Raw genomic sequence first — 288358 nt, forward strand, 5'->3', positions numbered from 1 at the left:
TTTGTGGCTTGAACTGCAAGACTGGCTTTCAGGAAGGAAACTAATATGCTATTAAGTTTACAGTTTATTAAAATTTGAAATACTGCTGATAAAAATAAGAAAAAAAAGAGTAATCCACAGAGTTCAAAAGGTCAGATGATGCAGAAGTGATACATGAGGACTCGACAGTCCGTGTTTCGGCAACTTCCTGTCTTCCTCAGGAGACAAAGCAAATTTCCATAGGAGGAAAAGTAAAGTAACGAAAAAATGTGGATGTAAATACTTTAAAGGTGCCCCCATGAGTGAAAACAATTAAGAAAATAAACATTATTGAATTACTAAGTCAAATTGTGAAGACATTAATCAGACATTGTGTTGTCATTAATCAGACGTGTAAAAGGTGACATCGTTACAAAAAGATAATAATCAGACTAGGGAGAACGTGGAAAAAGCCACACCGCGCCTCCGCTACGTCACACTTCTGCAGAAGCAAAACTTCGGAGACTTTTCACATCCAGTTGGACTTCACCAAGAATTGGATCTCGTACGATGTGGGTTTTCCTTCATGATGTTAGATGTCCTCCATGATGCGTTTCATAATTAGGTACAGATCAATTTGGCTTTTATGTGGAGCCAAGAAGGGCTGTTATATGAGGAGACTTGACTTCATATCCACTTCTTAGAAAGGTTTTGGTTGGTTTGTTTTTTACATATATTTACATTTCGTTTTAATTCTTATGTTTAAATATTATTATTACAACTGGGTTTGTGCAATATTGTAAATTAGGCCACGATTGTTCAGTTTTTTATTATTATTACCTATGGATTATTTTATGTATTCATTTCATTGTATTATAATTTCGCAACTGCTTATAATTATTTTTCTCGTTTTTTATACATTGATTAACATCTTTTACTAAGCCGCGGTAGAGGTTTACCAGGGCGCTAAATGCTCCAACGCGTTTAGCGCTCCAGGCTGCAGTAGAAACCTGTACAGCAGCTTAGTAATTATTTATATTCATCATATTTTTTAATATGAATTATGTATTTTGCAGCAGTTCTTATTTATCTCCCTTAACCTGAACGGTTTTGTCATTTTTATATTTTGTGATATTTGTTGTACCTTAAGCCTGTTTTTTATACGGGTGGTTAACAGTTTACTCCGTGGAATTATCGCCTTCACGACCTACATGAATTCACTTGTTCCAGCGTTTTCTTATCAGGCTTCTTTTGAACATAGTCCCCTTCTGTTTTAATGCTGACCCAGGCTCTTTTTTTGTTTTCCTGCCGCTGTTTCAGGTTTCTCTCCAGATATGATATTTCATTAGCCGTTCAGTTGGCTTTCTCATTTTTTATTTTCCCGGGCCAATGACGTCACTTCACGGCTAATTAGCCACTTCTGAAAAGTCACTTGGTTTTTTTAGTTGCACTACGAACATTTTGCTTAACGCAACACTGTGATTTTCTACTCGGCGCAAATAGTAAGTTCAATTTTATGGTTTATTCTCGGCTTCAATGTGTTGCTTTTGTCTTTTAAGTGCCGGTTTCTGACAGGCTTTATGTTCATCACATTTTTTGCATTTTATGCTTTGCTTTTTACACTCAGGTTTTCATAACCATTTCCGGTAGGTTTTTTAATTCATACCCAAACAGTATCTTCACAATTTCATTTTTTATTTGCCATCATTTGTGCGTGAATCTCTTTCACATATATTTGTTCCGTTTTTATGACCTACGGATATATGTTTGAATACTCATATCCGTGGTTTTATAAGTATATTATTTACAGAGTTAGTTGCTTCACCATTCATGATTTTGGTTGGTGTAGAATGGGTGGAGTAGAACAGGTAAAGTAGATCGATTTTTCACTCCATCAAAAATTACAAAGACTAGGGGACACTCGATGGCATTACAGGGAAATACTTTTAAAACCACTAGGAGGAAGTATTTTTCACTCAGAGAATAGTTAAGCTCTGGAATGCATTGCCAGAGGTAGTGTAGCTGGTTTTAAGAAAGGTTTGGACAAGTTCCTGGAGGAAAGGTTCATAGTCTGTTATTGCCCTGGATCGGTAGCATGGAATATTGCTACACCTTGGATTTTGGCCAGGTACTAGAGACCCGAATTGGCCACCATGAGAAAGGGCTACTGGGCTTGATGGACCATTGGTCTGACCCAGTAAGGCTCTTCTTAGGTTCTTTCCCATGCATATAACATCACTTCACGGCTTATTAGCTCCTTCCACTAAGTCATTAGGTTTCTCCAATGTTTACTGGATGCTACATTGAGAGTTTCCATTCATGTCTATTCCTTGCCAGTCTTGTCTTGTTTTTACCACAGGCTTCATGGTCATCACATCTTTTCTGTTCTTTCTAACTGGTTGATAACTGCAATTTTATCCACGCTATGGAATCATAATTCACAGCGCTTGTTCTTCAACACATCGTGATTTTAAGCACATTTTCAGTTTTCCCAGCAGTTCCATTTGCTGAAGTTTGCTTCTGCATAAGTGTGACACAGTGGAGGTACGGTGTGGCTTTTGCCACCTTCTCACTTCTTTCACAATATATTTCTATACTTACATACATACACCATTCTGTTCTCCATAGTCTGATTATTATCTTTTAATAACGATGCCACCTTTTCGGTGTCTGATTTATGTCTTCACAATCTGTCTTGGTAATTAATTCATTTTTCTTTTCTCAATCGTTTTCACCCATGGGAGCAGCTTTAAAGTATTATACGTTACTTTACTTTTCCTGCTATGGAAGTTCGCTTAGGTGACAGGAGCTCTTGGTGTGATGATGAAAGTGGTGACATGGGCACAGCTGGAGCATTATCCTGGAAGAAGCTCTTGTGAAGAGCTTTCCTGGTTCTCCGCCCTTTTCTGAGCTCTTCCAGCTTCCATTCTCTTGGCTTTGTGGGGCTCTGAGCTTCCTTGCTGTTCAGCTTCACTTTTCCCTCAAGCCTATGCTGGGAGAAGAACATAGAGCAGAAGAAGCCAAGTCACCCATAAAAGTCTGGAAATCAACACACTGGTAACCAAAATGTGAACGACTTGGTGGGCACTAAGTTCTAGAACAGTTTCTACATGGCTGATTCCTTTGTGGAAGACTAGTGCAAGTCTGCAATTATATGCCAGCATTAGATATAACCTCTTCATGCCCCCCCCCCCTTGTAGTTATACGCTCTAGCACTCAGATGCTGTTCTATAAAGTAATGACTGCATCCATTGCAACTAATTGTATGCCAGTTCAGCATGATAGTTTATAGAATTTGGGGTGGGGGGCTGTGCCCAAGAAAGGCAGGGATTATCAGTGGTGGAAATGGTATGCCTGGGTAGTGTCTTGCTCTCCTGCACCCCGTTCCTCTTGAAAGTTCTGTGTTCTCTGCTGCCTTGAAGGTGGTGGTTTTGCTCCCCCGACTCGCCTTTTCCCACTGTGGCCCAAGAGACACCCCACATTGCTTTTCCATTGGTCCTTTTGGGTCTCTAATGTCACTATTGACCTCATTGCTGTTAGGAATGGACACAAAGCTCTCAAGTTGTATTCTGTACAGAGCTTAAGCATGCACGCTGAGTTGTACCGAGTCAGAACTTGGACTGCTGAGACCAGCATTTGTCTCCCAAGAACCTGGCAGATCCCCAAAAGTACAGTAGCTCTTCCAATATGTGGTCTATGACTTTCAAAATAATGCAGTGGCCTGACTTTCTGCTTTAAGCGTCTGAAGCAGGAGTCTCAAATGCTCCTGGGCTTGTTTAGGGGCTGCTTTAATAACTGCTGTCAGACTTACAAGCAGAGAGGGCATTGCCAGAGGTTCAGGCACCAGTGCCTTACTGCCAGGCAGTGAAAGGGGATGGTTACGGTCAAAGCTCCTAGCCCAACCTAAAACCATGCACTGGAAAACCTCACAAAGCAAGCACATAATTTCTTTTTTTTAACAACACTAAAATTTATGTTTACACTCTTGTTAATGTGTGAAGATTTTTAAAAATGTTTTGTTACTTGGGTTCAGGAGATGACTTTTGAAACATCAAGTTAACCCAAAAAAATACCAAAACAACAAAAAAAAAGAACAAGTATTAAAAGACAGTTTTGTTATCCAGACATCCTGAGACGAGTTTTGAGCTTCTTATTCCCACACTGTAACACAGGAGATGGCTTCTCCCACAGCTCAGCGGCTCATTGTTCATAAGGGGCAGGAGATGTTGAAAACGTTCTTAATCTTATAAAACAAGTCCTTGGAGTGACACTTCAGGCAAAGATACATGCTAGAAATTTCAGGGCAGAAACTCTTGACGCTTTTTCTGCAGCAAGCATCCTGCGATTACGAACTCGTAGCTGCTTGCATTATGGTTATCGTCTTCCCTGTCCACCTTCCTAGTGGCTAGATTTTATCTGCATTATGTTTTATGCGCACAAAATTGAGCCACTTAAAAAGAGGCAGAGTGAGATTCTTTCCAGGATGTAGTGGTAACTATGGGGCTCATTTTCAAAAACATAGACATCCAAAAGATGGCTAGTCAAAACATTCAAGTGGGCAACTGACTAGTTAGATGTATTTCTGGTCGTTTTGTCTCCAGTGCGTCTAAATCTTAAGGGGTTTTTTTTAGAGGCGTGTTTTGGGCGGGCTTAACACTTGGATGCTTTACAGCCATGTCCAGGGCACAATTTGAACATTTTGGGCTATACCTGTTTTTAAAACAAGGGCCAAAAAGGTGACCAGAGGACCACTGGAGGCCCCCGCACACTTGCCCAATGGTCACTAACCCTGTCCCACCACCCAGAAATACGAGAAACTGTCCATCACTGTCTCTTATGACAGCTGCAGATACTACGGCCAGTCCTAGTAGAGCTGCAAGCAGGTCTCTGGAGTAGCCTGGTGGGCAATGCAGTGGACTGCAGAGAAGGGGGCCCAGGCCCAGATGGCACTTCTGGTGGAAAGTGTGAGCCCAACAAAACCCACTGTACTGCCATTTAGGTGATACCTGAAGATATAAGGGCTATTGGAGAGGTAGACAGGCGACTAGTGTAGGTTGGGGGGGAGTTTTGGAGGGCTCACCACATAATGTATGGGGATTATGGTGAGATGTGTACCTGGCACCCTTAATGTGAAGTTCACAGCAGTGCCCCCACTGCTCTGCTTGCCCCCTCCTACATGCAAATGGATTGCTTTGGATGTTTTTAATTTGGACAGGGTTTTTGTTTTTTTATAATGGCAAAAAATAAATGGACGTCTACCATTTGTGCCATTTTTGAACAAAAAAAGATACATGTTTTTATCAAAATGTCCATAGTCGGACTTAGATGTCCTGTTGAAATTGACCCTCAATGCTCATAAGTCTGCCCTAAGTTAACCTAACTCTAGCTGGAGATAATCGGTGGCAAACGTAAGCACTCGTTCTGCTGAATATCGACCCCATAACTTTATCTAGGTTAGAGGTTTTTGCATAGCAGTCGCTGTTGGCCAGGCGTCTTGCTTCAGAAATGGCCCCATGTCCTGATTTCGCAAGTGCAGGCTACACAGTTGTCCTACATTTCAGCCTGGCACATGTGGACAGCTCCAGCCTTTTAAACTGAAGGGATGGTGTAGTGCCACGTGTACAGTTGTCAGATTTAAAAAGGAGGGGGGGTAGCTGGAACTGGGGCTCGCGTTCAAAAGAGAAAAACATCCAAAAATGGCATAAAGTGGCATTTGGACATTTTGGGCTAAAACATCCATTCTATTCCTAGGGGCATCTTAGCATTTAGCACATCTTAATAAATCATCCAAGTTGCCATTTTTGAATGACATGTTGTAGACACTTTTCTATGCTGTTTGTTAGTAGTGCATGAAGTGGGGCATGCTGGGTGTGTGTTTTGTTCGGGATTATGGTGGACTTACCATTTGAACGGTTTTTCTACAATAATGGAACATTACAGAAATCATACAGGGCCCAACTTAGACATTTGAGGCATGATCTGTTTAATTAACATGCCAAGCAGGTGGCCAAACTGATCAGAAGACCACTGGAGGCATGAAGACATGGTACCAACTTACTCGCTCAGTGATCTCTGAAATTCTAACCCCCCCCCCCCCAAAAAAAAAAAAAAATATCAATAAAACAGTACATCCCAGCCTGTATGACAGCTTCAGATGTTAGGGCCAGTCCTATTAGAGCAGCAAGCAAATCTCTGGAGTAGCCTGGTTGGAGGTACAGTGGACGGGAACCCAGGCCCATATCCCTCTCTAACTAGTACACTTGTGGTGGAAAGTGTGAGTCCTCCAAAACGAGTGGTGTTACGCAGGGGTTGGTACTCGGACCACTGCTGTTCAATGTATTTATAAACGATCTAGAAACAGGGACGAAGTGCGAAGTAATAAAATTCACGGACGACACCAAACTATTTAGTGGAGTTAGGACTAAAGAGGACTGCGAAGATTTACAAAGGGACCTGAACAAACTAGAAGAATGGGAGACGAGATGGCAGATGAAGTTTAATGTAGAGAAATGTAGTCTTGCATGTAGGAAACAGAAACCCGAAGTACAGCTATATGATGGGAGGGCTGGTAATGGGTGAAAGTACCCAAGAAAAGGACTTGGGGGTAATAGTGGACAACACAATGAAGCCTTCGGCACAGTGAGCAGCAGCCGCTAAGAGGGCAAATAGAATGCTAGGTATAATCAAGAAAGGTATTACAACCAGATCGAAAGAAGTTATCCTGCTGCTGTATTGGGCGATGGTGCGCCCGCACCTGGAGTACTGCGTCCAGTATTGGTCGCCGTACCTTAAGAAGGACATGGCGATACTCAAGAGGGTTCAGAAAAGAGCGACACGATTGATTAAAGGTATGGAAAACCTTTCATATGCTGAAAGATTAGAGAAACTGGGGCTCTTTTCGCTGAAGAAGCAGAGACTTAGAGGGGACATGATAGAGACTTACAAGATCAAGAAGGGCATAGAGAAAGTGGAGAGGGACAGATTCTTCACACTTTCGACAACTACAAGAACGAGAGGGCATTCGGAAAAATTAAAAGGGGACAGATGCAGAACCAATGCTAGGAAGTTCTTCACCCAAAGGGTGGTGAACCCCTGAAATGCACTTCCAGAGGGCGTGATAGGACAAGGTACAGTATTGGAGTTCAAGAAGGGATTGGACAATTTCCTGAAGGAAAAGGGGATAGAATGGTATAAATAGAGGGTTACTATATAGGTCCTGGACCTGATGGGTCACCGTGTGAGCGGACTGCTGGGCTCGATGGACCTTTGGTCTGACCTAGCTTATGTTCTTATGTACTGTACCCTCATATAGGTGACACCTGAAGGCATAAGGGCTATTGTGGTGGTGAACGGTTGGGTTCAGTAGACTTTGGGTGAATTTTGGAGGGTTATGGTGAGATGTGTACCTGGGACCTTTTATGTGAATTCACGGAAGTGCCCCCTGGGATGTCTGTGTGGCCAATCTGCTAAAAATGGTGGCTCCTCCTAAGTATGTGGTTTTTATTTGGATGTTTTTAAAAACGGTTCAAAAGATGCACCAAGGACAAACACATCTGAGAAATGGCCATTTTTTTTTTTTTTTTTTTAAAGAAAAGTTTTTCTGGTTTGAAAATGGCCATTTTCTCTACTGGATATTTGGACATTTTTCTCATAACATCTAAACGCAAATGTAGACGTCATATTGAAAATACCCCTCATAGTGACACTCGTGGACAGCTCCAGGCTTTAAAATGCAGGGGATGTGTAACGTATAGTGCTACAGGGAGGCAGATAATGTAGTGCTACATGTCAGCTCTAGGGTTTTAAAAGGAGGGGGAGTACTGCCACATGTGGACAACTCCAAAATTGAACAAGGGGAGGAGGTGAAGGTGGCCCTAGTGCTTCATCAGCCCTGAATGCTTTCCCCTGCACACTTTCATCCTCTCTCCCCTAATTTCCTCCATCCCCTACTCAGGAGCATAATTCCCCCCCCCTCATAATAAGTTCCTTTCTATCTTCTCCTCTCCTCAGGGTTCCTTTCCCTCATTCTCACACACCTGGTGTTGTCCCATCTCCTCCTACTAAGTCCAATTTTCTTCCATCACCCACTCTTTTTCCTGCATTTGGCCTCATTATAGTGCTCAGTTTGTAAGATGGCACCGGCCTTGCTTTTGTGTCTTCTTCATCTAGCCTAGCAAGCAATTTCTTCTCCCGTTCAGGTTAGAACATAAGAACATAAGCATTGCCTCTGCTGGGTCAGACCAGGGGTCCATCGTGCCCGGCAGTCCGCTCCCGCGGCGGCCCCCCAGGTCCATGACCTGGAAGTGTTCCCTACCTAACCTAAAATATCCATACCCCATTCGCTCAATGTCCTGTAAGGTAACTCTATCTGTACCCTGTAATCCCCTTCGCTTCCAGGAAGTCATCCAGTCCCTTTTTGAACCCCAGAATTGTACTCTGTCTTATCACCTCTCCGGGAAGCGCGTTCCAGGTGTCCACCACCCTCTGAGTGAAGAAGAACCTCCTTGCATTCGTTATGAATCTGTCTCCTCTCAGTTTTTCTGAATGACCTCTTGTTTTAGTTGCCCCTGCTAGTCTAAAGAATCTGTCCCTCTCCACCTTCTCTATGCCTTTCATGATTTTATAAGTTTCTATCATGTCCCCTCTCAGTCTCCGCTTCTCCAGGGTAAAGAGCCCCAGCCTGTCCAACCGTTCGGCATATGAAAGGTTCTCCATACCCTTTATCATCCTCGTTGCCCTCCTCTGGACCCTCTCGAGTATTGCCATGTCCTTCTTGAGGTATGGCGACCAGTATTGGACGCAGTATTCCAGATGTGGGCGCACCATTGCTCGATACAGTGGCAGGATAACTTCCTTCGTTCTGGTAGTGATACCTTTCTTGATAATGCCCAACATTCTGTTCGCTTTTTTTGAGGCCGCTGCACATTGTGCCGCCGGCTTCATTGTGTTATCTACCAATACCCCCAGATCTTTTTCTTGGCTGCCTTTCCCGAGTACCCTCCCTCCCATCGTGTAGCTGTACATGGAGTTTCCTTTCCCTATGTGCAAGACCTTACATTTCTCCACATTGAAGCTCATCTGCCATTTTTTTGCCCACTCACTCAGTTTGTTCAGGTCGCTCTGCAGTTCTTTGCATTCCTCAACAGTTCTGACCCTGCTGGAGAGTTTTGTGTCATCCGCGAACTTGATAACTTCGCACTTTGTCCCCATTTCTAGATCATTAATAAATATATTGAACAGCAGCGGTCCCAGCACTGACCCTTGCGGAACACCACTTGTGACCCCTATCCAGTCAGAGTAGTGCCCCTTTACTCCTACCCTCTGTTTCCTGTCCGCCAGCCAATTTTTGATCCATCTGTGCACGTCCCCATCCACCCCGTGGTTCCACAGTTTCTTCAGTAAGCGTTCATGGGGCACCTTGTCGAAGGCTTTTTGGAAATCTAGATATATAATGTCTACTGGGTCACCTTGGTCCAATTGCTTATTTATCCCCTCAAAGAACTGCAGTAGATTTGTCAGGCATGATCGGCCTTTACAGAAACCATGCTGGCTCGATCTCATCAGATTATTTTTTTCTATATGCTCATTGATACCTTCCCTGATCAGTGATTCGGCCATCTTCCCCGGAACAGAGGTTAAGCTCACCGGTCTGTAGTTTCCCGGGTCGCCTCTCGATCCTTTTTTGAAGATCGGTGTAACATTCGCTATCTTCCAGTCCTCCGGGATTACCCCTGTTCTCAAGGACAGGTTGCAAATATGCTGCAGTAGCTCTGCTGTTTCATCTCTGAGCTCTTTCAGTATTCTCGGGTGGATCCCATCTGGGCCCGGAGCTTTGTCCGTTCTTAATCTATCTATCTGTCTGCTTTATTAGGATTCCGTACAAACGTAAGGAAGTTCTTCTTCACCCAGAGAGTGGTAGAAAACTGGAAAGCTCTTCCGGAGTCTGTCATAGGGGAAAACACCCTCCAGGGATTCAAGACAAAGTTAGACAAGTTCCTGCTGAACCGGAACGTATGCAGGTGAGGCTGGTCATAGTTATCCCACTGACAGCGGTCTGGGTCCCCAAGCAATAAGGGTCATGAGCCCCTAATTACCTCTCAAAAATGATTAAATGGAGACTAGGATAGAGTGAACCCTTGGGTCAGTCCCCCTGTCAGGAATTCAGCAGCTGGGAGACCTGATAGGTCTGTAGGCCTTCTTTTGACTTTAAGGCATATTCCAAGTCCCCGCTTCCCTCTGTATTAATTCTGCTGCGCACAAGGGGACTGATGTCACAGAAAGCAGACACATGGGGCCAGGGTCCTAGCAAGACACACACACACCACACACTCACACAGCATCACACTCCACCAGCTGAATGAATGATATATCCTGTGACTTGGGAGTCTTATCAGAGCAAATGCTACTGTTAGAGGTAGTGGACGCTGGTGATAGAGGCAGAGATATTTGCCAGCAATCTTCTTATAAGGGCTTTCTCAGAAGGTACAGCTTAATTGAGAATTATGAACTTAGAAAAAAGGCACCCCAGAAAGAGTCAAAGGCAGCCTGATCCTAAAATAAAAAGTAAATATATAATTTAAATATGTGTATCCGTTGAAGGATATAATCAGGACACATATGAAACATCTCTGCACATGTTTACATGCAAGGTGGGTAGAGCTTCCTGCAATACTGTATTTCAGAATTCCTACCTTAAGCCAGTCAACAGAGAGAAGAAGTGTGATCATTTATACCAGAATACTTTAATACAATTGTGCAAACTGTCTGCCACCACTAGGTGGCAGTCCTGGAGAATGGCCAGTCCTCGGGGGCTGCTGAGTCCTTCAGTGACCACAGCATAGGCTGGGCCCCGCACTGGATAGTGAATGACTGAGTGCGTCTGTCCCCAGTCTGCTACCAGGACATTTCCTTCACTGTCAATGCACACACCCCAAGGATTGAACAATGTGGGGCCCAAGCTTGTCTCCTGCCCCAGGACTCTGAGGACTGTCCAGTCATCACCCAAGACCTTCACACAGCGTCCTCCATCAAAGCCCCGCTCTGACACTGCCAGCAGCCCCTGGTTATTGGAGCTCACCAGGTAAGGTTTGTTGAAACCAGGTATGATAGTATTTTCTACCTGTCTGCCTGTAGTCAGTTCCAATGTGAAGGCTGAGATGGTGCCTTGCCTCATGTCAGCAACCACAAACTCATCCCTGAAGTTGGTGGTGATGCCACGTGGAGCGCTCAGGTTCTTGGAGACGGTCTGTAGGAGTTTCCCATGCTTGCTGAACACCTCCACTGTGCGGTCAGTAGAATTAGTTAGTGCGACCAGACCTCTGTTATTGACAGCCACATCAAAATAGTTCTTGGGTTCCAGAGTAATCTGTTGTAGCACCTTACCTTTCCTGTCCAGCACTTGCACTCGCCTATTTCCATAGTCAACCACATACAGCGATCCCAAGGGTGTGCTGTGGATCCCATGGGGAAGATTCAGCTCTGTACGACCAGAACCAAATTTACAGAATTGTCCTAGCAAGTGGTTTTTGTAAGGGGGTTCACCTTCATTTAAAGAGCTACCTTGCAGGTTGGACTCACTTTTGCTGAAGGCCCGAACCCTCTGGGGTTGCTGCTGAAAGCCGGCAGAAATGGGCCTCCTTCTCTGCTCTAGTATTACACTCCTGCTGATGGAAGCACTGTTACCAACTGAGCGACTGAAGGCCCTGGGGTTAGATCTACAGCTGGAGGTTGAGCTTCTTCTTTCTTTTGCAGACTGTGTGTGACAGGCAGTAGTAGGGATAACCTTCAGTTTGGGAATTTTCTCAATGAATGGCATGGAGATTGACCTGGAGACTGTTTTCTGAGGCCCAGACACAGAGGCCCTGCCCTGTACAGGTATTTTTGGAGACCTTTTTGCTCCATTTTGTGCATCATTAGGAGAGTCTGCAAGCTGCTTCCTTAGAAAAGTTTGTAGCTGGGGTTTCTTCTTCTGGGATTCACTGCTAGAGCTAATGACTGGAGGGCTCCTCTTAAGTCTCCGATTTAGGTCTCCTTTAGCTAGGTGTGAATGTGAACCTGCCTTGTATTTCTCATGTAAAGAGCCGTAATTTCTGGGTGATTCAATTATGAAAGTATATGATGACTTAATGCTCTCAGTAGGTGATGGTGACCTGGAAGAAAGGGAACAACTTTGGTGAATGGAATTTTCACTGGATCTCCTGAGATGATCAAACTGAAACTCAAGAACATTCCTGTTTTCTCCTGATGCATCCACCCAGCTTTGACTGGGGTGAAAGACCTGCATTGTGTCTCTTGCTGTTTGGCATATTAAACTTTCTGCTGGAATCTGAATGCAGTTCTCACTTGGAAAGTTCTCCATCTTGTCGACCGAATCCATTGATGTCCTCTTGGACAGTTGCTCTTTGTTGCCATTTTGTTTCGCTGAAGGTATGCGACTGGCCTGGATGGCTACTGCCCTACAAGTCTTTGGATCTTTCACCTCTTCATTTCCTGTGTTTGATTCTGGCCCATCAATTAAGTTATCAGAAGCATCTTTATTCACATATGCCGCTGTAGCTCTGAACAAGGTATCTTGGGAAGAATTGCTCAACTGGTGGTATCTTTCAATGTCTGTGGTTCCAGAAATGGAAATGTTAATGTCTGTTGGGCTACTGGTGGCCAGAGATTTGGTGGGCTCACTCTCCCAGTATTGCTGTGATTTGGCAACACATTTGTCATTTTTCCATCTGGCTGTCCTGGAATTTTGAGCCCATTGAGAAGTTTCAGGTAATTGTTCCTGATTGATTACCATAAAGGTTCTATGTTTGTTTACATAAGGAGAAGACAGGCCAGTTACATCTTCACCCAGAATTTCAACTCTGTTCTCCTGCACTTCACTGAGGACAAATGTGCAGTCCTCAGATGATTCCTTCAGGTTGGGAGGTGACCAGAACATCTGATGTGTAGGTGGAGAGGAACTGGATTGATTCACCGAGTTCCTCATTTCTCTTATACTTGGGGCCTTTCTTTCTGGAGCAGAGGGAACATCAGCTAACATCTGTAGAGTCTGATTCCCTCCAGTATTTTGCATCAAAGTAGGTGAGGGGGAATGCTCAGCAGTGTGCTTGAGGGTCTCAAGACCTTGTTTGTACATATTCTCATCTTTTCCACTTATGCTGCTTCCTGGTATCTCCAAGTCTGCTCTATTCACTTTTTCTATTTCCAGATCGGAAGAGGAATCTGTGGATAATACACTTCTGTTTGTGGTACAAATCTTGATTTTGGCCACAGATCTTGGGCTCAGGACTGCTTCTTCAACCTCAGCTTTAGTCTTTTCTGACCATTTTCTAGGGGAAACAATCTTTGATGTTCCAACTCCATTTTCTCTTCTCAGTTTCTTTGGGACATGGTGATGTCTGTTCAAAGTTTTGCCAGATTCATCTTCCTTGATCTCTCTTTGGTTGAGGTGATCCCTCTGGCTATGGGCAATGGTTTCACTTAGTAATCTGGTGTCAGAAGGGGAATCTTCCCATGGTGGGGTCTCATCACTCAGCAAAGTTTCAGCACTGCTCATGAACCTGTGGCCTCTCCTCTCAACATATGGAACAGAAAACCCAAATGTTTGCTCCTCATAAGTTATCTTGCCCAGAGGAGGGGCCTGAAGCAGGCAAGGGGTAAAATAGACCTTTTTTAGCCTAATGAGAATGCTCTTCTTTCTGCTGAACATCTCTTTGACTTTCTCCTGAATCTCTTCAAGTACTGAAGTATTGTCCTTGGAATCCTTCAGGGTTTTGAGTTGTGAGGAGATAGTGGAGATTTGGTGCACCATGCTGTTGATTTCAGACACCCCTTCATTGAGGGCCTTCTCATTATCTCTGTGAAGAGATGTCAGTTTTTTCTTCAGTCGACCATGCTCAGCCTCTACCTGGGAGAGAATGCTCTGCTCCTGACATAAGATGGACAGAAGGGCCTCTTCAAATGACCTTGATAGCCTTTCATGGTCCTTCACTTGCTCTAGCTTAATCTGTTCCAGCTCCTGGCAAGTCCTGCCCAGGCTCCCCAGCAATGCGGTGAAGTCATTCATCTTTGTCTCCTTGTTCACATTCTTGGCTTGATGTTCCTATGCTTGGGCCTTGGCTCCATCCCATGCAATGCCTCCAGTCTGCATGCAAACAAAGAACAAATTAGGAAAAGATTTTAACCATCTGGTTAAATAAATTAATAGATGCTGTGAATGGTACCAGAAATCAATAGGTGCTATGAGAGATCAGCCTGATATAAAAGGGAAAGCATGGAGAGGCTTGGCTTAGGAATGCTTTTCGATAGATGTGTGTGTACTTGCTCTTGAATTGCTGGTGATCAGACCATTCCAGAACAACCCTTCTCTCCTGCATATCTCAAAGCCTGTTGTCCCATCACAGGATATAGGAGCAGTTCCATAGTGCCAGCCTCTACTGAATATGGGGAGTCGTCATCCTATCCTCCCCCTTCCTTCCACAGACTGCACTGAGATGTGGGTGTCTCAATGAGTTGGGAAGCAGGTGTAAAAGTCTTTTAATTCAAAAATAATTAGTTAAACAATTCCAAAGGCAGGTCTCTGCATTTGTTTAGGGTTTGTCCATCTGGCTCTGTCACTGACATCATTGACTGGGAGTAGTGAAGGGCAAGTGGACAAAAGCAAAAAAAAAACAGTGGTGGGAAACCACAATCAAAATGAAGGAGCAGGACTGGCAGAAGTCCCTATGCCCCATCATTCAAATATGTTATAAGAGAGGGCTTATTACATCCATTAAACAGCATGAGGATTCAGCAGCTGTGGGACCTTTGGAATCAAATGCTGGCCAGATCCTTTCGAAAGCAATGGGGATATCTTTGTAGGCTGGGTTACTGCTACTAATCATTTCTAAAACATGACCCTTGAAAATACTAATCCTCATTCAAGATAGTCATGATCTCATATTTCATCACACATGAGATCGTATTGGCAATGCAATGTGCGGGTATGTCTTGTGCTGTAAAAGATGGCACCTGCAGCCTATTAACCATTGAACTTCTTATGCTTTCCACCTCACAGAAGGTTGCAAAGAGTTATATAAAAAGGATGAGTCTGTTTCTAGGCATAGAAGAAAGTCAATAGATTTGGCCTACAGGAAGAGAATGTGACTATCTTGAATGAGGATTAGTATTTTCAAGGGTCATGTTTTAGAAATGATTAGTAGCAGTAACCCAGCCTACAAAGATATCCCCATTGCTTTCTAAAGGATCTGGCCAGCATTTGATTCCAAAGGTCCCCCTCCCTAGGAAACAAGAAAGGCACACTCCAGTTCCTCAACACTCGCTCTACAGGGAAAAGCAACGGAAACAGCTAACGGAGATAACAACACTGAAACTTTTAACATGATCTTCCAGCAGACCTGCACACTCCTACACCCCACATGCTCCATGTACCATCCCAAAAGCAGAAATCCTATGCTCCTCATGCAAGTCCACATACAAAAACCATACCTATACACAAATACACAGCTTCATATCACCCACACATTTGACACCCCAATCCCACCACACAGATAACCTTTACATAGATAACTCCCACCCACAGTGCATTTTGTCATGCTGTGTTTCTTAAAGACCAGCCAACAGTTGCATACAGGAGTGGAAGTAGCATTTTTACTCCACTCATAAAGTCAAAACTAGATTATTGTATCTAATATGCCTGGAATAAATTACCCGAGTTTGTCCGCCAAGCCCCTTCCCTTCCCTTCCCTTGTTTAATAGCAGACTGAAGACCCACTTAGTTGATATAGCTTTCAGTCCATAACCCTACTCCCCACTGCCCTCCAACCCAGCCAGTAGATTAACTGTTCCCCTTAACTATATCCATGACATCCTGTTTGTCTGTTTAGATTGTAAGCTCTTTGGAGAAGGGACTGACTCCTTCATGACTCTGTACAGCGTTGCGTACCTCTGGTAGCACTTTAGAAATAATTAATAGTATTTGCTGGGGTTACCTTAGACCTCTGAAGATTATAATTCAAAATATGGCAGCCTGGAATATTGGGGACTCAAATTATAGAATCATATCCCCCCCCCCCGCCCTCCCCATTCCAGAGAAGCTATAGTGCCTACAGCTGCACAATGTAAATGACTTGTGTTCAGGGCTTAGAGAGGCAGGACTTGCTCTCTAGAACTGTAATTTCAGATTAATTATCTGCCCTTTCCAAGGCAGGAGACATATTGACTCAGTTTCAACCAGGCTGAACTTTGTATTTGTGCCAGGAAGACAGGCGAGTATTTGGTTAGAATGATTTCTTCTGAGTTTGTATTAACAGCAGCTGACACTGAGAAATAAATGAACCTGTCTTAGTGACCAGAGGAATCACCACAGCTTTGAAATGAGCTTACGGTCAGTTTCTTTGACTTAGGCGTCCTTTTACTAAGGCGTGCGTTAAATGCTAATGCATCCATAGAATATAATGGACGCGTTAGCGTTTAACGTGTGCTAAAGCGGCTAGCGCTCCTTAGTAAAAGAGGGGGTTAGTTTATATGTAGAGGCAGGAGTAGAAGAGACAGTGAAGGGTTGTCCAACATCGGTCCTCAATCCAGTGGGCTTTTCAGGATGTCCCCAATGAATCTGCTTCCATTGTATGCAAATAGATCTCATGCAGATTCATTGGGGACATTCTGAAAAGCCCACTTGGGGAGAGCCGAGGTTGGACAAACTGGATTGACCATACAGATCTTCATCTGCCATCATCTATTGTTACTACGTTGCTGTGATTTCTCCCTTCCCAGTGAAACTCTGTGCAAGAAGTGCTTTGACTCATGGCTGCTCTTCTTGGTGCGGTTTGAGTACAAGGCTAATGTCCCACTTTGCGGTGGACCTCACTGCAGAAGAAGGGCGAAGAATGGAAGCCGGTTTGCACTAATAGCATGAAGAAGGCAAGAATAGGGTTACCATATGGCTCCAGAAACAGGAGGACAGATTGAGACATTTCGGTTTTATTGCCAATGAAAGCAATGGAAGTAAAACCTGGATGCCTCAATCCATCCTTCTTTTTCTGGACTCATAGCAAGAAGACGACTGGAAGATAACGAACGTCACACCAATTTTCAAAAAAGGATCGAGAGGAGAACCTGGCAACTACTGACCGGTGAGCCTTACATCTGGCCCTGGAAAGATGGTTGAAGCACTGATTAAAGATAGCATAGTCTGGCACTTGGATACACACGACCTGATGAAAGCCAGTCAACATGGCTTCAGGAAAGGGAAATCATGTTTACTTCAATTTTTTGAGATCGTGAACAAACAAATTGATAGTGGAGAACTGGTGGACATAATATATGTGGACTTCCAGAAAGCGTTCGAAAAGGTTCCACATGAAAGACTTCTCAGGAAACTACAAAGCCATGGAATAGAGGGAGATATACTAAGATGGATAGGCAAATGGCTGGAGAACAGAAAGCAGAGAGTGGGCATAAATGGGAAGCTCTCAGACTGGGAGAAAGTGACTAGCGGTGTGCTCCAGGGCTCGGTACTTGGGCCCATCTTATTTAATATTTTCATCAATGACCTAAAAGAAGGAACATCCAGTGAGATCATTAAGTTTGCAGATGACAAAAAGCTATGCTGGGCAATCAGATCGCAGAAGGATAGCGAGGAACTCCAGACTGACTTGGGTCAGTTAGAGAAATGGGCGGAGAAATAGCAGATGACATTCAATGTGGAGAAATGCAAAGTAATGCATTTAGGCAGTAAGAATAAGGAACACGAGTATAGAATGTCAGGTGCAACTCTGGGTAAGAGCGAACAAGAAAAGGACCTGGGGGAACTGATAGATAGGACCCTGAAACCGTCAGCACAATGTGCGGTGGCGGCAAAGAAAGCAAATAGAATGTTAGGCATGATAAAGAAGGGAATCACGAGTAGATCAGAGAGGGTTATAATGCCGCTTTATAGAGCACTGGTCAGACCACACCTGGAATACTGTGTCCAATATTGGTCTCCCAACCTAAAGAAGGATATAAAACTGCTGGAGAGAGTGCAGAGACGAGCAACGAAGCTAGTAAAAGGTATGGAGGTACTGGAATACGAGGAACGATTTAAGAGACTGGGATTGTTCTCCCTTGAGAAAAGGAGACTGCGAGTGGATATGATCGAGACCTTCAAAATACTGAAAGGAATCGACAAAATAGAGCAGAAAAAAAATTATTTACAATGATCAATTTGACATGGACAAGAGGACATGGAATGAAGCTAAAGGGGGACAAGTCCAGGACAAATATCAGGAAGTTCTGCTTCACGCAAAGAGTGGTTGACACCTGGAATGCTCTCCCAGAGGAGGTTATAGCAGAATTGACCATCCTAGGATTTAAAAGCAAACTAGATGCACATCTCCTTAAGAGAGGCATAGAGGGATATGGGTGACTAAAAAATATGCCAGGTGTACACCTGGCTGGGCCTCCGCGTGTGCAGATCACCAGACTAGATGGACCGAAGATCCGGAGATGGCGCATCTTATGTTCTTATGTAATGTAGTTTCTCTGTCAATCACATCATTGGCTTGGTGAATGGGGGTGGGGTGACAGAGCGTGTGAGACTGGAGAAGGTATCTGAGCTGTGCACACAATGCTTCCCTCTGCTGAGTCTCAGTCATAGTTGATGACAATGATGGCTGAGCTTGGCAAGATGCATTCTGGGCTGGCTCAGGGCCTTACGGAGAACCTAGCTTTGATTCTCTAACTGGGCTGTCCTGGGGAGAGGCTGACCTTGCAGCTCCCGGGATGAGCCAATGGTGGGACACACTGCCGACTATATCCTGAGGGATCACGGGCTTGTGACAGCAGCCAAGGCCAGAGCTAGGGGAGTTACGTCTTGTGGTTCTCATTCAACTGGAAGCCCAGTGGGGCAGAAAGAAGCCAATAACCCAGAAAGATACAAGTGAGGTCGTGTCTTCAACATCTGCTTGACTCTGTGCCTCTGTTCATTTCATCCTTTGACACTAGGCAGCCACTGCAAATCTTTACTTGGTGAAAGGGATTAAACAACTACTGTGGCCTTATAAGGAAATCAACCTGTCGGCAAAGCAGGGCAGGAGTGATGAGGAAGAAAGGTCTGATTCTGTCACCCTATATGGAGAAAAGATTAGTGCTACAGGGCCCCAAATAGTGGAGCCATTGCAGCTTGCCATGATGAAGATACGTGAAGGGGGGGGAAAGTATTCCCAAGCTCCACAGCACAATGAGGGGAGCTCTGCCATGGGGAGGACTCAAAGAGCGTTCTGTGGGGGCACAAGAGGAAGAGCCAGCAGGCTTGGGGAATGAAATGGGAGCAAATATAAGGGGGAAAGAGCAGAGACAGCATGTGGGAGAGGGGAGGGGACTGAAAATACAGTGACTCACATGCCTCAATCTCTCTTAGCATATGCTCACACACACCTGCCATGGAGAAACATACTTAAAACTATACTAAATTACTAGCCTTTACCAGTTGAGACTCTGTGATAATAGAGAGGAGGGACCGCAGGCCAGTAAAAGTACCTTTGTGTCAGGAAAAGTAACAGGCTACTCAGGGTCTAGTAGGTTTGCAAGATCTAAGGCACCTGGTGTTATCAGAAGCAGAACATATCAAATGAGCCTGATCAAAGATTGAAGAGGTGCTGAATGTGGCCTACTTGGATTTCAGTAAAACCTCCGATATGGTTACCCATAAGAGGCTCATGGGAACTGCAACAGATAACAGAGGATCATGGTAAATGGAATTCACTCGTAAGAGGGAGGCGAGCAGTGGAGTGCCTCAGGGTCTGGTCTTGGGAAAAATTCTGATCAATGAGTGCTTAGAACAGGGGTGTCAAAGTCCCTCCTCGAGGGCCACAATCCAGTCAGGGTTTCAGGATTTCCCCAATGAATATGCTTTCATTGTATGCTAATAGATCTCATGCATATTCATTGGGGAAATCCTGAAAACCCGACTGGATTGCGGCCCTCGAGGAGGGACTTTGACACCCCTGGCTTAGAAGGTACATAACATCAAAATACACTGATATGCTGTATCGCTGTACCTTTCAGTTCAAAGCACTTCACAAAGTAAGAAAGTTATACAAGCATAACAGATTATAAACTCATTTATAAAATTTATCAAACAAATAAGTCTTCAATGCCTTTCTAAAAACCTGATAAGAACTAAAATGCTGTATTAGTGTAACAAAATTCCTTTCCCATAATGAAGTGATCAATGAAATAATTTGGTACAAGGCCCGCCAACACTTTAAAACAGAAGCATCCCAATTTAGAGCATCCGTGCCTCGACCGGAAGCCAGTGCAGCAGCCTCTGACTTTTTCAACTTATAAATCAGTCGAACAGACGTATTCTGGATAAACAGCAGTCTTTTGCTATTCCTTTTAAGAGAGGCTAAATAAATAATGGTTCATCCCCAATCTACCTGTCACACCATTTTGAATTTCCAGGCACCACTTGCACACGTAGTGCCTATCTGTTTGCTTTTCCATCCTTGAAGGGCTGTATCTACAAGAGATTCCTTGATAGATCACCATCATTCCAAGCAGGCAAATGGAATAAATGTCTAACCACCTTCATCTCAAATGCACCCTCTTACCAAACCTTCAGGAAATCAGTTCAAACCTGTCTCTTTGATATATTTCTCTGACTCCTTCTCTGTCTTGCTGTATCTTTGAAATGCTTCCGGATAAATCTTGTCTACTCTTGGCAAGCTAATGTAATCTGAAAGTCTTTTTTTTTTTTTCTTTTTGTAACATCGCTGTCTGTATACAGTCTCTTCCTCTGTAAACCGCTCTGAACTGCTTGTGGTATTGCGCTATACAAAAATTAAGTTATTATTAATATTACAGTAGTCCAACAAACTCAGCATCAAGGACTGAACAAGAAGTCTAAATGCAGGAAAATCAAACTATGCTCTGATTGTCCTAAGTTTCCAAAGCGTGAAGTAGAGTTTGCCGTTTTGCAGAGGACACAAAGATCTGTAGGACACTGCACACTCCTGAGGGAGAAGTGACCTATAAAAAGCAGGAAACTGACTGAGGAGAGTATGGCGGAATGGTTAGAGCTACAGCCTCAAAATCCTGAGATTGGGGTTCAAACCCCACACTGCTCCTTGCGACCCTGGGCAAGTCACCCAATCCTCCACTGTCCCGGGACAGAGAAGAAAAATGCTCGAGTACCTGATTTGTAACCCTTTCTGAGCTCCTTGGGGAGGATGGACTAAATAAAAAGTCAAATCTTTTGTTTCACAGTTAAGCTTTAATGCAAAAATTGTATTTGGGGTGCTGGAATCCAAAGAAGCTGTATACAATAGGTGAAGAGAGGAACATTATGGTCAGAAGGGAGAAGGTGCTCGTGCCTCACCTGCAATATTGGGCTGATTGTGGGAGACTGTATGTAAGGAAAGGTCGCAAGGTGTAATAGGTCAAATAGTAAGGGAGAAGAACCCAAAGACTCAAGGACCGAAATATGTATATCCTAGAGACAAGAGGGATAGGGAGGAGACGAAGGAGTAGACGCTGTCAACTAAGACACATGAGATGCAAGTGCTCAGAGGCAGGTTCCGGAGCAGCATCAGGAAATATTTATTGTAAGGCAAGGTTGGTGGATACCTGAAATATCCTCCATGGAAGAGGTGGTGAAGACAAGAATGGTGATGGATTTCAATGAGAACCTTACAAGGCATTAAACACTAGCGTCAAACAGTGCTGAAAAGACCTCATGCACTACCCTACATGAAGGGGGGACAATATAAGAACATAAGAATAGCCTTCCTGGCTCAGACCAAAGGTCCATCTAGCCCAGTATCCCGCCTTTATGAAGGCCAATCCAAGTCACCAGTACCAGGCAAAAATCCAAATAGTAGCAGCATTCCAGAACCCCAAATAGTAGCAACATCCTAGAACCTCAAAGAGTAGAAGGGTTCCGGAATCCCAGAGAGTAACAAGATTCTAGAATCTCAAAGAGTAGCAACATTCCGTGCTACCGATCCAGGTCTCAATAGCAGACCGTGGACTTTTCCTCCAGGAACTCATCCAAACCTTTTTTTAAACCCAGCTATGCTAACCATCGTTACTGCATCCTCTGGCTTAATTTTTCTCTTGAGTGGACAAACTATTTCCTCCTATAGGGTTTAAAAGTATTTTCCTGTAACTGGGCTTCCCCTGTGTCTGGCCTTTCTGGGAATGCTGTATTACAAAATGACCATTTTTTCACCCTATCATCCAGCACAGCAGGTTTCCAGAAACTGGGTACATCCCAAGAGCAAAACCTAAACTACTTTTAAGGAGTGCAGGGAAGTGTGTTAGAAATAATAATAATAATAACTTTATTTTTCTATACCGCCATAGTCAAATGACTTCTAGGCGGTTCACATTAAAAGAAGGCTGGACAATCAGTGAATTATAGAATGCATAAAGAAAGATTTTACATAATATATTGGGGTTACATGGGGAAAGAATACATGAGACAGGTCTTCTGCTTAGGCAAGGAATTTGTCAAATAGAGCAGTTTTAATTGATTTTCGGATTGCGTTGTAAGTCTGTCTGGCTTTATGTGGTTTCCCAGCCAGGATCGCTGTCTGTTTGCTTGGAACATGAAGGTTCTGTCTAGGAAGGATTTGTATTTGCAGCCTGTGATCTTTGGGTATGCAAAGATGTTTTTGTTTCTGGTTGTTCGTGTGGGGTTGTGTAGAGTGAAGGGTGTTTACAGGTAGGAAGGTGCTAGGCCCCAGATACATGCAAATTTGAACAGTATTCGCGAAATGACATCACCAGCCAGTCCTAAGCATCTGCTCTCCTGAACCGGCCTTCAAGTACCAGAACTAACACTCACTCTGCAGTGACTTAACACCAGCTGCTGTTTTGGGATTATTATCATACTTTTCAGCATTTGAATGCTATCTGGTGATTCCACGGCTCTGTTGATTACTATAGGAGGTATTTTATGCCAATGCGGAGAGACAGCTTTCTGGGCTTGTGAGAATAGTTGAGTTCCGAGCCATGCCCTGAGGCTTTTTCCTCCTATGGCACCAATTAATAAGTTAGAATTCCCTTTATTGAGTTCATTGTTTGCTAATTTACTATACAGGTTATTAGTGAAATATTGTTTAGTTTATTATCACCGGGCACATTCTCAATTGACCCATCAATGCCATGTATATTGTAATAGATGTCAGAAAAGCTGCTGACCTCAAATTAACCAAAGGACAAGTTATTATCTTAACACCATTGAAGGGTGTTAGGACTTCAGCTGGTGTCATTACATCACCAGCCACCTCCATATGAATTGCAGGTCTTCACAGTGACTTCCAGTAACTAGTTGTAAAGTTTTTCAGATTACAGAAAATGTCCTGGAAAGCCCTGTAGTTACACCCCACTTTCACTGGTGCGTGTGTCTGTCCAGTGACTGGCACTGTAAGGAGACCTGTTTGTGTAGCCTGAACATTGCCAGTGAAGCTCCAGAGCAGAGAATGTCTTCTCGCTATCCCTGTCCCTGCCCCATTCCTGTAAGCTCTGCCTTAACCGCACAAGCCTGAAACATTTATGACTGAGGTTTGAGGTTTGTGCAGATGAGAACAGAGCTTGCAGGAATGAGGCAGGGACAGGAAAAGAACTTGCTGGGATGGGATGGGGAAAAATTGGTCCCTGTGTCATTCTCTATTCCAGAGACCCACAGCCCTATCAGCGGACCTCAGACCTGTTCTAGTAGAGGAGAGGAACACTGGGCTCTGTTCCTTCCCTTTCAGGCCTCTCCCTTCAGATTCTCAATGGCGGAACGTTTGTTTCAGATCTAGGATGTGGACAGCTGGCAGGTAGCCTCAGCTTTCGCTCCAGTGAAGAGCCTGTTTACCTATAATTAGAGCCAAGGAAGCCTGCCAGGTTGCCATGGGATTGAAACAGGAGACTTGTGGTGTTGGGGTCATTCATTTTGAATGAGTTTTTAGAGCTTGCGTGGAGGTGAGGCTATGATCAGGTGGGACAGTAGAGCAAGAGAGGAATGGAACCAGAGCCCAACACTCCTCTCTGGTTCCCAGTCCCTGTACAGCCTAGCGCTCTCCTCTATTCCCCCACCAACCCACCCGCCCTACCATCAGAGCTTCTCCATCCCTGAAATACCACAGCCCTATCAATGCTAGAGCTGTGTCGAGTATTTGATTCAATTAGAGAATATGGGGCCAATGTTTTCCCCGTCCCATCCCCATGAGTTTTGTCGCTGTCCCTGTCCCCACTCCTGTAAGCTCTGCCTTAACCGCACAGACCTCGAACACTTATGATTTTAAAGTGTTTGAGGCTTGTGCAGATGAGGACGGAGCATGCAGGAATGGAGAAGGGGCAGGAAAAGAACTCGCTGGGATGGGACATTGAGTTCCCATGGGGACGGGGGAAAATTTGTCCCCATTTCATTCTCTAGATATGATCCTGAATACATTGTTTATGTTTATTTAAAAGCTTGATATACTGCCCAGCCTTAATGGATCAGAGCGGAGAGTGTAGTGCAGTGGTTAAAGTTTCTTAAAAATTTGATATATCGCCTTAATGTTGTCAAAGCGGTTTTACATGACATTAGATTAAAGTTTAAAAGTACCACTCAAAATGAATAGGGTAATTACTAGACAAATTGGAACCTAAGGAAAAGAGGATGAAAGTCATACAAGAGGGAAGGGAAGCTGTGCTCTTAAGTTGCGGGAAGTCATTGGATTGATCAGATGGAAGGTCCCAGATTGTATGCGCCCTTAAACATAAAGTTTTTAAGTTCATTTTAAATTTATCAATGCTTTCCTCTTCTCAGGTAAAGAATGCCAGTGCGTTTACGGGTAGTGTCATAAAAGAGATGTCTGACTGAGGGAATATGTAATAGATTTGGGGTATTTGATCTTAGCATTCTATAATTAATAATCAGCCTGCCCAAGAAAGGGATTTTATTTTAAATGTTAACAGTAAAATTTTATGTGTAATTCGGTGTGTTATAGGAAGCCGATGTGATTTTATTAGGAATGGGGTAACGTGATCCAATTTGTTTAACAGCAGTGTTTTGAATAATTTGTAGCCTACGAAGTTCTTCTTCAGGGAGGCCATTATATAACGAGAGATGACTAAGGAATGAAGAAGAATGTTAAGAGAGGAGGGTTCTAATAGATTTGATATGGATCGAATCATTCTTAGTTTGTAAAAGCACTTTTTAACGACTGAACCTATTTGTGTGTGGAACGTTAGCTTGTTATCTAGTATTACTCCAAGAATTTTGATAGCATTTGTGAATTTTAACAGAGTGGATTTTAGAAAAATGGGAGAAACCAGTAAATCATTTGGGGAGAATATCATCCCTTTTGATTTTTGCGGATTAAGAAATAGCATGTTACTGAGGAGCCATTGATTAATTCTCTCAAGTTTTAAGTTGATGTCATGTATTTCATGTTTGTCGGTCAAGTTAATTGGATAGAGTAATTGGAAGCCATCTGCATAGGAATATACAGTGAATCCAAGAGATTGAGATATTGTAAGGAGGGGAAAAGTAAAGATGTTAAAAAGAAGAGGGGATAGTATTGATCCTTGTGGAATACCAAATTTTTGTTTTTGGTTGTCAGATGTAGATTGTCCAATTATAATTTTAGAGGTTCTGTTTGAAAAGAAAGAAGCAAACCAATTGTAAGCGTTGTCGGTGATTCCTATAGAGTTGAGTCTGTTAAGCAAAAGGGTGTGATCAACCGTATCAAAAGCCGTCAAGAGATATGTGAAGTAGTTAGGCATGGTAGTAGTGAGGCCTATCATTGAATGTTCTGTTGAGTGATGTTTCTTGAATCCATAATTCGGATGGAGGATGTTTGTTTTTTCAGTGAAGTCATATAACTGTTGAAATATTATTTTCTCGGTGAGTTTAGTAAAAAATGGTAGATTAGAGATTGGACGATAATTTGAGCAGTTTGCGACAGAGGCTTTGTGGTCTTTGATTTTTGGGAAGATTATTGCTGATTTCCATGAATCTGGAAGGGTTCCACTTTCCAAACTGCTCATTGTGACCCTGGGCAAGTCACTTAATCCCCCCATTGCCCCAAAGTACATTAGATAGATTGTAAGCCCACTGGGACAGACAGGGGAACATAAGAACATAAGAACTGCCATCTCCGGATCAGACCTTCGGTCCATCAAGTCCGGCGATCCGCACACGCGGAGGCCCTGCCAGGTGTACACCTGGCGTAATTTATAGTCCACCATATCTTTATATGCCTCTCTTAAGGAGATATGCATCTAGTTTGCTCTTGAAGCCTAGGAAAATGCTTAACTACCTGAATAAATTAATGTAAAACCGTTATGAGCTCTGAGCTCCCTGGGAGAACGATGTAGAAAACTGAATAAATAAATAGTGTGAAAAGTTTTAGCCTTTGATAGAGCTGGTATTGTGACATCATAATGCCTCATTCCACCAATGCCTAAGAGCCAACCTCATCAGTGATGTCACATTGGCTTCATTGTTCTATACTTGGCTCACTTCTGATGTTGTATTGGAGGAGAGGGTGGTGCAGTGGTTAGAGCTACAGCCTGAGCACCCTGAGGTTGTGGGTTCAAACCTCCGCTGCTCCTTGTGACCCTGGTCAAGTCACTTAATTCCCCCATTGCCCCAGTTATATTAGATAGATTGTGAGCCAACTGGGACAGACAGGAAAAATGCTTGAGTACCCAAATAAATTAATGTAAACCGTTCCGAGCTCCCCTGGGACAATGGTATAGAAAATTGAATAAATAAACAAACAATAGTCTATGACATCATTCAATAGAAAAGAGCTCAAAATAATTAATAGAATAGACCTGTCTCCGTCAATTAAGACACATTTGTTCTAGAATATAATTTGTATTTTTCTGGAGATGTTGGCTGGACTCACCTCAGACTAACTGATTCGTTCTTCTATTCATTTAAATTTGAATACAAATAATCTGGGGCTCAACTGTGCTAAATCCTACTGAAATAAACATTTGATCTTTACGTTACGTTAAAACTCAAGGGCCATCATTTGTATTCAGCCACACAGCTGTCTCTCCTCTATTCCAGGACCCTAATCCCCATCAATCCACCCTTAATCTCTACCAGTCCACCACCACCACCACTCAGATTCACATCCAAATGACTTTCTTACCTGTGTTAGAGAATGACACGGTGACAAAATTCATCACCGTTCCCGTCCCCGCGGATAACTGCGGGAAACCATTTTCATGTCATTCTTTAAGGAGAGAGGGGAGAATCAGAGTATGAATGGCCACAACCACTGACCCGCAAGCTTTGCTTTGAAGAATGCTGGTGTAGAAGGACCGAGGTTGAAATAGACGCTATAAAATGGCATGGGATTATTTCCCGCGATTATCCACGGGGACGGGAACGGTGATGAATTTTGTCACCGTGTCATTCTCTAGCTGAAACCTCACACATCCGGCTCTCCCAAGGTACCCCATTCCTGCCCTGCACAGTCTCTCTCCTTACTCCCCTCATCACGCACTGACATTGTATATAAAACCGCTCCTCTTTCATGCTATAATACAGCTATCACGGTCTTTACTCTTCAAAACTGTCCCTCACTCTCTATCTGTCACCTAATTCCCGTAGGGTTCCATTTGTGAGACAGCTGTTATTTCTCCATCTAACCATAAGATACCCCTCATTCTCTCCTTCCTGTCCCTTTCCTGGTTCTGACCTATGAGACAGATGCCCTTTATACCACCTCTCTGGTGCCAGCTATCCCACTCCCACTCCTGTACTGCCTGCCTCTCACTCTGTCCCTCCCAGGAGACCACTGTTCCTCTGTTTAATAATGCAACCCTCTTGCTCCTAAGAGACAGCTGTCTTTCTGCCCCTAGGGTGAGACAGCTATTTCTCTGTTTAATGTATCCCCTGGTTCTGATGAGACAGCTGTCTCTGTCTCTAGTGTGAGACAGCTATTCCTCTGTTTAATGTATCCCCTTGTTTTGATGAGACAGCTGTCTCTGTCTCTAGCATGAGACAGCTATTCCTCTGTTTCTTGTTCCATCTGCCCCCCTCTGCCCCTCTCATCACATTCCTGTTTGCATCTCCGATAAATCTTAATACAGATTCTGGATATTCCGTAAAAGAGTTCAAAGTTTCTAAAGTTCTCCCCTTCCAGTACCACAAAGGAAAGAAAGCACAGCTGAAGGGGAAGAGAGGTGGAAAGGCTTTGCAATGGAAGATGAAGTTTGGACCCTACGGACAGAGCAAAGGGAAGAAAAGAAGGGCCAGGAATTTGCAGCAAGTGAAGGCAAAAAAGGCTTCCATTTACCTGTGTTCTCAGGGCTACGCTACAGAGAGTGAGAGAAGCAAAGGACACACCTGTCAGACAGGTCCCCTCCCTCCCACCCCCAGCAGAGAGGACAGCAAATCCAGCCTGATCCATTTACAGGAGCTCTCGGGTACCTCCCTCAGCCCCCCTCCTTGTTACTGCTAACAACCAGCAGGGCTTCTCCTTCTGAAAGTACACATACACACCCAGGCCATCTTTCAAAAGCTGTGCCCTGCAGCCAGATCCCTTTTGTGTGGGCAGGGACCTGCACTGCCAGCCCTACCTCACTCACCCTGTGCCACAAGGACACACAAAGGTGCACTGCCCCAACACACTCACCCAGAGCCACTATGACTAGGGTTGCAGGTGGCTCCAGGGAATGGAGGACAGATTGAGCCAGTCTGAGTTTTTCGTCCATTGCTTTCAAAGCAAGAAAAGCCCGGACTGGCTCAACCTGTCCTCTATAAGCTGAAACCACCTGGCAACCCTAACAAGGAAGCGCAGAGCTACACTCACCCAGAGCCACAAAGACACAGCTGTAATGCCCACCGCATGCAGCCTGAGCCACATTGATAAACAGAGAGCAATACTGAAAAAGAGGTGTGCAAAAATCTTCATCAGAATATTCCAGGGCTGCTGCACATATAACTTTGATCAATATCAAGTAAGACACTTAAATTAGTGTTCAAAATGTAAATCCTAAGGTGATCAATAAGGGCTCCTTTTACGAAGGCGCGTTAGGGCCTTAACGCACGCAAAAATGCCACGCCCACTAGCCGCTACTGCCTCCTCTTGAGCAGGCGGTAGTTTTTCAGAGCCCTAAATGTAGAACACCAAAAAAAGAGCTCATGATGTATAATCACATACAAATGAAGGGAAAAAGAACCGTGATCAATGGAGAGACACCAATTAGGGGTCTATCACTGGTCAAAAACCTCCATTTTTTCAATTTTAAATGAATCTTCATTCAATAACTTCTTCCTCCCATAATCAAATGGTGAACAGAGCGCTAGCAACCAAAACTAAGATCGATCCATTAGCAAAGCTGAGTACGGCATATCAGACTGAATATAAACCAAGCACTTATTTTTCACTCCCGACGGAGGCCAAATCCGTTCCACACTAATAGGCTTCTTCAGGGGAAGTGCTGGAAAATCACAGCTGCCAGGACCAGCTAATGGATTGTTGCACAGTCCCTACTTGCTTGCCCTGTAAGGTGCCCCACTACTCTGTTGCCATGTCTGGGTGTCCAGTCCATCACTTTGCTGGCCCATCCCACATCCAAAAGGTCTTGTTCTGGGCGTTTGGGACTTGGATGAATTTTTGGTCGAGAATGTAGTATAAAGATAGACGACTTGGCGGTCAACGGCTGGATGTATAAGGAGACTATTTTTTTAAAAAAAATTTTGGACGTATTTTTCGAGAATGAACTCTAGACGCTGCCGAATTTGGGCGACTAGCACCCTAGGCCTAAAACAGACGTAGATGGTTTTTTTTAAATTATGCCCCTCTAACACTCTTAACACTTGCATTGTGAGGTCATAAAGCTTTATGGTTATAGAAACATGATGACAAATAAAGGCCAAATGGTCCATCTGCTGCATTCACTACCTCCTCCTCTCCCTATTGGCTAAGGCTCTTAACATTTGCATCTCCTCTTCCTATAGGCTAAGTCTCTTAACACTTACATTGTGAGGTCATAGAGCTTTATGGTTATAGAAACATAAAAACATGATGGCAGATGAAGGCCAAATGGCCCATCCAGTCTTCCCATCCACAGCATCCACTATTAGAGCCAAAAAAACATCCTTTAAAGAATGGAAAAAGGATCCAAATGAAGAAAATAAAAAGAGACACAAGCACTGGCAAATTAGATGCAAAGCATTGATAAAGCTAAGAAAGAATACTTGGCTATTTTCAAAAATGTAAATTTCCGCTTCCCCCCTACCACCAACTCCCACCAACATTTCCCTTTTAATTTTTGTAAACCGTGTCAAGCTCTATATTTATAGAGAAGATGCGGTATATAAGCTTAAGGTTTAGTTTAGAATATGAAGAAAAACTTGCAAAAGAGGCAAAACTCAACCATTTTTTTAGGTACATCAGAATTAGAAAACCTGTTAAGGAATCCATGGGACTATTGGATGGTCAAGGAGAAAAACGGGCACTCGGAGGATAAGGCCATAGTGGAGAGACTGAATAAATTCTGTGCTTCAGTCTTTACAGAAGAAGATGTAAGAAATCTACCTGAACCATAAATGGTTTTCAAGGATGATGATGCGGAGGAGCTGAAAGAAATCTCAGTGAATCTGGAAGATGTACTAATTAAAATTACCAAATTAAAAAGTGATAAATCCCAGGGTACTAAAAGAAGTAAAAAATGGAATTGCTCACCTACTGTTAGTGATCTGTAACCTGAAGATTGGAGGGTGGCCAATGTTATGCCGATTTTTAAAAAGAGTTCCAGGGGAGATCTTGGAAATGGTGGAAACAATTATAAAAAATAAAATTGTGGAACACGTACACAAATATGATTTAATGACACAGAGTCAGCAATTTGCTTGACTTATTTAAAGGTGTGAATAAACATGTGGATAAAGGCGAGCTGGTTGATGGAATGTATCTAGATTTCCAGAAAGCTTTTGACAAAGTTCCTCATGAGAGGTTCCTGAGAAAATTAAAGAGTCATGGGTTAAGTGGCATAGTTCAGTTGTGGATTAGGAATTGGTTATTGGATAGAAAACAGAAGGTAGAGTTAATTGATCATTTAAATGGAGGGTAAACAGTGGAATGCCGCAGGGATCTGTACTGGGACCAGTGCTATTTAATTTATTTATAAATTATCTGGAAATTGGAACGATGAGTGAGTGATTACATTTGTAGGTGACACTAAACTGTTCAAAGTTGTTAGAATATAAGAACATAAGAATAACCTTACTGAGTTAGACCAATGGTCCATCAAACCCAGTAGCCTGTTCTCACGGTGGCCAATCCAGGTCCCTAGTACCTGGCCAAAACCCAAGAAGTAGCAACATTCCATTTTACCGATCCAGAGCAAGCAGTGGCTTCCCACATGTCTTTCTCAATAACAGACTATGGACTTTTCCTCCAGGAAATTGTCCAAACCTTTCTTAAAGCCCGCAACACTATCCACTCTTACCACAACATCTGGAAATGCGTTAGACTATTCTCTGAGTGAAAAAATATTTCCTCCATTTGTTTTAACTTTGAGTGTCCCCTAGTCTGTAATTTTTGACGGAGTGAAAAATCGATTCACTTGTATCAGTTCTACTCCACTCAGGATTTTGTAGACTTCAATCATATCTCCCCTCAGCCATCTCTTTTCCAAGCTGAAGAGCATGCAGATTTTGAAAAATTGCAGGCACACCTTAGGCATCCAAGTGGCAGATGAAATTTAATGTGGACAAATGCAAAGTGATGCACATTGGGAAGAATAACCCAAATTACAGTTACCAGATGCTAGGGTCCACCTTGGGGGTTAGCACCCAAGAAAAGGATCAGGGTGTCATTGTAGAAAATACAAAGAAACCTTCCACCCAACATATGGCTGCAGCCAAAAAAGCAAACAAGATACTAGGAATTATTAAAAAAGGGATCATAATAATACTAAGTATGTTATAATGCCTCTCTATTGTTCCATGGTGTGACCTCACCTGGAGTACTGTATTTAATTCTGGTCTCTTTATCTCAAGAAAGATATAGTGGCATTAGAAAAGATTCAAAGAAGAGCGACCAAGATGATAAAGGGGATGGAACTTCTCTCGTATGAGGAAAGACTAAAAAGGTTAGGGCTCTTCAGCTTGGAAAACAGAAGGCAGAGGGGAGATATGATTGAAGTCTACAAAATCCTGAGTTGAGTAGAACGGGTACAAGTGGAGCGATTTTTCACTCCATCAAAAATTACAAAGACAGAGTAGACACCGAAGAGGGAGTGGAAAATATGAAAAAGGATCTGCAAAAGTTAGAGGAATGGTCTAATGCCTGGCAACTAAATTCAATGCAAAGAAATGCAGAGTAATGCATTTGGGGATTAATAATAGGAAGGAACCGTATATGCTGGGAGGAGAGAAGCTGATATGCACGGACGGGGAGAGGGACCTTGGGGTGATAGTGTCCGAAGATCTAAAGGCGAAAAAACAGTGTGACAAGGCAGTGGCTGCTGCCAGAAGGATTCTGGGCTGTATAAAGAGAGGCGTAGTCAGTAGAAGGAAGAAGGTGTTGATGCCCCTGTACAGGTCATTGGTGAGGCCCCACTTGGAGTATTGTGTTCAGTTTTGGAGACCGTATCTGGCGAAAGACGTAAGAAGACTTTAGGCGGTCCAGAGGAGGGCGACGAAAATGATAGGAGGCTTGCGCCAGAAGACGTATGAGGAGAGACTGGAAGCCCTGAATATGTATACCCTAGAGGAAAGGAGAGACAGGGGAGATATGATTCAGATGTTCAAATACTTGAAGGGTATTAACATAGAACAAAATCTTTTCCAGAGAAAGGAAAATGGTAAAACCAGAGGACATAATTTGAGGTTGAGGGGTGGTAGATTCAGGGGCAATGTTAGGAAATTCTACTTTACGGAGAGAGCAGTGGATGCCTGGAATGCGTTCCCGAGAGAGGTGGTGGAGAGTAAAACTGTGACTGAGTTCAAAGAAGCGTGGGATGAACACAGAAGATTTAGAATCAGAAAATAATATTAAATATTGAACTAGGCCAGTTACTGGGCAGACTTGCACGGTCTGTGTCTGTGTATGGCCGTTTGGTGAAGGATGGGCAGGGGAGGGCTTCAATGGCTGGGAGGGTGTAGATGGGCTGGAGTAAGTCTTAACAGAGATTTTGGCAGTTGGAACCCAAGCACAGTACCGGTTAAAGCTTTGGATTCTTGCCCAGAAATAGCTAAGAAGAAAAATTAAAATATAAAAAAAAAAAAAAAAATTTAAATTGAATCAGGTTGGGCAGACTGGATGGACCATTCGGGTCTTTATCTGCCATCATCTACTATGTTACTAGGGGACACTCGATGAAGTTACAGAGAAATACTTTTAAAACCAATAGGAGGAAATATTTTTTTCACTCAGAGAATAGTTAAGCTCTGGAATGCATTGCCAGAGGTTGTGGTAAGAGCAGATAGCGTAGCTGGTTTTATAAAAGATTTGGACAAATTCCTGAAGGAAAAGTCCATAGTCTGTTATTGAGAAAGACATGGGGCATACCTCTGCTTGCCCTGGATTGATAGCATGGAATGTTGCTACTCTTTGGGTATTGGCCAGGTACTAGTAACCTGGATTGGCACAGTGAGAATAGGTTACTGGACTTGATGAAAGTAAGGTAATCTTATGTAGACTAGAAGACCTCAACACGTATACTCTGGAGGAGAGGAGGGACAGGTATAAAGGACCACATATTTTCTAGAGAAAGGAAATTGGGAAAACTAGAAGACATACATTGAGGTTGAGCAATGGTAGACTTGAGAATAATGTTAGGAAATTCTTTTTCATGGAGAGGGTGGTAGATGCCTGGAATGCCTTCCTGAGGGAGATGGTGGAGAGGAAAACTGTGATGGAATTCAAAAAAGTGTGGGATGAACTCAGAGATCTTAATCCCGTTAAGGAGATGGTTTGGATAGGCTGGAGTGAGCTTCAACAGTTGGAATCCAAGACAGTACCGGGAAGACTTCTAAGGTCTATGGCCCAGAAATAACAAAGAAAAGAGGCATTTTAATTTAAACATGAAACTGTGATTACAGGGCAGACTGGATGTACCATTCAGGTCTTTATCTGTCGTCAATTTATTCAGCCAGTTCTCTGCTGTCTATTGGCACCTTTCACCTCAATTCCTTCCTAGGACCCGTGCACCTTAATGCGTCCAATCCACAAACTTTCAAAATGGCAGCACCATTCCTTTATATGTTAGTGTTTGGAGAGCTATTTTTCCATTTAGCAGCAGTTCCAGAGCCTCTCCCACCCCGATTGTCCATTTGCCCTCATTGTAGCTGTCAACTCCTCATATGTCCTATGCCCCTGTTTCTGCAGCTTGCAGCCCCTCTTATTCCCCATGTGCCCTTTGCCCCTCCCTCATCTCCTGCATGTATCCTTTGCCCTTCTCTCATCCCCTGCATGTATCCTTTGCCCCTCTCTCACCCCCTCATGTATCCTTTGCCCTTCTCTCATCCCCTGCATGTATCCTTTGCCCCTCTCTCACCCCCTCATGTATCCTTTGCCCTTCCCTCATCCCCTGCATGTATCCTTTGCCCCTCTCTCTCCCCCTCATGTATCCTTTGCCCTTCCCTCATCCTCTGCATGTATCCTTTGCCCCTCTCTCTCCCCCTCATGTATCCTTTGCCCTTCTCTCACCCCCTCATGTATCCTTTGCCCTTCTCTCATCCCCTGCATGTATCCTTTGCCCCTCTCTCTCCCCCTCATGTATCCTTTGCCCTTCCCTCATCCTCTGCATGTATCCTTTGCCCCTCTCTCCCCCTCATGTATCCTTTGCCCTTCCCTCATCCTCTGCATGTATCCTTTGCCCCTCTCTCTCCCCCTCATGTATCCTTTGCCCCTCTCTCTCTCCCTCATGTATCCTTTGCCCTTCCCTCATCCTCTGCATGTATCCTTTGCCCCTCTCTCTCCCCCTCATGTATCCTTTGCCCCTCTCTCTCCCCCTCATGTATCCTTTGCCCTTACCTCATCCTCTGCATGTATCCTTTGCCCCTCTCTCTCCCCCTCATGTATCCTTTGCCCTTCCCTCATCCTCTGCATGTATCCTTTGCCCCTCTCTCTCCCCCTCATGTATCCTTTGCCCTTCCCTCATCCTCTGCATGTATCCTTTGCCCCTCTCTCTCCCCCTCATGTATCCTTTGCCCCTCTCTCTCCCCCTCATGTATCCTTTGCCCTTCCCTCATCCTCTGCATGTATCCTTTGCCCCTCTCTCTCCTCCTCATGTATCCTTTGCCCCTCTCTCTCCCCCTCATGTATCCTTTGCCCTTCCCTCATCCTCTGCATGTATCCTTTGCCCCTCTCTCTCCCCCTCATGTATCCTTTGCCCTTCCCTCATCCTCTGCATGTATCCTTTGCCCCTCTCTCTCCCCCTCATGTATCCTTTGCCCTTCCCTCATCCTCTGCATGTATCCTTTGCCCCTCTCTCTCCCCCTCATGTATCCTTTGCCCCTCTCTCTCCCCCTCATGTATCCTTTGCCCTTCCCTCATCCTCTGCATGTATCCTTTGCCCCTCTCTCTCCCCCACATGTATCCTTTGCCCCTCTCTCTCCCCCTCATGTATCCTTTGCCCCTCTCTCTCCCCCTCATGTATCCTTTGCCCTTCCCTCATCCCCTGCATGTATCCTTTGCCCCTCTCTCTCCCCCTCATGTATCCTTTGCCCTTCCCTCATCCCCTGCATGTATCCTTTGCCCCTCTCTCTCCCCCTCATGTATCCTTTGCCCCTCTCTCTCCCCTCATGTATCCCTTGCCCTTCCCTCATCCCCTGCATGTATCCTTTGCCCCTCTCTCTCCCCTCATGTATCCTTTGCCCTTCCCTCATCCCCTGCATGTATCCTTTGCCCCTCTCTCTCCCCCTCATGTATCCTTTGCCCTTCCCTCATCCTCTGCATGTATCCTTTGCCCCCCTCTCTCCCCCTCATGTATCCTTTGCCCTTCCCTCATCCTCTGCATGTATCCTTTGCCCCTCTCTCTCCCCCTCATGTATCCTTTGCCCTTCCCTCATCCTCTGCATGTATCCTTTGCCCCTCTCTCTCCCCCTCATGTATCCTTTGCCCCTCTCTCTCCCCCTCATGTATCCTTTGCCCCTCTCTCTCCCCCTCATGTATCCTTTGCCCTTCCCTCATCCTCTGCATGTATCCTTTGCCCTTCCCTCATCCTCTGCATGTATCCTTTGCCCCTCTCTCTCCCCCTCATGTATCCTTTGCCCTTCCCTCATCCTCTGCATGTATCCTTTGCCCCTCTCTCTCCCCCTCATGTATCCTTTGCCCCTCTCTCTCCCCCTCATGTATCCTTTGCCCTTCCCTCATCCTCTGCATGTATCCTTTGCCCCTCTCTCTCCCCCTCATGTATCCTTTGCCCTTCCCTCATCCTCTGCATGTATCCTTTGCCCCTCTCTCTCCCCCTCATGTATCCTTTGCCCCTCTCTCTCCCCCTCATGTATCCTTTGCCCTTCCCTCATCCTCTGCATGTATCCTTTGCCCCTCTCTCTCCCCCTCATGTATCCTTTGCCCTTCCCTCATCCTCTGCATGTATCCTTTGCCCCTCTCTCTCCCCCTCATGTATCCTTTGCCCCTCTCTCTCCCCCTCATGTATCCTTTGCCCTTCCCTCATCCTCTGCATGTATCCTTTGCCCCCCTCTCTCCCCCTCATGTATCCTTTGCCCTTCCCTCATCCTCTGCATGTATCCTTTGCCCCTCTCTCTCCCCCTCATGTATCCTTTGCCCTTCCCTCATCCTCTGCATGTATCCTTTGCCCCTCTCTCTCCCCCTCATGTATCCTTTGCCCCTCTCTCTCCCCCTCATGTATCCTTTGCCCCTCTCTCTCCCCCTCATGTATCCTTTGCCCTTCCCTCATCCTCTGCATGTATCCTTTGCCCTTCCCTCATCCTCTGCATGTATCCTTTGCCCCTCTCTCTCCCCCTCATGTATCCTTTGCCCTTCCCTCATCCTCTGCATGTATCCTTTGCCCCTCTCTCTCCCCCTCATGTATCCTTTGCCCCTCTCTCTCCCCCTCATGTATCCTTTGCCCCTCTCTCTCCCCCTCATGTATCCTTTGCCCTTCCCTCATCCTCTGCATGTATCCTTTGCCCCTCTCTCTCCCCCTCATGTATCCTTTGCCCTTCCCTCATCCTCTGCATGTATCCTTTGCCCCTCTCTCTCCCCCTCATGTATCCTTTGCCCCTCTCTCTCCCCCTCATGTATCCTTTGCCCTTCCCTCATCCTCTGCATGTATCCTTTGCCCCTCTCTCTCCCCCTCATGTATCCTTTGCCCTTCCCTCATCCTCTGCATGTATCCTTTGCCCCTCTCTCTCCCCCTCATGTATCCTTTGCCCTTCCCTCATCCCCTGCATGTATCCTTTGCCCCTCTCTCCCCCTCATGTATCCTTTGCCCCTCTCTCTCCCCCTCATGTATCCTTTGCCCTTCCCTCATCCTCTGCATGTATCCTTTGCCCCTCTCTCTCCCCCTCATGTATCCTTTGCCCTTCCCTCATCCTCTGCATGTATCCTTTGCCCCTCTCTCCCCCTCATGTATCCTTTGCCCTTCCCTCATCCTCTGCATGTATCCTTTGCCCCTCTCTCTCCCCCTCATGTATCCTTTGCCCCTCTCTCTCTCCCTCATGTATCCTTTGCCCTTCCCTCATCCTCTGCATGTATCCTTTGCCCCTCTCTCTCCCCCTCATGTATCCTTTGCCCCTCTCTCTCCCCCTCATGTATCCTTTGCCCTTACCTCATCCTCTGCATGTATCCTTTGCCCCTCTCTCTCCCCCTCATGTATCCTTTGCCCTTCCCTCATCCTCTGCATGTATCCTTTGCCCCTCTCTCTCCCCCTCATGTATCCTTTGCCCTTCCCTCATCCTCTGCATGTATCCTTTGCCCCTCTCTCTCCCCCTCATGTATCCTTTGCCCCTCTCTCTCCCCCTCATGTATCCTTTGCCCTTCCCTCATCCTCTGCATGTATCCTTTGCCCCTCTCTCTCCTCCTCATGTATCCTTTGCCCCTCTCTCTCCCCCTCATGTATCCTTTGCCCTTCCCTCATCCTCTGCATGTATCCTTTGCCCCTCTCTCTCCCCCTCATGTATCCTTTGCCCTTCCCTCATCCTCTGCATGTATCCTTTGCCCCTCTCTCTCCCCCTCATGTATCCTTTGCCCTTCCCTCATCCTCTGCATGTATCCTTTGCCCCTCTCTCTCCCCCTCATGTATCCTTTGCCCCTCTCTCTCCCCCTCATGTATCCTTTGCCCTTCCCTCATCCTCTGCATGTATCCTTTGCCCCTCTCTCTCCCCCACATGTATCCTTTGCCCCTCTCTCTCCCCCTCATGTATCCTTTGCCCCTCTCTCTCCCCCTCATGTATCCTTTGCCCTTCCCTCATCCCCTGCATGTATCCTTTGCCCCTCTCTCTCCCCCTCATGTATCCTTTGCCCTTCCCTCATCCCCTGCATGTATCCTTTGCCCCTCTCTCTCCCCCTCATGTATCCTTTGCCCCTCTCTCTCCCCTCATGTATCCCTTGCCCTTCCCTCATCCCCTGCATGTATCCTTTGCCCCTCTCTCTCCCCTCATGTATCCTTTGCCCTTCCCTCATCCCCTGCATGTATCCTTTGCCCCTCTCTCTCCCCCTCATGTATCCTTTGCCCTTCCCTCATCCTCTGCATGTATCCTTTGCCCCCCTCTCTCCCCCTCATGTATCCTTTGCCCTTCCCTCATCCTCTGCATGTATCCTTTGCCCCTCTCTCTCCCCCTCATGTATCCTTTGCCCTTCCCTCATCCTCTGCATGTATCCTTTGCCCCTCTCTCTCCCCCTCATGTATCCTTTGCCCCTCTCTCTCCCCCTCATGTATCCTTTGCCCCTCTCTCTCCCCCTCATGTATCCTTTGCCCTTCCCTCATCCTCTGCATGTATCCTTTGCCCTTCCCTCATCCTCTGCATGTATCCTTTGCCCCTCTCTCTCCCCCTCATGTATCCTTTGCCCTTCCCTCATCCTCTGCATGTATCCTTTGCCCCTCTCTCTCCCCCTCATGTATCCTTTGCCCCTCTCTCTCCCCCTCATGTATCCTTTGCCCTTCCCTCATCCTCTGCATGTATCCTTTGCCCCTCTCTCTCCCCCTCATGTATCCTTTGCCCTTCCCTCATCCTCTGCATGTATCCTTTGCCCCTCTCTCTCCCCCTCATGTATCCTTTGCCCCTCTCTCTCCCCCTCATGTATCCTTTGCCCTTCCCTCATCCTCTGCATGTATCCTTTGCCCCTCTCTCTCCCCCTCATGTATCCTTTGCCCTTCCCTCATCCTCTGCATGTATCCTTTGCCCCTCTCTCTCCCCCTCATGTATCCTTTGCCCCTCTCTCTCCCCCTCATGTATCCTTTGCCCTTCCCTCATCCTCTGCATGTATCCTTTGCCCCCCTCTCTCCCCCTCATGTATCCTTTGCCCTTCCCTCATCCTCTGCATGTATCCTTTGCCCCTCTCTCTCCCCCTCATGTATCCTTTGCCCTTCCCTCATCCTCTGCATGTATCCTTTGCCCCTCTCTCTCCCCCTCATGTATCCTTTGCCCCTCTCTCTCCCCCTCATGTATCCTTTGCCCCTCTCTCTCCCCCTCATGTATCCTTTGCCCTTCCCTCATCCTCTGCATGTATCCTTTGCCCTTCCCTCATCCTCTGCATGTATCCTTTGCCCCTCTCTCTCCCCCTCATGTATCCTTTGCCCTTCCCTCATCCTCTGCATGTATCCTTTGCCCCTCTCTCTCCCCCTCATGTATCCTTTGCCCCTCTCTCTCCCCCTCATGTATCCTTTGCCCTTCCCTCATCCTCTGCATGTATCCTTTGCCCCTCTCTCTCCCCCTCATGTATCCTTTGCCCTTCCCTCATCCTCTGCATGTATCCTTTGCCCCTCTCTCTCCCCCTCATGTATCCTTTGCCCCTCTCTCTCCCCCTCATGTATCCTTTGCCCTTCCCTCATCCTCTGCATGTATCCTTTGCCCCTCTCTCTCCCCCTCATGTATCCTTTGCCCTTCCCTCATCCTCTGCATGTATCCTTTGCCCCTCTCTCTCCCCCTCATGTATCCTTTGCCCTTCCCTCATCCCCTGCATGTATCCTTTGCCCCTCTCTCCCCCTCATGTATCCTTTGCCCCTCTCTCTCCCCCTCATGTATCCTTTGCCCTTCCCTCATCCTCTGCATGTATCCTTTGCCCCTCTCTCTCCCCCACATGTATCCTTTGCCCCTCTCTCTCCCCCTCATGTATCCTTTGCCCTTCCCTCATCCTCTGCATGTATCCTTTGCCCCTCTCTCCCCCTCATGTATCCTTTGCCCTTCCCTCATCCTCTGCATGTATCCTTTGCCCCTCTCTCTCCCCCTCATGTATCCTTTGCCCTTCCCTCATCCTCTGCATGTATCCTTTGCCCCTCTCTCTCCCCCTCATGTATCCTTTGCCCCTCTCTCTCCCCCTCATGTATCCTTTGCCCTTCCCTCATCCTCTGCATGTATCCTTTGCCCCTCTCTCTCCCCCACATGTATCCTTTGCCCCTCTCTCTCCCCCTCATGTATCCTTTGCCCTTCCCTCATCCTCTGCATGTATCCTTTGCCCCTCTCTCTCCCCCTCATGTATCCTTTGCCCTTCCCTCATCCTCTGCATGTATCCTTTGCCCCTCTCTCTCCCCCTCATGTATCCTTTGCCCTTCCCTCATCCCCTGCATGTATCCTTTGCCCCTCTCTCTCCCCCTCATGTATCCTTTGCCCCTCCAGCCTCCAAGTCCTCCTCTCACCCCGCCCCCTCTATCAGCTCCTGTCTCTATGTCAGAGACTCTCCTGATCTGAGGAACAAAGTTCTGGCTTCTGAGCTAGTCAAAAATGGCTTTAGTTAAGTTAGTGCAATTAAAAAGCAAAGCACTTTTGTCTCAAAATTGCACGCTGTCTATTGGTTTGTTGTTTTTGGTTTTAAATTCTTTTTTGTTGTTGTTGTTGGGATTAAGAGCGGAAGCCCCTCTCTCCTCCACTGCCTCTCCTCTATGCCTTCGTTGCCAGCCAATAGGCTACAAGAGGAGGCGGGTGTAGTGGTTTAGGAAACACCAGCGCTTGCTGCCTTCCATCTTCACTTGCAATTCATTGGTCAAACGTTCCGTTGCCATACAATCTTGCTGTATTCATGCTAGATAGACTAAAAAGGAAGGCGGGTGCAGTAACCTAGGAAACACACGCCCCTTTCTTGTCCGCCCATGCTCCCTCGGTCAGACGTTCCTAAGCCACCCAATAGGTTTCGAGGAGGTGCGCGTGCAGTAGCCTAGGAGACCCAAACCCTTTCTTCCCTCCTCCCTCTGCAGTCCATTGGTCGAACTTTCATCAGGAGGTGGAGCTTCCACATTTCACCATAGGAAGAAGAACAGTGTCTCTTCCAAGAAGTGTCACCTAAACTAAAGCATGAATACAGCATGGATGGCTGAACAGTGCCTCTTCCTCAGAGACTCATGCAAGAGCCACCCCCATATGCCTAAAGCATAAATACAGCACGGATGGCTGACCAATGCCTCTTAGAACCACATGTGTCACCACCATACGCCTAAAGCATGAATACAGCATGGTGGCTGAACAGTGCCTCTTCCTCAGAGCCACATGAGTCGCCCCATAAGCCTAAATGAATACAGCACAAATGGCTGAACAATGCCTCTTCCTCAGAGCCACATGCATCACCCCCATATGCCTAAAGCATGACTACAGCACAGATGGCTGAACAGTGCCTCTTCCTCAGAGCCACATGCATCACCCCCATATGCCTAAAGCATGACTACAGCACAGATGACTGAACAGTGCCTCTTCCTCAGAGCCTCATACAAGAGCCACCCCCATACGCCTAAAGCATGAATACAGCATGGTGGCTGAACAGTGCCTCTTCCTCAGAGCCACATGAGTCGCCCCATACGCCTAAATGAATACAGCACAAATGGCTGAACAATGCCTCTTCCTCAGAGCCACATGCATCACCCCCATATGCCTAAAGCATGACTACAGCACAGATGGCTGAACAGTGCCTCTTCCTCAGAGCCTTATACAAGAGCCACCCCCATACGCCTAAAGCATGAATACAGCACGGATGGCTGAACAGTGCCTCACACCATACACTTAAAGCTACCCAGTTCCAAAAGAGTAGTCTTAATGCATTATCGGACCTACAGTACTGATTTTAATGAGAAGTATAAATATCACACTGTTTAGTAATGAGAATGCTTTTGACTCCTAACTCCTCTCAACTTGGGTTCTGCATGCCTGTCTGTCCAAGTTAGATTGTAAGCTCTTCTGAGTGTGGACTATCTATAAAAGTCAAAATGTACAGCACTGCATACGCCTTTCAGTGCTATATAAGTGATAAGTAGGGTAACCATATGGCTCCAGAAAAGGGAGGACAGATTGAGACATCTGGGTTTTACTTTTACTGAAAGCAATGGATGTAAGTAAGGAGGACAGATAGAGACATCTAGGCTTTTACTTCTATTAAAACCAAGGGAAATAAAAACCGGATGTCTCAATCCGTCCTCCTTTTTCTGGAGCCTAATTAGTAGTACAAGTTCAAAACCTAGGCTGGTCAATCAGTTCCCCTCCTGGAGCTGGTAGCTTGGCAGCTCTGGTTCCAGAAAGGCATGCAGCATTTAAGCCGGCAGGATTAACCCACTGGCCACAGACATTCCACTTGCAAAAGCCTGCTGTACAGGTTGGGCCGGATCAGGGATTCTCAATCCAGTCCTCAGGATACACCCAGCCAGTTGGGTTTGCAAGGTATCCTCAAAGAGCATGAGAGAGGCAGATCTGAAGTTCCACCTCATATTTGTTGTGGATATCCTGAAAGCCCAAATGGCTGGGAGTGTCCCAAGGTCTGGGTTGAGAACCAGTACTCTAATCCAGAAATAACAGAGCAGCACTTATAGGGGTCCCTTTGTTATCTGAAATTACAGGGGAATGTGAAGCATATAGATAGGTAACTAAAATGTCATTAATGATCACAGACTAAAGAGCAATGAAAGCAATTAGGTGGAAAAGCTTGTCCTTGAATACAAACAGGCCAGGCTCTTGATTAAGTGCTCTCAGCTGAGATGCACCAGTTTTCTAATTTACAAGGCAATTCCCTTGTCAGCACTATGGGCAGGCATTAATTCACACCAGAAAGTAGTTATTGTGCTTGAGTGCCCCCAGCCCCTAGTGCAGGTGTAATGGCAGCCAAGAGAGGTCTGAGAAAGGCCAATTTCTCTTCAGAAGAGGTGGCCATGCTGGTGGAAGAGATCACAAAATGTGCAAGGCACCTGTTCAGACCAGCATCCAGCCGAGCACACATCTTCCATATGCAGAAGCTATGGAGGAACATATGTCACAGGCTGAATGCCACTCACCATCATTACCGGGATAGTGAGGACTTGCGCACGAAATGGAGGGAGCTGAAAAGGAAGGTGAGCTTTAAGCAAGCTTGTATTGCAAAAAAGAGGTCTTCAAAGCAGCTCTCGCTCACTCAAGTGGAGCAACAGATCCTAAAGATCATGGCTGATACCTCCTTATCCGAGTATAACTGTCTGGATACGTCTAGCTCTGCAGTTTCCAAAAGTAAGTTACGGTAATTCTCAAAGTTGAAGCTATCTGCATTTCTATGTATTTTCCTCTGATAGACCAGTCTTGTAGCTGATAGATATGAGAATCCTTGTGTGGTTTTCAGTGCTTCGCTCTCTCCATAGCACAATTTTTGCTGCAATAGGTATTGCTATTCCTAGACTTGGCAACTTATTGTTACATCAGAAAGTTAGGGCTTTCCAAACCTGTTGTAGGACACCCTCTGTAGCCAATCAAGTTTTTTTCAGGATATCCACTATGAATATGCATGAGAAAAACTTGAGTATTCTCTGTCTCCACTACATAGACTTATTTGATGCCTTATTTTACAGTGGGATAGCCTTTGAAAACATGACTGGCTGTGGGGTCTTCACCATGGTCTAATACTTAAGTATTTCATAGGCTGCCTTAGATTACCTTCTGAAGGCTCCAGGTGACTAACCTTAGAGCAGGGATCTCAAAGTCCCTCCTCGAGGGCTGCAATCCAGTCGGGTTTTCAGGATTTCCCCAATGAATATGCATTGAAAGCAGTGCATGCAAATAGATCTCACGGCATATTCATTGGGGAAATCCTGAAAACCCGACTGGATTCCGGCCCTCGAGGAGGGACTTAGAGTATTAAAGTAGTATATTGTTTTTCTCTTTCTGACCTCTCCCAGTATGGAATTGGTGAGGTTCCCAGTCCTGCGCTTCAAGTGCACACTGATATAGAGGGTCCAGTGCTGTTATCTTGGAAGCACTGATGTCAGTAACAGCCATATTCTCTCTTACCTTTAAGCTGTGGGGAAACTAATAAATGGTTTGATACAAGTGGTTTACTATACTTTTCCTCCCCATAGGAGAGGAAAGCACAGTCCCACAGGAGCTGCTGTCTTGTTTAAGTAATGTAGTCCAGCAGGAGGACCTAAAGCCAGACCTGGAGGAGCAGCAGCAACAACCAGGTTCCACAAAGGGATGGCCTGTGCAAGACGAATTCCTATCTCAAGGAGCAATTGACTTGATGGAGGCATGTGAGCCCATGGCAGAGAATAAGCCACAGTGCAGCTATCGGACTCCAGCTCGAAAGGAAGAGAGCCGAAGCCAGGCCAGAGTTGCAGCATCTTTGCCCAGTGCCTGTGCAACTATCCAGCAGCTCAGTTCACAGAATGACCGTATTGTGGATCTGTTAGGGTTGGTGAAGGGTGAATTGAGCAGAATTGGGGACATAATGGAAATAATGTTAGAACAGATGATGTCGTCCCAGCGTAGCATATCTGTTCCTTCTCCCACTCTGATCCCACTTGCAGATGTTCTAGAGCTCTTGGCCAAACTACAACCCCCTTCCACAATTACCTCCAATGTAGTCCATCTGCGACAGAGTGCTAGACTCCAGCACAGCAGAGAGCCACTGGTGGGTGTGAGAAAACGTGGCCGTCCACGCAAACACCCACTCCTGTAATTGTAAAGTGTAAATAAAGAGAGCCCTCACGCGTTCAAACTGTCTTCCTCTATGAAGAAAGCCTGATCTGTGTGGATCTGGCACAGTTGCCTAGCCATCTGTACTTCTGTGGATGTCCAGCAGTGCTGTGTAAGCTCACTGGAGCAGGGAGTTTATTGAAGTAGATAGCTGAAGCTCTGTGCACTAGTGACTTGCTCATGACCATAACAAGCCTTCATGACTGAAATAGTATTTGAGTTTACGTCACCAGGTGCGTATATAGGTCCTGAGAAATTAAATTTGACCCTTGGCTCCCTTCCCTTAGAGAGAATGTAGGAAAGTCACAGGCGTGTGTGTGGGGTGGGGGGGGGGGAGAGGAGGGGGGTTGAGCTGTCCCAGGCCCATGTTTGGAGGAGCCTGTAACTAGCTGGTTGGGGAGACAGGGCTGTAAGCTCTGAACTCCTCTTCCTTCCTTCAGTGTTGCACTAGGGCTTGCTGAGAGAAGGGAGCAATGCTTAGCTAGACAGAGGCTGCCTGTATTAAACATGTATAAGTAAAAGTTGGGGTTGTAGTCTTGGTGCACTGCAAGTGAGCATAAGTGCAACTAATTTATAGCTTATCACCTTCCCCTCTGCCCAGAAGTGGAGGGGCTGATGGGTTTTAGTTTATGATGGGAGCTCAAGGAAGCAAGTTGGGACTACAACTCCCACAATGCATCAGGACTGCAGCGCTAAACCCAAGAATGGCTGAATCGTTACTTCAGATCACTTTTTGTGGGGTTCTTGAGCCAGTCTTTGTGACACACCCAGCAACTCTTATTTTAAAGAGATCTTCAATGTCTACGAATTAGGGTTTGGCATATTCTGCCTCCATTGGCTATAACTCTATCTTATGCGTATTTGTTATGGGCATTCTGAAAACAGTCAGTCTAAGAACTGCTTTAATGGCACAAATGCTGCTGCCTGTGTGTCCCCTCCAAGCAATGGCGCTATGGTGATTCCTAGCATGAATGTACAAAATAATCATTAGAAAAGAGTATAATTTGGAAGAGGCTCTCTAAACAATCCAGTCCATGCTGTTTTCTATAGCAGTGAGGGAAAATAGGCTGTCATTCAACTCATTTGTCATGCCGTTTCCTGTCTAGTTTCAGAGAACTTTAGTCATGTAACATAATCCATTTAGCAGGTAAGCTAAAACCCAACTCCAGGACAGAAGGAACCCCCTCATCCTGTCCTCCCTGCTCTCACACAACCCGACTGGAATACAGCTCTTGAGGACCAGAGTTCCCTACCCCTGCTCTAGAGCAGTGGTTCCCAACCCTGTCCTGGAGGACCACCAGCCCAATCGGGGTTTCAGGCTAGCCCTAATGAATATGCATGAGAGAGATTTGCATATAATGGAAGTGGCATGCATGCAAAACCACTCCATGCATATTCATTAGGGCTATCCTGAAAATCCGATTGGACTGGTGGTCCTCCAGAACAGGGTTGGGAACCACTGCTTTAACACTCCCACTTATTCTCTAGAGCAGGGGTAGGGAACTCTGGTCCTCGAGAGCTGTATTTCAGTTGGGTTTTCAGGATTTCCCTAATGAATATGCATGAGATCTATGTGCATGCACTGCTTTAAATGCATATTCATTGGGGAAATCCTGAAAACCTGACTGGAATACATCTATTGAGGATTTTCCCAATGAATATGCATGAGATCTATGTGCATGCACTGCTTTAAATGCATATTCATTGGGGAAATCCTGAAAACCCGACTGGCATACAGCTCTTGAGGACCAGAGTTCCCTACCCCTGCTCTAGAGCCTAGGGCAGTGGTTCCCAACCCTGTCCTGGAGGACCACCAGGCCAGTCGGGTTTTCAGGATAGCCCTACTGAATATGCATGAAGTAGGTTTGCATGCCTGGCACCTCCATTATATGCAGATCTGTCTCGTGCATATTCAGTAGGGCTATCCTGAAAAACTGACTGGCCTGGTGGTCCTCCAGGACAGGGTTGGGAACCACTGGCCTAAGGTGCCCAAGGCCAGGCCTGTTCCTTGTATTATGTCAGGGATCTTAAAGTCCCTCCTTGAGGGCCTCAATCCAGTCGGTTTTCTTGATTTCCCCAATGAATATGCATGAGATCTAGGTGCATGCACTGCTTTCAATGCATATTCATTGAGGAAATCCTGAAAACCCGACTGGATTGCGGCCCTTGAGGAGGGGACTTTGACATTCCTGGTTTAGATTGTAAGCTCTTTTGAGCAGGGACTGTCTTCTTTGTGACAGGGCCATGTATGTCTGGTAGTGCTATAGAAATCGTTAATAGTAGGTTTCACATAACAAATCTTTACATACCGCGAAAGCAAACTGATGGACTGGGAAGTGCTCTGTACGTCCAGGACTGGGTGGCAGTTAGAAAGCAACAGAATCCTAGCGAACCTCAGGTCACTCTGGGGCACAAGAGTTTGCTCCTAATGCAGCCTCAGAGAGATACAGAGACAGCTTTCCAGGACGGGTCGTAGAATTCAACACTTCACAGCTAAAGCATGCTTTCATAGACCTTTACATGGGAATTTATTCCTAATGCTGGGGCATTTTTCACACCTCAGCAAAAACTAAGCCTTTTTTTTGTAGCTGAAAGATTTTCTTCATTAACATTGTGGCCCTTTGTATTCCTTGAAATTAGCACATTCTTGCAAAGGGAATACATAGTAACATAGTAGATGACGGCAGATAAAGACCTGAATGGTCCATCTAGTCTGCCCAACCTGATTCAATTTAAATTTTTTAATTTTTTCTTCTTTGCTTTACCCAGTACTGTGCTGATGTATATTGACTGACTTAGAAAAAAAAAATATAAAGAAATATAGCGCTCAAGGCCTTTTTGTATCCACTGAAGAATGCAGGTCTTATACATAGACCTAGTGCAGAGGTACTAGTCACCCCCAGTTCATGGACCTTTTGCTGCTACCCCCAACTTATTTCCTGATCCAAAAGGTCAGCATTATACAATACACACAGTCAAAGCATGTGGGTGGGGGGCTCAGAACTGCCTGCTGCTGATCTGAAGCAGGAATACATTTATGGTACCACCTTTAGACAGATGAGGAAAAGTGGTGGATAGCTGTAGCAGAAGCGCCTGCTCTATGAACAACATTACACTACTGCTTGACTTCCACTCTGTATGCCTCCATTATGCTTTTCAGCCCGTTCTCTGCTCCCTATGTTACCAAACTATGTATGTGGCCCTCTGTACACCTTATACTTAGATCCACTGCCTATGGAATCTGTGCACTTCTCCTTGATGAAATTTCTTAGCCTTTAATATTGTATCTAAGTTCCCTCTGTTTTCTGTAACCCCACCGGTCCTTCTGTTACCCCGCTCTCTGAGACTGAGTTTGTTCTACTGTTACCCACCCTGAGATTTCTGGGACGGTGGGAAATAAATCAAAATAAATAAATGTGCAGGATCTCTCACACGTTGAGACCTATTTTCCACTCATCACAGCTTCAATACCAGTGCACTAATCTTATCACTGCTTTCATGAGTGGTGAGCCTTTAGAGAAGTAAACCAAGTGGCCCACCCAGTAGGAAGAAATCTGAGCACATCTTCCTTTTGCCCTGTCCCGTTTCCCTATACTATAAGTGCATGAGCTTAAATCTGATACACACACATTTAACTGCTGCATGGAAGACAATATTCAACTAAAAAAAATGTACCCAGATTGTGGCCCACTTTCTGGACACTCCAAAGAAAAGCCAACAGGATTTCATGCTACCTTGATTCATTCGCAAAACAATACTATGCTTAAATCATTCTAGAGTTAGAGCTTGATGTAACAACTGACAAATCACACTCCTTGGCATCCCTATCCTACCCAATTGCTCAGGTTCACATAGTACAGAGATCTCAAAGTCCCTCCTTGAGGGCCGCAATCCAGTTGGGTTTTCAAGATTTCCTCAATGAATATCTCCCATCACTCTAACCACCACCCAATGAGTTCCCAACCAACGACTTCGGAAACACCCATCTATACTATCTCTTTGTCTGTGACCTAAAATGTACTGTAACTCTTCTACATTACACCTGATTTAAACGATCGAATTGCCAAGTATTACCTCTGCAAAATGCATTATCTTCTGTTATATGTAATAACTTCTGTGATAAGTATTATCTTCTGTGAACTTGAAGTATCATAACTCTTTACTGTTACTGTAATATACTCCTATCCTGAAATGTAATTCTACTGGAACTGCCCAGATATCTTCCATAATGTAATCCGCCTAGAACCGCAAGGCACAGGCGGAATAGAAATCCCTAATGTAATGTAATGTAATGTAATGAATATGTATTGAAAGCAGTGCATGCACATAGATCTCATGCATATAAATTGGGGAAATCAAGAAAACTCGACTGGATTGCGGCCCTCAAGGCTAATCTTATGTTCAAACATTTGCCAAGTATGAGCCACTGCTGAGGTTGACTCTGAGGCACTGAGGCATTATGACATCACAATCTCAGCTCTGGAATGTTGCTCTCTTTGGGTTTTGGCCAGGTACTGGGGACCTGGATTGGCCACGTGAGAACGGGCTACTGGGTTTGATGGACCATTGGTCTGATCCACTAAGGCTAATCTTATGTTCTAACATGTGCCAAGTATAGGCCATTGTGACATCACTGCTGAGGTTGACTCTGAGGCACTGTGGAATGAGGCATTATGACGTCACAATCTCAGCTATGGAATGTTGCTCTCCTTGGGGTTCCGGAATCTTGCTATTCTTTGAGATGCTGGAATGTTGCTTCTCGTTTGGTTTTGGCCACGTGAGAATGGGCTACTGGGCTTGATGGACCGTTGGTCTGACCCAGTAGGGCAACTCTTATGTTCTTATGTGAGTCAAGTCTTTGTGACATCACTGCTGAGGTTGTCTGTGTGGAATAAGGCATTATGACGTCACAATCTCTGCTTTGGGTGGTGGCCACGTGAGAACGGAAGGCTATTCTTCAGTTCTTAAGGCTTGACGGACAGGCCTGGGGGGCAGCTGGATGAAAGGAACGGAGTCTGGACTGGGCAGTGGAGGAGAGCTATTGAGAAGCCAGGGAAGTGCCCCTATGGGCCGGATCCAGCCATTCGGCTTTGACCGCGACTGCGCGCGAGGAGAGGACGGAGGCGCGGGGCGGAAATGACGCGCGGCCGTCTGGGGGTTGTAGTGCGCGCGCGCGGCAGGAAGGGGGCGGGGCCTGCCCGGAGGAGCTCTGGGTAAGGGCAGAGCCGGGGCTTCGCCAAGCGGCGGCGGCGGCTGCTGCTGGGGCGCGCGGTGAGTGGAGGCGGGGCTTATGCGTGACAGCAGGGGGGAGGGGCGCTGCGCGAGCCTCGCAGGACTCTGTTGCCCCCTCCCCCCCCCCCAGGAAGGAGGAACTTGACTCCTCTGCTGCCTGACTGGAGGGGGAGGGGTTGGCCTGACAGGGCTGGGCTGGGGGTCTCCAGTGAGGAAGCTCCTGCACCTGAATGGATCTGCAGCTCCAGGCTCGGGATTGGGTGCCAGCTAGACCCAGGCCACTGCTCGTGAGGGGTCATTTCTGGTGGGTTCCTTTAGGCCACAGGGATCTCAAAGTCCCTCCTGGAGTCGGGTTTTCAGGATTTCCCCAATGAATCTGCATGAGATCTATGTGCATGCACTGCTTTCAATGCATATTCATTGGGGAAATCCTGAAAACCCCACTCAAGGAGGGATTTTGACACCCCTGCCCCTTGGAGGGTTCCCATAGAGCAAGGGTGTCAAAGTCCCTCCTGGAGGGCCGCAATCCAGTCGGGTTTTCAGGATTTCCCCAGTGAATATGCATTGAAAGCAGTACATGCACATAGATCTCATGCAGATTCATTGGGGAAATCCTGAAAACCCGACTCAAGGAGGGACTTTGAGACCCCTGCCCCTTGGAGGGTTCCCATAGAGCAAGGGTGTCAAAGTCCCTCCTGGAGGGCCGCAATCCAGTCGGGTTTTCAGGATTTCCCCAGTGAATATGCATTGAAAGCAGTGCATGCACATAGATCTCATGCAGATTCATTGGGGAAATCCTGAAAACCCGACTCAAGGAGGGACTTTGAGACCCCTGCCCCTTGGAGGGTTCCCATAGAGCAAGGGTGTCAAAGTCCCTCCTGGAGGGCTGCAATCCAGTCGGGTTTTCAGGATTTCCCCAGTGAATATGCATTGAAAGCAGTACATGCACATAGATCTCATGCAGATTCATTGGGGAAATCCTGAAAACCCCACTCAAGGAGGGACTTTGAGACCCCTGCCCCTTGGAGGGTTCCCATAGAGCAAGGGTGTCAAAGTCCCTCCTGGAGGGCCGCAATCCAGTCGGGTTTTCAGGATTTCCCCAGTGAATATGCATTGAAAGCAGTACATGCACATAGATCTCATGCAGATTCATTGGGGAAATCCTGAAAACCCGACTCAAGGAGGGACTTTGAGACCCCTGCCCCTTGGAGGGTTCCCATAGAGCAAGGGTGTCAAAGTCCCTCCTGGAGGGCCGCAATCCAGTCGGGTTTTCAGGATTTCCCCAGTGAATATGCATTGAAAGCAGTGCATGCACATAGATCTCATGCAGATTCATTGGGGAAATCCTGAAAACCCGACTCAAGGAGGGACTTTGAGACCCCTGCCCCTTGGAGGGTTCCCATAGAGCAAGGGTGTCAAAGTCCCTCCTGGAGGGCTGCAATCCAGTCGGGTTTTCAGGATTTCCCCAGTGAATATGCATTGAAAGCAGTACATGCACATAGATCTCATGCAGATTCATTGGGGAAATCCTGAAAACCCCACTCAAGGAGGGACTTTGAGACCCCTGCCCCTTGGAGGGTTCCCATAGAGCAAGGGTGTCAAAGTCCCTCCTGGAGGGCCGCAATCCAGTCGGGTTTTCAGGATTTCCCCAGTGAATATGCATTGAAAGGAGTACATGCACATAGATCTCATGCAGATTCATTGGGGAATTCCTGAAAACCCGACTCAAGGAGGGACTTTGAGACCCCTGCCCCTTGGAGGGTTCCCATAGAGCAAGGGTGTCAAAGTCCCTCCTGGAGGGCCGCAATCCAGTCGGGTTTTCAGGATTTCCCCAATGAATATGCATAACAGCAGCACGTTCCCTCTTCTAATACCCACCTCAGTGCTCTCCCTGGCTACATATCACATATGTCTCCTTGTAATTATATTTACTCAGCACAAACAGCCTTCTGCTTCCATGCCATACTGATTCTTGTATCCTGCAAATGTCGACTCACATAATATACAGAGGTATTTACCACATGTACATAAATACGTTGTGACAGATCAGTGTGGTTAAGAGAATAGATGTATTTTCAGTGCCTTCCTGAATTGGAAGTGTGTGCTGCAGGTCCACCCATCCTCTCTCAGGGAGCATGCAGGAGCTGTAGGAGAGGAAGAGTTCGGAGTACAACCTCTTAATCTATCTCCACTCCATTCCCATCATGCAGAGAAGAGGAGGACCTGGGTAAGGTTGAGCAGAGTAGAGAAACATTTATGTGCTGCCTAATCCAACCCCTTGCCTCACATACTAGCAGTTGGCACACAGAGACTTTTGAGGTGTCTCTGGAGATCTGTAAACTCAGAATCCTGAGGAATGTAACTTAGGCCTGTGACAGAAGCCTCATGGAACCTCAAAACTGCAGGGTAACAGGGAAAGCTGTGCTTTGGGAGAAAGGTAAGTGTCTTTTTCTACTGAAAGCATCCCAAAGTGGGATAGGTATCACAAGTATTAAAAGTAAACAACATCTTCCCACAGAAGCACAGCAGATGAGGGGAGGGAACACGAGAGCTATAGAGACAAGTGCAAGTCTATGAAGAGAGAAGGCAGAGGTGCAGGCCAGGCATCCTTAGAAAAAGGGCTGAGCCATCAGAAGGGGAGATGAGGGTCATGCCATCAGAAGGAGATTGGGCGTAGGTGAAGGTGTGCAGACTGCAAAGAATGCGGGCCTGGATGAAGTATTTATTTCACCTGGGTGATTTTCAAGTTGGGATGTATATATTATAAAGTTGCTTTTGCTGTTGCCCCATCATATCTTGTTGATAGATTTGTTATCGTGACACATGAGAGGAGTAGAAAATCTCACGCCCTATTTACGTTTCCTTCAGCAAAGGGCTGTAAAAGCAAGAAACATCATGGGCAAGCTGCTTCCTATGACAAAGATTTCCGTCCATTACTTATTAGATCTATATCTTATAAACATTACAGAAAACTTTGAAAACTTTTCTTTTTTCCAAATTTTTGGCTAGCTAAATTTCTGTGCATCACATTATCTCTGTATTTTCCCATAGCATAATCTTTTGTTGAACTAAAGGTTATGCGGTCTAGAAATTTGGTATTATGTTAAAAAATAACATGAAATAATACATACAATTACAAAAAGTATGTGGTCTTCAGTGTTTCTAAAGATGTAATAGATGTGTTGTGAACTTTTTACAGGACATTGCTGCTAAGAGGCTCATTGGCAGCCAGTGAACTACCAATGACTTACTTGCACTGACCTGCTGAGTCTCTGAGTGATGACTTTACCCCTTCTACTGACCAGCCAGCTCTGTTTCAAATGACTGTCTCTGGATAGGCAATTCCTTGCTTGGCTGTGACAGTAATCTTCATCAATTCGTCTCTCTGCAGTGATGCAGTATCAGAGTAAAGACCTGAATGGTCTATCCCAGTGGTCTCAAACTCAAACCCTTTCCAGAGCCACATTTTGGATTTGTCGGTACTTGGAGGGCTGCAGAAAAATTAGTTCATGTCTTATGAAAGAAATGAGGTAAAACTCTGTATAGTTTATAAATCTTTCCTTTTGGCTAAGTCTTAACCTTTTCCAATCGTAATTATTTTAGCAAAGTTTTGTATTATTCACCGTTATCATTTACGGCTATTGTAAACATAATGTAAATAAGTCTGTAAATTCAAATATTTTATGTTCCTGTCGTGTACTGTATGTCCCATGCCACGGGACATACGATGGTAACAACATTTTTGGAATGTCCCGTCAGCTGGGACACACGATAGGAAATGATTAATAATAACATTGTAATTTATAGCTAAAGAGACGAATGATCAAGAAACTGTTTTATTTTACTTTTGTGATTATGACAAACATACAGAGGGCCTCAAAATAGGACCTGGCAGGCCGCGACTTTGAGACCACTGGTCTATCCAGTCTGACCAACCCTCATTCTTAATTCATGATTGAATTAACACCGTGAACATAAGTTAGCATCTTGAATGCTGCTGAATTAGCTTGCTTTACAACTTGCAAGAAATGCCTGTGGTCTCCTGAGAGGACTGCAAAATTCTAACCATCGTTGGGACACAAGATTATGGCTAGTGCTAGTAGAGCAGTGAGCAGGTTCCTGGAGTAGCTTAGTGGACTATAGAAATGGAGACCCAGGCCCATCTAACTACTACACTTAGGGTGGAATATGTGAGTCTTGCAAAACCTACCCAGATTCCATTGTACCTACACTTGCAGGCATAAGGGCTATTGGTGTGGTGTACAGTTGGGTCCAGTGGGTTTTGGAAGGCTCCCCATACTTTTTATAAGGGAGTTATGGTAAGATGTCTGTCTGGGCCTTTTTCTCGGATGTGTCCCTCTGCAGGGCCAGTCTACTAAAAATGCTGGCCCCTCCTACACCTCAGTGGTTTGTTTTATATGGTTTACTTTTGGATGTGTTTTTTTTCCCGAAAATGGTTCAAAAAGATATATGCACTGAGGACAAGCACATCTGAGAAATGGCCATTTTTGAAACAAAAGATAGGTATTTTTCTGTTTTTAAAATGGTAATATTTGCCACTGAACTTTTGTGCATCTTCCACAAAATGTCCAAATTCAGATTTGGATATCATATCAAAAATGCCCCTCCACATCTATTTTTGTTTTCCACTAGCTCGACTTTCAAAAAAAATCTAGGCATAAATTTACGTCCTATAGTCAAACAAAGGCTTCTACATTTTAATCTAAAAGCTTAAAAGTTATAAGAACATAAGCAGTGCCTCCACTGGGTCAGACCCGAGGTCCATCGTGCCCAGCAGTCCGCTCACGCGGCGGCCCAACAGGTCCAGGATCTGTGTAGTAATCCTCTATACCCCTCAATCCTCTTTTCCAACAGAAAATTGTCCAGTCCCTTCTTGAACCCCAATACCGTACTCTGTCCTATCACGTCCTCTGTTTATATATGTTTAATTTTCTTATGAGCCTAGTGATGAAAATTAGAGCTCCCTGCCCTAAATCTGCTCCTATTACCATCCACATTTTATGCCCCTAAATGTAGGGGTTCAATGACACTTTCCAGTCAATATGTAGCCTTATATGGAAGGCTGAGCCCTAGTGATAGGACTGTGAGCTAAGAGTAGCAGCAGACACAGGCAGAAGCAAAAAGGTGAATGTTGCAGGATGGGGGAGGTTTCTGAGGGGTCTTGTATTTCTGTTGTGGGGCAGGGATGGTTCCAGAGGGATCCTATGCTGTGCTTGGGAGGAGGGTTCACAAAAGAGTTTGTAATGTTTTGAGTTTTGTGCTTTTGTATTGTGTAGCCTGTTTTGGGTACTGGGTTCAGGCCTCGGAGGCAGTGGGAAGTAAATTAACACGACAACCAGATGATGCAGAAAAAGTATATTATATAGGAATCGGTTTTTACAAATATAGAGCACACATTGGATTTAGAGCTGCTTGTGTGTGTATAAGGAAAAGTGGCTGTCCTGAAAATGGCTGAGGAGGGTCTGTGTGTGTATGTGTAAATGTGAAGCGGCTGGAGGAGAAAGAAAGAAGAGAGGGGGTTCCAGTATCTTCCTCTTTCACAATTTGGTATTTGTTTGAAACAATGGTCTTTAATTGACAAAGGGGTGTGACTCTTCTGGAGTCTGTCTGATTATCATATATTATCCCAGGACAAGCAGGCAGCATATTCTTAACGTATGGGTGACGTCACCGACGGAGCCCCGGTACGGACATTTCTCAAGTAGAAAGTTCTAGTTGTCCGCACCGCGCATGCGCGAGTGCCTTCCCGCCCGACGGAGGAGTGCGTGGTCTCCAGTTTCTTCGTTTCCGCGGAGCGAAGAAGACGCATGTGCTTTCAACGGCCGTTGAAAACTCTCTTTTTGCCTTCCCGCTCGCGCTTTTTTTGATCCCTTTTTGATCCTTTTTTCTAATTTCCTTTCGATTTTCATTTAAAAAAAAAACCTCGTGTTTTTTCCTTGTTTTTTCCAACCGGCCCCGGCGGGGCCAGTTGTAATCATACAAGCCTCCGGGTTTGATTTCACAGAGGCCGTGTTTCCCTTCATGCCCCCCCAACCGGGCTTCAAGAAGTGCCAGCGGTGTGCACGCCCGATCTCTCTAACTGACCCACACAATTGGTGCCTCCAGTGTTTGGGTCCAGAGCATCGGGCTGACACCTGCACCCGCTGTGCTACTCTCAAGAAACGCACTCTTAAGAACCGACAAATCCAGCAGAATATACTCTTCGGCACCGGTTCTGCCATGGATCCAGCCCCGGCGTCGACGGCACCGCCTAAATCGGCACCGACCACATCGACACCGCCTGATCCTTCTTCGGGGTCGATAGCGCCAGGTAAGCCGGCTAAGAAGCCTTCCACTTCCCTAGAGCGCCCTCCAGTTACAGCGGCGACCCCGGTCATTCCGGCGTCCCGCCGACCCCGTAAACGCTCCGCTCCGATCTCGGTGAGCGCCTCGTCATCGGCCTCCTCATCGCCGGAGCGTCGAGCAGCACCTATGGTACCCAAGAAAACTAAAACGGTACCGGTGCCCCCATTGGAGGACCGCATCTCGGCCATCCTCCAGGACAAACTACAGGAGCAGCTACAGCAGCAACTCCAACAGCTCCTTCCGACCCTACTGGCACCGCTCCTTCCGGTACCAGACCGGCCCGAGCCTCGCACCATCCCACCGGTGTCCACCCCCTCGGTACCGATGGACACCTCCATACCGGTCTTATCCGCCCAGCCTGAACTTCAGACTTGCACTGCAGAGGACCCCTCCCAGTCCCGGGATCGACTCCGGTAACCTCGGGACCGGGACCGACACCATTCCTCTAGGGACATGGATCGACGCCGGTCTTCATCCCCCGGTACCGTATCCATGCGCTCTGGCAAGTCCCTTTCTAAAACCCGCCATACTGAGCCTGCCATCAGGGACCCAGATTTATGGGAGCAGTCCCTACTCGGTACCGAGGAGGATGCCACTTCTACAGATGAGGAAATCTCCATGGCTGATACCACCTCCAAGCCTGAACAATCCTCCTTCACGAAATTCCTTCGGGAGATGTCATCGGCTCTCTCTATCCCACTAGAGTCCGACTCTAAAAAGTCCCAAGCTTTTTTAGATGCCTTGGACTTCGACCAACCTCCCAAGGAATTTCTCAAACTTCCCGTACATGATATTCTACGGGAAACGTTTTATAAAAATCTGGAAAACCCCCTTACTGTTACCGGGTCATCCCTATTCCGGGCTTTGATAAACCTCAATTGCCCCATGAGAGCCTCCTCGTAGAGTCCACTCTCAAAAAATCCCAGGGCTCCAGTGTTTATGCCTCCACCCCTCCTGGCAGAGAGGGAAAGACAATGGACAAATTTGGAAAGCGCCTGTACCAGAATGCCATGCTGGCTAACAGGGCCAACAACTACACCTTTCATTTTTCCTTTTATATGAAACACCTGGTCCAACAACTTTCTGCCCTGCAAAAATATGTCCCTGAGCGTAAGGTCCCGCTCTTCCAACAACAGATTTCCAACCTCCTTCAGCTCAGGAAATTCATGGTGCGCTCGATTTATGATTCCTTCGAGCTCACTTCCCGAGCCTCCGCAATGGCTGTAGACATGCGACGCCTAGCCTGGCTGAGGGTGTCTGATCTTGATGTGAACCACCAAGACCGCTTCGCCAACGCGCCCTGCCTTGGTGATGAACTTTTTGGTGAGTCTTTAGATTCCACAACACAAAAGCTTTCGGCTCATGAGACCAGATGGGACACCCTCATTAAGCCCAAAAAGAAGACTCCACCTGCACGACCATACAGGCCTCAGTCTTCTTATCAATGTCGATTCTCTGCCAGACCGCTAAATCCTCCTCAGCAGCAATCTCGCCATCCTCGTCCACAACAGCACGCTCAGGCTCGCTCTCAAGCTCACCAAGCGACCAAGCCTCTCCCTCAGACGAAGCCTCCTCAGCCCTTTTGACTCCTTTCTCCAGGGCATAGCCAGTCTCCAACCTTCGTTGCCTCTTCCTCAACCTATCGGAGGCCGTCTCACCATCTTTCTCCAACGCTGGGAGGCCATCACATCAGACCTGTGGGTCCTCAACATCATCCGTCACGGATACTCACTAAGGTTCCAGACTCTTCCATTGGACCATCCTCCCGTAGAGTCTGCTTCTCACTCCTCCCAAACTCCACTCCTCCTCAGGGAGGTCCAATCCCTTCTCCTCCTCAATGCCATCGAAGAAGTTCCACCAGACCAAAGAGGTCAGGGATTTTACTCCCGCTACTTCCTGGTACCCAAGAAAACGGGAGATCTTCGTCCCATCCTAGACCTCAGGAACCTCAACAAGTGTTTGGTCAAGGAAAAGTTCAGAATGCTCTCCCTTGCCACGCTTTATCCTCTTCTATCTCAACACGACTGGCTATGTTCCCTGGACCTCAAGGAGGCCTACACTCACATTCCAATCCATCAGGCCTCACGTCGCTACCTCCGATTCCAGATACTGAATCACCACTATCAGTACAGAGTGCTGCCCTTTGGTCTCGCATCATCACCCAGGGTGTTCACCAAGTGCCTGATTGTGGTAGCGGCCTTTCTCAGGTCCCACAACCTGCAGGTGTTCCCCTACTTGGACGATTGGTTGGTGAAAGCAACTACATCCCCGCTCGTGCTGCAAGCCACTCATCAAACCATCTCTTTCCTCCATCTCTTGGGGTTCGAGATAAATTACCCCAAGTCACATCTGCTTCCCATGCAGCGCCTTCAGTTCATCGGAGCAGTTCTCGATACCAATCTGATGAGGGCGTTCCTTCCTTCCGACCGGCACCGGACCTTGCTCCACCTCTGTCGGCAGGTGCTTCTTCATCCTTCCATTCCTGCTCGACAAATGATGGTCCTCCTGGGCCACATGGCCTCGACAGTCCATGTGATTCCCCTGGCGCGGCTCCACCTCAGGATACCTCAATGGACCCTTGCCAACCAATGGTCACAGACCACGGACCTTCTTTCTCATCCCATCTCTGTGACATCATCTCTTCAGCAATCTCTTCAATGGTGGTTGAACTCCTCAAATCTTTCCAGGGGTCTCCTTTTTCATTTACCCCCTCATTCCATGATCATCACCACAGACGCCTCCCCCTATGCATGGGGAGCTCACATAGGGGATCTACGCACCCAGGGACTATGGACTCCTCAGGAGCGTCAACATCACATCAATTTCCTGGAGCTCAGAGCCATGTTTTATGCTCTCAAGGCCTTCCAGCACCTTCTCTACCCTCAGGTTCTTCTCCTATGCACAGACAACCAAGTCGCCATGTACTACATAAACAAGCAAGGCGGCACCGGATCTCGCCTCCTTTATCAGGAGGCCCTCCGAATCTGGACCTGGGCCACGGCCCACAATCTTTACCTCAAGGCTGTCTATATCCAGGGCGAACAGAACTCCCTGGCCGACCATCTCAGCCGCATCCTTCAACCTCACGAGTGGACCCTGGACCCTCCCACACTCCACTCCATATTTGCTCGCTGGGGCACCCCGCAGGTGGACCTCTTTGCAGCTCCTCACAACCATCAGCTGCCCCAGTTCTGTTCCAGACTCTTCTCTCCACATCGTCTGGCCCCGGATGCATTCCTGCTCGACTGGACGGATCAATTCCTCTATGCCTTTCCTCCACTGCCTCTAATGCTGCGGACCTTGTTCAAACTCCGCAAGGACAGGGCCACCATGATTCTCATCGCTCCCCGGTGGCCTCGACAGCACTGGTTCTCCCTCCTGCTTCAGCTCAGCTCCAGGGAGCCCATTCCTCTTCCTGTGTTTCCTACTCTACTTACGCAGCGGCATCAGTCTCTACTGCATCCCAATCTGTCTTCACTCCACCTGACGGCTTGGTTTCTCTCGGGCTGACCTCTCCGGAGAATCTGTCCCAGCCTGTCCGTCGCATTTTGGATGCCTCCAGGAAGCCCGCCACACTCCAATGTTACCACCAGAAGTGGACCCGCTTCTCTTCTTGGTGCCTCCTGCATCATCACAATCCCACCTCCTTGGCGGTGGAAACTGTACTGGATTATTTGCTCTCTCTGTCCAATGCCGGCCTCAAGTCTACCTCAATCAGAGTCCACCTCAGTGCAATCACTGCCTTTCATGAGCCTATCCTCGGAAAACCTCTTACGGCTCATCCTCTGGTTTCCCGGTTCATGAGAGGCCTCTTCAATATCAAACCACCTCTACAGCCTCCTCCTGTCGTCTGGGACCTGAATGTGGTTCTCTCAACCCTCATGAAACCTCCTTTTGAGCCTCTTGCTACTGCCTCGCTCAAACTTCTCACTTGGAAGGTGCTTTTCCTCATTGCCATCACCTCTGCCAGGAGGGTCAGTGAGCTGCATGCACTGGTCGCCGATCCACCGTTCACTGTTTTTCACCATGACAAGGTGGTTCTGCGTACCCATCCTAAATTCCTCCCCAAGGTGGTTTCAGCCTTTCACCTCAACCAGTCCATTGTGCTGCCTGTCTTCTTCCCAAAGCCCCATTCTCATCCTGGGGAACAGGCGTTACACACGCTGGATTGTAAGCGTGCCCTTGCATACTATCTTGACCGTACTAGGGCTCACCGCTCCTCTCCTCAGCTTTTTCTGTCCTTCGATCCAAACCGTCTGGGTCGTCCTGTCTCTAAACGAACGCTGTCCAATTGGCTTGCTGCCTGTATTGCGTTCTGTTATGCTCGGGCCGGCCTCTCACTGGAAGGTGCTGTCACGGCCCACAGGGTCAGAGCTATGGCTGCTTCTGTGGCTTTCCTCCGTTCCACGTCTATAGAGGAAATCTGCAAGGCGGCCACTTGGTCTTCAGTTCACACATTCACTACTCACTACTGTCTGGATACCTTCTCCAGACGGGATGGACACTTCGGCCAATCTGTGTTACAAAATTTATTTTCCTAAATGGCCAACCATCCCCCCTCCCTCTCTGTTAGCTTGGAGGTCACCCATACGTTAAGAATATGCTGCCTGCTTGTCCTGGGATAAAGCACAGTTACTTACCGTAACAGGTGTTATCCAGGGACAGCAGGCAGATATTCTTAGGTCCCACCCTCCTCCCCGGGTTGGCTTCTTAGCTGGCTTATCTTAACTGGAGACCACGCACTCCTCCGTCGGGCGGGAAGGCACTCGCGCATGCGTGGTGCGGACAACTAGAACTTTCTACTTGAGAAATGTCCGTACCGGGGCTCCGTCGGTGACGTCACCCATACGTTAAGAATATCTGCCTGCTGTCCCTGGATAACACCTGTTACGGTAAGTAACTGTGCTTTTTGTGGAAGGGACAGATGAAAACAAGTGTCCAGCTCCGAGACAGTGTGAGAGGTGTGAGGTAGCAGGTGAGTAGGAAAGGTTGGCAGTCAGGGAACATGAGGATGAGTTATTCTGGTAGGAGCTGTCGGCCTCTTTAAACCGATGAGGCTCACACTTGAAATGGTGTCTTTAAGTATGCTTTTGCTCAGGGGGAGGTGAGAACACAGCAATGTTCTGGCACTTGCCTAGCTAAGTGAACAAGGTTAGGACAGTCCTATCTGGCTGCTTAACTTTGCAGGCCTTGGCTTGAATATGGCCAGTACCTGCCTAATGCCTGGCCTTTCCAGTTCCTGAATTCAACCTGCGTGGTTAGAGCTGATAGTCAATGGCACTGGGGATACTCAGCTCAGCAGATTTTATTTGGGCTGGAGCCTCTTTCTTGTCACATTGGGCCCTTTGGGTATATGTAAATTTAGGTACAGGGAGTCCCTGAGTTACAGTCACCCGACTTAAGTACGACTATCTATATGGGAAAAGAAGGGATTGTAGTGCTTAGTAATTGGCATGGATAGGGGGAGTAGATGGGCCAAGAGTCTTTATCTGCCTTCATCGTATGTTTCTGCATGTTAACATGTATAATAAAATACTCTCTTTCTCCAACAGCATGAGGGCACGTCGTCAGTCCAAGAAAGTTTCTCGACATGTGTGCACTTTCCCGAAGGGGCTGTGAGGATAGTGGAGACATCGTGCTGCTACTCTTCAATTCTTGACTGAGGAAATACTCTCCAAGGAAGAAACCAGTTGTAGGTGCTGGTAAGTTGTGATTTCTTTCTTTCATTCTTTTTTTTGCCTAGTTGTGTTCAGCAGGATTTGATGCTTTGTGTAGGTGGTATGTGATGTTTGGCTGAATACATATTTTCACTTAGGCTAGGGTTTCAGTCTTTTTGAAAATTCAGATCTACTACATATAGACCAGTTCTGGCTGTCAAGAAGCTTGAAGCTGAAAAAGGAGCTAGACTCAGGCAGACATATAGGGGGTATTACAGTGCGGTGTCGAGGATATAGAGCAGTATTTGTCAACAGGCGGTACACTTGTTGGGGGTACGTGGCTCTGGCCGCCACCAAGGATATTGCCTGCTTGCCCTTTGAAGCTGCCAGTGGAGAACCCTACTTCCTGTCCTCCACTCTCCTATTGAAGCCGCCGCAGAGGATCCTTCCTTCCTGTCCTCCACCCTCCTGTCAAGTTGCTATCGGATATCCCTCCTTCCCGCCCCCTTCACGAAAGCTGACCCAGAGGGCTTCCCTCCGATGTCAGAGCTGATGTTGGAAGAAAGCCTTCTGGGTAAGCCGGGGGAAGTATCCCAGTTACTTCCTTCTGCCTTCAGCGGCTCTCGTTGCAGGGACGCATAGGCAGTGGTTCACAAGCTGAACGTAGCTGACCCAAAAACCTTCTCTCCGACATCAGAGTTGATGTCAGAGGGAAGGCTTGTGGGTCAGCCACATGCAGCATGTGAATTGTTGCCTGTGCGTCCCTGCAAAAAATACCACTGAAGGCAGATGGAGCGAATGTGACTCAAGCAAGGGAGAGAGGGGACATGATCTGGAAGGAAAGGGGGGGGAAGGAGCACTTTGGGACATGGTCATATAATAACCCTAATCCTAAAAAATTGTTAAGAATCTTCAGCCCTAGTAACTAACTACAGGCCGGTAGCATCCATTCCATTTATTGTAAAAATAATGGAGGGATTGGTACACGTGTGTACCCAACTGATGGATTACCTTAATCAGTTCTCTCTCCTACATGAAACTCAATCCGGTTTTAGACCGTTATTCAGCACGGAGACAGTACCGTAATTGCGGCTATTTTAGACAATCTGCGCCTACTGTTTAGCAAGGGCTTCAATGCCCTGGTTATGCAATTCGATATGAGTTCAGCCTTTGATCTGGTAGACCACGGGAAAATGCTACAATGCCTAGACGCTATTGGTATCAGGGATGAAGTGTTGAACTGGTTTCGTGGCTTCCTTACATCCTGCACCTATCAAGTACGCTTCAATTATGAGCTCTCCGATACCTGGAGCAATCCATCCGGTGTGCTGCAAGAATCACCACTATCCCTATTGCTTTTCAACATCTACATGGCCTCACTGGGCATGCAATTAACCCAGATAGGGATAAAAATATTCAGTTACGCAGACGATTTTATGATTATCATCCCATTTGCTGACTCCATCTCGGAAACCATTCCCAAAACTTCAGAAGCTATAAACGTGATGGAGCAATGGATGACGGACTTTAAGCTCAAACTTAATTCAGAAAAAACGAAATTCTTCGTTGCTTCATCTCATCCGCTTGACACCAAAATACCTCTATTTATCAATGGACTTGGCTACCCTATCCAACCCTCCCTGGATCAATGCCTAACCATGAAAGAACAGGTGGACTCATTAATCAGAAAAGGTTTTTTCACTCTCTGGAAACTCAGATCCATCAAATCATATTTCGATACGTTGGCATTCAAAACCCTGGTTCAAGCACTCGTACTAAGTCTACTTGACTACTGTAACATCGCCTACTTATCAATTTCCCAAAAGAATATGCAACACTTACAATTAATTCACCTGCATTCACCGTGGGCCTCATCTGGGGCAGCCTCCTTGGAGCGGCTGGGGCACGGGCAGTGTGTCTGGGAGGGAATGCATGGATGGGAGAACATCGCAGGGGAGGAGACATAGGCATCCTGGGACTGTCTGCTAAGTCTCTTCCCTGAAGAAGCCCTTTCTGGAAACGTCAATCGCTCCTCCTAAACTTACTTGCTCCACTTCATCACTGACGCTGAAACCGTGGATTGAAGACAAAGTTTTATTTTATTTTTCTTTCCAGCTTATGATTTATCTTTAATCTTATCTATTGTTTTGCCTTTTGTCTTTGTTTTGTTCTATTTCTATCATTTAAATTTCTCCAGAATTCTACTGTTCAACGGCTCCCCCTTCTGCTTCTATTCCTTTCTCTCCTCTCTTCTACCTTCCAAAGTATTTAGATCAATGCTGTCTTGTTAAAATGTTTATTTTATTTTTATTTTTCCTCTAACTCTACTTTTCACTTCTCTATTACCCTCCAGGTACTTTAGTTAGATTGTGAGCCTTCGGGACAGTAAGGGAATTTTTCAAGTACCTTTCTTATTTCTAATCTTAATGTATATTTTCTGTAAACCGCTTAGAACCTAACGGATGTAGCGGTATATAAGAAATAAATTACATTACATTACATTAATGCAAAATGCAGCAGTCAGACTAATCTTTGGGCTAAAGAAGTTCGATCACGTGACACCCTACTACCGGCAGTTGCATTAGCTACCGATGGAAGCACCCTTAAAGTTTAAGTTCTCCTACTTCTGCTTTAAAGCACTATATGGACTTGCCCCTAAATACATAACTGACCTTTTCTCCTTCTCAACCAACAGACACAAGAGAAGCTCACATTCCAACTTCATCTCCCCCCCCAGTTAGAGGTTGCAAACCTGGGGAGAGGAAGAAGCGATATGGATTGCTCTGAAAAGAGAAGATGGAACTTCTATCTACGTGGGTGTAGTCTACAGACCTCCGACTCAATCGCAGCAAATTGATAAGGATCTGATTGTGGATATCCAAAAGTTTGGAAGGAAAGAGGAGGTTCTGCTGTTGGGAGATTTCAACCTGCCGGATGCGGACTGGAATGTTCCGTCTGCGGAATCGGAAAGAAGTAGGGAGATTGTGGATGCCTTTCAAGAGGCTCTGCTCAGACAAATGGTGACGGAACCCACAAGGGAAAAAGCGATATTGGATCTGGTCCTCACAAATGGAGAGAGTATCTCTAATGTTCGAGTGGGTGCTCACCTGGGTAGTAGCGATCATCAAACGGTTTGGTTTGATATAACGGCTAAAGTGGAGAGCGGCCGCACGATACTTAAAGTCCTAGATTTCAAACGTACGGACTTTAATGCAATGGGAAAGTACCTGAAGAAAGAGCTGTTAGGATGGGAGGACATAAGAGAAGTGGAAAGACAGTGGTCTAAGCTGAAAGGAGCGATAAAAATGGCTACGGACCTTTATGTGAAGAAAATCAATAAAAACAAAAGAAAAAGGAAGCCGATATGGTTCTCCAACCTAGTGGCTGAGAAAATAAAGGCGAAAGAGTTGGCGTTCATGAAATATAAAAAAACCCAAGAAGAGGAGAGCAGAAAGGACTACAGGGTGAAACTGAAAGAAGCCAAGAGAGAGATACGTTTGGCGAAGGCACAGGCGGAAGAACAAATGGCTAAAAATGTAAAAAAGGGAGATAAAAATTTTTTCAGATATATTAGTGAAAGGAGGAAGATAAAAAATGGAATTGCTAGGCTAAAAGATGCTGGGAACAAATATGTGGAGAGTGATGAGGAGAAAGCAAATGTGCTAAACAAATACTTCTGTTCTGTGTTCACAGAAGAAAATCCTGGAGAAGGACCGAGATTGTCCGGCAAAGTTACACGAGAAAATGGAGTAGATTCTGCGCCGTTCACGGAGGAGGGTGTTTATGAGCAACTTGAAAAACTGAAGGTGGACAAAGCGATGGGACCAGACGGGATCCATCCCAGGATACTAAGGGAACTCAGAGAGGTTCTGGCGAGTCCTATTAAAGACTTGTTCAACAAATCTCTGGAGACGGGAGTGATTCCTGGGGATTGGAGGAGAGCGGATGTGGTCCCTATTCATAAAAGTGGTCACAGGGATGAAGCAGGAAACTACAGGCCGGTGAGCCTCACTTCAGTTGTTGGAAAAATAATGGAAGTGTTGCTGAAAGAAAGGATAGTGTATTTCCTTGAATCTAATGGGTTACAGGATCCGAGGCAACATGGCTTTACAAAAGGTAAATCGTGCCAAACGAACCTGATTGAATTTTTTGATTGGGTGACCAGAGAGCTGGATCGAGGACATATGCTAGATGTAATTTATTTGGATTTCAGCAAAGCCTTTGATACAGTTCCTCATAGGAGGCTGTTGAACAAACTTGAAGGGCTAAAGTTAGGACCCAAAGTGGTGAACTGGGTCAGAAACTGGCTGTCGGACAGACGCCAGAGGGTGGTGGTTAATGGAAGTCGCTCGAAGGAAGGAAAGGTGACTAGTGGAGTCCCTCAGGGTTCGGTGCTGGGGCCAATCCTGTTCAATATGTATGTAAGTGACATTGCTGAAGGGTTAGAAGGAAAAGTGTGCCTTTTTGCAGATGATACCAAGATTTGTAACAGAGTAGACACCGAAGAGGGAGTGGAAAATATGAAAAAGGATCTGCAAAAGTTAGAGGAATGGTCTAATGCCTGGCAACTAAAATTCAATGCAAAGAAATGCAGAGTAATGCATTTGGGGATTAATAATAGGAAGGAACCGTATATGCTGGGAGGAGAGAAGCTGATATGCACGGACGGGGAGAGGGACCTCGGGGTGATAGTGTCCGAAGATCTAAAGGCGAAAAAACAGTGTGACAAGGCAGTGGCTGCTGCCAGAAGGATTCTGGGCTGTATAAAGAGAGGCGTAGTCAGTAGAAGAAAGAAGGTGTTGATGCCCCTGTACAGGTCATTGGTGAGGCCCCACTTGGAGTATTGTGTTCAGTTTTGGAGACCGTATCTGGCGAAAGACGTAAGAAGACTTGAGGCGGTCCAGAGGAGGGCGACGAAAATGATAGGAGGCTTGCACCAGAAGACATATGAGGAGAGACTGGAAGCCCTGAATATGTATACCCTAGAGGAAAGGAGAGACAGGGGAGATATGATTCAGACGTTCAAATACTTAAAGGGTATTAACGTAGAACAAAATCTTTTCCAGAGAAAGGAAAATGGTAAAACCAGAGGACATAATTTGAGGTTGAGGGGTGGTAGATTCAGGGGCAATGTTAGGAAATTCTACTTTACGGAGAGGGTGGTGGATGCCTGGAATGCGCTCCCGGGAGAGGTGGTGGAGAGTAAAACTGTGACTGAGTTCAAAGAAGCGTGGGATGAACACAGAAGATTTAGAATCAGAAAATAATATTAAAGATTGAACTAGGCCAGTTACTGGGCAGACTTGTACGGTCTGTGTCTGTGTATGGCCGTTTGGAGGAGGATGGGCAGGGGAGGGCTTCAATGGCTGGGAGGGTGTAGATGGGCTGGAGTAAGTCTTAACAGAGATTTCGGCAGTTGGAACCCAAGCACAGTACCGGGTAAAGCTTTGGATTCTCGCCCAGAAATAGCTAAGAAGAAAAAAAAAAAAAAAAAAAAAAAAAAAAAAAAATTTTTAAATTGAATCAGGTTGGGCAGACTGGATGGACCATTCGGGTCTTTATCTGCCGTCATCTACTATGTTACTATGTTACTATGAAAAAACACCATGAACACCTTCTCTCACATCAAGCAACAATATGGGGTAAAGATCTAGAACAATTGCTATATTCCACTACTTATGAGGAATCTAGGAAGCGTCTAAAAACACACCTGTTCCTAAAGTATCTAAACAACTGATCTCTCACTCCTTTCTCCTCAACAATGGTTTTCTTGTCCTACTAATCACTTTCTTCCACCTCTCTCAAGCTCAATCAACTTGTACCTTCGCTTAATCTTTGTAAACCGCGGTATTGCTGTATATAAACTGTTATTATTATTATTATGATTTTGAGACAAAGGCTGGAAGGCATAAACTCGGAACACAGAAGAAAGGGAGGGGGCATGAACATGGGACATGGGAGGGAGGGAGGAAGGGGCACTAACTTGGGACATAGGAGGGAGGAATAGAAAGGGAGAATTGTTGGGCATGACCGTGTGAGTGAGAGGAATAGGAAGAAAAAGGAAAATTGGGCATAGAGAGAGAGGAGTTAGGTAGAGATGCATGAGAGAGAAAAATTTTGGCTATGGTTCTGGAGAGGGAACAGAGGGACAGATTGAAGGATGCAAGGGGGAGGAATGTTGGGCATAGTGATGGAGGGAGAGATGTGGCATTCTGCTGAAGAGAGTTGATAGAAGGAGAAATGGGCATGGGGCTGGTGGGCAATGCTGAAAAATGCTGCACATGATCCGGGGGATGAGAGAGGCAGAAATGTTGGATGTGGCAGTAGAGGGGGTGGGAGAGATACACCTTGGATTTCTCTCTCTCTTTCCCCACTCCCTTTGCAGCAAGGGAGGGAATGAGAGATGGACAATGAGAGAGAGAGGGAGACATATTGCCTATGGGGGTGGAGGAGAGAGGATAAAAAGTTGGACTCATGGAGGGACCGAGAGAGATGTTGGTTGGGGAAGGGAATGAGGTCTGGAGGAGAGGAAGCGTGCAGGAGGCATAAAGAAAGAAATGTTGGATGCACAGTCAGAAGGAAGTGCAACCAGAGACTCATGAAAGCACCAGACAACAAATATTTTAAAGTTATCTGCGTTGACCTCTTTGAAAAAAAAAAGAATATAAATGATAATTAACATTTTCTTTGCATACTATATGCTTTGTGTTTTTTTAATTTTGTGGTTATCATTATGTATTAAGATTATATTGTGTGTATATGAAAAATGGATGGAAGAAATTGCATTACAATTAGTACTATTATTATGGGGGTGGGGTCTGGGGCGGAGCTTGGGCGGGGTACTCTGTTGATATTTGTTAGACTTAGGAGGTACTTGGCTTGAAGAAGTTGAGAAACACTGATATAGAGGCTTTTGGCAGGCAGTGGTGTTACATTCTATCTATCTCTCTTTAGAGGGTGATAGTTATTCAGCTTTTGAAGGGCTTTTTCTCTCCTACTCCCCTAGATGGTTCTCAGAATCAGGGGTAAAGAACAGATAGCTGAGGTGGGCTTAGGAAGGAGAAGGAAGGCAAGCTACAGGCTTTGGGTAGCCATAATCCCAAGATCAATCCAGAGCTAGTGGGTTATGTCCATAGAGGACTCAGAGGCAATGGATTCCTCGATCTCTAGCAGGTGAAATACATAGTCACATTCCATACATAGTAAAGACCTGAACGGTCCAACCAGTCTGCCCATTAGTTTCCTGAACAATGCACGGACTGATTGTTAGACCCTGTCTCCTTAGTCTCAGTAGCACCCTGGGGGTGCTTTTCGGTTCAAGTGGCCTTCCACTGGCTCAGACAGTCTAGTGTTGTTTTCAATGTGGGCCTTGGGCCGCTGCAGATCCTGCTCTTTCTTCCCATTAGAGACAGGAGCCTGTTGAGAAAGTGGCTCACAGCCCAGCCCCAAGTTTGGATTGGAGCTCTTCAGCGGGAATGGAGCTTGCGGAGCCCGGAACAGCTTTCCCCTCTGACACACCCTTCTAGGGCTCCTTCAGCTCTTGAACACTAGAATGAAGATCCTCTGTTTCCTCCGGAGTTGTTCATGCACAAAGCTTCTTCAGGAAATATGTTCTGCAGATTTTATGTCTCTCACATTGAGCCACCTTCTTCTAAGAAAGAGACTGGAGCCTCAGTTTGATTGAGATTGTGTCTCTTTATTTCTGAGACCCCCTCCAGGGATTCCTTCTTCCTTCACCTCCTTTCCCTTTAGAATTAGAGAATCCCTGGAAGATGGAGAGATTCTAAATGATGAGAGAGATGATCTTTCAGTGGACCATATGTTAGAATATAAGAACATAAGAGTGGCCATACTGGGACAGACCGAAGGTCCATCAAGCCCAGTATCCTCTTTCCAACAGTGGCCAACCCAGGCCACAATTACCCAGCTAGATCCCAAGAAGTATTCTTGTTATCTTAGGAATAAGTAGTGGATTTCCCCAAGCTATCTCAATTATGGTCTATGGACTTCTCTTTTAGGAAATTATCCAAGCCTTTTTTAAACCCTGCTAAGCTAACGGATTTCGCCACATTTTCCAGGAAAAAAATTCCAGAGTTTAATTACACGTTGTGTGAATAAATATTTTTTCTGGTTTGTTTTAAATCTACTACTTAGTAGCTTTATCGCATGCCCCCTAGTCATTATTTTTCAAAAGAGTAAATAAGAGATTCACAGCTACCTTTTCCTCTCCACTCAATATTTTATAGACCTCTATCGTATCTTCCCTGAGCCATCTCTTCTCCAAGCTGAAGAGCCCTAGCCGCTTTAGCCTTTCCTCATAGGGAAGTCATCCCATCCCTTTTATCATTTTCATTGTTCTTTTTCTGTACCTTATCTATTTCTTCTATATCTTTTTGAGATACGGAGACCAGAATTGCACACAGTATTCAAAGTGTGCCCATACCATAGAGCAATACAAGGGCATTATAACATTTTCATCTTTGTTTTCCATTCCTTTCCTGATAATTCCTAACATTCTATTTGTTTTCTTAGCAGATGCCACACATTCCTCCAAACAAGTAGAAAACCTACTATCCTTTCTCGAAGCCTTAACATGCAAGATCCAAGACCCACAAACCACCCATGAAAAAGGTCACCAAATCAACATTGCAGCCTTCATGACACAACAGCCCTTGTTCCCAGATATTCAGACATCAAATGGAAAGTGGTCTCGATCACTATGGTCAGATCACTACACACACTTCTTCAATATCAATTGGGCCAAAAGCAAATCCAAACCAAAATCCCAAAAACTAACCTACAACTCACGTAAACATATCGACCCCTCCAAATTCTGGTCAAAAACAGACAAATTAATCCAAGAATCTAACCCCAAAGACTTCATTTCAAAATGGAGCAGCTTAAGTAAAGCCACCTTAAATGAGCTAGCCCCAATACAAACAAAAACCAGAATCAACAGATGATCTGACAAATGGTTTGACAACGAACTACTCCTACTCAAAAGACAATGCAGACGACTTGAAAGAAAATGGAGGAAAACCAACCAAGAACCCACAAAAATCACATGGAAAATACTCATCCTACAATACAAGCTACAATTAAAAGAAAAAAGAAAAATGTACTACACCAACCTAATAGGCAGAGAAACTCAAGTCACTAAAAAACTATTCCAAATACTGAAAACTCACAGACACCAAATCCTACCTGGCCAATGATAACACCCCTCCCCCCTCAGCCACCACGCTAGCAGAACACTTCAAAAATAAAATCACAAATGACAGGACCAACCTCGCTGGTAACCCAACTCTCCTAGATAAGATCACTATAATCCCCTCAGACAAAGAATCAACAGCAGCAGATAGAACCTGGTCCCTCTTCCCCACTATACAATGATCAGACTTCAACAAATTCTACAAAAAATACAGACACCAGCCTGTGACCTAAACCACTGTCCTCCATATCTACTAAAAAATGCCAGTATCAAATTCCGCTCTCCTCCTACAATGGACGCAAACAATTCTCACAGATGGCCTTTTCCCACAAGACCTCAGCGAAATCGTCGTCACCCCTATCCTAAAAGTCCCCAAAGGAGCAACAGATCAACCTTCCAAATACAGACCCATAGCATCAATACCACTTTATGTCAAAATAATGGAAGGCCTAGTAACCAAATTCCTCACTGACTATCTAGAAGACCACAACATACTCCACCATACACAATCTGGCTTCAGAACCAATTATAGCACTGAAACACTACTAGGATCCCTCCTGGACACAGCTAGACAACACCTCAGTACAGGAAAAAAAATATTCCTCATACAACTAGATCTAACCACAGCGTTTGACCTGGTTGACCATAACATTCTTCTACAAATTCTGGATACAATTGGTATCACAGACAAAGTACACACATGGTTCCAAGGATTCTTAAAGACCAGATCCTACAGAGTAAAATCAAGCAGCAAAAAGTCAGAACCCTGGTCCAACCCCTGTGGCGTACCTCAGGGATCCCCTTTATCCCCCACACTCTTCAACCTCTACATGCATCCCTCGGCACCTTTGTAGATAAATCAAACATAATCTCCTACAGCTATGCAGACGACATCACCATTCTTCTCCCTTTTGATCAACCAACACCCTCCATGTCATGATCACAAACTGAAACTAAACTCAGACAAAACAAAATTCATTCTCCTAGAAAATGATAAGACCCCATCCATAACAAACCCAGTAATCAACTCAACCACATTCCCTATGCAAACCACTCTAAAACTACTGGGAATGACGATTGACAGGTGCTGTACCATGCAACCACAAATCAACAAAATAATACAGAAATTCTTTGCAATCATGAGAAACCTAAGACAAGTGCGAAAATTCTTCGACAAAACTCAATTCCGGATCCTAGTCCAAGCCCTAATGCTGGGTCTACTAGACTATTGTAACATTCTCTATCTACCCTGCCCTGTGACCATGATTAAACAACTGCAAACAATCCAGAACACAGCCCTGAGACTCATCTACTCTCTGAGAAAACACGACCACATCACCGAGGCTTATCTCCACTCACACTGGCTACCAATTCAAGCAAGAATACAATTCAAGTTCTACAGTCTTCTATTTAAAACCATGAATGGAAACAGCCCAATGTACCTAAACAACCGTCTAATCCGAACCACCTCAACCAAACAAAGGAGAACCCACGCTCCATTCACATACCCCCCAATCAGAGAAGTCAAACGGAAAAAACTGTACAATGGCCTCCTGGCCACACAAGCAGCGAGATTAGACCATCAACTCTCTACTTTGCTGATAACGACCCCAGAATACAGAACATTTAGAAAAGAAATAAAAACCATACTTAAAAAAACAACAACCCTGATACCCAACAATCGAAACCAACCTAACGCCACAAGAACCACCTCATCTCTACGAACCAATCTATCTATTCTATAATTCCTCTGGAAATGGCCAGATAGATCCTTTATGTAATCCACCTTGAACCGCAAGGTAAAGGCGGAATAGAAATCACTAATGTAATGTAATGTTTCAACATATCCTCAATGATTTCACCCAGATCCTTTTCCTGGGCAGTGACTCCTAACACAGTACCCAGCATCACATAGCTATAGTTCAGGTTCCTCTTTCCCAAATGCATCACTTTTCACTTTCTCACATCAAACGTCATCTGCCATTTTGATCCCCAATCTCCCAGTGTCACAAGGTCCTCTTGCAATTTTTCACAATCCTTTTGCAATTTAACAACATTAGCAAATTTAATTATCTCACTAGTTGTTTCCATCTCAAGATCATTGATAAATATGTTAAAAAGCAGCGGTCCCAGCACAGACCCCAGGGGATCCAACTATTTACCCTTTGAGAATATTGACCATTTAAGCCCACTCTGTTTTCTGATTTTTCAGCCAGTTCTTAACCCATAATAAGACATCACCTCTTATCCCATGACTCTCTAATTTCCTCAGAAGTCTTTCATGAGGTGCTTTGTCAGATGCCTTTTGGAAATCTAAATACACCATATCAACCAGCTCACCTTTATCCATAGCTCTACCCCCTTTTTCCTGAGAAGTTAGAGAAGCTAAAACTTCCCACGGTTGATTTCCTAGTCATTGTAGTGATTTAGAAGACTTCTGTACCCATACAGAGAGGTCCTGTTCTTAAGAATATGCAGGACCGCAAAATCAAAGTGACTCTAAAGATGTCCTTTGAAGTGGCTGTCTTGTGCCTTCAAGCTACTATAGCAGGTTTTTATATGGCCAGAGCTTCTCTCCATCTTATCCAGCAGGCAGCTGATCTGCCCTTGGAATCAGGCTCTCAGCCTTTCAACTTTCCTACCCTTGAAGCTAGGTTAGCTTATATGCCTGATCGTCTCCAATTTACTTAGAGCTTCAGTGAAAGAAATTTTGGTCTCTGTGAGCTGCCTTTCCTGACTCAGAAATTGGGTGGTGGATGTGGCCTCAAAATGCACTGTGACAAAGCTCCTGTTCTGGGGTAAATTCTTGTTTTGGAGAAGACCTGGAAAAGCTTATTAAGGACTCAGGGGAGTCTAAGTCTCATCTTGTGCCTGAAGACAAGCCTGCCCACCGCTCTTCTCAGTCTTGCTCACATTTTTGTGAATCTAATCTAATCTTCTATTTTTGTGTCGCTCATACCTAGGTATGAGCCAAACTTCACTGGCTCCCAGTGATTTCCAGAATCCATTTCAAATGCTCCTGCCTGGCTTTTAAGATCATTCACGGCATCCTTCCTCCCTTAATCCCACTATCTTATAACTCCTCGAGTCCTGACTCTACCAGACCTGCCCAAAGGTATAAACTATCCTTCCCCTCTCTACACGGTATTCGCTATGCAGGCAAACTGGGAAAATCCCTTCTCTTCAGAATCACAGGTCTTTGGAACGACCTTACTACCCCGCTGCGTAACCTGGGCTCCCTCCAATTATTCGGCAAGCAACTGAAAACCTGGCTTTTCACTAAAATGTAATTCTATCCCCCCTTACTCTTCTCTTCTATATATAAGTTCATGTAAACCTTTTTTTCCTTCTTTTCCTATATTTTAAGTTCTTGCAAACCGTGCTGAGCTCCACATCCGTGGAGATGATGCGGTATATAAACTTAAGGTTTAGTTTAGTTTAGGTAGGCTGAATCTAAGAGTACAGACCACAGGGCAGTCGTCGACCTTTTCCATATCTCATTATCGACAAAAACAGTCTTCCTTTCATGGATTCAAGAAAGCTGGAGGACAATTTTCTTGGGCTTTCAATTCTCTATCCTTCCTTTGCAATGAGAGTGTGCAAGATCACTCCTTAGACACACTTATCAACAGTCACTTTTCACAAGAAATGGACCCAAATTACTTCAGATCAATGGATATCTGAGATGATCAGAGAAGGCTAAAGCTGGAGGTTTGCCTACCCCCCTCATAGATTTTTTTGGGAATCTTTTCAAGGAGCACTGACCAATAAGTGGTGTAGGACACCTTTCAAGATCTTTTGCATTGAGGAACAGTTTAGCCAGTTCCATCTTAGGAGAGAGATCTGGGAAGATATTTCATATTCTTGGTTGTTCCCAAGAAGGAAGGCTCTTTCCATCCCATTCTTTTCCTGAAACATGTGAACAGGGCACTAAAACTAACACATATCAGAATGGAAACTCTTTGGTCAGTGATAGGGTTATTTCAACCCAGGGAAATTCCTCACATTTCTAGATCTCGGAAGGCATACTTTTACATTCCAATTTGGCATTTGCATCAGTGTTTTCTGAGCTTCAGGGTTATTAGAAGGTGTTTTTCAGTTCCATGTCATGCCATTTGTTCTCTGCACAGCAAACAGAACCTCCAAAGTACTGATGTTAGTGATGGTTTTCCTTCGTTGTCAAGGAATCAGCGTTCTTCCTTATCTGGCTCATTACGGCTGCTTCTCATCAGGAGAGCTTGGATGTCACACCCAGAGTGGTGTCCCTTCTGCTGTCCTTAAGCTGGACAAGTCCGTTTGTCAAAGGGTCATCTCAGTCTTGAGAGTATCTATGACTTTGCTTCAACACTCAAGAAGGGAAGGTGTTCCTTCCATTTGCCAAGATCTTCAAACTTCAGTCTCATATTTGATGTCTTTTGCACCTTCCCACCCCTTGAATGTGGGACTCTATACAAGTTCTGGGATCAATGGCAGCAGCCTTGAATGTTGTACCTTAATCCAGAGCACATAGGAGACCACTTCAGGCATTCCTTCTCAGTTGCTGGTCTTCAGTTCAATCTTGGCCATCAGTTCAATCTTGGCAATCTTGGATATTGTCTGACTGCCTCCTGCCTGATCAGGCCTAGACATTTTGGGCCTGATTCTATAAACGTTTCTAACTGCATCTAACTTGTAGGCGTCGGTCAGTGCAGTTGTCAGTAAAACCGCTAGGTGCTGCTTGTAGAGTCATGCTTAGGCATTTAAGTGTCGCTAGGAATCCTTGTGGTAAGTGCCAGTATTGCTGGTGCCTAAGTCAACTACGCCTATTCTCCGTCCCTAAACATGCCTACTTTTCAGTAGTGCCGCCCGGTATTCTGCGTGTAACCCTAATTAATTCATTTTTCAATTTTCAATTATTTTTTTAATGGCGTGGTCAATTACCACACCAATTAATCCAATAAAAAAGAAAAATGGGCACGAGTTTTAGTTAGGCTTTGCTAGGCGTCCGTGATTAGGGCTTGTAGAAGCACCTAACCTAGGCACCATTTATAGAATCAGACACTTCAAGCTGGTGCCCCCCATATGGGCCAGCTTTGAATGTCTTTGTCTGACTTAGCTGGAGACAGTAAGCATTAAAAAAAAAAGAAGAAAAGTGCACCACTGCTGACTGTATATCTTTATTTAGTGTCAGAGGTCTTCAGCAGTTGAGGGCTTTACACCTCTTTTAGCCTTGTATGTTTATAGTATTTAGATTTCGATTCTCTTCCTTGTCCTGCAGGTGGATGGAAAATGAACAGAGAGATGAAAGACCTTGGCCCTTGTACTTTAACACTGGAGCCTCAGGTGGTGCTTCCAGAGGACTCCAAAGACATTTTCCCCAGTACTGAGCAGGAGCAAACCTGGGAGTGTCGGCAGCACAGACACTCTGCAGGAGAGGAACAAGAGCAGAGCAGGGAGGTGAAAAGAAATGTCAATAATGGGACAGGCTTCAGCACAGAGCAGGAAGGGGTGCCAACATATGCTGCAGCGTGTGACAGAGCGGTTACCAGTACGGCAACTTTAAGCATGCCACAGGTCATCCAAGCTGAAGAAAGAGCATGCACACCTCCTCAGCCTGGGAAGACCTACAAGAATAAAAAGGTTTGCAAACTCCAGCAAGGGATGTGTACGGGCGAGCGAGCATTTCCTTGCAGCGAGTGTGGAAAGAGCTTCCTACGGGGCTCCGATCTCATGAAGCACATGAGCACTCACAAGGGAGACAGATCAAACATCTGCAGAGTCTGTGGTAAGGGCTTCCGGCGGCACACCTCCCTCATCATCCACGAGCGGATCCACACGGGGGAAAGGCCGTACCAGTGTGCAACGTGTGGCAAGAACTTCATCCAGCGCCAACATCTCACCACCCACGTGAAGACTCATACTGGGGAGAGACCCTTTCTGTGCATCGAGTGTGGGAAGGGATTCAGGTGGCGGTCTGAGCTTATTAAGCACCAGCGAGTTCATGCTGACAAGGTAGGCCCAGTCTTAGCAAAGCTTGCACCTATTTCATTTATAAGTAGATGTCTAAGCTGGCTAGAGAGCAGGGTTGTAGAGGGAAAACATGCCATTTGTACTTGCCTGTCTGTGGGATGCATGCCAATAGACACGTAGAAAAATACCATACAATACCAGTCCGGTCTGCCCGTCCAAATCGACAGCCCAGTCATTATAACCATTTTTTCCTCAAAAATCCTTGGTGCCTGTTGCAGGTAACATAAGAACATAAGAATTGCCGCTGCTAGGTCAAACCAGTGGTCCATCGTGCCCAGCAGTCCGCTCACGCAGCGGCCCCCAGGTCAAAGTCCAGTGCTCTAAATGAGTCCAGCCTCACCTGTGTACATTCCTATTTAGCAGGAACTTGTCCAACTTTGTCTTGAATCTCTGGAGGGTGTTTTCTCCTATAACAGCCTCCGGAAGAGCGTTCCAGATTTCTATCACTCTCTGGGTGAAGAAGAACTTCCTTACGTTTGTAACAAATCTATCTCCTTTTAACTTTAGAGAGTGCCCCCTCGTTCTCTCCACCTTGGAGAGGGTGAACAATCTCTCTTTCTCTACTAAGTCTATTCCCTTCATTATCTTGAATGTTTTGATCATGTCCCCTCTCAGTCTCCTCCTTTTAAGGGAGAAGAGGCCCAGTTTCTCTAATCTCTCGCTGTGCGGCAGCTCCTCCAGCCCCTTAACCATTTTAGTCACTCTTCTCTGGACCCTTTCGAGTAGTACCGTGTTCTTCTTCTTGTACGGCGACCAGTGCTGGACGCAGTACTCCAGGTGAGGGCGCACCATGGCCCGGCACAGCGGCATGATAACCTTCTCCGATCTGTTTGTGATCCCCTTCTTAATCATTCCTAGCATTCTGTTTGCCCTTTTTGCCACCGCCGCGCATTGCGTGGACGGCTTCATCGACTTGTCGATCAGAACTTCCAAGTCTCTTTCCTGGAAGGACTCTCCAAGTACCGCCCCGGACATCCTGTATTCGTGCATGAGATTTTTGTTACTGACATGCATCACTTTACACTTATCCACATTGAACGTCATTTGCCATGTTGATGCTCATTTCTGTTACTTTCTTCATCTTCACCACTTCTGCCCATTCATTAGTTTTTCTTTCTTTTACCTACATCCTATGAGCTAGAATCTAGAGCCTTCTTTCTGCCTGATTCACATGTACTTATCCGTTGGAGGTGTTCCAATATCTCTGTTGTATCTCCTCTTTCCCATCTTTCCTCCGGAGTGTGAGGGTTCCAGCCCGTCCAGAACATGTACAAACAGATGTCTAGATAGGCATCACTAAGTCTAGAGGTTGAACACATCTAATCGTTGGTCCTAGAACTCACAAACTCCCTTTATGTGCTTATTTACTGATAAGAAATGTGGATCATCAGAAGTTTATTCACAAAAAGAGAAGGAACAAACTCTGCAGCAAACCAAGACGGATAGAAAAAGGAGCAGAGAAGAGCAGGCCTTCACACAGACATGGTTGTCATTAAAGTAGATCTTTCAGCTTGAAGGTCTGGTCTTCTCTGCTGCTGTTTGCTATCCTTCTGAATTATATACTGTTCCAGCACAGTGAAGGGGAAGGGAGATCGAGTCGTCCCCCTTCACTGCACCGGAGGAGCAACGCGTTCGGCGGTTTGCCCCGCCCCCAGCAGCCACTTCGGCACCTGGCCTGCTTTTCCAGCCCTCTTAAGGGCTTTGCAGACCGGGCCATTCTTCCCTGTTCCAGCACAGTGAAGGGGAAGGGAGATCGAGTCGTCCCCCTTCACTGCACCGGAGGAGCAACGCGTTCGGCGGTTTGCCCCGCCCCCAGCAGCCACTTCGGCACCTGGCCTGCTTTTCCAGCCCTCTTAAGGGCTTTGCAGACCGGACCATTCTTCCCTGTTCCAGCACAGTGAAGGGGAAGGGAGATCGAGTCGTCCCCCTTCACTGCACCGGAGGAGCAACGCGTTCGGCGGTTTGCCCCGCCCCAGCAGCCACTTCGGCACCTGGCCTGCTTTTCCAGCCCTCTTAAGGGCTTTGCAGACCGGACCATTCTTCCCTGTTCCAGCACAGTGAAGGGGAAGGGAGATCGAGTCGTCCCCCTTCACTGCACCGGAGGAGCAACGCGTTCGGCGGTTTGCCCCGCCCCCAGCAGCCACTTCGGCACCTGGCCTGCTTTTCCAGCCCTCTTAAGGGCTTTGCAGACCGGGCCATTCTTCCCTGTTCCAGCACAGTGAAGGGGAAGGGAGATCGAGTCGTCCCCCTTCACTGCACCGGAGGAGCAACGCGTTCGGCGGTTTGCCCCGCCCCCAGCAGCCACTTCGGCACCTGGCCTGCTTTTCCAGCCCTCTTAAGGGCTTTGCAGACCGGACCATTCTTCCCTGTTCCAGCACAGTGAAGGGGAAGGGAGATCGAGTCGTCCCCCTTCACTGCACCGGAGGAGCAACGCGTTCGGCGGTTTGCCCCGCCCCCAGCAGCCACTTCGGCACCTGGCCTGCTTTTCCAGCCCTCTTAAGGGCTTTGCAGACCGGGCCATTCTTCCCTGTTCCAGCACAGTGAAGGGGAAGGGAGATCGAGTCGTCCCCCTTCACTGCACCGGAGGAGCAACGCGTTCGGCGGTTTGCCCCGCCCCCAGCAGCCACTTCGGCACCTGGCCTGCTTTTCCAGCCCTCTTAAGGGCTTTGCAGACCGGGCCATTCTTCCCTGTTCCAGCACAGTGAAGGGGAAGGGAGATCGAGTCGTCCCCCTTCACTGCACCGGAGGAGCAACGCGTTCGGCGGTCTGCCCCGCCCCCAGCAGCCACTTCGGCACCTGGACTGCTTTTCCAGCCCTCTTAAGGGCTTTGCAGACCGGGCCATTCTTCCCTGTTCCAGCACAGTGAAGGGGAAGGGAGATCGAGTCGTCCCCCTTCACTGCACCGGAGGAGCAACGCGTTCGGCGGTTTGCCCCGCCCCCAGCAGCCACTTCGGCACCTGGCCTGCTATCCAGCCCTCTTAACCCTTTCCGCCCCCCCTCGGCGAATACCTTTTCTTCCAGCGAGACACCATTACCACAGCCCAAACCAGAGACAAACCAGAACCAAAGAATCTCCCTCTACACAAACAAAATGGAACATTACATATACAAAACCACACTTGCCATCCTAATACTTTCACTACTCATTTCCAACTGGCAAACCACAGGATATCACCTATCACCCATCCCAATTCTCACAACAACCTACAGGCAACCACAACCACCCAGAAAAATCCACACCACGAGAACCCTAACATCCTGCCCACTGACCAGCCAAGACCACATTCCCACCACCTGGGGAAAAAGACCTCCACCAAAGCACAAGACCACTACTCAAAAACAACTCACATCACCAAAAAATATCCTCTACCTTAACTGCAATCCTAATTCCAACACAAAATATACCTCACTAACCTGTGCCTACATGAATATAAGATCAATTAGCCCAAAAGCAAACCTAATCAAAGACTGGCTGACTGAAGAACAACTAAGCTGTCTATTCCTAGCCGAAACCTGGCTAACATCCAATTCGGACCCATGCATAACCGAATTCTGCCCCAAAGGGTACAAATTAGAGCTGGTTTGTCGAGAAAACAAACGAGGGGGAGGACTAGCTATTCTAGTACAAAACAACCTCAACCTAAAAGTTCTACACAAACACTCAACCCCTCACTTAGACCTTCTTGCATGCCAACTCTCCGACAACACACTCACAGACACCCTGAACTGTCTATTATGCTACATCACTCCAGGAAAATGGAACACCTCAAAACTTGAACTCGAAGAATTCATATTCCAGAACTCTCTAACCTCCACATACAATCTGCTCCTAGGAGACATCAATCTCCACCTCGAGGACCACACATCCAAACAAGTAGACGATATACTCTCATACCTCGACGCCCTATCCTACCAGATCCTCAATCCTGAACCCACACACGAAAAAGGCCACCAACTTGATATAGCAGCATTCACGTCTCATAACCTCCACACCCCAAAAATTCATATCACCAATGGTACCTGGCATCCCTCTCTTTGGTCAGACCACCACAAATACACTTTCACCATCAACTGGCCTCAAAATAACACAAAACCCAAGCCACAAAAAACAACCTTCAAATCTAGACAGAAAATTGAGCCTGCCACATTCTGGGATAAAGTTGACCCTATAATCGCCCCCACCGACCCAACTGACTTCGTAAATCACTGGCGCATCCTAAGTGAAACAACCTTGAACGAGCTAGCCCCTGAAAAAACCAAACATAGAACCTACAGATCCTCAGACAAGTGGTTCGACTCCGAACTCCTCCTACAAAAAAGGCACTGCAGACAACTTGAAAGATCTTGGAAAAAAAAAGAAAAATGATCAAACCAAATCCGCATGGAGAACCCAAATCAAACTATACAACATCAAACTAAAAGAAAAGCGCAAAACATACTACTCTAAACTAATTGGCACAAACACTTCTGACACAAAAACACTCTTCAACTTAGTAAAAAAACTTACGGACACAAACCCACTCCTTGCCACTCAAGGCAATAAACCACCAACAGCTTCTCAACTAGCAGAACACTTCAAACACAAGATCACTACAATCAGAAATACCCTCAACAACTCAACCACCAAACTCTACGAGATAATAACCCCCACAACGGAAGAAACCATATCTGCAGACAGAACATGGACCACATTCCCAACTCTACAATGGTCTGATTTGAACCGACTATACAAAAAATACAGCCACGCCTCATGCGACTTGAACTACTGCCCATCGTATCTGCTAACAAATGCCTCCCTTAAATTCAAAACCAACCTCATGCAATGGATTCAAAGCACTCTCATAGAAGGTCAATTCCCGCAAGAGCTTGGAGAGATCATAATCACACCCCTACTGAAAGATCAAAAAGGCCCTATAGACGCTCCTACCAACTACAGACCTATCGCTTCGATCCCATTATATGTCAAACTGATTGAAGGACTTGTGGCTCAATACCTCACCAACTACCTATTCGACCATAATATACTTCACTCCTCTCAATCAGGATTTAGATCTCACCACAGCACGGAAACACTACTAGCAACACTACTAGACATAGCACGACAACACCTCAGTAAAGGACACAGGATCCTAATTATCCAACTGGATCTATCCGCCGCCTTCGATCTAGTCGATCACACCATATTACTCCAGATACTTGATGCAATCGGGATCTCAGGGGTGGTTTACAATTGGTTCCAAGGATTCCTCAAAACAAGAACGTACAGAGTTAAGACAAACAACACGAAATCTAACTCATGGTCAAATCCATGCGGAGTCCCGCAGGGGTCACCACTATCGCCCATTCTATTCAATCTCTTCATCTCCTCCCTCGGCACCACTCTAGACAACCTAAATGTAACATCATTCAGCTACGCAGATGACATAACTATTATCCTCCCCTTTGAAATCCAAGATCACACCTCAACAGGACACCTGGAAATAATTCTGGATGAAGTAGAAAAATGGATGACAAACCACAAACTGAAACTAAACTCGGACAAAACCAAATTCCTAATGCTAGAAACGGACAAAAACCCATCCATAACAGACCTAGAAATTAAAGCAACCAAATACCCAATCCAGACCTCACTCAGAATCTTGGGAGTGCTGATAGACAGATGCTGCACTATGCAGACCCAGATCAACAAAACTACCCAAAAAGCATTCTTCACAATGCGCAACTTAAGAAAAATAAGGAAATTCTTTGACAAAGAACACTACAGGATAATTGTACAATCCCTGGTACTAGGTCTCGTGGACTACTGCAATATCCTTTATCTCCCATGCCCCACAAACATGATCAAAAAACTTCAAACCGTTCAGAACACAGCCCTTAGACTAATTTACTCACTCGGAAAATTTGACCACATCACCAATGCCTACCTAGACTCACACTGGCTACCGATTCGAGCCAGAATTCAATTCAAACTATACTGTCTACTCTTCAAAGTAATTAACGGTACTGCACCCACCTACCTAAATGACCGCCTAAACCGTAACCTTCCAACCAGAACAAGAAGAACACTGACATCATTCACATACCCACCACTCAAGGGTACTCACCGCAAAAAGCTTTATGATAGCCTCCTGGCAACACATGCTGCAAAACTCGAACCTTCCATCACCAAATTGTTAACCACAACATCAGACCTCAAGACATTCCGTAAAGAAATCAAAACACTGCTGTTCAAAAAATATATACAATCTACCTAACCTCCCTCACCCCTTCCCCCAAGAAACCAAAACACTGCCGTCCAAAACATCTTCCGATGTTATTAAGTCTTTACTATCATTCTGTCATTAAGTCTCAATCCTCAAACTGTATTCTCTATTGTCATGTACCATCCTGGAAATGTCCAGTTCTCTTCTTATGTAATCCGCTTTGAACCGCAAGGTACAAGCGGAATAAAAATCACTAATGTAATGTAATGTAATGTAATATAGTGGTAGGGGGATCGCAGAGGGAGTCTGGAGTGGATTCCTTCTGCATATGGCCTACATGTCCAGAATGACACACCTACCTACTGGAAAAGATATTATCAGGATAAAGAGAGTGTGGTGCTGTGGTTAAAACTACAGCCCAGCACCCTGAGGTTGTGGGTTCAAACCCACGCTGCTCCTTGTGACCCTGGGCAAGTCACTTTATCCCCCCATTGCGCGAGGTACATTAGGTAAAATTGTGAGCCCACCGGGAAAATGCTCGAGGACCTGAATAAATTCATGAGAACGGTATTGAAATTAAATAAATAAATAACATGGAAAGATTTATTTAGAAGAACAATATAGATAAATAGCAAAGAGCAGTAAAGAGTCAGACAGCTCCTATGAAATCCAACACGAACGAATTGCTACGTTTCCTAATAGAAATACAGAGATGAAATGCAGGGCATGTCTTTGACAGGGTAGAGGCATCTTCAGGTCTGTTCCCATCTGCTTCCTAACGAAGGCTGTCAACGTTTTTCGTAGCTGCCCCCGGTGCATCTCCAGAACTGTTCAGGGTATTCAGCGTCTCCCACAGGGCCTTTTCCTGCTGGCCATTCCTCTCCCTATGCACCCAAGCATCCTTCGAACTTTGGCCTGTTTCTCTACCTTAACCTCAGGTTCTGATCTTTTGTGCCCATGCCCTACTGCTCCCTTGGGATTTTGCAATGCTAATGATTTGATTTCATTCATTAACAATAAATATTAGCTGCCAAACTCTAGACTTTGCTAGGTCCCTCCTCAGGTTTCCCATATCTGCCCTGTTGCAGGTTTTTGTGTTTTCCATAAAAAAGTAAATCTTTCCCAATAGTCACTAAAAAATATTGAAAAGAAAAGAACCAAGCACTGATCACTAGTAATGTCCTTTTTTCCTTCGAGTGAACTCCATTTTCAACGACCATTTGTCTCCTCGCAATTCTTAACCCACTAAATCACTTGTTTATTAATTGCCTGTGCCGTGTCTTAAGTGCTCCACATCTAGCACTCATTGAATTCATCTGACAAGCCCAGCCTCAGGTCCCGCAATCCATTGGATTCCAGACTATGACACTGTCCTGGTGTCAGACGCATGCTAGGATTCAGATTTCAAAACAGGAAACTTCAGATGGGCCTCATTTTAGCTGAGTTAAAGGTAAAATAGTTGTAGATATTATTGGTTTTCTTCTTATGCCCAGGCTGTGTTCACATTGGTTCTAATCCTGGCCCTGGTTTATGTTTCAGGCCCCCGTTTTCGATGATGTTCCCATCCCCTTCTCAGAGGAGGAATGGAAAGAGTTAGAGGACTGGCAGCGGGAGATTTACAGAAACATGATGAAAGATAACTCAACTGTCCTCACTGCACCAGGTAACTGCAGTCGTCCTTTGCTAGGTTCATTGTGGTTCTTCACAATATCTCGTCACTTACAGAAGTGTTTTTCTTGTATTTTGTACGCTGTTCCCTTTAAAAGCACTGTGCGTAGGAAGGGTAGGAGATGGCCAGTGCAGTGGCATGCCCCCCACTCCACACTTGCGCTGTCCCTTCCTTCCCCCCTCCCGTACCTCTAAATCTGCACCAGTGCAATTGGCTTCTCCAGCATGCTCCTCGCACCAGCGGTGGATTTCCCTATGACGTCACTTCCTGGCCTCGTGACCAGGAGAAGTTGCTCGGTATGGGTGGTGGGGTGGGGCAGAAAGGTGCCAGTGCCTGGGGTTGTTTGTTCCCCACCCCCTCCTTACTGTGCCACTGTTCACAGAGTCTAGAAGTGCTGGCTCTTGAGTTTTTCAAAGATTTTTACCTGTGTAATCAACAGGGTCTACTTGAGGGGTTGGGGTGTCTTGAGACAATGTCTGCTTTTGCACAAGAATGATCCCGTACCAGAAGTGTTTTCTAATCCTTTGTTTTAATTGGGTGGTCGTGGCCTCGTTGGTTTTCTTTCCCAGGATCTCATTTCTTTTTTCTGTTTTGTCAGTCTCCTTTTCATCTTCCCTTCTTCTCCTATTACTCTCTCATTAGATAGATTGTTTTTCTGAATATGATTAAATATTTAGTTCATTAGATAAGAATTCTTATATGATATATTTGATGGCATATAGAAGGAAAGGGATGGGTGGGAAGGGATTAAATTTTATGTATTAAAGGTTAATTGGATAAGAAATTCAAGTGTATACAATTCTAATATGTCAATTAATTATACACTTGATGTAAGATGTAAAATGAATAAAGAATTAAAAAAAAAAAAAGGGAAAATGCTTGAGTACCTGAATAAATGAATGTAAACCGTTATGAGCGTATAGAAAATTGAATGAATGACTAAATCAATCTGTTTTATCTTCTTTTTCCATTTCTAGATTCCCTCTTCTCATCCTGCCATTCCCCACCTCTCTCATTCCTTCCCTGGCCCCTATCCATCGTCCACTTTCCTCCGTCTGTACATAATTCCCTCTCATCCCATTTCCTTTCTTGTTATTCAGTCCCTTTCCTCCTCCAGTTCTTTTCTTACCCCTTAGCCACTGCCTCGCTGCTTTGCCCCTTACTCAGCTGCTGAAGGTGGTCCTCCAAGGTGGGCAGGGTGATGTCAGAGTCTTGTCTTCTAAGAACATAAGAACTGCCGCTGCTGGGTCAGACCAGTGGTCCATCGCGCTCACGCGGTGGCCCCCAGGTCGAAGACCTTTGCCCTAACCGAGACCAGCCCTACCTGCGTTCATTCCGGTTCAGCAGGAACTTGTCCAACCTTGTCTTGAATCCCTGGAGGGGGTTTTCCCTTATAACAGACTCCAACTGCTTACTAGCTCCTGAGTAAGCGATGTGACGAGGGACTAAACTAAACCTTGGGTTTATATACCGCACCATCTCCATGAATGCGGAGCTTGGCACGGTTTACAGGAAGAAAGATGAGAGAGGAACTACAGTGGAGAGATTAAAGAGTTAGGTGTAAAGGGGGAAGGTGAGAGGCCTAAGAGGGGGGAAGTGTTACAGTTTTGAGAATAGCCAGGTTTTTAGGTGTTTGCGGAAGTGTTGGAGGGAGCTTGAGGTTCGGAGAGGGGAGGTGAGGTTATTCCACATCTCAGTGATTCTAAAGGGGAGGGATGACCCAAGTTTGCCTACATGGGAAATACCTTTTATGGAAGGGAAGGATAGTTTAAAAATTTGGGAGGATCTGGAGGAAGTAGGGGTTGGGGAGTTCCAGGATAGAGGGATAACGGCAGGAAGGAGGCCATGTAGGACCCTTAACACTCTTTCTTCCTCTCCCTCATCATTCTTTAAAGAAGTACTCAGACCGTGGGGGCAAAGGGTAAAAGGTCATGGATTTTGATATACTGTTTAACCTTTTCATGGTGCATTCAGAGAATGTGGTTAAAGGCCCACGCTGTGCCCTGTGACCCTGAGCAAATCACTTAATCCCCCCATTGCTCCAGGTACATTTTGTGAGCCCTTTAGGACAGACAGGGAAAAATGCTCAAGTACCTGAATAAATTCATATAAACTGTCCTGAGCTCCCCTGGGAGAGCGGTATAGAAAAATCAAATAAATAAATGTATCATATACAGCAGGGATCTCAAAGTCCCTCCTTGAGGGCCGCAATCCAGTCGGGTTTTCAGGATTTCCCCAATGAATATGTATTGAAAGCAGTGTATGCACATAGATCTCATGCAGATTCATTGGGGAAATCCTGAAAACCCGACTGGATTGCGGCCCTCAAGGAGGGACTTTGAGACCCCTGATATACAGGTACTTTGTACTTAGTGGTCTCGCAGCCTAGTTTTTTACCTGGGGCAGTGGATGTTAAGTGACATGTCCAGAGTCTCAAAGAGCTGCAATGGGGATCATACCCGGTTCCCCAGGTTCTCAGCCCATTAGACTCGTGTTTCGCAAACTGTGTGCTGCCCAAGATTCCAGGAGTGCCATGAGACTCCTGGGAGGAGGAGAGGCAGTGCCAGCACTCAGGGCCCCGTCTGGAGGGCCTTCAAGTATGCGCGGATGCCCTCGAGCCGTGGTCACCAGTTTAGTGTGCAAAGTTTGCAAGAGTGAGGCAGTCTACTGGTCCCACCCCAGCCATGCAGTTTAAGTGGCTTCTTGAATGATGGGTGTTTGTATTGCAAGTTGCTTTTTTAAATTGTATCTCAGCTTGAATTTGTTTGGAAATAAGTGTTTCCTTTGAGATGGAATAGTAAATTGTGGGGCAGACATGCAAAATATTACTCGGAAAGATGGGACCATCCTGGGGCTTCAATTTGCATCATTTTCTTGATGTATCATTTTTGTTAATCATCTCTGATGGGGTGTCCCCCGGGAAATGCTTGCATTATGTCAGTGGTTCTCAATGTGACCCCCTTAAACCCACCTACTTTTCAGGACATCCTGAGTGAATAGTCATGTGCAAGAGAAATTTTCATTTTTGGGTGTTTTTTTTTTTTCTTAAATAAGTCATGCATGTCTATTTTGTGAATGTGGTCCTCAGAATTGGATCGAGAGAGACTGCTGTATGGCATTGGGCACATGGTAGCTGGGAGGGGTGATTGAGAACTGCAGGAATCATCACAAGTAATTTAGAATACTTTTATCTTTTTTTCTCTGGGTGCTCTTTGTATAGCAGGTGACGAAGAGACAGTTAAATGCAGTGACAGGAATCCTTCAGAGAAGCCAAAAGCACAGGGGATGATAGCAGGAGATGACAAAGATGGTGAAGAAGGTCAGCAGCGAGCAGACCCTGCAGTAGATGAGCCGGGTCCATCCACTGAGAATGAGAGAGGAGATGACGGCAAGAGAGCCAAAGACATTCCCAACCACAGGACTCATAAAGAGGAGAGACCGCATGACTGTGCGGAGTGTGGCAAGTGCTTCAACAGCAAGAGAACCCTGAAGACGCACCTGAGGGCTCATGTGGGCGAGAGGTCTTACATCTGTAACAACTGTGGGAAGAGCTTTCGGAGGCACACCTCCCTCATCATCCACGAGAGAATCCACACGGGCGAGAGACCCTACCAGTGTGCCACATGTGGCAAAAACTTCATCCAACGCCAGCACCTCACCACGCACGTGAAGACGCACACAGGGGAGAGACCCTTTCAGTGTTCAGACTGTGGGAAGGGTTTCAGGTGGAGGTCAGAGCTCACAAAACACCAGCGGGTTCACACAGAGAAGGTAGGAATGGCGTGTTTCCTGTAATTGCCTACCCTACACCTCACTTGCTGAAACTGAGCTGGGGGGGTGGGGGCTGCAGTTCGATGAGAAGACGCTGAGAATAAAGTTGTTTATGTTTCAGGCATCTGAGGTTGCAAAGGCCATTCCTAAAGAAGAGAAGGTGGATCCGGAAGAGTGGCAGAAGGAGCATCTTGAGAAAGGGACAGAGCAGAACTCAGAGGATTTAAAGCCTCCACTGACGAGTGAGTGTTTATTGCCACCAGGGTAAGCTCACTTAGCATTTGAGAGCCTGTGCATCCATATTCGCTGAGAAAAACACCATTGGTCACGTCAGCCGTGTCCCTTAGGGGCTTGGGAGACTCCACTGGATTTTTCCCAGCAGTTTTTGAGTCCATGCCACCAGACCTGCCTTTCTTTGCTTTCTCCTGCTGTGTTTACATCTTTGGTTTGGGGCTTGACCTACTTCTTTAGCAAGTGTTTTTTCTGTATTTGGCTTTGACTCTGACCTTTCCATTAGTATCTCAAAGCATATTACAGATATATGTCCACAGGGGGCTTATATCTAACGGTGCTCTTTACTAACCTATGATAAACTAGCATGCTTCACCGGAGTCTGTCATAGGGGAAAACACCATCCAGAGATTCAAGACAAAGTTAGACAAGTTCCTGCTGAACAAGGACACATGCTGATAGGGCTAGTCTCAGTTAGGGCACTGGTCTTTGACCAAAGGGCCGCCGCGTGAGCGGACTGCTGGGCATGATGGACCACTGGTCTGACCCAGCAGCGGCAATTCTTATGTAGCTCATGGTGCGGAGGAAAGGGGAGAGTGTGATGGGTCCACTTTGGCTTTTACTCCTGTCAAGACCTTTACTATGGAGTGGTGTCATTGATTGTAAATACCAGGCAAAGGGAAACAGTCACTACTCTCATTCTGTAGCTTTCGTTTTGCCTCCTTAACCTCCCACCTTTTCTGCAAAGTAGTTGTAGCCAAGTCTGCAGACACTGCCTCTGTATTTCCATCCCACTCGAACGTTCTCGGACCCCTCATTCTGGAAGTGATCATCTATTTTCCCGAATAGTCATTCAGGTGTATTACTATGTTTCTTTGAGCATCCTGTGAGCTCTCAATTTTCCTTGATTTACTCATGAAACAAAAGATATCCACAAAAATGTGTATTCTAACTGTGGAATAAATTAAGACACACCCCATATATCCTCCCACTTAAATTGGCTCAAATCACATCAGGTGCACATGATTAGAGCATCGTTACTCAGCATTTTGAAGGAGGTTTGCCCTAGTTAAACCTCAGATATTTGGTTTGGTGTGCTCATGACTGCTGCGCTGAAAGTGAACACCATGGTGAGATCAAAAGAGCTGTCTGAGGCCTTCAGAAAGAAAATTGTAGCAGCTTATAAGTCTGATAAGGGATTTAAAAAGATATCGAAAGAATTTGACATTAGCCATTCCACGGTCCAGAAAATAGTGTACAAGTGGAAGACTTTCCAAACAACTGCCAACATTCCCAGGTTTGGCTGTCCAAGCAAGTTGACCCCCAGAGTAGACCGCAAGATGCTAAAAGAAGTCTCCAAAAACCCTAAAATGCCTTCATGGGACCTACAGCAGGCTCTTCCTACTGTTGATGTGAAAGTGAATGCCTCTACAATCAGAAAGAGACTGCACAAATTTAACTTGCATGGGAGGTGTGCAAGGAGGAAACCTTTGCTCTCTAAGAGAAACATCAAGGCCAGACTGAAGTTTTCCAGGGAGAACGTAGACAAACACCAGGACTTCTGGAATAGTGTTCTTTGGACAGATGAGTCTAAAATTGAATTATTTGGACACCAGAGGATCTGGCCAGCTCACCGTCATAGAATCCACCATGAATTCTACTGTGTATCAGAGAGTGCTTGAGGAACATGCGAGACCATCTGTAAGAAAATTAAAGCTGAAGCCGAACTGGATCCTGCAACATGACAATGACCCAAAACATACCAGTAAATCCACCAAGGACTGGCTGAAAGTAAGAAATGGAGAGTCCAGGAGTGGCTGAGTCAAAGCCCTGATCTTAATCCCATTGAGATGCTGTGGGGTGATATGAAACGGGCTGTACATGCAAGAAACCCCTCAAACATCTCACAGCTGAAAGAATTCTGCATTGAGGAGTGGGCCAAACTTTCCTCAGACCGATGCCAATCTGGTAGATGCAGTTATTTCAGCCAAAGGGGGTAACACTAGCTATTAGGGTGTCCTAATTTATTCCTCAGTTAGAATACACATTGTTGTGGATGTCTTTTGTTTCATGAGTAATTCAAGGAACATTTTTGTTGTTTACCTGCAATTTCATCACTTTCTATTCCAGAGATAGATAAAAAAAAGATTTGACATCGATATATGAACATTTCTTAAGAGAGAACCGAATATTTCATGGGGTGTCACATGACTGTATATTCTTCTCATTTTTACTTGTCTGCTGTGATTCCACTCATTGTCTCATCCTCTCCTTTACTTGTCCTGCCATTAAGATCTAGTTGTTTTTGTTTGATTTGCTTGTGTTTAAAGTTTTGTTGTTGGTTTTTTTTTTTTAACTATTTTTAGCAATAACTCTTGCTTCATCTCTCTTCTCTTGCAATGAAAGGGCTGCTGAGCAGTGATGTGATGGAAAAGGATCCAGGACAGTCTGCATCTGAGGTACTAGAGCCTCACATAAAATCCCCTGGAGACTCAAAGGCTGTGTCGTCATGTGCTGAGGAGCAACGGCAAGGAGATGCAAAAACCAAACCCCCCGGGGGCAGCAGAGGCTTGGGAAAGCGAGTGAAGGTGCAGCGAGCTCAGAGGCCAGAGAGACAGTTTGCCTGTGCTGAGTGTGGCAAATGCTTCAACAGCAAGAGAACCCTGAAAACACACCTGAGGGCTCACGTGGGTGAGAGATCCTATATCTGTAACAACTGTGGAAAGAGCTTTCGGAGGCACACCTCCCTCATCATCCACGAGAGAATCCACACGGGCGAGAGACCCTACCAGTGTGCCACATGTGGCAAAAACTTCATCCAACGCCAGCACCTCACCACGCACGTGAAGACGCACACAGGGGAGAGACCCTTTCAGTGTCCAGACTGTGGGAAGGGCTTCAGGTGGAGGTCAGAGCTCGCTAAACACCAGCGGGTTCACGTGGAGGAGGTAGGAGCACTGCACTCTGAATCTATACAACAGGAGTCAGATCCAAGCGGCCTTCAGTGAAGGCAGAGTCTGAAATAAGGTATGGGCGAGAGACGGGAAGAGGAGTCGGCTAGTGCAGGTATCGCAGTGTGCAGGTAATAATTGGTCTCTGAAGCCCTCCTTGATTCTGACAGTGGAGTGACTTGCTCTTCATTAGTCCGTCATATGGAAGCGACACTTTTTCCCAGATTGTAACAAGAAGTTAGAATTCAGGCTCTCTGATGCAGCTCTAATGCTGCATAAGCACTCACTCCCTGGCACATTAAAACTGAGGCAAGATAGACTCGCCAAAATATCTGCTGAATTCTAGGGAGAGGTACGAGGAGGGGGAAGATTGGGCCATCGGTTAAATTTAGTTTGGAGGTTTTCAGAAGGGGGTGAGAGGGTGCCAGATGCAGTGATTGCAGCCTTCCAGGCTCATAATGATGGAGGAATATTTTAACCTCAAACTAAATAAAGGGAAGCTTCTAACTGAAAAAGACCATCCTTATGAGACTGGAAGGCTGTGATCCCTTTTCCCTTATTCTGCTGCAGTTCTTGGGCTGTAGCTGCTGTAAACATTCTGAGTGTGGAAGCTTTCTTGTTTCAGCCACCACCAGCAGATGGTGAAGTCTCTGGCCTTAAGGAAGAAAAGCTGGATGGGGAAGAGTGGCAGAAGCAAACGACAGAAAATCCTGAGACCAGAAGCAAAGCCCGTGCCCGCAGGAGTCAACAGCAGGGGAACCCGGCAGGAGATGGGAAAACCAAATCCCTCGGGTGTGGCAGAGGGATTGGGAAACGAGCAAAGGTCTCGCAAACTCACAGGCCAGAAAAACAGTATGCTTGTGCGGAGTGTGGCAAGTGCTTCAACAGCAAGAGAACCCTGAAGACGCACCTGAGGGCTCATGTGGGCGAGAGGTCTTACATCTGTAACAACTGTGGGAAGAGCTTTCGGAGGCACACCTCCCTCATCATCCACGAGAGAATCCACACGGGCGAGAGACCCTACCAGTGTGCCACATGTGGCAAAAACTTCATCCAACGCCAGCACCTCACCACGCACGTGAAGACGCACACAGGGGAGAGACCCTTTCAGTGTTCAGACTGTGGGAAGGGTTTCAGGTGGAGGTCAGAGCTCGCTAAACACCAGCGGGTTCACGCAGAGAAGGTAAGTTCTGCTGATGTTGTTTTTCTGTTTGAGATACACAGAGATTGTATAGCGGTAAAAAGAAACACTTTCTGAAGTTCATAAGATGTAATATTTACAGGCAACTTATGAAGACCCACTTGGAAATTCTCGGCAGTGTTGGTTTCTCCAGAACACTTTGTTGCTTCTGTAACAGTCGTGCTCTTGTGTTTTTCTCATTCGGTGCAATGGGCCTGATTCAGGAACGGGTTTTCACATTCTAGGTGTGAGTGAAAAAACCTTGAAGAGTTTGGCCCCATGTTTTGAATTTCTTGCATTAAACATTTTATCTGTAGATGTGAGAGTATTTTGTATTACAGTCTCATATCAACAGAGAAAAGGTTCCGCAGTAAGGGGCAAATTGTAGGAGTCCTACCGCTATCTAACCAGCCAATCGGGATACATGTTTTCTTAAAAAAATAAAAACACGAGGACGACAGCCTACACTCTAGGTGTCTGTCGGGGGCGCATGGAAGCGCCTAGGGACGCTTAAGCTCGCCACTTCCGGGTTAAACCATGCCCAGCCTTGGGCAAACTTAAGCGGCCCTAGGCGTCTGCCTAGGACCATGATTGGCGCCTGAAATGTAGGCCATTGAAATGCTGACCTACATTTCAAATAGACGTGGCCATTAAACTTATCGTGACAAGGAAATCTCTGCCACGAACAGCTGAGCAGTCGCAGCAGGGAACCTCAATCCCCACTGCAAGTTGGGCGGAAGGAGAGATGCCCACTCTCTCCCTCTGCCAACCCCAACACCCACCCGAAAACAGTCTGTATCAGGAGAGATGCCCACTCTCTCCCTCTGCCAACCCCAACACCCACCCGAAAACAGTCTGTATCAGGAGAGATGCCCACTCTCTCCCTCTGCCAACCCCAACACCCACCCGAAAACAGTCTGTATCAGGAGAGATGCCCACTCTCTCCCTCTGCCAACCCCAACACCCACCCGAAAACAGTCTGTATCAGGAGAGATGCCCACTCTCTCCCTCTGCCAACCCCAACCCCCCTCACCCCGAAACAGTCTGTGGCAGGAGAGATGCCCACTCTCTCCCTCTGCCAACCCCAACCCCCCTCCCCCCCCGAAACAGTCTGTGGCAGGAGAGATGCCCACTCTCTCCCTCTGCCAACCCCAATACCCCCCCCCCCCTGAAACAGTCTGTGGCAGATGAGATGCCCACTCTCTCCCTCTGCCAACCCCAACACCCCCCCCAAAACAGTCTGTGGCAGGACAGATGCCCACTCTCTCCCTCTGCCAACCCCAACCCCCCCCCCCCCCGAAACAGTCTGTGGCAGGAGAGATGCCCACTCTCTCCCTCTGACAACCCCAACTCCCCCCCCCCCCCCGAAAGAGTCTGTGGCAGGAGAGATGCCCACTCTCTCCCTCTGCCAACCCCCAATACCCCCCCAAAACGGTCTGTGGCAGGAGAGATGCCTACTCTTTCCCTCTGCCAACCCCAACACCCCCCCGAAACAGTCTGTGGCAGGAGAGATGCCCACTCTCTCCCTCTGCCAAACCCCCCCCCCCCCCCCGAAACAGTCTGTGGCAGGAGAGATGCCCACTCTCTCCCTCTGACAACCCCAACCCCCCCCCCCAAAAGAGTCTGTGGCAAGAGAGATGCCCACTCTCTCCCTCTGCCAAACCCAACCCCCCCCCCCTCCAAAACAGTCTGTGGCAGGAGAGATGCTCACTCCTTCCTGCTGGCACCCCCGACACAATCCCTGGCAGGACAGATGCCCGATCCATCCTGCTGGCACCCCCTCCCCCCAACAGGGGGCTTGGGGGGTTATGTATTCATGGGGTGTGTCAGCGAGAAGGATTGGGCATCCATCTTGCTGAGGATTTTCAGGGGGTGGGGTTTCCCTGCTGCAGCCGCTGTGCTGATTGCGGCAGGGGGATTCCCTTGCCACCATCAGCTCTGTGGCAGCGTGATTCTCTAACTGGCACCTATGACATCGGTGCAGGTTACAGAATCGGGCAGGTTAGGTGTCTGTCCATTAGGACAGACGTGATGCTGTATAGGACGCTGGTGGGCGATTCTCAGCCGCCGCTTAGGTGTTTGCTGAGACCGGCATCCTCTAAAGAATCAGGTCATGTAACTAATCTGTATTACATGTGGAAAAAGAACGTTCCCAAGTACCAAGAAATGCAATCCGGTACCCCAAAAATGTACAGCAAAGATGTAGAATTGTCTCACGGACCTGACTGAAGGGATTATAGCAGTTGTGCGGATCTTGCTGGCTCTGTGGCAGCAATCATGACGCCAGCCGTGGAAGCCTAAGAGAACTGACTGACGAGAATTTCCCAGTACATTTAACAGGCAGAAGTGCACCTTGGAACAATGCAAGTTTAGGGATTGGGAGAGGGGGAAAGGACATCCGAAATCACTTTCCATTGTCCATAAATAACAGACCAGAGGAAATGAGATGATATCCAGTGAAATTGACCTAGTTAGTGATGGGGATGCCCTAAGAGAGAGGTTCAAAATTGCTTTTAGGATTTGTGTGGAAAATGTCAAGCTTAGTCACACTTTTTAATGAACCACTTAATTCTCTGAACATTGCTGTGAGGAGAATCCAACCTGAGAAATGCATCTAGAATGTTACAGATACATTTCCCCTGATATTCAGCATTTTTTAAACATTGATGGTCACTAACTAAATTGTGCGCTGATACTCGATGCTAGGTCATGTCCAGGCACCTGCTTAAATCCGGGTGGTCTGACTGATGTTCAGCTTGGACTGCATAGGAGTTATGCGGCCCTGACTGACTTCTTTGTAACTAAAAAACACCCCGATGACAGACTCTTTTCCTCCCCCTCGAGGTCCTGCCTCCCCCAGCTGTCCAGGTAAGCCTGCCCCTTCACAGGCCCAACTGCATCCCTGTCAGTCCACCTCACTCCTGCCTCTTGCTCTGCCTTTGCAGCTTGTAGTACTACAGGAAGTACTGTGAGCTGCCGTGAGAAGTCACAGACTCTTTTGCATCTGGTAGTGCTATAGAAATAAATAGTAGTGGTAATACCAGGGATACAGGTAGATTGGAGGGGAAGGGATGAATGGAGCTGCAGGCCGGGAGATGTGGAGGGAAAGAGAGGGAGATCAGGGCTCTGGAACATCTGCTTTCGTGTGTGTAGCTTGTGCTGCCGCCTGTATTGTACCTGTTCTGTAGTTGCAAAGTCAGGTTGGGATAGCCTGGACAGAGGTAAAAGCCATAGATTTTCAGTTTATGGGTTAATTAGGCTCTGATTGGCTAGGTCTTATCTGCTTTGAGAATATCGGCCGACTGTCCCTGGATAACACCTGTTATGATAAGTAATTGTGCTTTTGGGGGAAATTGGATCCTACAGCAACTGTTAGACTTGTTATTTTTTCTGTCCTTTTTAATATTGGCGTTCCTTTCTTTTTCTAATATTTTTATAAACCACACTGATGTTGTAGCGAAGAGCGGTATATAAATGCAAATAATAAACATTTTACATAAAAAGAAGTTGTTATGCCATTATACCAATTGGTGGTATGTTGAACCCCGTAGGTACACAATACTGCTCGAAATGGTACTGAGAAGGGCAGCTGCAAGGATTAGGGGAATGGAAATACTTTGGGCTGTCAGCAATCCGTTCCCAATTGCATGCAGGCCGACAAATTCTCAAAAGGCCTGCATGCAAATGGGGACGATCGTTGGCACGTCCCCCACCCGCTGGAGAGCGATCCTGGAGCATGCGCAGACCTTGGCACAAGTGACAAGAGAAGCAGCCTCCTGTCACTGCTGAAAGGGCTTCTGCCGGCTTTTTTTTTTTTCTTTTTTTTTAATAGGCTGCAAAATTTCAGGCTTATTTAAAAAAAATGAAAAAAAAGTCTCCCGACCGGCACGACCCAACACCCCATTAAAAGTTGGGAGCAGGAGGGATGCTCAATCCCTCCTGCTCCGTAGGCCTCTCTCTCTCCTGTGACCGGCATGGCCCACCCCTGGCACTGCACTCAGCCCCTCCCCCCCACCCCGGCCCGACCTTGCCTGTACCTAAAAGTTGGTAGCAGGAGGGGTGCTCAGCCCCTCCTGCTCCGTAGGCCTCCCTCCCTTCTGCGACTGGCCCGGCCCACCCTTGGCACGGCACTCAGCCCCCCCCCGGGCCCACGTCCAGCCCGACCCTGCCCGTACCTAAAAGTTGGGAGCAGGAGGGGTGCTCGATCCCTCCTGCTCCGTAGGCCTCTCTCTCTCCTGCGACCGGCATGGCCCACCCCTGGCACTGCACTCAGCCCCTCCCCCCCACCCCGGCCCGACCCTGCCTGTACCTAAAAGTTGGTAGCAGGAGGGGTGCTCAGCCCCTCCTGCTCCGTAGGCCTCCCTCCCTTCTGCGACTGGCCCGGCCCACCCTTGGCACGGCACTCAGCCCCCCCCCGGGCCCACGTCCAGCCCGACCCTGCCCGTACCTAAAAGTTGGGAGCAGGAGGGGTGCTCGATCCCTCCTGCTCCGTAGGCCTCCCAAAAGTATCCTTTTTATGAGAAGCAAGGGTATCCCAGCCTGGAACAGAGAAGGAGGATTGCAAAATCAGTGATGAGAAAGCATCTGATAATGAAATCCGTTTAAAGGAAACTAAAGCAGAATTACCCAGGGAGAGTCGCTATCACATGAGGGGTATGGGGCGTGATATACCACCTTTATGTAGTTACAAGCAAAGTGGTTTACATATCACACAGGTACTTATTTTGTATCTGGGGCAATGGAGGTTTTTTTTTTTAAACTTGCCCAGAATCCAAAGGAGCTGCAGAGGGAATCCAACCCAGTTCCTTTGGTTTTCAGACCACAGCTAATCCTCCACTCAGCGTAACTGAGTCCTTTAAAGGATTAATCACACCTAGATGAAGCGGCTAGTTTAACAGAACAATTAGGCAGTTCACTTGGGTCCAAAATATCTCAGGAGACTCCCAACCAGTCAGAGGCAAAGGAGCAAGTTTCCACAACACAAAAGAGGAGTATCCACAGACACACAAAATGGAACCAGGAGATAAATAAGGACTTAGTAGATAAGGACAGGTTGTTCACCCTCTCCAAGGTAGGGAGAACGAGAGGACAATCTCTAAAGTTGAAAGGGGATAGATTCCGTACAAATGTAAGGAAGTTCTTCTTCACCCAGAGAGTGGTGGAAAACTGGAACGCTCTTCCGGAATACACCCTCCAGGGATTCAAGACAAAGTTAGCCAAGTTCCTGGTGAACAAGAGCGTACGCTGGTAGGGCTAGTCTCAGTTAGGGCGTTGGTCTTTGACCAAGGGCCGCCGCGTGAGCGGACTATGGCACGATGGACCACTGGTCTGACACAGCAGTGGCAATTCTTATGTTATTTATTAACAAATACTGTATACACTGGGAGCTGGTGTGGCCAGGAACAAGAGATTGGGTTCGAGGAACATTTGATCTAACCAGGTTTGATAGTTCTTAGATCTGGACTGCTCTCCCGGTGAGACTGAGAGTTGGTCCCAGCTCCACTAACCCTGAGTGAGTGAGGTTTACTTGGGACGGTAGATGATGAGTATGGATGGCTTTGTGTTTCAGGCACCAGCACCTATCCTGGAGCGTGAAGTCACTGTCCTGAAGGAGGAGCGAATGGATCTGGAGGATTGGCGTAAGGAGCTGTACAGCAACATCCTGAAGGAGACCTCGGAGACTCTGATGTCACTGGGTAATGATTTCCTTTCATACCATTTGTTAGTGGCTCAGCAGTGGAGGTGATGGAGATGGGGACAAGTAGCTGTGAAAAGAATGGACAGTTGGTTTGGATGGGCAAATTAGAGGGACCTTATGTTTAATAATTGCCATCTCCCTGTGGGGGAAAGAGGTGGGAGTGGGGGCAGGACTGGAACAGGCCAACTGCGATGGCACTGGGATTTCATTTGGACATCTTTGTGCTCTGTAACTCTCATGCTTTGCATCTGCAGGGAGTTTATCTTTAAATATCAGATAGGACGTCCCATGGGAAACCCAGATTATCTGTGATGGGTGAATGCTGGAACCTGAAGTGCTGGTGTGTTGTTAATAGAACAGACATTGCACTAGGACTTAATTTCTAGTGGAACAGCATGGCCCTTTCCAGGCTCCAGAACAAAAGGATTGCTAGTAGGAGAAAGGAGGAGATTGGATACTCCTGGAGTTCGACTCACTAATGCAGCCCCTCTTCTGTTGTTCCTGCCTCTGATCTGCTCGCCTCTCCTCAGTTCCACAGGTCTACTTCCTCTCCATCATAGTAAGAATTGGCCAGTTAATTGGAGATTGTAGAAATAAAGGCAAGAGTTAAAGGGCTGGGAGATGCCGGATAAAAGCTGGGCACATCACACGACACAGTGTTCATTGGAGAAATACCAAAGGTGGGACACTTTTATAAGTTTTTGGAGAGGGGAGTTGGAAATGAGGGCTCTATATGCAAAGGTTGAAAGTCTGCCTGATTAAATCCCAGACCGCTGTGAATTTGGATCAGTTGGTATCACAGACTGCTATACCAGTACCCAAGAATCTGTATGTTATCCTAAATTTGGATTTAGAATTTTTCCAAATTCAGATCAAAGGGGGTAGGTCCCTGCCCCAGAGGGCTTATGGTGCACATTATTGAATGCAAGCCCCGTTATTTTCTGTAGGACCTGACTACTACACACATAACTTGTGTTAATACTCCTTGGTCCTGAGTTTCTACCTGGAGTGAACAGAGGTCGAAAGGACAAACTGATCTGTGCAGTTATCTTTGGACTTAACAGCACAAATCCTCCAGAAATGGAGTTGGGGGAAGGGGCGCTGCAATCGCCACTCTTGTTCCTGCTGAGGATTGAGGGGGACGTTTCACTGTCCAGTGATCTCTAGAATATATCTGCTCAGGTCACCAGTTCCACTGTTTTCCTCACTCCCTGCAGAGAGAAACTTGAATGCAAATCTTAGAATGTGTTCTTCTGTAGGTATTGTAAACTGAATGCTTGAAAAGGGGAGGTAGAACAAATTTTATCGCTTTTTACCCTAACCTATTGTGTTTTCCTTTTTTGTTTCACTTTCTCTTTTACAATTGTAGTTCTTCCCTTTCTCCCCTATTATTTGAAGTAAGTCCATTTGTCTCATTATGTGTTTTATTAAGATGTTTTGGGTTTATCTAGTACCCCTGATTTTTAATGTTTTTATGTCAATTTTATATTGTACACCGCTTAGAAATTTGATTAAGCGGTTTAAAATTTTTTTAAATAAACTTGTAAACTGTGACTCATAGAGTAGCTACAGTTCAGTGTGAGGAGTGTGTCTCAAGAGGGCTAATCTGGGCCCGGTTCACTAACTTGCATGTCTTAATTTGTATTACGGGTAGGGCAGGCTACTGCAAGCTCCAGCGGGATGATGACATATGTATTTGGTTTGACACAAGTAACCTTTGCAAACGTTTATAACTTTGAAGGAAAAGGGATTTTGATTATGCTGTGGAAGGGGGTTTAGGTTGGGCTTTTAAGTTTGCTTTTCTTATGAAAGATTTTTTCTTGTGTTTGTCTCTTTATTCTCTAATGATATAAGCTAGGGGATATCAGAGATTAGTAAATATTTCTTTTGTTGTGATTATACCTTAATTTCTTTTTTTCTTGGCGTCCACTCCAGACCAGTCCAGGACCTGTGGTTTATGTCTGTCGACCAGTGGATGGAGACAGAGAAGCAAAGTAGTTCTGTGTGATTCACCCCTTAAGGGTACTGTGCAAACTCAAAACACTCCGTCTTTCTCTGCCTCTAGTAGATGGATGGTGGCTTAACAGTGCAGCTCTTGAGCTGTTGGAAGCTGAGGCACCGTTTACAGCCTGGGCACCTTTCAGTAGACCTATAAGAAAGATATGGGTATAGCTCAGAGGTCTCTGAGCTCTCTTCTCACCTTCCTTCCTCCCTCCAGTTGGGGGTGTTTCTCAATGGGGGCTTTCAACCAGTGAGAAGCAGAGAAAAGCTCTCTACAATTGCTGAAGAACTTAGAGTCCAATTACAGGATATAGAAAATGGTGCTATACCAGCAGATAGAATTTGGAGCGAGTGTAATACTTTTCTGTGGTTAGAAATGAATATGATAGTTAGGAAATTTCAAAGAAACACCAATAAACTTTAAATCCATAATTATAGATTGCCTATGAAATTCTTTTGTCTTGCCTTGGAGAAATAATTCTTACATCAATAATTAAAAATACAAACAATAACATTGATTCCATTTCTTGTTGAACTTATGGAAGGCTTGGTTGCCTGTTTTTCTTCTTCGGATCTAGCTAGGTACTTGGGACTTGTGTTGGCCACCATTGGAAACAGGATACAGGGCTTGATGGACCTTTGGTCTGTCCCAGTATCGCAATTCTTATGTGAGCCAAGTTTAGGACAATGAAGCCATTGTGACATCATTGATGACGTTGGCTCTTGGGCATTATGACATCACAATCTCAGCTCTGGAATATTGCTACTCTTTGGGCTTCTGCCAGGTACTTGGGACTTGTGTTGGCCACCATTGGAAACAGGATACTGGGCTTGATGGACCTTCAGTCTGTTCCAGTATGGCAGCTCTTATGTTCTTATGTGAACCAAGTATAGAACAATCGAGCCATTGTGACATCACTGCTAAGGTTGGCTCTTGGGCATTGGTGGAGTGAGGCATTATGACATCACAACCTCAATTCTGGAATGTTGCTACTCTTTGGGTTTCTGCCAAGTACTTGGGACCTGGGTTGGCCACTGTTGGAAACAGGAGACTGGGCTTGATGGACCTTCAGTCTGTTGTTTTTAATACAATTAACAGATTCTCTAGGTCTGTTTAATACGTTACATACAGTCCAGTCTGATCTCTGGGCCAATTTTAGTAAACAGAAATGGTGTTTGAGTTCATTGTTGACTGAGGTGAAATTGCTGATGGTTGTAGGAAAATCTACACACATCATGCAATTTAATCTCCCAAGCATTTTTGACTTGGTGGATCATAGATTTGTTATTACATATCTTGAAATAGTTGGTACTCTATTTAACTGGTGTGAAGATTTTCTTACAACTAGATCCTACAGAGTTAAGATATGGGGCAATTTTTGGGAGGTCTCACAGGGCTCCCCACTATCACCTTTCCAATGTCCTGATGTCCTTATTGCAGGCCGTGGTGATAAAAGTTCTGATGCTTATAGAATTCAAAGGGTGATTTAAAAAAACCCACCCTAACACAGCTTCCTAAAAGGGGGGAAGGGTGTAAATTAAAATAAGCATGCTTTTTTACCATTTTGATTGCAGCATGTGCGGATTTGTTCAGGAGGAAGGATAGTGAATTGAGTCGGGGTCACTAAGTGGTCGGGACATGATTGGTGGGCTTAGTGAATCTAGCCCCTAACCCTTAGTGAACCTTAGGCTAGATTCATCAACCTGCCCGATCCGGGCAGGTCCGACAAATTCTGGAAGCTAAAATATGCAGATGGGGGCGATCGGTTTTAACCCGCTTTAAACCCGTGTGTTAAAACCACAGGCTCGCAGGGCGGGGAAGGGCAGGAGAGAGCGGCGAGCAGGGCTTCCAGAGTCGGGCTTCCTGCAGTCGCTACTTCAGTTGGATTGAGAATTTTGTGTTGTGAATCGTGTCCCTGCCTACTTTGCGTGTGTTTCTCCTCATTTGCATGCACGGATTCGAAGCGGATTGCAGGAGACGTTAATGAATGGGGCCCGAGGGAAATCTGGTCCCCTTGTCATCCTTAAGTACCTAATTGTTCAGCCTGTCAGTTAAACAATAATGACTGATTAAAGAGAAAAGTTGAAAGGGCAGACCAAGTACAGCGTGAATCTTCAAGGAGGTGTTAGTTGACATCACTTTAGAAACAAAGCTACATAAAGTTAACAAGAACTCAACTGCTCCTATATCTAGATGCACAAAAGTCAACGATCGTTGCTAAACCAGTTTTGACTGCTTTAGCGACGATCGCATTTGCCGCCCTGATGCACAAAATGGCTCACTGCGTGTTTTACCCCTCGATCACCTATTTTCTGATCCAGCCATGCAAAATAGCTATTTAATATTAAAAGCAAAGTAAATGAGCGATTGATGCACTAACATCACTTGGTGATGCAGAAAAAAAGTGATGGCTTTTAGTGATCAAAAAAAGCGACTGGTCTTACCCATAACTTTGTTTTTTTAATGGGCACACAATCTCTGTCTCCCCCGCTGATGAAGGTCCTCCCTGGAGAGACAGGGATTATAACGAACCTCCACGTGAATCATTTGCATGCAAAATTTTTTGTGCATTAATAGCTCTTTTAGAATTGTCCAAAAACCAGAACAGAGCGGAGCCACGCAGTGCATCTAGCCTTAGTTGCAGAGGAGAAGAATGAACAGCACTGCTGCTTTCACTTCAGGGAAGACTCAGAGGTGGACGATTTCCAGATGAGTTTCTGGGATCTTGTCTCCTGCTATCTCTAGTCTTCCTTCTCCCTTGGCAGCTGCCACCTCCGCCCCAGTTGGGTGGTCCTGATCACTGCCTCTGCTCCAGATAGCCGAGACAAAGCACAGCAGCCTGGGTCAGCTAGTGCAATCAGTCCAAAAGCTCCCCCTATTATGGAATTTAGTTCCTTTCAACTTTGACTGTTTATTGTGCCCACCTACATGGATCTAATATCCCCGGGCAAACAATCAAGTTAATAAACCTGAACCGTTCTAACTAGCTCTATTATATCTCAGTTTTCAGTGCTTCTCTCTTGCACTTCGCTGACTTATCAGATTTTGAGCTCCTGACCCAGTTGAAGAACTCTGCGTCAGTATAGTGTAGCCATGCTCTGTTGGTAAGGGGACTAGATGAATACACCATTTGATACTGCTTTGCCATTTCAATTGCTGAATTGTCTGAGTTTGCAGATTGACCTTAAGGGGTGAATTACAGAAAACTACTTTGATTTTCTCTCTTCATTCACTGGTCGATAGACATAACCCACAGGTTCTGGACTGGTGGAACATAATTTCTTCTTTCCCCTCTTTCTTATTCCTCTTTTGTGTTTAAATGTAAATGTTTCAATAAAATGAAATGAAGAAAAAAAAAACAAACCCACAGCAATACAGAGAATAGGTACTTGATGGATTCTTTCTTGTCTAACCCAGCAAACAAAGGACCTGATTCCCAAACGCTGAACACGAAACCTGGGGATAAGTATTCTGCCGAGTTGGGGACACATGGGACAACATCGGGAAAAGCAGACATTTCAGAAGGGCCTCAGCAGGGAAACCCTGCATTGTATGGACAGGGGGACAGTAAGGATAAGACGCCCCAGAATGGAGGGAGTCCGCAGGTACCAGATGAGAAAAAGCAGCAGCAGCTGCCACAAGAGAGACTCTATCCGTGTACTGAATGTGAGAAAACTTTCTGGCGGAGCTCGGACCTTGTCAAGCATCAGAGGAGCCACAGGGGAGATCGGCCCTATATCTGTAAGGGCTGCGGCAAGGGCTTCCGGCGGCACACCTCCCTCATCATCCACGAGCGGATCCACACAGGGGAGAGACCCTATCAGTGTGCGACATGTGGCAAAAAGTTCATCCAGCGCCAACATCTCACCACACATGTGAAGACTCATACTGGGGAGAGACCCTTTCCTTGTAACCAGTGTGGGAAAAGCTTCAGGTGGAGGTCTGAGCTCGCTAAGCATCAGCGGATTCACGTTGGGGAGGTAACATGTAGGGACAGTAGACATAAAGGCAGCTCTGGCCCTGCTGGACAGCTGAAAGCACCATGAGCAGGCCAGAAACCCTGAACCTTTGAGGGCTACAAACTAAACTGTCTCTCAAGATACCCACAATGAATCTGCCTGGGATTCTTTACATAAGTGGTTTGAATTTGTAGATAAGTTGTATACTTTTAGTTATCTGGAAAAAAACAGATTTGTTGCCTCAAAGAATAACAAAAAACTGATCCTGTTCTACTTAGATTAGGGGGAGGGAGGGAGAGAAATGCAGCCACAGTTGCTGTAACCCCCAGCTCCTTCCCCGTCTCCTGCTGAAATTGGAATGGGAGGAGGACTACTGCTGTCATTGCTCCCCTAATTCTCTTTTGCTGAAATTCGGGGGGGGGGGGTGTAACCACTGTTCCTCTGTTTCCGTTTTGTACTGCTGAGATGAGGTGTGTGATGGGGCTTCAGTCCCAGATTTATGGAGTTAGAAGATGCTGAGTGTGGCTGGGTTTCTCTTTTCAGGCTCCCGGGAGGTGCAGGGGGGTCATAGGGGCTCTTCAGTCCGGGTTTATGGAGTTAGAAGATGCTGAGTGTGGCTGGGTTTCTCTTATCAGGCTCCCGGGAGCGGCAGGGGGGGGGGTCATAGGGGCTCTTCAGTCCCGGGTTTATGGAGTTAGAAGATGCTGAGTGTGGCTGGGTTTCTCTTTTCAGGCTCTCGGGAGGTGCAGGGGGTCATAGGGGCTCTTCAGTCCGGGTTTATGGAGTTAGAAGATGCTGAGTGTGGCTGGGTTTCTCTTTTCAGGCTCCCGGGAGGGGCAGGGGGTCATAGGGGCTCTTCAGTCCCGGGTTTATGGAGTTAGAAGATGCTGAATGTGGCTGGGTTTCTCTTTTCAGGCTCCCGGGAGGTGCAGAGGGTCATAGGGGCTCTTCAGTCCGGGTTTATGGAGTTAGAAGATGCTGAGTGTGGCTGGGTTTCTCTTTTCAGGCTCCCGGGAGGTGCAGGGGGTCATAGGGGCTCTTCAGTCCGGGTTTATGGAGTTAGAAGATGCTGAGTGTGGCTGGGTTTCTCTTTTCAGGCTCCCGGGAGGTGCAGGGGGTCATAGGGGCTCTTCAGTCCGGGTTTATGGAGTTAGAAGATGCTGAGTGTGGCTGGGTTTCTCTTTTCAGGCTCCAGTCACTTTTGAGGATGTTGCTGTCTATTTCTCAGATGAGTGGAAGGAGCTGGAAGAGTGGCAGAAGGAGCTTTACCGGAACATGATGAAGGAGAATTCAGAGACTTCAGTTTCCCTGGGTAAATACTGCATTTCTCTTCCTCAGCAGCCCACAGCATTCCCTGCTGGGAGGCACAGGAACCTGTTGGGTGCATCAGATGGGACAGGCATTTGTACAATTCTGCTTCCCTGGACAATTTCACTTTCAGGTTTTGTGCTCTTCTTACAAAGCCCTTCAGCATTTACTACCCGCCCAGTGTTTCCTGTGGAAGTTTTATAGTGGAGCACTGAAGAAATACAGTTTTCTTTTGCGTCCCTCCAGACCGGCACAGAATGGATGGGTTTATGCTCCTCTGCCAGCAGGGGGAGACTGAGAACCCATTGACTTTTGGCTGTAGTACAAGTGGGCTGTGTAGTCCCATCTACAGTCAGTCTGTTCTCAGTCTCCAGCAGGTGGAGTGGGAAGCTTGTGCAGTATTTTTTAAAGTTAGTTAGGGCCTGTTGGATCTGATTAGTAACCTTACTCTTATCCCTTTTTGCTGTCTGGATGGAGCTTGAGGGACCCTCTCGGGGGTCCTACTGACCTCGGGGGTGCCACACTCGAAAGGGTCGATTCCCCCCGCCCAGTTTTATTTCTCTAGAGGAGTCTCAACTGTATGCCGGCCACCTTGAGGCACAGAATACAGTTTAGAGATCCTGTGGGGTCTGCTCTCTCAGTCTTACAGCTGTGGGCTGTGAGTTTAAAAAAAAAGAAAGGAAAATAGCACAGACAAGAGAAAATAAATGGGCCTGAGGCAGCCATGTTTTAATACAATGTTTTTGTGCGTAGGTTTCCCGCGTGTACGATAAGAGCACTTTGAAAAAGCAGAAGTGCGTGCTGAGCAGTGGATGTGGCTGGCGTCAGTGTTTGTCATATCTGTTTACAATTTTCTCAGCAGTTGGCATAGATAATTTGCAACCTTTAAAACAGCTTGCTCTGAATGTAAGGAAATCTGGTCTACTGTGGCTTGAATGGCAATCTCACTATGGGGATGCCCTGTCTTCCCTTCAATAATGATATCTTTTAAAGATACCTTGTCCCGAACCATTCTCTTTTGAGTGACTCTTGGCCTTCTCTCAGTTTCTAGTTTAAAAGCTGCTCTAACTCCTTTTTAAATATTGATGCCAGCAGCCTGGTTCCACCCTGGTTAAGGTGAAGCCCTTATTTGCGGAATAGGCTGCCCCTTCCCCAGTATATCTCCCAGTTCCTAACAAATCTAAAACCCTCCTCCCTGCACCATTGTCTAATCCACGCATTGAGACTCTGAGCTCTACCTGTGCGTGGAGGTTCTGGATTTTAACTTCCTACCTAAGAGCCTAAATTTAGCTTCCAGAACTTCCCTATGTCATTGGTACCCAGCACTGTCTAAAATCTTATCTAAGTGACGCACGATGTCTGCCACCTTCGCACCAGGCAGGCAAGTAATCAAGTGATCACTGGAAATGTCCAGTTTTCACCCAATTTTGTAATCCGCTTAGAACCGCAAGGCACAGGCGGAATAGAAATCTCTAATGTAATGTAATGTAATGATCCTGATGTCCACCCTAGTACCTTTTGTTTCTAACAAGTCTTAATCTGTCTTAGTTCTAGTTTTACCCCCGTTTTATTTTATTTTAACTAAATTTTAAATTTTATTAGATTTTTCTAATTTTTAATATTGTAAACCGTCCAGATACATGTGATGGTCGGTATATCAAGCCATAAATAAACTTGAAACTAGAAACTAATGATTGAATCTCCCACTCTAACCCTTCCCTCTTGGGCAGAAGCCCCTTGAGACACATCCTTGGTGCAAGAGGACATTGCATCCCATGGTGGACAGGTCCTGGCTATAGGGCTGCCTCCTACTTCACCAGGGTGATGCTCTCCTTTAAGAAGACCTTCCTCCTCCAAGGCAGCACAGAGGCTGCCAGACTGGAAGTGGGATTTTTCTACCTCGTCCCTGTAGGTCTCCTCTATGTCTCCCTCAGCTCCTCCTCTAGCCTCGAGATTGGACCTGTTCCCTGAGTGCCAGGAGCTCTTTACACCGAGCACACACATAAGACCTCTCACCACTGGGAGATAATCAAACGTGTGACTCTGCATCTTAATATTGGTGATTTCTTTCTTATGTTGCTATGGGAGTTGGAATATGTATTATCCCAGGACAAGCAGGCAGCATATTCTTAACGTATGGGTGACGTCACCGACGGAGCCCCGGTACGGACCTTTTTAACTAGAAAGTTCTAGTTGGCCGCACCGCGCATGCGCTGGTGCCTTCCCGCCCGACGGAGGAGTGCGTGGTCTCCAGTTTTTTTCGTTTCCGCGGAGCGAAGAAGACGCATGTGCTTTCAACGGCCGTTGAAAACTCTATTTTGCCTTCCCGCTCGCGATTTTTTTTGATCCTTTTTGTTCTATATTTTGTCTTTTGACTTTACTTTCCTTTTCAAAAAAAAAAAAAAAAAAAACACTCGTGTCTTTTCTTTGCTTTTTTGCAGCCGGCCCCGGCGGGGCCTGTTGTAATCATACAAGCCTCCGGGTTTGATTTCGCGGAGGCCGTGTTTCCCTTCATGCCCCCGCAACCGGGCTTCAAGAAGTGCCAGCGGTGTGCACGCCCGATCTCTCTGACTGACCCACACAACTGGTGCCTTCAGTGTTTGGGTCCAGAGCATCGGGCTGACACCTGCACCCGCTGTGCAACTCTCAAGAAACGCACACTTAAGAACCGGCAAATACAGCAAAATATTCTTTTCGGTGCCGGTTCTACCATGGAGCAGGCCCCGACGTCGACGGCACCGCCTAAATCGGCACCGGCCACATCGACACCGCCTGATCCTCCTTCGGGGTCGATAGCGCCAGGTAAGCCGGCTAAGAAGCCTTCCACTTCCCTTGAGCGACCTCCTGTTACAGCGGTGACACCGGTTCTTCCGACGTCCCGCCGATCCCGTAAACGCTCCGCTCCGATCACGGTGAGTGCCTCGTCATCGGCCTCCTCATCGCCGGAGCGTCGAGCAGCACCTATGGTACCGAAGAAATCTAAAGCGGTACCGGTGCCCCCATTGGAGGACCGGATCTCGGCCATCCTCCAGGACAAACTTCAGGAGCAGCTACAGAAGCAACTCCAACAGCTCCTTCCAACCATACTGGCACCGCTCCTTCCGGTACCAGTCCAGACCGAGCCTGGTACCGCCCCACCGGTATCCACCCCTTCGGTACCGCTGAACACATCCATGCCGGTCTTATCTGCTCAGCCTGTACTTCAGACTTGCTCGGCAGAGGACCCGACCCAGGCCCCAGATCGACGCCGGTCATCTCGGGACCGGGATGGGCACCATTCCTCCAGGGACAGGGATCGACGCCGGTCTTCATCCCCCGGCACCGTATCCATGCGATCTGGCAAGTCCCTTTCTAAAACACGCCATACTGAACCGGCTGTCAGGGACCCAGACCTGTGGGAGCAATCCCCACTCGGTACCGAAGAGGATGCCTCTTCTACCGATGAGGAACCCTCTATGGCTGAAACCACTTCCAAGCCCGAGCAATCCTCCTTCACGAAATTCCTTCGGGAGATGTCTGCGGCTCTCTCCATCCCACTTGAGTCCGACTCCAAGAAGTCCCAGGCATTTTTAGAAGCCTTGGACTTCGACCAACCTCCCAAGGAATTTCTTAAACTCCCCGTACATGATATCCTACGGGAAACATTTTATAAAAATTTGGAAACCCCACTGACTGTCCCAGGTGCCCCTAAAAAACTGGACAGTTTATACCGGGTCATCCCGATCCCGGGATTTGATAAAACCCAATTGCCCCATGAGAGCCTCCTCGTAGAGTCCACTCTAAAGAAATCTCAGGGATCTAGTGTGTATGCCTCCACCCCTCCTGGCAGAGAGGGAAAAACTATGGACAAATTTGGAAAGCGCCTGTACCAGAATGCCATGCTGGCTAACAGAGCCAACAATTACTCGTTTCATTTTTCATTTTATATGAAACACCTGGTCCAACAACTTTCTGCTTTGGAAAAGTATGTACCCGAGCGTAAAATCCCACTTTTCCAACAGCAGATTTCCAGCCTCCTTCAGCTCAGAAAATTTATGGTGCGCTCGATTTACGACTCCTTCGAGCTTACTTCACGAGCCTCTGCACTAGCTGTAGCCATGCGACGCCTAGCCTGGTTGAGGGTGTCTGACCTTGATGTGAACCACCAGGACCGTCTCGCCAACGCGCCCTGCCTTGGTGATGAACTTTTTGGGGAATCTCTTGATACCACAACACAAAAACTTTCGGCTCATGAGACCAGATGGGACACCCTCATTAAGCCGAAGAAGAAGACTCCACCGGCACGACCATACAGGCCTCAGTCCTCTTATCAACGTCGATTCTCTGCCAGGCCGCTGAATCCTCCTCAGCAACAATCCCGCCGGCCTCGCCACCAACAACAACAACACACTCAGGCTCGTTCTCAGTCCCACCAGGCGACCAAGCCTCTCCCTTCGACTAAAAACCCTCAGCCCTTTTGACTCCTTTCTCCAGGGCATAGCCAGTCTCCAACCTTCCATGCCTCTTCCTCAGCCTATCGGAGGCCGCCTCACCATCTTCCTCCACCGCTGGGAGGCCATCACGTCAGACCTGTGGGTTCTCAACATCATCCGTCACGGATACTCACTAAGGTTCCAAACTCTACCCATAGATCATCCTCCCGTAGAGTCTGCTTCTCACTCCTCCCAAATTCCTCTCCTCCTTCGGGAGGTCCAATCCCTTCTCCTCCTCAATGCCATCGAAGAAGTTCCGCAAGACCAGAGGGGTCAAGGTTTTTACTCCCGCTACTTCCTGGTACCCAAGAAAACGGGAGATCTTCGTCCTATCCTCGACCTCAGGAACCTCAACAAGTGTTTGGTCAAGGAGAAGTTCAGAATGCTCTCCCTTGCCACACTTTATCCTCTTCTCTCTCAACACGACTGGCTATGTTCCCTGGACCTCAAGGAGGCCTACACCCACATTCCAATCCATCAGGCTTCACGTCGCTACCTCCGATTCCAGGTTCAGAATCACCACTATCAATACAAGGTGCTGCCCTTTGGTCTCGCATCATCGCCCAGGGTGTTCACCAAATGCCTGATTGTGGTAGCGGCCTTTCTCAGGTCCCACAACCTACAAGTGTTCCCCTACTTGGACGATTGGTTGGTGAAAGCAACAACCGCTCCACTTGTGCTGCAATCCACTCACCACACCATCTCTTTCCTCCATCTCCTGGGGTTCGAGATCAATTATCCCAAGTCGCATCTGCTTCCCACGCAGCGCCTTCAGTTCATCGGAGCTCTTCTCGATACCAACTCCATGAGAGCGTTCCTTCCTGCCGACCGGCACCGGACACTGCTTCACCTCTGTCGACAGGTACTCCTCCAACCATCCATCCCTGCTCGCAAGATGATGATTCTTCTGGGTCACATGGCCTCGACAGTCCATGTGGTTCCTCTGGCGCGACTCCATCTGAGAATACCACAATGGACCCTCGCCAACCAATGGTCACAGACCAGGGATCCTCTTTCTCATCCCATCTCTGTAACATCGTCTCTTCAGCAATCTCTTCAATGGTGGTTGAACTCCTCAAATCTTTCCAGGGGCCTCCTTCTTCATCCGCCCCCTCATTCCATGATCATCACCACAGATGCCTCCCCCTATGCATGGGGAGCTCACATGGGGGATCTACGCACCCAGGGACTCTGGACCCCTCAGGAGCGTCAACATCACATCAATTTCCTGGAACTCAGAGCCATGTTTTATGCTCTCAAGGCCTTCCAGCACCTTCTCTATCCTCAAGTTCTTCTCCTATGCACGGACAACCAAGTCGCCATGTACTACATCAACAAGCAAGGAGGCACCGGATCTCGTCTCCTTTGTCAGGAGGCCCTCCGAATTTGGACCTGGGCCACAGCCCACAATCTGTATCTCAAAGCCGTCTATATCCAGGGCGAACAGAACTCCCTGGCCGACCGGCTCAGCCGCATCCTTCAACCTCACGAGTGGACCCTGGATCCTCCCACTCTCCACTCCATCTTTGCTCGATGGGGCACTCCACAGGTGGACCTCTTTGCAGCTCCTCACAACCATCAGCTGCCCCAGTTCTGCTCCAGACTCTTCTCTCCACATCGTCTGGCCCCGGATGCTTTCCTACTCGACTGGACGGATCGGTTCCTCTATGCCTTCCCTCCACTTCCTCTGATGTTGCGGACCCTGTTCAAGCTCCGCAAGGACAGGGCCACGATGATTCTCATCGCTCCTCGGTGGCCCAGACAACACTGGTTCTCCCTCCTGCTTCAACTCAGCGCCAGGGAGCCCATTCCTCTTCCTGTATTTCCTTCTCTGCTTACGCAGCAACATCAGTCTCTGCTACATCCCAATCTGTCTTCCCTCCACCTGACAGCTTGGTTTCTCTCGGGCTGACCTCTCCAGCAAACCTGTCTCAGCCGGTCCGTCGCATTTTGGATGCCTCCAGGAAACCCTCCACACTCCAATGTTACCATCAGAAGTGGACCCGGTTCTCCGCTTGGTGTCTCCTTCATCATCACAATCCCACCTCCCTGGCGGTGGAAACTGTACTGGACTATTTGCTCTCTCTCTCCGACGCTGGCCTCAAGTCGACCTCAATCAGAGTGCACCTCTGTGCCATCACTGCGTTTCATGAGCCTATTCTTGGAAAACCCCTCACGGCTCATCCTCTGGTTTCCCGGTTCATGAGAGGCCTCTTCAATATCAAACCACCTCTTCAGCCTCCCCCCGTCGTCTGGGACCTCAATGTGGTTTTGTCAGCCCTCATGAAACCTCCTTTTGAGCCTCTTGCTACTACCTCGCTCAAACTTCTCACATGGAAGGTGCTTTTCCTCATTGCCATCACCTCTGCCAGGAGGGTTAGTGAGCTACATGCACTGGTCGCCGATCCACCGTTCACTGTTTTTCACCATGACAAGGTGGTTCTGCGTACCCATCCTAAATTCCTTCCTAAGGTGGTTTCAGCCTTTCACCTCAACCAGTCCATCGTACTGCCTGTCTTCTTCCCTAAACCCCATTCTCATCCTGGGGAACAGGCTCTTCACACGCTGGATTGTAAGCGTGCCCTGGCGTACTACCTTGACCGTACCAGGGCTCACCGCTCCTCTCCTCAACTCTTTCTGACCTTCGATCCTAACCGTCTGGGTCACCCTGTATCTAAACGGACGCTGTCCAATTGGCTTGCTGCCTGTATTGCGTTCTGTTATGCTCGAGCTGGCCTGTCGCTGGAAGGAGCTGTCACGGCCCACAGGGTCCGAGCTATGGCTGCTTCTGTGGCTTTCCTCCGCTCTACGCCTATTGAGGAAATCTGCAAGGCGGCCACTTGGTCTTCAGTTCACACATTCACTACTCACTACTGCCTGGATGCCTTCTCCAGGCGGGATGGACACTTCGGCCAATCTGTGTTACAAAATTTATTTTCCTAATGGCCAACCATCCCCCCTCCCTCTCTGTTAGCTTGGAGGTCACCCATACGTTAAGAATATGCTGCCTGCTTGTCCTGGGATAAAGCACAGTTACTTACCGTAACAGGTGTTATCCAGGGACAGCAGGCAGATATTCTTACGACCCACCCACCTCCCCGGGTTGGCTTCTTAGCTGGCTTATCTTAACTGGAGACCACGCACTCCTCCGTCGGGCGGGAAGGCACCAGCGCATGCGCGGTGCGGCCAACTAGAACTTTCTAGTTAAAAAGGTCCGTACCGGGGCTCCGTCGGTGACGTCACCCATACGTTAAGAATATCTGCCTGCTGTCCCTGGATAACACCTGTTACGGTAAGTAACTGTGCTTTCTACGTTCCCCTGAGATTACTAGTTATACTCGTATGTTAGGTTAGAGTAATGTTTAATTTTTATTATTATTTTGCAGTGTTGTAATTGGTAGGTTACTCTCTAGGGATTCTCAGACAATTTGTTAAGAGCTAATTATGTCTGTAGACTTTTGATTGGTTCAAGGAACTATAAATCAGAGATCAGGCCAGGGGAGGGTGGGTGGAAGTTAATCACTAAACAAGACTTTCCTCAACTGCTATCTGTGCCCTAATCTGATCTAATGCTCTGAAGTGCAACCTAAAATACTAATCTAGACGAAAACACTTTTTATTTATAAACCCTAACAGATACTCTAAAGGCTACAGTATTGCCTAAACTTACTTTGCTGAAAAAGTCCTGAACTAAAAAAGAGAAGAACAATGAAATAACCTCCTGATGCCCAAGTTTGAATGCTAGCAAGTAAGATATTTCAATGAAGTTTTTCTTCCCCTTAGCAGATCCTCTCTCAGCTCCTACTCAGGACAAGAGCAGCTGGGATCTGGGTTAGCTATTTATTTGACAGCTGTGCTTCTAAAGTGAAGTGATGCCAGCAACACACTGGATGAGTCATCTTTTAATCAGGCAACTAAAGAAAAGAGCAGTTTCTAACTGCCTAACTGGAAGACCTTTGTAAAAAAAAAAGGCCCCCATTCACTAAAGACAGCGATCGTCGCTAAACCTCTTTTCACTGCTAACTGACCCGATTCACAAAACGGACCACCGCGGGTTTTCCCCCTCAATCACCCATTTTCCAATCTGGTCATGCAAATTTGTAAAACCCCATGCAAAATAGCCAAGCGACTGATTCCTTAACATTTGCTTGGCTATTTTGCATCGGGTTTTACCCCTGGTCTAACCCCTGTGGAGTACCTCAAGGGTCACCACTGTCGCCTCTTCATATCCTCCCTTGGTACCATTCTAGACAACATAGAAGTAACTTCATTCAGCTACGCAGACGACATAACCATACTCCTCCCCTTCGAGTCACCAGATCCCACTTCAACAGATAACCTGAAAAAAACACTAGAAGCAGTGGTAAAATGGATGATAGACCACAAATTGAAGCTGAACTCGGACAAAACAAAATTTCTATTGCTTGAAAAGGACAAAACCCCATCCATAACTGAATTAGAAATAAATGCCACCAAATACCCCATACAGTCCACTCTCAAACTCCTAGGAGTGACGATAGATAGATGCTGCACATTGCAGGTCCAAATCAACAAGACTACTCAAAAAGCATTTTTAACCATGCGCAATCTACGAAAAATAAGAAAATTCTTCGACAAAGAGCAATATAGGCTCATAGTCCAATCCCTAGTCCTAAGTCTAGTGGACTACTGCAATATCCTCTACCTTCCAATACCCACAAACTTAATAAAACAATTACAGACTGTACAAAACGGATCTATTCACTTGGAAAATTTGACCACATCACCAACGCCTACCTAGATTCAACCTGGCTACCTATACAAGCTCGAATTCAATTCAAATTATACTGTCTATTATTTAAATTAATAAATGGTACTGCACCCGCCCACCTAAACAATCGCCTAAATCGGAACCTGACAACCAGACAAAGCAGAACTCAGACCCCATTTTCATAGGAACTCAGCGCAAGAAGATGGATGACAACCTACTAGCAACGCAGGCAGCGAAACTAGACCCCTCAATCGCCACCTGCTGACAGCAACAAGTGACTTCAAATCATTTCGAAAAGAAATCAAAACCCTGTTATTCAAAAAATGTATCCAGATATCTTAACTCCCCCCCTTGTCCTTCCTCCTCCCCTGTAAAATTCCCCCTCAAATCTCTACTCCTCCTGTAATTTCCCTTCTAAGACTCAACTATGTAACCAGCCCCCTAAACTGTAATTTCCCTGTAAATGTCCAGTTTTCGTCTGATGTAATCCTCAATTTTCTACCTATCTTGTAATTTCTCCCCAAGACTCAATTATGTAATCAGCTCCCTAAATGTCCAGTTTTCTTCTGATGTAATCCGCCTAGAACTGCAAGGTTCAGGCGGAATAGAAGTCACTAATGTAATGTTTTACGATCCTAAAACCCGACTGCTGTAGACCTGTTGGGTTTATTTTTTGTTTTTTTTAATGGCACATATTTTGTATGTATTACACACACAAAATATCTGTCCCCCCCCCCAAAAAAAAATGAAAAAATCCCCCACTGCTGACCTGATGACAATCACATGACCCCTCCCTACCCCCGACAATTGCGGTGACCCACCCGAACCCCAAAAAGATGGCAGGAGGGATGCCATGAAGGCCCTCCATTGCGAAGAAAAAGGCAGGAGGGATGCCCACTCCCTCCTACCACTGGCTCCCCTTTAAGTTGGGAGCAGGAGGGGTGCCCAGTCAGACCCTCCTGCTCCTCCGGCCCCCTCCTTGGGCTTTAGCTTAACTATTCTCTGAGTATTTATTCATTAGTTCTTTTTATTTTACAATGTCAAAATAACATTTGTGTGAAGTTTTTGTATAAGTTACACAGTTTCGCTTTTATTTGATTTATCATATAATCAGGACTGTATTATATCTATCCATTCAATACCTGTAAAATAAAAAGAACTAATGAATAAATAGTGTCTCCCTGCTTTTAGCTCACCCTGTATGTTAAACAGCACCAGTCCCAGTACACAAACTGGCGGCAGGCACTCCACTATTGAGAAAAATGGCCATTAACCCTACCCTCGGATTTCTGTCCAGTAACCAATTCCTAATCCACAACAAAGCATTGCCTCTCAGGAGCGTCTCAAGAGGAACCTTGTCAAAAGCTTTCTGAAAATCTAGATGCACGTCATCATCTGGCTCTCCTTTATCCACATCTTCAAAGAAACGCAGCACATTGGTGAGGCATCTTAAATATGAGTGACTAGTGGGGAAGGGTTTGATTTGCAAAGCTGAAAGGTTTATGGATTAACATAAGAACATAAGAATTGCCGCTGCTAGGTCAAACCAGTGGTCCATCGTGCCCGGCGGCCCTCTGGTCAAAGACCAGCACCCTAACCGATACTAGCCCTACCTGCGTACGTTCTGATTCAGCAGGAACTTGTCTAACTTTGTCTTGAATCCCTGGAGGGCGTTTTCCCCTACGACAGCCTCCGGAAGAGCGTTCCAGTTTTCCACCACTCTCTGAGTGAAGAAGAACTTCCTTATGTTTGCACTCTCATTCTCCCTACCTTGGAGAGGGTGAACAACCTGTCCTTATCTACTAAGTCTATCCCCTTCAGTACCTTGAATGTTTCGATCATGTCCCCTCTCAATCTCCTCTGTTCGAGGGAGAAAAGGCCCAGTTTCTCTAATCTTTCGCTGTACAGCAACTCCTCCAGCCCCTTAACCATCTTAGTCGCTCTTCTCTGGACCCTTTCGAGTAGTACCGTGTCTTCTATGTTTTGTCAATGTTAATTTCCAATTGTAGCATCAGCAGGACGATCACTGTCTTGGAGTACGGTATCACTTGGAAAAAGGCTGAGGATGCAGGGGATCCATTTTACATGCATTCTTTATGATCAGTACTTTTGATCAAATCTCTCAGGAGAATATCAATGTGCTGTGCAGGTTGGACTGTACTCCAGATTGCCAAGAGCAGCTTAAAGCCTTCCAAACCTCAAATCTAGCAAGCTTAAGATTTGGAGCTGGAACAGGGATAACCAATATCATGGAAGGATTATTGGGAAAAATTTGCTTTTTAGTAGATGATACCAAATATGCAATAGGGTGTATGCGTAACATGAAAAGGGATCTAGCAAAGCCTGACAAATTTTGGAGCTAAGATTTAATATTAAAACATATAAAGTCACATGTTGGAGCTACATAAAACCAAGAGAGTGGTACAGTATGAGAGTTGAAGTTCTTCCATGCATGAAGGGGTGGAGGTGAGCAAACAGGTAGAAAAGGTGATGGGTGTATGGGGGAGGAATGGCTAGGAAGAAAAAGAAGGCATGGGAGAGACCTTATATGGATTGCTGTGCACAGTTGTAGAAAATACAGCTTCAAAAAGCTATAAATAGGATGGCGTCAGTGGTCTTTATGATAAAGCATCTGGAGACAGACTTAATGATCTCAATATGTGTGCTTTGGGGAGGAATAAATAGAAGGGAAAGAGAGCTCTGGGATGAGGAGGTCAAAGGGAGTAATCTAAGGAAATAACTTGTTTATGGGAAGGGTGTTGGCGACATTTCTCTGGATCTCGAAGGAAGGGGTAGTAGATATGAACAGTTGGTATGGATGGGGGAGACTGGTCTTTATGGGCTCTCATTTTATATAGAAACATGATGGCAGATAAGAACATAAGCAATGCCTCTGCTGGATCAGACCTGAGGTCCATGTGCCCAGCAGTCCGCTCATGCGGCGGCCCAACAGGTCCAGGACCTGTGCAGTAATCCTCTATCTATACCCCTCTATCCCCTTTTCCAGCAGGAAATTGTTCAATCCTTTCTTGAACCCCAGTACCGTACTCTGCCCTATTACACCCTCTGGAAGCGCATTCCAGGTGTCCACCACACGTTGGGTAAAGAAGAACTTCCTAGCATTCGTTTTGAATCTGTCCCCTTTCAACTTTTCCGAATGCCCTCTTGTTCTTTTATTATTTGAAAGTTTGAATAATCTGTCCCTCTCTACTCTCTCTATGCCCCTCATGATCTTATGAGTCTCTATCATATCCTCTCTAAGTCTCCTCTTCTCCAGGGAAAAGAGTCCCAGTTTTCCCATCCACAGTAACCATTATCTCTTTCTCTCTCCGAGAGATCCCATGTGCCTATCCCAGGCCCTTTTGAATTCAGACACAGTCTCCGTCTCCACCACCTCTTCTGAAAGACTGTTCCATGCATCTACCACCCTTTCTGCAAAAAAGTATTTCTTTAGATTACTCCGGAGCCTTTCACCTCTTAACTTCATCCTATGCCCTCTCATTGCAGAGTTTCTTTTCAAATTAAAGAGACTCGACTCATGAACATTTACACCATGTATTTAAACTTCTCTATCATATCTCCCTTCTCTCCTCCAAAGAATACAGATTGAGATCTTTAAGTCTGTCCCCATACGCTTTACCACGAAGACCGCACACCATTTTAGTAGCCTTCCTCTGGACCGACTCCATCTTTTTTCTATCTTTTTGAAGGTTCACAATATTCTAAATGAGGTCACACCAGAGTCTTATACAGAGGCATCAATTCCTCCTTTTTCTTACTGGCCATACCTCTCCCTATGCAACCTAGCATGCTTCTAGCTTTCGCCATCATCTTTTCAGCCTGTTTAGAGTGTACTTTTGTGCTTAGTAGGTGTGTGTTTCAGCTGAATGGACTCAATTTTCTTTGAACTGCTGAACATTTGGGAGTTGCATACAGGTAGTAATAGAAAAGGTTCTCCTCATGAAGCCTACAGCAACAGAATATGGTAGGTTAGCTATAAAAACATAACAATAATTTCTCTTTCCTTTGAAGTTGACCTTCCCACCCTACCATAGACTCACTGTGGGTCTCTCTATCTCTGCAGGTGATGACACGTGGATGAATAAAAATGGAAAGGAAAATCAAATGAAGAGCCCTGAAGAGTTGGAGCCACTGCTGGCATTTCCCGGAGAGTCTAAGGACAATGTTGTGCCTTGTACAGAGAGGGAGCAAAACTATGTGTTTCAGCAAAAGGAAAATCCTGGAAGAGATGAACGAGGGCAGTCCATGGAAAGGAACACAGTCCCGGGCACTACGTCAGATTGTGCTGTGCCACAGGGTCTTCCGGTGGAAGGACCACGGACTCCCTCTGCAGAATGTTCTGGCCTTGCTGAGCCCCTGAAGGAGCATGCACAAGAGAGACCCTTTCAGTGTACTCAGTGTCAGAAAAGCTTCATTCGGAACTCCGATCTTGTAAAACATCAAAGAACTCACATGGCAGAGAGATTCTATATTTGTAACGAGTGTGGGAAGAGTTTCCGGCGGCACACCTCCCTCATCATCCACGAGAGGATACACACAGGGGAGAGACCGTATACATGTACTGAATGTGGGAAGAACTTTATTCAGCGGCAGCACCTCACCACACACCAGAAAACACACACGGGGGAGAGGCCCTTTCCATGTACTGAATGTGGGAAGGGTTTCCGGTGGCGTTCTGAGCTCATCAAGCACCAGAAGGTTCATACGGGTTATACAAGGGGCTGACCTCTAGCTGTGCGAAAGACTTCAGCAAGGCATGTGTTCCCAGCACAATCCAGGAGAATAAGGTATGCATGTTTTGGAAGACATGTGGGACATGTCGTAAGGAGCCAGAGATGTGGTGAGCCTGGAAAACGTCTGATGCTGCTGGGCCCCTGTACAGGGCACTGGTCACTGCAGGCCAGGTGTGGGATGTGGCACAGACAGAGCCAAGGACTGAACCTGCTTTCTGTGTCTGATGAGATCCTGCTTGGGGACCATTCATTTCACACGTTGAATTGTGTCACCAAGAAATCTGTGTTGTGACTATCCTGAGAATCTTTTCAGATTTTGTTTTTATATAACAAAAAAAATGAGTGTACTAGTTAGCAACAAAAATTAATAAATAGTCTTATTCTATTTACAGGGCTGTGCAAGTGTGTATGTCGGTCCCGGGCAGGATCTTTGGTATTCCTAGGAGATGGTTCTCCATACTGTGGGTCTGGCTCAAATAGCCATCTCCAGCCAGGAGCAAACTGGGCCTTCGTAAGCTGCAAAACCTATTATGTTTATGTTTAATAAGATTTGATACGCTGCCTTGTCTTATAAAAGCTAAAAGCACAATAAAATACATAAAGAAAAGAATGCTAAAGTCGTCAAAGTTATGGGATGAAGATATGACTTATCACAAAGGCGATAGTGTAGCCGAGCTTGGAAACTGCAAAGTTTCTTTTACAGGTATGGTGCTGACCTTTCCTTTCTTCCTGCTACTGCTGTGGTTTTTATGTATTTCTTTTAGTCTGGCAGAAACCAGACCCAGGAGCTGAACTCATGATTCACTGGATGCACCCACAACCTTCGTATTCTCACGGACTCAGGCAAATTCTCCCAGTGAAAAGTTAAAATACTAATTTTTGACACTTCAGATTCTTAAGCAGCTCTTCAGGCCAAAGCAATAGTATACCAGATGAACTTACAGGTGTGGTATCCACTCTAGTCTCCTTGATCAGAGGGTTACAAATTACTACGAGAGCTCTTGAGATATTTGTGTACATGTGGTTCAGAGACCTGAAGAGAGCTTGTAGAATCCACTTAAGGTCAAGGCCAAAAGCAAACTCAGGATATCTAAAATCACAGAAAAATGGAATTGAAAAAGGGGCAGAAGGGAGGATATCTCGAATCACAGGAAATGGGGACTGGAAAAGACGTAAGAACAGCCATACTTGGCCAAACCTCTTTCCAGTACCTGGCAGAAACCCAAATAGTAGCAACATTCCATGTAGAATCCCAAAGAGTATCAAGATTCCAGACAGAATTACAAGGTTTCATGTAGAATCCCAAAGAGTAGCAACGTTCCATGCTACCAATTTAGGGCAAATAGTGGCTTTCCCAAATCTGTCTCAATAGCAGACAATGGACTTTTCTTCCAGGAACTTGTCCAAACATTTCTTAAACCCAACTATGCTAACCACTGTTACTATATCCTCTGGCATCGAGTTCCGGAGTTTATTCTTGTTCTGCAACCGGACTGGTAGTCTTGACCAACGGGTTAAAGCCTAGTTAGCCACGAAGGCTGCAGAGAGCCTACTCTTTTGTTTTCATGCTCCACCTCCCACCACTCTAGGATGAGTTCCACCCCCTCAGTCGGTACCAAAGTTTCTACTGACTCCAAGAGTGCAAACATAAGAGATGGGTTCAGGGAAACTCCCTGAAACCACATAACTCTGCTCTGCTCTAAATACAAACATTAAGCAACAAAAGTGGTGCAAAGTTTCAAGTTTCCTAAAAATTGGCTTGATTGCTTTACATAAAATTCTAAGCGATTTACAATAAAATAAGGGGAACGAGTAATCTTTAAAAAGTCTCAAACATGAATTACATGTGGGAAAAGGGAGAACTACAATTTAAAAGGAAAAGAAACAAATGAGGATAACACGAATGGGAGGGGAAGAGAGGATTCATGGGAAAGAGACCAAAGTTTGGAATCGAAGGCATCTTTCAAAAGAAAACACTCTAGAGATCCCTTGAATTCATCTGGGTTTTTTCCTCTTAAAAAGGCAGGGAGATGGATTACGGCATCTATTAATTACTTTCAACGATGAGACGGTCAATAAATTTTGAGATGTGGACGTAGTATACAGGAAACAAAAGGAGCCCCCTAGCTGTGTGCCATTTGCACCAATAGTTCTGTTGCTCAGTATTTACAAGTCACTTATGACACTACTGGGCAGGAGATAGAAACAAGACATCTGACTAAGCAGGCATGTCTGAAACAGAAATCAGGCTAGGATACGTCTGACAGGTCAGGCGCCAAGACTACCATTCCTGTTTACAAGGAAGAAGAACCTAATCTTCCCTTCTTGACCAGTGGGACGTATCAGAGCAATCCTAGGTGCTGAGGGTGGGCCAGATTAACCTTCTGCTAGTATTGAGGACACAAAAGCTGTGTCCATCCCTGCTGCTACATCTACCTTGTAAAACGTAGTGAATATATGGAGATTGGACCAAGTGACCACCCTGACAATCTCTGCAGGTGAAACTGCTCTAGACTCTACCCAAGATGACACGATGTTGCGAGTGGAGTGCGCCTTCACCACCACTGGAGACTGCTTTTTGCTTTCAATCTAGGCAGAAGATATAGCCATTCTGATCCACCTGGATATGGTCGCTTTACATGCCGATCTCCCCCAACGTGCCACATTCATAAACACAAAGAGGTGATCAGACTGAGACTGTCAGAACTCATTGGTTATCTCCAAGTAATGGATCAGAGGGTCGTGGCAGGGTCTCCCATGCTGGCTTCTGGTGTTTATCCACAGGCTTGTGGTTGCGCTTTGTCTTTTAAGGAACTCCTGATTTTTTTCCTATATGCTGCAATAGCCTTACTCACTGTGCCATGCTTCTGTGCTGGAGCTGCATAGGGAAACCTCTGGGAGAGAGAAGATTTCTGCCTCCGACAAGCCTGAAGTCCAACAGAACTGGACCCTCAGATCCCTGTCGGAACTGTACGACATCATGGGGGAAGGAATGCAGTCAGTCCCGATTCGGGATAAAACTATCACGGGAACCGCTCAGTCTGTGCTCAAGCCCACTGCAGACAGAACCTGGGGTGAGCCGCTCAAGCTCACTGCAGATGATCCTAGGGTAAGATTGCTCCCAAGGGCACAGACACTGAGCTTTGAGAACTACTGATGCAGACTGGCCACACAGGAATCATGCAGGGCATGTTCCTATGGGCTACAGACCACAGCCCTGAGAGTCTGTATCATCTCACAGCCAGAGATGCCCTGGGGTGACCGGGATCCTCTGTAGCACCAAAAGGCTCTGACCAGATAATAAAACTCCCCAAAATAATAAAGGTTAATCTCAAGCAGAACAGACAGGCTTCCTGTTCCTCGCTTTTAGAGAGTAAGACTGAGGGGGTAGAGCTCATCCCAGATTGATGGGAGTTGGGCCATGAAAACAAACAGTGGACTCTCTGCAACTAATGGGTCAAGACTACCTGTCCAGTTTAAAAGAGAATATTAACAAAGTAAGAATGTAATGTTTCCTTTGAGTAAAAAAAAAATCCCTCCTATTTGTTTTAAAAGTATACCCTTGTAATTTCATTGTATATCCCTAGGTTTTTGTACTATTTGAAAGGATGAAAAATCAATTCACTCTTACTTGTTCTACATCATTCAGGATTTTGTAGACCTGAAACATATCCCCCCTCAGCCTTCTCTTTTCAAATTACCTCACTTGTTCTAAATTCACAACAGAACATCGCCTCCTGTCCCATAACTCTTTAATTTTCTCATGAGGAACTTTGTTAAAAGCTTTCTGAAAATCTAGATATACTACGTCAACTGGCTCACTTATCCACATATTTATTCATACCTTCAAAGAAATCAAGCAAATTGGCGAAGCAAGACCTCCCTTGGCTGAACCGAAGAAGACTCTGTTCCATTAAACCATGTTTATCTATGGGTTCCATAATTTTATTTTTTTATAATAATTTTCACTATTTTGCCCGGCACCAAAGTCAGGCTTACCAGTCTGTAATTTCCTGGATCACCCCGGAACCCTTTTTTAAAATCAGCATAACATTGGCCACCCTCCAACCTTCAGGTACTATGGACAATTTTAGCGATAAATTACAGTTCACTAACAGCAGACCAACAATTTCATGTTTGAGTTCTTTCCGTACCCTGGGATGTATACCATCCAGTCCAGGTGATTTTTTTCACTTTTTAACATTGTCAATTTGGATTAGTATGTTTTCCAGGTTTACAGAGATTTCTTTCAGCTCCTCTACATCATCGCCCTTGAAAACCATTTCCAGGACGGAGTAAGACGAGTATTTAGTGGCTCCTGCACTTTATTGGCAAAATCTTTAACTTTCCCAATTAAAGTTTTACCTGCTATATTTGATGATGCCGAAGTGCAGGGGTAAGCAGAGGAGTGATCTTCCTGCCTCCTCTTCCACTTCATTGATGCAGCAGACAGCGATAACGTCTGTTGCTGTCCCAGTTGGAGCAGGCGTCTCTGCTGACTGAGGTGGGCAGACCTCGGTCTTGGAGGGCGATGTTTCGCTGAGCCCATTGGGGTCTGCAGTTCCTCCGTGTCCCGGGACGATTTCGGGGACGCTTACAGCTTCTCAGGAAGCGCTGGTGTTGTTATCTCCATCGACACTGCAGGTTTCACCCCTGACCCCGGATGGAGATTTCAACTTGCCGATTTCTTTGCAGTCAGCTTCAGCGGCTGGAGAACTTGTAAGCCGAAGTGTGGCAGGGATAGAGAACACCTCTCAACACTATGGAGGTGATACCTGTGGTGGAGTCTCCTGAGATTTCTCTCCCTTCTCCCCTGACTAGACCAGCGGTGATAGACATGGAAACTGTCTGGAGTGCTGTGGAAAATTTGCGTAAGGTATGCTCCCAGTTCATTTCTTCAGTGCAAAGATAATACTCAATTCAAGAATTTTGAAGAGAAATTTCAACAACAATCTGTTAGAATGGACAAAGTTGAGAATTCGGTGGCAGAATTGAAGGTTTCTACTAATTTGCAATTGAAAGATAAAAACTTACTAGGAAAACTGAAAATCTGGAGAATGTGAACAGAAACTTGAACTTAAGATTTTTGAATTTTCCTGTCTCTAGATTTCAGTCTTCTAGGGATTTATTTCAATCATTTGTAATTTTTGTTTTGAAATGCCCAGAAAATAATATGCCACCACTGCAAAAATGATATTACTTAAATGTTCCTAAAGTGGATAAAGAAAAAGGGGACGGACATCCAGGAGATTTGGATCTTACTGGTATGTTGGAGTCATCTAAGGTGGAAAGTATGACTAGGGCCACTCTACTGGTAACCTTTGTTTTTCTTCAAGATAAAGAAGCAATTATAATGTTGAATTTCATGGATTCAAAATCTAAATTTTTCCTGATATATCGAAGTGGACACAAGTCAGACGTAAGAAATTCCTGACTTATCATCAGTCTGTTTTGAATTTAGGAGTGACCTTTCAGTTACATTTTCCCTGCAAATGTTGCATTACATATCAGGCTAATAGATATATTTTTAATGAACCTGATCAGTTGCAATTTTTCCTTGAAGGTAAAGCAACTATAAGAATTCCAGAAACTCCCATGGAAATTGCTAATCAGGCCAAATAATTGATTCCAACTGAGCTCTGTAATTTGGTTTAATTTAGAAAAAAATTCCTTAAAATCCAACTTCCCTTGGAAGTGATTGATCCCCTCCCTCTTCAATGTGGACTTTAGTCGTAGTCACTAGTTTGGTATATTATGTTGCTGATTTCCTTTTTAAATTGTTATATTTCCTCTCAAGTGATGTATTTTCAACTTGTAAAAGAATATAAATGAATAAATATAGAAAAAAAGAAAGAAAACCATTTCCAATTCAAGTAGATCTCTTACATCTTCTTTCGTAAAGACCGAAGCAAAGAATTCATTCAGTCTCTTTGCTATGACCTTTTCCTCTCCCTGAGTGTCCATTTTCCTCCTTGATGATCCAGTGGATTTCCTTAGAGTTTCTGCTTCTGATGTACCTGAAAAAGTTATTGCTATGAGTTTTTGTCTCTGTGGCAAGTTTGTCTTCATATTCTGTTTTAGTCTTCTGTATCAGTTTTTTAAACAGATTTTTGTGCCCAAAATATGGCCCAAATATTCAGGTCAGCACCCACCTGCACCTCTCTCGGACCTGTTGCAGACCTCCATTGGGCATGCCGTAAGACCTGGTGGGCCAGACTAGGAGGGACCTTTCCCACTTTCAAGTTCAAGTTTATTAGGATTTTATATACCGCCTATCAAGGTTATCTAAGCGGTTTTACAAGCATTTTCCCTATTTGTCCCGGTGGGCTCACAATCTATCTAACGTACCTGGGGCTATAGAGGATTAAGTGACTTGCCCAGGGTCACAAGGAGCAGTGCGGGGTTTGAACCCACAACCCCAGGGTGCTGAGGCTGTAGATCCAACCACTGCGCCACACACTTCCTGTCCCGGCTAACTCTTAACAATTCTCACCTTTCCTTTTGCCTCCCCAATTAGTAAAAAGCATACCTTTAAAATCCCTGGTGATCCAGTGGTGGGTTGAGACATGAGGGTTGTCCTGGCCAACTCTAACAACTCTTACCTCCCTAATTAGTAAAATATGTACCTTTAAAGTCCCTGGTGGTCCAGTGGTAAACCGGGGCAGGAGCAATCATCCTATTCTTCTGCCCTATGGCTGCCATGAGTTCCCATAACCTCATGCGGTTGCAGTGAGAACTTGCGGCATCCATTCAGATAGCGACTCTGCACGGGGCAGGAGCATTGGGGGGGGGGGCAGATGCAGAGCCTGGATGGGCAGGGAGGAAGGTGGTGGGTGCAGAGCCTGGCAGGGCACTTATGAATATAACACACCCCCTCCCCCCGGTCTGTATTCAAGTCTACTTTTTTTCATCCTTTTTGGGGGGGAAAAATTTACCTTGGTTTATATTCGGGTCAGTTTATTAAAAATTAAATGCTGTTACAATAGACTTTGAGAATTCAGATACACACTGTTGACCAACTCACCTTTCTTCACATGTTTCTTCACCCCTTTGAATAAATACAGTAGATTTGTGAGACAAGATTTCCCTTGACTAAATCCATGTTAGCTTTGTCTCATTAATCTATACTTATGTTTATGCTCTGTAATTTTGTTTTTTCTAATAGTCTCTACCATTTTGTCCAGCACCGATGTCAGACTCGCCAGTCTATAATTTCCTGGATTACCTCTGGAACCCTTTTAAAAATTGGTATTACATTGGCCACCCTCCAGTCTTCCAGTACCAAGCTGGATTTTAAAGATAAATTACTAACAGTAGCTCTGCAAGTTCATTTTTCAGATCTGTGAGTACTCGGATGTATACCATCTGGTCCAGGTGATTTGCTATTGTTTAGTTTGTCAGATTGACCCATTACATCTTCTAGGGTTACAGAAATTTGTTTCAGTGTCTCTGACTCATCCTTAATGAATACCATTTCTAACACACCTGCATCTTCTTCAGTGAAGACTAAAGCAAAGAAATGATAAAATGATATAAAAGATGGGACAACTTCCCAATGAGAAAATGCTAAAGCAACTAGGGCTGTTAAGAAGAGATGCTAGAGGTCTATAAAATACTGAGTGGAATGGAACAGATAGATGTGAATCGCTTGTTTACTCTTTCCAAATGTACTAGGACTTGAGGACATGCCAGAGAAAATATTTGTTTGGATAATTTCCTAAAAGAGAAGTCCATAAGCCATTATGAATATGGACTTGGGGAAATCCACTGCTTATTCCTAGGATAAGCAACATAAAACCTGTTTTACTCTTTGGGATCTTGTCAGGTACTTGTGACCTGGGTTGGTCACTGTTGGAAATGGGATACTGGGCTTGATGGACCTTTGCTCTGTCCCAATATGGCAACTCTTATGCTCTAATTCATTTAATCTCTCCGCTATGGCTTTGTCTTCCCGGAGCACATTATGAATCTTCAGTTTATAAATGTGCATAAACGAATAACATTTCCATTCATTTCAAGTCTGGATCCTAAGAAAGTCTGCTGAGGATCCTTTCCAAATCGGTAAGTTAGACAAGAGCTGGTATTTTGGAAAATTGGATCCTACCTACCAGCAATCTATCTTCCCTTTTCCTTTTCCCTGACATGGAACAAATGCTCTTACCCTCCCCTGTGTTTGTCTCTCTCTGCTGTGCCTAGAACAGACCAAATCTACAGCCCTGCATTGCAGCATAGATCAGCTGAGGATTCCCCATTACAAGTTAAACTCCTCCTGCTCAGTGCCTCGTGATAATAGAGCCGCAAACCTCATCTCACTGGCTCCAGATAAACTCTGTGGAAAAGTAGCACAGAGGACCTGACACCCACCCCCTCCCCAGTACAGAGAACTTGACCCCCCTATACTCTCTGCAGCAGGAAAGAGCTGCTACACTCATACTCTGTACCCTACCCCAATCTAGAGATCCTGACCCCCTAATTTCTACAGCAGCTGGAGACCTGCCTCCAGTTCATGCTAGGAAATCCCCTGACTCTCCAGTTGGCTGTGATCTCTCAGCCCTGCACCTGACTGTCTGAGTGCAATTTTGTACTTGTGCCTCAGGCGTATTTGGATTTACTGTTAATAACGAGAAGTGTTGTTCCCACACCGGTATCTGTAAAACCTGTATGGATCCGTCGCTTTGTGTAACCAGAGTTGCAGGAAGTGTGTGGAAGAGACAAGTCTTTCCACCTCAGGGGTGGTAAAGTTAATTAAAACAGTTGTTTTGCTAACCTTAGTGTTATCAACTTTTTAGTATCTCCAATTAAGAAAGACATCTCTGCTCCCATGCCACACCCTTTGGAAGCATTCATGTGCTGTGGCTTTTAGAAATCTCTTTTCAGCTTTCCCACCCCAGAGGAGGCTGCATGTATGTTTCTGGAAATACTAGCTATATTTACATTCACAGTTAACAGAGGGCCGAAAAGGACGAGCACAGACCCTCCAGTCTGCTCAGCAAGATGGCTAGAGTCACCCCTACCCCTCTGTGCAGAACATGCAGGGTACTGTCTCTGCTTTTCTGGAGCGCTAGACCTGCTGCCCTGGGCAGATTACACCCATCCTCTGTCTTTCTAGGGATTCTCTGTATTTATTGTGTTTATTGCTTTGTATATGAATGGTAGTGTGAGAGTTTCAAACAGAGAAGAGTTTGTAGTTTGAGTAGCCTCTGTTTTTATCGCAACCTTCTTAAATTCTGTCACTGGCTTGTCCCAACCACTGCCACCAGGAGACTTCCAGGCACCCACCACCTCCACTAGGAAGGCATTCCAGCCATCCACCACCTCTACCAAGAGACTCTTCCAGACACCCACCACCTCCACAAGGAGAGCATTCCAGGCACCCACCACCTCTACCATGAGGGCATTCCAGGCTTCCACCACCTCTACTAGGAGGGCATTCCAGGCATCCACCACCCCCACCAAGAGATTCTTTCAGGCACCCACCACCTCTACCAGCAGGGGTATTCCAGGCACCCACCACCTCCACTAGGAGATTCTTCCAGGCACCTACCACCTCTACTAGAAGACTCTTCCAGGCACCCACCACGTCCACCATGAGGGCATTCCAGACACCTCCACAAGGAGACACTACCAGGCACACACCACCTCTACCAGGAGGGCATTCCAGGCATCCACCACCTCCACTAGGAGGGCATTCCAGGCACTCACCACCTCCACCAGGAAAGAATTCCAGGCACCTACCACCTCCACCTGGAGACCCTTCCAGGCACCCATCACCTCCACCTGGAGACTCTTCCTGGCACTCACCACCTCCACAAAGAGGGCATTCCAGGCACTTACCACCTCCACCAGGAGACTCTTCCAGGCACCCACCACCTCTACCAGGAGGGCATTCCAGGCACCTACAACCTCCACCTGGAGACTTCCAGGCACCCACCACCTCCACTCCGAGACTCTTTCAGGCACCCACCATCTCCACCATGAGACTCTTCCAAGCTCCCACCACCTCCACAAGGGGGGCATTCAAGGCACCCACCATCTCTACCAGGAGACTCTTCCAAGCACCCATCACCTCCACCTGAAGACTTCCAGGCACCTACCACCTCCACCAGGAGACTCTTCCAAGCACCCACCACTTCCACAAAGAGGGCTTTCCAGGCATCCACTACCTCCTCTAGGAGGCGCTTCCAGGCACCCACCACCCTTTTTGTGAAACTTATTTTTTGGTGTTGTTTTTAAGATACCTCCTTGTGGCTTCATTTCATATTCTTTAGTTTTATAGCTTCCCTGTCTTTGAAAAAGATTTGTTTCTTCACTAATATCTTTAAAATACTTAACTGTCTATTACTCCCTTTCTTATCTCCTTTCCTCTTGGCTATGCATATTTAGGTTTTCAAGTCTCTTCTCATATTTTGTTTTTGGTGTAGACCAATCATCTTCCTTTGTCTTTTTATATCTTTTGCAAAATGTGGCCTCCAAAACTGAAACCAGTACTCCAAGTGGGGCCTCGCCAGCAACTTTTACATAATTCATGGTGAGACCATTGGGACACATTTTCTTGGGAGTAGAGGCATAACCATGGGATGGCTTGGGCCCATCCACTTTCAGCTCAGACCAACCCAGCAGTGGCATGTACTCTATGTGTAGCTGGTGGGGATCCCCAAGGCACAGCAGCTGAAGACATCCTCATCCCACCAAACCCCTTGGCCATCACAACACTGCAGCAGTTGGCAGGGGCACTCCTAGCCACATCACTGTCGCTTCATGCATGCTCAGTTTCATGAATGTTCACTTTATGTGTAAAAACTGAACATGTGCAGAATTGGCAGCTTGGTGGACTGCCGCTGACTTTCACAGTGTTCTGATGGCCCAAAAGTTTGGCAGTCAGAGCTGGTGGGTCTTGGTGATCTCGGCTATGGTATTTAATGTTTAAGTTGAGTAGTGGTGAGGAGGGTTGGGGAATCGAGGGTAGAGAGGAAATGTTTGTGCCTACTCATTCCACTTATTGGTCAACCCAAAAATTGTCTTCTGAATAAGCTGCTGCATGGAGGGATTTGCTATAGCTGAGATCTCGCCTATGTTCTCAGAAGCTGAAAATTTCAGACTCTCTTGGACTCTCATCTCACTGCAACTCCCATGAATTTTGTACAGAGAGACACAGGGTCTCGGCTTCAGAAGTCAAAATAGCACAGAATCTCTTCTCTCCATAATACTAAGTAAAATTAGAAGTGCTCTTAGGGGAAACAATTAGTTTCTCCAGTTCGATAATTTTGGTGCATCTGATACTGTAGACCATGTTTTATTATTGTTCTCTTAGGCTTCCGTGGCTGGCATCATGATTGATGCAATTCTCTGGGTCTTGCCCTTGAGAGAGCGACCACAACAGTAGGCCCACCAGTGCTTAGGCTGGCGTTGGTCGTGAGAGTCACTCATGAGTCAATTTCGAGATGCATGCCCCTTGATAGAGCATCCCCCCTGGAGCCACCAATGCAAGCTGCATCTTGCCCCCAGATACCATGGGAGCTGCATCTGCAGAGAGAGCCGTTGTGACCACCTGGAGAGAAGAGAGTCCTGGAGCGACCACATATGTGCTCTCGTCCAGGAGACAACTTCCAAGGAGGTTGCCACTGAGCCTAGCACCTGAAGGTAATGCCATATTATGGGACTTGGTAAAGCCAGGATCTCTAAGATCTGCTTCCTGAGCTTCTGTTTGCGTGGCTTGGGAAGAAAACTACAACCCTGTGCTGTGTCAAAGTGGACTCCCAGATATTCCAAGCACTGAGTCGGCTGTAGCTGACTTTTTCAGAAATTGACTATCCAAGCCTCAGGAGGAGATCCACCACTTGCTGTACGGTGTGCTTGCCTTCCCGCTGTGAGGGGGCTCTGATTAGCTAATTGTCCAGGTAAGGATGCACCTGTATGCCCAATCTGCATAGGTGAGCTGCTACAACCACAGTCACCTTGGTAAAGGTGCGTGGGGCTGTGGCCAAACCGAAAGGGAGTGCCACAAACTGGAAGTGTCACTGGAGGACATGGAATCTTAGATATTTTTTGTGATCCATAAAGATGGGAATGCGAAGATACACCTCCGTCAAATCCGGGGAAGCTAGGAATTCTCCCAGAGCTATCGCTGCTATGATTAAGCAGACCATCTTCATGCCTTCATATTTCTATGTTTCTATGACATAATGTCTTTTTACCATTGTATCTTTGTTGAATGTGAATACCAAGAAATTTGCTCCATTAAGCAAAAATAAAAGCAAATTTTAAGAAAAACGGAGCTTTATGTAATCAGTGACTTTGAGGGACCCTAGGATGGGCTTTAAAATTTTTTAAAAATTATTTTCTAATCAAGCACAATCAAATTCATGGGAAAAACTTCAATTCACACAGTTTTTCCAACTTTAGGTTTTTCTGGAGAAGCTTAATCCTTTGTAGTTGTCCCAGGCTTTCTTGAATTCAGATGTTGTTTTTATCAGCACCTCCACAAAGAGTTTACTTCTCTTTTCATTTTTCTAGTTGTAACTTGTTATTAATCAGTATATTTTGCTGAGTTTGATCTTTTTGATGAGATGAGCAGATAAGAAATATGTTGTTACTTCTAATCAGGTTTGTTGCTTTTCAATGAATTCTTTCAGTTTTGCTTGTTGCTTTTACTTCTCGTAGGTTTTATCATCTTAACTGACATTTTTTTTCAGGTACTTCATCTATCTTTACAAAGTTTTTCTGACATCTAGGAATGCAGGAAATGAGTGGGGGGCATAGAAAGAGGCAAAGATTAATGATAGGAGGGTAGGAGTAAAGGGGCACTACTCTGACTGGATAGGGGTCACTAGTGGTGTTCCGCAAGGGTCAGTGCTGGGACCACTGCTGTTCAATATATTTATTAATGATCTAGAAACGGGGACAAAGTGCGAAGTTATCAAGTTCGCGGATGACACAAAACTCTCCAGCAGGGTCAGAACCGTTGAGGAATGCAAAGAACTGCAGAGCGACCTGAACAAACTGAGTGAGTGGGCAAAAAAATGGCAGATGAGCTTCAATGTGGAGAAATGTAAGGTCTTGCACATAGGGAAGGGGAACTCCATGTACAGCTATACGATGGGAGGGAGGGTACTTGGGGAAGGCAGCCAAGAAAAAGATCTGGGGGTATTGGTGGATAACACAATGAAGCCGGCAGCGCAATGTGCAGCGGCCTCAAAAAAAGCGAACAGAATGTTGGGCATTATCAAAAAAGGTATCACTACCAGAACAAAGGAAGTTATCCTGCCACTGTATCGAGCAATGGTGCGCCCACATCTGGAATACTGCGTCCAATACTGGTCGCCATACCTCAAGAACGACATGGCAATACTCGAGAGGGTCCAGAGGAGGGCAACGAGGATGATAAAGGGTATGGAGAACCTTTCATATGCCGAACGGTTAGACAGGCTGGGGCTCTTTACCCTGGAGAAGCGGAGACTGAGAGGGGACATGATAGAGACTTATAAAATCATGAAATGCATAGAGAAGGTGGAGAGGGACAGATTCTTTAGACTAGCAGGGACAACTAAAACAAGAGGTCATTCAGAAAAACTGAGAGGAGACAGATTCATAACGAATGCAAGGAAGTTCTTCTTCACTCAGAGGGTGGTGGACACCTAGAACGCGCTTCCCGGAGAGGTGATAAGACAGAGTACAATTCTGGGGTTCAAAAAGGGACTGGATGACTTCCTGGAAGCGAAGGGGATAACAGGGTACAGATAGAGGTTTACCTTACAGGACATTGAGCGAATAGGGTATGGACATTTTAGGTTAGGTAGGGAACACTTTCAGGTCATGGACCTGGAGGGCCGCCGCGGGAGCGGACTGCCGGGCGCGATGGACCCCTGGTCTGACCCGGCAGAGGCAATGCTTATGTTCTTATGATATCTGGAGAGGGGTCTGAAAGAAAAAGAGAGAGATTGCTGGGGATGAGGGACCCTAAGACTGAGAGAGACTAGGAGACAAGATGACTTCAGTGCAGAGAATAAAGACACTTATGATTATGGCTGGTTTGCAAAGGCACCAGGAAATATTCACACTCTGCTATTCTAAAAGGATGTGCTAAGCTGAGCAAATCCACATTAGAACCAATTAACATCAATAATTGATCATTAACAACCAAATAATTTGTGTGCAGATCTCAGGGCACCATTTTTAGAATCCAGACTAAGTGTCTTTTTGGCAGGAACTTGTGTTATTTTACGAGGGTGCTGAAAAGTTTTCAACTCAACCAAGTAGGGAATGATGTGGAGTCCTGAAACTTACAAGTTCTTCCACATATTCACCTCTAAGTTCAACACACTTGGCACATCGTGTCTGAAATTTCTGTAACCCTTCCCCAAAATACTCTGATATCTGGTCACTAAAATACTGCTCCTCTGCTGCAATCACCTCCAAATCACTCGAAAATTGACACTCTTTAAACTCTTTTTAAGGTTTAGAAATGGAAAATAGTCAGATGGAGCAAGATCTGGTGAGTAGGGTGGATGGTCTATGCACTGAAACCTCAATAGTCAAAGCATCCATCGTTTTGCCAGCCTTGTGAGCAGGTACAGAGCATGCTTGTGACATCATTGATTTGCAACCATGCATGCTTGGAGACCCTCCAGACATGGCCCTGAGCTTAGGGCCTTCCAAAGCCTGGACAAACTGGGTTTTGAAAATCCATCTGGGCACCCGGTCAGTCCTCAGGCTTTCCCAGACATCTGGTCCAATGGGTCTTTGCTCTCTGGCGTCCTGTAACCTAGGAAACCAAAGTGACAAATGAGGCCACTGCATGGCCTGTAAATGTCTTCCAGTTCACAGACACTTTGCTGATTTCAAGTCTGTAATTTTGCTTGCTCGTATTTGCCTAGAAATATTATGACAACTATCTAAATAAATTTGGATTTGGATTTAACAGTTGGGAGGATGACAGGAAAGGTACCTGTTGGCATTCTGCCCCTTCTTAGATCTGGATCTTTGACCCTCCGTGACGGCTCATGTGATCTCTGAGGACACGCTCTGTAGAAATGTCACCTTAGCTTGTCCCACCTGCTGGAGCTAGTCAGTCCCCTATTAGGCCCCCAAATACTGCTGGTAGTAAGGATCTCCCTCCCCCAATATCTGGAACCATGACTATTAGCATGATTGCCTATTTAAGGAATGCTATTTGCGAAAGACATATTGATTTAATGAAGGCGTGCTATTCATTGCCCAGAGAAACTGAAATTTGTCAACATGCTGGATAAATAAATACACCCAAAACAAGAATTGCAGGAAGCAGAGAAACTGGGAACGTGAGGAATTCCCCAAAGGGGTCATTTTTTAAAGCATGTTTTCCCTGCCACATGTGAGGAATGGCTGTGATATATTTTGCAAATCAAGACTTCTAAGCGTTTTACAATTTGTATTAAAAAGGGGGAGACAATAAACAAATAAATACCCACTGAACAATACTTGACCAATGTAAAAGAATAGGAAAATTGGAAGAACTAGAAATTAAGAGTAAAGAATACATAAAAGGTAAACCACAATAGGGCAATAGAAGACTGTGTATAGTTTTATACCATCTGCACGGAGACATTTCTGGGGGTCATCAGCCATGAGCAGTTGACTTGCTTGGTCATGGCTGATGGCTCGTTTACTGGTTAACACTGAAGTTAAAGCTGGCTATGTCAGAGGCTTAGCAGATAAATAAGACTGCATAGATAGTCGTTCTATTGTTATCTGCTAACCCATGGTCAGTTAAGTCAGTCACCTGGTATTACAGGCCAAAGCCTGACAGGGCCCTGCAGTGACAAAAAGCCCTGTCTGTTGCCAGATGAATATCGCTTTTTATTATTTTCTTATACACAACAGTAAGAATAGACTTCCTGCGCTGATCCTGGTTCCAGTGGAGCCAGATGTGAGAAAACTTTAAATTGATCACTTAGCTCAGTTTCTATAACATTGTAAGTCTCTGGTTAATCCATTTCCCTAGATGCAGATTAACCCATGTCTTGAATGTGAATAACAGGGCATATGTTACTTAAGACATTCATATCTTTGGAAAATCTGGCAACCCTAAGCCTTGGGGGTCAGAATAAACTTTGATGAGAGAGTCATGGCCTTTACTGAGACAACAGGATTTCAGGGCTGTGGTGCTTCTTAGTTATTCTGTGGATCTTCCCAAGAATGTGCTCCGGAGGTTGCAGTAACACGAAGACTGATTAAGACCATATGGCTTCGGACAGTGGTCTCCAACTCAAACCCTTTGCAGGGCACAGTTTGGATTTGGAGGTACTTGGAGGGCCTCAGAAAACAAAAGTTAATGTCTTACTAAGGAAATGAGGTAAAACTCTTTATACTTTATAAATCTTTCCTTTTGGCTAAGTCTTAATAATAATATTGTAATTTATAACTAAAGAGACAGATGATCAAGAAACTTTTATTTTACCTTTGTGATTATGACAAACATACCAAGGGCCTCCAAATAGTACCTGGCGGGCCACGAGTTTGAGACCACTAGCCTATGCCGTCTTCCCATCCATGCCATCTCTTCTGCCTTTCACTCCCTTAGAGATCCCATGTACTTGTCCTAAGGTTTCTTGAATTCAGATCCACCCTTTCCGTGAGGAAGTATTTCCAGTTTATCCCCTTTTACCTTCATCCTGTGCCTCCTATATATAGAGATATAGATTTAAGACCCTTATCCCATAATGCTGCTTGATACAAATACAGACGCTGTCCAGTGCATATTATGTAAGTCCTTCTGTACTCACTGAATATTTATTTGTATTAATATACTTTTTGTGAATGTTCTATTAAGTTTGTACAGTGCTTAGAAGGTTTTTATAAGTGTTTTTATCAAATTTTAAATAAACTGTTAAACTGTAAACCTTAATAGATGGAAAAACAAATAGAGCATGTGTGCTTTGGGAACGCACAAAATTAGCAAAAGTGAATGAGTCAACAAGATAATTGGGTGTTTGACCTGATAACATCTTAAAAAAATGCATCCAAACTTAAATTTCACTCGAGCCTCAACAGGCAGCCAATGTAGTTCACGATCGAACCTCTTCAAATTACAAAACAATCGAACGGCCGCATTCTGGATGATGCATAATCTACAAAGATTTTTTTTTAGTACCAGAGAAGTAAACAATATTGCAGTAGGTCCAAGCGACTTAGAACTAGTGATTGTACCAACAATTTACAAGATGAAACATCAACGTAGGCTGTACTGGTGCGTAATTTCCACAGCATATGGAAACCTTGGCTCTTTTGGAATACGTAGTTTGCCAACATTTTTAAACCAGATTGATCGTCGAGACTATCAAAGCTTTGAGGTAATAAAACTGTACATAAATGTCATGTTTATTATTATTTTTATCTGAGGGAATGGTGGTTTCGCACTTCCTGTCATACTGTATCAGGCAGCTCAACTGCAGTATCTGATTAGTTGGAAATGTGAACCTGGGTAATTTTGGAACAAAATTTAATAGAGGAAGTTCCTTTATGGGTAATTCCATGGCTACCTAGTGAGAACCTGAAAAAATTAGCTTCTAACATTAATCCCATTATACAACATACTTTGTCATTATGGATTAAGCTATGAACCAAACTGATGGGTTTGCGGCAAATATTTTTTTATGAATCAGCTATAAGATATGTGCCTTTCTGCCCCCCCTGGGAAAATAGATAAGGCTTTTTGCTATTGGGAAAAACAAGGTCTATAGGCCAATGAATAAAGGATGGAAAACTAATATAATTTGACAGTTTGAAAATAGAATATGGTCTGGAAAATCGAGATTTATTTAATTATAGACAGTTTTTTAGCCCGTTATATTAACGAGTGCTAGAATGGATGTGTAGACGTAGGCATTTCTTTCTTACTGTCTGTCTGTCTGTCTTTCTTTCTCTCTCCTTGCCCCTTTCTTTCTTTCTGTCTGTCTTTCTTTTTTTCTGTCTCTCTCCCTGCCCCCTGCTTGTCTATCCTTCTTTCTGTCTCCTTGGCCCTCTGTCTGTCTGTCTCCCCCTGTCCAGCAGTAGTGTAGTCCTTCCTTCCTTTTAACTCCCCCCTGTCCAGAAGCACCCTTCTTTCTGTCTCTCTCCCGCTGTCTGTCTTTCTTTCTTTCTTTCTATCTCTCTTCCTGCCCCGTGCTATTCCAGGAGGGCAGATATGGCAGCTAAAGTACTGAGTTGGCGGTATGTTGTTTTTTTTTGGGGGGGGGGGTAGTGGTGGTAATAAGATGAAGATGGAATCTTGGCGGCCATGTAGGAAGCTGTCTAGCGCCAGCGTAGGAGCAGTGAGGTTAATGGTCTCAGACGGCACGTAACGTAGGTGTGAGGGAATGTTTTATTTTTCAGTCTGTTATTAGTATGGCACGTTTATTCGTTGCAGAAATAAGTGGTAACGCCACGCTAACCTGGGGGGGCACACACAGGGCCAAGAGAAGCGCCACCAGGCCTGATTGGGGGGGGGGAGAGATCTGTGGCTGCCTCTCGTGCAATTTATACCCTCTTGTGTGGAAAGTTTGCTCCCAAGTTTTTTTTTTGGGGGGGGGGTTTACCTTTCCCTCTCCTCCCAACGCTGTGAACTTTTTCTTCTGAACTGTTCATCTTCAGCGCTGCCGGGGCGGTTGGCCCCCCCCCTCCTCCTTGGTAGGCCCGATTGTCACGATCCGGCCTCACAGCGTCGCTGAGGGAGGGCAATGTTGAAATGCCGCAGGCAGAGTTCTACTCTACTGCGCATACGGAGGCATGGAGCCACAGGGCATGGAGGCACGAAGATTGAAGTGCGCATGCGCGCTAAGGGTTTTATTATAGCGGAAGTTCTTCTTCACCCAGAGAGTGTTAGAAAACTGGAACGCTCTTCTGGAGTCTTCCGGAGTCTGTCATAGGGGAAAACACCCTCCAGGGATTCAAGACAAAGTTAGACAAGTTCCTGCTGAACCAGAACGTACGCAGGTAAGGCTAGTCTCAGGGCACTAGTCTTTGACCAGAGGGCCGCCGCATGAGTGGACTGCTGGGCACAATGGACCACTGGTCTGACCCAGCAGTGGCAATTCTTATGTTAATAATAATAACTTTGTATACTGCAATACCACAAGCAGTTCAGAGCGGTTTACAGAGGAAGAGACAGTATACAGACAGCGATGTTACAGTAAATATTGTCAGGTGCATTAGTAAAATATTTCAATTACATTGGAAGTCGAGAGTGGTTAGGTAAAGTCGGGAATATGTCAGAGATCTCACAAGTATTTCAGGCAGGAAGGAGGTTAGAGAAATTTATCAAAGAGATAGATTTTAATTGATTTCCTGAAGGATTGGTAGGAGGGAGTATTTGAAATGAGGGTGGATAGACATTTATTCAATTTGCCCGCTTGGAATGACAGTGTTCTATCAAGGAATCTCTTGTAGATACAGCCCTTCAGGGAGGGGAAGGCAAACAGATAGGCATTGTGAGTGCAAGTGGTGCCTGGAAATACAAAATGGTGTGACAGGTAGATCGGGGATAAACCTGTTAAGGTTTTGAAGCAAAGGCAGGCAAATTTGAAGATGACCCTTGCCTCCATTGGCAACCAGTGAAGTTTTCTGTAGTATGGGCTGACATGGACTGACCTTTTTGAGACCATAAATGAGACGGACGGCAGTATTCTGGATGATTCTCAGACGTTTGATGGTTTTCTTGAAGGATCCCAAGTATATGATATTGCAGTAATCTAAGGTGCTTAAGATTAGAGACTGAACCAGTAATCGGAAGGAGAGGAAGTCAAAATAGTGTTTGATGGTACGGAGTTTCCAGAGGGTGCAAAAGCATTTTTTAACCTGTGCATTGGTATGGTCTTCGAAAGTTAGGCATCGGTCCAGGATGACTTCAAGGATTTTGATGGTGGAATTGATTGGGTAAGTTAGCCCGTTTAATTTCAGAGAGGTGTTCTTATGGATAAATGATTTACAAGAACTAACTCAACCACCTATACTATTGGAGAAGGCCTTTTTTCATGCAATAAGTAGGGGGAGTATTACACGATTGTATAATGCTATTATTCAAACTATTCCATCACCTTTAAGAAAGAAGTTAGCTTGGGAGGAGATATTTGGAAAAACCTATGAACAAAATATCTGGAATAAGCAATTAGGTTCTTTATTTTGTGTATCTATCTCTAGTAATATGGTGGAGAATGGATATAAATGTTATATCAATGGTATTATACTGCTTTATGTTTAAAAGCAAAGTTTGGTAAGGGAACGGATGAATGCTGGAGAATGTGTGGAGCTCAAGGCTCCTTTATCCATATTTGGTGGAATTGTCCCAAAGTACAAATCTTTTGGGAACAGGTAATGGATTTTATATCAGAGGTGTTGGGATATCAGGTGTGCAAAACTAAAGAATGTTGTTTATTGAATATGGTGACATTGGTAATACTAGATCACCAGAGGAAATGGATTGCCCTAGTTATGACATCAGCACGAATGGTTTTGGAAAAAAAGAAAGATACCATCAATTAAGATAGTTTGTCTATAATATGTCTAAATTAACTACAATGAGAAGAAACCAGATACCTGCATTTCATAAAATATGGTCTAAATATAAAATTTGGGAAGAATCTGTTATATTAGGTCTAGATCATGTTGGTTCAAATGCTGAATAGTTGTCACCTCCTGGCTTTGAGGGAGGGGAGGATGTTTTTCTTTATTGCTATTATATTAATATATATGATTCTTATGAATGTAGGATTTTAAAGTTTTTGTATTTTGAAATACTTTAATAAAGAATATATATATTTTTAAAAATGATTTAACTGGTGAGAAACGGCAGCTTGTTCGGGGAGGGCTCTCTGCTCATTTCCAGTGCATTCTGGGGGCAGAGCCTGCATTGGAGCGGTTAAGGCAACCACATACCACAAGGTTGGTTAAGTCTGAATGTCAATTTAACCAGCTGCATAAACCACACATTCATTACCGAAACCCGGACTTGACCAGCAGTGAATATCTGGAAAAACATTCATCCCCGAGTTGCCACGTCTTCCCTAAATTTCAAGTAATGGGTTTCACATCTCAGCTCCTCGGTACAGTCTCGTACGCTTGGCATAACTGCACCAAACAATCTCTGCTGATTTTTAAATGTAGACGCTGAGGAGGGTAGATGACATTTATTGTTGAACGTGTATAGGTTGAGAAGTGTTGCTGAGGGAAAGCGGGATGGTTTGGGGCTAAGAGGACTGGTATTTGCTGGATATTTATGTTGTCCTCCAATTGGACGGAGAGTGAGTTGTTTTTCTTATGTTTTTACCTTATTATGGAATCTGAAGTGATACCACATATAAATGTTTAATTTAGCTTTCAGGCTGTCCACAGATACTTTCTCCTACAAAGTCTGTCTGTCGTTACCCTTTGGAGGCTGCTGCAGGTGTGATGTACCTGTGGATCTTGACATCTTCTTTATTCTTGGAAGTGCACACTATGGGCCTTTAGCCCTAACAGAAAGACACCCCTGGGCTTGATGGACCTTAAATGCCTTTCCTATCAGTACAAATGAGGTGGAAAGATGTTTAGACTTTTAGTTGCACTGAGCACCAGCGGATAGCTTAGCTGGTTTTAAGAAAGGTTTGGACAGTTTCCTGGAGGAAAAGTCCATAGTCTGTTATTGAGAGAGACATGGGGGAAGCCACTGCTTGCCCTGGATCGCTAGCATGGAATGTAGCTACTCCTTGGGTTTTGGCCAGGTACTAATGACCTGGATTGGCCACTGTGAGAACGGGCTACTGGGCTTGAAGAACCATTGGTCTGACCCAGGAAGGCTATTTTTAGGTTGTCAAGTTAAAGATAAGGACTGTTTTCCCTCTACCACTTCCACCCTTTCCGTGAAGTATTTCCTCTGGTTACTTCTGAGTCTGTCCCCTTTTCCCTTCGTCCTGTGCCTCCTCATTCCAGAGCTACAAAATCATCATGGCAGGTAAAGTTAAGAATAAGGCCTCTCCTTTGGCTTATGACTGCTTAGAGGGTTCCTCATCTTCTAAGCCTTATAGTAATCGAAAGAACAGCTCCACGTTCTGGAGTCCCCTGACCTTCCTTGAGGTCAGCCATGTCATGGCCTTCCCCTCCTTTTTCCTCAGCCTTGGGTTCCTCCATTTTTTACTCTGAGGAAGGCAGCAGCTGTGCTCAGATACTGGGCTGTTCACTGCCTTTTCTGTGACACAGTGGAAGTGAGGGGGAAGCGCAGGACTGGATAAGGGTGTTTGTTGGGTGACAGAGAGAGGAAAGGGATAGTGATTGGGACTTGTATACAGCCTTTTTGTAGGGTTTTTTAAAAAAATATTGTATCTTTATTAATTTTTAAGCCATATATAAGTGCAACATATTATACAGGATACTACAGGATACTAAGGGAGCTCAGAGAGATTCTGGCGAGTCCTATTAAAGACTTGTTCATCAAATCTCTGGAGACGGGAGTGATTCCTGGGGATTGGAGGAGAGCGGATGTGGTCCCTATTCACAAAAGTGGTCACAGGGATGAAGCAGGAAACTACAGGCCGGTGAGCCTCACTTCAGTTGTTGGAAAAATAATGGAAGTGTTGCTGAAAGAAAGGATAGTGTATTTCCTTGAATCTAATGGGTTACAGGATCCGAGGCAACATGGCTTTACAAAAGGTAAATCGTGCCAAACGAACCTGATTTAATTTTTTGATTGGGTGACCAGAGAGCTGGATCGAGGACATATGCTAGATGTAATTTACTTGGATTTCAGCAAAGCCTTTGATACAGTTCCTCATAGGAGGCTGTTGAACAAACTTGAAGGGCTGAAGTTAGGACCCAAAGTGGCGAACTGGGTTAGAAACTGGCTGTCGGACAGACGCCAGAGGGTGGTGGTTAATGGAAGTCGCTCGAAGGAAGGAAAGGTGACTAGTGGAGTCCCTCAGGGTTCGGTGCTGGGGCCAATCCTGTTCAATATGTATGTAAGTGACATTGCTGAAGGGTTAGAAGGAAAAGTGTACCTTTTTGCAGATGATATTAAGATTTGTAACAGAGTAGACACCAAAGAGGGAGTGGAAAATATGAAAAAGGATCTGCAAAAGTTAGAGGAATGGTCTAATGCCTGGCAACTAAAATTCAATGCAAAGAAATGCAGAGTAATGCATTTGGGGATTAATAATAGGAAGGAACCGTATATGCTGGGAGGAGAGAAGCTGATATGCACGGACGGGGAGAGGGACCTTGGGGCGATAGTGTCCGAAGATCTAAAGGCGAAAAAACAGTGTGACAAGGCAGTGGCTGCTGCCAGAAGGATTCTGGGCTGTATAAAGAGAGGCGTAGTCAGTAGAAGGAAGAAGGTGTTGATGCCCCTGTACAAGTGAGGCCCCACTTGGAGTATTGTGTTCAGTTTTGGAGACCGTATCTGGCGAAAGACGTAAGAAGACTTGAGGCGGTCCAGAGGAGGGCGACGAAAATGATAGGAGGCTTGCGCCAGAAGACGTATGAGGAGAGACTGGAAGCATTGAATATGTATACCCTAGAGGAAAGGAGAGACAGGGGAGATATGATTCAGACGTTCAAATACTTAAAGGGTATTAATGTAGAACAAAATCTTTTCCAGAGAAAGGAAAATGGTAAAACCAGAGGACATAATTTGAGGTTGAGGGGTGGTAGATTCAGGGGCAATGTTAGGAAATTCTACTTTACGGAGAGGGTGGTGGATGCCTGGAATGCGCTCCCGAGAGAGGTGGTGGAGAGTAAAACTGTGACTGAGTTCAAAGAAGCGTGGGATGAACACAGAAGATTTAGAATCAGAAAATAATATTAAATATTGAACTAGGCCAGTTACTGGGCAGACTTGTACGGTCTGCGTCTGTGTATGGCCGTTTGGAGGAGGATGGGCAGGGGAGGGCTTCAATGGCTGGGAGGGTGTAGATGGGCAGGAGTAAGTCTTAACAGAGGTTTCGGCAGTTGGAACCCAAGCACAGTACCGGGTAAAGCTTTGGATTCTCGCCCAGAAATAGCTAAGAAGAAAAAAAAAAAATTTTTAAATTGAATCAGGTTGGGCAGACTGGATGGACCATTCGGGTCTTTATCTGCCGTCATCTACTATGTTACTATGTTATGTTACAGTCAAATTACACTATAAAAGCACTGAAAATCAATCAAATTGTAATCAATGACAAATAAATATATCACCCCCCCCCCCATTCATATTCAAAAATTGTACTCAAATTAAAGAATTAAAAAATATATTCCAACCCTCCTTCCCACCCACCCACCCTGGACGTGTATGACCAAAGGGCAAAATCACCAATCACTTTTTGCAAAATTTTGTCAATGACTCCCAAATCTTCAGAAACTTCCCTGACGTATGGCCATATTACGTTCCATCTTAAAAACGTGACAGAGAGACTTCCACCAAAAGGAATAGTTCAGTCTATCCCAGTTTTTCCAATTCCTTAAAATAAGCCGTATGGCAACCTCTGTCATAATCAAAAGAAGTTTATTATTGTGAGATGATATATGGCTTTTAGCTCTCATCAAAGTGCCAAATAGCACAGAATCATATGTTAGTGCCACTGGATTTTCCATTACTTTGTTTAATAGATGATCTAACGTCCCAGGTTCGAGATGGCAGTGCCAGCATCTATTAGACTTGGATCTATCTAATTTCTGTAATCTAACCGGAGTCCAAAATGTTTTATGTAATAAGAAAAACCAGACATCTCATCCTCCAAGTCCAGATTTGTGGCCATTGAGACGCAGTAATCTGATGCTTTATCTCAATGCTCCAGTCTTTGGTTTCTTATTCAAAAATCCAGATATGAATTTATACCACTGAGCGGCCTGGTGACCCAGGAAATCTGCCACACTCAAATTGGTTTACATACAGGTCTTGTGGGGCTCATGTGCCTGGGGCAGTGGAGGATTCAGTGACTTCTCCAGAGTCACAAGGCGCAGCATGGGGTTTGAACCCACAATCACTACACTCTCCTCCACAGACAGTCAGAAGAAAAGTCTGCAGCCTTCAAGTCCTGCTTCTGCCGCTGACACAGGGATTCGGTGCAGCTGTGTGTAGTTTGCTGTTCATTGCTAGAAAAGCATGATCAGAGCAAGAGGGAGAGGATGCTGAAGGCGAGGGAGGTGGAGCTATAACAGGCGTGTTAGATACTGATACTGAACACAGCAGAGCCACACCTAAGTCAGACTGAACCCATAGCAGAGTGTGCAGCTGGCAGAGTGCCATGAAACACGAGAGGCACCACACTCAGCTGGATCCTGTCCCCAAAGCTTGATCTGAAATGGGAGGAACCTCCTCCCCATGCTTACGAAATTGTTTTTCAGTTACCGACCCTTCCTGAACACAGCAATGTGCTGGCAGTGGGTAGGTGACTCTTACAGCAGAGAGGAAGTGCCTTGTGGTCGTTGCCATCTGTGCCAGCGTCTGGGGCCCAGAGCGGGACTGCCAGGCCCAGCCATTGTCAGAAACTCTCCGGGTAAGATGTGCCAGCTCCTCGCTCTTAATGAATCTCATCTGGGTATTTGACAGCAGGAACAGCTGGCCATGGTGGGGCTTCGAAGCAGATCTGGGGTCTTTTTTTCCCAGCTGACCCCTTCTCCTTTCCTCCACCCCTCCCCTCTAAGCATTTGAAGCATCTCAGATCATTCTGCCTGCTCTCAATCTTGTAAATCTACGCATGTCCTGTGTTTTCTCTCTGAAGGGGAAGCCCCGGGTGTGGGTTTTTCCTCAGCACGGAGAAAGTCTCTTCTTTGAAAGCAGACAACCAACTCAAAATATCTAATGTCACTAAATCGTAGTTGAAATTGTTTAAATCTGATCTTTGATGTTTGTATAAATGATTTCCTTATATTCAATAAAAATAATTTAGAGCTAATGTCACTAAATCCCAAACTCATGTACAGTCATAGAACCTCTATGACTCCGTTCATAACTCTCCCCTGCTCAAGCAGCTATAAATATTCTGTAATTCCGGACATCTGGTAACCCTACGCTTGTACATTTGCAGAGCTCCTGAATGAGAGATCTACATGGCGAGTGCTGTACGTTTTGTGAGGCTGTTTTATCGACGCGTAGCCCCATAGCGGTGCTGATTTGGGCTTTATAGTTTATTTAAAACTTGCCATAGTGCTCCAATTGACAGAGAAGGGCTAAGCAGTGTAAACTCTAAAATCCAGACAAAAGAAAGATGCGCTGGTAGGGCTAGTCTCAGTTAGATGCTGGTCTCGGACCAGAGGGCCGCCGCGTGAGCGGACTGCTGGGCATGATGGACCACTGGTCTGACTCAGAAGTGGCAATTCTTATGTACAGGACAGAGTTACATGCACACAGAAGGGGCTTCCTAGTAGAGAATGACATGGTGACAAAATTCGTCACCGTTCCCATCCCCGCGGATAATCGCGGGAAATAATCCCATGTCATTTTCTAGTGTCTATTTCAACCTCGGTCCTTCTACACCAGCATTCTTCAAAGCAAAGCTTGCGGGTCATTGGTTGTGGCCATTCATACTCTGATTCGTATGGGAGCCAAGGATAATGAAGCCATTGTGACATCACTGATGTGATTGGCTCTTAGGCACTGGTGGAATGAGGCATTATGACATCACAATCTCTGCTCTGGATACCAGAGACTGTCATTCTGTAGTGTCTGTTTCAACCTCGGTCCTTTTACACCAGCATTCTTCAGAGCAAAGCTTGAGGGTCAGTGGTTGTGGCCATTCATACTCTGATTCTTATGTGAGCCAAGATAATGAAGCCATTGTGACATCACTGATGTGATTGGTTCTTAGGCATTATGACATCACAATATCTGCTCTGGATACCAGAGACTGTCATTCTGTAGTGTCTGTTTCAACCTCGGTCCTTCTACACCAGCATTCTTCAAAGCAAAGCTTGCGGGTCAGTGGTTGTGGCCATTCATACTCTGATTCTTATGGGAGCCAAGGATAATGAAGCCATTGTGACATCACTGATGTGATTGGCTCTTAGGCACTGGTGGAATGAGGCATTATGACATCACAATATCTGCTCTGGATACCAGAGACTGTCATTCTGTAGTGTCTGTTTCAACCTCGGTCCTTCTACACCAGCATTCTTCAAAGCAAAGCTTGTGGGTCAGTGGTTGTGGCCATTCATACTCTGATTCTTATGTGAGCCAAGGATAATGAAGCCATTGTGACATCACTGATGTGATTGGTTCTTAGGCATTATGACATCATAATATCTGCTCTGGATACCAGAGATTGTCATTCTGTAGTGTCTGTTTCAACCTCAGTCCTTCTACACCAGCATTCTTCAAAGCAAAGCTTGCGGGTCAGTGGTTGTGGCCATTCATACTCTGATTCTTCCCTCTCTCCTTAAAGAATGACATCCGCGGGGACGGGAACGGTGATGAATTTTGTCACCGTGTCATTCTCTACTTCCTAGTTGACGCTGTGGCCACCATTGGAAGCAGGACACTGGGCTAGATGGAGCTTTTTGTAGGTTGAACTGATCAGGCGGGAACTGCCTTGATGCTGCTGTGATTGTGCCTGTAGCAAGAGTGTTTTGGCGTGACCGATGTCTGGTGAGAAACTTGTGCAGAATAATTGTACACAAACAGTTGAAGAGCTGGTTTTTGTTTGAAGGAACAAGAGATGCTTTCAGGGAATGTTGCTTCAGTATATGGACTATTACATTTTAGCTGAGGAAAAGCTCCCTACAGGGCTGACAGCCTCTAGATGGACTAGGCAGCTGCCTAGGGCTGCAGAATTTGGGGGCGGGGCACAGCTCTAGTGCCTCCTCTCTCCTTCCATCAGCGCTATGTGGAGCCTGTGGGCATAGGACTGCACTGAAGCTCTGCTTTGTCCCAGCCCCCTTCTGACAGGAAGTCTGCCTTGAAGGAGGGTGGAATACAGCAGCGCTTCTGTGCAGGTCTTTCCTTATAGAGCCTGTACAGTGGGAGTGAGAAAGAAAAGGGGTGTAAGCAATCCATAAGCTCCGAAGGGGTCACAGAGGAAATCTTGGATGTGGAATGGAGATAGGAAAGAAGAGATGAGAAGTTGGCTAACTGGGGGGCAGGGTTTAGGGGGAAGGTGGGTTGATGTCCGTGTGTAGTGTGTGTGGAGGAGGGAGGGGGGAAGGGGGGCACAGCACAACCGAAGGTTCAAAATAGAAAAGAGGGGCACAGCTAAAGATCATCCAATATCTTTGGACTGGCCCTGATCACGTTTAGCTGTCTGCTTTAAGGCCTTCTAAGTTGTCCTGGTGGTGGAATCAGGTTTTCATATAACTTTAATCAGAGCTACTGCAGTGGGATGGATAAGGGTTAGGATAGTTCCAGGTAGGATCCCTGTTTCTGTTCTTTTTATTTCTGACTAAACAATGTTTTAGGAATGCTGAAAGAATCAGAACAGTAAAATAGGCAACACAAATCACACAGTAACCGATAAGCATGTGGTTAGCACGTGAGTCCTTCCTGCTTACAAGGCAGGTGGTGGTAAGGGATCAGGTGATCATTGAAAGGACAAATGGAAATACCACCACATTAAAAGTGCCTTTAGGGAAAACACTTGAACTGCTTTGAGTGGCTTGTACAAGTCCCAATCCCTTTCCCTATATGATATGGAAACCTTTGTGATTGTAACCACAGAAAGAGAGTACTGTACTCACTGTATATCAAATCCCTTCCCTCTCCTGAAACAACAGATGGGAAATGTGTATGTTTCACGGGACCTCCAGCTTTCTCGGGACATGTGTCTCCTGCAGAAAACGACTTGTGCCTCGAGCCATGTCATTTCCCGAAATATAATTAGTCTCTTTTGAGGTGTGGTCAAGCTTTGAACCTGTAAGGTAAAAATCTCCCCCACTCATCCTCCCTCATTGCTCACCCAGATTGATCCAGCACAAATCCTCCCCCCACCATCCCATTCCCCTCTCTCTGCCTTCCCCATACCATCCTACATCTAAACCCCCGTAAGTGCAGACATAGGAGAAAATGTCACCCGTTACTACCCCTGAATCCGCCTTCCCCCTTGACTTCTAAATTTCACACCTGTAGGCAGATGGCTAGTTCTTCTGGTCATAGAGCAGGCCCTCCGTCTTCTGGGCTCACTCACACACTCGTAGACGTCCCTATTTCACACCACAAGAAGCCATTCCCCCCCTCCCCCCCCCCCCCACACACACACTTCTTATCCTTGTTGCAAAAGCTTCCTCCCACATGACCAACTCAGCAAAGAAGGGTGGGAGCTGAATAAGGGGGCGGCGGTGGGTGCTTATGGGTTCTGCTGCATGAGGGATGGGAGGGAAGGAAGCATGGAAGCTGGGCAAAGGGTTCTGCTGCACAGGGGGATGGGAAGGAGGGAAGGATGGAAGCTGGGCAAGGGTTCTGATGCACGAGGGATGGGAAGGAGGGAAGGATGGAAGCTGGGCAAGGGTTTTGCTGCACAAGGGCATGGCAGGGAGGGAAAGAAAGATGCTGCAGAGGGAAGGCACAAGGGGATGGGTGAGAGGGGAGGAAAGATGTTGCACATGTTGGGGAAAGGAAAGAGAAAGAATTGGGGTGAAGGAGAGGAAGGGAGAGATGATCATGTACATGAAAAAAAAAGCCCTACTCGAAAATAAGACCTAGTGCCTTTTTTGGGCCCCAAATGAATATAAGACAATTGTCTTATTTTCGGGGAAACACAGTAGTACCTGGCAAATACCCAAATAGTAGCAATATTCCATGCTACTGATCCCAGGGCAAGAAGTGGCTTCCCTCATGTCAGTCTCAATAGCAAACATTTATGGACTTTTCCTCCAGGAAATTGTCCAAACCTTTCTTAAAACCAGCTACACTAACCGCTGCCTCTTACCACAACCTCTGGCCATGAGTTTCAGAGCTTAACTATTCTCTGAGTGAATAAATATTTCCTCCTATTGGTTTTAAAAGTTATTTCCTATAACTTCATCGAGTGTCCCCTAGTCTTTGTTGGGTAGACAGTATGATGAAACCTTCCGCCCAATGTGTGGCAATGGCCAAAAAAGCAAACAAGATGCTAGAAATTTTTAGAAATGGGATGGTAAACAAGACTAAGAATGTTATAATATCTCTGTATCGCTCCATTGTGCGACCTCACCTTGAGTATTTCTTCAATTCTGGTTGCCATATCTCAAAAAAGATATAACGGAAATAGATAAGGTTCAAAGAACGACCAAGATGATAAAGAGGATGGAACTCCTCTCATATGAGGAAATACTAATGGAGTGTCCCAGTGATTAGAGCTACAGCCTCATCACCCTGAGGCTGTGGGTTCAAATCCCGTGCTTCTCCTTGTGACCCTTGTCAAGTCACTCAAACCCCTATTGCCCCAGGTACGTTAGATTGCGAGCCCACCAGGACAGAAAGGGAAAATGCTCGAGTACCTGATTGAAAACCAATTAGAAAGAAGGAAAGAAGTTGGAAAAGAGATGGCTGAGGGAAGATCTGAGTGGAATCCCAAGGGGTGTAGAATGGGTACAAGTGAATCAACATTTTACTCCATCAAAAATTACAAAGACTAGAGGGCACTTGATGAAGCTACAGGGAAATATGGTACTTTTAAAACCAATAGGAGGAAATAGTTTTTTACTCAGAGAACAGTTAAGCTCTGGAATGCATAGCTGGTTTTAAGAAACGTTTGGACAATTGAGAAAGACATGGAGAAAGCCACTGGAATGTTACTACTCTGTGGGTTTTTGCCAGGTATTAGTGACCTGGATTGGCCACCGTGAGGACAGGCTACTGGGCTAGATGAACCATTGGTGGGATTCAACTTGTGGGATGGGGGTATCTTCAAGAATAATGGCTCATGGACTTTTAGGAAATTATCCAATCCCTTTTTTGAACCCTACTGTGCTAAAGTATTTGTAAGAAATGGACATGCGTAGATTTAGAGATGGTGTGGTTTGGGAGATCCTTCATAAATCAAAAAATTTCCCTTCAGCATTTCCATCTGTGTCGAGTCACGCACATGTCTCGTTTGCAGAAGTGCTTCAGGGAGAAACTGTGCCTACATCTGTGGTGTTGAAACCATCTGTAATTGCAAAAACTTTGATTTGTGGAAAAGAGCTTGTTAAGAAGTTCTCTGCCGATGTGATCTCCGACGTCCTCTGCTTCTCAATATTAGTAGCAAAATTGAGACACAGATTCATGGGATATAAAACCTCACATGGATCTTTTGGCTGCTTTTGTGTACTTACTACAGCTTAAAATGGCAAACTGGGGGACGTAACTGCCAAAATAGTGTCTGCTAACCATATCCTAAAAATACTTTTTCTTTTTTCTTAGAGGAGGCATTTCTGTATGAAACTTCCCAATCCCTATATATTTAATCTAATCTTCTATTTGTGCGTCGCTCATACCTATACAAGCTCAAGGCGACTGTAAAGAGAGGTAAGAGGGGAGAGAAAGAGGAGGGAGAGAGAGGAGGTGGATGGTAAGAGGGAGAGAAAAAGAGGGGAGAGAGGAGGAAGGGAAAGGAGATTTAGCATTGAACAGATGGGTTTTTAGTTTTCTTTGGAAGATGATGTCAGTCTGTCCAGGGACCGTCTATCACATGTTAAATGTAAAACGCTGCGTAGACCTTTCAGCGCAATAGAAATGATAAATAGTAGTAGTAGGAATTTCTTTGATTTAAAACAGTTTTTATTGAACCGTATAAGGAAATCCGCAAATTACATGACTTCTGAAACCCCTCCCTCCCCTTTCTTTCCCCTCGTAGCTCCAAGATTTGAACAACTTTCACACAAACTCTGCCAGAACAGAACATATTATTGCTTGATTGAACTTGACTACATTTACTTTATTTATTATAATATCTGACACATGGATGAAATAAAATCACACAACCCGAACTGAGGTCTGGTTTCGTATGACCCCGATTCTTCTCCGGTGGTAATTTCTTTTAATGGTGGTGTGCTAATGGAAGCAGGCCAAACAGAAGAGCCTCTCGTCTTAAGAACAAGGAAAGACAAGGGGGATGTCTAAATCGACCAAGGCAAGTCTTTCTTCAAAATAGAAAGTTTCTTGTCTTTCCTAGTGCGTGGCCATTAATGCAAACATTGGAAAATCTGTCATTTTACTGCTGCAGTACAAGGGACCAAAGTGTGTGGGAAAAACATGCGCAAGGGTGCATTAAGGCTACTTTTTACTGCAGTTTAGTAAAAGGACCCCTTAGTGAGGTCGTGTTTTAGAACGATGTTTGTAAGGAAAAGTAAGATCAGATTGGTCCATGCACTTGTTTTCTCAGTGGTCAATTACGGACGCAAAAGCTGGCAGGAAGAGGATTGACTCATTTGAAGGATTCTATGCTTGCTATCGACCAATTTTGGAAGAGATCAGACCGGCTATGTCACTTGAAGCCCAAATGATGAAGTTATGACTTATTTTGGTCACACTGTCGGAAGAGAAAGATCATTGGAGAAGGACATCATGTTGGGAAGATCAAAGGAACCAGGCAAAGAGGACGGCCTGCAACTAGGTGGCTGAACATGTTGACTACTGCTGTGGGGATGACGCTGATGACCTCGTCAGACTAGCACTTGACTGACGCCTTTTTCGATCTTTAACTCATCAAGTCGTTAGGACTCGAACCTGAGTCGATGGCTCCTAACACACAAGAGCTCTCTATTCAACCACTTGATGTCCTTGTATGACAGTAGCAGCAGAAAATTAGGGCTAATTCCGTTAAATAAAATGCTAATAGTGGTTTAAAAAAAAAGACACTGCAGATGAAGAGTGAATTAATAATTGGTGTATAGCCTGCAATGAATGCCGTTGCTCCAGGAACTCTGTAGGCTTGTGGATTATGAAAATTAAAAAAAGATCATTGGAATGAGTTTACCTTAAATCAACCTGGCTCAAGATTAGTTTGTCTGTACAATGAAAGTGTTATAGAAACACAAATGAATTATTTTTCTGAAAGAATTCCTCAAGGAGCGACGTGTCCCGAAGCATTTTCCCAAACAGCGAGGCAGTAATTCATTTCGAATGCAAACATCAGATTGTACAGCAGTTGCAAAAGGAGAAAACTAAGGGGGGAGGGAGGGGGAGTTACAAAGGGGTGTCCACCAGAACAGGTTTTCAGGATTTCCCCAATGAATATGCATGACACCTATTAGCATACAATGAAAGCAGTGCATGCAAATAGATCTCATGCAAATTCATTGGGGAAATCCTGAAAACCGGACTGGATTGCGGCCCTTGAGGACGGACATTGGAGAACCCTGTGTTAAAGCTTAATGCAAGAAAGATGTCTGTATACCCTTGTAATTTATTTCAATAAACAGGCATAGCTATAAACCATCTCTTAAAGAGTCTCAATGCATATGGTCTAGATCAGTGGTTCCCAACCCTGTCCTGGAGGACCACCAGGCCAATCGGGTTTTCAGGCTAGTCCTAATGAATATGCATGAGAGAGTTTTGCATATAATGGAAGTGACAGGCATGCAAATCTGCTCAATACATATTCATTAGGTCTGTCCTGAAAACCCGATTGGCCTGGTGGTCCTTCAGGATAGGGTTGGGAACCACTGGTCTAGATAGTAGTAGTCCATTGAAGCGAAGTCCCGATTAGGAACCCCGTTTCAGCATCGTAAGATTTCAAATGTAGTAAGAGATTAACGTTCCAAAACAAAACCTTTCAGCTTTTGGAACTCCACTCAAATCTCTTCGTTCAGTCACACAAAATCTCCTCACTATTCCGTCTCTAAAACATATTAATACCATGTGATCTAATTTCTTCTCTGTTACCGCATCCTCCCTCTGGAACGCCACACCAAATTATCTACAAGAAGAAAGAACCCTAAATCACTTCAAATCAAAATTGAAAACATTTCTGTTTACCGAGGCCTTTGGACTATAATTGTCCTTATAAGGCCAAAACGACGCCTTCCGATCATGTTCTTTCCCTGCCTTTTGTTTGTCCCTTTTATGCTTCTTTTCTCTCATGATTGTAGTTCGATCGCCCTTTCCTTTTGTCAGCGTTCGTCGTGTTCACCTGTTTGTTCAACTAACTTTCCCTAGTGATGTTCTTACTTACTAATTCAGGTATTTTATTTTAATTTTAAATATACTTTCCATAACACTTTTTTACTGATGTACACCGCCTAGAAGTCTGATTAGGCAGTATAAATTTTTTTTAAATAAACGTGAAACGTGGGCTGAGAACTTTTCAGCACCCCCTTTTACATGTTAAAAAAAAAAAAAAAAAAGCCATACTTATCTGATGTTTTAAACTGAAGTCCTCTGGTTACCAGTTAATTAAAGGTGCTGGAGGAGTTGCCGTACAGTGAGAGATTAGAGAAACTGGGCCCCTTCTCTCTTGAAAAGAGGAGACTGAGAGGGGACATGATCGAAACGTTCAAGATAATGAAGGGAATAGACTTAGTAGATAAAGACAGGTTGTTCACCCTCTCCAAGGTAGAGAGAACGAGAGGGCACTCTCTAAAGTTGAAAGGGGATAGATTCTGTACAAACGTAAGGAAGTTCTTCTTTACCCAGAGAGTGGTGAAAAACTGGAACGCTCTTCTGGAGTCTTCTGGAGTCTGTCATAGGGGAAAACACCCTCCAGGGATTCAAGACAAAGTAGATAAGGACAGGTTGTTCACCCTCTCCAAGGTAGAGAGAACGAGAGGGCACCCTCTAAAGTTGAAAGGGGATAGATTCTGTACAAACGTAAGGAAGTTCTTCTTCACCCAGAGAGTGGTGGAAAACAGGAACACTCTTTCGGAAGCTCTCATAGGGGAAAACACCCTCCAGGGATTCAAGACAAAGTTAGACAAGTTCCTGCTCAACCAGATAAGGCTAGACTCAGGGCACTGGTCTTTGACCTAAGGGCTGCTGCAGGAGCAGACTGCTGGACGCGATGGACCACTGGTCTGACCCAGCAGTGGCAATTCTTATGTTCTTGTTTAATGTAACTCATATATGAAAAAGTAACAGAAAAAGGAATTTATTGTAAACATTTTTAACCAAAAAAGGAAAGTGAAACAGGTATTGAATGTTTCAGGGCTTGACGGCTAGTGTTTCTGGTTTTAAAATACTGTATGTTCAATCCTTTAATGTAATTTAATTAAACTTTCTTTACATATTCATAACAAATTTTCTTAAGAAATAAAATCTTTTCAAACCATCTAAAAAGAATTGGTGAATTCCCTTAAAAGGAAAACAAAACAAGCAGTGGAGCTGATGATCTTGATAACACCTTGATTTGAACGGGCCGTGTTTCAGTTGTAAAAACAACCTTCTTCTGGGGCCATTAAAACAATAGACGGAACTACTCTACAAGACCTCTTTGGTCGAGCAGAAGTCTTAGCTCGCTTGTCAAGCGTGCACTTATTAGCGGTACTTTCTTATACAGTTTTGGCATTGTATAGTAGTACTGTCTATTGTTTTTATGACCCCAGAAGAAGGTTGTTTTTACAACCGAAACATGGCCCGTGTTGGGCCCATGTTATAGTCCAGTACAGTTTTTTGCACCCTGTTCAAATAAAGACGTTACCAAGATCATCAGTTCCACTTAAAAGGAATCATATACATGATATAAAGATTAACCCAGAGTGTAACATCCTTCTCTACTTATATTGTTTTAATAATCAAACTATCCCTCCTCCTTTCTCTGAGAGGATAACAGGGGATCTTTTCTCTTTGGATCTTTTCTCCCCTTTTTCCTGTCTTAGAGAACAGGATTCCCTTAACCTCCCTCTTCCTTATTTATAGTTACAATTCTGCCATCTACTGGTAGAAACTGGTAGTTTCTGATTCATATAAATACCTCCTTATTACCTAGTGAAATAAAATGCCTTAAGTTAATCCAGTATAAGAGCATAAGAATAGCCTTACTAGGTCAGACCAATGGTCCATCTAGCCCAGTATCCCATCTTCACTGAGGCAAATCCAGGTCACTAGTACCTGGCAAAAACCCAAATAATAGTAATGTTCCATGCTACTGATCCAGGACAAGTAGTGGCTTCCCCCATGTCTGTCTCAATAACAGACTATGGATTTTTCCTCCAGAAACCTGCATAAACCTTTCTTAAACCCAGCTATGCTAACCGCTGTTACCACATCTGCTGGCAATGCGTTCCAGAGCTTAACTATTCTCTGAGTGAAGAAATATTTCCTCCTATTGGTTTTAAAAGTATTTCCCTGTAACTTCATCGAGTGTCCCCTAGTCTTTGTAATTTTTGATGAAGTAAAAAATTGATCCGTTCTACTCCACTCAGGATTTTGTAGACTGCAATTATATCTCCCCTCAGCTGTCTCTTTTCCCTAACCTTTTTAGTCTTTCCTCATACAAGAGGAATTCCATCCCCTTTATCATCTTGGTCGCTCTTCTTTGAACCTTTTCAAGCGATTCTATTGGCCTCTTTTACAAAGCCGCGTGGAAATAGTCTCAAAGCCCTTTAATTCTCTATGGGCTTCGGGGCTGCTAGCGTGGCTTTGTAAAAGAGGTCGTATATCTTTTTTGAGATATAACAACCAAAATTGAACACAATATTCAAGATGAAGTCATGCAATGGAGCAACACAGAGGCATTATACTTGTAATATTCTTGGTCTAATTTACCACACCTTCCCTAATAATTCCTAGCATCCTGTTTGCTTGTTCATAGTATGCCTCCCCTATCTTGGAAATGCCAACTTAATCTGATAGTTTTAAGATGATATTTAAGAAAAAGTATAACATTTAAAACTCCAAGTCTTCTACAAATTTATACGGTCTGTGTCCCGCTTGGGATCCAAATCCAGCATTGAGGAATGGAGGCCATTTGAGGGCAGACTTGTCCACAATACACCACATATCATCCCCATCAAGGTTGGCATGGTGGTGATTTCATAGCCAGCATTTAAAATTGGGTGACCCAGGCCTACATAGAATGGTGGGCGAGGCTCTGGTCACCTTGTTGGGCAGACTGAATGGACCGTGTGGGTCTTTTGCTGCCGTTATTTACTGTGTTACTGTGTTCCTCATTCTTTTCCACGGAACTAGTTCTCTCCAGGGGAAAGGGATTTGCCTTCAAGATCCAGGTGTAGATTCCCCTTTCACACAGACAAGGGAAGATTCTCAAAACTCACTCTGCTTTTAACAACAGTCACTAAACCGGTTCCAGGAAGTTTAGCGTGGAAGTATTCTACCAGACAATTCTCAAAAGGGCTCCCCGTGGTCTTTTCCGAGCTTCCTGGCATTAATATTTAAACAACCACTTTGGGCGATTCTCTATTATAACTGGGTGATTCCCTAACCTCGCTGTCCTACATTTGTAGGCAAAATTTTCCAGCAGATCTGAGCTGTTGTAGCCTTACATTCTGCTCAGGCATTGACAGGAAAGTGAGGCTACAACAGCTCAGACCTGCTAGAAAATTTTGCCCCCTCCCCCTGACACTCCCAGCAAGAGGGATGCCCACTTCCTCCCACCACTGCTATCAAACAACCTCCCCGACATCCCCCCAGGAATGGGAGGGGGGGGATGCCCCCCCCCCAACAAACACATGCACCCCCCTTGCAGTAGGAGGGATGCCCACTCCCTCCTGCTGCCACGGTCGTGCCACCAATGACCCCCTTACCTTGTTCATGAAGGTCAGTTGGAGGGATGCCTACTCCATCCAGCCAATAGCCTCACCACTTCAAAATGGCAGGCCTTCCCCTCCCTGGTGCATCCTGGGATGGGCTAGGGAGGGGCTTAAGACTCTTATTGGCCCAATTTGCATAAGGTCCCTCCTATGGAAGGGGTCTTAGGTATCTGAGCCAATAGAACCTTAAACCTCTCCCCGGATGCTGCCAGTTCCCTCTTCTATTTCACTCTCCTCTTCCCTGTCTTCTCGACCTCATGTTCAGCCTTCTCTGAATCTTTCTGTATTTCCTTGATCATCTGGTTCTTTATTTATTTATTCAATTTTCTATACTGTTCTCTTAGGGGGGCTCAGAACAGTTTACATGAACTTATTCAGGTACTCAAGCATTTTTCCCTGTCTGTCCCAGTGGGCTCACAATCTTTCTAATGTACCTGGGGCAATGGGGGGATTAAGTGACTTGCCCAAGGTCACAAGGAGCAGTGTGGGTTTGAACCCATAACTGCAGGGTACTGAGTCTTTAACCAGTGCACCACACTCCTGTCTCCCTTTGCCACCAGCTCCTCTCCCAGTCTCCCATCAAAGCTGACTGATTGCCCAAGCGAAAGTCAGGTCAGACTCCAAAGAACTGATTTGGTTTGGAAGTGTGCTGAAGGAGCTTCCTCTTCTTCAAACATCATGAATGTAGACATGGCTCCCTGATTACAAAAACCAGTTTTCAGTTTCATTGTCTTCATAACTCTCGAGGTGTGGTCGGATCTTTTCTTGTCTCTAATCTTCGCTGACCATCCTACTCCCTCTGTCATTTAAACATTGATCTGTGATGGAAGGTAAACAGTGTTATTCTATTCTGCTTAAGAACATACGAAGTTTCAAGTTTATTTAAAATTTCTTATACCGCCCAATCAAGCCTTCTAGGCGGTGCACAAAAACATCAAAACAATGCGCCAAGTTGGTTGGGATAAGGGGAATCCTCAGGGATCTGAACATTTAGAAAATCTATGGGTGTTATTGGGTAGAGTGCCGAGACCGATTTCCATTCTCTATAAATATTTGAGGGGTAGGGAGGTGATTTCCCTTCCTTTCAAACTACATTGGGAACGGGACCTTCGTCTCCAGTTTTCTGCGGATGATTGGTCCCGTATTTGTGCAGAGGTCCAGAGGGCATCTCATTGTATTTTAGTTCAAGAAAATGCATATAAAACTGCAGTGGTGATGTCCAAGATACCAACGGCCTCTTTTACAAAGCCGTGCTAGCGGCCCCAAAGGCCCTAGAGATTTAAAGGGCTTCGGGGCTGTTGCTTTTGCAAAAGAGGCTGCAAGTCTTTAAGAAACAATCATAAAAAGATAAATATAGTCATAAAACAGTTTGTATCCAAAAGGGCCTAATTTGAACAATTAAATATGTATGAATAAAATTATTAAAATCTATATGTGAATGAAGTTGGTAACAGCCGGGAATAATGTGAAAAGAGCCAAATGTGTGATCCAAGTTCTGTTGAAATTGGAACAATATTGTGCAGAATTACAGAATATTGTGAAATGTGGTGAAGAAATACATTGGGCTCCTTTTACTAAGGTAAACCAGGCGCTAAATGAAAAATACGAACGCAAGCTCTATGGAGGCGTTAGTGTCTAGCGTGCGCTGAAACCACTAGCGGACCTTAGTGAAAGGAGCTGGTTGTGTGATCCAAGTTATCGGTAATATAAAACAATGATGACTTGTTACATAATTGTTTATTTGTTTGTAAATCTGCTTGAAAACATAGATCCTAATCTAATTGATATAAATCGCCTATGGGTATGGCGGTATATAAAAAATAAAATTATTATTATTATTATAATAGTGAAATGAAACGTATGGTGAAATGTGCAAAGGAGTTGGAAGTAAGTGAGGAAAAAGGAGAATGAAAGACGAGATTCAGCCCTTCATGGTGTCATAGTAACATAGTAGATGACGGCAGATAAAGACCCGAATGGTCCATCCAGTCTGCCCAACCTGATTCAATTTAAATTTTTTCTTCTTAGCTATTTCTGGGCAAGAATCCAAAGCTCTACCCGGTACTGCGCTTGGGTTCCTACTGCCGAAATCTCCGTTAAAACCAGATGGATCCCAACTGGAATCAGCAAAGGGGAGGGGAATGGAGGAAAATAAGAAAGAAAAGTGGAAAGGGGATAAGAAACGTGGGAATACCGACATGTGCAGAAGCGTATGGGGAAAACAAAGGCGGCTAGAAAGTGAATAAAAACAAAAAAGAACCATGACATATGCAATTGTGAGAATCTGATCAGTGTTCAAAGGTCATTTGGATATTTGAAGGAAATTGGAAATTGGAAAAGTGTCTGGTTGAAGGAAATCTCATTCTGTTGAAAACCAATCTTGGTGGGCATTGATTATTTGGGTTTCCTAAATGCCCTGTATTCTAGACGGGCATCTTGGGAGAGGCGCTCCGCATGCAGAATTGCGTCTGTAGAGGCCGTGCAAATATTTACACCAACTTCGGAGTAAGAATAAACCTATCTATTGGGATGTTTGCACTCCTGAGGCTGGTTCTGGTGACTGTTTTTTAAGTTCACAGATAAACAGATGCCAGGAGCACTTCCTGTTATAAAATCAGGCCCTTTGAACTGGTTTTACACTTTTATCTATATAAGAATTATGTTAAATTCTGTTGCTATTTTTACCTCTTTACAGAGAACCTGTCCTTTGCTTCCATCACCATTTCTTTTGTCAGTTTTGTGTGGCTCTGTGCACCCTTAAATCATCACTCTCTGGAGAGGACGTCCCTTTTCTTTGCACAAAATGCATTTTCTCATCATGCTTTGGGGTGATTTCTTTTTGCAGCTGGACCCCTGTCTCAAAGTAAGGATGAAGTCTCTTAAAGCTGCCTGCGCCTCCCTCTGTGCCGTGATCCTACTGCTTCTCCCTCAGGTAATTTATTAGGACTGAGACCATTATGCAGGGGAGGAATTCACATAAAGTCAAGTGATATGATTGACCCACATTTTTATGCAGGTCCTGAGATTCCAATTTTTGTATGGATAGTTCCTTCTTTTGGTTAAAAAATGGTCACAATTTTCCTTATGCCCTGCAAAAGAAGTTTTGTGGAGCTAAATGCCATACCCTTTTTTCTCATTGCCCATATTCCAAAATATCTCTCAAAATAACGTTTTAAAGACGAACAGGAGAACATGTTAGTGCATGAAGTATACTTGTAGTTTCAAGTTTCAAAAGTTTATTAAATATTCGATATTTCGCCTATCATTACGTCTAGGCGGTTACTATAAGAAAAAAAATTGTTACTAACATAGGGGGATAGAAAAAAAAATCATATTCGGACATATAATCACTAGAACACATAAAAAAAAAAAAAGACGCAAAAGGGGGGAAGTGGAATAAATGCAATATTCAAATAAAAGAAAAAGTCAAAGGGTCTTACACAATAGGAAGGGGAAGGGTGATGTACCGCAGTACTAGTTTTTCTGGGGCACTGCTAAGAGCAGAGGACGCCTCTCTGGACAAATGGACGGGTGGTGGGTTTGGTGAGTTAAATGGTCTCATAGTCTCTAAACGTAGCTGCTGCAGTCCTAGAACATGAAAAATGTGGCATTAGATGGATTACAGGCTTTAGTCGTCTTTCCACCCACCCCTGGCATATCTTTTAAGTTAGTCAATTATCTCAACCAAGAGAACAAGAAGGAAATTTGTCACCTTAAAATATTTTCATCAGCAAATGCTTCACTATAAATGGAAAAGTATTTGGAAGAAGGTATAAAATATCTAGGTATTTGGATAAAAAATACACTGGAAGAGACAATGAAAGTAAATGAAAAATCTTTATTACAGAAGGTCACAGAAATGTGTGAGCTTTGGAATCCATTACATCTGTCTTGGCGGGGAAGAGTTCAAACTATTAAAATGATGATTTTGCCTGTGGTTTGTTACCAAATGGGAATGCTGCCAGTTTTTTTCCGGGGTCCTTTTATAAAAAATGAAATAGTATTCTTACAAAATTTATTTGGCTGGGTAAAATTGCAAGAATTGCTCTAGTATCTTTACAAAAGCCAATTATGGAGGGTGGGATAAATTTTCCTAATTTTTATAGGTATCATCAATCCTATATTATGCGTCAAGGTATGTTTTGGATCCTTCCAGAGCTCATGGAAAAGTTCCCAGATTGGTTGACGTTGGAATGGCAACTCATGTTTCCTCTGAGATTAAACCATGTTCTCAGTATCAAAATGCCTAGGTTATATAAAGAAAATAGAATATTAGTAGATACATGGAAAACCTTAAGATATGTTAATAACTTAACACCTATTTCAATACTTAAATAACATATCAGACCCTATGGCTAAACTCCAAGATTCAAATTGGCGGATTTAAGGTCATCTGGAAATATTGGATGAAGGCAGGTATATGCACTTTAGATGATGTTATTTCTGATGGTAAGCTGCTTGACTTTTCACAATTGCAACACAAATATGGTCTTAATAAATCACAAAATTATAAGTGGTTGCAATTGAAGCAGGCCATTCAGGTAGGGTTCCCTGAATGGAAAAATCTTAGTAATCAGTATACTGTATGTGGATTAGTCTTCGGGACATTTGGAGCATTGAGATTAAGCATCAAATTACTGCATCTCAATGGCCACGAATTTGGTCTTGGAGGATGAGATGTACAGTGTCTGCATCTATGAGACAAACATGGTTTTTTTCTTTTACATAAGAGCATTTTGGACCCCGGTGCGTTTACAGAAGTTAGATAGCTCTAAGTCAAATAGATGCTGGCACTGTCATCTCGAAGCTGGGACATTAGATCATTTGTTATTCTATTGTCCATTGATTCTTGCTTTTTGGAAATCAATATGGGGTCAAATAAATTGTATGTTGGAAAATCCAGTGACATTATCGTATGATACTGTGATGTTTGGCATGTCAGTGAGGGCTAAGAGCCAAATATCATCTAAAAATAACAGGCTTCTACTTATTATGACAGGGGTTGCCATACAGTAGATTACGAGTAATTGGAAAAATTGGAAAAGACTCAATTACAGTTTCTGATGGAACTCTTTATGTCACATAATAGCCACACAGCAGGGGGATTTTAGAAAATTTCAGGAGATTTGGGAACCATTAACAAAATATTGTAATGAATGAATATTATATTTCTCCTTAAAAATGCACATCCAGGATGGGGGGAGGGGGGAAAGGTTTTTTTATTTGAATATTAAATAAGCTATATAGGAATGGGGTTTATAGTAGGTTTTCTTGAATTTAAAGAATGTAATTGATTAGGGGGGAGGGGGGATAAATTCTGAAATGGATTTTAACAGAATATTAAGTGTTGTATTTGAGTTTAAAATCTTATAAATGCTGTTACACTTATTGTAAATTTTTTAAAAATGAATAAAGAATTGGAAAAAAAAAAGAAAAGTATTTGCAGTTCAGTGAGAAGCAAACCTAGGATAAAAGCATAAAATATACAAAACTGTCTTAAGGCCCTTTATATTAGTTTAGATATTCCTACTCCCTTAAACAACTTACTGATATAGAGATGCAAACAGAGGTTCAGCAGCAAGATGGGTGCGGTCCAGTTTTCTACATTGAGTACTACATGTATTATATTATCTACTAGTTGGTGTAGGGCCATTTGTGTGCACTCGGTGGAAGGTGATCCTGGTCCAGAGAAGAGCATCTAAGATGGTTAAGGGGTTGGAGGAGCTGCCCTACAGCGAAAGATTAGAGAAACTGGGCCTCTTCTCCCTCGAACAGAGGAGATTGAGAGGGGACATGATCGAAACATTCAAGGTACTGAAGGGGATAGACTTAGTAGATAAGGACAGGTTGTTCACCCTCTCCAAGGTAGAGAGAACGAGAGGGCACTCTCTAAAGTTGAAAGGGGATAGATTCTGTACGAACGTAAGGAAGTTCTTCTTTACCCAGAGAGTGGTGGAAAACTGGAACGTTCTTCCAGAGTCTGTCATAGGGGAAAACACCCTCCAGGGATTCAAGACAAAGTAGATAAGGACAGGTTGTTCACCCTCTCCAAGGTAGGGAGAACGAGAGGGCACTCTCTAAAGTTGAAAGGGGATAGATTCTGTACGAACGTAAGGAAGTTCTTCTTTACCCAGAGAGTGGTGGAAAACTGGAACGTTCTTCCAGAGTCTGTCATAGGGGAAAACACCCTCCAGGGATTCAAGACAAAGTAGATAAGGACAGGTTGTTCACCCTCTCCAAAGTAGGGAGAACGAGAGGGCACTCTCTAAAGTTAAAAGGGGACAGATTCTGTACGAACATAAGGAAGTTCTTCTTCACTCAGAGAGTGGTGGAAAACTGGAACACTCTTCCGGAGGCTGTCTTAGGGGAAAACACCCTCTAGGGATTCAAGACCTGCTGAATCAGAACGTAAGCAGGTAGGGCTAGTCTCGGTTAGGGCGCTGGTCTTTGACCAAAGGGCCGCCGGAAGAGCGGACTGCTGGACTGGTCTGACCCAGCAGCGGCATTTCTTATGTTCTTATCTCAGGGGGCTAGGTTAACCAACTTGGATGAGTTGCAACTAGTGATATTATAGTGAAGCATAAGTATATTATTCTCATGGAGTCTCTACACTGGAGGCGGTGGAATGGTTACATTAAGAACATAAGCATTGCCTCTGCTGAGTCAGACCAGGGGTCCATCATGCCCAGCAGTCTGCACCCGCGGCGGACCCCGGGTCCATGACCTGTAAGTTCTCCACCACCTAAATTGTTTATACCCTAATCATTAAATAACCTGTATAGTAACCCTCTATCTATACCCTGTAATCCTTTTCTCCTTCAGGAAGTCATCCAATCCCTTTTTGAAACCAATTATTGTCCTCTGTCCTATCACCCTCCTGGAAGCGCATTCCAGGTGTTCACCACCCTCTGAGTGAAGAAAAACTTCCTAGCATTCGTCTTGAATCTGTCTCCTTTCAGTTTTTCTGAATGCCCTCTTGTTTTTGATGACCCTGCTAGCCTGAAGAATCTGTCCCTCTCCACCTTCTCTATGCCTTTCATGATTTTATAAGTGTCTATCATGTCCCCTCTATGTCTCCGCTTTTCCAGGGTAAAGAGCCCCAGTTTCTCTAGCCTTTCAGTATATGAAAGGTTTACTGAAAGGCTATTAATTAAAACAATAAAAACAAAAAACAAACATAGAGCAGAAATCCAAACTCTTATTTTTCAGGTGGGATGTGAAGAGACTGAAGTAGAGTTAGACATGGCGCCACTGTCTTTCGATGATCAATACAATAGTTGCGAAGAAGGGATGGACAACAAGATTGAAGCTACAGGTTTACTACAGAAAGAATTAGACATGAACAGGAAACTTAAGGAAGCATGGGAGAATGCAACGAAAGAGTGGGAGGCAAGGAAAAAAACCCTCCTCAAACTACCCGTGGGCTTTAAGGATAATTACGGGATAGCAGTACTGGTCTATACAGGTTCCTTTTATTCCCAGCTGAATCAAGCTGTGAGAATGGTTGGTTATTCTGAACGTGACTACATGGACCAGTTTGATTTCAAAACTCTCCACTTTTATGTGACCAGAGCACTTCAGGTCCTGAAGAACAATTGTTATGAAGGCTGCAAGACTGTGTACAGGGGAGTTAAGCACATTCACTTTGTACCCTCGCTGGGAATCGGTAGCAAGGTCAGGTTTGGACAGTTCACCTCCACCTCCCGCAACAAAGATGTGGCCAGATTTTTTGGCAATGACACTTTCTTCACAATAACAACTTGCCTTGGGCCCTGCATTGCAGACTACGCTTATCTCAGGACGGAGGATGAAGTGCTCGTCCCCACTTACGAGGTCTTCAATGTAACAGACTTCAACAGTGCTGACCACACGTTTGTACTGACCAGCACAGGGAAAACATGCAGTAATTATAACTGCACCTACTTAGGTGGTAAGTATGATCAGCTACTTACAGAGCTTGGCAATATGAGTAGAACTGCCCCTACTCAGGGGTCAGTTGTGGCTTAGCTATTTAAACGACAGTTATGTCCAGCAGCCCTTTATAGAATTTGGCTAATGCCAATTCAGTTGCCCTCTCGAGGATTTAAGTGCGACAAGATTATCAAGAGAGCCTAAGTAATGGTCTTCTTGACGTTAACGGTAGGGTGCTTGGATGTCTAATGTAAAGGGTCCCCAGTCAACCCCATTTTCAGCAGGAGATTATTCGGTACACCAAATCTAGTTTTCTACTCCTAATGATATTGGGCATTATTTTTTGTTCTGGATCGAAAGTAAAGCATATTTATCAGTACTTATGATCCAAAGATATGCATGTAGATGTAAGCCCTCTTGAAATCTGGGGTGCTATTGGATGTTGGTTCAATAGCGATCTGCTTGTGACTGTTGGGCCCTGCAAGATCGGCCATCATTTGCTGATCGAGTGCAGAATCTGTCCAACCTTAATAATGGCAGTCTCGCTATAAACGCAGAAATGCAAATACTCCAGCTATGTATTGCTAAAATTGTTATATTTGTTTGTAGGGGGAAAACCAGACGCTTGCAACCATGCAGGTAAGAAATCTGACTTGCAATCCTGGTGAACTCTGCCTTAGGATTGGCACTTGGTTTTGATGTTGAATCGAGTTTGGTTGTTCAGTGTTGTAAAAAACGCCCATTGGGAAGGTTTACAAGCAGGGAAAGCATGTGGAGTGTGTGTGTGTTTATGTCCATATGGCTGGTTTTTCTCTGGAGGGGAGCGGGGGGCTTGAATGGACTGGTTCCCAAACACTCTGTTTGAAAGAATAACGACATGAAATCACATGTGATAAATTGTGGAGGCATTTCTGTAACAGAGGTGCTACCAGTCACATGCCCTTTTAACACATGGATGTTTAGAATAATGGCATATTTGCACACACGTCAATAAGTGACGATATTCTGGTTAAGTGCTATTCTGTAAAGACCCACTTGGCTCACACAAGGGACCTTTGATTAATTAGTGTGTGTTAAGTGCCCTGTAGCCCGTGGATATACAAGAGGCCGCTGAAAAGTTCTCAGTCCACCCAACAAAGCTGGGTCAATCTCGTAGTCCAGTGATTTTCCACTTTTCTTAGAGCGAAAAAAGTGGAAAATCACTGGACTAATCGTTAGTACACCCTAATTAAAGGATCTCATAGAGCATGCACACCTGGACGGATGTTGGGCAGAACATGGGCGGGATTCTAACTGATGCATGTTAATGTCTAGGATATTGGATGTTATGTGCCTTCGGCCCCTAGTTACTAACCCCTCTTCCGGCTCTATGACTGGCGTAAGCTCTTCTGTCTAAATATTAGGTGGTTCCTTTTCTATTCAAGAAAGGAAGTGGGCGTCTACATTCTTTTATAGAATAAACTGATACCAGGTGCACTTCTGGGTACAAAGCTCCTTGTAAGATTGGAATTCAATTAAGGGAGGGGGACCTTTTGCAGACTCCCCTATGAAGGAAAGTAGGTGCCTTTACACCAATGTCTCTCAAACTTTCTCGAGCCGGGGTACACTAAAGGTGGTGGCCACGGCTCGAGGCACGGACGTCGCCATGATGACATCACACATCGATGTCTGCGCATGTGCAGAGGCCCTCCAGATGGGTCCTGAGACGCCAGTAGGGGGTGCCAGCAGGGAAGGAGAGGCACTGGCACCAGCTGATTGCCAGAGCAGGGTTTCTCAACTACTTCAGTCTAACAAATATGAACTAAGAACCCCAACCACAGACCTCCCTAGGTCCACCTAAGCTCTGTCCCAGAGCCCACCCCCTTTTCTAATTGTAATGCAATTTTCTCCATTCATTTTTCATATACACAGCAGCTATAAATTCTCAAAACTGACACATTTCAATCACCATATTGAAAATAAAATCATTTTACCTACTGGCGATCCTCTGCAGGCTGCTGTAATTAGTTTTAAAGGTGAGACCGGGAGGCCAGAGGGGAAGCCGGAGGGCGCTAGAGAGAAGAGGGAAACATGCAGGCAGGCCTTCAGTGAATCAGGCAGTGCTGGCGCTGTACCACGTAGGGAAGTCAGCTGGCAGGCACCTCTCTTCTTCCTCAGTGTGCCGTGGCACACTTGGAATCTCAAGGAGGCACACAGTCTGAGATACGCTGCTTTACACAATAATAGCGTAATAGGTTAAATATACTTAGAAAATTTTGGCACCAATGTTTGCGCAAAATGCGTGATGGAATCATATGCATGGGGACAGTGAGGCAACAGAAGAGAGTTGAGCAAGTAAATGAATGAAATGTCTGCGCTGGACCACCCTATAATTAGCTGCCATTTCAAAAGATGAAAATATTGAGCTCAGGGTGGGGTTCAAGGAGGCCAGAAAGCGGTAAGAAGGTAAGAGGTGCAGAAGGGATAGAGGAAGGGCAGAAATCGGAAATAAGATACTTGGCAGGAGCCACAAACAGAGAATACAACTGGACTGAGTGTAAGGCTGGGTCTAAGCAGCAGAGGACACCAACCGGTTGAGTTTCAGAGTCCCAAAACCCCCAACTACAACCGGACTTGTGTGCTGATTATCATGACATTCCCCATCTTGGCCTTTTTTTGTCATAGAAAGTTAGGTACAAAGGGCAAATTCATTGCCAAATTTGGTCCCATTTAGTGCACACCCTTCTTTTTGGCACTGAAATTGCCAATCGGTGTCTAAATTGGGTGCCATTTATTTTTTTATAGACCTAGAGGGTAAAGCACTTATCCCCCCATTTACTAATCTGTGGTTAGACGTTTCTACCATGGCCTGGAACACTAAATGCTCTGATCTTCATAGAATTCCTATGAGCACTGGGGCAGCGTCAGGGCATTTAGGACTGGTCGCAGAAGCTGCCTAAGAGGCTTTTGAGAATCGCACATGGGTATCCTATAGAGAATCGCGTCCCCTGCCTAATAACCCAATTCTCTAACTGGCGTTCATGTCACAGGCGCCGGTTAGAGAATCAGGTTGCTGCTGAGCTTATTGCCTCAAGGGATCTCCCTGCCGCGATAAGTTTAGCGGCAACTCATCCCCCCTCCACAAAAACTACTGGCAGGATGGAGGTCCAGTTCCTCCTGCTGGAACTCCCTCCACCCCCACACATTGCCGACAAAAGGGATGCTCAGTACCCCCTGCTAGAAATCCCCCCCCCCCCAAAGCTCCCTCCACCCTTCCGGACCCACCAACTCCCCTGGAACCCCCCTACCTTAAAACATTGGCCGGCCAGAGGCATCCTTCCTGCCTCCAGCTGGTTGGCCAACTTCTCACGAATGGCAGGCCTGCCCCTTCCTGGTGCATCGTGGGATACACCAGGGAGGGGCCTTAGGCCCTGATTGGCCCAGGTGCATAAGGCCAACCAGAATCTTAGGCCCCATTCGCAATGCATTCCTTTTCTATTCTTCTATTCCATTGTCTAATTGTTTACGTTTCTGATGCAGGCCAATAGCTGAAACCTGCCCATATCAGGTGGGGTTATCGGTTCATGTGTTTCTCATAGATTCAGTTCTCTTAAGGTAGATTTTACTCCCATTTCTATCTTCTATTTTTGTATGATTTCATCTATGAATCTTGCTCTCCATTATCTCTGGAATGAGAGAGCATAGGATGAAGTTAAGAGGTGATAGGCTCCTGAGTAATCTAAGGAAATGTTTTTTTACAGAAAGGGTGGTAGATGCATGGAACAGTCTCCCAGAAGAGGTGGTAGAGACAGAGACTGTGTCTGAATTCAAGAAAGCATGGGATAGGCGCGTGGGATTTCTCAGAGACAGAAAGAGATAATGGTTACTACGGATGGGCAGACTGGATGGGCCTTTTAGCCTTTATCTGCCATTATGTTTCTATGTTTCCTTTTGCTTATAGAGCAAAAAGTCCAGAGTGTTTAATTCCACAGCACTAAGCTACAGCAGTTGATCCACTGGGCCCATTGAGTTGCAATTTCTAAGGGGGGAAAAACATCAGACACTGTGGAAGCAGAAGGGATTACAGTTTATTAATTGTCTGCTTTTCTTAACAGCTCCGAGGGCATTCCTGGCTTTGCCCAATGCGATGACCTCTGTCCTCTTCAGCGGAGTCAACCTGTTGGTCCACGCTGCTGCTATGAAGCTCTTCCTCTAGATTTATCCAAAGAAGTTTTGTTTAAAATCACTTAGTGCTGTGAGATGTGGAGGGGCTTTTATGGGGGAAATGATTTTGATCATGCAGTGACTGCTGGGTATCCTACCAGTGGTATGGGACAGTTTTCTTATTGCACAGATCACTTTCAGGTTGGAGGGTTCCAGAGCATTTTGGGAGAAACAACCATTCTAGAGGAAGCGGAATGAGGACTTGAGTAGATGATGTGTACTTTGGATTTTAGCGCAGATGTGGAACTTCTCCTTTGTAGCTTAGCTGTGCTCTAGCATGCCCTGGGCGGGATGGTGTGGGCAATCTGCCCGGGGTGCTGACAGTGGGAGGGGGTTGCATGGAGCGGTTGCAGGGATGTGGTCTGTATGCATATAGCCATCTGCTTCCTCTCACATCAGCTTCCTGTTCTGGGGCAGAGCTGATGGCCACAGAGGAAGGGGTGCTCTACCCTGGATGGCTGTCAAGCCAGGTATGCCACTGAATCTCCAAATTGCTATGCGTTTATTACATCCCAAATGGGTGTCATTTGAAAGGAATAATTTAACACCAAAGCCTCACATTAGAAGAATTCTAATCTAATCTAGTATTTAGGCCTAAACAGTTTCAAGGTGACTTAAAATATAAGGAATTACAGAATGTATAGCTATATTATAGCAGTTTGAGAGCATAAGAATTGCCGCTGCTGGGTCAGACCAGTGGTCCGTCGTGCCCATCAGTCTGCTCCCGCGGCAGCCCCTAGGTCAAGGACCTGAGCCCTAACTGAGTCTAGCTTTACCTGCGTATGTTCTGAGGAGGACAGAGTTATGAAGAGAGAAATAGGGATGAGAGAATGAAGGTTCTACAACTCTACTGGTGTAGCACTTGAGTACAGTGTGGGATTTAGTGACATTAGTTATTTGTCTACAGTGTGTTTGCTTTCAAAGAAGAGAGTTTTTAATTTTTTGCAGACTCTGTTGTAGAATGTTTCCATCCTAATATCTGTTGGAAGGTTGTTCCAGGTCTTGGTGCCAAGATATGTGAAGAGTGAGTCAAATGTGTGTTTGTATTTAACCCTCTTGGGAGACGGGAGGAGCAGTTGAAGCAATTTCAATTTTCTGGTTGATGTAGGCCAGGAATTGACAAATAAGTTTATGAGTGGTTCTGCACTTTTTGTGTATATGATTTGGAACATTATGCATGATAGTTTGAAAATGATATGAATTTTGATAGGCAGCCAGTGTAAGGTGAGATGGAGTCAAATTTTTTTAGTTTGAATATCAGTCTGACCACTTGCTTTGAATCATCTGTAATTTGTTTAAGAGAGTAGAATGTAGACCCGCATAGAGGGAGTTGCAATAATCCAGCTGGGACAGTATAAGCATTTACATCAATACGGCAAAGTGGTGCTCTTGAAAAAAAGAGACTGATAAGTCTTATTCTTCTCATATTGTTGAAGGTTTTCTTCCTTAGGTTGGATACTTGAGATTTGTACGATAGGATGGAGTCGAGTATGACTCTAAGAACCTTGGACATCTTGTTAATATCCAGTATGGATCCTAAGATTAGACTTAGGACAAAAGGAACCAGGTGTGCAGTGTTATGAAACCATAGAACTTTGGTTTTGTAAGCATTTAGTTTGAGTTTGTTGGATGTGGCCCAGATCTGTATTTTGTGTCATTAGATTCTCGATTAATTGGGATGAGTAGAAGAATATCATCTGCATCTGCATTCATTGTTGTTAATGGCCTAGTGAACTCATAAAAAAGGTTACAGAAAATTGGTGATAACGGTGATCCTTGCAGTATGTCACAGAACGCTTGTCAGTTTTTTGAAAACAAGATATTGCCTATTTTGTAGGAAGTCTTTGAACCAGTTAAGGACAGTTCCTACAATGCCTATTTTGTTTGAGTTTGAGACCACTCCCTTAATGGTAAGTTTGATATTCAGCTGGGCCTGCCACACACTGCTTTGAGAGAATCTCTTCTAATAAATCTCAATAAATAAAATACCTTTGAAAAGCGACCCAACGTCAAAAGAACCCAACATTGCCTTCATTGGGGTACAAATGTACAAATCTGCTTTTAGAGAATAAAATGCTAAGCATTTTCAAAGGATCCCACCAGGATATGTTCAAGATATTTGAACTTCTCTAATGCGAAGCCTCAGCAAACAGATATTGCTTTTGTAGGATCCCCACTTGGGATGAAATACATTCTTAGCAATTTGACCAGTGCTAGGTAGGTTTTTTTTCATGTGGATGTACTGCTCGTATGGTTTTGTATATCGATTCCTATTATTGGATGTAGACTGGGACTTGTAATAATGAGAATTATTATTATGTGAAGCCTCTGGATGTGATCTGACCTCTTGGTGGTCACAGTTCACAGCGCTGGTTTGGGTGCAGGCCTCTTGAGCTCCTGAGGGCCACCGCGTGAGCGGACTGCAGGGCACGATGGACCACTGGTCTGACCCAGCAGCGGCAGTTCTTAGGTTCTTAAGTTCTGTGGCCTGATCAGGTTGTATTATTGCTGTTCTGAGCTGCTGCTGTGTCAGAGTTTGCTTGGTTTACTTCCAACCCCCGTCAGTGAAACATTATGTTGGCATGGAACACGTATGATCTTTTTAAAATTGCATCTCTCTTACACATTTTATACTCGTTGGTCAATAAACTCCTGTATGATTTTGCTCCTTTGTCTAGACTGTTTATTTTTCCTTCACCCTCATTGCAGCCTCTTTTAAATACAATTTAGGGGAACCTTTGGAAACCCTGGCCCTATTACTTCCTCTGACTGCCCTCTTTTAGAGTCATTCAGGACCTCTAGGTCTGCAGCTTGGAACCCTTGGAAGGGAAGAGTGAACTAATGATTAGAGCGATAGACTGTGTACCAGGAAGACCAGGGTTCAAATCCAACTAACAAGTCACATCACCCTCAACTGCCTCAGGTACAAATTCAGATTGTAAGCTCTCTGGGGAATGTACCTCTCCTTTAGCTGCCACTGGAAAGGCCTGAAGTAACTAGGCAATAGAACAACTGGGGTTAAATTTTCAAAGCTGTGATGGGTCAAGCCAAGCTTTTTGAGAGAGCAACCTTCAGAAGCATGTTTATGGGGAAAGCAGCTTTTTCATGCACAAAAAGGACTTGTGAAAAACATCTGCCTGTTATGAAGAGGCTGCGTGGTCATGTGTGTCACTTAACCCGGACTGAGCAGAGGTATTTGCACACAAATGAGGCCATGGTGAAGAGAACATGAAGACCCACATGGGCGTGAATTCCCTGGCGGGATTTTCATTTGGAAAAAAGCTGAGGTAATGCATGCATTTTTACACGTATGAACAATTATAATATAATATTACATATATACAGTATATAAAGCACAGAGACACACACAAGGGGATCAACAAACGCTCTGTCATACTTTGTACTGCTTTAATATTTTTACTGTTGTAATTCTCTTTTAGTGAATTCCTTCAAAAAGGCGGTAAATAAATAAGGTAAATTTAAATATAACTTCCAAGTAACAGACGGTTACTCCAGAAATGGCCTCTTTAGACGTGATTCCCATGGAAGGTAGGCCTTTAAAACCCTGGCCTACATTTCCTACCTTCCACATAGCTTCCATTCTCCAAACGGCGCCATTACGTGATTGAAATGCGATCGGCGGTCACCGATAAAGGCGCCGTTTTGGGGAATCCAGCCCTTAGTATTCTGTGTCATGGCAGAAAAGCAAACAGTGGCTTTGGATGCTCTCTCAACATTAGTAACTTATAGGACAGTGTAGGAGAAGTTGCTCGAGAAGACTTTAGCAAAAAAAATGGGAGCAGAAGTCATTATATGGCCATCAGCTACTAGGCTTGCTGTATTGAAGCTGCTTTTAGATTTTTTCCACAGATTAAGGTATATGATTTTTTGTTTGATGATGCTTTTCTTGTAACTCGCTCAAAATTGTAGATGTAGCGTCTCTATTTTTGAGTACCTGTTATTCAGCAGCTCTGTTTAGTGTCTATTGGCATTTGCAAAGTGAGCAATAAAGTTCTTTAAAAAAATAGAGAAGCGAAAGTGTCACCTTTCAGCACTCTCGTCCTTTCTGGCAGTTTCCATACACACGCTTTACAGCTCACCCTTTTAATGATTTATTTTGTATTAATTTATTGGTTTTTGAAGATATTTTGGAGATAGTTCAAGCATTTTATGTTATATGATAAAATATCTTCTCCAGATTGTAACGTAGAATCTTTTTTATTTTCTGGGGCAGATCCCAGAACATAGGTACAGGCTTAAAACGCCATTTCCACAATTTGCAAACACAAAAGCTGTGAAACCACAAATTTCTACAGCAATTGATTTGGTTGGTGTTAATTATGTGCTGAGTATTAGGCCTATAAGTGCACGACTATTTTTCACCTATGATTTGAATTGTGCATCCATACATTTATAAGCCCCCTCCCCCCTGGTAATCTGCAAAGACAAGGCTGAGAAAGTAAAATGATTTCAGTGCTTTTAATTATAGGATGATTAATAGATGCATTTTATAACTGCGCTGATCCGTACAAGTTTTTCATTGCTCACACAACATGGCCGTCATTACCACACAAAACAAATGCCCATGTGTACAGTCACAATTAACAGTCTGTCCTCCACAAGAACCTTTAAATGCTACTGTGAATTAACACAGGATAATCCAGCACACATGATAGTATAATGCATGTGATTCCTGGTTAAGAGTGTCTTTCATTGATTCTCAAAGAACTCCCATTGAACATAAGAACATAAGAAATGCCTTCACCGGATCAGACCGAGGTCCATCTTGTCTGGCGTTCCGCGCACGCGGTGGCCCTTTTAAGTACATTGAAAATGGTATCATACATAATATTTGAATAACGCTTTGTACTTCGATGCATCACATCTCAGGACTTGAACTGGGGTAGATTTAGACCCATTTCATTTCCTTTTGCTGCCTTAGTTCTGATTTTGAATTTTTAGGGATCACTAATGGAGGTGTTTTATTGTGCAATGTCCGTTGGTGTTGACTGGGCCTCTCTGAGTCATTGTTTTGCGTTTTTCCACCTCTAAGCCTCCTTTGTTGCACCTGGATCCCTTTTCCCCCCTGGTTTTAAAGAGCCAGAATCCCTGCAGTTACCCTCACTCCCTTTAACAAAAGGTAGGCCATGTTTCATTTTCAAAAATGTCCTTATGAAGATGGCATTCGGCTCCTCCACGTCCTGCACGCATCTTCAGCATTCTATTGATTGATTGATTTCGCCATTTATATTCTGCTGTAAACCAAAGTGGGTCACAATAAAACATATATCATTCAAAGAAAACATAGAATAGCAATTAAAAACAACAGTCTCAGGCTCTTCCAAATCTGAAATCAAGAAAGTTACAGGCAGTTAGTTACAGAAGTTATTTCCCTGCTCAAGCAGACTTACAAACTAACCCCTCCCCTACCCACCCCCCTTTTACTAGGGTTACCAGACGTCCGGATTTCCCTGGACTTGTCATCCTTTTGAGGACTTATCCGGGGGTCCAGATGGCTTTTCAAAACCCAGCACTTTGTCCAAGTTTTGAAAAGAAATTGCATCATGAGGGGGCACATCCGCGGATGCCTTTCTGCCGTACGAACAGGCAGCGATGGGGTGGGGCTGGGGGCGGAGCCAGGATGTAACAGGGCAGGGATGGGTGGAACTGGGCGGGCCTCTTACTAAGCCACAGTCGAGGTTTCTACCATGGCCCAGAGCACTTAATGCTCCAGTGTTGCTCTGATGCTCTTAGAATTCTCATCAGACCATTTAGGACTCCAGCCCGTAGTGGCTTAGGAAAAGAGGGCCTAAGTGGTACACAAGATGGGTGTGGGGAGGGGGATGAAATAGTTTGCCTAAGGTTACAAGACGTGTTGACATGAGAAGCAGGATTTGAACCCTGGTTTCCCTGATTCTTGGGCACAGTAAATAAAGTAGGTGAGCAATGCCCCTTTTCATCCCCACAGCTGGCAACTGTTCTCTAAAAGCAGAAGGTCAGCTTAAGTCATGATTCTTTCCTTCTGCTCAGGGCAAGTCTTGGCATTTCAAGATTGCAGGATAACAGATTTGCTGGCACAGTGGCACCGTATCAAGAGTTCACACACAAAGGAACAGTGACGACCAAGAAGAGGACAAAAGACTCCAGAATCCATTGTGGTTACAAAATCACAAACCCGACACCACCATGTTTCGGCACGATGCTCTTGCGTCAGGGGTCTGTAAGAAGGGTTCCTCTGCCTCGCTGTCTTATCCTACTCGCTTCATGAAATTAAGTCTCGCAGTCTTACATATAACCCGTATTAACGTGAGGAGCAGTTCTTTATAGACTCAGTCCTGCAGAAGAACACATAGACACAGGGTCATTCTAGAATAGCAAAATTAAAAACATACTTTATCTTGTAGGTACTTGCAGTGAATTTTCAAAATACTAAACAATAGATCATTTGTATATTCTGTTAAAAGTTAATAGGTTCAGTGCAGAAAACAGTAAAAGATAACTAATCCTATCTAGTAGGGTTCTAATCCACTAGATTATATTGTGGAATCTAGAGAAGAAATAGAAGGTTCTGGAAATTTTGTTGGGAAATTATGACTTTCATGAATAGAGAGATGTTTCTTAAATACTGTTTTAGATCAAAGGAAAAGTCATTTGTGGAAAAGAAAATATTGGTATTGCCTGATGTATTCCAGATTTCAGATTTATTATTTATAACCTGCCTTTATCCAGAGCGGAGAACAAATAAACACTTGATCATAAATAGAAGAACAGAACCGATAAAACAATTCTCACAAAAACCAAAGCTGTGAGAGCAGCAGAACAAAAACAGTTACTGTCATTCTAGTCAGGGCAATCTGTAAGCCAAACACAAGAAGTAATAATTTAGGAGATGATTAAAAATAGTCACATTTTTCTGTCACTAAATCTCCAGTGCCAACACATTCCACTCCAATGGGCAGCAACAGTATTGTAAAAATACTCCTTCTCATGCTGTCAAGATGAAAAGCATAAACATCCAGAACCACAAGTGTGCAAAGTGGAACCTAAGAAGAGCCATCCTGGGTCAGACCAATGGTCCATCAAGCCCAGTACCCTGTTTCCAAAGTGGCCAATTGAGGTCACGAGTACCTGGCAGAAACCCCAAATAGTAGCAACATTCAATGAGGAATCCCCAAAGAGTAACATCATTCCATGCTACTGATGCCAGGACAAGCAGTGGCTTCCCCCGTGTCTGTCTCAATAGCAGACTATGGACTTTTCTTCCAGGAACTTGGCCAACCCTTTTTTTTTTTAAACCCAGCTATGCTAACCACTGTTACCGTATCCTCTGCCAGTGAGTTCCAGAGCTTAACTATTCATTGGGTGAAATAAATATTTCCTTCTACAAATACAAAGAAGAATCCTGATACAAACACATAAGAACAAGTTAGGTTCAGGTATCCAAGACAATGAAGTCAAGTAAGGTCTAACAAGTTGAAACGTTGACATCCATATAACAACCATAAACTGAATTGTTGTTGTTGAGACTGGAAGCACTTTATTTGGGAGGTTCCTTTTATCTGAAGTAAGTCTCCCAGTTGCATAAGTAATTTTCTATTTCTATTCAGTTATATCCTCATGAGGATTACAAAATCGTAAATGGATAAATCTATAAATTTAAAACTAAAAATCTGAACCAACAAATTAGTTCTGTACACAAAAAGTAAAAATGTAAGGTTTTAGCATATTATGAAGTTCTAGATAATATGTAGAAACCCCCCTCAAAGAGAACATAGCAAAAAGAATCCAAGTGATACCTTTCTTGTTGCACTAACTAGAGCATATTTGAATACTTTACAAAGGCAACCCTTCTTCAGATCAAAGACAAGCAAATGAAAACAGCTATCATTATGTAAGAGTAAAGCATCAAACTATTCAAATGACAGTCTTACATGAAGAGGGAGTGGAGATGAAGGGGTCAGAGCAGTACAAATTGTGCACACTGGGAAGAATAACCTGAATCACCCAAGAAAAGGATCTGTAGACAATAAGATGAAACCTTCCGTCCAATGTGTTGCGGTGGCCAAAAAGCAAATAGGATGCTAGGAATTATTAAAAAAAGGGATGGTTAACAAGACGAAGAATGTCATAATGCCCCTGTATCGCTCCATGGTGTGACCTCATCTGGAGTATTGCGTTCAATTCTGGCCTCCTTATCTCAAGAAAGATATAGTGGCACTAGAAAAGGTTCAAAGAAGAGCGACCAAGATGATAAAGGGGATGAACTCCTCTCATATGAGGAAAGACTAAAACGGTTGGGGCTCTTCAGCTTGGAAAAGAAACGGTTGAGGGGAGATTATTGAAGTCTACAAAATACTGACTGATCTGATACCTTTAACAGAGGGAAAGGAGAGTTTGTATGTAAAAATGGTTCTATAACCCCAAAATTTTGAAAAATGTATGGACAATGTATGAATGTATGGAAAATGTATGAAAATGTATGGAAAATGTATGAATCAATGAGTCCATGTATAATTTTAAATACTATACAAGCACATTTGAACTGGACTCTAAAATAAAATGGAAGCCAATGTAGGATCTTTAGCAAAGATGTCACATGATCGAATATTGATTTCCCCCAAATCATCCTTGCAGCTTTAGTCTTTTCATTTGCTTTCTTAGCAGCTGCCACACATTGAGCTGAGGGTTTCAATGTATCCTCAACGATGTCACCCAGATCCTTTTCCTGGGCAATGACTCCTAACACAGAACCCAACATCACATAGCTATAGTTCAGGTTCCTCTTTCCCATATGCATCACTTTGCACTTGCTCACATCAAATGTCATCTGCCTTTTTCATGCCCAGTCTCCCAGTCCCCCAAAGTCCTCTTGCAATTTTTCACAATCCTCTTATGTGTCTTAGTGCTTTGAAAATGAGCCCCTAGAAGTGTTGTTGACTGAAAAAGCTTTGAATGATTTTATGAATTACATAGGACAATATAGTTTATTTTAGAAATGCGAGTAATGTTTTTTTCTTCCTGGTTTTGTTTCCAGCTTCTTATTCTTGAAACCTGCAGTGAATTTATGGTATGTAGCAGAATAGAAATGGAAATATTGTATTGTATAACCTGGATTGAGGCTTTATCTAATTCTGGCAAACAGACAGAATGAAACTCAAGAGCTGCCGGGAGCTAAGGTAAAATCCTGAGCTGTATGTCAAGGAGTTGGAGCCTTTCCCTAAACCATAATTCGATATGATTCTATAAGGTCCCTCCCATCACCTGCACAATTCATGACAGGTAAAACACCCTCCTGTCCGCAAGAGCTTGCAGTGGTTGGATCTTCATCAGCTAAGCCTAGTGACATTCGGTAGTTTCTGGGGTCATTGCTATACCCCCACAGATACCCTTAACTCAAACTCAAACTATCAGGAGACACAGAAGAAAGCCAACCAGACCACAACCCATCACGGTAAGCTGCACCTTGAATTGACCGGCGTTAACCCTGTATTTTCTGATGGAAGCAGTCAGTGGGGAGGGGTGACCTGGTCTACCTAGTCTGATGCATGAATGGGAAAGACATTTACTGCTTAATTTTATTCTGTTGGACAAGTCCTTAGAGTCTGGTTCTGGCAGATGCATTTCTCATGTGCTGTCCAGTATATTTACTTGTGCTATCTATAAATTGGCTCAAAGACTTCAAGCTGCCAAGAAATCCTAGTGGAGAGAGTTGCTTGAGGCTGGTCTGAGGAGTTTCTGTGTCCTCCACCTTCAAAAGTAATGAGCTGTAGATTGTGTAGCTCACTATCCGGAGATAACATTCCATTGTGTTGAGCTGAACGGTTCTACATGTATGAGTATCTGTAGATATCCATCATGCAACATCATTCTCTTAGTTTGGGGTCCTTGTTGAGCTGGTTGACTCAGGAAGGAGGGTAGTGGGACACTCGACTCTTTCCTGCAAACATTTATTCATCTTTTACATATTTTGACCTTCACAGTATAAAGCTGGAAATGTTTTTTGTCTGTTTGCTTCTTGCTTTGGCAGCCAGTGCATCTTCCCTCACACTCCATCTTCTTTCCTTATATCAGTGGGGCATTTCTTAAGAAACATCACTAGAGATTCCCCTTTGCAAAGGGCGATCATTTAGTTCCATGTCAAAAGCGACAGGCTGGGTTAGTCCTGGTGTCATTGCATTACAGTTAATAATATTATGTAGGAAATACACAGAACGCTGCCTGCTGTTAACCCAGAAGTTTCTCCACGGCAGAAGGGAGGCTTCTGGGTTAGCGGCAGGCAGCATGTGAGAACTGCTGCTAATACCATGACCCAAAGAAGCAAGCATTAGAGTACAGGGGAGGGTTAAGAGGAAGGAAAGTTGGTGGCACAGGGGGAGGAGTGGGAGACATGCATACATGGTGAAGAGAGAGGATGAAATTGCAAATAATGGAGGAAAAGAAGGGAGAGATGGTGCGTGGAGGGGGATAGAGAGATTTGACACAGAGCACAAGGAAGGGAGAGCAAGAGGTGTTGGATATGAGGGTGGAAGAGAGGGAAGGAGAGATACACAAAAGGTGGAGGGGGAGTTATATTGCTGTTCTATAGAGGAACCTGGATGCCCAACATCTGTTATACAACATGTCCTCATGGTAGCAAATGGAGACACCCAGTTATAGAATTACAGTTACCATTTATTTCCAACTTGATATACCGCAGTTTACAAAAACATTAATCTATAAAAGAGAGAGACATTAGAGATGAAATCAGAAGGTTATTTATAGTAAAGACAAAGAATAGAGCCTAAGTGATTCAGGCTGGAGCTTAGTGCTGTTGTTTATCCATGAAGCACTCTATCAATGGGATCTAGGTTGAAAGTCAACTGCAACAAATATGGTAGTTTTAAATAATGAATAACGATTCTAATCGTAGGCATTGTAGTAGGGCCAAGTACATTGAGAAGAGTCTCACATTGTTTGCCCCCTTCCTGATTGATTAGAACAGTAAGTAAAAAATAGCAAATACAATAAATAATGAAAACCTCTAAATAGTTACCCAGAAATGCATTTGGTGATAAATTGGCATCCAAAGCTATTGTCATTGTATCGATCTATCATATTCTTGGTCTCCCTCATTTGCACTTACATTTCCAGTAGGGAAACTCTTATTTTTCTTATGACCGTCAAACCTGCCAAGCACAGTATCTCCAATATTCAGACTGCCGGAGATTGCTGGTGATCTCCCGTGGTCAGCAGTAATACCAGTAATACCACTGGCATTGAACTTCCAGTCTATTTTTGGCCAGCTGAAACCCTAGGCCAGTTAGGCAAATATTTAGTGGCTCACTGGCTAAGTCTTAATGGCCAAAGATAGAGGTAGCTCTATCTGGCCACCAAACTTAGCTGGCGAGCCAATGAATATTGGCAGTGACTGACTATGTTGTACGACTTATGAGCTGGTCACCGGCCAGTCCACTGAGTCAGATATTCAGCAGGTGACAGCCACCTATCTCCTATTGAATATCACAGGATAGCTGGCTATGTGCTATTTAACCGGTCGGGAACCCTTCCTGGCCAGCTAAATAGCACTGAATTTCAAGCCCAATGATTTCTTCTAAAGATCTTTCTCTTCGCATGATGTGTCCGACGTATGAAAGCCAAAGTCTTTTCATTTGATGTTCCAAGGAATGCTTAGGTATGATCTCCCACCAATATTGATTGATTTCTTCTTTGGCAGTCCGTAGTATTTGTAATATTGTTCTTCAGCATGTCAATTTGAAGGCATCAATTTCTTTTGTCTTCCTTCTCTACTCTCCAACTTTCACGTCCAAACATTTTGCCGGACTGTAATCAAAGTGTAAAATGCAGTTTCTTGTCATGCTTTGGGGAAATGTTGTCCCGTGAGAACTACTGATTGAGTGATTTTTTTCATGCAGCTGTCCGTACCACTGCCTCTGACTGAGGATGATGCCTCTTACAGCCTGTGCCGTGATCCTACTGGCGCTCTCTCAGGTAATTATCTCTTCTGTATTTCTCATACAGAGATAACCACAGTCTGGTCCCTCAGGACTAGAACCGATGCTATCAGGCAAGAGTTGACTTCACATTGCTTCATTTAGCTGGCTCCGGTTCAGCCAGATCAATGGCTGGTGTAGCTGCAGTCGTGCAAACGTAAGGCACACTAATGCTTTTATAGCATAGCGTCAAGATACCAAAATGGAGGTTATAGGATTTCTCACAGCATGTCTTGTGCACTGACCTTAGGGAGGAAAGAAATAAACACGTTCTAATTTTATCTTTTTGAAACATACAATAATATTATTCAACCCCCCAGGTACATCCTTTTGAAAATTGTTCTAAATACAACAGGACAAACAAAAGCTCCAGTGCCTTAACTTGCTGTTTTAGCAATTTCAGTTTCCATTGCCTGTATTATTCTGTCTATCATGGTTGACTCTATGGATAACTCTATGTAGTGATATACTGCTTGAACCCGCCTAGAACTCCGATGTGCAAGGATTCAGCAGGATATAAGGATGCACATTAACATAAGTGGTCACCAGAATATGCCAAAAGCTGTGTTTCCATCTTGCAGGTCTTTCCGAAACTTTTTTCTGTCACCACTTGCCCCTCCTGCTGGTAGATAGGAGCAGTGAGTACTAGAAAAGTATAGGCAGGCTCTCTGGCGAGGGAAACAGACTCCTGATCCGGTAGCCTGAGTCCCTCCCCCAGTTTTCAGCTCACTTCCCAAATAAGCTAAAGCTCTTTCCATAGCTGACAAATCTGTTGATGAGAAAAAACACTTGGTATCACAGAATTGTATACAAAAATCACCAAAGGCCAGTTTTCAGGGTGATAGTGGTCTAATCAATTACAAAGTCTAAAATATAACACATTAATGCAGAAATCCAAACTTCATTTTCAGGTGGGATGCCAAATGACAGAAGTAGAATTGAACATGGCACCACTGTCTTTCGATGATCAGTACAGTGGCTGTGAGGAAAAGATGGCCGCCAAGATGACATCTACAGATTTATTGGAGAAAGAACTAGAAAGGAACAGCATTTTTAACGAAGCGTGGGAGAAAGCAGAGACAGAGTGGAAGGCAACAAAAGGAGATGGCACCCTTCCACAACTACCCGCAGGCTTTAAGGAAGAGCACAGTATAGCAGTAATGGTGTATACTGGTTCCTTTTATTCCCAGTTGAATGAAGCTGTGAGACTAACTGGCCTCTCTAATAATACTTATATGGAGCACTTCCATTACAAGGCCTTCCACTATTACTTAACTAGAGCCTTACAGCTTTTAAAGAAGGATTCTTCCAGTGGCTGCCAGACCGTGTACAAAGGTGTTCAGGGTGTTCTCTTTAAACCCTCACTGGGAATAGGTAAGACGGTCAGGTTTGGACAGTTCACTTCTGCCTCCCGAGAAAGCTTCATGGCCGAGTTATTTGGTACGGACACCTTCTTCACTATAACGACCTGCCTTGGGGCCGACCTGGCATTCCTATCCAACCAGAACTTTGAGGAAGAGGTCCTCATTCCCCCGTATGAGGTGTTCAATGTAACGGAGTTCAACCAGAAAGATCACACATTTGTACTGAAGAGCACAAAGAGGACATGCAGTAATTATAACTGTGCCTACCTAGGTGGTAAGTATGAAACAGCTATCTGCTCAGCTTGGCCAATATGAATAATAACTGCCCCTACCTAGGGGGTAAGTGAGATCAACTATTTGATTGTCCATGGAGAAAATGAGGTTGCTTATCTGTAACAGGGGTTTGCCATGGAAAGCAGGAAAAGTCAGCCACTCATTCTCACCCACCATCCCTGTTTTGGCAGAAAAAAATCATTTTAACACTGCCTAATATTAAAGAAGTGAAGTTAGAGAGATGTAGGAAGAAGGCTTCAGGGTAGGTCTACATTCCTTCTGCTACTCTGGCCAATTCCATCCTTTCGCTACTAGGGATTCGCAGTGTTTATCCCAAACCTGCTAGGTCTTCCGAACCTCCTGCTGAGCATTCCCGACACCCACCTCCTCTAGCTTTCTACAAAAGCTTCCTTTAATAGCCGAGCAGCATAGAGGAAGCAAACTCTGATCCAAAGAGCAACATTAGCCCCCCCAGAGCAGCACAGGGGTGTGGCTACAGGAGAAAACCCAAGCATTCATGGAGCAGGTGGGCCTAGGAGCCACTTCAGTGTTTATGGGCTGAAAACACAGCTGAGTTTGAAATGTGTCCTGAGGCTATGTGATATTCAAATGTCGTACTACAGAATTTGAAAGGGTCCAGCACATGTAAGGAGAGGTCTCTTCAGAGCAAGGTTGGTAGGATGTAGTGAGGAAGCAGCCAATTCCACATCCTCCTTTAATCATAGGGTTCCCACATTCACGGAAAGCAAAGGCAGTGAATTACTGCTTTTCTAAACCTGTTCAGCAACAGGATCATGTGGAAAGAACGTGTCTACCCTTTCGTGATCAGCGTGTAGGCAGAGAGGAGACGGAGGTGTGATGTCCACATTTATTTTTTTTATTTCATTTTTGTGCTTTTTAAAAAAAATTGTCTTTTTTCTTTTGCTTTCCTATTTTACATGGTGTTCCTTTCTTTTCAAGTTTTTAAAAAATATATTTTGTACACTGTGCTGTTGATAAACCGAAGTGCAGTTAAAACTTTTAATAAACATATACAGGTGGAGGGGCCTGATCAAAAGAAACGTCCGTTTTGGGCCTAAGTTGCCCAAAGTCAGACATGGGAAAAGGTCCATTTTTGAAAACTATGTCAAACATGTTTTTTTTCTGAAAGTCATCTAACTGTAAGTTCAGCCGTCTGATAGTTCAGACCTCTAAGTCGTCCATCTGTATACCCCATTTTTGTCCAAAAATTTGTCCAAGTCAAAACAGCCTAGAAAAAGACCTTTTAGATGTGGGCGGGGCCAGCAAAGTGATGGACTGGACACCCAAATATTGCACCAGAGTAGTGGGGTAACTTACAGGGCACTGCTGTGAACTTCACAAAAAGGGTGCCACATACACATCTCACCACAACAACCTTATAGATCATTGTGAACCCCCCAAACACCCCCAGAACTGACTAGACCCACCTGTCTACCACCCCAATAGCCCTTATGGCTGCAGGTGCTACTTATATGGCAGTACATAAAGGTTTCACCATGCATGCAGTGGTAGAGTGGCTTAGGGGCCTGGATCCCTCAGACCACTTAAGCCACCTCTGTGCAGCTCTACTAGGCTTTCCTATGCCAGGCTGCCAGGTGCTGATATTCTGGAGGCAGATATGTGACATTTTTATTCCGAATTTTATGGTGGGGGGGGTCAGTGATCACTGGGGGAGTGTGTAGGGGTCTATACTTTGTCCCTGCAGTGGTTATCTGGTCACTTTGGATACCTTCTTGTGACTTAGACCTGGTTTTAGATGGCCTAAGTCACAACATCCAAGTTCTGTCTAGGAAGTGTTGTTAAACTTTTGGTTATACATGCAGTATGACTAAATCTAGGACGGCCCATGTCCCACTCAAATCCCGCCCTCGACACTCCTCCTGACACGCCCCTTTTAGCTCTGGTCATTCAGCAGCACTGTGAAGGCCTAGGTCATTTTTAAATACTTCTAAAACCCAGTTCAATTATTGGCACTCGGACGACTTGTCTCACTGATCATCCAAGTGCCAATTTAGGCCAGTTTTTAGACGTATTTCTGTTTCGATTATGAGCCCCATATTTTATAAAATACACAGGTAGATGTAGAAAGCGTGTCTGGGTTAAGAAAGTTCTCAGGTATCAAAGTATTTTAAATTTGTTTATAAAGACAAGTAGATGCAAGAGGCAGATATTGTCCCCACGTGGGCTTAGATTGGTGGATTTTGTAATCTACATTTGTATTGGCACACTGCAGCCAAATTCCACCCTCACGACTATCAACAAAGTATGAACTTTCATGCTGGTTGGAATATTACATCAAACGGAAGAAAGTAGGGGAAGACCAATTCGATTCCAACTTGAAAACTGAATGCAATATAAAGTCATCGATAACAGTAAACTAGTGTCGTATACCATAACAATAATTTATTTATTTATTTATTTATTTATTTGGATTTCTATCCCGTCCTCCCAGTAGCTCAGAACGGTCTACAAATGAACATACACAGTGGAGAGTAAATAGACATATAAGTAATACAACAGGTTTAGTCATTGGATTTATAGAATTTGGAGATAATTAAGTACAGGGAGAGTATAGCAGAAAGAGAGAAGGAGGAAATACAGTAGTTTAGTTTAAGGAAAGTTATATGCGTTTAGATACAATTTGTTGGTGGAGAGAGTAAGAGAGGGTTATATTGGAGTTTTTGGGGGGGAGATAGGAGAGTGGAGGGGGGTGAAGGGGGGGGAGAAGACAGAGGAGATCTTTAGTTGAAGAGGAGGGTCTTTACCGATTTCCTGAAAGTTAATAATGAGTTCTGTTGTCTAAGTTGGGGGGGGGAGTTGGTTCCAAAGGTGAGGAATGAAGTGGCTGTAGGATCGTTTGTGGGCTGTTTCAGTGAGCAGGGATCTTCCGGGGGGGGTGCAAAGGCGTATCTCTGACTTTGAGCGGAGGGTGCGAGTGGGGTTGTAGATGGGTAGCTTGGATTTTATGTAGGAGGGGGTGGTGGAATAAATTCTCTTGTGGGCAATTGCCAGGGCTTTGAAAGTACAGCGTTGACTGATTGGGAGCCAGTGTTCAGCATGGAGTGCCTGGGAGATGGAATCGTGGTAGTTGAGGTTGTGTAGGAGGCGGATGGCTGCATTTTGGACCCGTTGGAGGCGTTTGATATTATTTTTGGTTAGTCCATTAAATAGGGAGTTACAATAATCCATTCTGGAGAGGACATATGCGTATAGGAGTTGGGCGAGGTCTGGTGTGGAGATGTAGGGTTTGATCCTTTTCAGTTGGCGAAGGTAGTAGAAGGAGGTGGAGACTACTTGGGATATGTGGGCAGATAGGGAAAGGTGTCCGTCTAGGGTTACTCCCAGGCTGCGAACTTGATCTGCTGCCGTTAGTAGAGTGGAATCCCATGTTAGTGTAGGTCGTAGGTATTTGGTGTTTTTGCTTCTGATCCATAGGAGTTCGGTTTTGGAGGCGTTAAGTTGAAGCTTGTTGTTTGACATCCAAGTTTTCATGTCAGTGAGGCAGAGTTTGAGGTTAGCAATTTGGGTGGCCGGTTTTCGCCTAAGGGGAGGAGCAGTTGGATGTCATCTGCATAAGAGTGGATTTTGATTTTATATTTTTGCGCTATATCGATGACGGGTTTGATGTAGAGGTTGAATAGGAGGGGGGATAGAAGGGCGCCTTGAGGAACACCATATTTGATAGGCTTAGGGTTAGATTTATGTGTCCCAGTAATAATTATGTGTAACAGTAATAATAATAATAACAACTTATATACCGCAAAGCCATAAAGTTCTATGCGGTTTACAAGAATTAAAAAGAATACAATAAAGTAAAAGAAACCAATATGTTCTAAACCAATAGCTAATACCCTAAAAAAATCTGAATAATACATCATAAAATTCTTACAAATCAGCTACCTAAATATTTCGAGAACAGATATGTTTTTAGATGTTTTCTAAATTCCCCGTAATGTCAGTCGTTGTTCTAAATCTTTGTCCCATGTTGCTGCCTGATATGAGAAAAGATGTTGATGATGATTTTTAAGTTTACATCCTCTAACAGGCGGGAAAACAAAATGCAAATGTGAGCTTTTCTTCTGTTTATTGGTTGCAAAAAAGAAGAGCTAAACCGAACAAAACCTTAAAACAAAAACAGCCAAACTTAAACTTCACAGCACTCGATGGAATTTCTTCAACCCAAAAATCAACCTGAGCGCTGTATTTTGCGCCATTCGCAATCTAAGTCTGTAGCTCCAGACTCGACACAGATCTTTGTTTCGGTTATTAAAAGTCTTCCTCAGGAATCTCTTGTTCTAGCCACGTAGGTGTCAAATTCATGTGCAGGTTAAGAATTTTATTCATTGATAAATACATAATCCAATCTCCAAAAAACATCTACCCTTCAGGTAAGCACTGACGGTCCTTTGATTTTATGTGACGTTCGGGACCTATGGTTTTGCTATGACTAGAGCTCCATTTTGCCACCCCAGAAGTTGCCGCTTCAGGTCCTGCCCTGAAAATGTAATGTAATGTAATTTATTTCTTATATACCGCTACATCCGTTAGGTTCTAAGCGGTTTACAGAAAATATACATTAAGATTAGAAATAAGAAAGGTACTTGAAAAATTCCCTTCCTGTCCCGAAGGCTCACAATCTAACTAAAGTACCTGGAGGGTAATAGAGAAGTGAAAAGTAGAGTTAGAGGAAAAATAAAAATAAAATAAACATTTTAACAAGACAGCATTGATCTAAATACTTTGGAAGGTAGAAGAGAAGAGTCTAAGACAGACACGTCAAGCAGGGATTGTCTCTTACATGGCTAATGTAATGTACAGTGCTATGTACGTTTGGCAGCGCTATAGAAATGATTATTATTGGCCCCTTTTTATCAAGCCACGTTAAGGTTTTTTTTATCCCCAGGGCTGCAGCCTGAACACCCTGAGGTTGCAGGTTCAAGATTGGGAAATCTGGCAACCCTACCCTGGCCAAGTCACTTAATATTCCATGGCCCCAGATACATTAGTCAGATTGTTGTGAGTCCATCAGGACTGAGAGGGAGAAACACTTGAGTAGCTGAATATAAAGCACTTAGGCTAGAAGCAGTGTAGAAATACTAAAAATAATGAAGACTGTGAATTTTTTTTGTGCGTTCCCAATAAATACCTATTTTTATCATCATTAAATACATGATCCCTTCTTATAATGTTATCTGGTGGTGCACTGGAATCACATCAATAATAATAACTTTATTTTTGTATACCGCTATACCACAAGCAGTTCAAAGCGGTTTCCAGAGGAAGAGACTGTACACAGACAGCGAAGTTACAGAGAAAGAATTTCGGATTACATTAGTAAGTCGAGAGTGGTTGGGTGTTACCGTAAGAGCTACAGAGGTACAATGAGGTAGGAGGGGCCAGAGAAATTTATCGAAGAGGTATGTTTTATTGATTTTCTGAAGGATGGGTAGGAGGGGGAATTGGAGATGAGGGTGGTTAGACCTTTGTTCCATTTGCCTGAAATGTGTGGTGTTAAGTTATCTGCTGAATGTTCAAAATGAGCAGTCATGGTTACAGTCTGAGAGAACGCGGCACTGAAGGAGTTCTTTGTCTTTTTAGGATGTAACCCAAATGCGTTCAACCAGTCAGGTAAGAAATGATTTTATTTATCAAGTTTCAAGTTTCTTTATTTTTGATATACCGTCTATCAGAATAAATGTCTAGACGGTGTACAATATAAAAAGATTGTAAGGGACAATTAAAATAGGTATTTATCAAATATTTAAAATACTAGACGAATTCAGATTAACGTACATGAGATGGAAGGAAAGTAGGGGAGAGAAAGGTTGTTTAAAATACATCAAAGTAAAATTAATAAAAAAGAACGGTAAATGGGGAGTGGTAAAAACATTAGGAGGGGAATCATTTCAAAAGAAGTATTGGATGTTTCAAAGCTTCACATGAATCAAGGAATTAAGAGGCTGAAGCTAATACTAAAGAGGAAAGTTTTTAAGTTTGGCTTTAAATTTTTCAATTGAACGTCTAATGTGAGGGCATTCCACAGAGAGGGGGCAGTAACTGAAAAGATGGATTTGTGAGTAGTATCGTAAAATAGTTTCCGTATGAGTGGAATGTCTTTGGCTTCATACCTTGAAGTGGTTGATGCATCAATTGTGTGGCACCAGGACCAGATGGTTTCAGATATTCCAATTGGCACCTTACGAAGCTGGGTTGCATTTTTAGTACTAATTGGGCAGCGTGGTAAAAACAGGGGCCCACTTAGCCCAAACATGGGCATTTTGTAACATAGAAGCCACCTCGCAGCTCTCTTAGGAGATAAACTTGTGCCCAACTTGGTGCTTACCACACAAATTATAGAATAAGTTCCTTTATGCATGGAATGATGAATAAGCTGTTACTTGGCACCATGTAGCAGTTAGGTCCGTTAACCGCCCACAGTTGGTATTCTACAAAATGGACTAAATTCTGTATAGAGTGCCCAAAAAATTGGTACTAGAAAAAGCACTATTCCTTAAGCTTTACTTAAAGTTAGGTGCAGCTTAGAGACTAGCACTTAAGCCCAGGAACTGCAACTAAATTTAGGCTCAGTAATTTGCATCAATGAAAACATGGTGAAAACGCCTGCGCCTAAAGGTAGGCGTGGAAATCCTTAGTCTATAAATACACGCCCCAATCTGCCCATGACCTGCCCATTTCTGCACCCCTTTTTTGACTCATGAGCAAAATTTAGGCGCAGACCCCACCTAACTTGTAATTCATTTTAATTAGTGCTAATAATTGCTAGTTAAAAAGCCAATTATTGGCGCTCACTAGATTGTTATTCAATTGAATTGCACACACAATTTGGGTACCCAGCCACAACTGCGCACACAAGTTTTGGCGCTTTTTATAGAATTTGGGGGAATGTGTACACAAAGACCCTAGTTCTATAAAAGGTGCCGAATTTGTAGGCACTGAGGAAAACAGCCCCTGCTGTATGTCAATCAAAGTTAAGCGCTGTTTGTAGAATTGCACCTAGCTACGCCTACATCAAGTTAGGCACCAGTATATTAGGCCACACTCAAACTATGCCCCTAATCACGCCTACTTTCAGTGTAGGCGCCATGGTGTAGACGCCTACCACAAGAGTTAGATTTCTACCTTTTAAAAATCGTTTAAAGATTACACTAAGTTAAATTACACTTTTTGGTGGAATTCAATTTGTCATATATACAAAATGGAAAAAGTGATGGCGTTACAACAGGGGTATATTCATAAGTTTAATAAAATCTGGGGACCATTGGCTAATTTCTCTAGTGATCAGATATCATAGCACATGGATAGAACATATAGGGGGATTGGGGAGGGTAAACCATTGTAAGGGTAATTTGATATACAATTCTGTTAAAAGGGGTTTCTCTACTTTACAATATAAGAGTAATTGTTTGATATTTCAAGTGTTACATATATTTCACTTGATGTAAGATTTAAAAAAAGAATAAAGAATTTACAAAAAAAAAAAAAAGAAAAAAAAAATCGTTTTTTAATGGTGCTTTCAATTATCAGCGCCAGTTAAGCTGATTTTAAAAAAATGAACGTAGGCGCTTATATTGGTAGGCGCTTTTTATAGAATCAGGGCCAAAATATCTAGTGTGCAACAGCAAGGGGGATGTAGACTGGAGAGGGGAATGGACAGGACTTGAACGCACATTATAGAATATTTTGCAGTTACGCACTGTTTGGCTTACACGTACAGTTAGGTACATAATTATGGACTCGTAATGCCAATTGCATGCGCAATGACTATTATTTTTTTGATAGGACCTTAGCGTTTCAGGCAGGTAAATCTTGCTTGGTGAACGTCTTCATCAAGTCATGTCTTACTGTTCTTTTCGAAAATTAGTTAAGTCTTCTTTGTTTGACAAATTTATTACTTGGGTATTTTTAAGATTGCAATTACATTTTTAACTTTTTACAATGTTTTTATTTTTATGGTATGAATGTATTTCGCTGATTGTTCAGTTTCTTATGGTGTAAACGGCCTAGAACTCTTGGTAATGGCGGTATAAAAGAATAAATTTATTATTATTATGGAAGTCATACTTAAGTTCAGAAATGTTTTATTAAATTTTACAAAAGCACATGCAAAACAGAACATATGGTACAGTCCATCAAATACACACGCTCAATGTACATTTAAAAAAAATAGCACCACAAATCATTCATCACAATGACAAAATAAATATAATGACATAACAGTGATGAAAGCAAAATATATGACAAAAACATAATCTGATATGACCAATGGCAATATTTGGATGTCAGTCAAAATAAAAAGGCTCAGCATATCATACTGACATTGTAAATGATTTCCAGTCATCCCAAATGAATAGACCAAGGAGTCAATCCGGAGACTGATGAGGTGAAGCAGAGTATTCCAAAAGAGGGCCCAAATTTTGTCACTGGAGACTTTGGTCACTTATGGCCATCCGTACCATCCACTATCCCTTCCTCTCCTCTAGAGGTTTTTAGTTTTTTACAAAAAGCCATATAATTTCTAAAAGGTAACGAATCCCAAGAATAATACATTTCCGATTGGGCCGTGGTTGTCTGAGATCAGACGGTTGGAATTAAGACCTTAATTCCACCAAGCCAAAGCTTTCCTAAAGTGAATGATGTTATCAGTGTCCTAGCAAGAGGGGTGGAGTGGTCCAACCTGGACTCTGTCATCTCTCCTCCTCTCCGTCCTCCTGCTCCTTCCTAACCCCCCCTCCCCACCATATCTCTACTTCTTCGCCAGTGCATACAGCAACTCCAGTCTGCTGCTGGCGCCAGCATTGGCTCTCCCTATGACATCACATCTGGGTCCCACACCTAGGAACTGATGTCAGAGGAAGAACCGATACAGGCAGCCACGCCTAGGAAGTGAAAATAGGTCCAGGGTAGGGAAGGGTTCTGTGTGGAAAAGAGGGAGGGGGAGGGGCCTCTCACACTCGCTATGCCACTGGATGTTATGCATGCTCCAGTTTTGTGTGAGGACGAGAGACCTCTTTTTCTGGAGTCACATGACTCCGTGACTGTATTGTGAGCTGCCTCAAAGGAAAGCCCAGTAGGGGACACTGTGGGAGCAGCATTCACAGACCCCCAGGGTGGGGAGAAGGAAGTCACTACTGAGCAGCGGGAGAGGGGGGAGGGGGTTACAGTCTATAATAACTCTGCTGCTTCTTACAACCCTCCTCTCTGGAATTATTCATGTTTGCTCTTTGTTGCAGCAGTTGATCCACTCGGTTGCAATTTCTCTAAGGGGGAAATGATCAGACACTGTATGGTAACGTCTCTAGAGAAGCCCAAGTAAACTGCTCTGGATTGACTCACCAGCATCAGACACTGTGGAAGCAGAAGGGATGACACTTTATTAATTGTCTGTTTTTCTTAACAGCTTTGCCCATTGCGATGACCTCTGTCCTCTTCAGCGGAGTCAACCTGTTGATCCACGCTACTGCTATGAAACTCTTCCTCTAGATTTATTAAAAGAACTTTTGTTTAAAACCACTTATTTCTCTGTGGAGGTGTTGAGAGATGGAGTGTGTATGGGGGGGGGGGAGTTTTTCTGGAGGAAATGGTATTTATTGTTTAATGACTTCCGGGATACCTCACCTATATTATTCATTGATCTGGATTTAGCTCACACCTTCCCAGTAGCAGCTCAAGATGAGTCGATTCAGGTACGGAGGCATTTCCCTGTCCCTGGAGGCTTCACAATTTAAGTCTGTACCTGAGGCAATCAGAGGATAAATGAATTGCAAGGGCCAAAGGAGCAGTAGCAGGATTTGGCCCAGGTTTCAGTGGCCATCAGCGCAGTGATAAAACCACTTGCAGCTTTCTCATTGCAAAGATCGGTTTCAGGTCAAAGAGCTCCATATTACGTCAGGGCTAGTTACTTACATCCAATGAGTGAAAGAGAAGCTTTGTATAAAGACGATGTGCAATACACAAACAAAATTATGAAAATGAACAAGGCTACAATTCCCAAAAGGATGGGAAAAATCCAGCTTTCATGATGAAAAATCTCAAGGGAGACCAATTGCACTGTGGGAGTGAGAGAGGCAGACAGAGGCAGATAGACAGAGGGAGAGAAGGATCAGCACCATTAGGATTATTGGGGAATATTGAGGAACTTGCAATGTACATGAGAACGGTAATATGTGAAGAGACCCCAAGAGAGAGACAGAGTTGTTTGCTCATTTTTATTCTTTTCAACCCAACAGAGTATTGAAAAGATACTGTACATTACGGGTAGAGAATGTGTGTCTGGGTCCAGAGTAACTCCTAAAGGGTAATAGAGTCTTCAAATGGGTGTAACACACTCCTCATGAGTGAGAGAAAAGGTTCAGAGAGTGTGAGAGTGAGTGACTTGCTCCCAAGGAGTGAGATGTGGCATCTCTACATACACAAAGACAGAGATGTGGAAGGATTGGACATTATTCCACGAGGGGTACTCGGTAGGCTTCCCTCCCTGTGCATCTCTGCCGGACTTCCTCTTAGTGAGTCAGCTGTTTATTGGATTTATCCAAACCATCACCCCCATTCCTGCTACATATTTAGGGGCAGATAGGAGACGTGTGCAGGAATGGGGAGAGGGTTCTGGTTCACAATTATCCAGTAAGTAGTCCCTAGCAGGACAGGAAACCCAGGGCTGACATAAGAATATAAGAATTGCCACTGCTGGGTCAGACCAGTAGTCCATCATGTCCAGCAGTTCGCTCCCGCGGCGGCCCTTAGGTCAAAGACCAGTGCCCTAACTGAGTCTAGCCTTACGTTCTGGTTTACGTTAAAGAAAAATACAGGGACTCATATATGTAAACCCTAGTCAGTAAGAGTATTTATGATAAAAGATGATAGACTGACTACATTGGTAATAAATGCCAGCGGGGAGAGAGCTGATGACAGCTTAGAAAAACGCTCAGAAAAAGTGAAACTCTGAGGGGTTGAATACCTCCCCTTGGGCAAGAGTTTACAATCCAATCATTGCATTTGCTATTTGGAGCATCACTCTCTGACCGCTGGTAAAACTCAATTGATTCAATAGCTTTTGGTTGACAAAAAATTGTTCAAAAGTATCATGCACAAAATCTCTTGCTCATTGAATGATACTATACACTTATCTGTGCAAGCTTTTAAGAATTGTGGTTGTGAGGGTTCTAGGGGTCTCAACGTGGCCCCGTTTCGATAATCTTCTTCAGGAGACCCAATACTGCACACTCTGAAACCCTTTTTGCTAACGTATCTTTCAAGAGATGATCGTTTGCCAAATTCGAAAAGTCCAAACGACTTTTCGAATTTGGCAAACGATCATCTCTTGAAAGATACGTTAGCAAAAAGGGTTTCAGAGTGTGCAGTATTGGGTCTCCTGAAGAAGATTATCGAAACGGGGCCACGTTGAGACCCCTAGAGCCCTCACAACCACAATTCTTAAAAGCTTGCACAGATAAGTGTATAGTATCATTCAATGAGCAAGAGATTTTGTGCATGATACTTTTGAACAATTTTTTGTCAACCAAAAGCTATTGAATCAATTGAGTTTTACCAGCGGTCAGAGAGTGATGCTCCAAATAGCAAATGCAATGATTGGATTGTAAACTCTTGCCCAAGGGGAGGTATTCACCCCCCTCAGAGTTTCACTTTTTCTGAGCGTTTTTCTAAGCTGTCATCAGCTCTCTCCCCGCTGGCATTTATTACGTTCTGGTTTAGCAGGGACTTGTCTAACTTTGTCTTGTGAATGAAGAAACGTTCCTGGACGTACAAATCGTAAGTCTCTTGACAAAGACCTATAAGGGAAGGGTCATTTCCAAACGTAAAACAAGTGCTACACACGTGAAAATGGACATTTCTATAACTGGCTCCCCTTTGCTTGTGTAGAAGTCCAAGACCATGGTGTTTTGCTTTGTGGAAGTAAAGGCATTATGAGAGATGGATTATATGAAAATACGAAGGGACACTGAAAAGTTCTCAGCCCAGTTAAGAAGAGAATGACATGGACATGGTTCAATCAATGATCTGAAACAAGGTCAAAACAGAGAATTTGATTTCTGCAAATTGGCACTTAACGAACTAAGATAAACACTCTTTTCAGCTCTAGTGGCAAAATAACGCTCAGAATTTAGAAAGTTGCTCAGTTGGGCTGAGAACATTTCCGCACCCTCTTGTAAATTTCATGTACACTTTGCCAGGTGTAGATGGGGCTTAAAACCATGAGCCCACATTTCCACTATCAAAGGCAGGTCTGTATTTTTTCTCAAAGAAACAACACGCACGAGATACGAGGTATAAATATACCAGGTGATTCCCCTTGGTTAATTTTCAGGGGAAGAGTGGATAATGATTACAGAAAATAAGAGGAAGAGACATAATATATGCATGATAGCAAGAATTATATTCTGTGATCTTGATCAGAAAGCCAAGGCTCTGTTCGAAACATGAGAGATTCCGTTTTAAAGGCGAGCAATTCATGGATGTCTACCAAAGCTGCGTGCCAGGTCAGTGGCCAGCAAAAAGACCTTATCAAGAAGTCCCACAATTTAAACTTTAAACTTTTCTAATTCAGACTTTTTGCTGGTATTATAGTACCATCTTAGAGTAAACTTCCTTATTTCAAAACAATAGAGCACACTCTCACAGCAATAGATTCAGTCCATATACCAAAGCCAGAATTTCATTTATACCGGCTGAAAGGTTTGAAAGAGGACCTAAGGGATATCAGACAGCCCTCCAAACAACATAGTTTGGATGGGTAAATTCCTCATTTGTCCCAAGGTACCTCCACCACCTAATTTTATATATATCCTTTTCTTATTCTTAATTTCTTATATATATACTTTTCTTATTTTTAATCTTGTAAGTTGTTTTTCTTAAGCATATTATATGTACTTAGCTTTTTTGCTAGCATTCAGCTGCAAACTATTTCCCTGAACGCCAACGCGTTTCGAGATCTTTGTCAAGGCGACAAGGGGAACTAGAAGCAAAAAAGAACAAAAACATGATTAAAAAACTAAGCAAGAGTCAGGGGAAATTTCAAAACACTGACCCCAAACTTATAATACTATCTAAGGTCTTACCTTAATATTAACAAAGAACAGCATACCGTCTACCCGTATCCAAAAATAGTAGAGGTAACTGACTGAATCTGAGGCTTTAAATAGTCCCACCCCTATGACGTCATATCCTGGAAAAAAGACTGACACTACCTGAATTTATTTTAAAGGGAACTGACACTTCCTACAAATCTGCTTGGGCTAGCCAATCCGATGTTTCATTCAAACCATTAGGGGACATGGAGTTAAGTTTAAACATCCAACGAAGCTCACAACTGTTAAGTCTCCTGATAGTATTGCCACCCTCCCACCCAACTACAGTACGATCCAACACCCTCCATTTCAGGTCTTTTAGAGTGTGCCCACAATTAGTCCAATGACGGACTAAAGGAGATGATTCGTTTTGAGTGTGGACACGTGATTTATGTTCCGTTAAACGGACACGAATCGGACGAGTTGTACGTCCAACATATAACATGGGACAAGGACATTGAATTACATATATGACATTATCCGAAGTGCAAGAGGTATTATGACAAGAGGTATCCTCTGACTCTTGCTTAGTTTTTTAATCATGTTTTTGTTCTTTTTTGCTTCTAGTTCCCCTTGTCGCCTTGACAAAGATCTCGAAACGCGTTGGCGTTCGGGGAAATAGTTTGCAGCTGAATGCTAGCAAAAAAGCTAAGTACATATAATATGCTTAAGAAAAACAACTTACAAGATTAAAAATAAGAAAAGTATATATATAAGAAATTAAGAATAAGAAAAGGATATATATAAAATTAGGTGGTGGAGGTACCTTGGGACAAATGAGGAATTTACCCATCCAAACTATGTTGTTTGGAGGGCTGTCTGATATCCCTTAGGTCCTCTTTCAAACCTTTCAGCCGGTATAAATGAAATTCTGGCTTTGGTATATGGACTGAATCTGTTGCTGTGAGAGTGGGTATTATAGTACGACAGATTCTTCTTCCTATTGGTGTATACGGTAATTCTCTGTAATGGTATCACTGGAAACCTGCATTCGGTGAGTCACAGTGAAGAATCCCAGCAAAGGAGCTGTTTTGCCTTTTGTCTTTGTTTTGTTCTATTTCTATCATTTAAATTTCTCCAGAATTCTACTGTTCAACGGCTCCCCCTTCTGCTTCTATTCCTTTCTCTCCTCTCGTCTACCTTCCAAAGTATTTAGATCAATGCTGTCTTGTTAAAATGTTTATTTTATTTTTATTTTTCCTCTAACTCTACTTTTCACTTCTCTATTACCCTCCAGGTACTTTAGTTAGATTGTGAGCCTTCGGGACAGTAAGGGAATTTTTCAAGTACCTTTCTTATTTCTAATCTTAATGTATATTTTCTGTAAACCGCTTAGAACCTAACGGATGTAGCGGTATATAAGAAATAAATTACATTACATTACATTACAAATAAACCATTCTGTGGTTCATTCAATAGAATATAAACAGGAACACAATGGTGTGTGGGATCAGGGTTTGGCAGATACATCTCCACCCTTGAATGTTGACAGCTGGATTTACAGAGATCCTGCAAACAGACTCAGCAAACTTACTTCCTATTTTACTAACACACAGTGCGGGTTTTAGCTCCGACGCTCATATGTCTGTTCTGTGTCTCACAGGGGCAGGTCACTGGAGGTCAAGGTCGCATTGCATTCAGCAGATAGAGAGGATTGCAGTGAGGGGAAAGCAGGAACAGGGTTCAGGGAGTGGAATAAGTACAGAGCCAGGCTCAGAGGTCACAGGTCTGAAAGGAGGCTTTACCTCAAAGGACAGCTGCTCTCTGTTGAAGATAATAGGGAGCTGTTTCCTGGGGTGGCTGCCCGAAGACAGGTGCATATTCTCCCTGGTGCTACACACTAGACACCCCTCTTCTCTTCAAGTTCAACCCAGAATTAGCCTCGGGAAGGTTATAAATCACAGTGTCATTGGAGAAATGCACCTCAGATAATTCTCACCTGCAGACACACATGTGGCAGACTTAGTCTGAAGGGATAAATGACACTGAAGAGTCGGGATGCGCTGTGTGATCTGGCAACAGGAAGAAGATAAATTATATTCACCAGTCATGTCTATATGTGTTGTGACAGGTGCTAGAAAAGTATTTTAAATGCTCATAGTACCCTCCTCCAGTCTGAAAATAGTTTTGTGCTGCAGGTAGTAGAGCATGTCTACCAGAGCCCACCCGGGCCTGGTTTCTCCTAAATCAGTGGTCTCAAACCTGCGGCTCGCCAGGTACTATTTTGAGGCCCTCGGCATGTTTATCATAATCACAAAAGTAAAATAAAACAGTTTCTTGATCATATGCCTTTTTAGCTATAAATTACAATATTACTATTAAGACATAGCCAAAAGGAAAGATTTATACAGTTTACCTCATGCAAAATTGTCATTTCTTTAATAAGGCGTTAACTATTTTTTTTCTGAGGCCCTCCAAGTACCTACAAATCCAAAATGTGGCCCTGCAAAGAGTTTGAGTTTGAGACCACTGGCCTATAGGATGTGCCTCTCGTGGTGAGAGACACGTCCTGTAGGCAATCAGCCAGCGCCAGTGCTTCTCCTCTCAGGCCCTGATCCTGGCTGGCCCGTCTGAAGGGCCTTCGCACATGTGTGGATGTCGACACTATGACATCACGTATGTGCGTGATGTCATCACGGCGATGTCACGCACCTCTGGGTGTCTCAAGCTGCGGCCAGTACGTTTAGTGTGCCGGAGCTTGGAGAAAGTTTGTGGGATACTGTACTAAAAATCATCAAAACTGCAGGGGGGGGTCCCTTATTCTAATAGTTTTGCAATGAGGAGCTGGAGCTTATATGCTTGTAAATAAGTTGATTAGCTACCTTTGCTGAAGAAGTAGCTATTTGACTTGATGACAGTGAAAAGGAAGTGGTTTAGAGCACATCTAGCGTGTGGTCTCAGTTATTCAAGAAGGAAACGGTTGCAACCTACAAATCCTCCTGCAGAAGTTTCCAGTCCTTGCTCACATGCAAGAAAAGAAGAATGCAGAACGGAAAAAAGAGAATGGGTGGACCAATGGGGTCCAAAAAAGAGGATTAAAAGAGCAATTGTATATAAAATTGTTTTTATTGAAGTAAATTTCACTAGAGCATGAATAAAGTGTATTTAGACTTGACACAGATCTAGGAAGTCACAGAGAGGAAAGAGAGAAAAAAAAACCTATGCAAAGAGCTAAAATATAGGCAAATGTATGTCAAACATGAAAATCCAAGTGATATTATGTAAAATATACATAGACTAAACGAAAGAAACTTAAGACATCAGTAACCCAATCATAACTAGTCATCTAGTGGGTAGATAATGAAGCAAGGAACACACCGAACTGACCTCATGGCTAAAACTGGGAGGAAGAGCGCCTTAGTGAATGAATGCACAGGAAGTGTTTGTGGAGAAAAAATACAAAGCTATAATTTGCTTCTTCAAAATACACATTGAAACTATGCTCCATAGAAGACATGGGAAGCATGGGAAGAGAAGCAAGAGGAGGAGCTTCAAATCAATCGGTAGGTTCAATGGAATTAGATCAATCATAAGCAAAAGATCAAAGTGGATAAAAGTTCAGTCAAAATTGAAAGCATACGACTTCCTGAAGTATACAAAACCATTACATATTATAAAATGGTTTCAAAAGTCCCCAAATCCATTGCTGTCCGGGTTAAAGAGAAAAAATAAAAGTGAAAAAGTAAAGAAAGGCCAAAAAACGACCATAAGAACATAAGAACTGCTATTTTCAGATCAGACCTTCAAGTCCGGCGATCCGCACATGTGGAGGCCATTGCCTAGAGCAGTGGTTCCCAACCCTGTCCTGGAGGACCACCAGCCAGTCGGGTTTTTGGGATAACCCTAATGAATATGCATGAAAGAGATTTGCATATAATGGAGGTGACAGGCATGCAAATCTGCTCCATGCATATTCATTAGGGCTATCCTGAAAACCTGACTGGCTGGTGGTCCTCCAGGACAGGGTTGGGAACCACTGGCCTAGAGGAAGCCCAGGTACTTTTGACTTGGATTGGCCAAGCTTGGAAGTAGGATACCAGGCTAGATGGGCCTTTGGTCTCACCCAGTATGGCTATTCTTATGTTCTTATATAATTCTTAAGCTGAAATAACTTCAGGATCTCTGTGAAAAGGGAAGTAAACCGAGCCGGCTGTCCATATAAAAGACGGGGTCATGCCAAAGCGATCAAAATAAATATCAACAAGCAGGAGCATAAATGAACTCTCTTAAATCAAATATCCAGCAAACTCTCAGTAATGGTATGCAAAGCTTGGCAGTTCAATTAAGGTTGTAGAAAGAATGTTTCTAGTAAGACAGCTACCAAAATCACTGGACAACAAAGGTAGGGGACATGATTTTATTTTCAATTTAATGATTGAATTGTGTCAGTTTTGAGAAATTACATCTGCTGTCTATATTTTGCACTGTTCAGGAAGAAATGCATTTGTTTCTATTTCTCTGGGGGTTGTACTGCATGCAGAGTCTTGCATCTTAGGGTTTTAGAAACATAGAACATGACGGCAGAAAAGGGCCACGGCCCATCTAGTCTGCCCACACTAATGGCCCACCCCCTAACTACCTCCATGAAGAGATCCCACATGCCAATCCCATCTTTTCTTAAAATCTGGCACGCTGCTTGCCTCAATTACCTGTTGTGGAAGATTATTCCAACAATCAACCACCCTTTTGGTGAAGAAATACTTTCTGGTGTCGCCATGAAATTTCCCACCCCTGATTTTCAACGGATGCCCTCTTGTTGCTGTGGGTCCTTTAAGGAAAAAGAGATCCTCTTCCACCTCGATACGGCCTGTGACATATTTGAACGTCTCGATCATGTCTCCCCTCTCTCTGCATTCCTCGAGTGAGTACATCTGCAAATTACCCAGTCGTTCCTCATACAGGAGATCCTTGAGTCTTGAGACCATCCAGGTGGCTATTCGCTGAACCAACTCAACTCTCTGCACATCTTTTTGATAATGCAGCCTCCAGAATTGTACACAGTATTCCAGATTGGGTCTCACCATGGATCTGTACAACGGCATTATGACCTCGGGCTTACGGCTGACGAAACTTCTACGGATACAGCCCATGATTTGTCTAGCCCTGGATGAAGCTTTCTCCACTTGATTGGCAGTCTTTATGTCTTCGCTAATGATCACCCCAAGTCACATTTTGCTACAGTCCTTGCTAGGATCTCACCATTTAGGGTGTAAGTCCTGCATGGATTTTTGCCGCCTTGTATTTTTTGGCATTGAAACTTAGTTGCCAAGTCTTTGACCAATGCTCCAGCAGGAGTAGGTCCTGCGTCATACTGTTGGGCATTGAGCTTTTGTCGGGCACTGTGCTTTCATCTGTTGTGCAGTTGCCTACCATGTTGCATAGTTTGGTGTCATCGGCGAATAATGTAATTTTACCTCGAAGCCCCTCAGCCAAGTCTCTTACGAAGATGTTAAATAGGATCGGGCCCAAGACCGAGCCCTGCGGCACTCCACTGATCACCTCCGTCGTATCGGAGAGGGTACCGTTTACCACTACCCTCTGAAGTCTACCTCTAAGCCAGTCCCTAACCCATGCGGTTAATGTTTCACCCAGTCCCATCAAACCCATCTTGCTCAATAACCTGCGGTGTGGGACGCTATCAAACGCTTTGCTGAAGTCCAAGTACACGACGTCCAGGGACTCCCCTATATCCAGCTTTCTTGTTACCCAGTCAAAGAAGCTGATCAGATTTGATTGGCAGGACCTTCCCTTCGTAAAACCATGTTGATGGGGGATCTCGTAGATTCTCCTCGTTCAGGATCGTATCCAATTGGCGTTTGATTAGTGTTTCCATAAGTTTACTCACTATCGATGTGAGACTCACCGGTCTATAATTCTCAACCTCCGTCCTGCATCCCTTTTTGTGGAGTGGAATGACGTTAGCCATTTTCCAATCCAACGGGACTCTTCCTGTACTTAGGGAAAGATTGAAGAGCGCGGATAACGGTTCCACCAGGATGTCACTCAACTCCCTGTATAAGAACATAAGAATGGCCTTACTGGGTCAGCCCAATGGTCCATCAAGCCCAGTAGCTCGTTCTCATGGTGGCCAATCCAGGTCACTAATACCTGGCCAAAACCCAAGGTGTAGCAATATTCCATGCTACCAATACAGGGCAAGCAGTGGCTTCCCCCATGTCTTTCTCAATAACAGCCTATGGACTTTTCCTCCAGGAACTTGTCCAAACCTTTCTTAAAACCAGCAACACTATCTGATCTTACCAGATCCTCTGGCAACACGTTCCAGAGCTTAACTATTCTCTGAGTGAAAAAAAAAAATGTCCTCCTATTGGTTTTAACAGTATTTCCCTGTAACTTTGAATGTCCCCTAGTCTTTGTAATTTTTGATGGAGTGAAAAATCGCTCCATTTGTACCCGTTCTACTCCACTCATGATTTTGTAGACTTCAATCATATCTCCCCCTTCAATCATATCTCCGTCTCTTTTCCAAGCTGAAGAGCCCTAACCATTTTAATCTTTCCTCATACGAGAGGAGTTCCATCCCCTTTACCATCTTGGTCGCTCTTCTTTGAACCTTTTCTAGCGCCACTATTATATCTTTCTTGAGATAAGGAGGCCAGAATTGTTCGCAATACTCTAGGTGAGGTCGCATCATGGAGCGATACAGGGGCATTATGACATTCTTACTCTTGTTAACCATCCCCTTTTTAAAAAATAATTCCTAGCATCTTGTTTGCTTATTTACCCCCTTAATATTTATTTTTAATTTCATTTACCGGTATGTAGTTTTTATTTTAAAAAATTTTAATTAATTTTATGACCCTTTACTTATACTAATTCATATTCTAGACCCTTTGGTTGGTACACATCCCAGGATACTAAAAGAACTCGAACATGTTTCTTAGCGAGCATAGATTTTTGGATGTTGTTTTGGCCTATTGGAATAGAAGGGGACTCAGATCATGCTCTAATCTGGATTGATGTGGCTCTGGGCCCCCAGGGTCAGCCTCAGCTGCTAAAATCAAACTCTTCCTTTCTAAGTGCACTGTTAAGACCATCCCTACTCTCATCACCTCTCGCCTAGACTACTGCAACCTGCTTCTCACTGGCCTTCCGCTAAACCATTTCTTTCCCCTTCAATCTGTTCAGAACTCTGCTGCACATCTCATATTCCATCAAGTGCTCTACCCATAGTACCCCTTTCCGCAAATCACTTCATTGGCTCCCTATCCATTTCCGCATACAGTTCAAACTTCTTACTGACCTACAAGTGTATTCACTCCGCAGCTCCTCAGTATCTCTCCTCTCTCCCCCCCCCCGTCTTCCCCCCTCTGAGCACTCAGCTCAGATAAGACTCTGTTATCTGTAAGTTCTCCTCTACAGCCAACTCTAGACTTGTCCCTTCTACCTTGCTGCACTGTATGCCTGGAAGAAATTGCCTGACTTGGGACGGCAAGCTCCTTCTCTGGCAGCATGTAAATCCAGACTCAAAGCCCACTTCTTTGAAGCTGGTTCCATTCCAAACACCAACCAATACATGTCTTATCATTCCACCTGAGCACTGTGTCTTGATTAGATTGTAAACTCTTTAGAAATGATTATTATTAGTAGTAGTAGATTGGAAACTGGTTTGGAATAATTAACATGCAGAGTGAAAGCAAAGATCAGCAATTTCTTATGAACCGGTGGGTGTTCCTTCCTGCCGAATTGTGGGTTTTTTTCTATAGGCACTTCTGTATATATAAGCAAAGCAGACAGGAGCTGAAAGTAAGGACCAGTGAAAGACAGACAGATTCTTTCTTTCTTTTGCATCAGCACAGGTAGGAAACACATTCTTAATTTTGGTAAACGGAACCTTTGCATCTCCTTCCTATCTTTTCTTCTGCAAAAGAAGGAGCAAAGGCTGATCAGACGGAGATCCTGGACTCCGTGAAACTGGTTATTAAAGACGGTCCGTACTGCAGGGCACCTTGGAGGATCTGCAAAGACACTTTTTTCATTTTGAAAGCTCCCTCAAACACACACATATGAATGTAGACATTATTCCGCTGATGAGTTATGGTGGCCCAGGAGAACATTTAGATTTCGAAGTGGGGAGGGGAGGGGGATGGCTCCATCCTCCTCTAGAACAGGTAGCAGTGGGAAAGCTACAGAAAATGGGACCCCCAGTCTCTTCCATCAGAGAGATGGCAGTTCAGTCACCGTGGGGTAGATTCAGATTATTATTGACATTCAGTCCAGCGCCTCCTTCAGGCCATATGGATTGACGGTATTAAACACAAAGAACCATCTTTGCTCCTTTGAGCTCATCAAATGCTCCAACTTACCACCCTCCCTCCCATCACCAAAGTGTCAATTATGGTCATCACATGGCCAAAATAGAGCAATTCTTTATTTTTATCCAGTGGTAATAACTTGCTTTTTGATTCTGGATTTATCTGGTGCCACTCTCTCAGTCAGGGCAGGATTAACCAATAGGCCAAGTAGGCACGTGCCTAGGGCCTGAAATAGTCAGGGGGGCCCAATGAAGGAGGGCATCAACATTGTTTTTTTCCAACGGCGATGGGCCCCTCCAGCATCGATTGGCAACATGGGCCCCACCCTGATCGGCAACGCGATCTCCCCCCATTGACGGAAAGTAAGACAAGCAACATGGGTAAGAAAGGCAACAGGAACTGTAATTGTGCAAGCGGTGCTGCTTGCCCAAACCTTCCCTCTAACGCAGCTTCCTGTTTCCGCCTGGGGCGCATGGTGGGGCGGGGCGGGGCAGGGGGCCCTCGACGAATTAATCCTGCCCTGCTCTCAGTGCAAATTATGTCCCCCTTTTACTAAAGCGTGATAGCAGTTAGTGCGGGAAGCCACGCTGAATGCTCTGCGCTGTTCCCGATGCTGAGTTTAGCAAAAGGGGGGGAGGGGGTATGTGTGTCTATCTTCTGCTCTCCTGTGTGTTCCCATTGCAAATACTTGTTCTGTAGACGGAATACACAGAGAGAGTGTCTGGCAGTGGCGTAGTGGTGGCACCCTTCCCCCGTCCTCTTCTCTGCCCACAACCCAATCCTTCCCCTCCCCCTCCTGCCACACTCGTGCCTCTTCCCTTCCCCCGTACCTCTTTAGTGCTCCCGGAGACAGCAGCATCACCAACTTCCTGCCCGCTTTGGAGTCGGCTCTCCCTCTGATGTCACTTCCTAGATGTAGGTCCAGAGGAAGAGACGACGCTGGCGCCACTGATGTCTGGTTTATGGAACTACTGTTCAAAGCACAGAACAGAGGCAAAAGACTTTCTCTCTCCCTCTGATCCACTTCTGTTTCTTTTCAGGAGTCCCGCAGTACTCTGAGGATGGGGACGATGTCGGTATCAATCATTTCTGCTTCTCTTTCTGTTCTAGCTCTGCTGGGAATCCCTCAGGTAACTTTGTACTTCTATTACTTATTTCTATAGTGCTGCTAGACATACGCAGCATTATACATTAAAACATTCAAGAGACATTCCCTGCTTACTGGAGCTTACAATCTAATGGAACAGGCAAATGGGACAAGGTAGGGGTTAGGGGGTTTCTCAGGTATGGGAGCTTTACAAGTGTCCTAGCACATGGAGATAGTGCCAAGCCATAGGCGCTGGCATCGTTAAGAAGGCGCTAGCTCAGGAAGAAAGACACGGCCCTCTGCCATGTTGAAGTATATTCCCAAGTACTTCAAATGCTAAACCGGCTCAAAGTGACTCTTGCAAAAGTTGACAACCAAACCCAGGTCCGACGATATCCTCATCCTCCTCGAGACTGACTCGAACCTCACTAATCTCGCTGAGAACATATTTGCATGTATAATGAACCTCCATTCCTGGGCACATTCTGTACAAATGAAATTGGATGAGTCCAAAACAAAATTACTTTGGCTCGGCCCAATATTAGATCATTTACCCACCTCCTTCCCATTATATTCCGGCTCCACTCTTCAGCTTGAGTTTTCAAGCAAAGTCCTTGGCATCATCATAGACTCCTCTCTCTCCTTCAATGATCACCTCAACTTCTTGGTAAAAAAATGCTTCTTTAGTCTTCATTTGCTGAGGAAAGTGAGATCGTACTTTCATCATTCTCACTTCATCGTCCTTGTTCAATCCACCATCCTCTCTAGACTGGATTATTGCAACTCCATCTATTTAAGCCTAACATGAGAAACCTTCCTCGGACCTTCCCCGGCAAGACATGAAACAGTACAGGAGATATAATGCAAGCTGAAAAACAACTTGCTCTCATGAAAGTAAGTTGTAAGGCTGCCTAAATGTTTGACACGGATGTAAGACAAGGATTGCAGCTAAAAAGCAAGCAGACATGAAGATTGACACCTAATAGCCAAAATGGCCACATATAACTGCCATGCCCTGGCCAGCCATGGGCATAACAAATATTGATATGGATGACAATGAGTCAGCAAAGATGGCGTGCAAAGTGAAGAGGAAAATAGAGCAGATGTGTCGGCTGATTTGTTATAACTATTCAAAAATTTATGGGAAAAACATAAGAATTTGGCATTCAAATACTTATTACTGTTAAATCTAATGCCTTTTTTACTTTATTAAATACCCCTCAATTAGATGATTATTAATAATAATACTAAAATTTGTATATTGTGCTCAGTCACCTCCACCACGGTCACATCTGAAGCAGATATAATGACTAAGACTCTCAAAGAACCATCATGGCACAATACTGTTCTCTCACCTAATTCACACATTATTTTCTATTGCAAAAGTTAGAAGAATGGTCTAGCATCTGGCAACTAAAATTCCAATGTGAAGAAGTGCAGAGTGATGCATTGGGGGGGGGGGGGGAGGAGTAGAAATCCAAGGGAACCGTAAATGCTGGGAGGTAAAAGGCTGATAAGGACTGACGGAGAGAGGGACCTTGGGGTGATTGTGTCTGAGGATCTAAAGTCATCTAAACAGTGTGATAAGCCAGTGGCTGTAGCCAGGTGATGCTAGGCTGTATAGAAAGAGGAGTAACCAGCAGAAGAAGGGAGGTGTTGATGCCCCTGCATAGGTTGTTGGAGTATTGTGTTCGGTTTTGGAGGCCATATCTGGCGAAGGATATAACAAGACTTGAAGCAGTCCAAAGGAAGGTGATGAAAATGGTAAGCGGTTTGAACCAAAAGAAGTACGAGAAGAGACTGGAAGACCTAAATATTTATACTCTGGAGGAGAGGAGGGTCAGGGGAGATATGATACAGACGTTTAAATACTTGAAAGGCTGTACCATCATGAAAAATATTAGGTCCATCTTACTTTCTTTGGAACATGTAGCCTGGTTTCGGCTTCCATCCCTCCTGATTAACTTTGATGCAGAAAAAGCCTTCGATAGGGTTTCTTTGGATTTTATGTTTTCCGTTTTGAATAGATATGGGTTGGTGGGCTTTTTTCAGGATGCCATTAAGGTGCTTTATGGGGACCCGGAGGCCTCCGTCTGGGCCAATGGGGTCAGTTCTTTTCCATTTGGTATTCAGAGAGGCACTAGGCAGGGTTGCCCTCTATCACCGCTGCTTTTTGCACTTATTGGGACATTCTGGCCAACATGGATGTTAAAAGGGTGTCCATAGGTTCCCAGGAATTTAAAATCTCAGCGTTCGTGGATAAGTGATGTGGTGGTGGTAGTTGGGGAGAGGGGTTCAGTGGTTTGGGGTGAAGAGAGAGATTGGGAAAAGTTAGTATTAGGAGCAGGTGGTGCATAAGTCATAGGGAGAGGGGAAGGCACTTCCTTAGTGGGCAGTGAGGTTTATTCTAGATATGGGAGAGTTTCCTAGGGCTAGACTGGTGAGATTAGTCAGACTTTTGAGGCTTGTGAGACAATGGTGGCATGGGGAAAATTGTCTGGGGCTGTCCTAGGATGAGGGTGAGAAGTGGATTAGAAGAGTAGACTTACCAGGGAGAGTTCACACACGAGAGGCACGCTTATGTGAGCGCTGAGGGAAGGAACAGCTGCTTTAACACGCAAAGCTACTCCTCCACCCTTTCGGCCATCTCTATCCTGGTATGGTTACATTCCATTCATGGCAATCATTGAACCATGTCTCTGCGATAGCAATAATATCCAAGTCAGTGGAACGAGGCAGGGCCATGTGTCATCTTTTATTTTGAAAATCTGGTAACCCTATCTTGGGGACATTTAATATCAATTCCTGATGAGAAAAAAAGATTTATCAGTCTCAAATAGTTCCCTTTTAAGGTAGCCTCTCATTGCCTGTCATTGCTATGATTGACTATAGTATAAATGTGTGCATAAACGTAGGATGATTGATTATGTTATAAATGTGTTTGGACAAGTTCCTGGAGGAAAAGTCCATAGTCTTATTGAGAAAGACATGGGGGAAGCCACTGCTTGCCCTGGATCGGTAGCATGGACTGTTGCTACTCCTTGGGTTTTGACCTGGATTAGCCACCTTGAGAATGGGCTACTGGGCTTGATGGACAATTGGTCTGACCCAGTAAGGCGATTCTTGTGTTCTTATGTATTGAAAACCATCTCAGAAAATGCTAACTCTGTAATATAACATCTTTACAGAAGCTCACGTAAACCGCTCTGAATTGACTCCCCAGTCATTAGTAGCAGTGTAGAAGCTTCCAATAAACAATACACAAACTTCCTGCTTTCTTTATGGGAACTAGGGATTCATTTAGATGAAATTGTAAACTTTTTTAGAATAACTAAAATGAAAAGTGAAAGCAGAGATTTTTCCTATGAACTGGTGGGTGTTCCTTCCTCTCGAGGGGGAGGGGGGAGAGGGGGGTTCAGGCACTTCTGTATATATAAGCAAAGCAGCCAGGAGCTGAAAGTAAGGACCAGCGAAAGACAGACAGATTACTTCTTTCTTCTTCATCAGCAGGTAGGTCACACATCTTTAATTTCTGTAAACAGAATCTCTGCATCTCCTTCCTGACATTTTTTTCCCCCAAAGGACAAAAGCACATTTAGATTCGGTGGTATGGTAGTGGTGGTATCTGGCTCCATTTGCCTATGAAACTGGCAGCGGTGAGAAAGCTACAAGAAATTGGATCCCCAGCTCCTTCCCCCAGAGAGATGGCAGCTTAGTCACCATGGGCTGGATTCGGTATATGGTGCCCCAAAAAATCAGTAGTAAAGAGTACTTTATAAAGTTGCACCTAAGGATGGCACCAGAATCCAACTATGGGCAGAATGATTTACACCGACTGACTAAAGTGGAGGGGTAAGAGAAGAGCAGATGCTAGACTTGGGGTGGAATGGATCAGAGAAAGAGAGAGGGGGGACAGACCTTTGGGGGAGGGGGGGTCCTGGTGTAAAAGTACACAGAGGGAAGAGGGGGTTCAAAGATACGTGCATATGCCAGACTTTGGGGGTTAGAAATAATGGGTCTAAAAACAGAGGAGTGGGAGAGAGATGGTGCATAATGGGATTTAGGGAGGGAAAGAACAGAAAGGGAGAGAACTTGGAAACAGGGGATGGTGTGGAGGGGGGATAGAGATACTGGATAGGAGGATAGTTGGGAACAGAAAGGGAGAGATGGTGGATCCTGGGGTGGTGGGGAGTTCAGAAAAGGTGAATCTGTGGATGGAGACAAAAAAAAGGAAAGATGCCAGATCTCCGGGAGAGGGAAGGGAAACGGAAGGGGAGGACAGAGATGGCAGACGGATGGTTAACACGGAGAAAGGAGACCCTGGCAAGCAAGACAACAAGAGCCTGGGACCAACAAGATTTGAATATTAACCAGAGAACAAAAGGTAGAAAAAATAATTTTATTTTCTGTTTTGTGATTACAATATGTTAGATTTGAAAAGTGTACATGAGACAGCTTGAAATGGGAACTTTTCTATTTTTGTGAATGGCAAGGCTGAGTTCAGTTAAAATATATGCTTTATAAGAAAATATAATAATGTGTTTTTATAAAGTTTATAAGCATTGCTGGCATACTCGGTGAGGTGTTCCTAGTGTTGGTGGTGGTGGTAGCATGTCAGTGTGTTGAGAGGAAGAGGTAGTCTGGGAAATTCTGCTGAGCAAACTCTGGGCCCATTTCCACCCCCAGTTAGTCCACTCCACTCAACTGGATCACACACTGAGTGGGTCTTTGGGTGTTATTTCTGGGTAGTTGTTTTAGAATCTCTTCTAATGGTTTGTCAGTATCTCCAAGGAAACTTTGTCAACCTTAGCATTGACCTTCAGAATATGTTTGTAACAGCGCTGCTTGTGTGGCATGTGGCATTAGGCTATGTAGTGATTGAAAGAAAAAAACAGACCTTTCCACATTTTTGCACTATATGGTGGGTGTATGAGGAGATTCACATTTCCTGCACAGCTAAGTCCATGTGAAGTTACCTTGTGCTGTATTTGACATCTAGCAAGGTCTCTGTTTGGAAGGAAAGATCTAAGCTTAAAAATGAAGTGGCCAGAAGTTATGTTAAAAGTAGATAGCGTAGCTGGTTTTAAGAAAGGTTTGGACAAATTCCTGGAGGAAAAGTCCATTGTCTGTTATTAAAACATGGGGGAAGTGTCTGCTTGCCCTGGATTGGTGCACTCAGCAGCAACAAATACTAGTTTTGGCTGGCTCTTTCCCCGCATTTCTCCTCTCTTCCCCACGATTTAATATCCAGTTCAGGCAGTAAGTAAATACATCGGCAGGGGGGGTCTGGTAAGTCTTGGGGGCTGGGGATGGAAGGTGAGAATCAGTTCTGTAGGCTATCAGAAATTTGCTTAATTATATACTCACACAGAAAAGCAGTAAAGTCAATAGATTCTCTGAGTGGGAACAACCTGTTTGATCTTGCACTCTTGTGATTGACCAATTGTTTATCACTGTTTAATTTATCACATTGATTAATTTGAGCACACGTGAGGTGTCCTATGATGCAGGCAGAGGGTGATTAACCTGTGCCTTATTGTGTAAAGCGCTGGAGAATTCTCTCCTCTCGCTTACCTCTCACGCTGAGGACACCCTGCTTCAGTATAATCATTTATATGATTTATCTTATAAACATTATTACGTGGTCTTTTCCTCAAGTGCTGAGACATCAGGTTGTTCCCACTTGGAGAACCTATTGACTTTTACTGCTTTTCTGTGTGGCTTTAACATTTTTGCTATTCAGTATACCTAAACTATTATTCAGTAGAAAAATTTGGTTTGTTCAATCAAATCCTGTGTGGACATTGGACTTCTATGAGTGAATGTTCTGCTTGATTGAACAAACTACATTTTTTCTACTGAATAATAGTCTAGGTACAATGAAAGTAAATAGCAAAAATGTTTGAGTAGATAATTTAGGAAATCTTTTTCATATTGCTTGCTTATGGACTGGGAAAAAAGACTGTTCAAGCAAATGTCTCCAGAACTGCTTTAGAGGAAAAATGTGATTTTTTTTTTAAGTACTTTGTGAAATTTATTGTTGTTGTGAAATTTATTGTTGTACTTTGTTTAAACTTAAAAAGCTGTGTCATTAACAGTGAATCGAATCGAAAAATCGATTCAACAGGGTGAATCGAATCGAATGAAATATTTTTCTCTGAATCGGGCAGCACTATTGGCTACCATGAGAATGGGCTACTGGGCATGATGGACCATTGGTGTGACCCAGTTAGGCTATTCTTATGTTATGTTCTCATCTGTAGGGGCCTTTATTTTCACTTCTTATTTTAATGTATTTTTTTCCTGGGAACTTATCAGTGTTTTTTTATAATGGGAACAAAAATGGAAGAGAATTATTGTTTGTGGAATGGGGGGGTAACTAATTTCTTCAGCTAAATAATTCAATCCACTTCAAACAGACATAGGAGAACTCACGCACCATTCACACACCCTCCAACCAAAAACGTCAAAAGAAAAAAACTGTTTGACAACCTCCTAGCCATTCGAGCTGCAACACTTGACCCCCAACTCTACAACCTATTGACCTCGACCACAAACTACAAAACCTTCAAAAAAAGAAATAAAAACCCTTTTATTCAAAAAACACATAAAACCAAACTAACATAATCAGAACTGTCCCAAGCATCACCTGCAACTACTCCATATGTACTTCTGATGTCATGACAATTCAGACATAATTTATGTTATGTTATGTTTGGAATAATGGTTAGAAACATAGAAACATAGAAATAGACGGCAGATAAGGGCCACGGCCCATCTAGTCTGCCCACCCTAATGACCCTCCCCTACCTTTCTCTGTGAATAGATCCCACGTGTCTATCCCATTTGGCCTTAAAATCAGGCACACTGCTGGCCTCAATCACCTGTAGTGGAAGACTATTCCAGCGATCAACCACTCTTTCAGTGAAAAAGAATTTCCTGGTGTCACCTCGCAGTTTCCCGCCCCTGATTTTCCACGGATGCCCTCTTGTTGTCGTGGGACCCTTGAAAAAGAAGATATCTTCCTCCGCCTCGATGTGGCCCGTAAGATACTTGAACGTCTCGATCATGTCTCCCCTCTCTCTGCGCTCCTCGAGCGAGTATAGCTGTAATTTGTCAAGCCGTTCTTCATATGGAAGATCCTTGAGTCCCGAGACCATCCGGGTGGCCATTCTCTGCACCGACTCCAGTCTCAGCACATCCTTGCGATAATGTGGCCTCCAAAATTGCACACAGTATTCCAGGTGGGGCCTCACCATGGATCTATACAATGGCATAATGACTTCCTCCTTACGGCTGACGAAACCCCTTCGTATGCAACCCATTATTTGTCTTGCCTTGGATGAAGCCTGCTCCACTTGATTGGCAGACTTCATGTCCTCACTGACGATTACCCCCAAGTCTCGTTCTGCTACCGTTTTTGCTAGGATCTCGCCATTAAGGGTATAAGACTTGCATGGATTTTGGCTGCCCAGGTGCATAATTTTGCATTATTTGGCATTGAAGTTGAGTTGCCATGTCCTAGACCAGCGCTCCATACATATATGAGGTTCAATAAAAGAAAATTTTCACTGCCTGTTTCTATTCTGACCATTTATTCCATTTCATGGTTATTGCAAAAAAAAAAAAAAAAAATAATAATTTTTACATGGGGGGGGGGGGGGGTGTAAAAAAATGATGTGCCCCGGGTGCCACATACCCTAGGTATGCCACTGCTAACATCAACTTGATATTAAAAAAATTGGTAATCTGTTGAATTTTTCCCAGTGTTACATAAATAACAGCTCGAAAGTGCCAAAGCAGCATTCAACATTCTTCCCAGCTTAGTCAAAATTAGAATGGTGGCTGCCTCTGTCTGTGGACGCCTTGGGATCAACCATGTGATCTGATTCCTCCAATCACACCAGCTCTCTTCATATTATTGACATTCATTCCAGCTCCTCCTTCAAGCCATATGGATTGATTACATTAAACACAAATAACCATCTTTGCTCCTTATAGCTCATCCAATAACATAGTTACATAGTAACATAGTAAATGACGGCAGATAAAGACCCGAATGGTCCATCCAGTCTGCCCAACCTGATTCAATTTAAATTTTTAAATTTTTTTCTTCTTAGCTATTTCTGGGCAAGAATCCAAAGCTCTACCCGGTACTGTGCTTGGGTTCCAACTGCCGAAATCCAGCCCATCTTCACCCTCCCAGCCATTGAAGCCCTCCCCAGCCCATCCTCCACCAAATGGCCCATTACATCCCTCCCTCCACTATAGTGTCAATTATGGTCATCAAATAGCCAAAATAGAGCAATTCATTGTTTTTATCCAGTGTTGCATTAATGAAGTGGTAATCACTTGCTTATTGATTCTGTTACTCTCTTAGTGTAAGTTCTGTGCTTAATTTTGAGCCCTGTCTATCTTCTGCCCATGCTTCACCCTTCTGTGTGTTCCCGTTGCAAATATCTGCTATGTAGATGGAATACACAGACATATATGTCATTACTCTAACAGTCTCTCACCAAGATATATATCAAGCTCAATATATACCTCAAATTCCTCACCTCCAATGTATAATCCCCAGCTCCTCAGAAGTACCACCTGGGCTCAAAAGCTTTCACAGCCCTGGACTTTATGGACTACCTCCTCACTGGAGCCATTATCAATTTTTCTCACAAACTTTATTTTTAAATTTTTATTTAACAACCCTTCTAGCATATTTCAAGGGTACTTAGCTTTTAATTGTGGTCTTTTTTTGAGGGAAATAAGAACCAACAGAAGGTTTTTTTCAAGGCTTATCATCCCTTAGCAAGCTTTACACCGACATATATGACCACTGAATGTTGAATCAACATTCAGTGGTCTTATATGTCGGTGTAAATTGAGTGCCGTTTGGATAAATTACTCTAACAGTAAGATAAATTACATGCACTTAAGTGAGAGTGTCTGATTTATAGAACTGCCCCGTTACTGTTCAAAGCACAGAACAGAGGCAAAAGGTTAATTTCTTCTCTCCTTCTGATCCACTTCTTGTGATATGTTCTTGATTCCCTGGAATGATCCCTCTGTTTTCCCCTTTTTCTTTTCAGGAATCCCACAGTACTCTGAGGATGGGGATGATGTTGGTATCAATCATTTCTGCTTCTCTTTATGCTCTAGCTCTGCTGGGAATTCCTCAGGTAATTTCGGCATTGATTATGGAATTCTGATATTACTACTCTTATTGCTACTTATCATTTCAATAGCACTGCTAGAATTATGGAGTGCTGTACGTTAGAACATTCAAGATATAGTCCCTGCTTAGAAGAGCTTACAATCTACTTGACAGACAATCACCTGAAAATTTGGCTATTTTTACAACTGTAAATCCTCTTTTATCTTTATTCTCTTTGAATTTCACTGTATATCTTTTTTTGCCTTTACGTTTTATTAATTTTATTGTAAACCGTGTCGAGCCCTATTCCTATAGAGACGATGAGGTCTATAACCGTGGAGGGGCATAATAAAAAAAAACATCTAAGTCCCTTTTTGGCCTAAGTCCTTAAACGTTCAAAGCAGAAGCAGGAAAAGTGTCCATAACCAAAACAAACGTCCTTGTTTTGATTATAGCCAGCCTCTACTAAACGCCCAGATCACCACTACGTCTACAAGTGCACCTCCACGACGTCTTCACTTTTTGCCCATAATGAACCAAAAAAACGCCTAAGCCCCAAAAGTCCAACACAAGGGCTTTTAGGCGAAGGAGGAGCCAATCCTTCGCCTAAAAGCTGGATTCTGTAACTGGTGTCTATCAAAAATAACACCGGTTACAGAATCCCTCCCCCCCACAATGATCCAGGCAGGAGGGTGCCCAAGCCCTCCTGCCCTGTCGAACCGCGAACCCCCCCCCCGACAACATCAGGGCAAGAGGGAGCTCAAGCCCTTTTGCCCCGTCGAACCGTGACCCCCCCCCCCCCCCGATGACATCAGGGCAAGAGGGAGCCTGCTGGCCCCGACGACCTCCCCTCTGACACGAACGGGCCAGGAGAGAGCTCAAGCTCTCCTGGCCCCGGCGACCCCCCCCGACTGGATTGGGCCAGGAGGGAGCCCAAGCCCTTCTGGCCCCTGCGACCCCCTACACCCCACTCCCCACTACAATACGGGCAGGAGGGATCCCAGGCCCTCCTGCCCTCGACACAACCCCCTTCCCCCCAACGACCGCCCCCCCCAGAACCCCGATCGCCCCCCCGCCAACCTGCAACTCCCCCGGCCGACCCCCATGACCCCCCACCCCCACCCCCCCTTCCCTGTACATTTAACATTGGCCAGAAGGATGGGTGCCAAGCCCGCCCGTCCAGCAGGCCAGCCGGGTCCAGAATGGGGCCGGATTGGCCCAGGTGGCAGAAACTCCGCCCACAGGTGGGACCTGAGGTGCCTGGGCCAATCAGAATAGGTCCGGGAGCCTTAGGCCCCTCCTGTGGGCGGAGCCTTAGGCACATGGGCCCAACCCGTGGCCAGGAGGGCTTGGGCTCCTTCCTGGCCTGCTCGTACTCGGCGGGGAGGGGGGGAATGATCGCCAGGGCTAGAGGGCTTGAGCTCCCTCTTGCCCCGATGACATCGGGGGGGGGGTCGCGGTTCGATGGGGCAAGAGGGCTTGGGCTCCCTCTTGCCCCAATGTCATCAGGAGGGTCGCGGTTCACTGGGGCAAGAGGGCTTGGGCTCCCTCTTGCCCCGATATCGTCAGTGGGGGGGGGGGGTGATGTATCGTGGCAGGAGAGATTGGCCATCTCTCCTGTCGCGGATCGCGGCAGTTCGGGTAGAGGGGTGATTGCATTGCGGTAGGAGAGATGAGGCATCTCTCCTGCCGCAATGGTTGCGGTGGTTAGGTTGCCGGGCCGCTGAACTGATCGAGCCAGCAGCCATCAGCTCAGTGGCCCCTTTTTTGGCACTTAGACATGGTTTGACTTTGTCTAAGTTAAAAAAAGTCTAAGTGCCGACTAGGCAACCTGTGAAATGTTTTGGTTATACCTGTTGTACGCCTAGGTGTAGGTCGGCCCACCTCCCGCCCACCGCCCGCCCTTTCCCCTCCTCTAAACACGCCTCTTTTCTCTCTGTGCGTTTAGAGGCAGGGGAAAGGCCTAAGCTGTTTTTAGATACGTCTAAAACCAGCTTTGATCAGGCTTTTTGATCGTCCAAGTAGCCACTTAGGCCACTTTTTAGACGTGGTTTTTTTTTTTTTTATTATGAACCCCTTAAGGTTTAGTGACAGTGAGGGGTTGGGGAGTTCTTCAGGCACGAATGCCTAACAGCTAGTGGTAGTTAGGAGTTGAAAGCAACCTTGAAGAAGTGGGTTTTGAGCCTGGATTTGAATACAGCCACTGATCCTGAGGAAAAGCAGTTGTATTGGGTTTCAGATAGAAAAAAAGTAGCCACAGAATTTCTTTTGCAAGCTGATCACAGAGAATTGCACCTTATTTCACAAAGCAAACATTTTTATCCAGGGACTTTGGAAGCATTTCCAGGGCAGAGAGAGCAACAATGCATGAAATGGGGATGATTAAATATTAATCCTTAAATTACACCTATACTCTCTTCTGGAGGGGTTCAAATCTCTGTCCAATGCAGGTACAAAGTGGAGAAAAACCCCTCAGTATCCACAGTGCAAAGCTCAATTCAAGCATAAGCCTCAAACATGTACACATTAATCATAGGCCAAAAAAACTGCACTCTTTAAACATCCTTTTTCACAGGACAGAAATTTGGACCCTACATCAGGAAATTTGGTCAAAACTCTCTCAACTGTACCAGTGCGGCAAATTATTACCAAAAATCAGTAATAAAATAGAGCCGGATAACAATGAAGGGTCCCAGCACAGTGTGGCAGAAACAGTGTTCACAGCTCATCACAGCAAAACATTGAGGTGATTCAAAAAGAAGAACAAAAAAAAAAAAAAAAATGTTTTCAGTTCAAGGACAGAAACAATAATCAAATATCAAAGTACTTATGTCTGCAACATACTCTTCTTGGTCCACTGTGGATCCGTCCTGCAGGTTCCACATTCGATCATCCAACAGCTTCAGCTGCACAGTCTTGTTGTGAGGAGGAGTGTGGCACAGTGGTTAAAGCTACCCTGAGGTTGTGGGCAGGGCCAGATTAAAGGGTAAGCCCAGTAGGCATGTGCCTAGGGCCCGAAAATGTCAGGGGGGCCCGCCGGTGCGACCCTGAAGTCCCTCCCAAATGTAGCCGACACTCCCTGACTCCATCCCTGGATTTGCCAGCAGCGCTTCTCCCCCCCCCCCCCCCCCAACGCAGCCAAGCCTCTTCTGACCCTCCCATCTTTCCATTTCACCTTCCCTCCCATCCGAACCCCGCCGACCCTCCCACTGCGAAACGACTGACAAACCTCCCTCCAGCAACATTGACAGCAATCTAAACAGGCTGCTTCGCGACCTTCTCCCGTTGGGGCCTTCCGTGTGCCAGTGCCAGCACACACATAGTTTTGGGGAAATAAATAAGAGTGAAATCCATTGATTTGCTTGGCTGTATTTGACATCTGCAAAGTTAATAATGTCACTTTTCAAAACAGAAAATTCATTAACAGTTAACTATTAACAATGTAGATATATAAACTGTACAATATTAACTTATAAACTATGCAATGTAAACTCAAAAACTATTAATACGTAATCGATGTGGTCACTGTCCACAAGTCACCATGATTAATGGGCTTCTTCCTGTCTGTATACCAGGAAAAGAAAAATGAGTGAGGATGCCAATAAAGAGTGCAAGCAGAGCAACTACTCTACGCTTTTGTTCTATCTCGCGTAGACTATTGTAACGCTCTACTAGTGGGCCTGCCTACCAAAACTCTCTCCCGCCTCCAAAGGGTGCAAAACGCTGCAATCCGTCTTCTGAAAAACCTAGGCATTCGCGACCATGTTACCCCTGCATTAGCTTCCATGCACTGGCTATCCTTTCAAAAACACTGCACCTTCAAGGCTCTGCTCCTCGCTTTCAAAACCTTCCATGAAACAATTCCGTACTACATGAAAACTAAACTACAAATCTACTTCCCAAAATGACCACTGAGGTACCAAGGAGAAAAACAACTGACCATACCTTCTGGCCGCTCCCTCAAAACTGAAACTGCCCGCAAACGCTCCTACTCACATTTCATACCCAAACTTTGGCACACAATCCCTCCATCTGTCAGATCACTAGATGGACTCTGGAACTTCAGGAAGGAACCTTCCTCTTTACTAACCCAGCGCCTTAAAGCCATTCACCCTGAAATGCCACCCAGTCAACTCACCTTTGTTACTTAATTTCACCAGATGCTACTTAGTACATATGTTTTATTGTCATGTCTATATTGTAATTTATGTAAACTGTCATCTATATTGTAATTTATGTAAAATGTCATCTCTGCTCTGTCTGGATTATTATGGATGTACTTTGTAACCTGTTCTGGGCTCTTTTGGGAGGACGGGCTAAAAATCGAATAAATAAATAAATAAAATGGCAGTACATACCTTGCTGTACAGCTTCTTGGGTTTCCATAGGTGGCTGGGAGGGTGGGGGAGAGGGGGGTTGCATGCAGCTCTGTAAACAGATCACAAAAATGCTATGGCATTCCCTCAGCAATGGCCTGTGCCCCATCATCAATGTTTCTCAGCAGACCCTGCATCTCATTATTCCATTTGTCCTGCTTCTCCATCACCCGCTGAAGGTCAGCATATGCCTCACTGGGGAAGGGAGGGGGGTGGTACAGGTCCTTGAGCTCAAGCTGAGACCTCTAGAGATTGAGGAGAGACCTGCCTCACCTCTACAAGAGGAGCCATAGCCTGTGTAGCCCTGGGGGTAAACACATGATCTGGAGATCCTGCCAGTATCTCTTCTTCCTCTCCCTCTTCTTCAATTGTGCACGGGATGAGGTCGAGTGTATGGTACTCCTCCTCATCCTCAGATTCCCCAGGGTACAAAAAGGGCAGAGCTCCTGAAAAGGAGCAAAAGAAAGTGGATAAACATTACATATAGAGCAACACAACTCACCATCCTCTTGAGATAGGCGTAATGCATACTAGACCCCTGGTGTCCAGGTACATGGTCCCTGGAGAAGATCCTCTCTATAGGACAAACCACAAAGCAGTTGGATTGAAACTATCAATCTGATGCCCCCCCCCCCACCCAGCCCCACAAAGAACTCACCATGTTCTCCACTCCTAGGCACCGTTGATGTGTATAATGCACTTGGAACCCCAAACACCCTGACAGATGTTCCCTCCTGTGTATCTACAAGAAAAACCACAAGCGGAACCAAAATGCTCATCTGTGCCAGCAACTAAATGCACCATGCCCCCCTGTTTAAACCACACACCCAACTCACCATTTTCTCTATTGCTGGGCAACGCAGATGTGTCCATACTGCCAGGCAAGCACACGATCTGTTCATGCCTCAAGGTTCTAAATACACACTGGACATTGTACTGAGACTCTCCCTCCCGGGCAGGGCAGGATTAATTTGTCGAGGGCCCCTAGGCACACAAGTCCACTGGGCCCCCTGCCTCGCCCCATGTTGTTACCCATTTTCTTCTTTACTTCTTTATTTCCACTTTATTTCTTTTATTTTAAAATTCAAAACAAACAACAAAGTGCCAGTTTTTCTTCTATGCAACTTCTCTGAACAAAACTCTCCTTCCTTCTTAGAGGAAGAGATCTTCAGCTGGCAGGGCTTTGGGAAGCCCACCAATTTATATTTTGCATATGGGTAGGAGGCATGGGGCATGGTGGGAAGAAAATTTAGTGCCCGCCATTTTATTGGACTAATACATTTCTCAATTAGCTTTCAGAGGTTAAAACCTCTTGCTTCAGGTCAGTAAACTATACTGCTGTTACAATATCCCTGTCCTGACCTGAGGAAAGGAGTTATGGTCTCTGAATTAGTAAAAAATGTATTAAAATTAGTCCAATAAACAGGATCACCTTATTTCCATTTTCTATAATAAACGATTATCAACACAGTTACAATAATACCTTATCCTAAAGCAAAAATAAATAAATAAAACAAATAGAATTTTTTTTTCTTCCTTTGTTGTCTGGTTTTTGCTTTCCTCATCTTCTCATCATTCTCGTCCTTCCGTCCACTGTCTGCCCTCTCTCTGCCTCTTGCATATAACATCTGCTCTCTTTCTATGCCTCTTCCAGAAATTGTCTACCTCTCCCTTCCATCTCTCCCTCCCCCCCCCATTGGTGTGGCATCCATCTTCTTCCTTTCCCGCCTTCAATGGGTTGGCATCTCTCTCCTCTTCTTCCCTCTCCCACACCCCCATGGTCTGGCATTTCACTCTCTCCTCTCTCTTCCCCCCACTTCCATCAGCATCTGCTCCCTTTCTTTCCCTCCAACCCAATTGCATCCAGTATTCTTCCCCCTTATGTCTCTCTCTCCTTTCCTTGCACACCAATTCCATCAGCATCTTCCCCCTTATGTCTTCCTGCACCACCCTTCCATACCACGCTGCCCCCTTTCTCTCCCTCCACCACCCTTCCATGCTCTTTTCTTTCTCCCTCCAAACAGAGTTATTAATACTGGCATGATTATGCCATAATCAGTCATCCTACTTATGTTACTGGCACATTGATCATCCTACTTATATGCACACGTTTACCAAATCAGTTATCCTGTAGATGCTGCACCATGCAACCGCAAATCAATAAAACAATACAAAAATCATTCTCAGTCATGAGAAACTTAAGACAAGTTCGGAAATTCTTCAAGAAAACACAATTCCAGCTCATAGTTCAGTCCCTAAAACTAGGCCTACTGACTACTGTAACTTGACTACTGCAACTATAACAAAACAACTACAAACTATCCAAAACACAGCACTAAGACTCATCTACTCATTGAAGAAACATGACCACATTACAGAAGCATATCTCCAATCGCATTGGCTTCCAATCCCAGCAAGAATACAATTTAAATTCTACAGTCTACTATTTAAGACTTTATACGGAGACAGTCCAAACTACCTGAATAACCGCCTCATCCACAACACCTCAACCAGACATAGGAAAACTCACACCCCATTCTCATACCCCCCAATTAAGGAGGTCAAATGGAAAAAACTATATGATGGCCTCCTAGCCACTCAAGCAGCCAAACTAGACAACCAAATTGCCAATCTACTGACGGCATCCCTTGAGTACAAGACTTTTAGAAAAGAAATAAAGACCATACTCTTCAAGAAAGCTCTGAAAAAAGAAATAACACTGCAAGTTTTAAACACCACCTCTCACTAAAGCCAACTACCCCAAACAAATAACCATACTCATTTCTTACTCTCTTTGAAAATGACCAAATTTATTATTATTTTTTTTTGGGGGGTAAGTTCTTGTTGTAATACTTCCTTGTTAATTCTTTTGTAATCCGCCTTGAACTGCAAGGTAATGGCGGAATAGAAATCCCTAATGTAATGTATATTTATGTAATGTATATGTAATGTAATATATATATATATATTACATTACATTACATTAGTGACTTTTATTCCGCCATTACCTTGCGGTTCAAGGCGGTTTAAATAAGAGGTTATCTGGACATTTCCAGAAGAGTTACAGAGTTGAACGGGTTACTTCAGGGGACTGAAGCGCTTCCTGCGGTGTTTGTTTTGATGGATTTCTTGAATAGCAGGGTTTTTATTTCTTTTCTGAAAGATTTGTAGTCTGGTGTCGTGGTCAGTAGATTGGATAGTTGGCGGTCTAGTTTCGCTGCCTGTGTGACCAGTAGGCCATCGTACATTTTTTTGCTTTTGACGCCTCTGATTGGGGGGTGCATGTTATGGTAGTTCGGATAAGGCGGTTGTTCAAGTAGGCTGGGCTGTCTCCATTCATGGCTTTAAATAGTAGACAGTAAAATTTGAATCGTATTCTTGCTTGTATTGGGAGCCAGTGTGAGTCGAGGTATGCAATGGTTATGTGGTCGTGTTTCTTCAGGGAATAGAACAGTCTCAGAGCTGTGTTTTGTACTGTTTGTAGTTGTTTTATCATGACTTCTGGGCAGGGGAGATGGAGGATGTTGCAGTAGTCTAGAAGTCCTAGGACTAGGGATTGGACCACGAGCTGGAATTGATTCTGTCAAAGAATTTTCGGACTTGCCTTAGGTTTCGCATGACCGCGAATGATTTCTGAATTGTTTTGTTGATTTGTGGTTGCATGGTATAGCCTCTGTCTATCATCACTCCCAGAAGTCTTAGGGTGGGTTGAATGGGGTTTGTTATTGAGTCTATTACTAAGTTTGTTATGGTTGGGGTTTTGTTTTTTTCGAGAAGTATAAATTTTGTCTTGTTTAGGTTCAGTTTTAGTTTGTGTACTGTGTGTGTGTATATATATATATACCACCCAAGGTGATGTTGTAAATCACCCTTTATACCTTGTGACTAAAGTGAGTCAATCAGTTTATATGGCCCTCAGAGATGCCACCAGGGATCAATATGATCATATCCCTTGGCTTTACACACCCTATCGTCATCGGGTCAATATCAGATGTGACAATGATGTGAACATTTTTTTCTTTTTTTGCTTTTACTTTTACTAATTTTTACTCGTATGTGTTAAACTCTCTTTGCTAATTTTAAAACAATAAATATGGCTAATGAGTTTAAGGTCGATACTTAGCTTCACCGGGATGGTTAGTAGCTGTTGGTAAGGGATACATATGCCAACATGTTTCACCCCTAAAAAGGGGGTTTCTTCAGGGCTACTATCCCTTTTGTGTTAATTTTACACGGCTGGCCACCCGATCTAAGTTCGGGTGGCCAGCCGTGTAAAATTAACACAAAAGGGATAGTAGCCCTGAAGAAACCCCCTTTTTAGGGGTGAAACATGTTGGCATATGTATCCCTTACCAACAGCTACTAACCATCCCGGTGAAGCTAAGTATCGACCTTAAACTCATTAGCCATATTTATTGTTTTAAAATTAGCAAAGAGAGTTTAACACATACGAGTAAAAATTAGTAAAAGTAAAAGCAAAAAAAGAAAAAAATGTTCACATCATTGTCACATCTGATATTGACCCGATGACGATAGGGTGTGTAAAGCCAAGGGATATGATCATATTGATCCCTGGTGGCATCTCTGAGGGCCATATAAACTGATTGACTCACTTTAGTCACAAGGTATAAAGGGTGATTTACAACATCACCTTGGGTGGCATAATTAATAATACCTTGTACAAGTACATTGTTCAAGCCTATTGTTTTCAATATATATATATATATACACACAGTAAAACCTTGGATTGCAAGTAACTTGTTTTGCAAGTGTTTTGCAAGACAAGCAAAACATTTTATTAAATTTTAACTTAATATACAAGCAATGTCTTGCAATATGAGTACATACAGTATGCACGCATCACATCATCACAACTGAGCCAATGGTTCTTCTCTCGCTGACGCTGCAGGGGTGTAGTGACTGTTCTAAACGAGCAAAGTCTTGCAATACGTGTACTCATATACGTGTCACATCATCACAGCTGAGCCGATGGTTCTTCTCTCTCTGACGCTGCGGGAGTGTAGTGACTGTTGTAAACGAGCAAAGTCTTGCAATACGAGTACTCGTATACGCATCACATCATCACAACTGAGGGAGTGTAGTGACTGTTCTAAATGAGCAAAGTCTTGCAATACGAGTACATACAGTGACTGTTTTAAACGAGCGAGGTCATGAAATACAAGTACGTATAGTATTTTGCATTAAAGTTTTTGGGATGTGGAACGAATTGTCTGAGTTTCCATTATTTCTTATGAGGAAATTTGCTTTGATACACGAGTGTTTTGGATTACAAACATGCTTCTGGAACGAATTATGCTCGCAAACCAAGGTTTGACTGTATATACACACACATATAATACTAGGTTTACTAGTGCAGCTAAATGCACTATACAGTACTCCCTCGATATTCACAGGTGTTCTGTTCCAGGATTCCCCATGAATATCGAAAAACTGCAAATACGGGATGATGAGGAGCTGGAGGGTGCTCCCTGCCTGGTGCTGCTGGCTCACACCCTGAGGCTCCCGGACACGGACTCGGAGCGCTTCGGCTTGATCCCAGATGGGCTGGATTCTGTCACTCCGGGGCACCCCTCGGATCCGGAGCATTTGTCGGTCATTGCTTACCCGCCGGTGCCCAAGAGTGACCCCCTGCAGGCCGCCCGCTTGCCCGCGCTCTATGTGCAGCTGCACAGGGAAAGCGCCCGCCTGCTGGAGCCACACAAGTGGCCACTGCAGATCCAGAACGACTACCTGCTGCAGCTGGGCTTCAGGGACCACGGCTGGGTGCAGGAGGAGGGCATGGAGGCCGAAATCAACTGCCTCATCCGTTTCTATGCAGGTAAGGCTTAAGGAGTGGTGCTTTTTTTTTTTTTTTTTGCATTGCTTATTAGTCTCAATATATGGTGCTGTCATCCTGAATCTAATTTAGGTGTTTTTTGCCTGGGCAGGCAGGATAGGGCAGCTGGAGCGTCGGCGAGTGAAGAAAATCACTTGCGGTATACTCCGACTGCCTCTTCCTGCACTAAAGTCAGGCTTCACCAATCAGAAGCTGCTTTGATTGGTGAAGCCTGACTTCAGCACAGGAAGTCCCGGTCAGAGAATACCGCAAATGACTGGGACCGCGAATGACCGGGGGAACACTGTATTTACACTTCTCCTAAGGAGGTTGGCTATTTCAACTAAATATAATCTATTTACACATCCCTGAAAGTTCTAGTTTCCTCTCTCTGTCAACTTCATAATTTCAGTTGAAATAGTCTGAGAAAAGGATGGTCTTTTTCTCTTTCTTGAATTTTCCAGTGTCCTGTTCTAGCTTTAATTCCTTTGGAAGGGCATTCCACCACATTGAGGCCATTGCCAAGAACATTCTTGGCCTGATGCTTTTGTATTTGATGTCTTTGAAGGAGGGTATTTGTAGTAAGGACTCTTAGCTCGAATGCAGAGTGCAGAGGGGTGTATAGTGCTGAGAGGTGGACAGTATTATGAAAAAGATTTTGAATTTCACCCTGCTTTCAATCAGGAACCAGTGTAACTCTTTTAGTAGTGGGGTGGTACTCGTCTATCTCGATTTACCTAGCAAAAACTTAGCTGCGGCGTTTTGTACTGTTTGGATCTGTCTCTGATGATGTAGTTTGATAAACCCAGCAGGGTTGCATTGCAGTAGTCAAAGATTGTGAGTACCATGGATATTACTATGTTTGACATTGCTTCTTGGGAGAGGTAGGGTTTCAGTCCTCTAACCCAGTAGTTTGCCATAAGCGTTTTTGACTATGCATTAGATCTGTGTTCTCATGTCTAGGCTTGGGCCCTGCCATACACCTAGGTTTCTCACCCCATTCTTGGATGGTTCTATGATATTTGGAAGCTGGAGCTATTTCCTCCTCTTTTGTTTATAAGAAGTAGTTCTGTCTTTTCTTTGTTGACTACTAGACTGTTTGCTTGAAACCATCCCAAAATTTTCTCTAAGCCTGTCTTGATTTGTGTTTAGTTATCGTGTCCTGTCTCCTCAGCGGTATGATCAATTAGATGTTGTCTGCGTAAATGTAGCATTCCCACCCCAGTGATGAATTTTCACAGTGATTGGAAGAAGATGTTGAACAGCATGGGTGACATGGCAGAACCCTGTGGTACCCCTATGACAGTTTCTTTTCAGTTGCTGATACCCCCTTGCCATTCTACTCTTGTTAGTCTTTTAGATAGAAATTATTCTATCCATGCCATGACTTGTCTCTTGAGGCCTACTTCTCTGTAACGTGATTTTAGCAGTGTGTGTTGGACTACTGTAGGTCAAAAGCTGCTGAGAGGTCTAGGAACCCCAGCAGCAAGTCTTCTCTGTTTGCCTGGTGTTTAAGGATCGAGTCTTGCACTGCTACTAGCACGGTCTCGTTGCTCAGGTATCTTCGGATTCCTAATTGGGCATGGTCTAGCTTGGATGAGTTTTCCAGGAAATCTGATATTTGTTGGCATGCTAGTTTGTCTACTAGTTTGGATATCCACAGCTGGTTGGCTACCGGTCTGTAGTTAGAGAGGTTTTCTAGATCTTTTTCTGGAATGCGTTGCCAGAGGATATGGTAAGAGCGGATAGTGTAGCTGATTTTAAGAAAGGTTTGGACAAGTTCCTGGAGAAAAAGTCAATAGTCTGTTATTAAGAAAGACATGGGGGAAGCCACTGCTTGCCCTGGATCGGTAGCATGGAATGTTGCTACTCTCTGGCAATCCGGAATCTTGCTATTCTTTGAGACTCTGTATGAAATGTTGCTACTCCTTGGGTTTTGGCCAGGTACTAGGGACTTGGATTGGCCACCTTGAGAACGGGATACTGGGCTTGATGGACCATTGGTCTGACCCAGTAAGGCTAGTCTTATGTTCTTCGGTATGGGCTTCATGATGGAGTTTCCATTTATGTTGAACTTGTCCAGACTGTAATGAGTTGTTGATGAGGTCCATAAGGTGGGAGAATCATGGGCCTTCGAGCTCTCTCATCAGCTGAATCGGGCAGATGTTGAGGGATGGTGGGCCCTGTTTCACTCTTCTCAGTAATTTCTTCACTTGGAATTCCATGACGGGTTTGAACTCTTACATTTTGTCTCCAGTTTCCCCTTTGTGTTTGTCTATAGATGCATTGTCATTTGGTCTGTTTTCTCAGTGAAGAAATTGCTGAATTCTTTTCTGGTTAGGGAGCACTTGGTGATGGTTTCTTTGTGTTTTTTACCTAGCAATCCGTATACTACCTGATATAGGGTTTTTGTTGAGTTTCCAGCTTCAAGGATCTTTTTTGAGAGGTATTCTTTCTTTTCTTTTCTTTTTCGATTTTGTGCCAGGCTTTTCTAGTCTCCTCGTCTTTGTGCCTATGTAGCAATCCTTGGTACATGAATACATTTGTGCCTGTATCGAGTGCTCTATTATGCGCACATGTCAAGTTGCTTTCCCAACAATCGATTGGATTGGATTACGGCAAACCTCTGTGAAATCGGACCACAGTGACCCACTCAGCTTGAATGACCATTTTTAGTGCATCGGGGCCTGAGTCAATAGAGCTCTATTGCTGGTGTTGGGGGCAGGGCCAATGTCTTGGCAGCAGTTCTCCAGACAAAAAGGAGAACCGTTAAATCTTGAGATTCAGCAATGTGTGCGCCAGAAGCAGCTAGAGCGGTGCCCTTCAAGTGCACTGACGACATGCCACATTTGCTTCATGCAATCAAGTTCAGAGAAGTGCTATCAGAGGGCTGAAAGAATCCCCAGCCCAGTCATGCTGTTTTGTTTGTTTAGAATGCTACTGGTTTCCCTGGTATTACCCTCAGCCCCGCTGGAACGCTCTTACGGAGTCTGTTGTAGGGGAAAACACCCTCAAGGGTTTCAAGTGTAGGGATGGAGATCTGATAAGTTCTGATCCAGGGCATCAGAACACAGGCAAGGTCAGCACACAGGCAGTTCTGAACCAGACCAGGTTGGCACACTGATCTAGGCCCTATGTACGGATCTAGGCCCTGTGAGGCCCTTGTAGAAGTATGAATTCTTTCTCTTTCCCTCTTGTAAAAGCAAGGAAAAAAGTTTGCATTTGAGACAGAATGCTGAGGCATTCCCCCCTCCCCTTTTGTCACAAGACTCTTGCCACATATTAACCTGACACAGGTTTACCCTTATCTTATCTCTTATCTTGTTTAAGCATCCCTTATATGGGCAACAATCAGACTTTGCCTGAGCAGGCCCTGACTTAAGGCTAATCAAGAAAGCTTAAGGAGCATGCATTATAACCTTTGGACTGTCACATGCTATAGTAAGATTTGAATAACTCCTAAATTATTTTTGGTCTGGATTTTTTCTGAATCTTTGCAATAGTATACTGCTTATCAAGACGCCTCAGCCCCACCACTCCACCGCAGAAAGTTTCATTCAAATCGCGGGAAGTTTCTGGTGGAACTTCATCATTGGCTGTCTTTGATTTGCTACAAAAATATATATATATATTTTTTTAATATATATATATAACTTTTTAATTTTTTCTTTTCTTGATTACTCTTTTCTATTAATAATAAATTTCTCAATTGCATTGGATTAGAAAGTGAAATCCTCCAGGGATAATACTTATCTCAGCCAACCAAGGGAGCCAGACCCGACATGTTTCGCACGTATATCGTGCTTTTTCAAGGGTCTCCCGAGGTGCGCCGCCGTCATCCGACTCCAGAAGATTAAAGAGCAAAAGATCAAAAATGTATACATTGGGAATCACTTTATTGTAACTGTTATTATGTATTCATATATCATGTGAGATAGTAGCTTTGAGAAGCACATGAAATAAGTAAACAATAAGTTACCTTGGTCTAATCCTCACTGTAAATGCATTATCTACTATAATAAAACGCTAATCGCGCATGCGCACTCTTACCGCCGTGTTACCTGATCTGTAGTTCCGTGGTTGGCAGAGTGCGCATGCGTGCTTACCACGTATATATTTCTCTCTCTCTCTCGCAGAGGGTTTGCTGGCTCCAGCCAGACTGATGGCCTTGCCGGCTGCGGAACACTCCCAATTAACAACAAAGTTCATTATTTAGTTCAAACCCGCAACCACAGCTCTTCTATCGAACCTCACCAGCATCAGAGAAGACTTCCGACTCAGGCAGGGATCGAGAGAGGAGATGCAGCACATTTCGTGCACAATGTTACATTACACTTCCTGTAGCTTCCACAGGTATAGCAGCAAATCTTCTTAAGGGTGGGAGAACATACCACTCCCAGTTCAAATTACCCATACCTATACTTGAAAACTCAATATCAAATATGCGTATAAATTCAAGTGATGCTGACAATTTATGATCCACTAAACTAATCATTTGGGACGAATGTACTATGGCCCCCTCTATAGCTCTTACAGTGGTTGACAAACTACTACAAGAAATAATGGATAACAACAAACCCTTTGGAGGGAAAGTTTTCTTACTTGGTGGAGATTTCTGTCAAACACTTCCCGTAGTGCCTCATGCTGACCGGACAAAAATTTTAGATGCATGTATAAAGAATAACAACTTCTGGCCCAAATTCAAAGTCCTAAACCTTAAAAACAATATTCGATCAATAGACACTGATTTCAGTATTTGGCTTATAAAAGTTGGTAATGGTGACACACCACACATTGACGGCTTGCCTGATGACATTATTGAAATCCCTTCCCAAATTTTAATCACAAAAAATATCACCAAAGACTTGTTGGGAGAAAAAATTTCTTTTACAGATATTCCAAAATTAACTAAAAAATCTATACTTTGTGCAAAAAACTCTGATGTAAACTCCATAAATGAAGAGGTACTCAACATTTTGGAAGGATAGACTGTAACCTATCTCAGCTCCACCTCAATTGATGACTCCACTCAGGAAGACCCAACTAAACTACTGGGTAAAAGTAGAACACTGAAGTTCCCAAAGTTTAATTTATGAGCTTTATTTAGAACTTTTTTGGGAGTTTGTTCTACACTACTAAGTACACTTGAGATTTTGTTGAAGTCTATTTCATCCCCTTTCTACCAAATGAAGATGGTGCAATGATAGATTTATTTATTTATTCAATTTTTTAGCCCGTTCTCCCAAAAGAGCCCAGAACGGGTTACAATGAATATATTGGTGCATTAAAATTATAAGTAAGATAGGTACTTAGAAATTCCCTTACTGTCCCGAAGGCTCACAATCTAACTAAAGTACCAGAAAAAAACTCACAGGGGAGCATTCCCTGACTCGTGATTTTCTCACCGTTACACAGTTCTGAGTACCGCTTTAGTTACAAAGGCTGAAATAGTCAAAGTTCCTATTTTTTGTTTTGGTGTTGAGTTCTCCACTCAGGAAGCACACAAAATTATCCCATAGAGTTTCTCAATGAACCAACTCCAACAGGTATGCCAAAACATAAACTTAACCTTAAAAAAGGAGCAATCATTATGTTGCTGAGAAATCTAAATACTAAAAGAGGATTATGCAATGGTACCCGCTTCAACATTAATGACTTAAAGAACGTCATCATTGCTCAAGTAATAACCAGTTTAGCAGAAGGAGAATTAGTTTTTATTCCATGTCTTGATTTGGCTCCAACATCCATTGATTTGCCATTTATATTACGAAAGAGACAATTTCCCATCACATTAGCCTTCGTTATGATAATCAATAAAGCTCGAGGGAAAATTTTAGAAAAAGTGGGAATTTACTTACAAGAACCAGTATTCAGCCATGGCCATTTATATGTAGCTTTTTCAAGAGTTAGAAGTTTTTCAGATGTTATGATGACAGTTGTAGACGGCCCTAACCAAGGAAAACTATTACCAAACTCAAACAGAATCTTCACAAGGAATATTGTTTATAAGGACATTTTATAGATATACAACATTAAAAAAATAAAATAAATTCTTAAAATTATCTTAATACTAACAATAATAATAAAAACCCTTTATTAAACTCCAGTCCTGCACATGCACAATATAATATAACCAAAAAAACAACAACCCGAGAACCAAACATTCCTTTACACCAGGGGTAGGGAACTCTGGTCATCGAGAGCCGTATTCCAGTCAGGTTTTCAGGATTTCCCCATTGAATAAGCATGAGATCTATTTGCATGCACTGCTTTCAATGCATGTTTATTGGGGAAATCCTGAAAACCCGACTGGAATACGGCTCTCGAGGACCGGAGTTCCTGCTTTATACCCTTGACTTAATCAGGGTTTCTTATGTTGTCAGGGAAGTATGTGTGTTATGTACAGTTGACAGAGATTTTACATAGTTGAGTTTGCTCTACATGTTTATATGCATAGTTACTTGGGGAGAACATAAGAACATAAGCATCGCCTCTGCCGAGTCAGACCACAGGTCCATCGTGCCCAGCAGTCCGTTCTCGCGGCGGCCCCCCAGGTCAGTGACCTGCAAATAATCCTCTTTTGAAGACATTTTGACCTGTATAGTACCCCCTCTATCTACTACCATTTACCAGTGTTTCAGGAGAGACAGATCTCACAAAAATAAAATATTTCTCAAACACTTTAGGTTTTATTTATATGCCCCAGTGGCACACAGATCTGCAGAAAAAAATTGAAAAACAAACAATTTAATAAGCGTCAACTATGCAACAACAAATAGGAAAAATATAAAAACTTTAAAGAAAACAACTATACAATGGATATTAAAGCTCTCGCGGTAAGCGTTATGTAAATTTTTTAAAATGTTAACATTTCACATCTATTCTAGCACCCGTTAATCTAACGGGCTTAAACACTAGTGAAATTATAACCTTGTAGAGCATTAGCTAAGTAATTAATGGAGCTATGATTCTCAATAAAAGGGGGAGAGACCATTCATTTGGAGCGCCTCCATCCCGACTCTAAGACTGCGTGTGTGTGTTTCCTTTGTGGCATTCCTACATTCAAGAGTAAGCTGGACAAATTCCTGCTAAACTGGGACGTACGCAGGTGAGGCTGGACTTATTTAGAGCACTGGCCTATGACCTGGGGGTGCTGCGTGAGCGGACTGCGGGGCAGGATGGACCACTGGTCTGACCCAGCAGTGGCAAATCTTATGTTCTTATGTTGGTTTCCAACAGGATTAGTAAAAGGACAGTTTCCGTAGCAGTGACAGGATCAGCAGGAGTTGGTGACTTTGGGAGTGATGGATGGATGTAAGTGTTTTGTGGAGTTGTGGGATTAGACAGATGAAAGTGTCGGTGAAGTAACGCAGTGGTGAAGTGAGGGTAGGAACCACCCCCTGCCTTCTTCTCTGCCCTCTTCACTGCATGCTCTCCTTCCCTTCCCCTATACTTCTTTAACTCTTTGCTGGCACAAGTAGCATCTTCTACCTGGCTCTCCTTCTGACATAACTTCCTGGTCCTGTGGCCAGGAAATGTCTTCAGATGGAGAGCTGAGGCTAGAGCGAGCAGTAGGTTGGAAAGGTTGTGGAGATGTCACTTATGCCGGTGAAGAGTCAAAGAGGTGTGTGTGTGTGGAAAGGGGGGGGGGGTGGAGATGTGATGAGGTGCCAACACACCCAGCAAGACGGCACAACTGGAAGTAAGGTATTTTAAGGAAGTCACGTTTAAGGATTTTAAGGAAGTCATGTTTAAGGATTTTAAGGAAGTCATGTTTAAGGATTTAAGGATACATCAATGTTTTCTTTTTCAGCTGAAATGTCTGTCTGCAAATGTGGTATTAGATATGGCTCCTAAAGCTTTTGATGACCAGTATATCGGATGTGAAGATGAAATGGAGAAACAAGTGCGTTCCAAGGATTTACTGGAAAAGGAAATGAATAGGAGTTCCAACTTTAAGAGGTCATGGAGGGAGGCAGCCTCAGAATGGGAAAAAAGGGTAAAGAATAACGCTGTTCCACCACTCCCCAAAGGCTTCAAGGATGAGCATGGAATAGCTTTACTGGCTTACACTGGGGATCACATTTACAGGGAGTTCAATGCTGCAGTAAGGGAAGGTGGAAAATCTCCAGAACATTACATGCAGAATTTTACCTTCAAAGTTCTCCATTTTTATTTGACAAGAGCTTTGAAACTCTTAAGAGGAAATTGTGAAGAAACGTGCAAGACAGTGTACAGAGGAGCAACGATCACTTTTGATCCTCCCACATCCTCAAATAAGACGATGAGGTTTGGCATGTTCACTTCTACATCCACCACTAAACAAGAGGCTGAGAAGTTTGGAACAGATTCATTTTTTAGTCTGACGACCTGCTTTGGCGTTTGCATTCAAAGCTATTCTATGATTCCCAATGAAAAAGAAGTGTTGTTGCCGGTGAATGAAGTTTTCAGTGTGTCAAGCTTTCAGCTTCAAACACATTTCTTTGTTTTGAATAGTACTGGGAAGACCTGCAGCAATTATAACTGTACCTACCTAGAGGGTGAGTACTGAAGCCCACTGTACAGAGATTGAAACATTTTTGTTGCAGATACCGGGGAATTAGTTTGTCTTTTTTTTTTAACTTGAAATTTTATTGAGTTTTAATGAAATACAAAAAGGAAAAAGGTGTACAAGGGTCATAAGAACAATCAAGGACAATCATATAAAGGCAATATCAAAGAAATCAGGGATTAATGATAATAGATAATATAATACAGTACGATGGTCAAGCATGTCCAATTATGTTACACAAAAAGGGAAGGTAAAAGTGGTAGGAAGAGAAAACAAGGGGGGGGGGGGTTAGGGAAAGAAAAGTAAAAGAAGGGAGAGAAAAGAGTAAAAAGGGAGGGGAGGAGAGGCTAAACGAAGGAAAGAAAGGGGAACGAAAGTGTAGAAAAGAAGAAAGAAAATCCGTGAGGTCAAGGAAAGAAAAGGGAAGAAGGAGAGAAAGAGAAGAAGAGAAAGCTAGAAGAGAGAATCAAAGAAGGTTAAAATAGTCTATGAAGGCAGACCATTTTAGACGAGCCTTGGAAGACATGGGTGTATAAGTGGAAACCAACATTTCATGTTTATGTTGAAGAAGCACTGACTGAAACCAAAAATGGATTGAAATAGATTCAAATGACTTCCAATTAGAGAGCATAAGTCTTAATGCTATAATAATAAGTGTATCAAATAAAGTGTTGAGTTTGAGGTAAATTAAGCATAGGAGCCTCGGATTTTAGTAAAATAATTGAAGGAGAAAGAGCAGCTTGGATGTTAAAAATCCGACTGAGATGAGACCATATGTCCGACCAGAAGGATTGAAGCAGAGGACATTCATACAACATATGAAGCAATGTGCCAGGGAGAGATTTAGAATTCCAACATCTATTTGATGGAAGGAGACCAGCAATATATAGCTTTTGGGGTGTCCAGTTCGTTCTATGATGTAAGAAAAACATTGATTGGGTTGAGTTTACAGAGGAAACTGTTCTGATGACTGTAGACCATTGCCTGTCTGATATTGGGTGTCCCACATCAAGTTCCCAGGTTTTACGTAGTGAGGTGTCAGTTTTCGTATAAGGGATGATAAGTAATTTATACATTCGGGACGCAACATGACCTGTTGTAGTAAGTAGGGAACAGTGTGAGAGCAAAGAAGGGGTTCCAATAACTACTGATTGTAAAAATTTTGATTTAGTGATTACACTAGTTAGTTGTAACCACTGGGAAAAAGCCGAAGCCGGTAGAGCAAATTTGCTACTTAGTTCTGCATATGTCAGCAATTGTAAGGCTGGCGTACAAATGTTGTTGAGGGACCATATCCCCAATTTAGCCCAAGAAGACCAAAAGATTGGTGCTTTGTCAATTAAGAAATGTGGATTGAACCCTAGTGGGGAATTAGTAAGAAAGGAATTGACATTCAAAACAATTCAAATGGCCAGGAAAGGCTCCTGGCTGTTTAAATCATTTAAACAAAAAGACAGAAGAACATCTCGCCTTAGAGTACAGACAGTCAGACAAAAAAGGCAAGAAGGTGTCTTTTCAACTGAAAATTAAATCTTTATTTGAAACAGTGGTCCCAACAAGGATCCCTGTTCTGGCATTTAAGAAAACGCCTTCCTCAGGGGACACGTTTGTCTGGGGCTAACTGGTCATTTCAGTAGTATTTAACCCAGTACTGGGGGCACACTTATGTTGTGTTAGCTGGTCACATATGCCCTGATATTCAATGCGCTGCCTGGATTTTGCCAAGTACTGAATCACAAGTATAAAACCGTTGGCAACCACAAAACCACTGTCTGCTACCCCAACATGATTATCAGATTCATCATAGGACAGTGTACATTTCATTGCTAAAAACAAGACAGGGAGGTACCGGGTCACTCTCACTCCAAAACTGCCACTTACTTTCCAGAGCAGTTAAAAGTAGAGACTTTGTTGCACTCTGCAGGGCTAGGCCAACTATTAGGCATGACTAGGCAGTTGCCTATGGCAGCAGTTTATCAGGAACAGTGAAGAGCAACTGCAGGCAAAGCAAAACCATAGAATGTGATGGCCAAACTCAATGAAACAGCAACGCAGACTTTTCCCAGAAGAAAAGGGGTTAATTTTCAGAGACACATTTATCTGGCTAAATGGCTTTCAAAAGTTTTGCTCCTTATGTGTGTGCGCACACGCATGCAAGTGTGTACATGGGTGTGCATCTGTGTATGTGCATGTATGTGCAAGTGTTCTTGTGTGGGCCAATGTTCCCTATAAGCCAGGGAAGCGGATGTGGAAGTCATGATGTGTTCTGAGCAGCACTTGGTTTGGGCTGGGCTGACGTGTGGTGACGGAGGTGCAGAGACAAACAATTTCTCGAAATTATGCCAAATTATATTTTAAAAATCAAGAAGTTAAATTATTTCTATTGAACTGGATAGAAAATATAGAGCTCTACATTAAATATATTTATACTGATACACATATTAAAACAATATTAAAAAGTAACTTAAATAGGAATACAGTGATGTGAAAAAGTCTTAACCCCCCTTCATTCTGATTTCCTCTATTATTGCAATATGTCACACTGCACTACAACCAAGCAATGTTTTTGGTAGGTAGCCAAAGGGCCATAAGGCTCCAGCTCCACGAGCCTTTAATTTGCTGATTACCAAACATGGTTAGAGCAACCCGCTGAGAACTAGGGAAGCCAGGGCTCAAATCCCACTGATGTTGCTTGAGATCTTGGACAAGTCACTTAACCTTTCATTACCTGTTTCCAACAGTGGCCAACCCAGGTCCCAAGTACCAGACAGAAGCCCAAAGAGTAGCAGCATTCCAGAGTTGAGATTGTGATGTCATAATGCCTCACTCCACCAATGCCTAAGAGCCAACCTCAGCAGTGATATCACAATGGCTTGATTGGCCTATACTTGGCTCACATAAGAGCTGCCATAATGGGACAGACCAAAGGTTCATCAAGTCCAGTATCCTGTTTCCAACAGTGGCCAACCCAGGTCCCAATTACCAGACAGAAACCCAAAGAGTAGCAACATTCCAGAGCTGAGATTGTGATGTCACAATGCCTCATTCCACCAATAAGAGCCAACCTTAGCAGTGATGTCACAATGGCTCGATTGTTCTATACTTGGTTCACATAAGAACATAAGAGCTGCCATACTGGAACAGACTGAAGGTCCATCAAGCCCAGTATCCTGTTTCCAATGGTGGCCAACACGAGTCCCAAGTACCTGGCAGAAGCCCAAAGAGTAGCAACATTCCAGAGCTGAGATGGTGATGTTATAATGCCTCATTCCACCAATGCCTATGAGCCAACCTCAGGGATGTCACAATGACTGGATTGTCCTATATTTGGCTCACATAAGACCATAAGAGCTGCCTTACTGGGACAGTCCGAATGTCCATCAAGCCCAGTATCCTGTTTCCAGCAGTGGCCAACCCAGGTCGCAAGTACCCAGCTAGATCCCAAATGTAAACTTTAGTAATACATAGCACTACCAATGTCACTCGGGACCTACAGAGCAATTTCGACATACCATAATAGAAGTAACTTCCACAAGTCACATAAGCACCTACCTAGGAAGAGACAGTAGCAAAAACACTGCAGGGACCAGTAGAAAAATCAATAAATCTATTAGAAAACTAAACAAACCAGATTAAAACAGATCAATCATGTAATCAATGCTAACAGAAAACCAGGTCTCTTTCAAACATGCAGAACACAGATCATAAGAATTGCCGCTGCTGGGTCAGACCAATGGTCCATCGTTACCAGCAGTCCCCTAATGCGACGGCCCCCCAGGTCACAGACCAGTGCTCCAAATGAGTCCAGTCTCACTTGCGTACGTTCCAGTTTAGCAGGATCTACACCTAATTGAGAATAAGTAACTACAATATAAACATAGAAATAACAATTTAACTGAACCCTCAAGAAGCTAGACTCAACATCAGAGAAAGCCTGACATATTCCAGCCACTACATTACAAATTAACAAATGCAAATAAAACAAAAAATGGAAAATGATACCATTTTATTGGACTAAATGTAGTTTTCAATTAGCTTTCAGAGGCCAAAACCTCCTTACTCAGATCAGGACAGTATACAGTACTCCCCTGAAATTCACAGGGGTTCCGTTCCAGGAACCCTTGTGAATTTTGAAAAACCACAAATATGGTTTTTCGCCTGTCAAACGGCAGGAGAAGCAGGAGAGGGCAGCTGGGGCGCAGGTGGGTGCAGAAAATCACTCGCGGTATGCGCAGACCGCCTCTTCCTGTTACTAAAGTCAGGCTACACCAATCAGGATAGCCAGATAGCGTGTCAAAGCAGCTCCTGATTGGTATAACCATGATTTTAGTAACAGGAAGTGGCGGTCGGAAAATACCGCACATTACTGAGTCTGCGATTCGTGAACTCTGAATTCGCAGGGGTTTACTGTATCACTATTATGGTATCCTGTCCTGACCTGAGGAATAATAATAATAATAATAATAATTTTATTTTTATATACCACCTGACCAGGAATGGTTCTAGGCGGTTCACAAGTAAAACTGAACATACAGCGAAAAATACAATTTAAAAGTGGAAATACATCAGATAGTAAAACCTAAGAAATGCATAAAATTTTAAAAAAGACAACAAAATGCATTAGGATACAAATTTATCAAATAATTGGGTCTTTAATAATTTTCTAAAATCAAGATAGGAGGAAGCTCCTGGCATAATTTTCCAAACCAAACATTCAATTTAGCAGGAAGGAGGTTTTTGTCTCTAAAGTTAGTCAAAAAGGTATTAAGAGATGTTGAGATGTCCTTAGGAGGACAGTTGCTATTTGACAGCGTCTTTAAGGGAGCCATTGCTACTCAAAGGCATCTTTAAACAAAAAGGTTTTTAATTTGGATTTGAAATGGTTTAAATTTGTTTCTTCTCATATAATTTGGTATAGAATTCCAAAGAGAAGGTGCAGTAACCGAAAAAATATTTAAACTCATGGTGTAAATATTTTTAAGGAAGGGATATTGAAAAGATATTGTGTAGCGGAACAGAGTGATCTGAGAGAGGCGTAGGATATGAGAAGTCTATTGATGAATTCTGGTTGTTTACTAGTTCTGGTTTTAAATGTAAGTAGAAGGATTTTATAAATAATTCTATGTTCGATGGAGAGCCAATGTGCTTTGATTAATAAAGGTGAAACATGGTTGAATTTCCTTGCCTGGAAGATAACTTTAACTGAAGTATTTTGAATTATTGGCAGACGTCAGATTTCCTTCTGGGTGATCACTTTGTATAAAGCATTACAATAGTCGATACAGGAGATCACCAGAGAGTGAATTAAAGTGCTGACGGATGAAGGTTCGAGTATTATAGAGAGAGAGCGGATCATTCGCAAGCGGTAAAAACATTTTTTCACTACAGCACTGATTTAATCGTGGTAATTGAATTTACTGTCAAGGATGACTTCTAGTAATTTTAGGGTAGAGACAGTTTGAATAGGGATGAAGTCAAGTTTAATGGCCTTCTTTGAGGGGAAAGATCATCATTTTTGATTTATTAATGTTAAGAGATAACATGTTAGTAGTTAACCAGTCTGTAATTTTTTTATAATTTTTTATTTATAAGATTGATGTCCTCAGGATTGTTCAAGTCAATTGGATATCATCTGCATCTGCATAAATGGTTAAGCTAATTGACTGGCCTAGGGTAAGAAAAGGAGCCAGAAAGATGTAAACAGTAGAGGTGATAAAATGGAGCCTTGAGGGATACCATAAGTATTTGGAAATGCTTCAGAAGTAAAGGAATTGAAGATTATTTTTGATGTCCGATCAGTAAGGTAGGAAGTGAACCAGTCTATGACTTGTCCGGTGAGTCTAACATCTTGAAGACGTTGTAATAGGAACTTATGATCAATGATGTCGAAAGCGGAAGATAAATTGAGTGAAATGAGAACAACAGATTTGTTGTGATCACGATGATAAAGAATGTTAGTAGTCAGTCCAATCATGGAGAGTTCGGTTGGATGATGTTGATGGAAGCTGGTCGGATTAGGATGTAATGCTTTGGTTTTTTTCAATGAAATCTGAGATTTGTTGAAAGACCATTTTCTCAGTGAGTTTGTGTTCCTAATGGGGATTAGTCAGCTATCTCCTCTGTGCTGCTTTGTTAGTTAAAGTAGCCTGTGAAGAGGATGGTCTTTATCTCTTTCTTGAACTTTCCGGTATCCTTTTCCAGTTTTAATTCCTTCAGAAGGAAGTTCCACCACATTGGAGCCATCACTGAGAACATTCTTGTCCTCTTTGATATTCGATATCTCTGAAGGAGGGCATTTCCAACAGGTATTCTTGGCTCGAGCGCAGGGCGCATGCAGTCTGGATGCTAGATATTGTGGTTCTGAGACATGAACAATTTTGTGTGTCAGCAACAAGACCCTGATTTCAATCGGGAGCCAGTGTAACTCTTTCAGAGCAGGGTGGCACTCATCTGCCCCAATTTTCTCAGCCCTTAGCTTGAGAGGACAAGAATTCTTATCCTGGAAAGAGTTATTTCTTTATTTAAAAAATGTCTAACCAGCAATATCTACAATTCTAGGCAGCTTACAACGATCACATTCATAATATACAATCAAACAATCATGATATAAGAATAGCCATACTGGGTCAGAGCAACGGTCCATCTGACCCAGTATCCTGCTTCCAACTGTGGCTAATCTAGGACACAAGTACCTGCCAGAATCCCAAAGAGTAGCAAGATCCCATACTACCAACCTCATGGACAGCGGTGGTTTTCCCCATTTCTATCCTAATAGCAGCTTATGGACTTTTCTTCCAGGAACCTGCCCAAACTTTTTAAAAACTCAGATATGTATAATGCCCCCTTGTGACATCTCTGAGTTGAGCTCGACCTGGCTGGTGTCCTCCAAAGACAGTCTCCATCGGTCCCTTACTTGTTTGGCACTCAGTTATTGCACGTAGGCTGAACTATGAGGCCCTTTTCTCTCCTGCAAGGTAACAATGTCCAATCAGCTACATTCTTATACTGTTCTTACCAAAGCAAGCAAAAAAGGTGAATGGGAACTTCTCCATTCACCTTAGAAAGAATAAACGATGTGTTACCGGGATCCAAGATGGCCACAGCACAGACTAACTGAGAGCGTCTCTCCGACCGCATCAGTATCCTTACTTTTTTTTCCTGTTTTGCTGGCTTGCCGGCCCGATTTCCTGCTCCGATGCCGAAGAGAAGAGGCAGGAGCGCAGCTAATGCCTCACCGCGCTTGGATCTGCCCTCTCTCGGTAGAATTGACACACTCTTGCGACGGATGCAGGGAGCAACGTCTTTGATGTCGGAGGGCAGCCCGCTGGGAGCACCTGGACAGAGCGAGGCTGGGTTTGTCTCTCCAGGGCTTGATGCCATACTTAGCCCCGACACAAGAGCCCCACCTCCGCATCCTCGATTAACCAGCTCCCCAGGGGTAGAGGAAACCCCGGAGAAGAGGGAGATCCTCCACCCAGAGGCAGACAACTTCAATCTGGAGGGAGTGGCAGCAGTACTCCCTGGCCAGGGAGTAACTGTAGAAGAAACCGAGGTAGGACAAGCAACCGGAGTTGGATTCCAGTCTGAATCAAGCCAAGACAGCATTCCCTTGGACGGTGAGCATTTTTTCACTCAGCAAAGATTTCCTAATTGGGAGAAACCCGCACAAGTGACTCTAGACTCTCTATGGGATTTGATAGCAAATTTTACACAAACCATAAGTCCCAATTTCCAATATATAGAAGGGAAATTAATTCAACATACTAAAGAGCTGAAAAATTTAACAATGGATTTGGCTGTCTCAGAGACCACGATCCAAGAATTGTTAACTTTTAAACATGCACAAGAGTCTCTAATTAAAGATAACATTAATCTTAGGAGAAAAGTGGAAATACTCGAAAATAATTCCAGGAATAATAATTTGAGACTCATTAATTTTCCTAGAGTTAAGGAGATATTTGACTGAAATTTTGCAAGTTTCAGAGGAAACTTTGCCTCCATTTACTGTAGTCTATTATGTACCAAATAAAGAAGGGACTCGACCTCAACCTAATCTATCGGAATCAAGACCACTGAATGTTTCTGAAATTTTAGGAACATCAGATAGTGAGTCAGCAGTACCTTCTACAATGGTAGTGACTTTAGCTCTTGCAATGGATAAAGTAGGGTTATTGAGACTTTTCTTCAAAAACAAACAGAAAGAGTTTCTTGGATGTAGAGTACAAGTTTTTCCTGATTTTTCAAGAGATACTCAAAAGCGTCGTAGAGAATTTCTACTTTTGAAATCTGGAGTCACTTCTTTGGGAGCGACGTTTTACTTGAAATATCCTTGCAAGTGCATTATTTGTTACCGTTCAGTCAAATATGTTTTTTTTGAACCCTATCAGTTAACTGCTTTTCTGGCCTCACATCGACTGGATAAAGAAGAATCATCTATAGCTCTGTCATTTATTTAACTGCTCCTTAATCTCAGTTTTGTCTGTAAGAGTTTAACCTTTATAATTTTCTTTTTTATTCTCGCTTATGTAATCTTGGATCCTTTCTTGTGGACTTGAGTTGGGATAGTTGAGAGAATTTTCTTAAGTTTATGTGATTTGATTTTAGATACAACTGAATTTCACTAACCAACTTTCTGTACAAGTGAATACTTGAAATATATTTAAATAGATGCAATAAAAAAAAAGAAAGAATAAACCTGTTTGTGTTTTAAAAGCATATGACCAAGATTTCTTCTCTCTCCTTATAAGAACATAAGAATTGCTGCTGCTAGGTCAGACACTGCCCAGCAGTCTGCTCATGCGGTGGCCCCCAGGTCAAAGACCAGTGCTCTAAATGAGTCCAGCCTCACCTGTGTTCGTCCCAGTTTAGCAGGAACTTGTCTAACTTAGTCTTGAAACTCTGGAAGGTGTTTTCCTCTACAACATACTTCAGAACAGCATTCCAGCTTTCCACCACTCTCTGGGTGAAGAAGAACTTCCTTACGTTTGTATGGAATCTATCCCCTTTTAACTTTAGAGAGTGCCCTCTCGTTCTCCCTACCTTGGAGAGAGTGAACAATCTGTCTTTATCTACTAAGTCAATTCCCTTCATTATCTTGAATGTTTTGATCATGTCCCCTCTTAGTCTCCTCTTTTCAAGGGAGAAGAGGCCCGGTTTCTCCAATCTCTCACTGTATGGCAACTCCTCCAGCCCCTTAACCATTTTAGTCACTCTTCTCTGGACCCTTTCGAGTAATACCTTCTTCATGTACGGCGATCAGTGCTGTATGCAGTACTCCAGGTGAGGGCACACCATGGCCCGGTATAGCAGCATGATAACCTTCTTCGATCTGTTCGTGATCCCCTTCTTTATCATTCCTAGCATTCTGTTCATCCTTTTCGCTGCCGCAGCACATTGTGCAGGTGGCTTCATCGACTTGCCAATCAGAACTCTCAAGTCTCTTTCCTGGGAGGTGTCTTCAAGTACCACCCCAGACATCCTGTATTTGTGCATGAGATTTTTGTTACTGACATGCATCACTTTGCACTTATCCACGTTGAACCTCATCTGCCATGTCACTGCTCATTTCTCGAGCTCGATTATGTCACTTTGTAAATCTTCGCAATCCCCTGTGTCTTCACTACTCTGAATAACTTTATATCGTCCACATATTTAATTACCTCACTCGTCGTACCCATTTCCAGATCATTTATGAATATGTTGAAGTGCACAGGTCCAAGCACCGAGCCCTGCGGTGACACTCTTCCAGTTTGAGTATTGTCCATTTACCCCCACTCTCTGTTTCCTATGCTTTAGCCAGTTTTTAATCCACGTGAGTATTTCACCCTCGATTCCATGGCTTGCAATTTTCCAAAGTAGTCGTTCATGTGGAACCTTGTCGAACGCCTTCTGAAAATCCAGATATACAATGTCGACCGGGTCGCCCTTATCTATCCACCTGTTTACTCCCTCAAAGAAGTGCAGCAAGTTTGTCAGGCAAGATCTGCCTTTGCTGAAACCATGCTGGCTGGTCCTCATCAGACCATGTCCGTCAAGGTGATCAACGATGCGGTCCTTTATCAGCACCTCTACCATCTTTCCCGGTACCGAGGTCAGACTCACCGGTCTATAGTTTCCCGGATCTCCCCTCGAACCCTTTTTGAAAATCGGCGTAACATTCGCCACCTTCCAGTCTTCCGGAATCTTTCTCGATTTGATCGACAGGTTGGCTATTAGTTGAAGCAGTTCAGCTATAGTCCCTTTCAGTTCCTTAATGACCCTCGGATGGATGCCATCTGGTCCCAGGCATTTATCACTCTTAAGCTTATCAATCTGCCTATACACCTCCTCTAGACTGACCGTCAATCCTGTCAGCTTTTCGTCTTCATTTCCAGCATAGAGCCTGATGGGTTCCGGTATGCTGTATATATCCTCTTAGGTAAATACAGACGCAAAAAATGTGTTCAGTTTTTCGGCGATTTCTTTATCTTCCTTTAGCACTCCCTTTATTTCATGGCCATCCAACAGTACCACCGCTTCCTTCGTGGGATATTTCCCCTTAATATATCTGGGGGGTCGGGGTGGGAAGTGGGTTCATATGCTAACAGCTGCTATCTTATCCTCTGACAAGAAGTTCCAGAGCGTAACTATTCGAGCATTTTCCGGACCTGGCCAGCTGTGCACCCCCCCTAAGGTTGCCGTCGGAGAGGAAGTTCGGGCCAGCCAATCGCTGCCTGGCTGGGCAGAACTTCCTCTCCGACGGCAGAATTGACGTCGGGGAGAGGAATGCTGGTCGGCCCGACACAGGGAAGCAGAGAGAGCTTGGGGCAGCTGTTCCCCGATGGTGGCAGCAGTGGCCTGGTGGATGGCAGGGAGAAAGAAAGAAAGGGGGCAGGCAGGAGACAGAAGGAAAACAGAAAAAAAGAAAGGGGGCATGAAGAGAGAAAAAAAAGAAAGGGAGGCAGGGAGAGAGGAAGAAAAAGTTGGGGAAGGGAATGAGGTCTAGAGGAGAGGAAGCATACAGGCTGAAAGAAGAGAAGAAAGATTGGATGCACAGTCAGAAGAAGAAAGTGCAACCAGAGACTCATGAAATCACCAAACAAGGTAGAAAAAATGATTTTATTTTCAATTTAGTGATCAAAATGTGTCTGAATTTATATCTGCTGTCTATATTTTGCATTATGGCCCCCTTTTGCTAAACCGCAATAGCAGTTTTTAGCGCAGGGAGCCTATGAGCATTGAGAGCAGCCCTGGGCATTCAGCGCAGCTCCCTGCGCTAAAAACTGCTATTGTGGTTTAGTAAAAAGAGAGGGGGTATATTTGTCCATTTTTGTATGGTTGTTACTGAGGTGAAAGTGCATAGAGTCATCTGCCTTGACCTCTTTGAAAAAACCCCAGAATAGGAATGATAATTAACATTTTCTCAGCGTACAGTGCGCTTTGTGGTTTTTTAAAATTTTATTGTTGGTAGATCATTTTGACTTGGTCATTTTAAAAGTAGCTTGCAAGCCCAAAAAGTGCGGGCCCCTGAGCTAGAGCGTTGAAGCTGTGTGTGGCTGCCGTAAAGGTCATCTCTGACACAACCGGAAGTTGCATCAGAGACGACCTTTACGGCAGCTATATGCAACTACAACGCTCCGGCTGCTGTAAGAAGGCAGTTTAGACATTGCCGGACATAGGGCAGGGAGGTTTGTCGGACCGGGCCTGTTGTCCAGGGGGAAGGGGAGCATTGCAGGTCTTGTTGCCAAAATCGGAAAGGTGAGGAAGGGAGAAAGATGGGCCTGTGGTGGATGGAGAGATTGAAAGAAGGGGGCAGATGATGGAAGTGGGTAGAAAGGGGAGAGAGAAGAGGTCAGATGATGGAAGTGGGGAGAAGGGAGAGCAAATGCTGAATGGAAGTGGAGAAAGAGAACACATACTGGATGGAAGGAGGGATAAAGAAAAAGGACATATGTTGGATGGGAGAAGAAGATAGAGTTAGTGAGATAGTGGAGGGGTGAAGGAAAGGGGTGGCATGCTGTGGGTAGACATAGTGAAAGGAGGGAAACTGAGGACTGCATAGTAAGAAAGAATTTAGTTTAAACGGAGACAGAAAATAAAGAAGGAAGACCAGAGAAGGAAAGGGAAGAGAGAGAGAGGAGAGAGAGATGCCAGAGAACGGGGAAGGAGACAGAAATATCAGATCTGAGCAGAGGAAATGAGAAGAGAGAGATTCTAAAAACCACAGAGAGGAGGGAAAGAGAGATGAAAGGAGAAAGATGCCAGACCATGAGGGAACAGAGGGAAGATGATGGATGCCAGACCAAAGGGGGGGAGGTCTAGAGGAGAGATGGAAGGGGGAGGCATACAGTTTCTGGAAGAGGCACAGAAGGAGAGAAGATGCCATATAGGGAGGGGCAGAGAGATGGCAGACAGTGGATGGAAGGAAGACAGTAACAAGAAGATGAGGAAAGCAGAAACCAGAGAAGACAAAGGTAGAACAAAAATTTTCTATTTATTTATTTATTGCTTTAGGAGACATGTGTCACTGTTTCTGTGGTGTTGCATTGTATGCAGAGTCCAGCTTCTTGCTGGTTCAATTTAATCTTTGTCTATGTATTTCTATTTTATCCCCCCTTTTAGAAAACTGTGGAGTGTTTTTTAGCGCCAGCCGTGGTGGTAGCAGCTCTGATGCTCAGAATTCTATGAGCGTCAGAGCTGTTACCACCATGGCTAAAATCCACACTACAGTTTTGTAAAAGAGGGAGGGGTTAGTTTGTGATGACATATTCCATACTAGGCGAAGGTATTTTCTGTGTTCTGTGTGTTCGAAAGACATGATTTTCTGTTAGGATTGACGATGTAGAATTGATCAGTACTAGTCTGGCTTGTTTAGTTTTACAATGGGTGTATTGATGTTGTACTGCTCACTGCAGTTTGTAAGATGCTGCCTTTTCCTAGGTACTCATGTGTGACGTGTGGCTTGTTACTAAAAATCATGTTTTTCGTACAGATGGGGGGGGGGGTGCCAAAAAATGATGGGCCCCGGGTATCACATATGCTAGGTACGCCACTGTTAGTCTGGATAAAGTTAGAAAAAACAGAGGCTTCTAACTTTATCCAAGTAGTTACCAGGGTACCAGCCTGAATATTGTCGGTATCCGGATAAGTCCCAACAGCCGCATTACCGTATTTCCCCCTGTGTAGGCCGTGGCCTATAAATGGGTTTTACAAATCTGTGCAGTGGGTGCGGCTTGCTTAAATGGTGTGGCTTATTTAAAGACATTAACACTCGCTGTTAGATACGCCGCCCCATTAGAAGAGTACCATAACTGAACTTCCCCCTTAAATACCTGAGCAAACTGAAGACGCTGGTAGAAGGTGCGGACCCAACAAATTCATCATTTGGAGTCAGGTTGGTGCTGGCCGCGGAGCTTAGGCCCAGGCCCCTCTTCGTGTGCTGCTATCCGACTCCAAAGACATCTCCGCTGGCAGGCGCTGCCTCCTCCAATCACGCTGTGCAGGGCAGGAGCGATGTTTGCGATCTCAAGCCTTGCCTTGCACGAGAACTGACGGCAACCAATCAGGAAGTGGTGCGGGGCAAGGCTTAAGATCGCAAACATCGCTCCTGCCCTGCACAGCGTGATTGGAGAAGGTAGCCATCCAAGAGGTATTTACTGGTAGGGAGGGCAGTGAGATAGGTATTTAAGTGTGTATGTGGGGAGGGGGGTGGGGGGGGAGATGACGTATATAGGCCGCTCAATTGTATAGGCCGATGGCGGTTTAAAAACTCATAGATAAGCCGCAGCTAGTAACATGGGGCAGCACATCAGCATTTCCTGCAGCCTATACAAAGGGGCAGCCTATACATGGGGAAATAAGGTATACCTGGATTTTCAGCATTAACATCTAGGTACAGCCTAGTACTGAACATCTAGGCATGAAAAGCCACCACTTTTAAAAGCACTGACGGTAGCAGGCTGAATAGTGACCTGATATAAGGCTGTCCAGAATTATCAGCATTAGAGACTGAATATAGCAACTATTCAGATACATTCCATTGCCAACATCTTATCCAGATATTCAGCTCTGGCCTCTTTTGGGATACTGGCACTGAGTATCTGAAGGCTTTTTGACCACCCTGTATAAAAATGTTGGTAGTGACAGCTGAATATTGTCTGTTAGAGCTTTTCATTGTTTCATTCTCAGATATGTTATAAATAGAAATATTTCTGGTTTTAGGTCCAAAAGCCAAAGTTGACACAACCTACAAATACTGCTCCAGCTCTGGTGAGAACTACCTTCATATTTATAGTTATTCAATCCTTGATATGCCTAATTTCTTTCACATATAAACCCAAAATGTTTCCCTCCTGGAACTGGGCAACGGCTCTGTAGTTAATTGCAACCACAGTGAACCACTCTCACCCGAGGCCCAGCCAGCAGTGGCGCACTGTGGTAGATAGGAATCTGGTACTAGGAACCAGAAGACTTAGCATTGCGGTAGACAGGGACCTCTTCCCAGGTGCACCACTCACCTCCCTTTTTTAAGTGTTAATGAATATTTTGGCCAACTGTTGTTACACTTCTGCTCCTGAGGAGGAAACCAAGAGAATTTCTATTGTTTATTTCCAAAAACAGGATAGACCCCTCACTAGTTAGAGGACCTGAAGGCTGGTGGTATCTCGATGTACTGGATGCCTTGAGGTCGGCCAGCTGTCTAGGCCTACCCCGAGATAGAGACCTCACACTCAATATACTGGCATCAATCAATAAGTATATTTATTAACAAATCAGTAACAGCTTACAAGAATAAATCATTCAGCATATAGAGTAACAGAATGTGATCTTCAGGCCTGAGGATCCTCTGATGTCTGTTCTGCTTACTTCCTCTTAAAGGCCTATTTTTATACATTTCTTGGTGGCCAGCACCACGTTGGTCTAAATCACATGATAAATCTTTATTAGTTATTTCTTACATGTCATTACATTTGTTAATTCATTAATTGGTTCATAATATCTGTGTCATACCATATGCATGTCCTGTTTACCAGAAAACCTATCCTTTTCCCGCATATGCCATTTCAATCTACCATATCAGCAATTCCAAGCCTTGCCCCTGTGCCCTTTTATCACATGATATATTCTTGCTAAATAATATTCTTGAGAATTCTATATATGCTTCATCCTTTTATGATATCATAACAGATGTTGTCAGGCAGAAGAACTGGATCTTTGCTTGTTTTTTTTGCTTGTCATAAGTTTCACTTCTCCTGGCTCATGACAGCTGATAAGTGTAGTCAGAAATGTCTCATAAATCATTTTTTAGACTTTTAATACACTGATTTATTAAAGTAGGAGAGAGAGAATTTTTCCATTTTGAGGTTTGATCTCTTCGCCTTTAGCGTTATCTAAAGGACTTACTGTGCTTCACCTGTATCATACAAGGACTTACTCAGTGTATTCTCCTTCATACAAGAGCTTACCGCATTTTCCTCTTCCTCTCAGCCTGAATTTGCTTTCTAGCTATCTGAATGAGAAAGGACGGTCTCTTCAAGGAAGGTAACTACAATTACAGAGCAAACATTTAGAGGAGAAATCAGATAAAGCATGTTAAGAGATCTTCAAGTTCAAGGACTCTGAAAACCAGTTAGATTCTGTTACTTTGGTACCGCTACAGCCTCAGCACCCTGGGGTTGTGGGTTCAAACCCCGTACTGCTCCTTGTGACCCTGGGCAAGTCACTCAGTCCTCCATAGCCCCAGGAATGTTAGATAGATTGTGAGCCCACCAAGACAGATAGGGAAAATGCTTGAGTACCTGACTGTAAAACCGCTTAGATAACCTTGATAGGCGGTATATAAACACCTAATAAACTTGAAAGTTGAAACTACTCACCAACCTTAAACATAGAAACATAGAAACTGACGGCAGAAAAGGGCCACAGCCCATCTAGTCTGCCCATACCAATGTCCCACCCCCTAACTCCCTCCATGAAGAGATCCCACGTGCCAATCCCATTTTTTCTTAAAATCTGACACGCTGCTGGCCTCAATTACCTCTAGTGGAAGACTATTCCAGCGATCAACCACTCTTTCGGTGAAGAAATATTTTCTGTTGTCACCATGAAATTTCCCACCCCTGAGTTTCAACGGATGCCCTCTTGTTGCCATGGGACCTTTAAGAAAAAAGATATCTTCCTCCACCTCGATACAGCCCATGACATATTTGAACGTCTCGATCATGTCCCCCCTCTCTCTGCGTTCCTCGAGTGAGTATAGCTGCAACTTATCCAGTTGTTCCCCATACGGGAGATCCTTGAGTCCTGAGACCATCCAGGTGGCCATTCTCTGAACCAACTCAACTCTCCGCACATCTTTGTGGTAATGTGGCCTCCAGAATTGTACACAGTATTCCAGATGGGGTCTCACCAGGGATCTGTACAAAGGCATTATGACCTCGGGCTTACGGCTGACGAAGCTCCTACGGATACAACCTTGAACCAACTTATAGAGGAGAATCCAGAAGAAGAACGTTATAAGAACTTCAACTTCAAGACCCTGAACACCACTTGTTACGTTGTTTCTTACCAACCCAGAATTTAGTTCAATTCTTTTCTGGGTGCTTGTAACCCACCCAGTGTTACCATGGATTCTGAATGGCATACAAGCAAGAAATCAACACAAAAACACAGTAAAAATAAAATAAGAATAAAACAATAAACAATGTAACTATAACCTACATAAAAAGAAGTATAAGAAGTTGTAGCTCAAATATGCTGTGGGAATTTTTTTCCAGATTTCATTACCCTCAAAGAAAAATGAATTTAACCAAAGTACATTTAAACCAAATTTGTTTGGTAAAAGGATAATTGGTTTGTGGTAATTGGGTAGTTGATCATGGAGTTCATTTTCAAAACAAAAAAAACCCATCCAAATAGTTCTTCTTTTATTTCTATATATTGTGGGACCGGGATCCTGGCGAGGCCTAGTAGCTCCGCAGAATCCTAGTCTTGGCGCGAGCATAAAGGTGGTGGAACACAGCTTGCCTGGTGTCTCCCATAAATTGCACACCAAAATGGCCTGGTTTGTCTAAATATTACACTTTTATTGAACATCAATGAAAGTTCCAACCAAAAAGGTCAAAATTTGGCATCAATAAAAAACCAGACATTCCAGTTTTCTCTGCTGCTTCTTTTCTCATACACGCCAGTTCTAATCCCAGCACCGGCTGTGCTTTCAGAAATAAGTTCAAAATAATAATAATACAAAACCCAATTCATCCTATATGCCACCTTCAAGGTAAGACAGAACAGTTCATGCCTCTGGTAATGGTTTAGGATATAAGGCTTTTAACAGTATTGGCACTAATTATGTTTGTGGTAACCTTAAACAGCAATTCCCCTTAGTAGGAGCAGAGAGGCCGGTTCTTCTACAGGTTTTGCCACTCTTTCCAATCATAGAAGATCAAGGTAAATTCTGTAGCTCCCAGCACAGGTTCAAAACAGTGTACAAAAATACTTTCAAAACACAAAACTCCAAAAAGAAAAAAACTCTTCATAAAGGAAAAGAAAATTCAGGCTTTCCCAAACCTACTCCCATTCCATGGGGTGCTCTTCCCCATGAGACATAACATTGCTCTCCAGCCAGTCCATATCACAAACCTCAGACTGTACTTCAGGATTTTCCATTTCCCAATCCTTGTGAGAACCTTCCTGTGCTGGCCATAAGTTAGCTGCTCTAGCTGACTTCCTTCTCAGCTTCCAGTCCCAGCTGCTTCTCCTCTCCTTCTGACAAGGGAAGCTCAGAAAAAGGGAGACTTGGCCAGCAACCACGCCCCCTAACAGCAGAGTCAGCTAAATTCTTAAAGAGCCCTGTCCTTCTAGTTCCTGCCTGAGCTCTGTGAACTTTTAAAGGGGCAGGCTCACTCTTGACATTGTGCACAGGATTTCCACTATACCCAGGATGTTTCTTTCACTTAGTCACTGGAACTTTAGTGATACTTACAGGAGCTTTTCCCTTGGCTTTATTAGGCCTAGCCGGATCCCTGTCACAATATTGAAGCTATATTGAAAATGCTCCTCCATATGTGTAAGGTATTCTGATCCTTGACCTCTTAAAATCTGATAAATAAAAACAACTTTTTGTAAATTCAATATATGCTTATAAAGGCAACCAATAGAGTATCTCCTGTATTCTGAGATCCTGCACAAATCATTGTTTGTTGAGTTGTGATTTGACCAATATAACTTCTGTATCCTGCAGATAAAGTGAATTATCTATAGTGACTACAGCAATTTGGATAAGAATGGTACAGTTGAATTTTAGATTTAACAGATTTCTTTATCGATATTTATCATTACTTTCATATTTTCTCATTAACAGCTCCAAGAGGTGGCCGTCTCCTTTTCAGCATGATATCCCCTGAGCTCATCACCGGAATTTTCCTCATGATCACGGCTGTCACTCCGACACTGGTTTCTGGAGTCTGAGCATTCTCACTCTGATGAAAGAATTATAATTAATATAGGACCTTCATATCTCATAGCACCTAGTGATACAGTCAGCAAAGGAAGGAGGAGATTTAAAAAGAAACCACTCTAGTCATGACCGAGGCCCACAGACCCCTGCGAACCCATATTCAGAACGGAAATAAAGAGCTTGAAATTACATTGAAATTGTTGTTCTGAGCGGATGTAAGCAGACAAGGCATTCCATCGTTTTGGTGCCTGAAAGAATGAAAAGCTGTGTTATGGGCTCTTTGAGGGACAGGAAATGACAGATGATGGCCATCTAGAGATCGTAGCAGACGTGATAGTGTCCACGGGACAAGACAGCAGTGAGCCTAAAATGTTAAGCATAGCATTTGGTCTTTCTGCTTGACTGTATTGATTTGGGAAGAACCTGCTTTTAGGGGAAAGCGTGTTGGAATCCCCTTTAAGCCTTAGGGCAATATGTAGCCACATCGGTTGACTTGCTTCATGTTTTGCTGGACTCTAAGCCCTTCAGAGTAGGGACTTGTTATGCTTCTTCTTTATTTTTCCTGTTTATAGCCTTTGTACAGAGCTGTGTACATTGGTGGTGCCTTGTAATGAAACCTATGAGCATGGTGTACTCAGGGGCAAATTCTAGAAACAGCATCCCGATTGTAGGCGGCCTACTGCTGCCTAACCATCCAATCAGGACGCATGTTTTTAAAGAATAAAACAGGCCGCCTACATTGTAGGCGCCTACAGGAGCCTAGGGAGGCGCGTATGGCTGCCTAGGCCCGCCTAAGCTTGCCTAAGGCTAGGCATGGGCATGGCTTCGCCCGGAAGTGGCCTTAGACAACCTTAGGCAAGCCAAGGCGGCCATACGTGCCTCCCTACGCTCACAGTAGGCACCTGAAATGTAGGCCAGCAAAATGCTGGCCTACATTTCAAGTAGATGCAGCTGCTGAGCTTATCGTGGCAAGGGATCTCCCTGCTGCGATAAGTTTAGCAGTCGCAGCTGCAGCAATCCCCCCTTCCCTTCCCCCTGTGAAGACTACTGGCAGGAGGGATGCCCAATCCCTCCTGCTGGAACCCCTCCACCTCCCCTGTAAACATCGCTGACAGAAGGGATGCTCAGTCCCTCCTGCTGGACACCTCCCCACCCTGTAGAGAAGACCCCTTCCTTTACCCCCCAGCCAACCCCCCCTCAGACTTCCCCTCACCTACCCCCCAGCCCACCCGGAAACCCCCTACCTTATGATGAAGGCTGGCCGGAAGCATCCTTCCTGCCTCTAGCCAGCTGGCCTGCCTTCACTTGAATGATGGGCCTGCCCCTTCCCAGTGCATCATGGGATGCACCAGGGAAGGGCCTTAGTCCCTGGTTGGCCCAGGCGCTTAAGTCCTCTCCCGTAGGCCTAATATTCCAATTGGCCAGATCCCTTAGATCACTCCCATGGGTCCTATGGGAGGGACCTTAAGCACCCGGGCCAATCCCTAAGGCCCCTTCCTAGTTTATCCCACGATGCACTGGGAAGGGGCAGTTTCGCCATTCGAGTGAAGGTGAGCCACCCCGCTGGAGGCAGGAAAGATGCCTCTGGCCAGCCATCAACTTAAAGTGTGGGGGGGAGGGGGATTCTGGGTGGGCTGGGGGATCCAGGGGTGTGGGCAAAGGAAAGTCCGGTTGGGGGTTAGCTGGGGGGAGTGGAGGAGAGGGACTATTTTACGGGGTGGGGAGGAGTCCTGCAGAAGGGACTGGCCATCCCTCTTGCTGGTGATGTTTGCGAGGGAGGTAAGGGGGGGTTCCGGCAGGAGGGATTGGGCATCCCTCCTGCCATCGATGTTCAGGGGGTGGGGGTCAGGGTTCTGGCAGGACGTTCTGGGTATCCCTCCTGCCGGTAGTCTTTGTGAGGAGGAGGGGACAGGTTGCTGCTAATTTATTGCCGCAGGGAGATCCCTTGCCACAATATGCTCAGCTAGAAACCACAAAAAGGCAGAACAGTCAAAAGGTTCAGGAGGGGGCCACTCAGGGACCAACCTGAACACCCCACGTAAAACAACGTGATGAAGGACAGGACAATACCCTATATTAGGTGCCCTCAGTGTGAGCGAGCAGCGACGGGAGACAAGCTCCAACGCTTCACAAGTCAGGTAGAGGTAACATACCCCCACCCGCACACCATCACAGGGCACCCGATGTGTGCAATAAATCAAAGGTGAAAAATATCACAAATCAAATAATTAAATAAATGAACTACAATGAAAACAAAGTGAAATATGCTCAGCAGCAACCCGATTCTCTAACCGGACGCTGGTTAGAGAATCATGGTGATAGGCGGGCTTAGGTGTCTTTTTTTGAGGACAGACATGATTCTATATAGGATGGCTGTGTGCGATTCTCAAAAGCTGCTTTGGCGGCCTCTGAGATTGGGCATCCTGTACAGAATCCAGCCCTCAGTGCTCATTTGATATCCTTTCAAAGTCACTGACAATGAGGGAAGGAGAATTGCAATCTATTAAGATTTTGATAAGATGTTTTCAAATGAATGTGCTTTTGTGAGGTTTTGCCAACTGCACAATGCAAACTTTGCTGAGCTACATCAGAGCACTGGGCTGAAAGAAAGTACCTGGAGAGGTCTGTGCTTTAGGGTCTGACTATCAGGGTAACACGCATCCAATGGAACTCTGCTTGTCTCGATCTTTGAATCATTTATATATCTTTATTTCCAGTTGCTACTTTGTGTGATATGTTAAATTGAATCATTTTGAAAATAAAAAATAAAAAAATGTTTTCACAGATTTTATTTTTTAGCAGAATCACTATTCACAATAATGTGTAGATTCAGGTAAGGTTTGACATTAATCAATCTGTGTTAGTTAATGGAAAACTTCTAGCTCTGTCATTAAATCTTATTCATGTGTTTAATTCTCATGTTGTTTTGATTGTTTTCATAATAAATGAAACTTCCCAATCTCTTATTTGTCCTGTTTTTGTGTCTTGAGTTGATTGTAAACTGTTGAGCAGGGTCTGTCTCTTCCGTGTTTGTGTAGAGCGAGGGCTGTGGAGGTTCAGTGGTGCTACAAAAGGTCGAAATGCCCCTGTTGGCTACTTAATGTGAAATGAGTGAATATGAAAGGGAGGAGACATGTGAAAGGGTGTCTAGCATATAACAGAAGAGTCATGTGAGTCAGTTGCCAGTCTGGGTCCATTGCAAGTACCTGACATACTTTAATGGGGGATCCCATTCCAGCTTCCAGCTGTAATCTGTTAATGAACACGAGGCCCATTTCAAGGTAACAGAGAAACCAAGGATGGACCATGAGAAAGAGTGAATTTTACCACCTCAAAGAGTGTGAATGTTGAAAATTAATACTTTTCATCCTTCAAAGTATCCAAATGTTGGCAGATAAAGACTTACATGGTCCATCCAGTCTACCCAACAAGGTGGTCAGAACCGCAGAACAATGTGGCAAAGTGACAACATTTTAGTTGGTGACAACCTTAAGGCTTCTTGCCCTTCCCCTCTGAGTTACACTCCTAGCATATGACATGAAGGTGATATAAAATTCACTTGCCTTATCTTGATCTGTCCTTGCTATTTTCAAATCATAGAATGTAGAAGTCTGCCCAGCACTCGTACTTCCCAACTGATGGAGTAGCTGTTGAACCCATCCCTATGTGTCTTTCCATAATCAGCTTCAATCAAAAACAATTGGCAATAACTTTGAATCCCACTGAGAACAAACACTGAATGTGAAGCAGATATTAATAAAACTTCAGTACTGGCAAAAACCATAATTCTTGGTTTGTTTGATCCCGGGCAGGAAGCTCATAGGTGACAAACACCAGACTGAAAGTCTAAATAAGCCCTGCCCTGTACATCATTGTGTCTTAAAAGATTTATTTTCAAATATAATCAAAAATACTGAATGACAAAAATATTAGCTAAGCAGACGCTCGGTGAGGAAAAAAGAACAAACGATTTAAATCCCCAAACTGTCTGATGAATAACCTGAATAATTAGTTTGGAAATACAAAAATCATCGAAAAATTGTGACTGTAAATATGGTCCAATTTATCTGAGTCCCATTAGGTTTCTATCACCATTCGACAGAGCTCCGTTTCGATATCTTCGTCAGGAGCAGAGACAAGTAAGTCCTTATGAGAAAACATGGACGCAAATAATCCTTTCTGTGATTACAGAGGACAATGAATCCCATGAAAGAAACCCTCCAGAACTTAGTGCAATCAAACTTGTTTGATTTGTCTGTCTGTGCTAAGCTCTGTCTTTCGGTTTGATTGCGCTATGCTCTGGAGAGTTTCTTTCATGGGATTCATTGTCCTCTGTAATCACAGAAAGAATTATTTGCATCCACATTTTATCATAAGGACTTGTCTCCGCTCCTGACAAAGATATCAAAACGGAGCTCTGTTGAGTGGGACTCAGATAAGTTAGACCTGCATTTCCTGGGATAGTGCTATGGGAGAAAGCTGCTTTGTAAGCTTCTAAAAGCTAAGATACTCAGAATTTCATATTTCTGCTCTTATACTTTTTATACTTGCCTAGATCCTCTTCTCCTCCCTATATCGTTTCTTGCTAAAAAGAAAAAGAAAAAAAACTCTCTGTTCTCTGCTAAGTCATATTTCTTCTTGCTTCCTTCTCATCAGAATAAAGGTAAGACTTAGGGGTCCTTTTATCAAGCCGTGCTAACCGGCTAAAAAACTAACGTCTGCTCACTGCAGGCGTTAGCGGTTAGCGCGGCAGGCAGTTTAACGTGTGATATTACGCGTGTTAAACCCCTATCGCAGCTTGATAAAAAGGACCCCTTATAGACTCACTCACCCTACCCCAAACCCCACCCATCCCAGATTTTGCTACTCAAATATAGAGAACCAAATCAAGAATACTCAGTCAATTCACTTTCCAACCAATCAGGATGACTTTTATTCAATACAATCACTGTGGTGCTTTAATTCCAAGACATATCATTTGGAGGCTTAAGGCTTGCCCCATCTGGCTTCAGCTTGTTAGTATTAAAGAGGAACTTTACAAACTTAAACAGGAATTGGATGCAATTAAAGCAGCTTCCATCACTCCACAAAATCATATCAATTTACGACCACAACCTGAAGTAGGCCGCTGTCTAGGCCTACCTCGTAATGGAGACTCCACACACTATATACTGGTTTCAATAGGTATACATTTATTAACAAATCAGTAACAGCTTACAATGTCAAATCATTCAGCATATAATGGAACAGATGTGATCCTCAGGCCTGAGGGTCCTCTGATGTCTGTTCACCTTACTTCTGCTTATAGGCCTGATTTTATACATTTTTTGGTGGTCAATACCACGTTAGCCTAAATCACATGATACATCTTTATTGGTTATTTTTCTTATACGTCAATACATAAGTAGATTCATTTATTGGCTTATCTATTTGTGTCATCTTATACGTCTGTTCAGTTTGCCGTAAGGCCTAACCTTTTCCCGCAAATGTCCTTTTCCCTTTACCATATATGCAATTCCGAGTCCAAAATTTCTTCTCTGCTGTGGTAACACATGATATATCTTGCTAAATAATGTTCCTGAGTACTCTATTTTTCTGACCATGAGCTGTGTTCCTCTTTGCATAATATCCGGCCAGGTGCCATGCATCGGAATTTAAGTCTTGTTTCTTACAAGTTTTTGCTTACCATAGCTAACTCAGAAACAGAATATTTCTCAATCACTATAGGCCAGCTGGCAAGTGGGTTATGAAATATCTTTTACAGTTAATATACTGATTTAGTAGAGCACGAGGGAGGGGAGGGGGTTTTCTCCTGTGAGGTCTGGTTACTTCACCTTTATCCAAAGGACTTGTTTTGCTTCACCTGTATCTCACCAGGACTTCTTCTTCGTCTCATCCTCGGTTCCCTCTCAAACCTCAAAGAATAAAATTACCCAGGAATAAATGGGTCACAGTAGGCTCAGATAGACTGACATGTAACACAGAAACATTCGCCATCACAAATAGTAACCCTAAATAATCCTTTTGCTCCACTAGAACATTGTGACACTCAAGAAAAAAAGAATTGAGGTAGAACTAGAACCAGTGAAGGTAACCCAAGAGAAAGCACACACATTTGGTCTTTTTACTACTGTTATGATGCTACCAAAATTGTAAGTTTTACATTGAATTATACCTGCTGTAGACCGACTGGGTGAATCTCTTCATAAAGGCAGTTAATCAAGCCAAATCCATAAATAAAATCCAATCTAAGGTTTAGAAAGTCAGCAGGAATTAAACTGATACTGGGTTTCAGCATCTCTAAGCAGGTAGGCAGAAAATAAATGTTCTAAAGATGAACTTCTTCATGAATAGCACAGTCGAACCACTCTGCTCCCTCAGCCCTATCACCCTGTGTCTGCACCGTTTCATATGAGAGCAGCACTTGATTACAATCTTGAGGCAGTTTTGCTGGAGCATTGATTAAACTCAGATAAACCGTCTGAGGAAGTCACCTCCCATGGAGAGATCAATCTCCAATATTACAGAATGAAGACTTCTGTTAGTGGCATAAAAAGAAACCTTTTGTCTCGCCAAAGGCTTCTCCTTTTAATGATTTCATTGAGGATCTGAATCAAGAATTACTATTATCAAACCTGCACCTTGACGCCCCAGTCCCGCCCCCTGCAGGAAGGCATCTGAGCATGCACACAACGCAATGGGGAGGAAGCTCTTGAAAACTTGGACAAAGTGCCTGGTATTCAATAGCCGTCCAAACTCCCGGACATGTCCTCGAAAAGGAAATCCGGCCATCTGGAAACCCTAGTCAAAACCAATCTGTTGCAGTTTTGGCAAAGAGAGTCTGAAACAGCAGCAGGGAACCCATTCTATACAAGGGGATGCTGAAAAGTTCTCAGCCCAACTACGCAGGAAGTGATGCGGATCTGGTTCAATGAATGATCAAAACAGAGAATTTGATTTCTGCAAATTGGCACTTAATAAAACACCAAAATAACGCTCAGAATTTAGGAAGTTGGCTGGCTGGGCTGAGAACTTTTCAGCACCCCCTTGTATGTGAGCCAAGTATAGGACAATCAACCCATTGTGACATCACTGATGAGGTTGGCTCTTATTGGTGGAATGAGGCATTATGACATCACAATATGTTGCCAGACTCTGAACCTCTTCACACTACGAGGGGATGCTGAAAAGTTCTCAGCCCATCCAAGACGAGAATGATGTGGACCTGGTCCTGCATTTTTCACACATGAGAACCACCATTGAAATTACCATATTTTATTTATGTTTTAATTTTTCTTAATAAAGCTGCCTGATACTTTGTATATCGCTTCTGCAGTTTTTCCTTTTGCTATTCAATCAGTGATCTGAAACAATGTCAAAACTGAGAATTTCATTTCTACAAGTTGGCCCTTAATGAAATAAGATGACACTCTTTTCAGCTATAGTAGCAAAATAACGCTCCAAATTTAGGAAGTTGGTTGGCTGGGCTAAGAAGTTTTCAGCACCCCCTCGTAATGCCAAGATTAAATAAAAATAGACAATTAACTATAATGACCACTAGGTGGAAGCAAATCACCACTTAACCACATCATCCTTCAATGCATTGCATTTTGGATATTAGCCAAAAACCTAATGGGCCCCTTTTATACAACCAAGGTAGCAATGCAACTGTGGTAAATACACCGAAGCCATCGAAATACCTATTGGCTTTGGTGCATTTACCGTGGCAGCTTTGTAAAAGGGGCCCAATATTAAGAAACATTCAGAAAACTCAGAGTACCATAGCAGCTGTTGGATGAAGCGGTGTGGTTGCAGTCTTAGTCTACTAGAAGGTTCAGAAATTACAGTTAATAAATTAAAAACAAAAAAAATATTAAAGGTGACGTTGTTTATTCTTTCAAATGCAAATAAAAACTGAAAAGAATTACGCAGAAGGGGCTGGGAGAAAAAAACTTCAAACATTTAACGGAATGGGATGAAATTTGGCAAGTTAGAAAACCCAGGAAAAAGACAAGACATTTCTTTTTTTTTTCTAAATCTTTATTGATTTTCAAAACTTATACAAAGTGCAACAATTATACACTCAATAATATCAAATAACAACACTTAGGACTCCTTTTACGAAGGTACGTTCGCGTTTTTAGCGCACGCACTGGATTAGCACGTGTTATAGCGTGCGCTAGCCGAAAATCTACTGCCTGCTCAAGAGGAGGAGGTAGCGGCTAGCGCTCACGGCATTTTAACGTGCGCTATTCCGTGCGTTAGGGCCCTTAAATTCTTGCAAACATCTGAAACAAATTACCCTATCCCCTCCCCCTCCCTACCTGGATGTCTGTAGAAATCCATTCTGTTGCTTAATAAATGCCTCCAACGGACTCCAAATCTCTTTGAACCTCTTACTATTTCCAGATTGTTCCGCTATCATTCTTTCATATCTATAATGAAAACAAAGTGTTTCCCACCAAAAAGAAAAATTCAACCTATCCCAATTTTTCCAATTTCTAGTTATTAATTGTATGGCTACCCCAGTCATAAGAAGAAGTCTATTTTTATATTTGTCAATTGGACTATTAAGTTTTAACAATGTCCCAAATAAAATCATGTCATATGACAATGGAATAGACACCTAATACCAGATTAATTTTGCCCCAAATTGACTTGAGTATCAATGGGCAATGAAATAAAATTTGATCTAGTGTCCCTACTTCAAATTGACTTTGATTTATCCAATTTTTGTAAACGAACTGAGGTCCAAAATATTCTATACTAGCTGATGCCCCGGTGTTGCACGGGTATTTAATTATAGCAATAACACTGTAAATGGATTCAAATAAAGATACTTTATAGTGGTGAATGAAATTATTGTTTTACAGCTTAATAAAAAGTACAATATTCAAATTATAATGTGAAATATTTGACAAAATGAATACAATACAACTAACGCAAAACGTGATTATAAACAACCTTTTTAGTTTCACCTCCTGGAGCAAGAACATATAAATTCTTGGGTGAACCCAGCCCTGAGCAAGCAACATAGAGTTGTGGGCTGCGAGACCCCCAGAACATATCAACCCAGGTAGTGAGGGATCTGCATACCAAGTTTCGTTCAAATCGGTCAAGCCCTTTTTGAATTACTGTGAGAATGGCAGCTTTTTACATTTTTTCCATTGACATGAATGGGTGAAATCTGATTTTCTGTTTGTAGCTCCGCCCACGTGTGCAGGAGGGTCGCGAGACCCCCAGAACATATCACCCCAGGTAGTGAGGGATCTGCATACCAAGTTTCGTTCAAATCGGTCAAGCCATTTTTGAATTACTGTGAGAATGGCAGCTTTTTACATTTTTTCCATTGACATGAATGGGTGAAATCTGATGTTTTGTTTGTAGCTCCGCCCACGTGTGCAGGTGGGCCGCGAGACCCCCAGAACATATCAACCCAGGTAGTGAGGGATCTGCATACCAAGTTTCGTTCAAATCGGTCAAGCCGTTTTTGAATTACTGTGAGAATGGCAGCTTTTTACATTTTTTCCATTGACATGAATGGGTGAAATCTGATTTTCTGTTTGTAGCTCCGACCACATGTGCAGGTGGGCCGCGAGACCCCCAGAACATATCAGCCCAGGTAGTGAGGGATCTGCATACCAAGTTTCGTTCAAATCGGTCAAGCCATTTTTGAATTACTGTGAGAATGGCAGCTTTTTACATTTTTTCCATTGACATGAATGGGTGAAATCTGATGTTTTGTTTGTAGCTCCGCCCACGTGTGCAGGTGGGCCGCGAGACCCCCAGAACATATCAACCCAGGTAGTGAGGGATCTGCATACCAAGTTTCGTTCAAATCGGTCAAGCCGTTTTTGAATTACTGTGAGAATGGCAGCTTTTTACATTTTTTCCATTGACATGAATGGGTGAAATCTGATTTTCTGTTTGTAGCTCCTCCCATGTGTGCAGGTGGGCCGCGAGACCCCCAGAACATATCACCCCAGGTAGTGAGGGATCTGCATACCAAGTTTCGTTCAAATCGGTCAAGCCATTTTTGAATTACTGTGAGAATGGCAGCTTTTTACATTTTTTCCATTGACATGAATGGGTGAAATCTGATGTTTTGTTTGTAGCTCCGCCCACGTGTGCAGGTGGGCCGCGAGACCCCCAGAACATATCAACCCAGGTAGTGAGGGATCTGCATACCAAGTTTCGTTCAAATCGGTCAAGCCGTTTTTGAATTACTGTGAGAATGGCAGCTTTTTACATTTTTTCCATTGACATGAATGGGTGAAATCTGATGTTCTGTTTGTAGCTCCGCCCACGTGTGCAGGTGGGCCGCGAGACCCCCAGAACATATCACCCCAGGTAGTGAGGGATCTGCATACCAAGTTTCGTTCAAATCGGTCAAGCCATTTTTGAATTACTGTGAGAATGGCAGCTTTTTACATTTTTTCCATTGACATGAATGGGTGAAATCTGATGTTTTGTTTGTAGCTCCGCCCACGTGTGCAGGTGGGCCGCGAGACCCCCAGAACATATCACCCCAGGTAGTGAGGGATCTGCATACCAAGTTTCGTTCAAATCGGTCAAGCCGTTTTTGAATTACTGTGAGAATGGCAGCTTTTTACATTTTTTCCATTGACATGAATGGGTGAAATCTGATGTTCTGTTTGTAGCTCCGCCCACGTGTGCAGGTGGGCCGCGAGACCCCCAGAACATATCACCCCAGGTAGTGAGGGATCTGCATACCAAGTTTCGTTCAAATCGGTCAAGCCATTTTTGAATTACTGTGAGAATGGCAGCTTTTTACATTTTTTCCATTGACATGAATGGGTGAAATCTGATGTTTTGTTTGTAGCTCCGCCCACGTGTGCAGGTGGGCCGCGAGACCCCCAGAACATATCAACCCAGGTAGTGAGGGATCTGCATACCAAGTTTCGTTCAAATCGGTCAAGCCGTTTTTGAATTACTGTGAGAATGGCAGCTTTTTACATTTTTTCCATTGACATGAATGGGTGAAATCTGATGTTCTGTTTGTAGCTCCGCCCACGTGTGCAGGTGGGCCGCGAGACCCCCAGAACATATCACCCCAGGTAGTGAGGGATCTGCATACCAAGTTTCGTTCAAATCGGTCAAGCCATTTTTGAATTACTGTGAGAATGGCAGCTGTTTACATTTTTTCCATTGACATGAATGGGTGAAATCTGATTTTCTGTTTGTAGCTCCTCCCACGTGTGCAGGTGGGCCGCGAGACCCCCAGAACATATCACCCCAGGTAGTGAGGGATCTGCATACCAAGTTTCGTTCAAATCGGTCAAGCCATTTTTGAATTACTGTGAGAATGGCAGCTTTTTACATTTTTTCCATTGACATGAATGGGTGAAATCTGATGTTTTGTTTGTAGCTCCGCCCACGTGTGCAGGTGGGCCGCGAGACCCCCAGAACATATCAACCCAGGTAGTGAGGGATCTGCATACCAAGTTTCGTTCAAATCGGTCAAGCCGTTTTTGAATTACTGTGAGAATGGCAGCTTTTTACATTTTTTCCATTGACATGAATGGGTGAAATCTGATGTTTTGTTTGTAGCTCCGCCCACGTGTGCAGGTGGGCCGCGAGACCCCCAGAACATATCACCCCAGGTAGTGAGGGATCTGCATACCAAGTTTCGTTCAAATCGGTCAAGCCATTTTTGAATTACTGTGAGAATGGCAGCTTTTTACATTTTTTCCATTGACATGAATGGGTGAAATCTGATGTTTTGTTTGTAGCTCCGCCCACGTGTGCAGGTGGGCCGCGAGACCCCCAGAACATATCAACCCAGGTAGTGAGGGATCTGCATACCAAGTTTCGTTCAAATCGGTCAAGCCGTTTTTGAATTACTGTGAGAATGGCAGCTTTTTACATTTTTTCCATTGACATGAATGGGTGAAATCTGATTTTCTGTTTGTAGCTCCGACCACATGTGCAGGTGGGCCGCGAGACCCCCAGAACATATCAGCCCAGGTAGTGAGGGATCTGCATACCAAGTTTCGTTCAAATCGGTCAAGCCATTTTTGAATTACTGTGAGAATGGCAGCTTTTTACATTTTTTCCATTGACATGAATGGGTGAAATCTGATGTTTTGTTTGTAGCTCCGCCCACGTGTGCAGGTGGGCCGCGAGACCCCCAGAACATATCAACCCAGGTAGTGAGGGATCTGCATACCAAGTTTCGTTCAAATCGGTCAAGCCGTTTTTGAATTACTGTGAGAATGGCAGCTTTTTACATTTTTTCCATTGACATGAATGGGTGAAATCTGATTTTCTGTTTGTAGCTCCTCCCATGTGTGCAGGTGGGCCGCGAGACCCCCAGAACATATCACCCCAGGTAGTGAGGGATCTGCATACCAAGTTTCGTTCAAATCGGTCAAGCCATTTTTGAATTACTGTGAGAATGGCAGCTTTTTACATTTTTTCCATTGACATGAATGGGTGAAATCTGATGTTTTGTTTGTAGCTCCGCCCACGTGTGCAGGTGGGCCGCGAGACCCCCAGAACATATCAACCCAGGTAGTGAGGGATCTGCATACCAAGTTTCGTTCAAATCGGTCAAGCCGTTTTTGAATTACTGTGAGAATGGCAGCTTTTTACATTTTTTTCCATTGACATGAATGGGTGAAATCTGATGTTCTGTTTGTAGCTCCGCCCACGTGTGCAGGTGGGCCGCGAGACCCCCAGAACATATCACCCCAGGTAGTGAGGGATCTGCATACCAAGTTTCGTTCAAATCGGTCAAGCCATTTTTGAATTACTGTGAGAATGGCAGCTTTTTACATTTTTTCCATTGACATGAATGGGTGAAATCTGATGTTTTGTTTGTAGCTCCGCCCACGTGTGCAGGTGGGCCGCGAGACCCCCAGAACATATCACCCCAGGTAGTGAGGGATCTGCATACCAAGTTTCGTTCAAATCGGTCAAGCCGTTTTTGAATTACTGTGAGAATGGCAGCTTTTTACATTTTTTCCATTGACATGAATGGGTGAAATCTGATGTTCTGTTTGTAGCTCCGCCCACGTGTGCAGGTGGGCCGCGAGACCCCCAGAACATATCACCCCAGGTAGTGAGGGATCTGCATACCAAGTTTCGTTCAAATCGGTCAAGCCATTTTTGAATTACTGTGAGAATGGCAGCTTTTTACATTTTTTCCATTGACATGAATGGGTGAAATCTGATGTTTTGTTTGTAGCTCCGCCCACGTGTGCAGGTGGGCCGCGAGACCCCCAGAACATATCAACCCAGGTAGTGAGGGATCTGCATACCAAGTTTCGTTCAAATCGGTCAAGCCGTTTTTGAATTACTGTGAGAATGGCAGCTTTTTACATTTTTTCCATTGACATGAATGGGTGAAATCTGATGTTCTGTTTGTAGCTCCGCCCACGTGTGCAGGTGGGCCGCGAGACCCCCAGAACATATCACCCCAGGTAGTGAGGGATCTGCATACCAAGTTTCGTTCAAATCGGTCAAGCCATTTTTGAATTACTGTGAGAATGGCAGCTGTTTACATTTTTTCCATTGACATGAATGGGTGAAATCTGATTTTCTGTTTGTAGCTCCTCCCATGTGTGCAGGTGGGCCGCGAGACCCCCAGAACATATCACCCCAGGTAGTGAGGGATCTGCATACCAAGTTTCGTTCAAATCGGTCAAGCCATTTTTGAATTACTGTGAGAATGGCAGCTTTTTACATTTTTTCCATTGACATGAATGGGTGAAATCTGATGTTTTGTTTGTAGCTCCGCCCACGTGTGCAGGTGGGCCGCGAGACCCCCAGAACATATCAACCCAGGTAGTGAGGGATCTGCATACCAAGTTTCGTTCAAATCGGTCAAGCCGTTTTTGAATTACTGTGAGAATGGCAGCTTTTTACATTTTTTCCATTGACATGAATGGGTGAAATCTGATGTTCTGTTTGTAGCTCCGCCCACGTGTGCAGGTGGGCCGCGAGACCCCCAGAACATATCACCCCAGGTAGTGAGGGATCTGCATACCAAGTTTCGTTCAAATCGGTCAAGCCATTTTTGAATTACTGTGAGAATGGCAGCTTTTTACATTTTTTCCATTGACATGAATGGGTGAAATCTGATGTTTTGTTTGTAGCTCCGCCCACGTGTGCAGGTGGGCCGCGAGACCCCCAGAACATATCAACCCAGGTAGTGAGGGATCTGCATACCAAGTTTCGTTCAAATCGGTCAAGCCGTTTTTGAAGTACTGTGAGAATGGCAGCTTTTTACATTTTTTCCATTGACATGAATGGGTGAAATCTGATTTTCTGTTTGTAGCTCCGACCACATGTGCAGGTGGGCCGCGAGACCCCCAGAACATATCAGCCCAGGTAGTGAGGGATCTGCATACCAAGTTTCGTTCAAATCGGTCAAGCCATTTTTGAATTACTGTGAGAATGGCAGCTTTTTACATTTTTTCCATTGACATGAATGGGTGAAATCTGATGTTTTGTTTGTAGCTCCGCCCACGTGTGCAGGTGGGCCGCGAGACCCCCAGAACATATCAACCCAGGTAGTGAGGGATCTGCATACCAAGTTTCGTTCAAATCGGTCAAGCCGTTTTTGAATTACTGTGAGAATGGCAGCTTTTTACATTTTTTCCATTGACATGAATGGGTGAAATCTGATTTTCTGTTTGTAGCTCCTCCCATGTGTGCAGGTGGGCCGCGAGACCCCCAGAACATATCACCCCAGGTAGTGAGGGATCTGCATACCAAGTTTCGTTCAAATCGGTCAAGCCATTTTTGAATTACTGTGAGAATGGCAGCTTTTTACATTTTTTCCATTGACATGAATGGGTGAAATCTGATGTTTTGTTTGTAGCTCCGCCCACGTGTGCAGGTGGGCCGCGAGACCCCCAGAACATATCAACCCAGGTAGTGAGGGATCTGCATACCAAGTTTCGTTCAAATCGGTCAAGCCGTTTTTGAATTACTGTGAGAATGGCAGCTTTTTACATTTTTTCCATTGACATGAATGGGTGAAATCTGATGTTCTGTTTGTATCTCCGCCCACGTGTGCAGGTGGGCCGCGAGACCCCCAGAACATATCACCCCAGGTAGTGAGGGATCTGCATACCAAGTTTCGTTCAAATCGGTCAAGCCATTTTTGAATTACTGTGAGAATGGCAGCTTTTTACATTTTTTCCATTGACATGAATGGGTGAAATCTGATGTTTTGTTTGTAGCTCCGCCCACGTGTGCAGGTGGGCCGCGAGACCCCCAGAACATATCACCCCAGGTAGTGAGGGATCTGCATACCAAGTTTCGTTCAAATCGGTCAAGCCGTTTTTGAATTACTGTGAGAATGGCAGCTTTTTACATTTTTTCCATTGACATGAATGGGTGAAATCTGATGTTCTGTTTGTAGCTCCGCCCACGTGTGCAGGTGGGCCGCGAGACCCCCAGAACATATCACCCCAGGTAGTGAGGGATCTGCATACCAAGTTTCGTTCAAATCGGTCAAGCCATTTTTGAATTACTGTGAGAATGGCAGCTTTTTACATTTTTTCCATTGACATGAATGGGTGAAATCTGATGTTTTGTTTGTAGCTCCGCCCACGTGTGCAGGTGGGCCGCGAGACCCCCAGAACATATCAACCCAGGTAGTGAGGGATCTGCATACCAAGTTTCGTTCAAATCGGTCAAGCCGTTTTTGAATTACTGTGAGAATGGCAGCTTTTTACATTTTTTCCATTGACATGAATGGGTGAAATCTGATGTTCTGTTTGTAGCTCCGCCCACGTGTGCAGGTGGGCCGCGAGACCCCCAGAACATATCACCCCAGGTAGTGAGGGATCTGCATACCAAGTTTCGTTCAAATCGGTCAAGCCATTTTTGAATTACTGTGAGAATGGCAGCTGTTTACATTTTTTCCATTGACATGAATGGGTGAAATCTGATTTTCTGTTTGTAGCTCCTCCCATGTGTGCAGGTGGGCCGCGAGACCCCCAGAACATATCACCCCAGGTAGTGAGGGATCTGCATACCAAGTTTCGTTCAAATCGGTCAAGCCATTTTTGAATTACTGTGAGAATGGCAGCTTTTTACATTTTTTCCATTGACATGAATGGGTGAAATCTGATGTTCTGTTTGTAGCTCCGCCCACGTGTGCAGGTGGGCCGCGAGACCCCCAGAACATATCAACCCAGGTAGTGAGGGATCTGCATACCAAGTTTCGTTCAAATCGGTCAAGCCGTTTTTGAATTACTGTGAGAATGGCAGCTTTTTACATTTTTTCCATTGACATGAATGGGTGAAATCTGATGTTCTGTTTGTAGCTCCGCCCACGTGTGCAGGTGGGCCGCGAGACCCCCAGAACATATCACCCCAGGTAGTGAGGGATCTGCATACCAAGTTTCGTTCAAATCGGTCAAGCCATTTTTGAATTACTGTGAGAATGGCAGCTTTTTACATTTTTTCCATTGACATGAATGGGTGAAATCTGATGTTTTGTTTGTAGCTCCGCCCACGTGTGCAGGTGGGCCGCGAGACCCCCAGAACATATCAACCCAGGTAGTGAGGGATCTGCATACCAAGTTTCGTTCAAATCGGTCAAGCCGTTTTTGAATTACTGTGAGAATGGCAGCTTTTTACATTTTTTCCATTGACATGAATGGGTGAAATCTGATTTTCTGTTTGTAGCTCCTCCCATGTGTGCAGGTGGGCCGCGAGACCCCCAGAACATATCACCCCAGGTAGTGAGGGATCTGCATACCAAGTTTCGTTCAAATCGGTCAAGCCATTTTTGAATTACTGTGAGAATGGCAGCTTTTTACATTTTTTCCATTGACATGAATGGGTGAAATCTGATGTTTTGTTTGTAGCTCCGCCCACGTGTGCAGGTGGGCCGCGAGACCCCCAGAACATATCACCCCAGGTAGTGAGGGATCTGCATACCAAGTTTCGTTCAAATCGGTCAAGCCATTTTTGAATTACTGTGAGAATGGCAGCTGTTTACATTTTTTCCATTGACATGAATGGGTGAAATCTGATGTTCTGTTTGTAGCTCCGCCCACGTGTGCAGGTGGGCCGCGAGACCCCCAGAACATATCACCCCAGGTAGTGAGGGATCTGCATACCAAGTTTCGTTCAAATCGGTCAAGCCATTTTTGAATTACTGTGAGAATGGCAGCTTTTTACATTTTTTCCATTGACATGAATGGGTGAAATCTGATGTTTTGTTTGTAGCTCCGCCCACGTGTGCAGGTGGGCCGCGAGACCCCCAGAACATATCAACCCAGGTAGTGAGGGATCTGCATACCAAGTTTCGTTCAAATCGGTCAAGCCGTTTTTGAATTACTGTGAGAATGGCAGCTTTTTACATTTTTTCCATTGACATGAATGGGTGAAATCTGATGTTCTGTTTGTAGCTCCGCCCACGTGTGCAGGTGGGCCGCGAGACCCCCAGAACATATCACCCCAGGTAGTGAGGGATCTGCATACCAAGTTTCGTTCAAATCGGTCAAGCCATTTTTGAATTACTGTGAGAATGGCAGCTGTTTACATTTTTTCCATTGACATGAATGGGTGAAATCTGATTTTCTGTTTGTAGCTCCTCCCATGTGTGCAGGTGGGCCGCGAGACCCCCAGAACATATCACCCCAGGTAGTGAGGGATCTGCATACCAAGTTTCGTTCAAATCGGTCAAGCCATTTTTGAATTACTGTGAGAATGGCAGCTTTTTACATTTTTTTCCATTGACATGAATGGGTGAAATCTGATGTTTTGTTTGTAGCTCCGCCCACGTGTGCAGGTGGGCCGCGAGACCCCCAGAACATATCAACCCAGGTAGTGAGGGATCTGCATACCAAGTTTCGTTCAAATCGGTCAAGCCGTTTTTGAATTACTGTGAGAATGGCAGCTTTTTACATTTTTTCCATTGACATGAATGGGTGAAATCTGATGTTCTGTTTGTAGCTCCGCCCACGTGTGCAGGTGGGCCGCGAGACCCCCAGAACATATCACCCCAGGTAGTGAGGGATCTGCATACCAAGTTTCGTTCAAATCGGTCAAGCCATTTTTGAATTACTGTGAGAATGGCAGCTTTTTACATTTTTTCCATTGACATGAATGGGTGAAATCTGATGTTTTGTTTGTAGCTCCGCCCACGTGTGCAGGTGGGCCGCGAGACCCCCAGAACATATCACCCCAGGTAGTGAGGGATCTGCATACCAAGTTTCGTTCAAATCGGTCAAGCCGTTTTTGAATTACTGTGAGAATGGCAGCTTTTTACATTTTTTCCATTGACATGAATGGGTGAAATCTGATGTTCTGTTTGTAGCTCCGCCCACGTGTGCAGGTGGGCCGCGAGACCCCCAGAACATATCACCCCAGGTAGTGAGGGATCTGCATACCAAGTTTCGTTCAAATCGGTCAAGCCATTTTTGAATTACTGTGAGAATGGCAGCTTTTTACATTTTTTCCATTGACATGAATGGGTGAAATCTGATGTTTTGTTTGTAGCTCCGCCCACGTGTGCAGGTGGGCCGCGAGACCCCCAGAACATATCAACCCAGGTAGTGAGGGATCTGCATACCAAGTTTCGTTCAAATCGGTCAAGCCGTTTTTGAATTACTGTGAGAATGGCAGCTTTTTACATTTTTTCCATTGACATGAATGGGTGAAATCTGATGTTCTGTTTGTAGCTCCGCCCACGTGTGCAGGTGGGCCGCGAGACCCCCAGAACATATCACCCCAGGTAGTGAGGGATCTGCATACCAAGTTTCGTTCAAATCGGTCAAGCCATTTTTGAATTACTGTGAGAATGGCAGCTTTTTACATTTTTTCCATTGACATGAATGGGTGAAATCTGATGTTTTGTTTGTAGCTCCGCCCACGTGTGCAGGTGGGCCGCGAGACCCCCAGAACATATCACCCCAGGTAGTGAGGGATCTGCATACCAAGTTTCGTTCAAATCGGTCAAGCCGTTTTTGAATTACTGTGAGAATGGCAGCTTTTTACATTTTTTCCATTGACATGAATGGGTGAAATCTGATGTTCTGTTTGTAGCTCCGCCCACGTGTGCAGGTGGGCCGCGAGACCCCCAGAACATATCACCCCAGGTAGTGAGGGATCTGCATACCAAGTTTCGTTCAAATCGGTCAAGCCATTTTTGAATTACTGTGAGAATGGCAGCTTTTTACATTTTTTCCATTGACATGAATGGGTGAAATCTGATGTTTTGTTTGTAGCTCCGCCCACGTGTGCAGGTGGGCCGCGAGACCCCCAGAACATATCAACCCAGGTAGTGAGGGATCTGCATACCAAGTTTCGTTCAAATCGGTCAAGCCGTTTTTGAATTACTGTGAGAATGGCAGCTTTTTACATTTTTTTCCATTGACATGAATGGGTGAAATCTGATGTTCTGTTTGTAGCTCCGCCCACGTGTGCAGGTGGGCCGCGAGACCCCCAGAACATATCACCCCAGGTAGTGAGGGATCTGCATACCAAGTTTCGTTCAAATCGGTCAAGCCATTTTTGAATTACTGTGAGAATGGCAGCTTTTTACATTTTTTCCATTGACATGAATGGGTGAAATCTGATGTTTTGTTTGTAGCTCCGCCCACGTGTGCAGGTGGGCCGCGAGACCCCCAGAACATATCACCCCAGGTAGTGAGGGATCTGCATACCAAGTTTCGTTCAAATCGGTCAAGCCGTTTTTGAATTACTGTGAGAATGGCAGCTTTTTACATTTTTTCCATTGACATGAATGGGTGAAATCTGATGTTCTGTTTGTAGCTCCGCCCACGTGTGCAGGTGGGCCGCGAGACCCCCAGAACATATCACCCCAGGTAGTGAGGGATCTGCATACCAAGTTTCGTTCAAATCGGTCAAGCCATTTTTGAATTACTGTGAGAATGGCAGCTTTTTACATTTTTTCCATTGACATGAATGGGTGAAATCTGATGTTTTGTTTGTAGCTCCGCCCACGTGTGCAGGTGGGCCGCGAGACCCCCAGAACATATCACCCCAGGTAGTGAGGGATCTGCATACCAAGTTTCGTTCAAATCGGTCAAGCCGTTTTTGAATTACTGTGAGAATGGCAGCTTTTTACATTTTTTTCCATTGACATGAATGGGTGAAATCTGATGTTCTGTTTGTAGCTCCGCCCACGTGTGCAGGTGGGCCGCGAGACCCCCAGAACATATCACCCCAGGTAGTGAGGGATCTGCATACCAAGTTTCGTTCAAATCGGTCAAGCCATTTTTGAATTACTGTGAGAATGGCAGCTTTTTACATTTTTTCCATTGACATGAATGGGTGAAATCTGATGTTTTGTTTGTAGCTCCGCCCACGTGTGCAGGTGGGCCGCGAGACCCCCAGAACATATCAACCCAGGTAGTGAGGGATCTGCATACCAAGTTTCGTTCAAATCGGTCAAGCCGTTTTTGAATTACTGTGAGAATGGCAGCTTTTTACATTTTTTCCATTGACATGAATGGGTGAAATCTGATGTTTTGTTTGTAGCTCCGCCCACGTGTGCAGGTGGGCCGCGAGACCCCCAGAACATATCACCCCAGGTAGTGAGGGATCTGCATACCAAGTTTCGTTCAAATCGGTCAAGCCGTTTTTGAATTACTGTGAGAATGGCAGCTTTTTACATTTTTTCCATTGACATGAATGGGTGAAATCTGATGTTCTGTTTGTAGCTCCGCCCACGTGTGCAGGTGGGCCGCGAGACCCCCAGAACATATCACCCCAGGTAGTGAGGGATCTGCATACCAAGTTTCGTTCAAATCGGTCAAGCCATTTTTTGAATTACTGTGAGAATGGCAGCTTTTTACATTTTTTCCATTGACATGAATGGGTGAAATCTGATGTTTTGTTTGTAGCTCCGCCCACGTGTGCAGGTGGGCCGCGAGACCCCCAGAACATATCAACCCAGGTAGTGAGGGATCTGCATACCAAGTTTCGTTCAAATCGGTCAAGCCGTTTTTGAATTACTGTGAGAATGGCAGCTTTTTACATTTTTTCCATTGACATGAATGGGTGAAATCTGATGATTTGTTTGTAGCTCCGCCCACGTGTGCAGGTGGGCCGCGAGACCCCCAGAACATATCACCCCAGGTAGTGAGGGATCTGCATACCAAGTTTCGTTCAAATCGGTCAAGCCATTTTTGAATTACTGTGAGAATGGCAGCTTTTTACATTTTTTCCATTGACATGAATGGGTGAAATCTGATGTTTTGTTTGTAGCTCCGCCCACGTGTGCAGGTGGGCCGCGAGACCCCCAGAACATATCACCCCAGGTAGTGAGGGATCTGCATACCAAGTTTCGTTCAAATCGGTCAAGCCGTTTTTGAATTACTGTGAGAATGGCAGCTTTTTACATTTTTTCCATTGACATGAATGGGTGAAATCTGATGTTCTGTTTGTAGCTCCGCCCACGTGTGCAGGTGGGCCGCGAGACCCCCAGAACATATCACCCCAGGTAGTGAGGGATCTGCATACCAAGTTTCGTTCAAATCGGTCAAGCCATTTTTGAATTACTGTGAGAATGGCAGCTTTTTACATTTTTTCCATTGACATGAATGGGTGAAATCTGATGTTTTGTTTGTAGCTCCGCCCACGTGTGCAGGTGGGCCGCGAGACCCCCAGAACATATCACCCCAGGTAGTGAGGGATCTGCATACCAAGTTTCGTTCAAATCGGTCAAGCCGTTTTTGAATTACTGTGAGAATGGCAGCTTTTTACATTTTTTCCATTGACATGAATGGGTGAAATCTGATGTTCTGTTTGTAGCTCCGCCCACGTGTGCAGGTGGGCCGCGAGACCCCCAGAACATATCACCCCAGGTAGTGAGGGATCTGCATACCAAGTTTCGTTCAAATCGGTCAAGCCATTTTTGAATTACTGTGAGAATGGCAGCTTTTTACATTTTTTCCATTGACATGAATGGGTGAAATCTGATGTTTTGTTTGTAGCTCCGCCCACGTGTGCAGGTGGGCCGCGAGACCCCCAGAACATATCAACCCAGGTAGTGAGGGATCTGCATACCAAGTTTCGTTCAAATCGGTCAAGCCGTTTTTGAATTACTGTGAGAATGGCAGCTTTTTACATTTTTTCCATTGACATGAATGGGTGAAATCTGATGTTCTGTTTGTAGCTCCGCCCACGTGTGCAGGTGGGCCGCGAGACCCCCAGAACATATCACCCCAGGTAGTGAGGGATCTGCATACCAAGTTTCGTTCAAATCGGTCAAGCCATTTTTGAATTACTGTGAGAATGGCAGCTTTTTACATTTTTTCCATTGACATGAATGGGTGAAATCTGATGTTTTGTTTGTAGCTCCGCCCACGTGTGCAGGTGGGCCGCGAGACCCCCAGAACATATCACCCCAGGTAGTGAGGGATCTGCATACCAAGTTTCGTTCAAATCGGTCAAGCCCTTTTTGAATTACTGTGAGAATGGCAGCTTTTTACATTTTTTCCATTGACATGAATGGGTGAAATCTGATGTTTTGTTTGTAGCTCCGCCCACGTGTGCAGGTGGGCCGCGAGACCCCCAGAACATATCAACCCAGGTAGTGAGGGATCTGCATACCAAGTTTCGTTCAAATCGGTCAAGCCGTTTGTGAATTACTGTGAGAATGGCAGCTTTTTACATTTTTTCCATTGACATGAATGGGTGAAATCTGATTTTTCTGTTTGTAGCTCCTCCCATGTGTGCAGGTGGGCCGCGAGACCCCCAGAACATATCACCCCAGGTAGTGAGGGATCTGCATACCAAGTTTCGTTCAAATCGGTCAAGCCATTTTTGAATTACTGTGAGAATGGCAGCTTTTTACATTTTTTCCATTGACATGAATGGGTGAAATCTGATGTTTTGTTTGTAGCTCCGCCCACGTGTGCAGGTGGGCCGCGAGACCCCCAGAACATATCAACCCAGGTAGTGAGGGATCTGCATACCAAGTTTCGTTCAAATCGGTCAAGCCGTTTTTGAATTACTGTGAGAATGGCAGCTTTTTACATTTTTTCCATTGACATGAATGGGTGAAATCTGATGTTCTGTTTGTAGCTCCGCCCACGTGTGCAGGTGGGCCGCGAGACCCCCAGAACATATCACCCCAGGTAGTGAGGGATCTGCATACCAAGTTTCGTTCAAATCGGTCAAGCCATTTTTGAATTACTGTGAGAATGGCAGCTTTTTACATTTTTTCCATTGACATGAATGGGTGAAATCTGATGTTTTGTTTGTAGCTCCGCCCACGTGTGCAGGTGGGCCGCGAGACCCCCAGAACATATCAACCCAGGTAGTGAGGGATCTGCATACCAAGTTTCGTTCAAATCGGTCAAGCCGTTTTTGAATTACTGTGAGAATGGCAGCTTTTTACATTTTTTTCCATTGACATGAATGGGTGAAATCTGATTTTCTGTTTGTAGCTCCTCCCATGTGTGCAGGTGGGCCGCGAGACCCCCAGAACATATCACCCCAGGTAGTGAGGGATCTGCATACCAAGTTTCGTTCAAATCGGTCAAGCCATTTTTGAATTACTGTGAGAATGGCAGCTTTTTACATTTTTTCCATTGACATGAATGGGTGAAATCTGATGTTTTGTTTGTAGCTCCGCCCACGTGTGCAGGTGGGCCGCGAGACCCCCAGAACATATCAACCCAGGTAGTGAGGGATCTGCATACCAAGTTTCGTTCAAATCGGTCAAGCCGTTTTTGAATTACTGTGAGAATGGCAGCTTTTTACATTTTTTCCATTGACATGAATGGGTGAAATCTGATGTTCTGTTTGTAGCTCCGCCCACGTGTGCAGGTGGGCCGCGAGACCCCCAGAACATATCACCCCAGGTAGTGAGGGATCTGCATACCAAGTTTCGTTCAAATCGGTCAAGCCATTTTTGAATTACTGTGAGAATGGCAGCTTTTTACATTTTTTCCATTGACATGAATGGGTGAAATCTGATGTTTTGTTTGTAGCTCCGCCCACGTGTGCAGGTGGGCCGCGAGACCCCCAGAACATATCACCCCAGGTAGTGAGGGATCTGCATACCAAGTTTCGTTCAAATCGGTCAAGCCGTTTTTGAATTACTGTGAGAATGGCAGCTTTTTACATTTTTTCCATTGACATGAATGGGTGAAATCTGATGTTCTGTTTGTAGCTCCGCCCACGTGTGCAGGTGGGCCGCGAGACCCCCAGAACATATCACCCCAGGTAGTGAGGGATCTGCATACCAAGTTTCGTTCAAATCGGTCAAGCCATTTTTGAATTACTGTGAGAATGGCAGCTTTTTACATTTTTTCCATTGACATGAATGGGTGAAATCTGATGTTTTGTTTGTAGCTCCGCCCACGTGTGCAGGTGGGCCGCGAGACCCCCAGAACATATCACCCCAGGTAGTGAGGGATCTGCATACCAAGTTTCGTTCAAATCGGTCAAGCCGTTTTTGAATTACTGTGAGAATGGCAGCTTTTTACATTTTTTCCATTGACATGAATGGGTGAAATCTGATGTTCTGTTTGTAGCTCCGCCCACGTGTGCAGGTGGGCCGCGAGACCCCCAGAACATATCACCCCAGGTAGTGAGGGATCTGCATACCAAGTTTCGTTCAAATCGGTCAAGCCATTTTTGAATTACTGTGAGAATGGCAGCTTTTTACATTTTTTCCATTGACATGAATGGGTGAAATCTGATGTTTTGTTTGTAGCTCCGCCCACGTGTGCAGGTGGGCCGCGAGACCCCCAGAACATATCACCCCAGGTAGTGAGGGATCTGCATACCAAGTTTCGTTCAAATCGGTCAAGCCGTTTTTGAATTACTGTGAGAATGGCAGCTTTTTACATTTTTTCCATTGACATGAATGGGTGAAATCTGATGTTCTGTTTGTAGCTCCGCCCACGTGTGCAGGTGGGCCGCGAGACCCCCAGAACATATCACCCCAGGTAGTGAGGGATCTGCATACCAAGTTTCGTTCAAATCGGTCAAGCCATTTTTGAATTACTGTGAGAATGGCAGCTTTTTACATTTTTTCCATTGACATGAATGGGTGAAATCTGATGTTTTGTTTGTAGCTCCGCCCACGTGTGCAGGTGGGCCGCGAGACCCCCAGAACATATCACCCCAGGTAGTGAGGGATCTGCATACCAAGTTTCGTTCAAATCGGTCAAGCCCTTTTTGAATTACTGTGAGAATGGCAGCTTTTTACATTTTTTCCATTGACATGAATGGGTGAAATCTGATGTTCTGTTTGTAGCTCCGCCCACGTGTGCAGGTGGGCCGCGAGACCCCCAGAACATATCACCCCAGGTAGTGAGGGATCTGCATACCAAGTTTCGTTCAAATCGGTCAAGCCATTTTTGAATTACTGTGAGAATGGCAGCTTTTTACATTTTTTCCATTGACATGAATGGGTGAAATCTGATGTTTTGTTTGTAGCTCCGCCCACGTGTGCAGGTGGGCCGCGAGACCCCCAGAACATATCAACCCAGGTAGTGAGGGATCTGCATACCAAGTTTCGTTCAAATCGGTCAAGCCGTTTTTGAATTACTGTGAGAATGGCAGCTTTTTACATTTTTTTCCATTGACATGAATGGGTGAAATCTGATGTTTTGTTTGTAGCTCCGCCCACGTGTGCAGGTGGGCCGCGAGACCCCCAGAACATATCACCCCAGGTAGTGAGGGATCTGCATACCAAGTTTCGTTCAAATCGGTCAAGCCGTTTTTGAATTACTGTGAGAATGGCAGCTTTTTACATTTTTTCCATTGACATGAATGGGTGAAATCTGATGTTCTGTTTGTAGCTCCGCCCACGTGTGCAGGTGGGCCGCGAGACCCCCAGAACATATCACCCCAGGTAGTGAGGGATCTGCATACCAAGTTTCGTTCAAATCGGTCAAGCCATTTTTGAATTACTGTGAGAATGGCAGCTTTTTACATTTTTTCCATTGACATGAATGGGTGAAATCTGATGTTTTGTTTGTAGCTCCGCCCACGTGTGCAGGTGGGCCGCGAGACCCCCAGAACATATCAACCCAGGTAGTGAGGGATCTGCATACCAAGTTTCGTTCAAATCGGTCAAGCCGTTTTTGAATTACTGTGAGAATGGCAGCTTTTTACATTTTTTTCCATTGACATGAATGGGTGAAATCTGATGTTCTGTTTGTAGCTCCGCCCACGTGTGCAGGTGGGCCGCGAGACCCCCAGAACATATCACCCCAGGTAGTGAGGGATCTGCATACCAAGTTTCGTTCAAATCGGTCAAGCCATTTTTGAATTACTGTGAGAATGGCAGCTTTTTACATTTTTTCCATTGACATGAATGGGTGAAATCTGATGTTTTGTTTGTAGCTCCGCCCACGTGTGCAGGTGGGCCGCGAGACCCCCAGAACATATCACCCCAGGTAGTGAGGGATCTGCATACCAAGTTTCGTTCAAATCGGTCAAGCCGTTTTTGAATTACTGTGAGAATGGCAGCTTTTTACATTTTTTCCATTGACATGAATGGGTGAAATCTGATGTTCTGTTTGTAGCTCCGCCCACGTGTGCAGGTGGGCCGCGAGACCCCCAGAACATATCACCCCAGGTAGTGAGGGATCTGCATACCAAGTTTCGTTCAAATCGGTCAAGCCATTTTTGAATTACTGTGAGAATGGCAGCTTTTTACATTTTTTCCATTGACATGAATGGGTGAAATCTGATGTTTTGTTTGTAGCTCCGCCCACGTGTGCAGGTGGGCCGCGAGACCCCCAGAACATATCACCCCAGGTAGTGAGGGATCTGCATACCAAGTTTCGTTCAAATCGGTCAAGCCGTTTTTGAATTACTGTGAGAATGGCAGCTTTTTACATTTTTTCCATTGACATGAATGGGTGAAATCTGATGTTCTGTTTGTAGCTCCGCCCACGTGTGCAGGTGGGCCGCGAGACCCCCAGAACATATCACCCCAGGTAGTGAGGGATCTGCATACCAAGTTTCGTTCAAATCGGTCAAGCCATTTTTGAATTACTGTGAGAATGGCAGCTTTTTACATTTTTTCCATTGACATGAATGGGTGAAATCTGATGTTTTGTTTGTAGCTCCGCCCACGTGTGCAGGTGGGCCGCGAGACCCCCAGAACATATCAACCCAGGTAGTGAGGGATCTGCATACCAAGTTTCGTTCAAATCGGTCAAGCCGTTTTTGAATTACTGTGAGAATGGCAGCTTTTTACATTTTTTCCATTGACATGAATGGGTGAAATCTGATGTTCTGTTTGTAGCTCCGCCCACGTGTGCAGGTGGGCCGCGAGACCCCCAGAACATATCACCCCAGGTAGTGAGGGATCTGCATACCAAGTTTCGTTCAAATCGGTCAAGCCATTTTTGAATTACTGTGAGAATGGCAGCTTTTTACATTTTTTCCATTGACATGAATGGGTGAAATCTGATGTTTTGTTTGTAGCTCCGCCACGTGTGCAGGTGGGCCGCGAGACCCCCAGAACATATCACCCCAGGTAGTGAGGGATCTGCATACCAAGTTTCGTTCAAATCGGTCAAGCCCTTTTTGAATTACTGTGAGAATGGCAGCTTTTTACATTTTTTCCATTGACATGAATGGGTGAAATCTGATGTTTTGTTTGTAGCTCCGCCCACGTGTGCAGGTGGGCCGCGAGACCCCCAGAACATATCAACCCAGGTAGTGAGGGATCTGCATACCAAGTTTCGTTCAAATCGGTCAAGCCGTTTGTGAATTACTGTGAGAATGGCAGCTTTTTACATTTTTTCCATTGACATGAATGGGTGAAATCTGATTTTCTGTTTGTAGCTCCTCCCATGTGTGCAGGTGGGCCGCGAGACCCCCAGAACATATCACCCCAGGTAGTGAGGGATCTGCATACCAAGTTTCGTTCAAATCGGTCAAGCCATTTTTGAATTACTGTGAGAATGGCAGCTTTTTACATTTTTTCCATTGACATGAATGGGTGAAATCTGATGTTTTGTTTGTAGCTCCGCCCACGTGTGCAGGTGGGCCGCGAGACCCCCAGAACATATCAACCCAGGTAGTGAGGGATCTGCATACCAAGTTTCGTTCAAATCGGTCAAGCCGTTTTTGAATTACTGTGAGAATGGCAGCTTTTTACATTTTTTCCATTGACATGAATGGGTGAAATCTGATGTTCTGTTTGTAGCTCCGCCCACGTGTGCAGGTGGGCCGCGAGACCCCCAGAACATATCACCCCAGGTAGTGAGGGATCTGCATACCAAGTTTCGTTCAAATCGGTCAAGCCATTTTTGAATTACTGTGAGAATGGCAGCTTTTTACATTTTTTCCATTGACATGAATGGGTGAAATCTGATGTTTTGTTTGTAGCTCCGCCCACGTGTGCAGGTGGGCCGCGAGACCCCCAGAACATATCAACCCAGGTAGTGAGGGATCTGCATACCAAGTTTCGTTCAAATCGGTCAAGCCGTTTTTGAATTACTGTGAGAATGGCAGCTTTTTACATTTTTTCCATTGACATGAATGGGTGAAATCTGATTTTCTGTTTGTAGCTCCTCCCATGTGTGCAGGTGGGCCGCGAGACCCCCAGAACATATCACCCCAGGTAGTGAGGGATCTGCATACCAAGTTTCGTTCAAATCGGTCAAGCCATTTTTGAATTACTGTGAGAATGGCAGCTTTTTACATTTTTTCCATTGACATGAATGGGTGAAATCTGATGTTTTGTTTGTAGCTCCGCCCACGTGTGCAGGTGGGCCGCGAGACCCCCAGAACATATCAACCCAGGTAGTGAGGGATCTGCATACCAAGTTTCGTTCAAATCGGTCAAGCCGTTTTTGAATTACTGTGAGAATGGCAGCTTTTTACATTTTTTCCATTGACATGAATGGGTGAAATCTGATGTTCTGTTTGTAGCTCCGCCCACGTGTGCAGGTGGGCCGCGAGACCCCCAGAACATATCACCCCAGGTAGTGAGGGATCTGCATACCAAGTTTCGTTCAAATCGGTCAAGCCATTTTTGAATTACTGTGAGAATGGCAGCTTTTTACATTTTTTCCATTGACATGAATGGGTGAAATCTGATGTTTTGTTTGTAGCTCCGCCCACGTGTGCAGGTGGGCCGCGAGACCCCCAGAACATATCACCCCAGGTAGTGAGGGATCTGCATACCAAGTTTCGTTCAAATCGGTCAAGCCGTTTTTGAATTACTGTGAGAATGGCAGCTTTTTACATTTTTTCCATTGACATGAATGGGTGAAATCTGATGTTCTGTTTGTAGCTCCGCCCACGTGTGCAGGTGGGCCGCGAGACCCCCAGAACATATCACCCCAGGTAGTGAGGGATCTGCATACCAAGTTTCGTTCAAATCGGTCAAGCCATTTTTGAATTACTGTGAGAATGGCAGCTTTTTACATTTTTTCCATTGACATGAATGGGTGAAATCTGATGTTTTGTTTGTAGCTCCGCCCACGTGTGCAGGTGGGCCGCGAGACCCCCAGAACATATCACCCCAGGTAGTGAGGGATCTGCATACCAAGTTTCGTTCAAATCGGTCAAGCCGTTTTTGAATTACTGTGAGAATGGCAGCTTTTTACATTTTTTCCATTGACATGAATGGGTGAAATCTGATGTTCTGTTTGTAGCTCCGCCCACGTGTGCAGGTGGGCCGCGAGACCCCCAGAACATATCACCCCAGGTAGTGAGGGATCTGCATACCAAGTTTCGTTCAAATCGGTCAAGCCATTTTTGAATTACTGTGAGAATGGCAGCTTTTTACATTTTTTCCATTGACATGAATGGGTGAAATCTGATGTTTTGTTTGTAGCTCCGCCCACGTGTGCAGGTGGGCCGCGAGACCCCCAGAACATATCAACCCAGGTAGTGAGGGATCTGCATACCAAGTTTCGTTCAAATCGGTCAAGCCGTTTTTGAATTACTGTGAGAATGGCAGCTTTTTACATTTTTTCCATTGACATGAATGGGTGAAATCTGATGTTCTGTTTGTAGCTCCGCCCACGTGTGCAGGTGGGCCGCGAGACCCCCAGAACATATCACCCCAGGTAGTGAGGGATCTGCATACCAAGTTTCGTTCAAATCGGTCAAGCCATTTTTGAATTACTGTGAGAATGGCAGCTTTTTACATTTTTTCCATTGACATGAATGGGTGAAATCTGATGTTTTGTTTGTAGCTCCGCCCACGTGTGCAGGTGGGCCGCGAGACCCCCAGAACATATCACCCCAGGTAGTGAGGGATCTGCATACCAAGTTTCGTTCAAATCGGTCAAGCCCTTTTTGAATTACTGTGAGAATGGCAGCTTTTTACATTTTTTCCATTGACATGAATGGGTGAAATCTGATGTTTTGTTTGTAGCTCCGCCCACGTGTGCAGGTGGGCCGCGAGACCCCCAGAACATATCATCCCAGGTAGTGAGGGATCTGCATACCAAGTTTTGTTCAAATCGGTCAAGCCGTTTTTGAATTACTGTGAGAATGGCAGCTTTTTACATTTTTTCCATTGACATGAATGGGTGAAATCTGATTTTCTGTTTGTAGCTCCGCCCACGTGTGCAGGTGGGCCGCGAGACCCCCAGAACATATCACCCTAGGTAGTGAGGGATCTGCATACCAAGTTTTGTTCAAATCGGTCAAGCCATTTTTGCGTGATCGCGGCACATACACACACACACACATACATACATACATACCTCCGATTTTATATATATAGATAACAAAAAAACCCAAGTTTGTCTCATGGATGCTGACGCTGTACATCTTATTCTCCATGTCCAAATCCATGGCCATTGCGTAGCAGAAATATTCTGCTTTGTTCCGATGCTCCAAATGTCTCTTAAGCTTGTTTTAGGTTTTTTTCACCAAATATTCAGATATTAATTTATACCACTTGGCGGCCTGATGCCCTTGAAAATATGTCTGGAAACAGGCCTGGCAAGCTATACTGATTTTTTAAATTTCGCCAGTCAGAGAACCCTTTCTGAATGGCCTGCTTGAACTACAACCATTTCTAGCCTTGCAATTTTGAAATATCAAATGATTTTTGTAACTGTAATAAATCTACTATTTTCCCATTCAAAATTACATCATTTAAAGTATGAATGCCTGCCTGCAACCAAAGTTTCCACCATAGGGATTGACATTTGGTTTGTTGTATCGGAATAGGCATTAAAGCATCTATATATTTTAACGTAATCCAAGTTGAATGAAAAATAATGTTGTCCTTATATATTCTAGGAAGATTGATACTCAATATATGGCTAAGATGAAGTGGGTTCACAAAATATCAAATGCCCAAAAGGGGAATATGCAATCAATCAAAATCTCAAAACCCCCATATATAAACCAAGAAAGATGGGTAGCACTGCAAACAAACTACTATACCCCTACAAGGGAGGGAAACAGTATATAAATACTATTTATAAGTGTGGGGCCTCAGTGCAATAGTAAAAGCTGATTACCAGTGCTCCTGGCTTAACATATTGGAGCAGGGCTCTCTCTCAAGCACCACATGTATATATTTATATACTGTTCCCCTCACTTGTAGGGGTATGGTAGTTTGTTTGCAGTGCTGCCCATCTTTCTTGGTTTATATCTTTGGATTTTTGAGATTTTGATTAAGATGAAGTGGGGCCATAAGATGACTTTCCAGAATCAACCAATCCGGCAGATTCTCCATAAGTTCAGGAAGGATCCAAAATAAACGACACAAAATAAATGATATCTGTGAAATTTAGAAAATTTACCCCTCCCATCGATTGAGATTTTTGCAAAGATACTAAGGCTAATCTAGAAGTTTTACAAAGCCTAAGAAATTTTGTAAGAATGCCATTTAATTTTTTATAAAAAGAACTCTGAAAATAAACTGGTAGCATACTCAATTGGTAACAAACTACAGGCGAGATCGTCATTTTGATGGTTTGGACTCTCCTCCACCAAGAAAAATGTAATGGATTCCAATGCTCACACATCTCTTTGACTTTCAACAATAAGGATTTTTCATTTACTGTCATTGTGTCTTCCAATGTCTTTTGAATCATTATACCTACATATTTTATTCCCTCTTCCTTCCAAAGGAATGGGAATGGATCAAATATACCTTTAACACAATGTACATTCAATGGAAGAACCTCTGATTTACTCCAATTGATCTTATAACCAGAAAATTTACCAAAACAATCAATCAATTCCAGTAAATTTGAGATGGTTGATTCAGAATTCTTCAAACGAAGCAATATATCATCTGCATAAGCCAAAGCTTTATAATCGTGACCTGCATAGGGAATTCCCTGGATCTCCTCTGCCTGCTGAATCACCACCAACAGGTTCCAAAACAATGTCAAAAAGCAAAGGAGATAAGAGACCTCCTTGTCTAACTCCCCTCTTCAGACCAAAATGCTCCGAGAATGAATTTTTAATATATAGAATCTAGTTGAGTGGGAACTATACAAGGTTTGAATCGTTTGAATAAATTTGGAACCTATCCCAAACCATAAAAGTCCATCAAAGGAATTTTCTGCATCCAAGGAAACAGAGAAGGCCAGATCATCTCTTGGTTTTGCTAAATTGAGCATATGAAGTGCCAATCTAGTATTATTTGCAGAATGTCTTCCATTGAATGCTTTGTTTTGAATTCCTGGAAGGTGTTTTCCCCTATGACAGACTCCAGAAGAGCGTTCCAGTTTTCTACCACTCTCTGGGTGAAGAAGAACTTCCTTACGTTCGTACGGCATCTATCCCCTTTCAATTTTAGAGAGTTCCCTCTCGTTCTCCCTACCTTGGAGAGGGTGAACAACCTGTTCTTATCTACTAAGTCTATTCCCTTCAGTACCTTGAATGTTTCGATCATGTCCTCTCTCAATCTCTGTTTGAGGGAGAAGAGGCCCAGTTTCTCATTCATCATCAGTTGTGATTGATACAATTGAAAAAGATGAGGAAACAGTATACTTTGAAAGGATTTGAAAAACGCCATAGTTTATCCATCACCACCTGGAGCGGATCCTGTTCTAAGAGACTTCATTGCTGACTGGAGTTCTGAAAAAGATATAGGCGCCTCAAGATTTTCTTTTACCTGCTCTGGAATTTTGAGCCCATGAATTGAATTCAAAAAGTCTCTACCTTAATTCTCTTTATTTGAAAATAGCTCAGAAGAGTATAAAGCTTTATAATAATTCAAAAATTGGTTTAAAACATCAGTTTATATGGGTATAAATCTTGCTTTTTTCATCTTTAATATCCACAATCTTTTCTCTTCTTTTTTTTAGCTTTAAGATAGTTAGCCAACATTCTTCCCGCTTTATTCGAGTTTCCATAATGTTGTCCTTACATTTTCTAGGAAGCTTGATACTCAATATATGGCTAAGATGAAGTGGGATTCAAAGTACATTTCAAACATAAAATGTCCTCAATTTGTAGCACTTTCAAAAATAATAATAATACATCCCAAAAATCAATAAAGGGTTGAGTCATCTATGAGGAGAAGAGGAGGCAAGACCTCAGAGCATGTCTTCATATCACATACCAGCCAATATTCAGCCGATACAGACTGTGGGCTAATCATTGGTCTTCCTCCACCACCTCAACTATGCTAAATCCTGATCTTCTGCGTTCCCACTTTTCGGTTCTTGATGGTAATGTTCAAAGCACAGAACAGAGGCAAAAGCCTGACTTTCTCTCTCCCTCTGATCCATTTCTTGTGATGCGTTTTTGATCCCTCTGTTTTCCCCGTTTCTTTTTAGGAGTCCCACAGTACTCTGCAGATGGGGACAATGTTGGTATCAATCATTTCTGTTTCTCTTTCTGGTCTAGCTCTGCTGGGAATCCCTCAGGTAATTTCAGCCTTGATTATGGAATTCTGATAGTCGCCTGATCCAGTGGAAAGGTAGCATCTTAGTAGTTTGGAGACATTTTATGGGATAAAAGGCATAGATACATTTTATCTGTGAATTTTGCACCAGGTTTCAGGAAGAAAATAGCCACTGAATTTCTTTTGAAACTTGCTGATGAAGAATCACATCTTATTCCACATTGTATATTCTTTTATCCAGGGACTCTGGAGGGAAGAGCAATGCATATAATGTGGATTTTTAAATGTGTACATGTACCTTTTGATTGAACGATGGTGTAGTGGTTTACCTCTGATTTTTTAAAGCTAAACCTGAGTAAGAGTTTTAGTTGGGAAATCCACAGTAAAGTCACAGGGTAGCATGGTGGGCAGAGGGGCATAATCAAAGAAATGTCAAAGTACGATTTGGGTGTATGGCTCTAGACGCTCAAAATCGGCAGTGGAAAAATGTCCATTCTCTAAAAATACATCTAGAATTTTTTTTTTTTTTTAAATCATCTATCTGGACATCCAGGCCATTGATCATCCTGACCGCCAGGACATCTATCTTTATAGCACAGTTTTGACCAAAAATTTGTCTGTGTCCGAAAAGCCCATTTGGATGTGGGAGGGACTAGCAAAATGATGGGCTGGCCACCCAGACATGGCAACAGAGCAGTGGGGCACTTTACAGGGCACTGCTGTGAACTTCCCCAAAAGGGTGTCACATCAGCATCTCACCAGAACTCCCTTATGGGATATGGTGAGCCCCCCCCCCAACCCACTATACGCACTTGTCTAAAACCCTTATGGTTACAGGTGCTACCTATATGGCAGTACAGTAGGGCTTTAGGGGGTTTTGGTGGGCTCACATTTTGCACCATGAATGTAGTGGTTAGAGTGGCTTATGGGCCTGGGTCCTGCTCTCTATGGTTCACTAGCCCACCCCCCAGGCTACTTAAGACACCAGTGCACAGTTCTGATGTTCCGGAGACAGGTATGTAGATTTTTATTCTGATATTTGTGGCAGTGTGAGGGGGTCAGTGATCACCGGGGTGTCTGCAGTGGTTATCTGATCACTTTCAATACCTTTTTGGCTTTTCCATGGTCTAACTCACAACTTATAAGTTTTGTCCAGGAAGTCTTCGATTATCCCTGCAGGACGACTAAGTCTAGGTCAGCCCACCTCCTGTCCAAAGACCGCCCAAATACTGCCCTATCCAATGCTCCAGATACACCCCTTTCATCTCTGGGCTCACAGCGGCATTCAGAGGCCTAGAAAGTCCCTGTATATGTCCAGAAAGTTGGTCTTTTAGGTCATCCTAGTGTTGGGTTTTTAGACGTGTTTAAGTTTCAATTATGAGCCCCACAGTGTTCTGCCCTCCTGATTTGTGTGTGCATGTTTACTTTTAGGCCAGTGGGCAGAGCCTCTGCTGCTTGCTTATATCCTCCACTTACCCTGACTTTGCATTTGGTTCTCGGCCTTGCCACCTCCTCTCACAGCTGTTCAAGCTTATTCCTGAGTAATTCAATAGACATCTTACACATGGCACAAGTCCTTCGCTTTTGAACAGAGGCAGAAGCTGTTTGGAGATTTAGAATTAGGATGTTTTCTAGACAAGACTTCTGCAGTAGGAGGTTTTTGTTCCCGTAGACAGAAAAAGGTCCACCATGATTCCAAAGGTTTTAAAACCTTTTTTCCACTGCTGTTTTGTAAGTAAAATGAAGCAGCCAGCTATTTATAAGTGTGTGAGCTCTAACCACGTCTAATTCCTTGCAAGCTTCCTGGTTGCTTCTTCACCTGTTATTTGGGTATAGAGTGATAGTATCTGATCTGTTCAGGCTTACCGATATTTGCTATGTGGAAAGTAGGATGTTCCCTTTCAAGTGGCAATTTGAGCCCCTAGGAATATATTTCTTGTCTTTCCATAAATCAATCAACTGTGTGTTATATCCTTCTGGGTAGGGCTAAATGCTTTCCCTTTTGAAGCAGAGGGGGAAAAAGCCCTAGGACAAGCTAAAAA

General features: G+C 44.4%; 4 protein-coding genes across 16 annotated transcripts; all 4 read left to right on the forward strand.

The window, feature by feature from the left end:
- Nucleotides 1–42822: 42822 nt before the first annotated feature.
- Nucleotides 42823–46061, forward strand: LOC117362752. The gene is made up of 2 exons (XM_033949658.1): nt 42823–43534; nt 44377–46061. Exons 1-2 carry the CDS (start codon nt 43150–43152, stop codon nt 44973–44975), a joined length of 984 nt encoding a protein of 327 aa, XP_033805549.1. The 5' UTR covers nt 42823–43149; the 3' UTR covers nt 44976–46061.
- Nucleotides 46062–50171: 4110 nt separating this feature from the next.
- LOC117362615 (zinc finger protein 585B-like) lies at nt 50172–120804 on the forward strand. 8 transcript variants are annotated; one of them, XM_033949242.1, is made up of 12 exons: nt 50172–50263; nt 62143–62292; nt 76716–77449; nt 85210–85333; nt 88560–89110; nt 89232–89352; nt 91748–92289; nt 92918–93475; nt 99042–99168; nt 104590–105152; nt 106320–106443; nt 119746–120804. In XM_033949242.1, exons 3-12 carry the CDS (start codon nt 76727–76729, stop codon nt 120405–120407), a joined length of 4095 nt encoding a protein of 1364 aa, XP_033805133.1. In that variant the 5' UTR covers nt 50172–50263; nt 62143–62292; nt 76716–76726; the 3' UTR covers nt 120408–120804. The 8 variants fall into 8 exon arrangements, with proteins under 8 accessions (XP_033805133.1, XP_033805137.1, XP_033805140.1 ...); XM_033949246.1 differs by having other exon boundaries at nt 88563–89110; XM_033949249.1 differs by having other exon boundaries at nt 104590–105112; nt 119746–119882.
- Nucleotides 120805–145585: 24781 nt separating this feature from the next.
- LOC117362552 (ecto-ADP-ribosyltransferase 5-like) lies at nt 145586–172748 on the forward strand. Its single transcript, XM_033949091.1, has 5 exons — nt 145586–145872; nt 160815–160901; nt 165179–165899; nt 166490–166519; nt 169975–172748. Exons 2-5 carry the CDS (start codon nt 160839–160841, stop codon nt 170073–170075), a joined length of 915 nt encoding a protein of 304 aa, XP_033804982.1. The 5' UTR covers nt 145586–145872; nt 160815–160838; the 3' UTR covers nt 170076–172748.
- Nucleotides 172749–181752: 9004 nt separating this feature from the next.
- LOC117363171 (ecto-ADP-ribosyltransferase 5-like) lies at nt 181753–253298 on the forward strand. 6 transcript variants are annotated; one of them, XM_033950530.1, is made up of 6 exons: nt 181753–182071; nt 182985–183711; nt 206151–206240; nt 215281–215370; nt 248308–248355; nt 252449–253298. In XM_033950530.1, the coding sequence occupies exons 1-6, from the start codon at nt 182024–182026 to the stop codon at nt 252553–252555; spliced, it is 1110 nt and encodes a 369-aa protein (XP_033806421.1). In that variant the 5' UTR covers nt 181753–182023; the 3' UTR covers nt 252556–253298. The 6 variants fall into 6 exon arrangements, with proteins under 6 accessions (XP_033806421.1, XP_033806423.1, XP_033806425.1 ...); XM_033950529.1 differs by lacking the exons at nt 181753–182071; nt 182985–183711 and adding exons at nt 196076–196246; nt 233371–234097; XM_033950532.1 differs by lacking the exon at nt 206151–206240.
- The last annotated feature ends 35060 nt before the right edge of the window (nt 253299–288358 follow it).

The sequence above is a fragment of the Geotrypetes seraphini genome, chromosome 6 (assembly GCF_902459505.1).
Source record: "Geotrypetes seraphini chromosome 6, aGeoSer1.1, whole genome shotgun sequence".
NCBI lineage: Eukaryota > Metazoa > Chordata > Amphibia > Gymnophiona > Dermophiidae > Geotrypetes > Geotrypetes seraphini.

Coding starts and splice junctions, on each gene's coding strand:
- LOC117362752 (XM_033949658.1), top strand. CDS start 43,150: ATGGCAGCCAAGAGAGGTCTGAGAAAGGCCAATTTCTCTTCAGAAGAG. Junction 43,535..44,376: donor TAGCTCTGCAGTTTCCAAAA/GTAAGTTACGGT, acceptor TCCTCCCCATAG/GAGAGGAAAGCACAGTCCCA.
- LOC117362615 (XM_033949242.1), top strand. CDS start 76,727: ATGAACAGAGAGATGAAAGACCTTGGCCCTTGTACTTTAACACTGGAG. Junction 99,169..104,589: donor GGAGACTCTGATGTCACTGG/GTAATGATTTCC, acceptor TGTCTAACCCAG/CAAACAAAGGACCTGATTCC. Junction 106,444..119,745: donor AGAGACTTCAGTTTCCCTGG/GTAAATACTGCA, acceptor CTATCTCTGCAG/GTGATGACACGTGGATGAAT.
- LOC117362552 (XM_033949091.1), top strand. CDS start 160,839: ATGAAGTCTCTTAAAGCTGCCTGCGCCTCCCTCTGTGCCGTGATCCTA. Junction 160,902..165,178: donor TCCTACTGCTTCTCCCTCAG/GTAATTTATTAG, acceptor CTTATTTTTCAG/GTGGGATGTGAAGAGACTGA. Junction 166,520..169,974: donor AGACGCTTGCAACCATGCAG/GTAAGAAATCTG, acceptor TTTTCTTAACAG/CTCCGAGGGCATTCCTGGCT.
- LOC117363171 (XM_033950529.1), top strand. CDS start 196,187: ATGAGAGATTCCGTTTTAAAGGCGAGCAATTCATGGATGTCTACCAAA. Junction 206,241..215,280: donor CTCTGCTGGGAATCCCTCAG/GTAACTTTGTAC, acceptor TTTTCTTTTCAG/GAATCCCACAGTACTCTGAG. Junction 215,371..233,370: donor CTCTGCTGGGAATTCCTCAG/GTAATTTCGGCA, acceptor TTTCTTTTTCAG/CTGAAATGTCTGTCTGCAAA.